This window comes from Symphalangus syndactylus, chromosome 4 (assembly GCF_028878055.3).
Source record: "Symphalangus syndactylus isolate Jambi chromosome 4, NHGRI_mSymSyn1-v2.1_pri, whole genome shotgun sequence".
Classification (NCBI taxonomy): Eukaryota; Metazoa; Chordata; class Mammalia; order Primates; family Hylobatidae; genus Symphalangus; species Symphalangus syndactylus.
In genome coordinates, this window is record NC_072426.2 from 61,625,076 (window position 1) to 61,892,302 (window position 267,227).

Sequence of the window (267,227 nt, forward strand, 5' to 3'; positions counted from 1 at the left end):
GAGCCACGTAGCTGGGTAGAGTTCATATCTCTTCTGCAGGGGCAACTGAAAATTTTCTCTGTGCCTGTACCACTGATGACCTCCTGCATGCCTATTCATCTCTAGATTTTCTCATGAGCCTCTAGTGGAGGGCAGTGAAAATGAGCTAGTAAATTAGGGCAAAATCCTCTTGTGTCTTGGACTGTCAGTTATTTCAAGCTGATACTTTAGTCCACAATTGGCTTTTAAGAATCTACTAAACTTTCAGCTGATTTCTTCTAACTGGCTTACATGGTGGTCATCTCTTTTTTCTATACTCTGCCAGTGGCAAAAGAGTTTGCATGTCCTCTCTCTCGTTGAAGGGGCTTGTAATTCTTTGGAATTTAATTTATTTGGTTGCCCCATAACCTTACCTCTTCCGTGGGCTCATGAAAAGTTTGTGGATTTTCTGTCTTTTTCCAATTGCTAGGGTGACAGCCATTTCTCTTATGATGTTTTACATCCTAAATGAAAGCAGAACTCTAGAAATTTAAACTTGAAATATAGAAAGAATACAATCAAGGAGACTGCATAAATTTTGTTAATGGCAAATCACTAAAGCAAGGATTCACTAGCTCCTCCTGTGAGTTTCCATATTTGTTTCTGGTCTTGGATTTTCATGTGAGGCCACTTCTTTTTTTTTCCCTAGGCTCAAAGCTGAGTACACTCCTGTCATTTTAATAATATTTTAGGCAAGTCCTATGACAATGATACCAACAAGTTTCTTCAACCCCGCCACCACCCCTACCATGTCTATACTTTGCTTGTCCATACTCCCTTCACCCTTTCCTCTGCTATTACCACTGGCATTTCTGCTTGTGGTTGTGTAAAAAGCATCTCCAGATTACAGCAAGTTCAGTGGCCCTGCTCCACAGCCTGGCCTCTGCTGAAGGGAGAAAAGGGGGAAACATGAACGGCCATCATGGGTTGTGATCAGGCACTACCAGAAGCCCGGCTTGTGTTTCAAAAACAGGCTCTTGGACATGTTCCCAGCAGATAACTCTTCACTGGCTTGGAGAACAGGAAGGACAATATCACAAACACCACTGTGTTTGAATTTCTAGAGGCTACCCAGGCCAAGAATACATCCTTGTGGTGCTTCACCACACACTCATTGCTGCAGCATTCACTGTCCCAGTCCTTACTCACAATGGGAGGATTCTCACAACCAGACATCACACATCGAGGCTGGGGTGAGAGTGCCACAGGAGACCCACTCACCAATTCAACATCCATCTCAGAAGGAGACTCAACCTCATGAACTACATCTGTGATCATCTCACAGATAGTCTCAGGAGAAGTTGCTTCCACTGTATGGGCCTCAGGGCTATTGTTCATAGGCCGCTCAGGACTACTTTCCACAGTTGGTAGGACTAAGGTAGTCTGCATTTTCAAAGTGAGTGGAGGCACACTCTTGATCTGTTGTAAATTGATTCGAACTTTCTGAGGTGGAGGCTGTTGCATGGCCTGGAGTGGAGGAGGCTGCTGCAGAATGGTAACTTGCTGCTGAGTCGGGGGCTGTGGCATCTGTTGTAGTGGAGGGGGCTGTAGTCAGGGTGGAGGCAGTTGCATAGAAGCAACAGCAGCAGCTGCTGCTGCTGCGTGCAGCACTGACTGAGTGACAATCTGGGCTTGTTGGCTGGGCTGGATAGTAGCTGTACTGGTTTGGCCTAGTTGGAGCCCCCAGGAGGTGACCACTGTGGCTGGGATAGCAGTAACCATCCCTCCTTGAGATATAGTAATGGAAGAGGGCAACGTTTGTTTGGTAATAATCAACTTGGTGATACTGGGCTGACCCCCAGCTCCTGAAGATGCCTGGTTTGCCACATAGGATGAAAGGGTGGAGTTAACAACAATGGATGGGGACAGGGCAGGGGCTTTGTTGAAGCTGGTGCTGGAGATGCTGGGTCAACAGTAGCCATAGGAGGTGGGAAGGAGTTTGTGATGGTGGTGCTGGATCCAATTCCGCTGTTTCCACAGTGGCCTGACTCTCCTGGTTGTCTTTGTAAGCAGCCAGTGCCTTCAGATACTCTTTCTTGGAAGCCTCAGTTTTCCTCTTATATATCTGTTTTTGCTCCTCTCCAAGACTATCCCACATGGAGGCCACAATTTTTGAAACCTCACCAAAAGTGGCATTAGGATTCTGTCCCTTGATGGCAGCCCGTGTATCACAAAATAATAAAGCATATGCTGAAACTGTTTCTGAGGTTCATTAGGATCTTTCTTTTTTCTCTTCTTTGGGACCTTCTGCTTTTTCCCTGCTTCCACCACCACTGTCTTCTGGCTGGAAATTTGCCTCCGGAAATCCTCAACACCTTCCTCGTGAAGTGAACTAGTGAGGGCATTGTTGAAAGACGATCTTCAGGTGACTGGACAGGTGGCAGGATGGTGCCACCCCCTAAGCTCAAACCCAGTTGGAAACTCAGTTCTGACTGATCAATGGTGGTCAACTGGTGATGCCCCATCAAGCCAGATGTCATGTCTATCATTAGTACTTCAATTGTAACAGGTGGGTTGGCACTATACTGAGTTCCTATAGAGTGGTTCCAGTCCATGATCAAGCCTCCACCGAGGAGCCCCCGCCTTGCTCCATCAAGCCATGGGTCATGCCCACAGAGCATGTCCAATGTCTGGACCCCATACTGGGCTGAAGAACTGCCGTCCTGTGAAGAGGAAGGGTCTGCCAGGTCATCAAAGTGGTCAGCCACATCTGAGACTGCCAATGAGGGATCAGAATCCAAGGAGATGGGTAGGATTTCAAATTCCTCATCACCCAACCTTGATATATGGAATGTCTTGGCCCCTGACAGGAAGGAGTGTGAAGGCCCTGTGATTGTCAGGTAATTGTCATTTCCTCTGGGAAACTCCATCTTCACACAACTGCTCCTACCATCTCAGACTGTCATCGCTCCCACTGCCCCCACTGGACTTGGAACTGTGAGACCACTTCTTGTATCATGTGTATCCTATTTAACTTTCCTTAAACAAGCCTGTGTTCCTTGCATCTAAAAACCTTAAAATGTGTGTGAATCCCAGCATCTCAGAACCAGGAGCACACTGAACTCACATTATGTGGTAGGCAACACTCTAAAGATGCCCTCCCTCAAGATTCTTACCTGTTGGTTGTTCAAACAGTAATACAGGCACTGTTGTAAAGTCCCAAGTCAGTTAACTTAATTAATTAATAAATTAGTAGGTATTAATTAATTAATTAAGACAGTCTGTCTTTGTTGCCCAGGCTGGAGTGCAGTAGTGCGATCCCAGCCCACTGCAACCTCTGCCTCCTGGGTTCAAGTGATTCTCATGCCTCAGCCTCTTGAGTAGCTGGGATTACAGGCGAGAGCCACCACTCCTGGGTAATTTTTGTATTTCTAGTAGAGACGAGGTTTCACCATGTTGCCAAGGCTGGGCTTGAACTCCTGACCTCAAGTGATCTGCCCGTCTCAGCCTCCCACAGTGCTAGGATTACATGTGTGAGCCACCATGCCTGGTCGAAAGTCAGTTAACTTTAAAATATGGGGATTATCCAGGTGGGCCTGACTCAATTAGTTGATCTCTTTTAAAGTAGAAAGTTTTCTATGACTGGAAGCAGGAGAAGTCAGAGAAATTTGAAGCATGAGAAGGATTTAGTGTGCTGTTGTTGGCCTTGATGCTGGAGGGGTTCCGTACAAGGACCACAGAGTGGCTACAAGTAGCTGAGCGCAAACCCAGCTAACAGCCAACAAGGAAACAGCCACCTCAGTTCTACAACCACAAGGAACTGAATTTTACCAACATCAGGAATGAGATTGGAAGATGATCCCAAGCTCCAGAAGAGAACACAGCCAGCTGACAGATTGCTTTTAGCCCTGTGATACCCTGAGCTGAGGTCCCAGTCATACCATCCAGGATTTCTGACCTACAACTGTGAGATAATGAACAGGTATTGTTTTAAGCTGCTAAATTTGTGATAATTTATTAGGCAGCAATAGATGACTAATGCATGTTGATTTCAAGTGAATGGGACTCTCTGGAGCTGTGTGAGGCTGCAACTCTTAATGTAAATAATTTTGTGACCATGCGTTATCAGAATCAAATACTTTTGGAAAACCACATTTTCATAATCAGGATGAAAGGTTAATGATGTTGAGTGGACTTATAGCAGAGACCGGTCACAGAAAGCACGGAGGCAACACTATGAAACAAAACTTGAATATTCAAGTGTGGAGGTTAATGATACAGAAAGCAGATTCTATCAGTAAGTGAGAATTAAAGCAACTGGCATTCATCTAGGAACTAACCTTAGCTCAAGCGGAAAACACAACTAATATTGCTAACTCTAACTCTGCTTTGGTTTAAAGGATGAAAATATGGTGAATAAATAATGATAAAAAACAATAGCAACAACAACCATTGATGAAACAGTTACTCTGTGCCAGGCACCATCCTAGCAACGTTACGTGTGCTCTAATTCTCACAAAACTTTTGAAGTTGATACTATTAATCGTCTTTTAACCTTTGGGTAGTAGTAATGAAGAATGATCCTGAGATTAATCAGGAAAGAAACGGGAAACAAAGGCAGCATTTTGGCACAGGAAGTTTAAATACCTGTTTTAGTTCCATGATGTGCCTTTAATCTTGGAGTCTCAATAATCCTTAGCTGCTCTGGATAAAGGAGGAACCACACTCTGTAATTCATGAAACTCAATGCACTTAAAACACCTGGTTTCTGAGCCAGAACCAGTAAATTAGGCTCTCTTCGTCACTTGTTTTAAAAGTAATTCATGCTTTATCTGAAGCATATCATGTAATAATACATATAATATAGGTTAAAAACATTTACTGATCTTAAAAAATTGGATTACCAGTACATTTGGGTCACATAGTAGTAGAGTACTCCCAGAGATAATGATGCCCTACTCCTAGAGTTTAAGAACAGATGGCAATCAATTTCTCCAGCATTATCTGGTTTACAGATATATAACAGTGATAAAAATCAACAATAATAAAATACTGGTAACCATTATTTTTCACCAATTTTATTCGTGTACCACAAAAATGGTTTAATTTTCTTAATTAAATAAGCACTAAAAATCATGGAAAAGAAGATGGGCTGAATCTCCCTAAGTGATGGAGCACTCAAGCATTTTTACTTTTTCACTGAGACAAAAACCAAAAGCAAATAACAAACAAACAACAACAAAAAAAACCCCTGTCCACCCAGGAGCTAATCCATTTTCCACACTCATTATCATTCAGATGAGTCTTTTGTAAGACAAAGATGTCAGCATAGCTTCTTTCAGTGTCTGAGAACGCCTTTCTTATTTGGATTGTACAAATAAAGAGGACCCTCTGGATCTAATTAAGAGATTTTTCACCTGCCGTCCTTCATTCATTCAGTTCACAAACATTTATGGAACACGTGCTATATTCAAGGCACAATGTTAAATACTGTATTACACTAAGAGTTATGCCACAATGGGTCAATCATAAAACCACACTCTTAATTAATCTTGCGATTTTTAATGATTTAATTCTTTCATTCAGCAAGGCCTTATTAACAACCAAGTGCCAGGCTAGGCACTGGGGCTGCCAAAATGAACTAACAATCTCTGCTTTCACGTGCTCATAATCTAATGGGGGGAGGCAGAGACATAAACAAGTGATTACTGTGCAATTGAGGTCCTACCGTAAAGGTCTGTGATGGTGTAATGGAGCCTGTATGTGTGTGTGTGTGTGTGTGTGAGTTAGTGTTACTAGAGGGGAGTAGTAGAAGAGTCAGAGAAGGTCTTCCTGGGGAGATGACACTTGAAGGACAAGTAATAGTTTCCTAGGGGAGGGATGATAGAATTTTCCGGGGAATGTAGGAGTGAATATACCAGGTACAGGGACAGGCTTTGGAAGACATCTGTGGGAAGTCACATCATATCTGGGGAATTGCAGTCACATATGGCTGGGAGGATATGGGACTACCTGGAGATGAGTTGTTTGGAGAGATACAGAATGAGAGAATTATGCTTGAGTACTATTTAGGTCAAGCCAGATGAATTTACCAATATTAGAGTATTTAGACTTATAAAAACAGCAATTTAAAGAATATTTCAGGGTGATATAATAATGATGTATAAGCACCAGTAAATAACCACGCAAACATAATCTATTATAATTGTTATTGTTGCTGTTATTATTTGCACTTCCCACTCCCAACCCTGATCAGAAATGGCTTCTCCCTAGGTCCAAGTTGCTCCTTCTGTCTGGGGGAGATTCTGGGTTCACATGCAGTTAACTAATCTTGGCCGCCACAGTTGGTGAGAGTGGGACTGAATAAATGAATTCATCAGGACTACACCGGAAAAACAGCTGGGGTAATAATGACAGTAAAACCCTATCTTTGTTTTGTTTTGTTTGAGATGGAGTCTCGTTCTGTTGTCCAGGCTGGAGTGCAGTGGTGTGTGATCTTGGCTCACTGCAACCTCTGTCTCCCGGGTTCAAGTGATTCTCCTGCCTCAGCCCCCGAAGTAGCTGGGGTTACAGGCATGTGCCACAACACCCGGCTGATTTTTGTATTTTTAGTAGAGGCAAAAACCCTATCTTTGAACACCAAAGAGTGCCAGCCACTATGCTTCATAGGCATTACCTCTAATCCTCACAGCAAAACCTAGGTAGGGATTTTTAGACTCGTTTTACATGTGGGCACTCCAAGGCTCTAAAGAGGCCAGGCAACTTGCTCAGTGCCACGCTGCTAGTGAGCAGCAGAGCTGGGACCATTCCTGTCTGATTTCACCAGACACTCCCCTTCAAGGAGGCTTAGTGAGAGTCACTGCGGTGGAACTAGAGAGGGCCTAATCACCAGCTGAGTTTAAAAACTATTGCCCTGAAAAGGAAAGACCTGAAAGTGAGTGAAGCCCCGTGAATTACTTCAGAGTGTCAGAATTCTTTGTTTCTAAATTTCAATTTTTTCTTCTTAGAAAGCGAGAAAGAGGAGAGTGTAGAAGATGGGGATGGGGCATAAAAGAGGCATTTGGGTAATATGGGGAGAAAAGTGAGCACCCACTCTTTCCTCCACATCCCTGCTGGCAGGGAATCAGCTGGGTCTAGAATTTAACTCTTTCTTTGCTGTGGCAAGAACAAAGCTCATTCTGCTTACCGAAGTCCTTCTCACCAACAGCTACATAACAGGGAGGAATATTGTGTGGCCATCATAGGACAAAAATATTTCACTTGATTTATTCCCCTAAAAGATTGCATGGGAAAGAAGTGTGATCAAGAAAATACAACGTTAAAACTGGAAACATGTTACTAAGGAAATATTCTTAAACTTTGAAGTTAGACAACATTTTCATCACTTTGGGATGGCGGTCTGGTTGAGACCCTGAAGTTCCCGTAGTTTTGTCATCACGAAGCCACCCAGCATACCATAATACACAGTGGGAACAAAGCCTCTGGAGGCCCATGTGATCCACGAGCACAGTGTCTCATCTATTATCCAAGTGGCCTGTTCTAGAAACCATCTTTTGGGTGTGTCTTTTCATTTGTTTCTTCTGTCTCCCATGCTGAGAGTGATGACAAGGGTCATTTCTCGTTAATGTTGTGGACACTGCACTCAGAGTGACCTTTCTCACTGAGAAGCAGCCTTTCACAGTCTGGATTTTTAAACAGTGTTCTAAAAAAAAAAGGGGAGTGTATTTCTTTAAAGATCACACTTTGAGTTTAGAGTTAGATGCCTGTAGCTCTCTCAGTCTTTTTGTAAGAAATATAATTTTGTTAGGGTCTGAAAGAGAAAGTAACTCTAGGATTATTTTGCAGGAGCAAAAGAGAAGTAATTTTCAGCAAAGTGGAATATATCATTAATCTTTCCAATGGAAAACATTATAGTAAATCAATAAATCACTTAGAAAGGTTTCTACTCCCTCCTGGCCATTCCATGGGTCAGTTGTGCCAACTTATAAAATGCTTCCTGAAAACAATATTTTCTTGATAACTGGAATGATTGTTACAATTTATAAAACGTTAACTTTCTTAAAGTATATTTTTTAGTCATCTTTTTAGCATTTGAGCTACACTGTGGTTGGTGGATGTTCTGAGCATGGCATTTTTAGCACAAGGAGGTAAAGCAGTTGACAAATGCCAAAGGACCAAAGCGCTTAATGCATCTGGAGCTGTATCTCAATCTAATTTTTAAGTTATTGATGACAAAGTCTGGCCTTCTTTTGGCATCTGGAACAATTTGGAGCTGTCTGTTTCCCAATCATCAACTACGTAGCCACTAACTAGCAACAAAAATTTGTTACTGGCCTAAATAGGATGCATCTTAAACAATAGTCTTATTTGGGATTCTTTGCATTTCCCCCCTCCCCTCTCATAACCAAGAGTTGAGTGTAATAAAAGTTGATACTTGGCAATGCAGAGTTTTACAGATGCCAAGTTTAATTCACTTTTATAGGTTGTCTAAAGATGCTTAGGGATAGTTTTTGTTGAGTGGGTGTTCCAGATCAGCTTAGTGCAGACTGTGCCACAGGGATGCAGGGAGGAAACAAGGCAGGAGGGGATGAAGTCAGGTTCATTCTGTGGCAGGTTATCAAGATCATGCTGAATAGTGGAGCTCTCTCTAATATCCAGCTCCATCTCAGATCATCTTCCTTAATACTTGCTCAACATCCTAGGACTTTGACATTTTCAGATGCCTTTGGCAGAACAATTTATAGTTTTGAGTCTTGGCACATGGCATATTTCAAAGACTTCCAGGGTTCATTGCTCTTAGTCTTTATCTATACCCATGGAAGGATCCTGCTAACTTGTCTATAGTGGGGCAAAGGGGCCAGCCACTCAGATGCTTGTGTGCTGGCCTGGCCTGGCCTGGCTCCTCTGCACGAGCATGCCCCAGAGGCTGGGGGATACGGCTAGCCAGAGGATCCTGTCCCTCATCTCCCATCCTCTGATGCAGGTGGCTCAGTGACTGCTGTCCTGCCCAAGGGAACACTGCCCATGATCCAGGTGCTCAGTCCAGAGAGAATGTTCCCTATTGAAATCATGTTGGGAACATAGCCCTTCAAAGCCAAGTCGCTGTGGGTCCTTCTGTTATTGGCAGAGACCATGTCAAATGTCTAACAAAAGTGTTCCAGCAGTCTCTCTCCTTTTTGTGATTTGTGTAGAAAAAGAAGGTTAAATCTGGTGTCTGTCCTTAGCAGAGAAAACAGATATTCCAGTGCTGTCTCTTATTTTTACAGCATACTTGGAGAACGTACAGCTGATTAAGATATGTAATGTTTGAAAATTTGGTTAAAAGTGAAGAAATAGGGCATTCTTTGATTTGCAATCCTTTTGGCTAGAAAAATGGTTTTTACTTTAAGAAAGAACTTGGTGTGGCAAAGTATGAGCAAAAAATAAATAGTGAAGAATTTTCTAACAGCAGTGTTGCCTGAAATGCGTGGGAACCTAAAAAACAAACAAACAAACAACAACAAAAAAACCAACTCAAAAACAATTCTTTCTTTTTAACCTGTGTCATTTCCAGTGTAAGGTCTGAATGGCAAAACTTTATGCATTTATTTAATCTAAAATTAAATACTATGATATTTATATTTATCTTTTTCTTTTTGAACATTACTTTTGAAAATGAGTATAACACAGTTACAGATTCAATTATATAAAAATATTTTCTGTAACATGATAAATATTTGCCTCAGCTTCATAAATTAACGTATCCTAGCCTTTCATTGTGAGCTCATTTCTATATGAGATTCATTTAAAATTTTATTACTATGTAGATCACACAACGGAATAACAGTGTTAATAACTTGATACTGTAGCTGCAGGCTTTGTAACCTACTCTTATGAAGCTAACAGCCCTAGGGCCAACGGCGGCTCATTTATTTCACCATATTTAAATCAATTGTAGGGGCAGTCAGACAATAAATTGTGTGTCCATCTCTAGTAATAAAATTGGTATCTCAAACAGCAGAGACTTGTACAAAGATTTCACAGCTCCCCTTTGGGGATAGATTCTTCTTTGTACTATCTCCTGCAGGGAATAAAAAATGTGCTTAGATGTAAAATAACATTTTTTTTTTCTGTTGTCTTGTTAAATTCTCTGTCTTACCACTGTATAGTTGAGACCAACGATTTTAGCTTCTGTAAAGCTCCCACTTACTGCTTGAGGGGAATTCTTTTGTCTGGGCAATGGAACAAGATAACCGACTTAATCCTCCTAGTAACACGTGAGTCGCCATGTATCATTTTAATCTGCAAAACACTAGGGCTGAGTAGTGTCACATGCTGATTTTACTTTTCTATGAGAAAGTGACTCCCTGGCTCAATGATGGATTGCTTGTTCTCTTTAAACAACAGTCAAGATGGTGAATGCCCTGGGGTGATAGACAGAGTGTGCAATGGGAATGGGGGCAAATCTGATGGCCCGGTTCAAGTTCACCTGACAAAGCTGGAGCAGTCTGCAAGCAGCATTCGAGAAAGGATTATTCACACTTGCATTATATTTTTGAATGCATTTTTCTCCTTGTGCAGCTGCAAAGCTCCCTCACACTGAAGGTTTATGCACCATAATAAAGAGATTTTTTTTTTTCCTCTTACCCTCTCTTGCTTGCTTCTTGTACTTTTCACCTAGTTTCTACTGAATTGTTCTGGCAGAGGATATCTGTATATTCAAACCACACAGAACAAATATTATCTTCAAAATAATAGCACTGCTAAAAGACAGTAACAAAAGCCTGATATTTCTGAAATCTGAAGAAACAAAGATCGCCTCCTTATATTGAACTCAACTCCTCAAACTTTGCTTTTTAAATATTGTTATTTCAAAACTCAACTCACTCCACAAGCAAAAGATTAAAAGTCAATTTCTTAGTTCAACTTAGAAAAATATTGAAGTTTTCCTAAGAATTACTTGAAAAATTTTCAATATCCAGTTTGCTATGAGATAAATATTAAAGAATGGAGGGAGAAAAATCAGAAAAGTTTAAACACAAGGAAGCAAAATAAGTTTCTTGATAAATTAGAGGAACGACTGAGAAAATGCTATTTTTTTTTCTTTCCAATTTTTAATTCTCCCATCCATCCACTTATCTGCCCACACCCTTCCTTGTTGCAGAATGGTTTTCTGAAGCCAGGAGGGCTCAGACATTCTTTTCTTATTGCCTCTCATCTTATGTAGCAAGAGTTAGTAAGCTAATCAGCCCTTATTGATCACCTAAGATGCAAATAATTCTTATTGGTATTTCATATTATTATGCAAAACTATAATAAGCCAGAGCTAGGGAGTACCAAGAGGCACAAGGCCCAGTTCAGTCAGGCTGGTGAGATAGACAGAGCCACCTCCAAGGTGCTCTCGGTGATCCCCACCTGCTGGTATTCATGCCCTTTTGGGCATGAATCTCCAAGGTGCCCTCCCACATTGTACAAGGGTTGGTCTGTGTGACCAGTGACCAAAAGAGTACAAATGTGATGATATGTTACTTCAGAGGCAAGATTAGGTTATAAAAGACATTGTGGCTTCCACCTCTCTCTCCTTTCGATTTTTCCCACTGCCATGTTGTTCTATGGACAGGCCCACATGGTAAGGAACAGAAGCCCCTGACCCACAGCCAACAAGGAAGAGGTCTCCTTGCCAACAGCTATATGAAAGAGCCTGGGAGCAGATTCCCCAGTCCTGGGAAAGCCTTCAGAGGACTGGAGCTGCAGCTGACATCCTGACTGTCAGCTTAAGAGAGACTCAGTCAGAACTATCTAGTTACGCCACCCCCCCCACCGTTTTCTGATCTATAGAAACTATAAGGATTAATACATTTTGTTTTAATCCTCTATGTTTTGGGGTTAATTTGTCATGCAGCAATAGATAAATAATACACAAGATAATTATAATTTAACTACAGTAGGTAATGTGATACAATTGTATATTAGCTTCTATAATAAATGTGAAATGACAGTTGCAGTTATTTTAAGACATCAAAGGAGGGGTAGCTTACCTGGGTTGTGGTGGTGAGGGAAAGGGAATAAAAGATGTCAGGGAAGATTTCTTGAAGGAGGTGTTGGATGAGGTGAGTCTTCAAGGATGAGAAGACATGGGATGTGATTGTTCTGGTAGGTATAAAAACAGCATGAAAACAGTTACTAAGTGACAAAGCATCGTATTGTGGTGTGGGAGGTGGCAGGATGAACTATAAACTGAAACCATAAGTAGTTTAGTGTTTCTAGAGCGTAAATTGCAAGACTAGGAGTATTGATGGGCTAAGGAAGAAAGCTGTACATGCCGATCTAATAATGTGGACTTTTATTGGAAAAGAGAATCGTTTGCATTTCTTATTAAATATTATTTTTTGAGATAAGAAATGCAAGCTTATTGCAGAAAATTTGGGAAACAAACGATAAAGGAGAAAATGAAATCCACTGTAATAAATTTACTAGGGAAAAACACTATCAGTATTTCAATATAATATATATATATTTCTATTTAGATGAACTCTCCAACAAACTGGTGAACTTGAAAGTTTAGTCTTCTCTTGTCAAGCCTCCAGATGAGAACACAGTTTAACCAACACCTTAATTGCAGGCTGTGAGCCTCTGAGCTGAGGACCAGCTAAGCTGTGCCCAGACTCATGATACAAAGAAGCAGTGAGATAATAAAACGTATGTAGGTTGAAGCTGCTAAGTTTGAGATATGCAGCAATAGAAAACGAATAATCCTTTCTGTTCAGGCTTTCAGCTGCAGCACTCAACTATATCTGCAAATATTAAGGTCACCAGTGAACTCCACATTGCTAAATTCAACAATTTAGTTCACAGTTTTCATCTGACTTATCTGTCAGCAGCATCTGACATAGTTGATCATTCCCTCCTTGATTCGTATTCTTTGCTTGACTCAGAGAATTCCCTCTTCTTTATACTCTTTTTCTCCCTCTGAAACCCCCACTAGACGATGTTGGACCTTCTTTTCTCCTAATCTCTTAATCACTCATTTGTATTTTCTGTCCTTTTATCTTTCTGCTGCATTTTAGCTAATTCCTTCATCTGTCCTTCCATTTTAATAATTCTTTCTTGAACTATGTCTAATCTGCTGTTTAACCTTTCTAGTAAGTTATATAGTCAATTACTGTATTTTTCATTTTCTAGAAAATTAATTTGGCTTTTTAAAAACTAATCTGGCCTTTAAAAATGTTTATACAAAGCTTTGAGCATTTTAAAAGAATACTGGATATTTATTGTTACTTTTATGCAATATATAAATGTATAACAACATTAAATAAAAGTTAATGTGCAACAATAGTAAGAATGATAATCAGCAATTTCTGGACAGTGATTTTCTCTTGGATAGAGGAGGAAGTAGAGATCAGGGATGGAGTCTTCAAAAACAGTATTACAGTTAATTTCTTCAACCAGGTGTTGGGTATTATGGGTGATGACATAAATAAAAATTTAAAGATATTTTAAAAATGCAATTTCCTGCAAATTCCTCTCAATAGTACTATTTCTGCTTTTTATAACTCAGAGATATGCATTGTTAGAACATCTTTATTTCTCTAAAATTCCTAGTTGTGCCAATGTCATCTCACTTAGCAGATATCCTAGCTTTTTGACTTAACAAAGAAAAGTGGGCTCTGATGTGCTTTCCATCAATTTACTTCTTTATCACCTCCAATTTCCAGTTTCTTCACCCATTGTTGCTCCTCTTTTTCTTCTGTGTTGGTAGAGATAACCATATTTCTTTCTAAATGTAAATATCCTGAACTTTATTCCCGATTCATCTTCTACAAACAGGGATTGGCAAACTTTTTTCTGTAAAGGTCCATATAGTAAATATTTTTAACTTTGCAAAATCCAGTCTATGTCACAATGTTACTCAGTTCTGCTATTGTAACACAAAAGCAGCTGTAGAGAGTACATAATTGAATAAGTGACTATGTTCCAATAAAATTTTATTTACAAAAACAGATGACAGCAGCTTTGACCTCATGGATCATAGTTTGTTGACCCCCTTCTACAACATCTCAAAGGTCACTCTCAATTAACAGCCTCTTTTTGCTGTCAGCAATCTTTATTCATTGTTCTCAGTCTTTCACCTCCAAAATTGTTTTTTTTCTGATTTTTTTCTGCTGCATTTCACACTGCTGAATGCTCCTCCTTATATTCTTTCCTGATTAGTTTGTTTGATACCAACCTTGGTTTTCATCTTCTTTATCTATTGATTCTTTAAACTTTTCTTGTTATTTCTTCCTTTCTATGACCTTACATTTAAGAATTTTTTTGAGATTTAAAAATATATAGAAAAGTAGGAAGACTGGTACAATCAATTGCTATGTAATCATCTCCCTTCAACATTAAGCCCAAAGAGTCAAGCTGCTTTCACATCTTTTTCCAAATTTTTCTTTTGGTTGAGCATTTTTAAGATATCACTTCATCATTTTATCTAACACTCAGTCCATATTCAAAATCCCCAATTGTCTCAAAAATGTCATTTTATCACTGATTTGTTATCCCACTTTTAGTGATCAGATTGACTGAAGTGTGAGTAGCATCAGCCTGATTCTTCTATTATAAAGTTTCCCATCTAATTTTCCCCTAATAGTTTTAGCAGCCATCAATGCTTTCTGCCCAGATCCATTATTTTATTAATGGATGCAAAATCATGATTTTCTAGTTTTATTCTTTCTATGTTTATTAGTTGGACTTCTTCTATGATGTTGAATAGAATTGGGATAGTAGGCAAATTTGTCCTGTTCCTTTTCTCAACTTGCTTCACTATTAATTATGGTATTGCTTCACTATTAATTATGGTATTGCTGTTTTAAGTTTAAAAGAAAAAACCTTTGCCAGATTTAGAAACCTTTTCTTTATTTTAGTTTTCGGAGAGCTTGTTTTTTTCTTTTACTATGAGTTGATTTTGAATTTTATGAAATAATTTTCTGCATCTTGTGAAATTGCATGATTTTCTCCCTTTATTTTGTTAAAAGGATAGATTACATTTTTTTTTCATTTCCTTAATAAGCGTGTGTTAGCTTTGGTTTTCCAAGAAGCAGATACCAGGAAAGGATTAGACATGAAAGACCTCTATTGGGAGAAATGATTGTAAAGGATCAGTTGGAGGGAACAAGAGTAGGCAGGGGACCATGCTGCGGGCCTGATGCCTATAAAAGGAGAGAGCAAAGAAAAGACATTTTTGTTTGTTTTTGTTTTTTGAGATGGAGTCTTGCTCTGTCACCCAGGCTGGAGTGTAGTGGTGCCATCTCAGCTCACTGCAACCTCTGCCTCCTGGAAAATTAGCCATGACCAGCTTTTTTTTTTTTCTTTTGTATTTTTAGTAGAGATGGGGTTTCTCCAAGCTGGTCTTGAACTCTTGGCCTCAGGTGATCTATCTGCCTCGGCCTCCCAAAGTGCTGGGATTACAGGCCTGAGCCACCACGCCCGGCCTTAAGAAAGTTTTGGTTAGGCCAGTGGCAAGACTTTGTTCCACAGTCACAGTCAGCGGTTAGAAATATTCTGAGACTAGTGTCCTTGTCATGCTTAGTCACTGGCTGACAGCACATTGAGGGCAACATGGCTTCAGCAGAAACACAGTGATGGATTCAGGGGAGTGGAAGCTGGGAGGGTCAATCAACTGTGATCCCCACAGCAGGAGATTGGAATGGGTCTTCTTTGCCTCAATTGCAACTGTGAAGAGACATGGGCAGCAACCTCAAATTGAGAAGAGTATAAACTATCGAGTGTTCAGACTTGATACATGAAGATCATGTATGTAAGTTTGAGTATCACCAACCAGGTAAGCCACCCAGACTTTTTGAGCTAATAGTTAAGGCTGAGGGAAACTTAGAATGAACAGTGGAGGATGGGGAGAGTGAGCACCAGTTGCAGCCCCCAAGAGTAACTGCAGAAAATAATTGGTTTATCTCACTAGTCGCCCTTTTGTTTCTTTCAGTAAGATCATGGACTCCGTCTTAAAAAAAAAAAAAAAAAAAAAAAGATCATGGAGGAGCTGTTTCCTAAACCTGTGTGAAGAAGTGGATCTGTGTAGGGTAAGGGATGGACTGTAGTAGCCAGGAAAATGTATCGTTCTTTTTTTTTTTTCAAGACTATTCTTTTTTTTTAAAAAAAGCTTTATTGAGATATAACTTACCTACCATAAAATTCACTCTTTGAGTGTCTAGTCCAATGGTTTTGGTATATTTATAAAGTTCATAATATTCAATGATTTTTTTTTCACTTTTAAGTTCAGGGGTACATGTGCAGGTTTGTGTCATGGGGGTTTGTTGTGTGAATTACTTCATCACCCAGGTATTCAGCCTAGTACCCATTAGTTATTTTTCCTGATCCTCTCCCTCCTCCCACCCTCCACCCTCTGATAAGCCCTGGTGTGTGTTGTTCCCTCTATGTGTCCACCTGCTCTCATCACTTAGCTCCCACCTGTAAGTGAGAACAAGTTTTTTAGTTTTCTGTTCTTGCATTAGTTTGCTAAAAATAATGGCTCCAGCTCTATCCATGTCCCTGCAAAGGACATGATCTCATTCTTTTTTATGGTTACATGGTGATATGGTTTGGCTTTGTGTCCCCACCCAAATCTCATCTTGAATTGTAATCCCATAATTCCCATGTGTCATGGGAGGGACCTGGTGGGAGGTAATTGAGGCAGTTTTTCCCATGCTGTTCTCGTGATAGTGAGTGAATTCTCACAAGATCTGATGGTTTTATAAGCATCTGGCATTTCCCCTGCTGGCACTCATTCTCTCTCCTGTTACCCTATGAAGAGGTGTCTTCTGCCATGATTGTAAGTTTCCTGAGGTCTCCCCAGACATACGGAACTGTGAGTTAATTAAACCTCTTTTCTTTCTAAATTACCCAGTCTCAGGTATTTCTTCATAGCAGTGTGAGAGTGGACTAATACACAGTGTTCCATGGTGTATATGTACCACATTTTCTTTGTCTAGTCTACTTAAATGCCCATCAAGGACAGACTGGACAAAGAAAATTGTACCACTCTTCCATCTTACTTTTTACAGATTTCATTATACTAGAAGGAAATACGGGAGAATTAAAAAGAAAAGAACTCAGAGTATAAGGAAGATCTAAGTATTATACATAACAAAAAAGCCATATAAAATAAAAGATTGATGAATTCAACTACATATAAAATTATGCACAGATAAACTTTTATGCAAAGTCAAATGTCAAAAGACAGAAAAACAAATTGAATTCGTATCACAAAGGCTCACATTTTTTTAATATGTAAAGAACTCCCAAATCAACAGGAAAAGCTCCAATAGTATCAGTCTTGACAGTGACAAAGAGCTCTAAAATCTCAATGGCTTAAACAACACACGCATTTCTCAGCAGTGCTTTGCATCCCTCATGGGTGAGTTGGGGCTGTTTTCCATGTTGCTTTCCTTGCACGACTTATGCCCAGAAGCAGTGGTCTCCTGACACATTCTTGGTAACTGTGGCAGAGGGAAAGAGGCTCTGCAGGATCTGGTGCTGCCAATTAAATGCAGGACTTAAAGTGATGCTGATCAATTCCTCTCACAAACCATTGGCCAGAACCTGTGCCACGGCCCTGCCCAAGCCCCAAAGGACCAGACTGTGCCATATTCTATGTGCTTGGAAGGAGAGAACCAGATGTTTGAGAGCATCACTAAGGTCTGTCACATTACCAATCCATACAGCCTATGACTTATATGGTTTCTCCATTGAAGGTCTAGTCAAAGAAAGACGATGGCAGATTTCATTACATTCCACATGCTGGTTATTAAAGAAGTAAAAAATTCCTCTCTTTCCAAAATTGGTAGTGACATCTTTCTGATCAACAGAGTGAATCTGGGGATCTGTGAGGTAGATGAGTCCTTTTCCATTACCGGTTACCCAACCTAAAAGAGAAATGAACACACCTGAGTATTAAATCCCCTGTAAATGTCCATCAAGTGTTTACAAAAATACACACACACACACACACACTTAAAGAGATACTTCAAAAACTTGGCCATCCTGTGGTTTATAGTTAGTAAATTCCTGGTAAGGAATTTGGATTGCATATTCCAGTTATTAGCTTAAGAATAATTAAATATCGGGCAATTATATTTGTCAAATATGACATCCCCAGATCATCAATTTTCAAGATATTAGAAAGCAATAAAATACACTTAGAATAATTATCAATATCATAATATGGAATATTTCTTTCATGATTCAGAGATTTCTTTAGTGACTTATTCATTAATTCATATACTCATCTGTTCATTCAACAAATACTTATTGAGTGCAGACACTCTACAAAACACTATTTTAGGCACTGGTGGTACCGACTGAACAAGCTAGTCAAAAATCTTTGTACTCATTGAGCTAACATTCTTGTGAAGGGGAACAGATCAAAAGTAAAATATATAACAGAGTGATAAATGCTCTGAGAGTGGAATAGGGAAGGTCTTGGGATGGCCATGGAACCATTACTATAAATAATTATAATAAATCTTACTTACAATTTACATGAAGTATAGGGTATTTTCTAACAAAAATTCTGATGAATAAAATACCAGACAAACTAAAACAAAATTAAAATATTAAGGTAGAATTGAAAAGTAGTCGTATTTAAGTACATAGCTTAAGGATACAGATTTCTGTTCTATAATGACCCCCATTATGAAACCTAACATCACACTTTTAATAAGGATAAGGGGCTGGAGAAAAGGAAAAGTGGAAAGAAGATTTTGACATGTGAAAAAAATGCAATGAAATATACATCACTCAAATCTACTTGAGTGAAATAAAAAAAGCTGTTACAGATATGCTCTGGAACAAATCCCAACAGAACATAAGCCAGACCCTCTCACTGATTATGTGATACTGTAGACATTTGTGGAAGTTTTGGGCATATTTTTCTTTCAGGAATTATTTGCTATATATAGTAAGATCAATTAAGTTAACTCCAAATAGTAGCCTATACATGGAACAATCTATTAAATAAAGATTAGGGAAGCTAGTTACAAAACTTCACATTTACATATAATATTAAAAATAAAAATAATTCCCAGTTTCACATACCTTGTAAATCGACCACAACATCTCTATGATTAGAAAACTCATAAGAAAAATGGCCATAGGCCAAGCCATATTCTGTGGCTTTGTATTCTGTTTTCACCACTTTCGTGTTATTTGACAATTTTACAAATTCTCCCAGTATGTAAGGCTCCACACTGATACATCCCTTTATTGTCTTGTCCTCTAAAATCTGAAAAATACCAACGAGAAACATTACAGCATAATGGTAAAGGCCATTGTCTTTGGACTTGGGTAAATTTTGGTTTGAACCTAGGCTCTGCCACTTTGCTTCTCTGAGCTTCAATTTCATCATGGGTAAAGTGGGTATAATTATAACTACCTTTTAGGCTTGTTTAAAGGGATTATGCAAGGAAATGCATGTAAAATGCTTAACACGGCATGTGGCATGCCATAGAATTTAAGTTTATTATTATTCACATATTAAACTGCTCACTTAAGATTTAGGCCATGACATGACCTGTCCTGGAGGCTAGGTTACCAGGACATGAAGTTAGATCATGCTCTGGGACTCTAGGTTGAAATATCAGCTTAGGTGTTTCTATGCTACTTTGTGGAGTTGTTTCAAAGGTTAGAGTTAAGGTTTGCAAACTGCCTGGCACAGTGAGTGACATAAAGAAGGTATGAAATGGATGATAATTATTATTACGATTAGGAAAAGATGGGTCTAAAAATGTCTCTGGCCAATGAAAAAATTACTGCAAGTATGAATGCACTAAGGATCTAATATATTCAGGGTAGCAAGGCATGCTTGATTCAAAGAAGAGAAAACTCAATGGGAATATTTGCCTTTATCTATTGAAATGGGTATGTTAGTGAAGAGAGACTGGTCTTCATGGTCCCAGGAGGGAGAGCTGTAATCCATGGATAGAAGTTAGAGAAAGATAGATTTGGGCTAAGTCTAAGAACTTTCTAACAATTAGGATTACTTGAAGGTGAAAGGAGAACAATTATTTTTTCTTGCTGAAGGTGTGTAAGCTTTGACTTAGTAATCACTTGGTTGCAAGGGGTGAGGCCAACAGATGTAAAACAGGATTTATGCATCATGTTGAGGGGATAGTTTGCACCAGATACAATCTTTAGGGTTCTTTCTCTCTTCGAAAGTACAGGGACAATGCACAAGGATAGTTTGCTAAACATGCTAGCCTGAATATGTGGAACCAGATACTCAGATTAATTGATATTCAAGTGTGATTTGGAAGATCCAAATGATGTGTTCAGGATAATCTTACCAGTAATATTGTGGATGGGATGTAGAATATCTGGGTGGGAATGTTTTGTTCATAGAGTCTCTTGTTAAATTCTGTCACATAGTGCTGTGCGGTCATCTGCCGCTCCACATCAGTAAAGTGGTGCCAGAGCCCCTTCTGCTCCTTATAGTCTTTCCCAACATACCTATGAACAAAGAAAATCCACACAACAAAATGCGAAAGTGGTCTTACTATGGAGTAAGAGAGAGGAGATCAAAAGACATATGCAGAAATGCTTGAAAGATCTTTCTCTGCCTTAGACAGTGAATATTAGTTATTCTGACTTATCTCAAGATTCAAATAATTTTGTAAGAGCTACTTGAACAATGGAACACACTCATTCTAGCTGACCTCGAATGATACTGATTATGAAGGGAAAGTGTTGCTTAATGTAGAAATTCTCCAGACCTCTGGTAAGACAAGGGGGTCAGCAAAGTATACTGGAATGTGCATGGATTCTGGAGTCAATATCTTCCACTCCTTGCAGTGTGGCCTTATATAGTCAGTTCATCAATCTGAAGCCTTCCTCTATCCCTTCCTTTTATGATTACTTCATTCTTATAAATACTTATTATCCATCAACACCTATTATGTGTATAACACTGTGCTAGTCTTGAGTGACTCAAAGAAAGTGTGAGACATGATTTGTATATTTCAAGAGCTAATAGCACAGTTGGTGTGGGAAGACACAAGGCAGTAAATGATTACATGCGGAAAGAAGCAAAACAGTGCTGCACTTTACTGTAGTTTATACTTGCTGTAAACTGGTGTGAATTTGTGAGTAATTTCACATGTGCCTAGAGTGACCACCAAAAATCAAGGGGAATTGTTTGAGTCATAGACTTCAACCAGAGTAAACTCTCTCCAGGAATTTCTGAATCCCACATAATAATGGAACTTAAGGAGGCTGTGGTTTTGGCCATTCAGACTCCTGAGGACCAGAAAGGAAATCTGATAGTGGAGGCTGCAGTATGGCCTCAGAAGGCAGCCTGCAGAGGAGCAGTTGTAATAGGGATGCTATACCAGTGCTTTAGGCAGTCCTTCTATGGAGAGACCCCAAGACCTACAGAGGGTTTGAACTAATTCAGAATTTTGTTGACTGATGGCAGAGGTGTGCACAAGAGAGTGAACCCTGTGAGTACTGGCTACTGGAGCATTTCCTGAACATTCTGCCAGAAGACCTCCAGTCCTAGGCAGGGGATCATCAATCTGAGAACAGAGGCCCATATCTTCTCTCATCTTGTACCATTTTTTTTCTGGGATCATTTTTCTTTAGTAAGGATTTGTTCATGGTAAACTGCCATGGTCATTTTTCCTTTTAAGCTGCAAATGTCTTTATTTCGCCTTCCTCCATAAAAGAGAGTTGCACTAAGTATATGACTTCCATTGCCTCTGACTTCCATTGTTGCTACGAAGAAACCAGCTGTAGGTCAAATTGACATTTCTGTGTAGGTAATCTGTCTTTTTTCTTTGACTGCTTTTAAAATGGTTTCTTTGTCCTTAGTGTTTGGAGTTCGACTACTGTGTACCTAGTCAAACTAGGTACACAGGATGTCTGACTGCCCACCTTCTTCCCTTCCTGCTTCCTTCTAGCTTCTTTTCTCCTTTCCCTTCTGTCCTTAGGATTCATTGTGATTTCTGTATTTGAAGGTTAGTGTATTTTGGCAATTCTGAAAAATTACCAGAAAATATCTATTCAAATATTGCTTTTGCTCTCTTGCTGTTATTTTCTTCTGATCAGAAATATATTGAACTCTGTCACTCCATTCTCTACGCCTCTTATTCTCAATTTATTCTCATCTCAGGTCCTCCTACGGTGTACTCTGGTGTATCAGGGCTGCTGTCACAATGTGCCACAAACTGGGTGGTGTAAATAACAGAAATTGATTTTCTCACAGTTCTGAAGCCTACAGTAGTCTAAGATCAAAGTTCCAGTGGGGCCATCATCCTGCTGAAGGCTCTAAGGAAGAATCTGTTTCAGGCTCTCTCCCAGCTTCTGGCAGTTCTTTGCTATGAGGCAACATAACTACAATCTTCACATGGCATTCTCTCTGTGTCTGTGTCTATCTCCAAATTTCCTCTTTTTATAAGGATATCAGTCATATTGGATCAGGGGCCCACCCTACTCAGTATGACTTCATCTTAACTTCACCAATTACATCTGCAATCCCTCTATTTCCAAATAAGATCATGGTCTGAAGTACTGAGAACTTCAATATATGAGTTTTGGGAGATACAATTTAAGCATCAGCACATGCCCCTACTGCTTAGACATGTGATTCTGGGCAATTCCTTAACATCTCTGTGACTCAGTTCCCTCATCTGTAAAGTGAGAATAATAATAGCATCTAACCTCAGAGGGTTTTGTGAAGATTAATTGAATTAGCATATAAATCACTTAAAACAGGGCCTGCCTCGCATATGTTTACCATAATAATAATAATAATAATCAATAATCTTTTCAAGAAATGTATTTCCACTGCTTACAGAGTCACTTGATTTCTCTATTTCTATTTATTTCTTACACTATTTGGATTTGAGCAAATAACAAGGCCAACTTTAAATGAAGAGTTATGGCTTATAGGTCTTTTAAAATATACAAATGATATAAAATTATGTCTTAAATCCAATGAAGACCACCTGTGGTTACTAATTTTTCAGGTGAGATTTTGTTTAAAATTTTTATTAAGAACTAAGGCCAAATCAAAAACTTTCCAGGCATTTACTTCACTGGGGTGTGGTTTTTAAAGATACTCTTTATCCTGGGGATGTAGCCATTCCTGAGTCCCTGCTTGTATGAGTGGTATCTGAACTCATTCCCTTCTGGGTGTAGCTTTTGTCGCTGGCTGCACCCTCACTCCACCCCTGCCTCAAACTCCTATGCGGGATCCCTAAAGGGTTCAGCAATCACTTATATCCCTGAACAGGCTTCATCCCTGGACTCAGGATTTTCCTGCCTTTTATCAGGCTCACCTATTTACTTAAAAGTGTGCTTTTCATAATTTACCTTTTTTGCCAGCATTTTTAGTGAATATTGAAGGCTCTCTGGCCTGTCATGTGGCCAGGAACTTTATTTTTCTTATCAGTACAGTATGGCCAATAATGTTTACCTGATGGTTTTGAGGTCCTGTAGATAAAACATCCAGCAAAACAGCTGATATAATGTGGGTCCTCAGTATATAGTAACTGTTGTTAATCAATTAATAATGAAAAGAAAGAGGAGTAGAAATCTGGAAATACATTTTGGCCAAGTTTTTCAGCCCCTACAAAGTCTCATGAATGATTACTTAACAGAAGGGCAAGGTTAGCTCATCTTACATTAGTTATACAAATGTTTTTAAGTAATACCTCCCCAGAATTTCTTCTTGATGAAGATGATGAACCCAAAAAGCATTTCTTTGTCTGCCTTTTTTCTTCACAGTCAAGTAGTCCCCCAAATAGACAGCAGTTTCCTGGGCTGTCCACAGTTCAGATTTTTTTGAATATTTTAACAAAAGAGCAGCTGGAAAAAAAAGATGAAAATGAATCTTATTTTCAAAAGGACAATTCATGAATAAAGCTGATGTGACACAGGTCCTACACCAGCTCACCTGAAATCTTCACTTTTTTATACATTTTTCTCTAATTTTCATCTCTTCTATGACAACTACAGTATTAAAAAGTTAGTGAGAAATAATAAAAAGGTAACACTTTATAAATTACAATGAGGAATAGCCTTTGGGTCACAAAATCCCTTATTTGTGATGAAAAAGGATTAAGATAAGCATGAAGATTCTATATGAAAGTAGTGGAAAATAAAGGAATTTTAAATCAGAAAACCCCACAGACCATTTTGGGACAAGTGACACATGCTTGCAACTTACTATCATTACCTGGGGATCCCAAATAATAGAAGCTACTACTGATGGCAGCTCTGGGAATCCTAGCATTATATATTCAAGTGCACCCTAATTTTCTCTTCCTTAAGTTGAGAAAGTTTGGAAATCATTTGAGAAAATGTAGCTACTGTAAAAACATGCGAACTCAACTGAAAAAAGGAAAAGATAAGAGGAAAAAGTAGGGGCAGTCTCCACCTTATAGAAAGGAAGAACAGTGCTAAGGAAGAAAGCATCTCTTTGAGGAGAAAGACCCACATGAATCCTAAGGAAGGAGTGCAACACTTTGGTTGAAATTAAAATGAAGTGAACAAAGACTTTTGTCTAGATTGTGAAAATAGATAAATGAATGGGACACATGGGAGAGAAAATACTTAAAGCAAGATAAACTGATAGTTCTGGGAAGGGGATGCCTATGGGCTGGGCGAGATGGTGACCAGGGTTGGGTGACTCAGAGAAGCCAGATGGAAATGGAAGGTGAGTTGTCTGTCCACATGCAGGACAGGTGATAAATTGAGAGAAGAAAAGAGGAAGGGAATCATTGTTCTGTTTCTGCCATTTTGGGCCTTGCTTCCTCTAATGTATTTCATCCATAAATTAGCAAACAATAACAAATAACAAGAAAGCAGTTACCTCATTGTAATAAATGTGATTCCAAAATTGCAGAATCTCACAGTTAGTAAGAAAACCCTATTGCTGGAAATTTTTGCTTTTTTTTGGTGACAACGTGATTCGTATTTTAGTCCGACTTCAAGGTGGCAGGCAAAACATTGGAATACTCTGAAGCAGAAGCTCTTAACAGTGGCTTTAAGCAGAATCACCAGAGAGCTCATAACAAATAATGATCCCTGAGACCGCACTCCAGACCCATTAGATGGAAATCTCTGGGGTGAGGCACTGGAAGTTTTTAAAAGCTCCCCAGAAGGTTCTCATGTGGCACCAGGGTTGAGAACTGCTATTTAGTAGCCAGTGCTTAGCAATCCATGTAGTTTGTTTCTTCTGGGATGTGCTTCACAATCTTTTTTTTTTTTAATCAGTCAAATCATTTTTCTGTATAGTAGGAGGGCATTTTGAGGTGATTCCTGGGCTAAGAGAAGAATCTCCTTCTGTCTTCCTCTCAGCTTCTCTACCACTTTTAAGCTGTGTTAGACATTGACTACTAGGTGGCTCCAGCCCAGGCTTCCTGCTTTGGGCAGTGACATTGGGCTGTTCCTTAGGCAAGAAGTAGCTGCTGATTGCAACAGTAGGGGTACTGTAGTCTGGAAGTTTTTATCCCCCCTAAATTCACATGTCGAAGTTCTAACCCACAAGGTGATGGTGTTGGGAGCTGGAGACTTTGGGAGGCGATTAGGTCCTGAGGGGTAGATTCCTCATAGATGGGATGAGTGCCCTGATAAAAGAGACCCCAGAGAAACCCTTCCCCCTTCCACTATGTGAGGACACAGAGAAAAGGCGCTGTCAATGAACCAGAAAGCAGTACCTTCATCCTGGACTTCCAGGCTCCAGAATTATGAAGAATAAATTTCTGTTGTTCATATGCTACCCAGTTGATGGCATCTTGTTATAGCATCATGAATGCAAGATGAGGACGCACTTGACCAACCAACTGGCTGGCAAGAAACCACTTAGGTAGACAGGTGTAAAAAGGCTCTGCCCAATAGAAAGATGATATTTAACTAGGTCAAACCGTGTCCCCATAGAATTCTAATGGGGAAAGATAGAGAAAAATCAGTTGGTTGGTAAAAAGACTCGAAGGAGAAGATAGATGCTGAGCAGATAATATGGTATCCAGCCTGTTAAAACCACCTGATTGGTAATGAGAATCAATGAAGAAGATAGATGCTGAGTGGATGAGACAGCCTCCAGAGCTGTTTTCAACCCTTAGTGATAGCTGTGCCAGAGTCCTCTAAGTTTCCTGTCTCCCTCACTACCTTGTGTGTCCTTAGAGCAAACCTCAAGCATGCAAGGTAGTCTGAGCAAGCCTCTTTACTTTACAACCATTAAGGTCCATCACACGGAGTGAGGGAGACCCCTGAAGTATACATTTCTCTGTGAACTCACAAAGCACACCAGGAGTCTATACCTTTCATGAGCTTTAAGTGATCTACATACCAAGCTCTTCAGAGTGCCCCAACATAGCTGCTTCCTGAGGGGGGAACTACTGAAAAGGTTTTACTTACTATGTGCTCGGTGGAGTTGACTGGGCTTAAAAACCCCCGTATTCTCTAGTCTCTGAAACAGCCAATCATGCCTCACTCCTGCCAAGAGCTTTTCAAAGTCATCAGGTTGCAAGGTGCGAGCCTCAAGGATCTCTTGCCTCGTCTTTCCCGGCAATGAAACCCAAGAACTCCCACTGGAATTCAGATAGGACCAAGGGCTGTCCCCCTCAGAAGAATTGCTGGAAAATGCAGGTGATTTCAGCCACCACGCCGAGGATGAGCTGGAGTTCTGGCTGCAGTTTAGCACGTTTCCAGGCTGATTTCCTTCCTCTGTGGTAGTGCAGTCCTCGCTGAGGACAGGGAAGAGGATGTTACCGCTTACAGAGGAATTGGGGATCTCCGCCCTCTGACCAGGCGGCTGTCTCAGAGTGCACAGTCTATGAGAGCCGTGACCATTTGTACAGGGAACATCCGTGCTGTTCAGCAGTTGCCCCTCCTCATCCACTGTGGAGGCATCAGGGTCGATGCCCTGCTCTGTGACTGGGCCACCACTTTTTCTGGAGTCAGGATTTTGAACAGGCCAATTAGGGGTGAAGGAGCTATATGGCAGCATGGAAATGTTTCCCAGAGAATTGTGCAGGACCCTGTGAAAATCTAAGGGTGCATCTTCGGTGCTTTCTGCTGTTTCTCCTTCTGGGTCAACCCAGAAGGGACTAGCTTTAAATGTAGGGTCTGAGCCTCTTTCACTAATTTCTTCTCCCTGCTCTTCCCCCTGCCTGTCTTTGGCATCACAGTTGGTTTCTGGAAACTCATCAATTATTTCAAAGGCTTCTTCTTTTTGGACTGAAGGATGTGTGCCCATATTCTTGGGGCTATCAGAATCAGAAGACCAAGAAGCAGAACCATATGAGGGTCTGGAGTGAGCAGAAGTATTTCTGGGTCCCATATTTCTGACTTCCTGGATACCTTCTGGAGCTCCTTCTAGAAGCCCTGCACCAGAGGCCAAGAAAGTGCCTGGGGTATTATGAGGTGAGAAGGGTGTCAAGGGCATCTGTTTGTGCAGCTGATTTTGAGAAGGCTCCAAATTGTCATTGTTGGGTTCCTGAAGAGAGAGATCATGAAGCTGTGAAAACAACGAATGCACAGCTCTGCCTTCCCTGTCATTCTCTGGCTCCTCAGACAAGGCAGTGGAACACTGAGTGTCCACCAGATGTTCTTTGCCAGGCTCTTTTCTGGCTGACCTGTCATCAATGTGATAATTCACTTCCTCCCAGCTTGCAGAGGAACTAAACCCTGATAAGTTGCTCCAAGCACTGGAACTCTGGCTGCCACTCAGAGACTTATTGAAAATAGCTCCTTCACCATTGCTGTAGTCTGATGGCTCAGTCTCAGTCTCCACATATTGATCCAGGGAGACTTGAAATGCATCAGAATGGGTCCAGTTTCTCCTTCCTCCCCTTCTGAGTTCTCTCTGAACATTCTTACCCATTAGGGAGGAAGATATTCCTGTGGCTCTTTGACAATGTGGCTTTTCTTGAGTAGTACTCACAGTATCTATGTTTTTTGTTTCTGTTTTTAGAGCCGTGATACAGACTCCTGTTTTTGCATCTTTCTGTTCATTTTTGTTGTTTCCACAATCACTTTCAAATACTTCACACACCGAAGTATGGTGCTGTGAATAGGTGTCAAGGATTTTTTGGAAATCCCCTTGCCCACGTAAGATAAGTTTATCTAACCTGCACTTGAAACTCTCTGGAACATAAGATCTGTCATCTACATTTGAGAAGCTTTGAACTTGTAAATGTTCCTTCACCTGGGCAATCACAGACACAATTTCTTGAGACAGAGCTTCTCTGTCCTGACTTCTGGAGGAAGTGCTGAAATTGTACAGCTTCCCCATTGCTTCCTTACAGAGCTGACTTGCTGCATGGACCGTCCCTGTCTCCCCATGGAGCCTTCTGTGCACTGTGGTGAGACCGAAAGCAGCTTTGACAAAGCTGTGAAGCTCCTGTTTCCCAGTAACAGGCTCATCATCTCTCTTGGTGAGGAGGCCAATCTCAAAGGCCTCTTTGGCTTCACACAGATAAAAGTTTTTCATTTCTGGAGGACAGTCATTTGAACTACTATATGACAATAAACACGTGCCACGGATATTCTGGGAAAAATACCAAATACCAAATTAGATATTGAATTGAAAACTGGAAGTGAATCAGGACAAACTTTTCATTTCTGGAGGACAGTCATTTGAAATATTATAGAAAAATGAACATATGCCACATACATTCTAAGGAAAAAGTACAGGCAAACATTGAGTTAAGGACCCGAGGCCTTTTTGGTGAATCAGAAGCAGGGATGGGGATATAAGCGACTGGCTGGCATGAAGGGGTAAGAAATTAGCTTCAATTACCATCCTATTGTATCTTTGATACTTTTTTTTTTTTTTTTTTTTTTTTTTTTTTTTTTTTTTGAGACGGAGTCTCGCTCTGTCGCCCAGGCTGGAGTGCAGTGGCGCAATCTCGGCTCACTGCAAGCTCTGCCTCCCGGGTTCACGCCATTCTCCTGCCTCAGCCTCTCCGAGTAGCTGGGACTACAGGCGCCCGCCACCACGCCCGGCTAATTTTTTGTATTTTTAGTAGAGACGGGGTTTCACCGTGGTCTCGATCTCCTGACCTCGTGATCCGCCCGCCTCGGCCTCCCAAAGTGCTGGGATTACAAGCGTGAGCCACCGCGCCCGGCCGATACATTTTGATTAAAGATGATAGGCTTGTATTTGTTGCTGTTGTTAGTTTTAACAGAGTCTATCCATGGAAATGGATATAAGTTTCTCTATGCAAATAAGGATGCTATATATGAATACATCATTCATTTAATAGTCGAAACAACAGGGCATTGGTTTCCAAATGTATCTGTTCATTTGAATCACCTGGACAATATTCCAAAATTAAAGATTTTTGGATACCAACCCCAGAGATTTGCATTTAGTGGATCTAGGGTGGAGCTCAGAAATGTGTAGTATTTTTTTCTTTTCTTTTTCTTTTTTCTTTTTCGAGATAGGGTCTTGTTCTGTTACCCAGGGTGGAGTGCAGTGGTGCAATCTCAGCTCACTGCAAACTCAACCTTCCAGGCTCAGGTGATCCTCCCATCTCAGCCTCCCCAGTACCTGGGACTATAGGCGCATACCACCACACCTGGCCAATTTTTATTTTTTAATTTTTTGTAGAGACAAAGTCTCACCATGTTGCTCAGGCTAGTCTTGAAATGTTGGGCTCAGGCCATCCTCCTACCTTGGCCTCCCAAAGTGTTGGGATTACAGGCATAAGCCACCATGCCTGGCAGGAATACGTATTTTGAGAAGGTTCCTTGGGTGATTTTGATGTGCACTCAGGCTTGGGAACCATTGCTTCACAACAGACAACATTCTATCCTTGGGCTGAATTAATTTAGCTCCTAGTAGGCTGTCAAAACTCTGACCAATAAAATTTTTCCATATGTGGTGTGGAGTCTTATCACAATTGCCACTGATGAGACACAAAGCCTATTTGAAGGTTAAACCTTTCCCTTCTCACTGGTTACATCAGAAAGCACCCTGGGAGAGGTCCTGTGGGGGTTTGAGGAGTGGCTGCATTCTGTTTACCACAGCTGTGAGCACGAAGAGCGGTGTGTAGGCACTGAAGGCAGCTGCCAGCTTGCAGGCTTCTGCAGCGGACAGCAAATGGTGGTCAAACTCCTTCAGCAGGCTCTGTGAGAAAACAGGAGGGTAAGTGGAATGGAGATAATTAATTATCGATGAGCAAAAAACAGGCTATGAAATGGTTTTGCTTTTCTTTCATGATTTCAAGGGACTCCTCACTGCAACCCGTTCAGAACAGTGTCAAGAAAGAGTAAGCGGGTCTAAAGACCAAAAGGTGTTGACTTTCCTTTTTCCCAGCAGACACACACCTGCACAAAATAATTTGGGTGAGCTTCTTTGGAGGATGGTGGCAGTTCTTCGTTCAAAGGAACTGAACATTTTGCAGCCATATTAATTGATTTCTGTACTGCTCTTGGCAAAGAGCCCTTTAATTGATGATTTCACAGAAATTAGAATTCATTTATTAATTCTATAAATATGTAAGGAGTACCTCCACATTCCAGGGCCTGTTCTAGACACAGGGGAGATAGCAGACAGTGAGCCCTCATGGAGCTTACTTTCTGTTGTGGGGGTGGGATCAGTCAATATACAAAACAAGTAAAGTGCATAGTATTTGAGATTATGATAAGTGTTCTGGAGAGAAAATAAATGGAGAAGGGGTTAGGGAGGTCCAGGATGGGAAGGAAGTTTGCAATTTTAAATGGTCATCAGGGATAACTTCAGTGAACAAGGAACATGATCCTCCTGTTTTGGTCAAACAGAAAAAGCAACATCGTAGATTCAGATTACCATCAGCAAGCTGTATGTGTTCTTTTGCTACACTAATTAGTATTGAGCATGATTACCATTGTGATTTAATGGTATCTTTAATAATGGGTCTTGAATAAAAATGGCAATATAGACAATGATAAAAACTCCATTTAAGCACAATGTGAAGAACAGCAGAACATCCTTGTCACTTCTCTGGGCTGGTCAGAGATTTGGGCTCAGCTCCCAGTTCTCTCTCTTACTGGTTGTGTAAACTGCAGAGATTAGTTAGTTTCTCTGCACTGCATTTTATTTTTCTCTAAAATGGAATGATACACTTTGCTCTACCCTCCTCATAGGGTTTTATGTGGATATACATATACTTTCTTGAGTCGTAAAGTGATATATAAAAATTAGCAGTCATTATTATCAAGGACGAAAGCCTGGAACAAGGGACTGATGCTCTGATTTGAACAGATGGTGATTACAAAGTTTTAAAATTATTACCCCTTTATCATCAAGATGGCCCAAGTTTGGAAACTGAATTTTGTGATACTTTGAAAGGAAAGAAGTGAGGCTCAAAATCATTTTGTTGATATTCATTCATTCATTCATTCATTCACCAGTAACTTTCTGAGCACTCTCTGAGTGTCTAGGCGCTCTCCCAGTGCTAGGCGCTGGGATAATAAAGCCAAATAGGACCCCACAAGACTCCTCCCCAGGATTCCCCCCATTTGTCTAGGAGGGGCAGCACTGAGCTCCCTGCCTCCCAATCTCCCGAGAAAGACACCCACTAACCAACCACCAAGGACACCATTGACAGTTTTACAGGTGATGCCACTCAGTGTTATGATAATTACCAAATTAATTTGTGGATTGTTTTTAAACTTTTCATAATCGTTCTTGCTCATGGAAACAAAGATGTCTGCCAGTATACCTAGCGACGTGGAGAGGCCCTGTAAGAAAAACACAGACAAGTCACAGATTGGGAATTCACAGTGGATTACTGCTCTCATCCATGGCCTAAAGGCTATGATTATCCCTCCATATGAACTGTTTGCCTATTAATATTTTATTACTATGACATTGGAGATACTATTTTTAAAAATCAACATATAATAATTATACATGTTTATGGGATACAATGTGACATTTTGACATATATATACATTGTGTAATAATTAATGCCCTGACTTGGAGATACTTTTAAATTGGCTGCCACAGAGCTTGAAAGATCAACACATCCTAGGGCACATGGGCCTAAAGTAAACACAGCTACTTCTCAGTTGGGTTTCACTGGATGATCAATACTAACTTGTCCCTACTGCTAGGCCTGAATAACTGGCCCAAGGAAGAGTTCATATCACAGCCTGTATTGTAAAAGAATCGTAGACAGCAATTGCTTACACAGCTCAGGGAAATGTAATAACCAGATGTTTCAGATAATGAGACTATTCCCACAGAATTCCAGAAAATGAAAATGTCAAGTAGGAAGGCAGGTGACCTTTCTCAATTTCTTGAATAAAGGTGCTATATAAACAATTGAAGTCTTCACCCACTCAACTCAAGAAAACTGATTTTACATATGAGCAACTTGGTCATCTCAACTTTGCTATGCAATCAAGTAAAGACGAAATATATAACAAAACAGATAAATGAATGGACCAGTAGAGATAAATATATAAATGGACAGTTACAAATGATTATAAAAACACCATCTATGCGCCAAGAGTCTAGCTGTGAGTGAGGATGAAGCAAGACCCAGAAGTACTAACTGTACCTGGCCCTATGCTTGTGAAAAATAAATAAAAATAGGACAGATGAAATCGATATATGAGAAATGGAATTGTGTCATAAAGAGATAATCATCCAAAGACAAATACAGGAAAGGAGAAAAAGAAGCACTAGACAAACCACCTTTTTATCCGGCTGAGGAAGTGCCAAATATCCTACAATGGAGGCCCATATTAACTCTGCTGCTTCGTACCACATCCCTGAAAAAAAAAGAGGGGCAGGAAGAGGGACAGGGGGGGAACAGCTAGTATCTGTGCTCTTGTATGAGAGAAAATCTTTGAAAACGAATACAGAAACAAGGCTCATTAGATTCTGTTAGGAAAACTCAGGCTTAGATTAGACTGACACAGCAATGTTTTTCCAGTTGTAATATAGACAATTTTTCCATTTCAGTGGGAAACAGAATTATTATATATTCGTATTTATAACATGTGTAATATATGTAGTTATCTCAGTTTTTTACAAAAATAATAATTGCCACCTCCTGTTAAAATTTCTCAAACCCTTATTTTGCATTCTAAAGTATATTAGCATTCTATAAACTTGAAAAATTCATGAATACCTTAAGGAATGAGCAAAAACAGTGTCACAGTGGGTATAGTATAAGGTGTCACCATATCACATGGAGACCTGCTGAACTGAGTCAGGTGCTAGAAATAACACTGGGAACCCTACAGTTAACATTACAATATACAACCATGAACCTATCTAACTCACTAGAAAAAAAAAAACATTTTATTAATATTTGTGACACTCCTAGGATCTTAAATGCCATTCTCTTTTCGATGAGGAAACTAAGGCAAGTGGAAATTAACAATTTTAGCCAGATAAAAGAAGAAAATTCCGCAGTGAAACCATGCAGCCAGGCTTTGTAAATGAGCCTTGAGAAATGCAAGTTTTAGATGATGGTACCTAGCTTTTGCAGAATCTGCCCTCTGATCTGTATACAGACTGACTGCACCAGGACCTTGTCACTTTCATTTCTGTACAGCCAGGTACCTAAAAGAAAAGAGGAAAAATTCTCTTGAATTATCAGAGATATAGCCTTGCAAATTAAAATTATTTTCACAGAAGTCTTCATGAGCACATGTGACATCATTTTGAGAGACAATCTCGTCTCTACATTTAGAATCAGTTCCAAACTTCTTGCTGTAGCCTAAGGCTCTGCAGGAACTGACTCCTGTCTGGTCTCCAGTTCCCCCACTTACTCTCTGTCCACTCTATTTTGCCTCCTTGTTATAGGGCTGGCCTGTTGCTTCATGGCAGCTGCACTTACCACTAGCCCTGCTTGGGATTCTCTTTCCTCTGGCTTCTTAAGAGGCCAGATCCTTCTCCTTCGGTCTCAGCCTCAATGCTTTTCCTCAAAGGCCTCCACAGATTAATATTTCTACACTGTTACCCCCACTGTCTTATGGTTGCTTTGCAGAGGGTGGGGTGGATCCCATCTGAGAAAAATTTGTTTGGATGTCAAAACTGATGACTCCACACATGTACCAAGAGGTATGAGAAGATTTATTCCTCACATAATGAGACCTTCTAGGGTAAGTCAGGCTGGCACCCAAGCTGCTCCTTTGACTCAGGCAGGGAGTGGTGAGTGGCTTTGCTTTTCACTGTGATTGGGGTGTGGGGCTGGGTAAAGGTTCCTGTAAGCTGGGTTTGGGTGTGTGGATGAAAGGGCTTTTTGTTGTTTGTTTGTTTGTTTTAATCGGCCTGTCCAGTGTGAGGCAAAAGTAAAAAAGGCTGTGGCCTGAAAACTGTCAGTGGTCAAACATCAAAAATAGAGGCAGACTCTTTACTACCCCCTCACTATTCTCTGTCACATCGGATAATATTTATTTTCTTCCTAGCTTTGAATCCTTGTGTGTGTGTGTGTGTGTGTGTGTGCGTGCACGCGTGCGCACACGCGCACATGATGGCAAGAGTGTATATTGTAGTTTAGTGATGGTGGCCACAAGTGAGCGGTGTGTGGTTAATATTTGGATTCCAAACTGTCTCCCCACTAGAAATGTCCACAAGTTTCAGGGAGTTTGAGACCTCACATCTAAGCATGCTGTTTAAAAGTCCAGTGGAAACTGTGCTCAACTGATTGGTAAACTTGCTAACTTAAATGCCCAGAAATTCAGACAAGATATCTGAAGGCTTAAGTTATTTGTTACCTAACTATTAGGACTTGCTTCCTTTCATGGATAATTAAATATTGAAAGAAAATCCATTTTGAAACAAGTTTTTATTAAAGTTCTTATGTACCAAAAATCAAATCTATTTTCTGAACCATTTAAATCAATAAAGCCGAAGCAGACTCTTCTGAACTTAGAGGCTTTTATTTCCAATCACAATTTTGTTTAAAAGCGCCGTTGAACCTTTCTAACGCCCACTGACTTATCTGCCTTGACAGTGACTGTCCATTAGATAACACACTCTGTACGGAAGCAGGCCAATAGTAGGTTCCCTGTCTCGGTTTTTTTTTTTTTTTTTTTTTAACTTAGAGAAAACAGAGACACAGAGACGTAAGCTGCTTGATCAAAGCTTCTTCATTCATCAGTGGCAAAGCCAGCTCCAGATAGCTCTGGAAACATCTAATGTATAGTAACTATTAAGTCACTAAGTTGTTATTAAATGAGTGTTCTGTTCGGGGCTGAGGTAAAGGTCATTGTGAAGATATGAAAGTACTCACCTGTTGCTCCATTGTTGCTTATTAGACTGCTCAGAATATACTCTGCTTTTAAAAGTTTTCCTGAAAAGCAGCAACCAAATGCCACACAATTAGCTTTGAACATGCACTTAATTACAAGTCGTTCATGTTCTAAGATTGATATATTGCAGCAGGAACTGTAACCTCCTTTGGAAGCATTCCATTTTATAATTTAAAATCAATAATGACATCATCTATAAAACTGAGAAAGATGAAGTTTTCCTAAGTTGGTAAGGTGGGAAGTTGGACAGTATCTGAAATGGCAATTAGATTCATATGTATGTGATAATTCATTCACATAGAGCAGGGCTTGAGGAGTAGAGGCAAACTTTTGTAACAGGCTGTGTCACCTCCCTGTGAAAGCTATACTTCAGGAAGTGGAATAGAGTTGCCCATGGACAGGAACGAGTTATGGAATTATCAGGAAGGAATTTGGGGGTGGGGAGTGAGGAGATTCTTCTCAAATTTTTACTTATTTTTGTTACTACCACATAGGAAGGGCCTATTCTATGGACACCTGTTGGAAACACAATTGTTTATCCTTTTAATCAAACATGCCTTTTTCTAGGTGCCTCTAAGGCCTACATGATCTGGCTTCCATGACTTCTTTGACCTCACCTCTAACTACTTATTCCTTCCTTCTCGGCCCTCTACTTCAGTCACAGTGGCCTCCTTATCATCCCTTGAGTAGACCAGGCTCATTCCCACATCAGAATTTTTGTATTTACAATTATTTCAGTGTGTAATGCTTTCATCCTAAATATCTGCAAGGCTTCCTCTCTTCTTCTTCAGGTCTTTGCTCAAATGTCACTGTCTCTGAAGGCCTCCCCTGACCATCTGACTTTAAATTACATACATAGACATACACTCTGGCTGTGGTAGGTTGTATTTCCAAAAACGGCCACACCAATATATTCCATTCTTCACATTCGTTTGCAATGATGACCTGGTCATTTTTCCATCAAAAAGTGGAATCTAGAGTTTATTTCCCTTCACCTTGAACACAACTGGCCCTGTGACCTGTTTTGACCAATGGAATGTGGCAGAAATCTGGGCGTTAAGGGATCTATAAATTCTGCCTTCCCTTCTTGGAACTTAGCCCAATGCTCTAAGGAAGCTGAGGCCGCCACATGGAGAGACCCACGCAGAGGACAGCTGAGGCCCTCTCCTGAGGCCTCCGCTGGGCTCTTAGCTGGCAGCCAGTACCAAATGCCTACTGTGTGGATGAGACCGTTCCAGACCTTCTAGCTATCCCAGCTTCCAGCTGACAGTACTTATAATAATCACCCAAACTACAAATTATGAGACTGAATAAATTATTACTGTTTTAAGCCACTAAGTCATGGAGTGGCTTGTAACATAGCAATGGAAAAATCATGCACTTAAAAGTGGAGTACTACTATAACAAAAACTTTGGAGACTTGAAGGGTGTTGCAGAGACAAAAGGCAGTGAAGAAATTGTTCCTGGAAGTTTGAGAAAGGGAACAGACATTATACGGTGTTGTAAAGTTTGGCAACATGGTCTCCAGGAGTAATGTGGAATGTAGCAAAATGTAACCAGTGGACTTGGTGTCTAGCTAAGGAGATACCCAGGAAGGATATTGAAAGTGCCAAAGTGTATATCTTTTAGTTATCCAAGATAAAATACAGGAAGAAAGCGATAATCTAAAGAAGAAACTACAGTAGTCCCCTCTGTCCCCAGTTTCCCTTTCTGCAGTTTCAGTTACCAGCAGTCAACTGCAGTCCAAAAATATTAAACGGAAAATTCCAGGAATAAACAATTCATAAGTTTTAAATTGTGTGCCGTTCTGAGTAGCATGATGAAATCTCATCCTGCCTGGGACATGAACCATCCCTTTGTCCAGAGGATCCATGCTATCTACGATGACCACCCATTAGTCACTTAGCAGCCCTCTCCATTATCAGATCAACTGTCTGTCAGGTAAAGCAGTGCTTGTGTTCAAGTCACCCATATTTTACTTAACAATGGCCGCAAACAACAGGAGTAGTGATGCTGGCAATTTGCATATGCCAAAGAGAAGCTGTAAAGTGCTTCTGTTAAGTGAGAAGGTGAAAATTCTCAACTTAATAAGGAAGGAAAAAATTCATATGCCAAGGTTGCTAAGGTCTATGGTAAGGATGCATCCTCTATCCAAAAATGGTGAAGAAGGAAAAAGAGATTTATGCTAGTTTTGCTGTCACATCTCAAACTGTGAAAGTATGGCTACAGTGCGTGATAGGTGCTTAGTTAAGATGGAAAAGGCATTAAATCGGTGGGTAGAAGACATAAACAGAAATGTGTCTTGATTAATGGCAATTGGGTTTGGGCATCTACTGGGGTCTTGGAACGTATCCCCCATGAATAAGGGGGGACTACGGTATTCCATTTTTAAGAAGATTTAGGGAAAATAGAGATGGCCCAGAATAGTCTTTCCAGACAGCAAGACATTCTGAAGATAAATTTAAAATATTAAAACCTGGGGCAAAGGTCAAATTCAGGGCACTGGCAGTAAAATGTGACCTTAGGGTCAAGATCAAACCAACGGCGTGGCTGTAAAACACTTTGTTAAGACCTCAGACCCTCTGACCAAGCAAAAGAGCTTCTAAGAATCTTAAGGGTGCTGTCCTGTATCCCTTTGGTTTGTTGCCCAAAGTAGCATTCAAAGATAAATGTAGGCATTTTTTTTCTAATTTAATATGTTAAAAAGCTAGAAAGTATTTAAAGGAATTATATCAGCTTGACTTAAGAAGGGCAGAGACAGTTCAAAATGAAAAGAGACATCTGGGAGTCAAACTTTCTATAGGCATGGAGCAGGCTGAGATGTTTTCATAAAAAATATTTTGTGGGCCGCGGGCACGGTGGCTCATGCCTGTAATCCCAGCACTTTGGGAGATGAGGCGGGTCGATCACCTGAGGTCAGGAGTTCGAAACCAGCCTGACCAATATGGCGAAACCCCATCTGTACTAAAAAAATACAAAAAGTAGCCAGGAATGTTGGCATGCACCTGTAGTCTCAGCTACTCGGGAGGCTGAGACAGGAGAATTGCTTGAACCCAGGAGTTGTAGGTTGCAGTGAGCTGAGATCGCACCATTGCACTCCAGCCCGTGTGATAGAGTCTCTCTATGTATGTATGTGTATATATATGTATTTTATAGACAAGGAAGGATGATTCAGAGGACAAATCTAAAAGCTGAGGCGAACCATTCTCAAAGAGAAAAAGTGAGCCCTAATCAAGAAATAACTCTTGTCCTCACATCAGGAAGACTTGGGATATATGCCTGGCTAGATTTTAGATTAATATGAACCGTGACTGCTGCATGACTCTCATTTCCCCACTTTTGCACAGAAGCGCCTATTGAAATTATCTTTTCCTGTATCCCCATTGCATGTCAGTTGTGTTGGAAGGTAGATAACTTGTCTTTTAGTTCACAAGTCTCTGTGTCCCCAGAAGAAGTACCTGAGAAGACTTGTTTGTCCCTAAACCTACTTCAGAGGATAAGATCTTAAGCTTTGAACCTGAACCCTTAATGGCACGAGGCTCTGAGGGAGGAGTGAGTGTATTTTGCACGTGAGAGGGATGTGTATTATTGTAGCCAGAACATGAGCTGTGATTAAATTATTTTAGGCCACTAACTTTGGGGAGTGGCTTGTTGCAAAGCAAATGATCACCAAAACACTGCCACCGTTTCTCACCTCTGCTTTATTTTTCTTTGTCATTTATTGCCTTAAGACACATTGTATATGTTAATTATTTCCTCATTGCCTGGGTCTCCCCAGCAGAGTGTGAACTCTAAGACAGTAGGAGGTTTTGTCTGTTTTGTTCACTGCCCTGTCCCATGTACCTCTAACAATGCTTGCAACAGGGCAAATACTCAATAGATATTTGTCATTCATCCAAATACATGTTTGAATTGTGCCAGGGACTGTGCTAAGACGTGGAGATGGAATGATGAACAAGACAGAGCCCCTGTCTTCAAGGTAATAATAGTAATAATAATAACAATAAGAGCTACCGTTTATTACGTGTTTACTATGTGACGGACATTGTTCTAAATTATATCTAAGCACTGTATTGTTTTCATTTCACAAATAAAGAAATGGGCCTTGCAGAGGATAAGTATCATTACCAAAAGATATGAACCAAGGCAGCCTGCCATGAAAGTCCAAACTCACCAGTGCTAAACTGCTTCCCAGAGATACCACTATTTCAGATTAGTTGTCCAACATGATATTTTTGTAGGGGACAATTTTTAGCCATGCAGGATATAATTTTCTTTCCTCACATTCTCTTTCTGTCATTAGAGGAGGGAACATATAGCATGAAATAATATCTGCAGTTTTTAGAGTTTCTCATCTTGTCTCCTTCCCTTACCAATTTTTAAAGTTACTGTCCTCCCTCCCTTTCTCTCTACCTCTTTCCTTTCATCCTTCCTTTCTTCTTTCTTTCCCTTCTGTCATTCTTCCTCTTTTCTTCCCTCCCTCCCTTTCTAATTTCCTCTCTGTTTTAAAACCTCATTGTTTTGCTATTTTTAATTTTTTTATAGTTCTATCTTCTCCCCCAACTTGAACCACTTGAAGATAATGAACCATATCTTGATCATCTTTATAACTATCCTAAAGGCCTAATGCAATTGTTGGCACATAGCAGGCTTTCCACATATATTTGTCCAAAAAAAGAAAGAGAAAGAGAGCATAAAAGAAAATTAGTATCTGAAATCATGGCTTACAGTCTAATTAAATTTATTCATACCAGTATATTTAAAAAGAGAGATATCAAATGAAATACCTACACGAATAAATTTATCAATGCAATCTATATTTTTAAAAGATATATTTCTAATTAGGTTTTGTTGCTAAGAATGGGCATTTAAAAATATTGACTTTGTATTCATGAACCTTGCTGAGTTTCTTAATTCTAACACTGTGGATTTCTTGGAGTATTCTATGTGTGCAGCCATATTGTCTACAAATCATACTGTTTTTGTTTATTCATTTCTAGCCTTTATACCTTTTATTTCCTTTCATTTTCTTATTGCCTTGAGAGGACTTCTGGGAAAGTATCAAATAGAAGCAGTAATGAGGTACTTTTTTTTCTTGACCTGACTTAAAAAGGAATTCTTATAATTTTTCATCACTGGTTTTGCTGGAGGCTTTCAGTTACTTCCTTTTATCAGTTTAAGAAAGTTCCCTCCTATGCAGGGAGGAACTTATCATTTTTCAGCTCCAACTTATCTTTCAGTTCCAATCCACCCTTCAATACCTGCTTTGTGATCATGGGGATGGATCTGGTATACATTTCCCCTTTGTCAGCTGGCAAGATGGTAAGCCTTGTCATCGTGGGGTGTGGAAGGACGCTGCATGTGAAGGGTGCTTCTCATCCTGACTTCGTGTGCTCCTCTGGCCAGGCCACTGCAGGTACCATTTCCTAAATGCCTGACTCCTACAGCACAGGCTTTCATAGCTTTCCCTGTGCCTGACTCCTGCAACATAGGTGACTTCTGTAGCATCTGTCTCCTCAGTGTGCAGAGGTCAGCCGAACCCGGCAGTCAGTCCTCTCAGCTGACTTTACAGTGGAGTGCTGTCAGTTAGGCTCCTCTGGTGACCAGTTTCCCCTGGCACTCTGTAAAGGCAGCTTTGTGGTGAGTTCTAAGGCACAGCGCCTCCCCGTGGACGGCTTCCCCCAACATTCAGAAGGTGGGTTTCCAGCGAGTTCTGCCAGCATGGAACCTTGGTGACTTCTCTGCCATGCTGCGAGCCATGTCTGTGCCTTCTCCAAAAAAGTCTTGATCTCAGCCATGGTGTGCGTAGGTGTGAGGACCAGGAGCTCTTTTTTAGGTGTTCTATCTGAGTCCAGGGAATAGTGGCTATAGCTTAAAATTGCTATCCTGCACTCTTTAGAGTTCTTCTTTAGAGTTCTCTTTACTTTTCACTAGCCAAGCCCTCATTACTCTAATCCCCTGAAATAGTAATTCTTTGTATTGAACTTTCCTTGTTCAAATTACTGTGTGGTTTCTGTCACTTGATTACATTTCTATCCCTAGTTTGCATTTTTAACCTAAGTCGGTTGAAAATTTTATTAACTTTAAAAAATCTATTTAGGTGAACGCATACTTTTTCTTCTTTATTCTGTGTATGTGGTGCACTAAATGAATAGATTTAAAAATATTTAACTATCAGCCAGGCACAGTGGCTCATGCCTATAATCCCAGGACTTTGGGAAGCTGAGGCAGGAGGATTGCTTGAGGCCAGGAATTCAAGACCAGCCTGGGCAACATAGAGAGACCTCGACTCTACAGAAAATAAAAAAGTTAGCTGGGCATGGTGGCACATGCCTGTAGTCCCAGCTACTTGGAAGGCTAAAGTGGGAGGATTGCTTGGGCCTGGAAGGTTGAGGCTGCAGTGACCCACGATTGGACCACTGTACTCTAGCCTGGGTAACAGAGTGAGATCGTGTCCCAAAAAAATAAAAATAAAAATAAAACCCACTATCCTTATACATCGGGAATAAACCTTCCTTGATTGTAATGCATTATTAATTTAATACAATGTTGGTCAATTTGGTAATATTTTAAGATTTTTTGCACCTTATTAATTAGATAAGTGATATTGCTATATAATTTCTTTTTATTTTAATCTTATACGGCTAATGTATTTACCACATTCTTTAGTCATCATCTTTTTTTACTCTCCAATTCTTCATTCTAAGTTCAATTTTCTCCTTAGAAAAATGCATACTTTAGTGTGTATGTGAGTGTGTGTGTGAATGATAGAGAGCTGTCTTGAGAATAATTCATTTTTAGTCAATCAGGTCTGAATATGTCTATTTTATCTTCACTTTTCAATGACAATTTTGCTAGGTATAAAATCCTAGGTCGAAACCTATGTCCTCTCAATTTTTTGAAGATTCTCTTGCTTTCTGGACTCTTAATATTGATAAGATACCTTTTGTTAGTCTAAATATACTTCTTATATTAATCTGTCTTTTCTGTCTGTTTAAGATTTTCTTATTGTTTGATTTTCTATAGTTTACCACATTAGGTATGGTCTAGATGTGAATTTATTAAAAAAATATATATATATATTTTTGAGACAGGGTCTTGCTCTGTCACTCAGGCTGGAGTGCAGTGGTATAATCATGGCTCACTGCAGCCTCAACCTCCTGGGCTCAAGAGACCCTCCCACCATAGCCTCTGGAGTAGCTGAGACTACAGCTACATGTCACCACACCTGGTTGATTTTGTTTATTTTTTTGTAGAGATGAGATCACCCTGTGTTGCCCAGGCTGGTCTTGAACTCCTGGACTCATGCGATCCCTCCCTCCTTGTCCTCCTAAAGTCCTGGGATTACAGGTGTGAGTCACCATGCCCGGCCTAAAACTTTTTTGCCCAAGGCTAGATATACTTCTTCAGTGTAAAGACATAATTTTCTCCAATTCTGAGTCTAGTTAGTCCTGCTAGAAGTCTTCCTACGCTTCTGTGTTTTTTTCAATCTCTTTGAGTTTTTTAAACTTCTCTATTTTCATCTGCTTAGCTCTCTGTGCTTCATTTTCAACATTTTCTTTAAATACAGTTTCCAGTTTCATAATTTTCTCCCCCACTGTTAATGGTATTGCAGGAATACATTTCTGGTAGGTCAGTTATGGGGTTGGAACATCTGAGAAACTGGCTGTAGAAAATGTACCTTGATTTTAAGGTTGTTAGTGGTCATTTGTCCCAGGTGGGCAGCCAGGCACATGTTTAGAATCTTTAGATGATCCCTTGCTAGTCAAGCAAGTTTCACAGAACAGCAGCATCTCAGGCCGTACCAGAGATCTACTGAATCGGAATCTGCATTTTAATAAGATCTTCAGGGGATTCAGAGCACACCGAAGTTTGGGGAGCACTACTCTGGAGCACTACTGTTTGTGTCTTTTTGTTGCTGGCCTGAATCGAAGAGATTAAGTGAAACACTGAGAGTGAGCATTTAGAAATTTTTATTATGATTTGCCAAAATAATTGTATAACTCTTGAAGCTGATGATAATAAATACATTAAGCTTGCATTTTTGTATCTTTGTTTTTTACTTCATTTTTCTAAGGATTTATTTTATCTCATTCACCCCATTGAAGCAGTCTGGTTGCCAGGTGGGCACCCTTATTAGCAGGTGAAATGCCTAAACTTATCTCACCAGCCGGCAGGGTGTTCTGTGCTCTTCAGCCATGGTTTTGTAGTTGAATTCTTGTATCCTGTCTATATAAAAACAAACTTGTATGTGCTGCCTGTTCTGTGGGGAATTCCCCATCAATTACTATTACTTTCTCTTTTTTTCTTTTTTGTTTTCTTTCTTTCTTTTTTTTTTTTTTTTTGAGACAGAGTCTCACTCTGTCACCCAGGCTGAAGTGCAATGGCATGATCTCGGCTCACTGCAACCTCTGCCTTCTGGGTTCAAGCAGTTCTCCTGCCTCAGCCTCCCAAGTAGCTGGGATTTCATGTGCCTGCCACCACACCAGGCTAATTTTTTGTATTTTTAATAGAGATGGGGTTTCGCCATGTTAGCCAGGCTGGTCTCAAACTCCTGACTTCAGGTAATCCACCCGCCTTGGCCTCCCAAAATGCTGGGATTACAGGCGTGAGCCACTGCCCAGCCTGTTGCTTATGAATTTTAATGTAAGGTCATCTTTAGCCAAGAATATTTTCCTGTGAGATTCCCATGGCCCTGGGGTGTGGATACTTCTCTAGAGTATAGTTTTGCATTTGATCTTCTGCGGCCCAGAAATTTCAGTCTTGAACAATTTTTTTTATTAATTATTTGATGGCAGGTTTCCTGCTTTGTGGGCAGAGTAAATTCAGACTCCACACTCAAATTCGGCACAGAGTTGAGACTTTTATTTTAGATGGGAGTTTTTTTTCCCCTCCATCCCAGAGCTTGGGCAGAGAGCAAGCGTCCTTGTAACTTCTCTAGGCAGGCTGGTGGGATTGTTCAGTCTCCTTTTACAGCCTGTGTAAACCTTTAAGAATTCCAGCTTGATGCAAATATTTTACTTCTCACATGGGCACAAGGCAACTGTCTCTCATCTCTGCCCAGGGATTAAAATGACAGCCCCTTCCCTTGAGGACTTTGCTCAAGTGTAAGTTCCTCTGGCTACGTGTCGTAAGCAGTAGTCTACTGCTGTGATTTTAAATACCTTTTATGTTTCAGGTACCTACAAATCTTTAATTCACCATATTTACATATTTGTAATGGGAGAAGATTCTGCACTTGCTCAGTCCTCCATGTTGATGGAATTGGCAATCTGAGCCTTTATCTGTAACTGTGGTTTGAAAGAGTTTGTCTCCTAATTTCAGGCAAGAGTGAGATGAGCAGGCCTTGTGAGTCTTCTTTTTTTTTTTTTTTTTTTTTTTGAGGCGAAGTCTTGATCCTGTGCTCCAGGCTGGAGTACAATGGTGTGATCTCACCTCACTGCAACTTCCACCTCCAGAGTTCAAGTGATTCTCCTGCCTCGGCCTCCTAAGTAGCTGGGATTACAGGCGCCTGCCACCACACCTGGCTAATTTTTGTAGTTTTTAGTAGAGACGGGGTTTCATCATGTTGGCCAGGCTGGTCTTGAACCCCTGACCTCAGGTGATCCGCCTGCTTTGGCCTCCCGAAGTGCTGGGATTACAGGCATGAGCCGTAGTGCCTGGCCTTGTGGGTCTTCTCTTGCTTCTGACATCCCGCTACATTGAGTGTTTGGCTGGATGGAATCCTGTGGTGGATACCAGGAAGCGCTGGATCAGAAGGATAATAGCAAGACTGCTGTCCTCTCATATTACCTTTGTTTTTCTTCCTTACCTCTTACAATATTATATAATCTCTTTCACTTCTCCACCCCACAATTCCTAAGTGCTGGGCCTGAGAGCCTCCTTTCAGCAAATCTTCTTCTGTTACCCCTAAGCCATCCCTGCTCTCAGTCCCAGTCCTTCTCTCTCTCTGAGACACCCAGTGTAGGTGGAGGCTCCAGATGTTTTGGAGTAGACGTTTACACAAGAAGACTTAACTCTGAGGCTATATTTGTCTCTCTGTGGCACTTCTAATAGTGTCTCTGAGGAAAAGACAATCCCAGCCATTGGGGAAAAAGATCCAGGACCTTTATGTTAGACACAGGATAATGCGAGCAGAGGAGCATCCTATTCATCATGATCATCCCAAAGCTTTCTCGTTATCAGGAGAAAACTGCTATACCACCTGGTTAGAATCTTGAGAGAAATAATTTTAAAAAGCCTCCCACAACCAATTTAAACAAAGGAAACCGGGTCAGGCATGGCAGCTTACCCCTGTAATCCCAGCATTTTGGGAGGCCGAGGTGGGTGGATCACCTGAGGTCAGGAGTTTGACAGAAGCCTGGGCAACATGGCAAAACTCAGTCTTTACAAAAAATACAAAAAATAGCTGGGTGTGGTGGCGCATGCCTACAGTCTCAGCTACTTAGGAGGCTGAGTGGGGAACACTACCTGAGCCCCGGAAGTCGAGGCTGCAGTGGGTTGTGATCAGGCCACTGCACTCCAGTTTGGGCAACAGAGCGAGACTGTCTCAAAAACAAAACAAAAACAAAAATGGAAACCTGAAAGACCAGTTTGGACATGTAAAAGCAAAGCTATCAACGTCCCTGTTTACCATTTGACCTCAATTTCCATGTCACACTATAGCAATGCTGTATGGCACAAAATATGCTACATTAACTCTGTTCCAAGCTCTTCTTGATGAGAACCAATATTAGAACCCTGTCTGTACCCTCCAGTCTTCACCAGTCTGTTCCCTTCAGAGAATGCCCTGCTCATATGTCATTGCCATCTGACACCATCGGAAGGAACAACAGTTGTTAAGTTTCTTTCATATCCCACACATTATAAATTACATCAGGAACATTTGAAAGAAGAAATTTTTCCTAAGTTCAGCTCTGTCCCTGAGTTACTTGAGATAAGTAAACAACAAGACATGCACAATTTATGCACAGTTGCAAGAACTTGAGCGTAAATGAACTTGGGCTTTTGAAAAGGTAACCTCCACCAGCCCATTTCTCCCATGTCCTTTTGTCTCTGTCCCTCTCTGCATTCAGCAATTGTCCTATTTAGCATAGTTAGTACAGTTCCTTTTCAAAGGAAATGAAGTAAAGAGATTTTAACCTCTTAAAGACCAGAGTTATTAAAATAATAGCAATAGCTATAACCAGTCAGAAAATGAAACAGTCCCATTTCTGGGAGGGGTAACTTGCCTTCTCTTTTCATCCTTTACTGTTTCAGTCTTGGAAACAGGAATAACAGGCTACACTTTTCTAAATCTAATGGCTATCAGCAATTTAAATAATTCAAGAATTCTATGGAAGTGGACTTTGCAGTAATGCATAGCAGGCCCCCCTCCCCTCCAGCCCTCTTCCACACCACATCTTAAGTTAGAATGTCAGCCTCTTTTTTCATTTCATTCAAAGTGACAGGAAAAAAAAAAAGATACTTTAAGACCTAATCAGGTACTGTACCGGTGTTCTGAATGATGAAAAAAAACCCTCAAATTACTTCAGTGGGTTTGTCAGCTCTATTGTCAGCTTAGTCAAGTGGCCCTACAGAAAGGAGACAGGAGAGCGAAGAGAAAGTAGTAGAATTCTAATCTGCTTTTTAAAGACTCTTGGTCAGAAGTATAGCAATTCAGATACCCCTGTTTGAAAGCAGCAGGACAGATTTGTTAGAAGACAAAAGCTCCAATTAGTATTTTCCACACCCTTTCACAATTTTCTCTACTGCTTTTGGCTCTGAAACCTTTTATGCCAGGGCCTTTGTGCTGGCAAAGAGGCGGGTGGAAGGGCACAGGGGCGGGGGAGGGGAGCCCCGGGCTCCGAAAGATGGCACGCAGGGCCCGGGTGCTCCGGGTGTCCCACAGAGGTCAAGTAGCTCGGGAGGGAAGGGGAGATGCAGACCAGAAGACACTGAGAACGCGGGGGCGGCCGGCAGGAGGGAGCATACCTGAGTTCACGGAGATTCGGGCTTGGCGAATAACCACCTGCGGGGCAATTGGCGTGGCTGGCTGCAACTTGTGGAGACCTTTGGCGACCTGCAGAAGTTTTCCAGAGACGTCGAGCCCATACAGGAACCGGTCCACCAAGAACACAATAGCTGCCGCAGCCGCACAGTCCCGAGCGAGGATGGAGGCCCTCAGGCACGCCTGGAGGAACAGCGTGGAACATCGTGAGCCAGGCGGAAACGCTGGCAGGCTGAGGGCCAGGCTTAGCGTGGGAGGCATTTTCATTAATACAACAAAACCCACAGCTAGGAAGAGAAAATTACTTTGTTAGGCAGCTGAACCAAAATAAAGAAAATAGAAAAGTCCAGTTCTATTGTGCAATAAAATAGTATTTCCTTCATTCAATTTCCCCCATTACATTTATAAAATTATGGAAGCGATAAATGCATACTTCCTGTTGTTAAAAACTCAAACAATACTAAAGTGCATAGGGTAAAAAGTAGGGCCGGGCTTGGTGGCTCACGCCTCTAATCTCAGCACTTTGGGAGGCCGAGGCGGGTGGATCTCTTAAGGCCTGGATTTCGAGACCAGCCTGGCCAAGATGGCGAAACCCCGTCTCTACTAAAAATACAAAAATTAGCTGGGTGTAGTGGCATGCGCCTGTAGTCCCAGCTACTCGGGAGGCTGAGGCGGGAGAATCACTTGAACCCAGGGGGCGGAGGTTGCAGTGAGCCGAGATCCAGCCACTGTACTCTAGCCTGGGCGACAGAGCGAGACTCCGTCTCAACAACAACAACAACAACGACAAAACTATATAGGGTAAAAAGTAAAAGCACCCCGTAGTTTCCCCACCCCTTATCTTATTTCTTCTCCTCCTGCTCCAATTCTCCTTGACAATGGTCTGGGAGAGACGTTCCTTCCAGAACGTCTATCCTTTTATTTATATTTAGACATTAATTGATCGTTGTCTCGCTTTGCCTTCTCCTACCCTTCCTATCTCTTTCTCTCTCTCTCATACATAAATGACGTCACACTAAACATATTGTTCTGCTGTTTTCTTCTTTCAATCATCATCATCTGGGAGAACTTCCACATTAGTTCATGGCACTGTGCTTCATTTATTGCCTACATTTTAATTAGGAAGAAATACGGAATTGTAGATAACAGTCAATATTTGACTTATATCATCATGTTTAGTTAATGAATAAAATAAGAAAAAGAAGAAAACCGGCATGAAATGAAAGTGTAACATAAAGAGCAAGAAGTAGAAATAAATAATCAAGTTTTTATGAAAAAACATCATCATCTTTTGCTCTGCTACGGTGTTGTACTAAAGACCTTTGATTTAGTGGTTACGTAGCTAGTAGCATAAATGAGTTTATCACCCAAATACTATTATCTTCATATGCTAGACTAAATCACGCTGAGTGCTTTCTGGGCATGCTTATTCACGCATGAAGCCTAGAAAGCATTGTAAGCATTGCCCATTTTCCTACCACAATGTTGCTACACAAAGTACTGCTTTCATCACCACATAATGCTAAGTACTAACACTTACTGGGCAAAACCAGGTGCCAGGCACAGTGCTAGGTGATTTATATGCACTAATTCAATAAATCCTCCTAGCAATCCTAAGAGGCAGGTTCTATTATTATTCTTATCTGTAAGATGGGAAACCTGAGATGCAAAGAGGTGAAGTGATATGCCAAGGTCACATGACCTGTGACTAAGAGCTGGGGTTTGAACACAGGAGGTCCAAATCCAGATCCTACAGGCGCCCTTGTTGTCCTGACTCTATGTGTCCTTAGCACAGGAAGGACCCTTGCTGAGATACTGGCCTTATTAGACACAGCTGGATGGAGCTGCTGGGAGTCTGGAGAGGCCCGGGTAGGGAGTTAACGGGGCAGAGTACCAGAAGAAGAGAGTTGCACAAAGCAAGTTCAGAGATCTGCAGAGGGTCCCCTTTGAGTCAATTATCTGATATTTACTATTATGTTAATAAATACCATATGCATAATTGGTTACAGAATATTTGTATTTACAGGCTTTCATCAATCAGGTAATGCCTGCCAAATACCAGCACAATAATCTTTCTTTTTTAAAACTGATGCTTACTTAACATGTTAAGATTTTTAAACTACCAGTGTGTTTATTAAGTATAAAATTTTTTACTCTGTTTATCTTTTTGGTCTGAGTCGATCATTGCTCTCATTGTGATAGAGTTGCCAACTGTTGGGGAGAATATCTCTTCTTTCCTCTCGATGTTTCCTTCCATGTGATGGAAGCTCAATGACCATAGCATCCTCGGCCTCTTTCTATCACTTTCCCCACCCTGCTTCATGAGGGGTGGAGTGACTAATCTGACTGGTAAATTTTAGAAGAATAAAGTGGGCATGTATGACTTCTCTCTCCCTTTTTTCTCTTGGGAACAAGCTGTCTAAAGGAAACAGCAATTTGTCGTTACTTTTCTATATCATAAGTCTTGTCTAGCAAGCCGCCCTACATGGAGTATTCTGCTTGACCCTGTAATTCCTGTGACTAAATGGGGAAGTCTATATAATTTTGGGGTTCCACTAGCAGATTCCCTGTGTCTAATACAAAGCTCTATCTTCTAACTTACTCTTTATTAGAATTAAGGGGAATATTTCATCTCTTGTTTGCCTCTTTTGTTTTACTCCTCCATTTGCTCAGAATCCAGGAGAGGAAGAGAGGTACTATTGATCGGATCCTCCCAAAGACCCTGACATGAATAACTGCCTTTCTAAGGCACACCATAACCCTTTCTAGGGAAACTGCTGTGCCCACAGCCCCTGTCTTTGAGGTAGCCGTGTATTTTGCTACTTGGCCTTGACACCCTTTTTTCTCCACCCCACCACCAGATCAAGGCCACCTGATTGAGAGTAGCTACCTGATAACCTGACCCCTCATGATTCTGTGGCCAGGCTTTAAAAAACCAGCATATCAATCTGAACTAAAAAATATAGAAAGAATTTGCCTGTTGTTGAAGGATAGAAAGAAAGTAGAGTATAGCCAAGCCATGTTTACGGGCAACACAAGGGAAGATCCAAGAATGGCTCTGAAGGCAAGTCCGTGTTCTCATGAGTGCCATTCTAGGAATGACATGTCTTATTTAGTATGCCACATGTATTTTCAAAATAATGCACACCCCTTTTTATGTGTTTACTTGATTGAGCTTCTGTTCCTTTCAACCAGAAAAAGCCTAACTAAAATTGCCATGCTCAAAACTTTGACTGAGTTTGTCAAATAAACCATCAATCTGAAAAATACAAGTTTCAAAATGAGAAAAAGTCTGTTGGCTGGGCGCAGTGGCTGAAGCCTGTAATCCCAGCACTTTGGGAGGCTGAGGTGGGTGGATCACTTGAGGTCAGAAGTTCAAGACCAGCCTGGCCAACATGGTGAAACCCCATCTCTACTAAAAATACCAAAATTAGCCAGGTGTGGTGGCGCATGCCTGTAGTTCCAGCTACTCGGGAGGCTGAGGCAGGAGAATCACTTAAACCCAGGAGGAGGCAGAGATTGTAGCGAGCCAAGATTGTGCCACTGCACTCTAGCCTGGGCAACAGAGCAAGACTCGGTATCAAAAAAAAAAAAAAAAAAGTCAGTCATTGGCATTCATAAAATGTAAATCAAAGATGGAAAAGCAAACTGATGGTTTTATATGTGGCCAGCTGTGTCTAATAAGGCCAGTGTCTCAGCAAGGGTCCTTCCTGTGCTAAGGACACATAGATATAGTCCTTCGTTTTGTATCTTCAACTACTATCTTCAGTACTTGAAGTTTCTGCCACTGACAGCCTTCCTTCTACTTTTGCTTAGAAAGAACAACACTATTCCTGCCACCCTGCTCATGGCTATGGACCTTGGGGGGTACTCAGATAGCCCGTGAATGCCCTCTTTTTGATGTTACACTTCAGTGCGTGCTTGATTTCTAGTTCTGCTCTCCATTTTTTTTTTTTTTCTGAGATGAAGCCTTGCTCTGTCACCCAAGCTGGAGTGCAGTGGTGCGATCACTGCTAACTGCAACCTCTGCCTCTCGGATTCAAGCAATTCTCCTGCCTCAGCCTCCTGAGTAGCAGGGACTACAGGTGCATGCCACCACGCCCGGCTAATTTTTGTATTTTTTAGTAGAGACAGGGTTTCACTATGTTGGCCAGGCTAGTCTCAAACTCCTGACCTTGTAATCTGCCCACCTGAGCCTCCAAAGTGCTGGGATTACAGGCGTGAGCCACCGTGCCCAGCACTGCTCTCCATTCTTATTGGTGTCTCACTTTAGTTTTAGGGAAGCTGCAGTAACTACTCGGGTGGCAATGTTCAGAGGCAGGCTATTCTCCAGAGATGATTCCCCACTCTTTCCTCATGGAGAATAATGGTTTCCACTTGTATAGGACCATCTAGTCTATGAAAAATGTTCACACACACTATGCCATTTAAATTTTATAGTAACTCTAAAATCTAAACAAGAAAAGGAAGCTGAAGCTGTGAGATTAAGTGACTTTCCAAAGTTACAAAATCAAAAGAGTCAGAGCTAGGCAAAAATTCAAGTCTCTCTTTTATTTTTATTTACTTATTTTTAATTAATTTTTAGAGACAGGGTCTCAGTCTGTCACCCAGGCTGGAGTGCAGTGGCTGATCATATAGCTCACTGCAGCCTCAACCTCCTGGGCCCAAGTGATCCTCCCACCTCAGTTTCTGAGTAGCTGGCATTACAGGCATGAGTCACTGTTCCTGGTTTCTCTCTTTCATAGTGGTAAAAAATGCATAACATAAAATTTGCCATCTTGACCTTTTTAAGTATACATTTTGGCAGTGTTAAGTATGTTCATGTTGTTGCAAAACAGATCTTCAGACCTTTTTCACTTTGCAAACCCAAAACATTATACCCATTAAAAAACAGCTCCCCTTTTTCTACTCTCCCCAGTTCCTGGCAACCACCATTCTACTGTAGGGGTGAAGAGGTGTGACACCTTTCCTCTTCCATCATAAGGGTCACAGCTGACACTCCTATAACACAAGACAGGTTAGCAAGAGAAAAACATAACAAATTTATTTAATCAAAGTTTGACGTTACATGGGAGCCTTTAGAAATGAAGACCCAAAGACCCAGAAAAACTTCCCATTTTTAAGGCTTAAATTTGACAAAGAATAGACAGCCATGTAGAAATGTGATTGGACAGAAGGAGTATGACTAATGATAATAGACTAGGTGTGATGGGACTCAGCAAGACCTATCTGGTGAGATTTTTCTCAGCCTGTCTGTGTAGTATCCTTCCTTCCAGGTACAGGTCTTATAATCTATCAGACAAGATAGGACAGAGAATTTTTTTATGGCCAGCCTTTACACAGAAAGGCAGGGAAAGGTTAGAGTAATATTTCTAGGTTTTATGGCTTGCTTTGGTGGAGAGGGGTTCTAACTGCTATGACTTGCCTTGAGGAAGAGGAATTCTGTGGTTTCTCTGACTTGGTTTAGTGGTGAAAGAGGGGTGAGAGACAGGAAAGCAGGAGAAGGTCAGAGAGAACTTGCTTCTGAGGCTGCTTCTGGGGTCTTCCAATCTCCTTTACTTCAAAGTACTTAGCATGCCAAAATGCCTTACTTTGGGGTATCCTTTTCTGAGCTCCAACATTACTTTCTGCTTCTATGAAGCTGACCACTTTAGATACCTCTTATTAGTGGAATCATACAGCATTAGTCTTTTTACTTCATTTAGCATGATATATTCAAGGTGCATCCATATTGTGGCATGTGGGAGGATTTCCTTCCCTTTTAAGGTTGAATAATATTCCATTGTATATATATATATATATATATATATATATATATATATATATATACCACATTTTGTTTATTCATTCATCCGTCCATCAATGAACATCTGGGTAGCTTCACCTCTTTTTATTGTGAATAGTGCTGCCATGGACATAGGTGTGCAAATATCTCTTCAACACTCTGCTTTACTTCTTTGGGATATATACCTAGAAATGGGATTGTTTGATCACATGAGAGTTTTATGTTTAATTTTTTGAGGAACATCCATACTGTTTTCCACAGAGTTCACACCATTTTACGAGCCCACCAAAAGTGCACAGGTTCCATTTTCTCCACATCTTTGCCAATACTTAGGAACACAAGTCTCTTGAGCATCAGTTCATCTTCTGCTTTTCCCATGTGGCCTCAGCAAGGTTCTGTGGAGCAGTGCCTAATCTAGGAATAAGAAATTGGGTCTCGGCAGAGTGTTGTGGCTCATGCCTGTAATCCCAGCAAATTAGGAGGCCGAGGCGGGTGGATCATGAGGCCAGGAGTTTAAGGCCAGCCTGGCCAACATAGTGAAACCCTGTCTCTACTAAAAATACAAAAAATTAGCCAGGTGTGGTGGGGCGTGCCTGTAATCTCAGCTACTTGGGAGGCTGAGGCAGGAGAATCGCTTGAATCTGGGAGGCGGGGGTTGCAGTGAGCCGAGATTGCACTATTGCACTCCAGCCTGGGTGACAGAGCAAGACTCCACCTCAAAAAACAAACAAAAAAAAAGTTGGGTGTTTAAAGCTGGGGCTGAACTCACTGTGGAGTCCAAACAGTGGTTTTAGGGGCCCGGCTTCCTTCATTATAATGAGAAAATTCTATGAAAAGGAAAACAAGGACAAATAAAAACAAATTCCAAATAAAAAAAGTAATCTTGTTATATATTTAAAAATGAGAGAAAGGAAAGAAGACTTCCTGGGAGGTGGCTTTTAATTTTCGTGCTTTGATATTCTCTAGCAAAAGTTGGTATTATGAGAGCAAATGACGATTTTGTGATAGCTGGGGATCACTACAGTTGGGCACTCCTCACAGTGAGCTACAAGGACACTTTGTAAGTCCAGTGGCATCCTTTATGAAATGGTCTCCCTGAGTTATGAGACAGAGCTTCTTGGAGTCTGGAGAGGCCCAGGTAGTGAGTTCACAGGGCAGAGTACCAGAAGAAAATAGCTGCACAAAGCAAGTTCAGAGATCTGCAGAGGGTTCCCTTTGAGTCTTCAGCAGAATACTGATCAGCTTCTGCACAGAAAGAAGCCACCCAAAGCTGGGGAAAAAGCCACCTGAAATGAACATAGGAAGCAATTCTTAGGCCTCAAGCAGCTTGTGTTTCTGTCACCCGGTATAGAAGAGTCTTGTCATTTACAGGGCATGGGGTAGAGTATTCAGAAAGGTACTGCTTCGGTAGGGAGACTAAATTAGCCTTTGACTATGACTGTTCTTGGCCAACTCTGATAGCTTAGAAGCAAGCTTCAAAAGTATCAAATTATTTCCTAACTTGACTGAGTCTGAGAACAAGGCTCAAGAATATTTATAGGCACACAAAAATGTTCACAATCCAAGAAGGTAAAGTTTACAATCTGGCATTCAGTCAAAAATTGCCAGGTATGAAAGGAGCCCAGATTGCACAGAAAAACAAATCAATAGAAAGTGACCCCCAGATTACAGTTCAAGAAGGTAGAGTAAAAATTAGGTATATGCAGTAGAGACATGGAAGATATAAAAATTGATCCAAGTCAAATGTTTACAGATTAAAGCGATATAATGTCTGAGATGAAACCATGGGTATCTCAGTTTGTTTCCTAGCTCTAGCACTTATTTGCCATGGCAAGTTACTTAACTGCTCTATTCTCAATGACCTCATCTGTGAAATGTGGATAATATTCATTTGTGGTGCTGTTTCAGGATTAGAGGAAGTATGGGTCAAATGCTCAGCACAGAGCTTGGTAGATTGTGGGTGCTTAATAAATGACATGGAACACTGTGAAAAAAATGGAAAGAAGTCAGCCACTCATTTCCACTCACTTGTATGACGAGGTATAAACAGGCACAGACAGACTCCCAAAGTGAGTTTCAGTGGAAGTTTCAATAGAGCAAAACAGAAATAATGGGTCATGCATGTAACACCTACAAGGTTTATCTCAGAGAATGGCTAAACCTCTAATTTTTTTCAATCTCTTTTTTCTCTTCACCAACTCTAAGGATTGATGTTACTGGAAACTGAGAAAGGAAAAGGAAAATGAGCGGGCTCTGTGGCACTTGGTGAGGGAAAGCTGGGTCTTGAAAGGGGGCCTTCTCAGCACACACGTGCGAATTGCTTTTGGCTGTCGCCAATGGAGGAATCCCTCCCCAAGCACCTGTAAACTGATGCTGCAAACACCCCATTCTGCATCCCTCAAGAACACGCCATATATTTGAGCAGAGAACATTGCCTAATCTATTTTTCCCCCTTCTACTCTTAATAGATTGGAGCACAAAAGCCTGAGAGAGGGTGACCTGCCAGACAAAAGGGCCTTTGAGTTCCTTGGAAAAGTAGACTTGGAGGAGGATGGAAGGAATCCAAGTGGCCCTATTATTTCCACTTGCACTAATTAGACATTTTTCTGTCAGCTATTGAGCACTGCTGAGAGGCCAAACTCACTGAATTCATTTCTAAAGTGTTTACAGAAGTTTGCATCTGTTTGTGTCTCTTCAGGAGGAAAATAAGCACTTCAATAGCATTGTGGAAAATCTAAACGAAGCATCCTATTCTGGAGGACCTGGCATCCCCGCAGCTGCATAATTTAACTCCGTTCAGGGCCCAAACCTCTCGCATCTCTCTCCAAGACCTAACGATGCAAAATGCAGAGAAGTCAACTCAGGAGAATCTTTTCTTTCTTTTCATTTTCTTTTCTCTTTCCCTTTTGAAACGGCAGCATGCTGTGAACTACATACAGATTTAGGTGGGTATCATTCTTGCAGCCCCTCTGTCGTGTTTCTACCAGCACTCTGAGAAATTAATACCCACTTTCATTTGCTGCCAAGTAAGGGGATAGTAAATTCCTCAGCAGCAAAGCAGAATACATCATCATCCTGGGAATCTTCCCAAAATGTATGCCGGGGAGGGGGCGGGGGGCACTCTGACATCAGAAGGAGAAAAATGAAAGAGGGCCAAAGTGTGTGGTAGGGAAGGGACGCTAAAGAGTTTCCCTACATGGTAAAATGTGCCTGGGTTATGCACAATTAGATTAACATGAAAGAGAGCCCCTCTCCCTCCCCCACCCCCTAAAAAAGAAAGAAAAAGAAAACAACACAAAAACCCTAACCCACTGACTACATGGGCAATGCCTTTGAAATGCATATTGGTCTACATGGAATTGGATTCAGGATTCTTTTTGTTTGGGTTTTTAGGCCCACGACTGACCTGCCATCACAGAGGACTCAAAAATATGATCTTTTTAGGTAGTGTCACAGTAACAGAGTTTTAGTGTTGGGATGAACATAGTATAGCTCAAGATCAAAAATGTACTGGGATTCTAATCCTTTATTTTTCCTCGGAGGCTGACTCAGGGGAAGATTGTCCAAATAGCAACCAAATTGTATTTTTCCTGTTATGTGATCATGTTTACATAAAAATATGTGGATGTGGATGAGAGAATGTGCTGGATTTCTGAAGAGAGAGGCTCACAAACGCATGTACACAGACACACGCATAGACACACACACACAGTTGTTTTTTCATATCTGTTTTCAGGATGGGAAATAACGGGGTTCTAATTGTGTTTAAGGCACAAAGGGAACTTCATGGCTAGGAAGCTGAGTCAGGTGGTAAAGGAATTAAACTCCACAATGAGATTTCGATACAAAGATGATTGAAAAAATGCTAAAGAGCCTTTTCTAAGGGCTCTTGCTAAACAGCAGCAAGGAAAACTGTGTGCTGTTTTCATGGTTCCTTGCGTTAGCGCCAGCCCCTCCAGATGCTGAGCATCAAGTTTAGGTCCCAGCTATGGGTTCAAAGCTGTGATGCGTTCATAGCAATGACAATGGCAGCTGTTCTCAAGGGGGGGGGCTGGGTGAGGGGGCTCAGAACTGAAGCCATCTGGCACTGCAATTGGCAGGAGCAGTGTAAAGGGAAATTATTGCTGCATAACAAATTGGGAGATTGGTAAAAGGAAGGGAAATATGGAAGGGAGGTGGGGAAGTCCTGAGATGAGGAATTAGCAGAATAAACACATGAAAAGTGACTGATGCCTGCATAGTTATCCATCAATAGTAAAAGCAGAGTGAAAGTGGTACAGATCAAACTGGTGGACTCAAGTCAATGGAAGACCAAACATAGCATGCTCCATATTTGTCCACCCACTAAATGTGACAAGGAGGTGAGAAGAAAAAGCTGACCTTTCTTAAAGTTTATGCCCAGGGCCTGTAAACATTTCATTGGCCTTTCTTTCATTTTTACCAATAGAAAATGCAGATTCAAACCCTTCTGAAAAATAGTTGTAAGCTTTTTCTCTATCTTAATATCTAAAGATAATATTTTGGATCATCTCGCCCTTTCTCAGTTCTACTGTATATGGAGTTGGCCATCTGTTAAAGGGAAAAGAAAGCAGTATTAAAATAGGCAACCATTTCACCAGGATCCCTGTGAATCTCATGGCCCTGGGAGCTAGGGACCTGCACACCTTACCTCTCTTCTGGCGCCCCAGTTGCTATGGCTAGCGTGAGTCCAGTCATCATTCTTTGTGATTTCAGCATCAACACTGATGATTCCTCCAGCACACTGGTGTCTCTTGCCCATGACCTTCTTCTCTCCAACTATCTTCTTCTATACCCCAACTTAGTCACCTACTCTTATGGTTGGTCATACCTTAGAATGTACCATTTTGGTAGCATTTAAGAATCTCAATTTAAGCATTGCATTCTCTGGTCTTTATCTCTTGTTCTTTCAGCTTCCTTCTATAGCACAAATCCAACAATTCTGCAACCTTTCTGGGACACCCATACAATTCACTGACCCTACTGTTTTGTACTATCCCATCAGTCATCTCATGTCCTCACTTGCGTCTTTAAATTCCATAGTGCATAAATGTAATAACTTTTAAAAAGCATTCTTGTCTCCTCTCCCTTTTTCTGCCTCTGTTACATTTTTCTGGAAAATGCCAACCATGCTTACTGTTAGAGAAAAACCTTGGCCTCACATTAGAGTCACCTGGTAGGACTTTCAAAAGTCCGGATGCCCAGATGGCAGCCCAGACCAGTTAAATCAGAATCTCTGGAGTACACCCGGGCATCGGTTTCTTTTAACAATCCCAGGTGATTCCAATGAGCAGCCAGAGTGCTCAACTCTGGCTGAGCGAGGATGATCTTCCAGGCTGTTTCCCCAACCCTCACTCTCACCTCCCTTCTGTGGATGAAACACATTATCTGATGCGGGTGACATATCTGGCTTAGACCTTCCTCTCTCTTCTCTTCACATCTTCCTGCCAGGGGAGAGGGTACATTCTGGCCTGTTCTGCCTGAAGGAAGGGTCCTGCCAGCAACAGGATGAGTCTGGAGTGAAGAATTTTCCAACCCACATCTGAATATTGAAAACCACATTCTCCTATCTGTTTTATAGTCATAAAAGTTACTCTTTTGTATCTATCTTTCAATTGGTTCTGAATGCAGGAGGGTAAGATCAATGTTATTTATAGGCATCCCAAATTCCAAAATTATAGAATTGCCTGCCTAACCTGAGCTTCTACGGAAGCAAGTGAAAATGGCTGGAAAAAAACACAACCATGATACTTTAAATTTATGATTGTAACCTGAAGATGGCCCCCATTACTGCCCGGCAATTGGGACTACATTTCTACCTCCTTCTCTCTTCCCAACCAAAATTCCTCTAAGTCTCCTGAGTCTCAGCTGTTAACCTTCATTGTTATTTCACTGAGAAAAGACAGTCAATGAGAAGAGATGGTCCTTATTATTTTACCTAAATTTGCCAGCCCTCTTGAGTTGGAACCTATGTGTTTCATCTACCCTCCTCTGCTAAGTGTGATACCAATACCCTACTTATAGATTCAATTCTCATCCTTCTTCACATTATATCTCCCTTATCTTCTGCATCCTTAATTTCCTCCCGGATAATTCTCATCTGCGTCCAAACATGTTGTAATAGCATCCACCTTAAGAACAATCATCCAGAACCAGAAATATCATTTGACCCAGCAATCCCATTACTGGGTATATACCCAAAGGATTATAAATCATTCTACTATAAAGACACATGCACATGTGTGTTTACTGCAGCACTATTTACAATAGCAAAGACTTGGAACCAACCCAAATACCCATCAGTGACAGACTGGATAAAGAAAATGTGGTACATATACACCACGGAATACTATGCAACCATAAAAAAGAATGAGTCTATGTCCTTTGCAGGGACGTGGATGAAGCTAGAAGCCATAATTCTCAGCAAACTAACACAGAAACAGAAAACCAAGCACTGCACATTCTCACTCCTAAGTGGGAGTTGAACAATGAGAACACATAGACGCAGGGAGGGGAACATCACACACCGGGGCCTGTAGGGGGGTGGAGGACAAAAGGAGGGAGAGCAATAGGACAAATATCTGATGCATGTAGGGCTTAAAACCTAAATGACGGGTTGATAGGTGCAGCAAACCACCAAGGCACATGTATACCTATGTAACAAAACTGCACGTTCTGTACATGTATCCCAGAACTTAAAGTAAAATTAAAAAAAGAGAGAGAAACAATCCTTTCTTGGTCACACATCTGTCTCCAGCTCCCATCCCATTTCTCTGCTGCCCTTTCTAGCCAATCCCAAAAGAGTTGTCTAAATGCACTGTCCTCACGTCTTTACCTGCCACTCTTTTGTATATCTCTAATTTTCATCCCCAACACTTCACTGTACCTATTCTTTTCAAGGTTGCTAACAAATCCCGTGACCATTTATTTATTCTCATATTATTCAAACTCCTAGAAGATTTAGCTGAGCAAATCAATCCATCCTTAAAAAAGAAAAAAAATTTCAAGTGGCTTCTGTCATTGCACATTCTCCTGGTTCCCTTCCTTGCTCTGATTTGCTGGATCATGCTTCTTTCCCAGCTTCTGAACAAGGAAGACCCTAGCGATCAGTTCTGAGACTGCTTCTCTCCTCCAGTGACACTCAGCCTGTTCCATGGTCTCAAATATCAACTCTGATGATGAATCCCACGTTTAAATACTGTCCTGTTTCTCTTTCCTTGAATGCAGACTTGTATATGGAATTGCCCGCCATAGACCAAGTTGGATGTTAGGATCTCAAACTCATCATGTTTAAAGCAGAACTCTTATTTTTCCTCCATTCTTGCTTCTTCCTCAGTGTTCTCTGTCTCTGTGGTGATGCCTCATTCACTCATTTGCTTAGGACAAAACCTTGGAGTTTCGACTCCACGTTTGTGACTCTTTTTTTTCTCTTGTCCTCTACACCCAATCCATCAGCAAATCATGTTGGCTCCACCTCTAAAATACGTGTAAGATCTGACCATTTTTCATCTCCTCCAGGGCACCCACTTTAGTCCATGCCACGGTTACAGTCTTGCTTGGATAGGGTCCCTGCTCTTGTCTCTGGTGTTCCTCTCCCTTACACAGCAAACAGAGTGATCCCTCTAAAATGTAAGCCTAATCATGTCAGTTCCCTGCTCTTGACTTTAACACGGCTTCCCATCACATTTAAAATAAAATTTAGGCCAGCCATAAATATAGGCTCAGGCCTATAATTCCAGCACTTTGGGAAGCCGAGGCAGGAGGATTAATTGAGCCCAGGAGCTTGAAAGCAGCCTGGGCAACATAGGGAGACCCTGTCTTTACAAAAATATATATTTTTAAAATTAGCCAGGCATGGTGGTGCTTGCCTGTAGTCCCAGCTATTCTGGAGGTTGAGGTGGGAGGATCGCTTGAACACAGGAATTTGAGGTTACAGTGAGCTATGATCACACCATCACATGTGCTCCAACCTGGGCAACAGTGCAAGACGCTGTCTCTTAAAAAAAATTTAAAAAATTTAAGTCTGTTGTCATGGCCAATAAAATCCTATATGATATTGCCCCTTCATACTTCATTGACCTATTTACTCTTATTTTCATCACTTCTCACCATTCTCCAGCCTCTTTGCTCATCCTCCAACAAGTCTTTGTATTTGTTGCTCCTTCCATCTGCAATGCTCTGCCCTCAGATATCTGCATGGCTCCCTCATTCAGATCTGGGCTCCAGTCACCTATTCAAAAAATCCTCCCCTAACCATTCCTCTACAATCATATTAGAGTATCTATAGTCACTCACTATCTCTTGACTCTGCTTTGTCATCATAGCCTTTATTACTCTCCAATATTAAGCTATATATACACCATCTGACTGTGCCCAATCTCATCAACAGTAATGTTTTATCAATACAGATTCGTGGATCTAAATAAAGATCCACTAAATCAGAATCTCAAGGTAGTCAGACCTAAGAATATATATATTTTAAGAAGCTGCTCCCCACCCCACCCCAGCTAATGCATACATGTTCCATGTAATTCTAATTCATTCACCCTGTTGACCAGTATTTGGAATCTCTAGCATAAGTCATTTAAGTCATAAACAGATATAAGTTATGTGCATTTTAAGCATATTAGGCAAAGGTATGGCCTTAGACAAAGAGTGAAGGGAAGCTGTCATAGTTCTGTGATCAAAGCAATATAATAGGAGAGCTACTGAGACAGGTTAGGGGTCTGGCCCCTAAGCTCTTTTAAAGTTGTACTTGACAGTGACTCCAGAAGACACAGAGGTCTCGATTTCACATACAGTGCCCATGGAAATATTGATTGGTGCAAAAGTAACTGCAGTTTTTGCCATTTAAAAGCAATAGCAAAAACCACTATTACCTTTGCACCAGCCTAATAATTCATGCCTAGTGTGATAGGACGTTTTCAACAGCCATGAAAGAAATATATTTTGCCTGTTGTCTTCACATAGAGAACACATAAAAAGCTCCAGAATTGAGCTGATAATATTTTCAAAATGTGACAGATTACACACATATGTGGAAAAGAAACCAATATTGGGACTACTTTTATGAAGAAGCTAGTGAAATCCGTTACTAGAGGGAGACGCTGTGGGAAAAGGCAAAGAAAAGGGGTTTCAGCTGCGCTGAGGCACTATGTGATTTTGCATGCTACTTAACCTTTAGACTTCAACATTTTCATCTATAAAGTAAAGATAACAATGCCACAGGGCCAGGCACTGTGGCTCACGTCTATAATCCTAGCACTTTGAGAAGCCAAGAAAGGAGGATTGTCTGAGCTCAGGAGTTCGAGACCAGCCTGGGCAACATGGTGATGACCTACCTCTGTTAAAATACAAAAAAAATCAGGGTGTGGTGACACATGCATGTGGTTCCAGCTACTTGGGAGGCTGAGGTACAAGAACTGCTTGAACCCAGGAGATGGAGGTTGCAGTGATCCGAGATCATGCCACTGCACTCCAGCCTGGGTGGCAGAGTAAGACTCTGCTTCCTACAAAATAAAAAAAGAAAAAATAACAGCTCTACATAGATTACTGAAAAGATTACAGAGGAGTACATGTAAGGTGCCTAGCATTTAGTAGATGCTCAATAAATAATAACATATTATTTTGACAGTGGATTGAGGGTGAGATTGTGAAATCAGTTTCTGAGATCTCAAAATATAAAGAAAATTCTAAAAGTTTCCATTTAAATTTATCAATGAGAAAGAAACTAAGCTTCACTAACATTTTAAAAAGTGAATTGACATAAGCGCCTTACTCTGTTATGTTGGATGGTTACTCAGCACAGATGGCACATAATCGTGCTTCATCCTGGAGGAGCTGATGACCGGAACTCTCTTTTTGGAGTGTTTTCACTGTACAGACTGTATTGCGGTTTATATAGTTGGTAAGTAGGTTTACAGTTTCTAGTATCACAAATCATAGATACTTTGGAATAATTCCTAATGAGAGGGGGAAAGACTATGAAAACCTCCAGGCAAAGTTCCTTAGAGAATGGCCAAATTTGGAGCTTAGACATTTTTCTTTTATGAAAGGCTTTTGTGTCAGCCTGTTCTGTGATGACAAGTGGCTGACAACAGTATGCTATGCAACAGGTATTCTGAAAAATATCTTTCAAATAATGAGGGCTGGAAGTATTTTCTTCATTGTGGTTTAGGTACTAAAAATATCACATATTTTAAAACACACAAATGGGAATTTTTTTTTCTTTCTTTCTTTCCTAAAGAAACATGACAACTAAGAAAATTTTAACCCGTTTAAAAAAATGTTCCAAATGAAGAGTTTGAATGGATTTTTGACATCCTTTGTTAAAAAAAATCCTCTGATTAACTTGCAGAAACATGAAATTGACATTAGGGAAGGCAGAAATTTGCTAGCTGCATTTCAACAAATGACACCTCATAATTGGTAGATGGATTGAAATGTGAGTGATGTGAATTTGTAATTATAGCTGACCATTTCTATTTGGATCTACACATCTTTGACACATAATTTTTCAACTGCGACAGTCATTAAAATCAAGTATTAAAATAAACTGTAGTAGCTACATCTTCAGAGCAGAGGACTAATTCAAGATTTTTAAACATAGTACGTTACAATTTTAACATGAACAAAAAGGTTCTCATGCCAATATTGCACTTCAAACTTTATTTTAAAGTACTCATTTAATCTTTGTCTCATTCTTCTTAAATTTGTGTTCTACTGAAATCTATATACATAGTAATGCACAGTACATGTATATCATTAAATAAATAAATGTATAATGTGGTGCCTGTGTAAAAGTTTTTACAGATGAGATGAGTAATAAAAATGTTTTAAAGACAATTGATTCAAATGAATAGATTCATGGCATAATAGCAAACTTCTTTTGTGCTGTACAAATATATCCAATAAAAGGAAGTACTGATTCAAAATCTATGAATTTGTTGAGCTTAAAAATGCTTGGCTTTTGCCCTTGTGAGTGAGATAATCTTGTTTTATGAAGCAGGCAGGTGATGACACATGATGAAAGGGTGGGAGAAGGAAATCCAGGGCATATCCCTGCTGAAGTATACTTGGTGACATGGCTTGGAAATGTCTCTCAAGCTCTCTGAGCCAATCATCTCATCTGCAAGATGGGTATAATAAATTTCACTTTGCAGGACTGTCATCAAAATTATATGCTGTGAAGAATATATCACATTGAATCATATGAGATTGCCGGTGTTTGACGTTTGTTGCATACAAAGGTGACACTTTAATATGGTTCAACCTCATATAAACACTGTCAGTTATATGGAGATAATATTATTTCAGCTCCTCATTTACCTAACATATAAGATTTAGGAGATGATGTTTTTCTTATTTGCTGCCAGAAAGAATGAACACATCCCGAGGATTTATTTTCTGAAGGTCATCACTTTCTTTTGTCTGCCCAACACTTGAACCTGTTCATTTTCTGCTAGCACTTTGAGCTAGGTTGCTCAGCCCACTTGTCTTAGTCAAATCAACTCCTCCAGGACTTGGCTCAGTCTTCAGGCCTCATTATGGGGAGACATGAAATTCATGCCATAGATTTAGCCTCATCAAAGGGATAACTTGCATGCCTGATTCTGTGGAAACCAAAGTTTCTTGGTAGAATTTTAAGGACAAGCCACCATTTTAATTTATCTTCCATTGAAACTTGAAAGTACTATATTAAAAGGGCAGTTTTTGGCAGAGTTTTAGAGCAGGGTTTAAATCCTTGGTGATTTTAATCAGCCTCTACCTTAAAGTCTGAAAATACATAGGCCTTGGGGCTAATATTTTCCTCCAAAGCTCCATTCTCTTGGCAACTAATTTTCACTTATTAAATAAAATTTCTTTTTGAAGCATCTAAACCTTTTATCTGGCTTCTTTTCAAAACAAGACCTATAATGTTCAGCAAAAGAAATTCAAATTTTAAATGTTGATTATTGAAAATTATACAATTTCTGTTTTAATTAATTCTGCTCCGAATAAAATAGTCAAATCACATTAACAGAAAGAAGCAGAGGGGCAGGTTACGGGGCAGCAGAGAGAAAAGGAGTGCAACAAGGGCAAGGCTGCCCCAGCCCTACAACAGCCTGCCTAGCCAGGCAGTCATGTAGATTCAGAGAGAAAACATCACATTTAGGAGGAGGAAACCCAGCTGTGGTGGTCCCGTCATTTCCACGAACTGGCGGTGTGACTTGGTGAGCCTCTTCTCATTCTCTCTAGATTTCAGTTTCCCCACCTACCCAACAATGGGCTTGAAATAGAAGACCTCCGAATTTCTCTCCAGCTTTGATGTTCTATCATTTGATGGAGAAATAACTTGTACTCAATACCAATTATATATACAGTATATATATATTTCACACATGTATGTGTGTATGCACACCAGGCTAAAATGATCTAAAAAATATAACAGAAGAATAATGATACTCAGGTTATATAGCAGGTCACCAAATGGAAAGAGAAAATGTTTGGAAAGAATAACATTGCATTTTAAATTCTTGCTTTACTTGGTGAAAAGATGCAGTACTCGAGTCAATTAATGACTTCGGCCTCTCCATTGTTAAGAGGTGTGCACTTCAGTATTTGTACTTGCTCTTAGAAAAGTGGTGAGAAGTTTATGTTTTTGAACATTTGACCTTGTCTAGATTTAAGGACAACTGTTTAACAATCCCTCTTCTTTCTCTCTCTCTCTTCCCTTCCTTTATTATAATGGTAAGCAATGTTTATTGTAAAGAATCAAAGAAGTACAAAGAACAAAAGTAACTAGTATTCTCACCACCTTGATGAAAATGTTCACCCAAATTTATTTAGAAGATTTTGTTGTTGAGGATTAGTATTAGGTACTTCTGTAAGATCTACATAGTTGTCTTGTTTTTGTTTTGTTATTTTCTTTTAATTAGTTGAGATTTTTTCCAACTCCCCCCCACTCCTGCCCCAAATTTAAGTATGAAGGAATGCCAGCCTGCTCTTTTGGAAAGATGCTTCAGTTGCATTGTGGAGAGAAGCTAGCAGGCCATGGCAGCCTATCTGCCAATATATTTCTGGGTCTTGTCATTCTGGGCACACGGTGGGATTGTATTTCTCTGGCTTCTTGAAAAAAAATGTGACCACATGGCTTCTCTTGACCAATGGCCACATCTGTTGGATTAATTGCATTTAAAACCCAGTGTGCAATTCCTTATTTCTGCTTCCCCCTGCAGCGGCAACCAGCCATATTCTACATATTAGGTGTTTCATCAATCTGGGCTCCTGAGGAGACTGACATAAAGCAGAGCCTCCCACTGACCTCAGATGGACATGTAGCAAGAGGACAGAATAAACCTTCTTTGCTTTCAGCCCCTGAGTGTTTGTTTGTTTGTTCGTTTTTAAATCTGTCTGCAGCATGACCTTCCTGCTCTTTCAGATACAAGGAATGTGACTAGAGTTAGGGAGAGGAGTTGGATATAATTTAGGAAAGAGGCCCAGGTGCAGTGGTTCACGCCCGCAATCCCAGCACTTTGGGAGGCCTAGGCAGGTGGATCACTTGAGCTCAGGAGTTTGAGACCAGCTTGGGAAACATGGCTCTGGGAAACCCATCTCTACAAAAAAATAAAAAATTAGCCAGGCATGGTGACATGCACCTGTAGTCCCAGCTACTTGGGAGGCTGAAGTGGGAGGTTGGGTTGAGCCTGGGAAGCAGAGGTTACAGTCAGCCAAAATTGTACCACTGTACTGCACTGCAGCCTGAGCAACAGAGACATACATTGTCTCAGATAAATGAAATTACTTTTAATTGCAAAAACCACAATTACATTTTCACTAACCTAATAATAATAATATTCTAAGAATGAGATGATATGCTCAGAACCAGAATAGTTACAGTAGGATTAGGGAAAGGAAGATGTGTTTGAGAGACATCTAAGAGGAAAATTATTAGGATTTGGTAACAAATGAGATATGAGGGTTGGGGGGAAGATAAAGCCAAGGTCTTGATTTGGGGAACTGGGTGGTTTGTAGTGCCATTTACCGATATGGTGATCACTGGGGGTGGATAAAGTTTGGTTGGTGGAGGGAGAAGAAGTTGAGAGATTATGAGTTCAGTTTTGGACCTATTGAACTTGAGACATCTGGGACATCCAAATGGAAATATTTAGTGGGCTCTTGACTGTACTATGTACCACAAACTAATGACGTGGGAAGAGTGATATGTTTTTCCCAATCTATTTTCTCTAGTTACGTTTAAGAATGAAATAACTTAGTAAATACTATAGCCTATTATTCTTTTCCTTTTAGAAGCATTTTTGTTGAAATATTCCATTGAACAAATTCTGTTTTTTCCTGTGGACTGGGGTTTATTTTGCCTTCTGTTCTATAGAGGCACAGGCTTACATATTAAGAATCTAGAAGTCATTTGAGAGCTTTCTTGCTTCATTGTCTTACACATATGCACTTGGTATGTTAGTTTCCTGAGGAGGCCATAAACTGGGTGATTTAAAACCATATAGATGTATCATTCCTCACTTCTGGAGGCTGGAAGCCTGAAATCAAGATGTCAGTGGGGCCATGCTCTTTCTAACAGAAGCATCTGTTCCCTGCCTTTCTTTTAGCTTCTGATGTTGCCAGCAACCCTTGTGCTTATTGGTCTGCAGCTGTATGGTTCCAATCTCTGCCTCTATCATCACATGGCATTTGCCCTACGTCTCTAGGTATTCTCACAAGGTCATTAGTCACATTGGCTTAAGGGCTCACCCTACTCCAGCATGACCTCATTTTAACTTAATTAATTCTATCTACAATGACCCTATTTTCAAATAAAGTCCTCTGAGGTACCGAGGGATAAGACTTTAATGCATCATTTGGGGGGTCAATTCAACCTATGATACATGGTAAGACTGTGATAATGCTAAAATTTAATTGCCTTTAATGACAAAATTGTTTTGGCAGTTGTTGTCAATATTTTTTATGGCCTGCAGTTTGGCTGTAACACTGACACTCTCTTCAACGTTTGTTGCCCTTCTCAGGTTGAGGGAGTAGCCCCTTCCTTGTTTACAAGGCAAAGGAAAACACCCAATTGCTGAACAACACAACGGCTCATAAATCTTCTGCTTGGGACTGGCATATGTCACTTCCAGCCACATTTCATAGACTAAGACAGGTTGTGAGGGCCAAGCCTAATATCTCCATGGGAAGGTATATTCCTTTCAGAGGAAGGCATGCAAGTCACATGGCAACAGTGAATATGTGGGAACAATAATATAATCTACCTCAGTCTAGCTCATTCCATGAATCATGACATACCTTAGGTTGTTTTTCGTAATGTCTCTTGGATATGCTTCCTCTTTCCACTTCTCTCAAGCCTAACGTTTATGCAGGACCTCACATAATCATTCTTTCTTTGGCAGTTCAGTGTGCTCCCCAAACTCAGGATCTCCCCACTCCAATTTATAATATGCACAACAAATAGCATTATCTTCTTCAGGTGATTACTTCATTTCTTTATCAGGAAACATTTAAGGCATTTACTTAAATGCCTTCCATCCCTGAGAGATACATGGGCATTATCCTCCTGATCAGTACCTAGACAATTGTCTGACTGTGGGCCACACATGGGGCAGCCTCATATATATGCCACCACACATGCACATCAAATACCATGTTTTTCAAATAACATTAATACTGTTTCATTCATCCATCCCTCCACCCATCCATCCATCATCCATCCATCCAAGGGTGTTCACTGAAGGTATGCATTTTAAGTGTCAGGGATATAATGATGAACACAGATAAGGCCCTGTCCTCATGGAGCTTGTAGCTAGCAGAAGAGAGAGACAGAAACCCCACAAACAAATGTAAACAAATGTAAAAGAAACCCCACAAACAAATGTAAACTGCAACTTTGAAAAGGTGATACCTTATAGCCAAGCCTGTATTGGGGAATTTTGATTTAGTCCCAGAGATCAGGGCAGGCTTCCCTGAAGAACTGAGATGTGAGCTGAGAAGGGAAAGAGACACAGAAATTAATCAGGCAAAGGAGGGAGGGAAGAATGTCTCGGGAATGGAGAGCAGCTATGTGCATGGAAGAATCCTGGTAAGAGTGTGGACTGAAAGGAGGACATGAGATGGAGATGATGCAGCAGGGGCAGCTGAGGGAAGGACTATGCCTGGCAGGGCCCGTGGGCCTCATTTCAGAGTTTTGCATTCCTAGGCATACTAGGGTGACAGACTAGAGTTGTAGTTTGCACAAACACCTCTGTGCATGGAGAAGAGATGTGGAGGAGTGAAGCGGGGTAGATGTGCGAGGCTATTCAGGAAGCAATGGCAGGAGCCCAGGTGAGATATAGCTGCAGCTGGAACAGGAGTACTGATGGGGTGGAGGAGAATTGAGAAGAGATTTAGAAAATAAGACCTACTAAGCTTGGTGATGGAGTGGATATGTCAGGCAAGGGAGAGGAAGGTGACAAGAATGATCTTGAAGTTCCCAGCTTATGCTACTGGACCCTGAAAGGGGACCTTATTTGAGAGCAGGGAAGAGAAGGACCATGAGTTTCAGATGTCTGTAAGACATCCAAGAAGCACACGCCAGCTTCCCCTCCTGTGCTCTCTCAGGTAAAGGCATCACTGCCCTGCACATCGCGAGACTGAAATCTTATACTTAGTGCCCACCCCGTCTGTCCAACCGGTCACCACATGTTCTTCTGCCTTTGACAAGTAGCTCAGCTCCCTTCCTTATACTCCATTCTCCTGATCTGCTATCTTATCTAGGAGACCTAAAGAAAATACAATTGTTGCAGCCTCAGAGACACCAGATATTTGGCTGGAGCAAGGTTCTTTCTGAGACAAACTTTCATTTTCAGATCATGGCAAGATCCAGAGGTTCCTGAATTAGTCAGGGCAAGCGTAGGAGCAATCAGACCCCTGGCCATGGCTGTGACCAACCACTGGTATCTCAACATCTTAAAAGCCAGCACAGGCCAGGCGCAGTGGCTCACACCTGTAATCTCGGCACTTTGGTAGGCTGAGGCGGGTGGATCACGAGGTCAGGAGATTGAGATCATCCTGGCCAACATGGTGAAACCCTGTCTCTACTAAAAATACAAAAATTGGCCGGGAGTGGTGGTGCATGCCTGTAGTCCTAGCTACTCAGGAGGCTGAGGCAGGAGAATTGCTTGAATCCGGGAGGTGGAGGCTGCAGTGAGCCGAGATCACGCCATTGCACTCCAGCCTGGGCAACAGAGCGAGAAGCTATCTAAAAAAAAAAAAAAAAAAAAAGCCACCATGGCCCTCCTTGTGTGCCCCTGAATGGAAAGAACAGCGCTGTCCATAGAGAGATGGAGAGTTCAAATTGTGACTTTGAAAAGTTACTTCTCTGAGCATTACTTTTCTTAACTGTGAAAAGGGAATTATAACACTTCTCTTTAAGGGTTGTTGTCATAGCTGAAAGAACATAGATTGAGCAACTGCCACATATTAGGAGGTCAATACGTGGGAAGAACCATTCCAATAAGCTGGACTTTGACAAAGGTTGCCCTCTCTCTTCATTTTTGTAGTTTTCCAGGACATGGACTGGGTCTTCTCTTTCTTCTGCACTTTTTTCAGTGTTCTATCAAGCATCTGGCACATGCTGACACCCAGTAAAGTTTGTTGAATGAATGAATGAATTCAGAGTTTATCTTCACTTTGTGTTTTTTTTTTTTGCAACCTGATGAAAAAGATTTCTGCTATAAAAGCCCCAAAGCACATAAGATGAAAAATGATGAAAGAATCATAATCTAAATAGCACCTGTTACTGCTTTTGAATTCTCTATTACTAATAAAAAAATCGGCACCTGGAATAAATGTTTTAAAATTAGTTTTAAGGATATCTTTTAATCAAGAGCTTATTCGTGGAGGGAATTTTATTGTTTCCATAACTTTCTTTAACTTGATATTTCATTTCCTAATAAATTCATACTTTGGTTCCTTTTGCTAAAGTCTCTCCTCCATCCCCTGAGCTCACAAGTTAGTCACACTAGGCATTTTTAAAGCATTTTCTACAATCTTGCAATGATCAACTCTTATATTTATTCATGTTTATTCATGTTTTAAATCTCACCCCTCTAACATCTTAAGTAGTATAAAAATAAAAATATCAACAAGTCAAAGGCACCAAGATAATACAAAGAGACATATTAGAAAAAATATTCTGACTATGCAGCCATAAAAAAGAATGAGAGCATGTCTTTTGCAGGAACACAGATGGAGCTGGAGACCATTATCCCTAGCAAAGTAACACAGGAACAGAAAACCAAATATCGCATGTTCTCACTCTAAGTGGGAGCTAAATGATGAGAACTCATGGACACTTAGAAGGGAAAAACACACTGGGGCCTATTGGAAGGTGGATGGTGGGAGGAGAGAGAGTATCAGGAAAAATAACTAATGGGTATTAGGCTTAGTACATAGGTGACAAAATACTCTGTACAACAAACCCCTGTGATACAAGTTTACCTACATAACAAACCTGCACGTGTAGCCCTGAACTTAAAATAAAAGTTAAAAAAATTCTTGGGACTAAATTGATCGAACTTTATTCATCCACAGAGGTTTTCCACAAAATAGCATAAGGAAACAGTTCAACATTTATTATTATTATTATTATGGTGTCTCTTCTAATCACTCCAAGGCACCACAGATACTTTCCAGAAATATTTACAACATCAGGGCTATCAGATTACCCATTTTTCATGGTTGTAGAGTTGAAAAGGACATGGGAAAAAGAATATCCTCCTTCTGAGCCTGCTTCATGTCCTCAGACTGTGCTTTTAGTGCCAACCTACAAAAATGATCTTGTATCTCTGTGAGTGGGCACCACAGTAAATCCAGGGCTGACTGACAGCAGGCCCCTCCCTCCACAGAAATAGGCCAGTCTCCCTCCAGCATTAGGACCCCCAAACCTGTGCAGGGAATGTCCAAACTCAGGGCTATCACACAGCTCTTGGCCTTGCAGCCCAATCTGCTCCCACTTGCAAATCCAAACACACCCTTTACTTTACCTTTTGAAAGCTTTACTTTCATATTTTCTTTTAATTCACTAGACATTTTTTGTTGTTGTTTAGAAGAGAGAAAACTACAGAAAGAAAAATTCCCAAGGTGGCATCCATGTTGAGTCCTTCCCCGGCACCTCAGCAGCAAGTTAGCATTCTATGGGTTTTCCTAGCTAGCACTCCACCGCCATGGCCCAAAGCTGAGCTAAACAGAAGCTAACGCTAAATGCCTTCAATACTTTTTGAAAAATCCATCAAAGGTTTTGCTGAATGATATTTATAAGGGCCTTACTGTTCTCTTTCACAGACTGAAATGCCCTTCTCCGACACTTGAAAAAAGTTGCTCATGCTTTTCATCTCTCCCTCTCAGAGTGTAAACATTGTTTTGAGTGAAAAGAGCTGAAGGAGCGCTTACTTTCCCTTGAAATTTTATTTTTAAATAAGAGAGGGAGAAAATCCTTTTTCTGACTAATACTAATAATACAGGTCAAAGTGTCAGGCGATATACAATTAAATGGAAAACAAAAAAGGTTCCCCCTCTTTTTCCCACAGTACAATGGCACTGGAATATAAATTACCGATGAAGATGAAATAATACTTCAAAGCCTATAGGGCAGGGCAGCTCGGTGTTTACAAAGTATTTTCTATGGCACGATGAGACATTAAAGATGATGGTAACCCATGGACTTGAGGGTGTTGCTGAATAGACTGAAACTAGCATGAGGTAGGATTTTAGGTCCCCATAGCCTGTGACCCCGTGATATGCTTTGTTTTACAAGGGCAGCTGCAGTTATCAACAGATGTTTCAGCAATAAATAATTGGTATCATCTCGGAAAAGACCCATCTACCTAGGGAGAGGGCATAATACCAAAAACACTGCCCAGCTATTACAGCCACATTAATCTCCCATCTCTTCAGGTTTCTTGGGGAGCGTACTGCAGGTGTTTTTTCTGGGAGAGCGCAGACAAACCCTCTCAAGTCAGCAAGCTTTGTGTGGAGTGTAAAGGAGGTTGGCCTCTGCCATAAATTTCTGTCTGTGGCCACACACCAAAGGAAAAGGGATTGGAGAGTCAGGGAGGAGGGGAGGAGAGCAGTGGGGAGGGAGGAAATGGGAACACAGTGGAGACCAGAAAGCAAAACACAAAACATGTATCATTTTTCTTGGTTAAGTTCAGCCCAAGAGAATAACATTATAAATGACTCTTAATTTTACCAACTCATAAACTGTGGAAAACAGTTGTTTGTGACTTGCCTTTTTCTTAAGCATTCTGTTCTCAACTTCGATCTGTTATTTGTGGAATTAAAGACACCGTGTTTATGCTCTGAGTACAATGCTAATTTGAAAAACAGAGGGGAAACATTTTATGGGAAGGATTCATTTCAAGGTAAAAAATCACAGAAAGTTTATATTTATGAATAAACTGTAAAAAGAGAGAAAACATGAAAAGACAAACTCAGTAATCTTTAACTATTTTTTACATGAGAATGGAATTTCACAATTAATCAGTTATTAAAATATGACCATCCAGCTCTGACAAACTCTAATATTGAAATCGACCAGATTGGGATACAATGGAACAAAAACAAATCATCGAATTTATTCAAACTATTTTTAATAATCTAAGATATTAAAAATAGATCTTAGGAGTGCCTGACTCACAGGGTACTATGGTTCTCCATATTTACAAAACAGAGTGGTTTAGCAATTGTGCACTTGGGGTCTGGCACAATAGGAGAACATCCTAAAAGTCATTAGGAGGTGCGGTTGCTTAATTTATAGCTTGCTGGGCAAGCTAAAGAAAATGATGCTCAGAGTTCAAAAAGCTGCCAGATTAAATACATTAGAGACTAAAGAAGACCTAACAGACAGCGCCCCTTAGAGCTGCTACTGAGTGACCTTGTGAGCTGGGCTCAAACCTCTTAAATTCTCTATGCTTCTATTTCTCCAATTGTGAAATTTGTGTAGTATAGAGAGGCATAGTGGGAGATATCATAAGTGGGCTCTTAAAATAGTCTACCAACTATGAGCAGCTTCTCTCCTAACTCACATTAAACCCCCAATGCAGCAGGACTGATGTCTTTAATGATGTTTAAAACATCATTTTCAGTTTTTAAGCTAACGTCACTACCAACTTTGAATGCAGGGCTCGGGGATCTGGTGATTGCAGGATGGAACAAGGGGAGTAAACCCCAGTTATAGTGATGTGCCACATCACTCAGCCTATGTTCAAAAGTCAGAGAAACCTGCTAAGCCCAAAGGTCAAATCCGAGTCACTCCCTCTTTCGAGGCCGTTTTGCTCTCGCCTTCCTTGGGAGGTTTGTAAAGTTCTTTTATGCCACTAGGCTAATTCCACAAGGGATCTCTAAGCAAGTAAAGTGACCATCAGCTTTTGCAGAAGGGCTCCAGTCTAAGCAACAGTTCCCAGAATTGATGGAAAAGAGATTTTTTTACTGGATTGGTCTCCTACAGCCTTCTCACTGGATTCTCCTTACTCCTTACCTTGACCCTCTCCACTGTATCCCCATTCAGGCTCTCTGCCTTTCCCCCTTGCTTGCCACTCTACTCTTCCCTGTGAACAGTGACTCTCAAACTTTAGCATCAGAATCATCTGGAGGGCTTGTCTAATGTTGATTGCTGGACTCCCACCCCCAGGGTGTTTGATTCAGTATGGGTTTTTGATTTGCACCCAAGAATTTAAATTTCTGACCAGATTTCAGGTGATGCTAATCTGTTGTTGGGAGGTCTCACATTTATAGCCACTGCTTTAGAGCTGCACTGTCCAATAAAATGGCAGCCCTGGCCACATGTGACTATTTACATAGAAATGAATAAAAAATAGCTAAAATAAAAATTCAGTTCTTCGGTCCCATTCACCACATTTCAAGTGCTTGAGAGCCATCTGTGGCCAGTGGCTACCATATTGAACAGCACAGCTATAGAACATTTCCATCATCAATACAAAAAGTGTTACTGGACGGCCTACAGCTTACTTTGGATACAATAAGTAAACCTCATGGCTTCTACCTGTTTTTTCAAGCTCTTCACTTGGTGCTTCCTGATGGAGAATTGGAGTTGGATGAAGAAGGCTGTAAGTCACAATTTCACCACTTACTGGTCTGTTCCCCTGGGCAAATTAATCTCTCTGCACCTTAATTTCCTTGTTCGTAAAAGAGGGATGATAATGGTAATACAGGAGACCCCCAACTTACAATGGTTCAACTTACGATTTTTTTACTTTACGATGGTGTGAAAGCAATATACATTTAGTAGAATACAACCATTCTGTTTTTCACCTGCAGCACAGTATTCACTAAATTACACAAAATATTCAATACCTTAATACAAAATAGGCTTTATATTAGATGATGTTGCCCAACTGTACACTAATGTAAGGGTTCTGAGCTTGCTTAAGGTAGGCTAAGCTAAGCTATGATGTTTAGTAGGTTAGGTGTAGAAAATGCATTTTTAATGTATAATATTTTTGACTAATTATATTTCCAACTTATGATGGATTTACTGGGGGCAACTCCTTCGCAAGTCAAAGAGCATCTGAATCACCCTCAGGCTGTAGAGAATTAAATGAGATGATGCATATGCAAGCACTTTGTAAACTCTATAGTGATAGTTAAGTTATAGTTATTATTTTATTCTACTTTTCCACTAATACTGACCACATTTATTTAAAACCCTGGCTCACCATTGTGTTCTCCTTAAGTATTCACTTTCCTTTGCTTGCAATCCCCGGTCTGCTTAACCTGTTCTGTTTGTTTTTTAGGAGGATGAGTGAGGTGGGGTTTTATTGTTTCTATTAAGTCTCTAAAGATGCTACTGTGTTTCTATAGATCAGAGGGTCTTTCTTAGATTTTTGCTTGAATGGGCAAAGACAATGTCTATATATTTATTTTGGGATGACTCAAAAATACAATCTTATGTAAGCCAATAAAGTAAAAATGTTAGGATATCGTCATGCTTTAATGTATGACAAATATATCTTTTATCTGAGAAAAGATATATATGTATAAACTAGCAAGCTTTCTTCCTTGACAATCAGCTGAGAGAATGTGGGTAAAAAGCAATGCTATCAAAAAGAAAATGGTTCTCCCTATGTCATCCCCAGAACCACAGCTTGAATCCTGATCTGCAATTTGAGTTCCTGTGCTACTCCTCAGGCTCTCTTCTATCTGGCATAGAGGTACCAGTTCAATTAATTTCCAATAAATGAGTTGAGAAATAAGCATGTCAATGACTTTGACTTGATGCTTCCTGAACAGCCTTAATCTTGAGGATATAAGAAAGTCAACAGGACCCTGGGTGGGGCTCAGGGAAGGAATATGCCAGACTTCAATAGCTTAGACAGCAAGTCACACTAATGAAATAAGGGTGCATTTTTTTTTTAAGCTTAACTTTTAGAAAGTAGCATTTCAAAATTAAAATGCTGCGAGGAATGGTGAAATCAAATCTGCTTCTTCGGCCCACCAAGGATATGTAAATATTTCAAGATGACAGGGTTCATGTTAGACCCACTGACCACTCTTCACTTTTACTGGATTTGGCTTTACAACACAAGATCTTATGGGCAAGCAATGCTTTTCAAACAGCTATTTCCCCCACATTAGTCAATCTGGCAGAGCTGACCATAAGGGTAGGGGGCTGTCTTGTGCTTCAAAGAAATTTAATCTATTAGACCACTTAGAGTCTAAATGCCTCACTTGGGAATATCAGAGGAACAGGTGGTGTGGCTCTTCCTACCAGTAACTGCTGCAACCCGGCGCCAATCACATCCTTCAGGTTTGTTTTGTCCTCTGGGCCCACGGCTTGTTTGTACTGCCACTTTTCAGGCACGAAGGGCCACTTCATTTCCTTTGCCTCCTGGATCAGGGTCCTTAACTCGCCGGGGAGTGAAGCTGAAAAGGTCAGAGTTCAGGTAAGGAAATTGCAGTCAAAGAAAAGGCTGTTGAGCTACCAATGTTATGATGAAGCACCTCAGTGGCAAAAAAAAAAAAAAAAAAAAAAAAAGAGAGAAAAACCTTTTCCCTGCCTCTTGCTGGCTGGTCTAAGCTGTTGGTTCTGACTCAAAAGAATAACAGTGAGGAGCTATCTGTCAGGGGTGGCCCTGGCCGACTTTGCCCTCCAGGTAAATTGGGGTAGTCAGGCATTAAGAAAGGTTTTTAGCAGGAAGTAAAGCACTTTAGTGACTATCTCTGCATGAAGAATCAGAGAAAGGAATGAAGGAAATATTATTTTCCCTGTAAAATGAGAAAGGGCCTGAAATGGAATGGCATTTTGGGCTTGTGGCAGGTGGGTGATGCAGTGTTAATTTGTATAACCTCTTTTTGCTTCTCTAAGACTTCACTTTCTCATCCCTTCTATATGGACTACATTTGAATACAGACAATAACTATGAAAAACACAAATCAGATTTGAAATGGTGTAAATTAACTGTGAAATAGCCCTGTTTCACATTAGTAGATATATTAAATCTCTTAATGGGCACCAAATCTACTTATAGTGGTCCATAATCTCCTATAGAAACTTTGGAAACCCAAGCAGCTTTAGCAATTGGAAATTTTTCTTACGTTTGGCACCTGAAACAGACTTGAATTGACTAGAGGCTATTTACAGTCCTGGTTAAGGACTCAGTGAGATTGCTCAAAAGTTTTGCTGCAAAAGTTTTTGTGTTTGACTGCACTCCACCTGCTACTGAAGTATGAATGTAATATACAGGTGTAAATTAATTGTGAAATGGCCTTGTTTCACATTAGTAGATATATTAAATCTCTTAATGGGCACCAAATCTACTCTTAATGGGCACCAGAAGACCCTCCTAACACCAGAAAAATTCTGAATTCTGAAGTACACATGTGATGCCAAGGTTCTGAATAAAGGATTATGTATATATGGACCTGTATATATGACTGCCATATAAATAAAGGACCTGTATATATGACTGCCAGCTGTAAATCTCTAGGTACTTGTCTTGCAAGCCTCTCATGCTCAACATCCAAAACTGAACTCATCACCTTTTTCTAAATCTGTTTTCCCTTATAAATCTGTGTTTTAATGACTGGTACCACCATTTACTAAGTTCCCCAAATCTGAAACCCAGGAGTCAATCTAGACTTTGTGTTCTCTTCTCTTCCCCAAACCTAATTGGTTGTCAAATCCTGTGGCTCCTAAAATCCATTTCCTCCTCTTCCTTGGCAGTAATTCTTGCCTGAATTTTTGTCTGAATTTTGCTCCATCCAGTCCCTCTTGCACATTGTCAAGCTTCATTTTTCTAAAAACAAGATGGACCAGTCCATTGCCCTGAATAAAAATCTTCAATGGTTTGGCAAATCCAGTTCTGGCTGTTTGGATTGCCTTCCCCCAGAGCCTTGTGACCAAATTCAGGCCCACTGGCTTCAGCACTCAATGCAAACATTGCCACTTCTCCTCAATCCACCATGACTTCACAGTGGAATTGAGCACCTGCTCTGAGCACTTCCAAACCCAAGGGAGCAGGCTCTTTTCAGCCATCATCCCACTGGTCTGTAACTATTTCTGTCTCTCACTGGACTGCTATCTCCCTGAAGACAAGCATCATGTCTCATCATTTTCATAAGTCAAACCATGATAGGTGAAAGACCAGTATGATTAAAAGACAAGGTTCATCTTCTAGCTGGCCCTTTGAAAATATTTTTGTATCATCTATGAAAAAGACATGGTTCATCTAGTATCTATGTGAAACATATTAAATACAGCAAAAGAGATATGATAGAAAGAACAAAACAAAAAAGGAGAGAGAAAATCTAACTTGGTCTGTGATCCCTTTTTATGAACCATTTAGAACCATTTATGAACTGGGCAAATGCAAGGAAGTTTTCTGGTGGGGAAGGACTGTTTGGCATTGAGGGGATATCACATGGGCTATGCCAATGAATGATTCACACTGATTACCAAGGATGGCTTACAGGTATCACACTGAAATTATCACCCCCTATCTCCATTGAGCAGTCCAGGACTACTGAGCATCTACTGTGTGACTGATGGCGCTCCCCCTTGAAAGCAGACCCACAGGATTAGGGACTTACGTGGCCACATTCTGCTGGAAAACCTGACCCTCTTACAGCCACTGACATAATTTCAACTTCTGAAACTGCTTTCAATATAGTTGTAGACAACATTTCTTTAAGAGCATTTCTAAACAGTCACAGACAGGATGACCCCTTAGTCCTGTTTGCTTAGGACTGTCCTGTGTGGTCCTAGGGTCCTTATTAACAGTGCTCCTTTTCACTCTCAGAAGTCTCCCAGTTTAGCTAATAAATTATTTAAATTATTTGAACACTGAGTCAATATGAGCAGTCACATGACAAAGGAAATGTGATTTCTGGGTTCATAGAATTTTATCACACTTTGGACTGAATAGTGTTCATATTTTCAAATTTCTCCATGGTAATGGAAAAGTCTGTTCTTTATAATTAATTTTTCCTCCTCCACATCACCCTTTCCCCACACCTCACGTCAGAATGTCCTGTGGGGCACCCTGAAATAAAATATGCCTCTAAACTATGTTTTTAAAATGTATCTCTGGATTTCAGTTCCTTTTCCATCTCTGGAGAAGTTGTTGGGGTAGTCACCCATGCTGACAAGGACAGTTTCTGAGGGAAAATCATGGCGTCGAGAGGAGGAGGGAGAAGAAGAAAAACCTCAGTGTTCGTGTTGCAGGGTCTGCTGGCTCGCCCCGCTGCCATAAGTGACCCTGTACTAATGCCTTTCTCTGGGAGCACATGCGGTGACGACATCGGTGGCGGCACGACCCGCCTGCTCGTGCCGCTCCGCAGCCACCTGCCGAGGGAAGGAATCCGGTGCAGGCTGCACTTCATCCGCACGGTGGGCTCGAGTGGGACGCGCAGCGCCGCCCTTGGGCTGAGGCTGATGCTACGGCTGCCAATGGCTCTGCTTAGGAGGCGTCCTTCCCCGTCGGTTTATTGGATTCAGCCAACGCCGGGCAGTCAGCCCCAGATCCAGCAGTAACCTCCTCTGCCTCTCTGATCACTTACTTCCCCAAGCAGCTTACCTGAAGGGCCATGTCTAATTTAGTGATTTTACAGCCGTGATTTGCCTTATCTGGAACTAAACTGATTACTTCTTCTATTCTGTGGCACTCGGGAAGAAAAAGAAAAGAAAATGCTACTCAATTGGGAGCTCAGAGTCTTCACCAGGGAGAACACAAAGCTTAAAGGAATTTGGCTGAGGAGACAAAGGGTGTGGTGTAGTAAAAGGGAGAGAAAAACTTCAGTGGAAACAACAGAACACAACACACCGCCCCTGGGGAGAACTAGGGCCAGCCATAGAGCATATTCTATAGGTGCCAAGTACCTGCCATTCCCTGACAAAGGCTGACATCTGCGAGAGTGATCTCAGGCTGACAGGCACATGGAGCCAGGAAGCAAAGTCACACATTGGTATATCACAGAAACTGAGGCTGTGAAATGACTGGACATAGGGGATTTTTATCTTGAAAGGAGGACAAATGACAGGTTACAAATAATTAAGACTTCCAATAGTGCCCTTGTAAAAATGTATGTCCCTATGTACAAGAACTCAGGAGAAAAGACTCTCCCAGAACCTTTTCCCATTACATAATGAACAACAGTAAAAAATGAGGAGTGTGCATTTTATTTGGGAATCTTGTTTCTGTGAGGAATAGCAAAGTGCTAAAAATACTGAGAAAAATATTAAAGGCATGTAAAAAGGACAGTACTTATGGAAGTGGAGGAAAATTTATTCAAATGCTAAAAAGAAATCTAAAAAAAAAAACCAGAAGGTTGCCTCTCAAAAATTGCTTAAAGAAGAAATAAGAATTGCTTTAACTTTCTAGACTTTGTGATGGAAACTTCCCAATGACTTATCTGATACTCTGAATGGCACAAAGAATAAAATGAGCAAAAAGCCAAATTCTTAAACCCTGATAATGATGCAATCAGTATTTATCGAGATGAGAGAATTTATTTTACAAATGGTGTGAGAATATAGCATGAATGTATTGGTGATCAAAAAAGTGAGATTGGACTGGTGAGATGACGTATTTATGGAAACCATAGAAGTCTATGGAAACTGATGAGGCAAAAAATCATAGTTTGAAAAAAAGTATGTGCCACCATTCAGAAATTGCTTCAATTTTTTAATAATTGAAATTTACGTGAACCAGCCAACTTGGATCCTTTGTTCTTCTTGAACTAAACTGTTTCTTGTAGCCTCATGTTTACTGAAGCCTAAAATTAGAACTGACAGCAATTCAGTGCAACAAAGTGGGCTTCCTCCCCTGCCCGTCCACCCGCAGCCCATGTCCCATTCATGCCCTAGAAATCCACTCATCTCTCGGTGGTCATCTGCCAAAAGAAGAAAAATAGGGCAGAGATGAGAATGTGTCGTTCAGGCAGGGGACAGGAGAGTGAACCTGCTGGCTCACCCCTGGTGCCTCCCATCAGAACCTCACCTCTGCAGTGCTGGTCCTCGCTCTTGTCCTCTTCCGACACATCTGGCGCTTCCAACAAGAGCTGGTCCAGCACTTGCTTGCACTCTTGCAGTAGCACAGCTACCACTTTTTGATTATTCATGATGATTGCGATGAATTGGGTGTCCCTGGGTCTAGGGTGATCAATTACCTAGGAGAAGACATTGATTCTCAATAAAGGAGCCCCTTGAAGGCCGAAGTACCTGGTGAACAAAAGAGAGGGAAAAATGATTAACTGAAGCATCATCAATTATCTGTGAGACTCAAGCAGGGAGGGATAATAGGACAAACCGAGGAAAATACATGACAGCCCCCAAGGACTTTATTAGAGGAGTGTGTGAAATTACTGCAGGGCCTGGCTAGATGGGCAGCACCTCCGAAGGCCTCAGAGTGCAGAAGCAAGAGAGGCCTGGTACAGACCCCAGTTATCTATCCACAGTGACGTCAGTGGAATCACATGGGCCAAATGAAATGAATATACTGCATGATTTATTTATCTTCTGCATACTTCACATCAGTGCCTCTGGAGCTCAGTGGCACCACACTTTCTGCTCTCTAGAAGTCCACAGGAAGCATCTGGCTAACAGTTCTAATATCAGACACTAGTACACGGTAATAACCCACTGCTGATTTCCCCTGTGCAGTATTCTTCATAATATTTAGCATGACATAATTTGGGCCAAGATAGGCAATGACAAATGTTAAGTTTAAAGCTCTTCACTGCCAGGAACATTACCAAGTAAAATAGAGAACTGATATCCTAGAAAACCCAATTTCCCAGATCCATCAAATGGATGGATCTGTCATATGGATCTACTTATATTGTCATTTAACATATATACGATTGAGAGATTTCTTATGCAAATATTAGTGTGATTAATGAGCTACTGCCATCAAGGTAATTTCAAGAATGAAATAACTTACTAACAGCACACAAAAAAAATGCCTGACAAATACATAGAAAAGCATTATTCAATTAACAAATCTTTTTGTCTATCCTTCTTTTGTTAAAGTATTATACTGTAAATGAAAGACAGGAAGTTATTCCCTCTTAGACATTGCCAGAATAGATAGTGGAGCTGCTGTCAGGTTTAGACACTCCTGGAGGGCATGTAGAATTTTATTACCAAAAGCAAGAGAGTCTGAAAGGGAAGAAAGTAACAGATATATGGATGGCTCTAGTTATTCTGTCTCTGAGCTTATGCATGCAATGAAGTAACCATTGAAAATATTAAAGCAGTGAATTATTGTGTTGGTGTTGGGATTAAATGTGCTCTACTAGCCAATGGTTTCTTAACTAACTTTAAGAAGTTGGTTTTGAATTTGAAATAGCAAGAAAGCCTTTTTCTCTCTCTCATTTTCTATTCTGTAACTTAACAGGAGCAGAAAATGAAAGCTGAGCTATGTAATCTAAATTTTGTGTTTTTCATTCTAACTTGGCATGTATACTTCGTATCTCCATACACTTTGTGTTTAAACACACACACACACATTACACACATATATTACAGAGCTAGAACTGCCAAAGCAAAGCTTGAGGTTATTACAGGCTTGTTTCATTTAAAATACTAATGTATTTGTTGATGAACACAAGCAGAGTGCTCAAATACAAAATTTGTGTTACTTGAAAGAGCATTCACTTAAGTGAGATACTGAGGAATTAGTCACTAAGAGCAAGTCTAACTATCGGTGTCTCTGTGCCACCTTTTGGTAATTCTTGGAATGTTTCAAACTTTTTCATTATTATTATATCTGTTATGGTGATCTGAGATCAGTGATCTTTGATGTTATTATTGTAATTATTTTGGGGCACCACAAACTGTCTGGGAGCCAGCAAAGTTAATCCATAAATATTGTGTGTCTTCTGACTGCTCCACTGACCACTCATTTCTCCATATCTTTTCCTCTCCTCAGGCCTCCCTATTCCCTGAGACACAAAAATATTAAAATTAGGTCACTTAATAACCCTACAGCAGCCTCTATGTGTTCAAGTGAAAGGAAGAGTCACACATCTCACACTTTAAATCAAAAGCTAGTAATGTTAAGCTGAGAGAGAAAGGTATGTTGAAAGTCAAGATAGGCCAAAAGATAGGCCTCTTGTGACAAACACCCAAGTCGTGAATGCAAAAAAAAAAAAAAATTTCCTGAAGAAAAGGAAAAGTGCTACTCCATAGAACACACAAGTGGTAAGAAAGTGAAACAGTCTTATTGCTGATATGGAGAAAATTTTAATGGATAGAGAACTAAACCAGCCACAACACTCCCTTAAGCCAAACCGTCATCTAGAATAATGCCCCAACTGCCTTCAATTCTATGAAGACTGAGAGAGGTGAGGAAGCTGCAGAAGAAAAGTTGGAAGCTAGAAGAGGTTAGTTCAAGAGTTTTAAGGAAAGAAGCCATCTGCATAACATAAAAATGCAAGATGAAGCAGCAAGTGCTGATGTAGAAGCTGCAGCAAATTATATAGAAAAGCTAGTTAAGATAATTGATGCCCAGCCTGGGCAACAGAGGGAGACCCCGTCTCTACAAAAAATAAAAAAATTAGCTGGGTGTGGTGGTGCACACCTGTGGGCCTAGTTACTCAGGAGGCTGAGGTAGGAGGATTGCTTGAGCCCAGGAGATAGAGGCTGGAGTGAGCTGTGACTGCACCACCACACTCCAGCTGGGTGACACAGCAAGGCTGTCTCAAAAAAAAAAAAAGAAAAAGATCACTGACGAAGGTGGCTACACTAAACAACAGATTTTCAGTGGTGACAAAACAGCTTTGTGGAAGAAGATACCATCTAGGACTTTCATATCTAGAGGGGAGGAGTCAATGCCTGGCTTCAAAGCTCCAAAGGACAGGGTGACTCTCTTGTTGGAGGTTAATGCAGCTGGTGGCTTTACGTTGAAGCCAGTATTCATTTACTGTTCTGAAAACCCTAAGACCCTTAAGAATTATACTAAATCTACTCTGCCTGTGCTCTATAAGTGGAACAACTAAGCCTGATAACAGGATATCTGTTCACAACGTGGTTTACTGAATATTTTAAGTTCCCTGTTGAGACCTACCTCCCAGAAAAAAAGATTTCCTTCAAAATATTACTGCTCACTGACAGTGTACCTGGTCACTCAAGAGCTCTGATTGAGATGTACAAGATTAATGTTGTTCTTATGCCTGCTGATATAACATTCATTCTACAGCCCATGGGTCAAGAAGTAATTTCAACTTTTAAGTCTTAGAAGAAATTCGTTTCATAAGGCTATAGCTTATAGTGATTATAGCTTATATCTTTTATAGTAATTTCTCTGATGGATCTGGGCAAAGCAAATTCTTCTAATGGACCTTCTGAAAAGGATTCACCATTCTAGATACCATTAAGAACATTCGTGATTCATGGGAGAGGGGCAAAATATCCACATTAACAGGAACTCAGGAGAAACCTAGTCCAACCCTCATAGATAACTTTGGGGTGTTCAAGACTTCAGTGGTGGAAGTAGCTGCAGATGTGGTGGAAATAGCAAGAGAACTAGAATTAGAAAAGCCTAAGATATGACTGAATTGCTGCAACCTCATGATAAAACTTGAATGAATGGGACGTTGCTCCTTATAGATGGGCAAAGAAGGTGGTTTCTTGAGATGAAATCTACTCCTGGTAAAGATGCTGTGAACATTGTTGAAATGGCAACAAACCATGTAGAATATTATGTAAACTTAGTTGGTAAAGCAGCAGAAGGATTTAAGAGGACCGACTGCAATTTTGAAAGAAGGTCTACCATGGGTGAATGCTATCAGACAGCATCATATGCTACAGAAAAATCTTTAGGAAAAGGATGACTCAATCCATGTAGCAAACTTCATTGTTGTCTTAATTTAAGAAATTGCCACAGCCACTCCAGCCTTCAGCAATGATCACTCTGATCAGTCAGCAGCCATCAACATTGAGGTAAGACCCTCTAAAAGCAGAAAGATTAGGACTTGCTGAAGGCTCAGACAATCATTAGCATTTTTTAGTAATAAAGTATTTCTTAATTAAGGTGAGTACTTTTTTAGACATAATATGATTGTACACTTACTATAGTATAGTGTAAACATAACTTTCATTAATATTATGCACTGGGAAACAAAAACATTCATGTAACTCATCTTTTTTTTAATTTTAATTTTTTTTAAGAGATGGGTCTCACTATGTTGTCCAAACCAGACTCAAACTCCTAGGCTCAAGTGACACTCCCACCTCAGCCTCCCAAGTAGGATTACAGGTACACACCACTGCACCTGGCTTTGTGTGACTCACTTTATTGTGATACTTGCTTCTGTGCAGAGGGTTGGAACTGAATCTACAATATCTCTGAAGTACACTTGTACAAATTTAATCTCTTTTCTGTTTGGGATACTTCAAAAAAGTATTTCTGCATGGATTGGGTGTTGAACTAAAAGGTTTCCAATGTCCCTTTTAACTCAAATGTCTATAAGTCACAATGTTTTATGCCACAAGCTGGCTATTAGCCTGCCTACCTAGGAAAAGAACTAAGTGGTAAAGACTGCTCAGAATTTTATCCTCATACTGCTATTGCAAAGAGTACAGGAGCATATGTTCATTCCTTCTGAGTGCCACAGTGAGCTGATAAAAGAGCTAATTAGTGGGCTACAGTGAACAAGAGGCCCTGAAGCAATGAAGCAATGATATCTCATTCCCATCATTCCTTGAGAGAGGGAGATATTGGCTAAAATGGGAGGTTAGGGTTGAGATTAAAATATACATTTGGTGGTTTAGAAGGTTAAGAACAAACTTTGCTTGGCGTGAGCTGCAGGTAAGTTGGAGACTCATTTTTCTTCAAGTCCAAAATTAAAGCAAGAAAGGGGTTCTCTTTCCTAGCATTCTTTTGTAGAACTTCATCTAGAAAGAGAGGTATAATAAAGAAATAGGAAGAGCTCATGCACAAAGAAATAAAACTGCATTATAATATAATTTTAGTAGCACATCATCCTTTTGTCTAAAGGCTTATGTTTTCTTAGTGCTGTATCATTCCCTTAAGGTAGAAAGTAGTCTTTTGTTGAACTCATAGAAGCAGAGAGTAGGGTGGTGGTTACCAAAGAATGCAGGATGGGAGAATTAGGGAGATGTTGGTCAAAGGATACAAAATTTCAGTTAGACAGGAGGAAAAAGTTCAAGAGATCTATGGGATGTCATGGTGATGATAGTTAAAAACAATATATTATATACCCACAAATTGCTAAAAGAGTAAATTTTAAGTGTTCTCACCACAAATAATGGTATGTGAGATAATGTTAATTAGTTTGATTTAACCATTCTATATTGTATGGCCATAAATATATATAATTTAATCTGTCAATTAAAATAAAATTAAAAAAGAAAGTAGGCCAGGCATGGTGGCTCACACCTGTAATCCCAGCACTTTGGGAGGCCAACATGGGTGGATCACAAAGTCAGGAGATTGAGACCATCCTGGCTATGGAGAAACCCGGTCTTTACTAAAAATACAAAAAATTAGCCAGGTGTGGTGGCTGGCGCCTGTAGTCACAGCTACTTGGGAGGCTGAGGCAGGGGAATGGCATGAACCTGGGAGGTGGAGCTTGCAGTGAGCCGAGATCGCACCACTGCACTCCAGCCTGGGTGACAGAGCAAGACTCCGTCTCAAAAGAAAAAAAAAAAAAGGAAGAAAGTAGTTTTCTTTATATTGACAAATTGAAGTAAATTTTAATTACTCTGTTTCTGTAAATGACTTAAGTACAGACAGCATATAGTAATGAAAAGAGGACCTAGAAATAGGAAACTAATGCACACAAGAGTGTTCAACAGATATTTGTTGATTAATTCCGCTTTATACTCTATCATTAACTATTTGTAAGACTTCTGAGATTCACTTTTGAGATTGACTTTTCTCATCTGTATTTTTGAAGGAGTTGGTTGGAATAATTGTTAAGATGCTTGTAGCTCTTAAATTACATATTCAGCAGCAGTCTAAATAGACCATGTTGTTTGTTGCCAAATAATATTTGATATTTGTTTATTAAGAAATTCCCTAGCTCTTTTGAGAACCCTTACATATTGTTTTTATGTATGTATATTTTTGTTTGGTTAGAAATATTGGCTTGAATTTTAGAAGTCGATTACTAAATATACTTATTTGCTTTGGTTTCCTCACTTGCAACACCAATTCCTGATGCCCAAGATCATAAATCTCTTCCTTTTGTCTAAGTGATGTGAAAGAGAGATAGGGCATGCAGTTGTATGAAGGCAAACAACAGGACTTGACCTAATCACTTGAGTAAAGCTAGGGCAGATCAAGGGAGGCTTCTTTGAGAATGTGATGCCTGAATTAAGCTTTGAAAGAGTGATAGGGCTTAATGAAGTTAAAATGGTGGGGAATGGCTCTTATGTAGAAGGAACTAGAGAGGGAATGAAAGATGGAGAGGTTGGCTGAACTAGCGATAAAAGGAGAAAGTTGATATGAGGTGGGACTGGAGAGGTAAATATGGGCCGTGCAGGCCTATGTGTGCCTGGTAAAAAATTGTATCTTCACTCTAAGAGTGCTAGGAAACTACTGGTAGCAGGAGGACCAGGGCCAGATGTGCGTTTGGAAAAAATCACTCTGTTTTAGCTGTAGTGCATACGTTAGGGTGGGGGTTTGCCGGGAGGTAACTGCAGGAAGACCAGTTAGGTATTATTGCAAAAATTCACTTGAAAAGTATCAGGACTTTCGACCAGAGCGATAGTATTAGAGATGTAGAAAACTGGACAGAATTGAGAGCTGTCTGGGGAATAAATGCAATATTGGCATTGGATGGATATGAATGTTATTAAGAATGAGTGTCAGTTTCTCCTTCACCATAGCTCAAAACTGAATGGACAATGTTACCATATTTTGAGACAAGAAGCGTAGAAGAGATCTTCTAGGAAAAGACATAAATGCATCTATTCTGTATTTCTACATATAAAAGTAAGTTAGATAAATCATATCATCCACAATAAGAAATCATATTTTAGCCAAGACAACATTTCTAAAAAGATTTCCAAGGTAATTCATGTTTAGTACTTGCAATTCCCCAGAAATGTACAGAAGACATTCTTCATACTTTTTGAAAGTCACAGCATTTTCCCTTTTCTCTGTAGAATTCAGAGGAGACAATAGGAAGAAAATACTGTAACATGAGAAACGCTTTGGAATCCAACCATCTGTGCAGACTTGTATGGTTCATTGTTAGGCATAACAGAGGCTGGAGCCCAGGAACTTTCCTTCAGGCAACAGTCCTGCTGGAAATTTTGGTCAACTTCATTTATAAAGGAATCATTTTCAATCTCAACACATATCAGTTTTTCCTCCCCTGAACTGTGGCATTCTGTGAGCTGTCTATTGTTTTTACATTTAAATAATGGGAGTTCCCCAGTATGTTTGGTAATCAATGAATTACTTTTTCTCTTTTAACATCCCTCCCCTATATTTTTTTTCTTAAAAATCAAATAGAAAGGGTCTAGGAAAAGCAATCAGACCATACAAGCAGATAATTCTGGAATAAATACCCAAAAAAGTTAGAGTGATACACTTTAAGGCACATGTGCACACTCACAGCTAAGTGGTCATGTGTTTATACATTCTGTATGTCATTTTGATATATAAATTCTTCAGTTCTATTGGTAACTTAGAATTTAGTTGAGTGGCTTAGTTATGGGATAATTGACAAATCAGCTATTATAAAAAGTAAACAAACAAGTGGATTATTCAAAGCTCCATTTCTTTTAGCATCTGTGTTTGAGTCTTTTTCACTGGACAATTAGTATCCCTATTAGGAAATATGTCAAGGAAAATAAAATGACTCCAAAGATATTCCATTGTCTACTGGTTGCCACTGCTATTATAACCCACTAGCCAACTAGTCAGAATCCCCAAGCTAGAAGATGTGGAGAAGGGTAAAGAAATACGAGCGATGACCTTTACTGTCAAGGAATTTACAATATAATTAGAAGGATAAGATGCAAATATACTAAAAGGTAAACTAGATAAATATACAGGGCATATAACACACAATTGTACTCTGCAAGCTCAATTTAAATTATCTATGTTGGAATTCAGTTAATCCTTGGTTAGATTCTTAAGCAAGCCCACAGAGCCTATTTAATTCATATGTACATGAATAATTATTCTAAAACAAATTTTCTTTTCTTTTTCTTTTTGAGATCGAGTCTTACTCTGTCACCCAGGCTGGTGTGGAGTGGTGCGATCTCAGCTCACTGCAACCCTCTGCCTCCCAGGTTCAAGCGATTCTTGTGCCTCAGCCTCTGAGTAGCTGGGATTACAGGCATGCACCACCACACCCAGCTAATCTAAAACGTCTTTTTAACCTACACTCATTTCTCATATTGTTTCTATGAGAAAAGGTATTCTGGTCTCTAATGTACAACAAGAATACATTTCTCTAATCAGGCACCAAGCAATGACAATCCAGCTGTTCCCACCATTTCACTCTTTTCTGAGCACCCATAGACATAAACTGTCACCATATTGCCTCTTGCACTGATTGGCAGTAGAAGTGGGGAAACAAATGGAGAAAGAGGCAGCTGACTGGAGAATAAGGCAAGTGTGGGCTCAGAAAGATATTATTGGGTAACAGGCATTTGTCAGCATTTTAAAACTGCATTAAAAGGGAGAAGAAGGCAACTTCTAAGTCACCAAAAACGTAAAAAAGTAGACTTCTATTTCTAGCATTGAGGAAGTCTATCTAACACTCCCACTGAAAACAATAAAAAATGCTGCAAAAACATTTTAAATCTCTAAAATATGTCAATAAAATGGCAAGAGAGGAAGCAGTACTCAGAAAACAAAAAGCAAGTAAAAGCTGGAACCTAAAAAGTTGATGCAATATAGAAGCTAGCCGTTGCCTTGATTGTATTTGCCAAACTGTGAACTTAAAACTGGTTTCACTGTCTTGTAAGGTGAGAGGGGAGAAAACGAAACCAAAGGCCTTAACTGAGGTAGGAATTTAAGTGGAGACTGCACACCCCATGCATAAAACTGAGATCCTAAAAGGTCACACCTTCAGTGTAAGAGTGAGCTAAAAAATAAATCCTCATCCTCTCCCCTCACCTCCCAGGAAAATTGTCTGTGGCAAAACATGCTGCTTGATGGAGGGGAACAAAAATTTTTCCCTTGAGAGTTTGAAGCCACAAAGTCCATAAAACCTCTAGCTAATGGTTAATTTAAAATAAATTATTCAAAATGATTAGGTTAGTAGTGTTCCCAGTTAGCTGGTGTGACTAAATATAATCCTTTCTTAAAAAAATTAACCTCAATCCAAGCTTCAAAGAATTCTCACCCATAAAATACTAAGACGAATGAGCTCCTGATCAAATCTCACAAAATACATAAGGCAAAAAGAAATCATGAATGAAAGCAGAAACAACAGATACTAAAATCAGACCCACAAAGACTTTAGATAATGGAGTTAACAGATATAGACTATAAAATATATGTTTAATATGTTTAAGGAACTGAATTAATGTGTTGAAAATATTAATAAACAGCACAAGCTATAGAGAAGGCATAAGCAGATTGACTAAGAATAAGAATTTCTAGAAATAAAAATATAAAAATTAAAAATTCAATGAATGCACAGATTCGATAAAAATATTCGCTCTAGGTGGGGATCAGTGGCTCATGCCTGTAATCCCAGTACTTTGGGAGGCGGAGGTGGGTGGATCACTTGAGGTCAGGAGTTTGAGAGCAGCCTGGCCAACATGGCAAGACCCTGTCTCTACTAAAAATACAAAAATTAGCCAGGCATCGTGGTGCAATGAATTATAGATGGCCAGCTACTCAGGAGGCTGAGGCAGGAGAATCACTTAAACCTGGGAGCCAGAGGTTGGAGTGAGCCAACATCATGCCACTGCACTCCAGCCTGGGCAACAGAGCGAGACTCTGTCTCCAAAAGAAAAAAAAATAATTAGCTCTAGCTGAAGATAGAATTTTTGAACTGGATAATAAATCAGAATATATCACTTAGAATTCAACAGAAAAAAGGCAGAGAAATAGAATATACGAAGACAGGCCAAAAAACAGGAAATAATTTGTAGAAAAGGTCTAACATATGTCTAATCAGAGTCTTAGATGGGAAGAAGAGGGAGCAGCAGTAGAATCATTTGGAGAGATAATTGTGATTGCAAATTTTTCGGACAGGAGACAGAAATATAGTCATCTTTCTGTATCCATGGGAGAATAGTTCTGGGACCCTCCTCAGATACCACTTTCAAAGAATGTTCAAGTCTCTTATATAAAATGGTGTAGTAGTTACACATTTGCCCCTATATTTTAAATCATCTCTAGATTACTTATAATAATGAATGTAAGTAGTTCTTATGCTGTATTTTTAATTTGTATTATTTTTGATATTTTTTGTATTTTCATTTTTTACACTAAAAAACCTTTTATCATAATTAAGCATAAGACAGAAACTAGTAAAAAAATACAGATAAAAAGGAAAACTGAAATTCTCCTTGATCCCAACACTAGAAATAACCAGTTAATATTCTGATGTATAGTCTACTGTTCTTTTTTATAGGCATACACATGTTTTTCAAATTACAGTTTGGATCAAAAGTGTATACACTGTTTCATAATCTACTTTTTATTTACTTATTTATTTTATTTCAATAGCATTTTGGGGGACAGGTGGTGTTTGGCTACATGAATAAGTTCTTTAGTGGTGATTTCTGAGATTTAGGTGAACCCCATCACCCAAGCACTGTACACTGTACCCAATGTGTAGTCTTTTATTCCTCACTCACCTTCCACCCTTTCCCCTGAGTCCTCAAAGTCCACCGTATCATTCTTATGCCTTTGTGTGTTCATAGCTTAGCATCCACTTATGAGTGAGAACAAACGATGTTTGGTTTTCCATTCCTGAGTTAATTCTCTTAGAATAATGGTCTTTAATTCCATCCAGGTTGCTGCAAGTGCCATTATTTCATTTCTTTTTATGGCTGAGTAGTAGTCCATGGTGTATATATACCACAATTTCTTTATCCACTCATTGATTGATGGGCATTTGGACTGTTTCCATATTTTTGCATTTGTGAATTGTGCTGCTATAAACATGCATGTGCAAGGATCTTTTTCATATAATGACTTGTTTTCCTCTGGGTAGATACCCAGGAGTGGGATTGCTGGATCAAATGGTAGTTCTACTTTTAGTTCTTTAAGGGATCTACACACAATTCTCCATAGTAGTTGTACTAGTTTACATTCCCACCAGCAGTGTAAAAGTATTCCCTTTTCACTACATCCATGCCAACATCTATTATTTTTTGATTTTTTGATTATGTCCATTCTTGCAGGAGTAAGGTGGTATCACATAATGGCTAAGATTTGCATTTTCCTGATCATTAATGATGTTAAGCATTTTTTTCATATGTTTGTTGGCCATTTGTATATCTTTTTTTGAAAACTGTCTATTCATGTCCTTAGCCCACTTTTTGATGGAATTGTTTGTTTTATTTTTCTTGCTGATTTGTTTATTTGTTGGATGTACAGATTGAGAAGATTTTCAGGGTTGTCTGTTTACTCTGCTGATTGTTACTTTTGCTGTGCAGAAGCTTTTTAGTTTAATTAATCTCATTTACTTATCTTTGTTTTTGTTGCATTTGATTTTCTTGGGTTCTTGGTCAAGAAGTCTTTGCCTGAGCCAATGTCTAGTAAGATTTTTCCAATGTTATCTTCTATAATTTTTATTGTTTCAGGTCTTAGATTTAAGTCTTAATCCATCTTGAGTTGATTTTTGTATATATAGAGAGATGAAGATCCAGTTTTATTCTCCTGCATGTGGCTTGCCAATTATCCCAGCACCATTTGTTGAATAGGGTGTCCTTTCCCCACATATGTTTTTGTTTACTTTGTCAAAGATCAGTTAACTGTAAGTATTTGGCTTTATTTCTGGGTTCTCTATTCTATTCCATTGGTCTATGTGCCTATTTTTATACCAGTACCATGCTGTTTTGGTGACTACGGCCTTATAGTATAGTTTGAAATCAGGTAATGTGATGCCTCCAGATTTGTTCTTTTTGCTTAGCCTTGCTTTGACTATGTGGGCTCTTTTTTGGTTCCATATGAATTTTAGGATTGTTTTTTCTAGTTCTGTGAAGAATTATGGCAGTATTTTGATGGGTATTGCATTGAATTTATAGACTGCTTTTGGCAGTATGGTCATTTTCACAATACTGATTCTACCAGTCCATGAGCACAGGATGTTTCCGTTTGTTTGTGTTGTCTGTGATTTCTTTCAGCAGTGTTTTGTAGTTTTCTTTGCAGAAGTCTTTCACCTCCTTGGTTAGGTATATTCCTAAGTATTGTATTTCTTTTGCATCTACTGTAAAAGGGGTTGAGTTCTCGATTTGAATGTCAGCTTGGTCACTATTGATATATAGTAAGGCTACTGATTTGTGTACATTAATTTTGTACCCTGAAACTGCTGAATTTATTTACCAGTTCTAGAAGCTTTTTGGATGAGTCTTTAGGGTTTTCTATAATAGATATACAATCATGTCATCAACAAACAGTGACAGTTTGACTTCCTCATTACCAACTTGGATGCCCTTTATTTCTTTCTCTTGGCCGACTGCTCTGGCTAGGACTTGCAGCGCTATGTTGAATAGAATTGTGAAAGTGGGCATCCTTTTCTTGTTCCAGCTCTCAGGGGGAATGCTTTCAACTTTTCCACATTCAGTATAATGTTGACTGTCAGTTTGTCATAGACGGCTTTTATTACCTTAAGGTACGACCTTTCTATACTGATTTTGCTGAGGGTTTCAATCATAAAGTAATACTGGATTTTGTTAAATGCTTTTACTGCATCTATTGAGATGATCATGTGATTTTTGTTTTTAGTTCTGTTTATGTGGTGTATCACATTTATTGACTTGTGTATGTTAAACCATCCCTGCATCCCTGGTATGAAACCCACCTGATCATGGTGGATAATCTTTTTGGTATGCTGTTGGGTTCTGTTAGCTAGTATTTTGTTGAGGATTTTTGCATCTATGTTCATCAGGGAAATTGGTCTGTAGTTTTCTTTTTTTGTGATATCTTTTCCTGGTTTCGGTATTAGGGCAATAGTGGCTTCATAGCATGATTTAGGGAAGATTCCCTCTTTCTCTTTCTTTTGGAATAGTGTTAATAGGACTGGTACCAATTCTTCTTTGCATGTCTATATAATTCAGCTGTGAACCCATCTGGTCTTGGACTTTTATTTTTTGGGGTAATTACCATTTCAATCTCACTGCTTGTTATTGGTCTGTTCAGAGTTTCTATTTCTTCCTGGTTTAATCTAGGAGGGTTGTATATTTCTAGGAAATTATACATCTCCTCTGGGTTTTCTAGTTTATGCATGTAAAGGTATTCATAGTAGTCTTGAATGATCTTTTGTATTTCTGTGGTATCAGTTGTAGTATCTTCCATTTCTTTTCTAATTGAGCTTATTTGGATCTTCTCTCTTCTTTTATTGCTTAATCTCACTAATGGTCTAACAGTTTTATTTATTTTTTCAAAGAACCAGCTTTTTGTTTTATTTATTTTTTGTATATAAATATATATATTTTAATTCAGTTCTGCTCTGATCTTTGTGATTTCTTTTCTAATGCTGGGTTTGTATTTGCTTTGTTCTAGTTTCTCTAGTTCCTTGAGGTGTGACCTTAGATTGCCTATTTGTGCTCTTTCAGGCTTTTTAGTGTAGACATTTAATGCAATGAACTTTCCTCTTAGCACCGCCTTTTCTGTATCCCAGAGGTTTCGATAGGTTGTGTCACTAGTATCATTCAGTTCAAAGACTTTTTAAATTTCTATCTTGATTTTACTGTTGACCCAACAATCATTCAGGAGCAGGTTATTTCATTTCCATGTATTTGCATGGTCTTGATGGTTCCTCTTGGAGTTGATTTCCAATTTTATTCCACTGCAGCCTTAGAAAGTACTGGATATAATTTTGATTTTCTTAAATTTGTTGAGACTTGTTTTGTGGCCTATCATATGGCCTATCTTGGAGAAAGTTCCATGCACTGATGAATAGAATGTATATTCTGTGGTTGTTCAGTAGAACAATAACAATGTTCTGTAAATATCTGTGAAGTCCATTTGTTGTATAGTTTAAATCCATTGTTGCCTTGTTGACATTCTCTCCTGAGGACCTGTCTAGTGCTGTTGGTGGAGTACTGAAATCCCCCACTATTATTGTGTTGCTGTCTATCTCATTTCTTAGGTCTAGTAGTAGTTGTTTGATAAATTTGGGAGCTCCAGTGTTAGAGGCATATTTATTTAGGATTGTGATATTTTCCTGTTGTATAGTGTATAATGATTATATTATGCACTATTCCTCTTTTTCTTTTTTAACTGCTGTTGCTTTAAAGTTTGTTTGATCTAATATAAGAATAGCTATTCCTGCTCACTTTTGGTGTCCATTTGCTTGCAATATCTTTTCCACCACTTTACCTTAAGTTTATGTGAGTCCTTATGTGGTTGGTTAGCTATTATCCATTCTGCTATTCTGTATCTTTTAAGTGGAGCAATTAGACAATTTACATTCAACATTAGTATTGAGATGTGAGGTACTATTCTATTCATCATGCTATTTGTTACCTGAATATCTTAGTGTTTTTCCATTATATTATGGTTTTATAGGTCCTGTGAGATTTATTCTTTAAGAAGATCCTATTTTGGTGTATTTCAATGATTTGTTTCAAGATTTAGAGCTCCTTTTAGTAGTTCTTGCAGTGCTGGCTTGGTAGTGGCAAATTCTCTTAGCAGTTGTTTGTCTGAAAAAGACTGTATCTTTCCTTCATTTATGAAGCCTAATTTTGCTGGATACAAAATTTTTGGCTGACAACTGTTTTGTTTAAGGAGGTTAAAGATAGGACTCCAATCCCTTCTAGCTTGTAGGGTTTCTGCTGAGAAATCTGCTGTTAATCTGATAAGTTTTCCTTAATAGATTACAGATTACCTGATGCTTTTGCCTCACAGCTCTTAAGATTCTTTCCTTCATCTTGGCTTTAGATAACCTGATGACTATGTGCCTAGGTGATGATCTTTTTGCAATAAATTTCCCAGGTGTTCTTTGAGCTTCTTGTATTTGAATATCTAGATCTCTAGCAAGAACAGGGAACTTTTCCTTGATTATTTTCTTAAATGTGTTTTCTAAACTTTTAGATTTCTCTTCTTCCTTGGGAACACCAATTATTTGTAGGTTTAGTCCTTTAACATGATCTCAGACTTCTTGGAGGCTCTGTTCATTTTTTTTTTAAATTCTTTTTTCTTTGTCTGTCAGATTGGTTTAATTTGAAAGCCTTGTGTTTGAGCTCTGAAGTTGTTTCTTCAACTAGTTCGATTCTGTTGCTGAGACTTTCCAGTGCATTTTACATTTCTCTAAGTGTGTCCTTGATTTCCAGAAGTTGTGGTTGTTTTTTATTTATGCTATTTCACTGGAGATTTTTCTATTAATATCTTGTATCTTTTTTTTTTATTTCCTTAAGCTGGACTTCACCTTTCTCTGGTACCTCGTTGATTGGCTTAATAATTGACTTTCTGAATTCTTTTTCTGGCAATTCAGAGATTTTGTCTTGGTTTGGATCCATTGCTGGTGAGCTACTGTGATCTTTTAGGGGTGATAAAAAACCTTGTTTTGTCATATTACCAGAATTGTTTGTCTGGTTCCTTCTTATTTGGTTAGACTATGTCAGAGGGAGATCTAGGACTCAGATCTGCTGTTCAGGTTCTTTTGTCCCATAGGTGCTCCCTTGATGTGAGGCTCTCCCTCTTCCCCTAGGAATGGGGCTTCCTGAGAGCCAGACTGCAGTGATTGTTATTGCTCTTCTTGATTTAGCCACCCAGCAGAGCTACTGGGCTCCAGGTTGGTACTGGGGAGTGTCTGCAAGGAGTCCTGTGATGTGATCCATCTTCAGGCTTCTCAGCCATGGATACCAGCACCTACTCCAGTGGAGGTAGCAGGGGAATGAAGTGGACTCAGTGAGGGTACTTGCTTGTGTTTTTGTTTAGTGCACTGGTTTTGTGTTCGTTGGCCTCCAGCCAGGAGGTGGCACTTTCAAGAGTGCATCAACTGGTTGTATAGGGAGGATACAAGCTTGCCCTAGAGTCAGGCAGTGGATGGAGCCATAGAGCTCCCAAGAGAGTATGCCCTTTGTCCTCCCTACCAGGAAGGTAGTAAAAGGCCATCAGATGGGGGCAGGGTTAGGTGTGTCTGAGCTCAGACTCTCCTTGGCCCCGGCTTGCTGCAGCTGCTGGGGGATGGGGGTCTTGTTCCCAGGCCAATGGAGTTATGCTCCCAGGGGGATTAAGTCTGTCTCTGCTGCATTACACACACAGGTTGCCAGAAAAGTGGGGGAATGCCAGCAGCCACAGGCCTCACCTGGCTTCCAGGCAGCCTACAGCCTTAAAGGCCAGTCTTACTTCCACTGTGCCCCACCCCCAATAGAACCAGGTTTCTTTCCAGGCAGCCAGTGAGCAGGGCTGAGAACTTGTCACAGGTTACAAGCCTCCCAACTGAGAAAGCAAGCTGACTCACAGTTCCTCGGCTGTCCCACAGAGCCTGCAGCAGCAATCCACTTCCTTCAAAGGGTCTGTGGATTGTCTCGGCTTTCCTGGTATGTTCTGTGGTGGTTCTTGGAGTAAAAGTTCACAAATGTGGGTCTCTGCATGCTGTTCTGTCCATCTGAGTGGGAGCTGCAAGTTAGTCCTGCCTCCTATCCACCATTTTCTGCTTATCTCTTTTTTCAAATATTTTCAATCCATGGTTGGTTGAGTCTGTGGATGTGCAATTTGAGAACAGGAAGGGCCAACGGTAACCAAAATATTCAGGATCCCTAAGCAGGATAAATAACAAGTAAACATCCATATATAAAAATACCATAATGAAGCCATGGAACACCAAAGACATAGAAGATCTTTAAAGCAGCTAGAGAGAAAAGACAAATTACCTTCAAAGAAACAACAATGGACTTACATACAGTTGGTTACCTAAAAGCAAAAATGTAAACAAGAAGACAGCAAAAGGGTATCTTTCATATGCTGGGGGAGAAAACCTGCAAAATTAAAGTATTTTAAAAGAAACATCAATAGATCCTCACTAAACAAATTTCTAAAGAATGTACTTTAGAGAGAAGAAAGATCAGTGATCAAGGCCTTGAGCATCAAGCAGAACTAATCAGCAAAAAACTTGTAGATTATTGGCAAAATCTAAGCAAGCATTGATTGTATTTAATATAAAGCTACAACAATAACAATGTATTGAAGAGATTTCTGCACTCCCATATTCATTGCAGCATTATTCACAATAGCCAAGATATGGAACCAACCTAAATTTCCATACAAAAAAAAATTGTACTTAATATAAAGCTACAGCAATAACAATGTATTGAAGAGATTTCTGCACTCCCATATTCATGGCAGCATTATTCACAATAGCCAAGATATGGAACCAGCCTAAATTTCCATCAAGGATAAATTGATAAAGAAAATGTCATATATATACACAATGGAATATTATTCAGCCTTAAAATAGAATGAAATCCTGTCATCTGCAACAACATGGATGATCCTGGAGGGTGTTATGTTAAATGAAATAAGACAGATACAGAAAGACAAATAACATATGCTCCCACATATTTGTGAAATATAAAAATGTTGAATTCATAGAAACATAGAGCAGCATGGGAGTTAGTAGAAGATGCAGGGATGGGGTCAGGGCCTGGGGAGAAGCTGGTCAAAGGATACAAAATTTCAGTTAGAGAGGAGAAATGAACTCAAGAGGTCTGTTGTATCTGGTGACTATAGTTAATAACTATAGTTATTGAAAATAATTATATTGTATGCTTGCAAATTGCTAAGAGTAGATTTTAAGTGTTCTCTGGCCTATTCTGTTGGGTGAGTTCTTGGCCCACCAGAGCTGGACAGGCAGGTGATCAAGACACGTTGGGCATGCTGAGGGCCTCCATGGGCACTCACTGGGGCTCTGGCCAGAAGACCTGTGTGATGCTCTGCTTCCTGGAGGCGTGCAGGCTGGGCACATCTTAGAGGCCCCACTCAGATACTGCACGCCTGTGGGAAGGTCCAGGGGACTGGCTTCACCCTGCAGCCACACCATCCTCCCCCAAGGCCCCTGCTGGCCTCTGTCTAAGGAATGATGAGATCTTGCTCTGGGTCTTCCCAGGCTTCTTGCACCATGACCAGTCTGGTTGGGAAGCCCCATGGGTGAGCACAGGAGGCGTGGCAAGGCTCTCCTCTTGGGGTCCTGGGGGCTCCATGCCTGGGTTGGGCTGGCCGGCCAGGTCTGTGCCTGTCTGCAAGAAGTGCTGCTTGTGGTATGGATGCACAAACATGCTGAACCTCTGCATCAGGGGGAAGTTCTCAGGCTTCGCAGTGGTCAGGGCAGCCAGTACGGCCAGCACCTTGTCCAGGTCGTCATTCTGCTTGTAGGCTGTCAGCACTGCCAAGAGCTGGCTACAGCCTGTAGACTCCAGGGCCCTGCAGGCATCTCCCAGGTAGGCGCTCACGGCATGCTGGCCCTGCTTCCCTGCTCTGGGCGCTCTGGACCCCCACTATGGGTGACTGCCAGGGTCTCCTGTGGGGGGTGGCCTGGGGAACAGGTGGCGCCTGCCCTGGTTGAGGTGCTCTCTGGGGTCCAGCTGCTGGGCCACAGCCTTGGACAGGGTCAGCTTGGGATCCGGAGCTGTCCTTCCAGTGGGGTCCAGGGCTGGCTGTGCCCACTGCCTTCAGGGAATGCTGTGCTTGGGCCGATAGCTGCAGCCTTGTCCTGTTAGCTGTATACAGACCTCCTCAAACTGCTGCTTGTGGTGGGGCTGCACAAACTGGTAGAAGCCCTGGAGCTGGCTGTGCTTCTTGGGGTTGTCAGCGAAGAGGAGGCCGAGACAGGTCGCCAGGGCAGCGAAGTCATCGGAACCCTTGTAGTCCTGCAGGTCCTGGGTGAAGGTGGCAAAGTTGGCTTGGCTCAGCTCCTAATTCACGGCCACCATGAAGAGCTTGGCCCTGCTCACCTGTGCACCAGCCACGGGCTCCTCCGAGTGGCTGACCAGCTGGATCTTCTTCCTCCTTCTTCGTGGCTCCTCTGCCAGCCTCTTAGATGGGAGAGATAGGGTGGAGCACCTGTGGGCCTGCTCCTCGCTGGGGCCCCCCAGCCCACTGTTCGCTGTGCTCCAGCACGGCCAGCAGCCCCCAGGGCCTCTGCCGGGCAGGGTCTGACTCCTGCTCATACTCCATGTACAGGCTGCCCTCGGGGTCCCCAGCAGCTGGTGACCTTGAGGGCCTCTGCTTCAGGCTAAGGACGTGCAGGTCGAGACTCTTAGCTTTCCTGGTGGAGAGGAGGGGGCTAGGTGACTTAGTCACCTAGACAGCATCTTCTGCCTCACGCAAACCGGGTGCTGCAGCCCGCGGGGCCGGTGCTGGCATAGTTCACTCAGCAACCCAGAAGAACTGGGCTACGTCTTGGAGGACATGGCCGAAGTTGTACACCCTGACGTGGGGACGCACCCAGGAGGGCAGCTGGGCTCTGGCATCTGCAAAGGCGACCCTGTGGTCACAGAGGAAGACAGCCCCGTAGTCCAGGCAGTGCCGGATCACTTGCCCGATGGCCTGGTTCACAGCCCTGGACGCCTGTCCAGAGAGGAACTGGCCCCCAGCCCCAACCTGGCCTTTCATCTCGTCCACGAACTGCATCTTGAGGATAACCAGGGGGTCCATGCGTGGGGGCTACGGAGGCCCGTGATGATCAGACTACAGCCATTAGTGTCTGAGAAGTCCAGCCCCTCGCTGGTCTTTCCCCGGCATACCGCCAGGAAGGTGGAGCCTGTAGACCCGGGGGAGGCAATCCTCGCTTAGTGAGCACCGATGGTCCCAGAAAAGTTGCCTTTGCTCCTGGGCTCCACAAACAGCGACCTCAGCGCCTCCATCTTCCTAGCCAAGTAGCGGGCCTGCCAGAACTCCAGGCTCTTTTCCATGATGGGATATGAAGGGAAGAAGATCAGGAACCCATAGGGCACCATGTGGGCGATGTTGCCCAGAGCCTTCCCTAAGGAGGACGAGCACTCCTTGGAAAACCGTCTGTCAAACGCAGAGCTCAACTGGGCTCCGTCGGGGCCTCTGGGGATGATCCCCATCCAGATCTGGTGCTTGTCGATGATGTGTGGGTTCTCCAGGCAGACTGGGAAAGGGATCTGCATCTCCAGGGCAAAGGAGGACCCCGGGGCCAGTGTGCTGCAGGTGAGGATGATAAAGCAGGTGCCCTGACAGACCAGCTCGCCCATGCTGTGGCCAGGACTGAAGCACCAGTAGCTCAGCACCTTCCCTCGCTTTCTGCTGCAGTGGTGCTCCAGGCATCAGATGGCTGAGCCACCCTCCGGTGACTGGCATCAGGATGGATGTACACTTTATAGGCCCCCAGCCCTGCCAGGAAACCAGGGCCACCCTCGGAGGGGTCTACACTGAACACAATCTGGATGATATCTGCCAGCTTCTGCAGTCCGGCCGTGTTGGCAAACATTCCAGCACGTCCTGCCAGGTGCTGGATGATCTGGTCCAGTGAGTCCAAGATGCAGCCCTTGGTCTGAAATGTGATCTGGGCTTCAGCAAACAGCTCAAAGATGTAGCTCCCTGGCTTGGTGACACCGCTGTCATCTCCAGGCAACTCAACAGCATCGATGGCCCCTTCCAGGCAGAGCAGGATCATCTTCAGCTTTACAATGTCTTCCAGCTCCATGTTCAGCCCTGAGCTGGTGGGGTCTGCGCTGAACTCCGGGTGGGGCTCGCCCTGCTGTGCCACCTTGATCTGCTCCTCCAGCACCTGGTCTACGACGTCCAGTCCTGAACTTGGGTCATGAGGGATCAGGTCAAAGGATGCCAATCCTTCACACATTTTCTCCACCTTGTGAGTTTCATCAAAGATCACGACCGTCCCCTTCAGGTCAATGTTATGTGCTCTGCAGCTCTTGGCATCCAACAGGTAACTGTATGGGATGTCAGCTTGCTGCTTCAGATACCGGGACAGGTAATAAGGGCATACCCCGTGCTTGCTTCCCCTCTTGACCAAGTCCTCGATGTCCAGGATAGGGCTGGCCAGCTCCTGCTCCAGGCTTTTCTCTTCTACATTGTTGTAGAAATGACAGAGCGACTTGCTACCTTCTTGCGGCACAAGTGGATCTTCATGTGGTTACTCTCCTGCTTCTTCACCTCAGGGTGGATGCACAGCTGCTCCCGGGAGCCCAGCACACACACCTGAGGCTGGTAGGACGTGTTCCGAAGTTCGTTGATGACCTGTGTGCGTTGCGAGTGGGTCCTAAAGGCGTAAATGATCTTTGGGATGTTCGTGTAGCAAGCTACGGGGTCTCCATCAGCAGCAGCAGCATTGCCCCAGGATGACAAAGACCTGATCTGAGAGAAGCTCCCCTTGCACCCTATCGGCAAAATTGCAGGCAAAGATGGTGTCTTGGAGGTGTTCTTGCCAGGCCAGGGTGGTGCACAGGAGGCACAGCGTCTTCCCTGTGCCCGTGGGCTCTCCAGGATGCCATTCACCTTCTTCTGCAGACATTCCAGGACCTTGGTCATGTACTCCTGTTGGCATTTGTAGGGCCGGAAAGGGAAGTCTACGGTTCTCAGGAGGGCACAGAGGGTGGCTGAGGGGCAGGCTATTCGGGTCTGTGAGAAAAAACCACTCCAAACATCTCAGGCTCTCAGCCGCTCTTGGTAAGTGATGCGAGCATGCACACTGGGACACAATGCTGTTCTCTTCTAGAATCCCTACGGCACAGGCTCCTCTCTTGTCTCCGCAGGGAGCCTTCCAGAACCGGGGGACCTCAGGACCTCAACCGACTCCAGTTGAGCGCTGCCACCGCATCCCCTTTGTCAGGAAGTTCAGACTTTGCGTACTGAGGCGCGCAGTTGCCGATGAGTGCGGTGCACTTCCGCCCCCACTTCCAGTCCGCTGCTTTGTGCTCCCGGCGGAAACTGTTACCCCACGGAGGGGGTCCGCGTGCTCTTTGGCCCCTAGAGGTCTAGGCAGCCCTTTGCCCGTCTGTGTCCAGCCTCCCTGCCCAGTGAACCTCACTTCCATTGCCCACAGGCAGAAATCTGGGGTCCCGCCCGTATCCTCCCTTGATGTCATCCCCCACCAGGGTCTCCGTTCCACTGCCACCTCCCTAGGCCCAGCCACCACCATTTCCTGGATAGCTGCACGGGCCTCCTCCCTAGAGGCATCTTTTTACTGCCCTAGTGTGAGCCGACCGCTTTCCTGAAAATTTGAGAACGGCTGCCACTTGCCCAGAACCTGGCTCCTGAGAGCCCTGACCTCCTCCTCTCCTTCCTCTCTGCTCGGTCCAGCTTCTGCTAGGGTCGGTGTCTCCCCCACTGGTCCGGGTGGGCTTCCCTGAGTCCAGCACTGGTTGACAGCAAGGCAGACTTGAAACTATAATTTTACTAACAAAATTTTACAAATCGTTCAACAACCCAATAAATCTAACCTTAGGCAAAATATCTTAAATTTGCAACAAATGCTTAGAAAATGAAATTTAATGGCCGGGCGTGGTGGCTCACGCCTGTAATCCCAGCACTTTGGGAGGCTGAGGCGGGCGGATCACGAGGTCAGGAGATCGAGACCATCCTGGCTAACACGGTGAAACCCCCGCCTCTATTAAAAATACAAAAAATTAGCCGGGCGAGGTGGCGAGCGCCTGTAGTCCCAGCTACGCGGTAGGCTGAGGCAGGAGAATGGCGTGAACCCCGGGGGGCAGAGCCTGCAGTGTGCCGAGATAGCGCCACTGCACTCCAGCCTGGGTGACAGAGCAAGACTCCTTCTCAAAAAAAAAAAAAAAAAAAAAAAAAAAAAAGAAAATGAAATTTAATAAAAATACACCATTTACAATTGTACAAAACATGTAAGGTATAAAAATAATATACATGAAGTACCTGTGAATAATTCTAATATGTGCACAAGACTTTCAGTGAAAAAATTATAATATTTACCTCATGGGAAGACATGAAGAGATATTCTATGTGGTCTGGGAAACTCAACATTCAAATTAGTCTGTAACTTTAATGCAGCTCCAGTCAAAATCTCAACAGTTCTGTTTGTGTCTGCGTGTCTTTGTGTGTAACCTAAAAAGGTGATTTTAAAATTTGTAGGGAAAAACAGTTCAAGAATAATAAAGACATTCCTGATGAAAAATAATGAGGAGAGCACAGTGTTATACCAAATGTCAATAATTAATAAATTAGTATATTATTAAATGATGCAAAAATTATTGGCACTTAGAAAAATTGACCTTACAGTCCAGGCATGGTGGCTCATGCATGTAATCCCAGCACTTTGGGAGGCGGAGGTGGGTGGATCACTTGAGGCCGGGAGTTTGAGACCAGCCTGGACAACATGGTGAAACCCCATCTCTACTAAAAACACAAAAATTAGGTGGGTGTGGTGGCTTATGCTTGTAATCCTAGCTACTTGGGAGGCTGAGGCTCGAGACTCACTTGAACCTGGGAGGTGGAGGCTGCAGTGAGCCAAGATTATGCCATTACACTCCAGCCCCTGGCTGATAGAGTAAGACTCTGTCTGAAAACAAAAAACAAAAACAAAACAAAAAACGGTAAAAGAAAAATTGACCTTACATATATATGGGAACTTGATTTATTACAGAGCTCAATATATGGCATTGAGCTAACAGATTATTTATTTATTTTAAATCAATGTTAGTTAAAAACTTAAATGTGAAAGACAAAACTATCCAATGTGTAAAAGAGAATATCTAATAGAGAATACCTTTCATTAGGAAAAAATTTTTTTAATTGTTTGCAAAAAAACAAGCAAATCATAAGGGAAAATATTGTAATTAAAGATAAACTTCTGATTAGTAAAATGACACCATAAAAAAAGTGGAAAGAAAAATCACAAACTGGGAGACAGTATTTGTAGCTTTGGTAGCTGACAAAAGATTTCTACCCTGAATATATAAAGAATTTCTGTAAATCAATGAGAAAAAGACCAACCATATAGTAGGAAAAGAATAGACAAAAGACTTGAACAGACACTTCACAGGAGAAGAAATGTGAATGGCTAATAAACATATGAAAAGTGTCTGACCTCATTAGTAATCAGGAAATACAAGTTCAAACCACAATGGGAAAACCCTGCACAACTTATTTATTTATTTATTTATTTATTTTGAGACAGAGTCTCACTCTGTAGCTCAGGTTGGAGTGCAGTGGTGCAATCTTGGCTCACTGAAACCTTCGCCTCCCAAGTTCGAGCAATTCTCCTGCTTCAGCTTCCCAAGTAGCTGGGATTACAGGCCCATGCCGCCACGCCTGGCGAAGTTTTTGTGTTTTTAGTAGAGACAGGGTTTTGCCATGTTGGCCAGGCTGGTCTTGAACTCCTGACCTTAGGTGATCCACCTGCCTCGGCCTCCCAAAGTGCTGAGATTACAGGTGTAAGCTACCACGCCTGACCCCTTCGCAACTTCCTGATTGAAAAAAAAGTAACTGGATAATAACAATCGTCAAGAACAGTCAGTGTTAGTTACTCCAAGTCACCATTATTGGAACCTACAGTTTGGTATTATCCAGTAAAATCAAAGATGCACACTCACTGACCCAGTGTCCACTCTTAAGTATATACTCTAATTTAGAGAAATTCTTGTATCTGTGTCTGGGGCTATGTATAAGAATCTTTATAGTGACACAGTTTGTAATAGCAAACAAGCAAAAGGAAACAAACCATATGTTCTTCATGGGAAGAGTGGATTAGAAAAGTGAAGTACGGCCAGGTTCGGTGATCACACCTGTAATCCCAGCACTTTGGGAGGCTGAGGCAGGCGGATCGCTTGAGCCCAGGAGTTCAAGACCAGCCTGAATAACACGGAAAAATTCCATATTTACAAAAAATACAAAAATTAACCAGGTGTGATTGCACGCACCTGTGGTCCCCGCTACTCAGGAGGCTGAGGTAGGAGGATATCTTGAACCTGGGAGGCAGAGGTTGCAATGAGCTGAGATTGCACCACTGCAGTCCAGTTCAGCCTGGGTGACAGAGTGAGACCCTATCTCAAAAAAAAAAAAAAAAAAAAAAGGAAAGGAAAGGAAGAAGAAAAAGAGAGAAGAGAGAAAGAGAGAGAGAGAGAAAGAAAGAAAGGAAGGAAGGAAATTGAAGTACATTCATACATTGGGAAAAATAAACAAATGAATAACTTATGGTTACATATAACAACATGGGTAAATCTTAGAAATATAAAACGCAGTCACAGAGGAATGCATGGGTAAAATTTACAAACATTATAACCAAACAATATATTGTTACAGGATACAAATATACAGTTGGCCTTTTGTATCTGTGGGTTTCACATTTGTGAATTCAACCAACTGTGGATCAAAATATTTAGAAAAACACATAAAAATAATACAAATAAAAAACGAATACAACAACTATTTACATAGCATTTACATTGTATTAGGTATTACAAGTAACCTAGAGATTATTTAAAGTATATGGGTAAGAATATGTGTAGGTTATATACAAATATTATGCCATTTTCTACAGTATCAGAGACTTGAGCAGCCAAGAATTTTGGTATCCAGGAGATCCTGGAACCAATCTCCCATGGATACCAAAGGATGACTGTACATAGTAAAATTACAAAGAAAAGTAATGATTAACTAAAACTCAGAATTGTGGATTTTTTGAGGGGAGCAGGAAGAAGATGTAAAGGAAGCACATGGAGGAGACGTCAAAGCAAGTGGTATGTTTTTCTATTTAAATCGATGGCTTGGTCTATGGGTATTCATCATGTTCCATGTATATCACATCTATTTTATAAATTCTTGATAGCTGTTCTGCATTTGATGAAAATATTAAAAAGAATAAAATGAAAACCCAAGCCTGGAAGTATTGGATAGGTAATGAATATCATTTACCGCTTTTAGGGTTGGAACCGGGGGCTCCATTGACAGGTGGTAAAAGATATATCCTTTCAGAGCAGGGAGCGACACTTGCACAGGAAATTCTAGAGGGAATAGGATTTCGAGTTGCTGGATGGAGAAGTGACTAAAAGAATTTTAGTTGGAGAATGACATGAACAAAGACTGTGAGGAGGAGATCCTCATCTTATGTTGGGTATCCATGGCAAGCATAGTCTATTGAGATAATTGATTATATATAAGCAGTTTGAACTATTAGTTTGAGAAACACTAGATTGCCAGGAAATTCAACCTATCTTTTCATTCTATTTACATAGAAAATGAAATAAAAGACTGGGCACAGCGGCTCACATCTGTAATCCCAACAGTTTGGGAGGTTGAGGCAGGCAGATCACTTGAGGTCAGAAGTTCGAGACCAGCCTGGCCAACATGGCAAATCCCCATCTCTACTAAAAATACAAAAATTAGCCGGGCATGGTGGCATGTGCTTGTAATCTCAGTTACTTGGGAGGCTGAAGCATTAGAATTGCTTGAACCCGGGAGGCAGAGGCTGCAATGAGCCGAGATCGTGCCACTGCACTCCAGCCTGGGTGACAGAGCAAGACTCTAAAAAAACAAATGAAAAAAAGAAGTGTCTGATTTTTTTTTTTTTTTAAAGCAAAGTAAGTTTTAGGAAATTCTGTAAGTGAAAATGAAGGTCTTTGCTATGTCACTTTCATATCAACACTTACAGTCTGAGGACAACACCTTATTAAAATGGGAAATTGGATGCAAAAGCTGTCCCTTCCTTCTGTCTCTCTTGCCTTTGTGTCCCACCCTCCTCTGTCTAGTTCACTGCAGCTGAACGTGTTTACCAAACTTGACTTCTCAAGGAAGTGCAATGAGAGTGTTCCGGGTCATGAATGGGTTACCTCCCGGCCTGAAGAAGAAAAAATAAGAAAAAGAAAAGGCCATCACTGTAGAGGCTGCCGCTCATACTCTTCGGCTACAGTTACCCACTCCATCAGCCATGGTGACATCTGGCGAACTATTAGCCTGGCCCACATAGCTGGAAGAGCGACATCTCAGGTCAAGGTGAGTCAAGCCTGCCATCTGGTCCTGGCTTCAGGCTCCTGCACTGATGACTTCAAAATGGTACTTCCAGGAAAGTTTTCTTGGCATTTCTGCACCCCGAATGTGAGAACGCTCACATAGACTCACCCCATATGTCCCCAAATCCAGAACTATCATGATACTAGGAGGCAGTCATAAAGTAGGAAAAAATATTTCATAAACTTTAAAGAGCCTTCAACTTGAGATGTATTCTCTGAGAGGCAGATAGTGTCCACCTATATTCTAGGTAAAGAATTTGAGTCATGGAGGTGAAGAGGCAGGAGTAAGCTGAATGACTTTGAAAAGCTATGACAGAGAAGATCAGGATAAGGGCGTAGAGTCCTGACTTGTCCTGAAAACGCATGATCACTTTGCTTTCCACTAAATGGTACCAGAGGTCTGGAGAAAAACTCAGCAAGAATAATTTTGGTGGAAGAGAAATACTTTATCTTCAGAAGAGGAAATGGAGTAGCCTTGACCATTTAGTCTGTGCTACAGTGGGTGAGGCAACAGAAATGCGCTGTTTATACCAACAGAGTCAGAATGTCAAAACTGCTGCATCTCTCCAGGGATGGAGTAGGAGGAGGGAGGGTCCCAATGTTGGTGTGATACATACATGAAAACAGCATGAAGCATATTGTAATATAAAATTGTCAGGGCTGTGAAGCATTGCATTATTTTGATGAGGTCAGGAAATGTGCGGATTAAGGATCATTTTGCAACAGAGTATTTTAAAATCTGTATTGATAATTTTCACAGCCAGGAAAGTTAATTTATTTTGCACAGAACTATGTAGCTTTGAAGTTAGAGATAGCCCACAAAGGAGCAATCTGTCTTGGAGAAATGGGATGCGGGGTCTCTGAAATAACAGGAGCAGAAAAATGAAGATGTTGAAATGAAGAATTGTGGTTTCACTGTCTTGATTATCAATAAACAGCCAAGTTAAGCACATGCACTTTGCAGTGAGGCTTCCTAGATTTAAATTTCTGCTACTTACTAGCTGAGTAGCTTTAGGCAAATCATGTCTCAGTTTTCTCATATGTCTGGGCTGCTAGGACACTGTAATAGTGAATTTCTTCTGGAGCCTAAAATATCATACTTAGATACTTGAGAATTTCTGCTCACAAAAAAGCTTAAGAGTTTTTTAAAAAAATTAAAATGTAGGCCGGGTGTGGTGGCTCATGCCTGTAATCCCAGCACTTTGGGAGGCGAGGCAGGTGGATCACGAGGTCAGGAAATCAAGACCATCCAGGCTAACACGGTGAAACCTGTCTCTACTAAAAATACAAACTATTAGCCAGGCATGGTGGTACACGCCTGTAGTCCCAGCTACTCGGGAGGCTGAGGCAGGAGAATCGCTTCATGGAAGTTGCAGTGAGCTGAGATTGCACCACTGCACTCTAGCCTGGGTGACAGAACAAAACTCTGTCTCAAAAAAAAAGGTGGGGGGTGGTGGTAATAATAGGATCAATCTCACAGTTTTATAAGCATCAACTGAATTAACATATGTAAAACACAAAAAAAATTGCCTAGCACATAGTAAGTGCTTCATAGGTATCAGTTATTGCTATCAATAAAGTTTTCAAGAAATAAAATTTTATTTTTTAAGAGGTCATCCAATTTCTCCTAGTTTACTCTGGATTTGGTTTCCTTGTTGGCTTCATTACCATTTAGGTTTTTGAGAAATAAAATTGCTTGACTATGCAAAGTCTTCAGGTTCCTGATATTTTTCCAGTATAAAGCCACGTAATATTAGGCTGATGCAAAAGTAATTGCAGTTTTTGCCACTGGGATTATCTCCTAGATAATTATCTGGATCCATATTCAATTAATGAATAGAAATTCTGTTCAATAATTGAAATGTTATGACCACTTATTAGACTTTTTCAGGGAAAAAGATGTGAGTTTCATTTGCTTAAAACAAGACAAAAAACAAAACAAAAACCACATCCAGCCAACTTGGTTTAATCAGCTGTTTGCCTCCAGGCACTCAGCCTGCCTCTGTCTGAGGTGACAGAGAAGTGCGCCCTGAAGTGGCTGAGAGGAAAGAAGAGCCTCCATCGGATTACAGATCAGACAGAAACACCCACAGCCCCTCATCTTCTCCTTCGCTCCGAGACACACACAAAGCTCTTTATTTATTTTATACTTAAAATGTCAAAGGCGCCTGGGGGTGGGCCTCTGGCCTGGGGATTGGCAGACCACGCTCCTGGGCTGACATAATGAAAGTCCACCATGTGGCTGTGTGATTCACACAGCGTGTGCATGTCACCAGCAGCCGATGGGTCTTGGCAGGGAGCCTCCTACTGGCTTGGGAACAAATAGGACTTGCATGTCCTCAAGTAGCAGGGAGACGGTAACGGAGAACCGCCTGGATGTCTGCACACTTTGCAGGCGCAAAGGCAGCAAACACCCACACGCCAAGCTATTCACAGAGTGACAACTAAGTACAGGCCAGCAGCAAGGGACTCTGTAAGACAAGCAGTCGACAGCAGGATTCTACTAGTCCTGCCTGATCTTAAGGAGAACAAACCCAAAATGTGTCTGCAAAGAAAAGATAGCACATTTCATTTTTTGTTGACTTACCTCTTGACATGGCGCTTAAGCACCTCATGGCGTGTGCAAAGCACAGAGGCCTTGGCGTAGCTAGCCTTCAGAGACCAACAGACTTGATTAGAAAACCAGGCCTTCTTCTATTCACTCTATAACTTGCAGTTTTAAGGCCCTTAAACTTAAAACTGAAATTCTGAATTTGAGAATCAAGAACTAGATTTCACCAGGCTGATTTGGAAAATGAGCATAGTTTTAGACTTTCAGGATTCTATACTTTCTGTAAGAGTTATGTGACTGAGTGAAATGCGGCTCAGTTGCAGAGCAAATGTGCTCAGAATGCCAATCACCTGGCTTAGGGGATGATTATTGTTTTTGAACCACTCTACTTAGTTTCTTTGGTAGCTCTTCAAGCGGAAGAACTCTCATTTTCTCCTTTCTCTAATAAGGAGGATGGCGATCTGAGACTTAATGTTAATTCTATTCTTTGCTTTTAGCTAATGAAGGAATATTTGCCAGTATAGAGCTAACAGTGTGATACAGGAAATTTTTAAAAAATGAGTAAATCGAAATAGGCAAGTGAAACATACTAGCTTTTACACAGTCTATTACTGGCAAAAAATAATTGCTTGCTTCCTGCTCTTTCCTTAAAGCTTGGCTTTCATAGCTAACTTAGAAGTTTAATGCATCAAATAAGATGCACTGTATCTGTAAACTTCTCAATGGTATTTAAGCATTTACTGAATATCCGTTGTATACATATTTGGTATTTGGAAGGTTACCAGAGAAGCAGAAGAGATATTTTCAACCCACAGAAACAACTTCATTCGAGAAGTAAACATAATTATATAATTCAACTTGTAAAAAATTTCAAAGCAACATTCTGACCCACAGGATGAGTTTACTTAAATTTAGGAAAGTTGGAGAATTCATTCTATCCTTCCTACTATTATACTACTTAGAAGAAAAGGTATTTATTATTAGATCTTGACAAAGAAAATGGAACCAGGTTGATGATATGACTTTTATAAGATTACAGTGAGGAAGGTAGCAAGGAATATGGTTCCCATTTGAAGATTAAGTCAAAAGTTCAGTGATTTGTCAAAGTTCAAATAGCAACTCATTAAGATTACGTGCCAGAAGTTAGACATAAGCTTTTAAGGCCACTGTGGTTTTACGTGAGACCACTCTGTGTCCTGCTTTTTGTGGGGAAGAAACTGATCATCATACTGACAAGCAGAAATCATTATTTTAACAGAATGTTGATTCTATGACAGAAATGTATATGTAGTTTATTTAAAGACATGACTCTTAGGCTTGATTCTCAAATTTTAAAACACTGGAACAGCCACTGCTGTATTTTTCCTGGGGAAAAGGTATCCTAATTTGACGTTATTCGAGCTACAATATAAATCCAGAGGGACCAGTGAAGGAGAAGAAAAGAACTTACGAGGTCTAAGTGGTGATTGCATTTATAGATTAATCCTGACAGGAAGCAAATACATCTCCTCCCAGGAGGCCCCAGTGTAGTCAACTGAGAAGTGGGGTCGTTGTTTATGAGCACAGTGGACTTTTCCCATTTTAATTACTTTAAGTGAAAGATTATTTTTGCTGGTAGGAAGCTTAAAAAGTAAATACTGTACTGTTGTTTGTTTTTCGATGTTGGCTATGTGTGCAATCTTCTATTCTTCACACTGTTTCACAAAGCAATTTGTCTTACCCTGAAATCATAATGGGAAAATAATATATACTTAAGAAAGCATTTCACATACCAAAACCTGCAATGCCCCACGTGGGGAAAGAGTAGGCCAAATGACTGGTTGGCAGCATGGCCCCAGAGCAATTTCATTTCCATCTGTTTTATATGATGGCCATCCACATAAAATTTCATTGACACCAATAAGTTTGGAAAACACTTATCCAAATGAATCGATGAAGATGGAGTAGGAACATAATGATGGTGTGATTTTTATTTTTCAACAAGTTGACACATTCTCATTCTAAAAGTTACCACCACATATCACAAAACGTGTCAACCGTATAAATCCACGATGAAAGTCGTTAAGAGTCCTCATGAAACTGTTGTGTTATGGAAGCAAAACAACTAATTTGTAACATGATACTCAAATAATCAATTTCCTTTTTTAAAAATCAAAGTCCCATGATTTCTGACTGATAATATATGATATAATAAATGATATTAAGGAATTAGTGTTAATTTTTAAGGTGGGATAAAAGTAGTGTGGTCATATTTAAAAAGAGTTCATATCAGCTGGGCGCGGTGGCTCACACCTGTAATCCCAGCACTTTGGGAAGCCCAGGCGGGCAGATCACCTGAGTTCAGGAGTTTGAGACCAGCCTGATCAACATGGAGAAACCCCATCTCTACTAAAAATACAAAATTAGCCTGGCGTGGCAGCGCATGCCTGTAATCCCAGGTACTCAGGAGGCTGAGACAGGAGAATTGCTTGAACCTGGGAGACAAAGGTTGCAGTGAGCCGAGATTGCACCATTGCACTCCAGCCTGGGCAACAAGAGTGAAACTCCAAGAGTTCATATCGTTTAGGGATACATTCTGAAATACTTAGAAATGAAATTATATGAAGTCTGAGATTTGTTTCAAAAGAACTTGAGGCATGGAGGTGGGGAGAAATTAAAGATGTAAATTAGTCAAGATTGGCTATGGACTGTTAAATGTTGAAGCTACATAAGAGTACGTGAAGTTTTTACATTGCTCCCTCTACTTTTGTAACAACATATTTGAAATTTTTAATAATAAAAAATTTAAAAAATTCTGTTTTGAGGACCCCAACAAAAAGGAATGGTCTTGATGAATTTTGAGAGGCAGCAAGAGACCGTTCTGAAATTATTTGAAATCTCCTCTTCCCTGGTTTAGATAACCAACAAAATTGGGCTTTAGCCTCCCTAATATGACAACTACTCTGCAAAATGAAGCTACTGCTTTATCCAATTCTGTAATTAAGTCCAGATTATGCATATTTGGAGTATCTGCTTAATGTGTTGCCAACAACACATTGTATTTTTAATCAGGGCCCCATTCCACCCACATCCACATCATGTAATGCTTCTAGGTTACCGTGCCTCATTGTCCTGTTAGCATGTACTTAGAAATCACAGCTGAACTTTAATATTATCTTAAGCAAAATACAAACAAAAAATTAAATGTGGTGCAAAAATAATCATACCATATACTTCAAAGCCATTAGTATGGGTAAATGAGCACTGTCTATAAAAACACGAGAAGCACGCCCCCTATTAACACTGTCTTGGGAAATCAGAGGCTACAACTCTGAATGAGCATGGCAGCCATGCCTACTTTTACCAAAACCAACACACTTCTATTATTCTACTTTCTACAGAATTAAAAAATTAAACAACTGACAACAAAAATTCCAAACAGTGGGAAAGAAAATCTCCAACTTCATTGATCATTAAACATTTTTTAAATATGAAAAAGTAGTCTGGTGGGTTGAATGCTTAGAGATTTTGAACTAAATTAACTAACATTTTAAATCTGTAATTTGCTGTCACAGGTACCACCGAAAGACAAGGTGGAGAGGGAAAATTGCTATTGGTTAAATATTTTCTGTACTTTAGGTGCTATGCTGTGCACCTCAGACACAAAACTTTATGATATTGGCTTTATGATCCCCACTTTAGAGATGAGAAAGTTGAGGGTCATGGAGGTTAAGTAACTTTCCCAAGGTCACATACTAAACAAGGTGTGTATTCAGAATTTTCAGAAGACTTTGACCCCATGAGTGCTTTTAAAACCATTTGCCTTCTAGCCTACTGACACAGTCCTGAATATTTCAAAATGTATCAATACATTGAAAGATGTAACCTAAGTCCTTTTTAATGCTCTTAGACTTCCAATAAGATAATTCTATGAATTATTTTCTATGTATATATCACGTCTTCTTCCAATTTACTGATGAATCAATTTCTACCTAGCCTGATCCAAATTATCAAACTTCATACTTTTCTCTAACTATACTAAAAGAGACAGACAAAAAGTCAGAAGCCTAATTCAACTGTTCAGTCCCACTATTTTCACATTGGAAAGATAATTGCTTAAAACTGAGCTCTCCCTAGACTTCCACTCGCTGCAGTTCAGGCTGGAACGTGCTCTCCTGTCACGCTCTGTCTTCTCCAAGTGCGAGGGAGTTTTGTCTAGTAAGAGATAATTAAAGACATGGCAGTGCCACTTGCTAGGATTTCACTCTTTCTCTTTTACTTCTTATAAAAGAAGAAACTTCAGTTTAAAGATTAGGTTTTTTCCCCCCTTTTCTAAAGCTGGGTATACCAACTGGCATCGGCTGTATTAAAATCAGGAGAAACCTCAATCAAAAAGCCCCTCTCGGAAGGCAGGCTTTCTTGTTAATATGCACCAACATGAAAGGCTTTCTTTTCATCCTATACAACTACAGTGTGTGTAAATTGCAGGGGGCTCATTGGCATAAATCTCGCCTGCGACCTCTGAGGTAAACTGGATTTACATTACTTTCTGACAAGAATTAAATGAAGGCCTTGTGGATATATGAACAGCCTTCTAGGCTGCAACAGATGGGCATGAATGTGCTCCCTAGGAAAACTATCAGTGACATCTGTGTCCTCCAAATTCTGGTGGTCTCAGCCAATTAACGGGGGTGGGGGGGAGAAGGGGGGGAAAGGGTGGGGGTTGGGAGGCAACAGCACAACCCCCAGCCAAAACCCAGGCAGAAGTGTTTGTGTTTGGAGATGGGATCAGGCTGGCCTGCAGCAGCGAGGTTAGCACTTTATTGTTATCATTCAAATGGAGAATGTGGCTTACAAGCTATTTGTATACCACAGCGAGGATAATATGATTTTTCTCATTTGACCGGAGGAGATGGCCCTCTCTTGCAGCTGATATCATATTTCAGTGCATTCTCTTTGAGACGGGTATTTACTTTTGTCTCTTCCGAGGCAGGCTGAGGGTGTTGCTGTCTGCCAGTTTCTGTAGTGCATTCACGAGTCACAAAGCAGGTGAACTCTAAGACGACACAGAGATCTTTCCCCAAAACATTCTCCTTCATAGTCTACTTCTTTCTTTCTTCAAAATGGCATTTACTGATTTCACCAAAAATGAAAAAGTAATCAAAATCAAGGTTTTCTAGTTAAAACAAAGTCAAGAGAAATGACATCAGATATCTTGAATGAAGTGGTGGAGGAGTCCTTCAAAGGATACGATGAACCGTGAACCCCACTGTCTGAATTTACCAGGTCTCAGCACGTCAGTCCCTGTGTGTTTAATGTGCAGGCAGGAGGACAACTGGAGAAACCAGGACAGAAGATAAGATTCCTCTCTGGCCCCTCTCCTTTGCTGCAATCTCTTGGCCCACTTGCTTGGACTGTGTAGGGCAGGAGAACAGGACTGGGTAGATGAAGGGATGGAAGGGGAAAGGAGAACTAACATTTACTTATTCTGTACCAGGAGGAATCAGGAGAGGCGTATGTAGGTATTCCAGGTCTCATGCATTCTGGGCCCCAGCAATAAGAGCAGAGGCTTTGGATCTAAAGTACCCAAGTCTGAATTCCAGCTCTAACATTTACTGGAATATGAGAGAATGGGCAAGTTACTTAATGTCTTTGTGTCTCACTTTCTCATCTGTAAAATTGAGCTAACAATTGTATCTACCTCTTAGTAAGGATAAAAGTACATGACATATAGAAAATGCTGGCTGTTTTTATCCAGAGTTTACTGTGGATTGAAGGCCCATGGAGAGAGTCCTAGACCTCTAAACTAGTTAGGCAAAATGAAAGGCATTGTGTTATACTAGCTTTTGAAAATTCAGAAAAGTGATTTTTCAAAAGAAGCAATTGTCATTGCTTTTAGGAGCCTGAGGTCGTGCTTTAAAATTACATATTTTCTTTAATATATAAGACTTTGAAATTCTTTGCGAAAATAGTAAATATCGAAAGCATCTAGATCATTCTAAATTATAAAGTAGATTATCAAGAGGCAAGTAACGTAACATTTAGACCAAAAAAATGAAATTAAGGTGTTTATTTTCACCTCCTTTTCCTAATTGCAGGAGTGGAAATGAGTAGCTTGTTCTGTACTAAATTGGTTATTACATGTGAAGTTTTAGGAGACAATGGTTAATCATGATAGTTTGGATGTAAACTGTACACCCCTTTGTCCTAGGTGTTGTTTAAAACATAGTAATTCCACACAACCATTGTGTACAATAGCAGCAACAACAAAAGTAGGACAAGTGGACCTTCTAAACAAGTGGCCTACTGTCTAAGCCATAAATGCTTATAGTGCTATTTTTAAAGTACATTTTCATAGGAATTCTCATTCTCTTCTTCTCTGTATGATTTTTTAAATGATTCAATTCTAAGAACTTTGGCAAGCTGAGTTTCAGCACAATGTAAGCTTGCTTCTAAAGGGAGTCAAATTCTTGGTCAACAAAGAAGTCTCTTGCTCTTTCTCCACAGAACTCCCATGCTGGCTGGAGAAACCTGTGGCCTCAAAGGTGAGGGTGAAAGCAACTGTAGGCACAATTTTTGTACAAGCTATGACTTTATTATGCTGTAATACCAAACGTAATTTTGTCTTTTGGCACTGATATCATTATGTTGAGCAATAAATAGAAGAGAAGCCTTTGTCCACACAGGGATTCAGAAAAGAATCAACACTAAACAAAAGCACCTGTTGTTTCGTTCTTGTAATGACCTCAGAAGTGACCAGTTGGCTGCATTCACCCCACACTCCTCCTTAGGCTTTGCCCAACACTACCATCTCACACATCATTATTGGATGTAAAAGGAGAATAATTGAGGAGAAGATCAATAAATTTAAAAGCTCTTTAAAAAAAGACATAATGAATTTGGTACAGCACATATTTTTAGATCAAAGATGCCTTTGAAGTGACAAAACCCTAATCTATATACTACTGAAGGACTTCCTTTCTCTCCCAAACTGCTTGTTGTCAAATAAAATGGAAGTTAAGGAAATTATCTTTATCTGAAAATGGCCAAAAGAAGCCATCACCTAATGACAGCCTTGTCACAAGCGACAATTGGGGAAATTGTCAGGAAGGCAAGGCCTAACAAGCAGCAGAGTGGGCTTGCTGTTTGCACTAATCTGGCCATGCAGCCCCCACACACAATCCCAGTCAGCTTGCTGTGTGAAACAGCTAAGGCTTTGTCAGAGTTAACAGGGACTGGAAAGAACACGCTTTCATGAATATGTATTACCATCCCTCTATGTCTAGAGAGACAAACCCTTCAAAACTGAGATATAAAACACACACGCACACAGACACACACACCACTGACCAACAAAAACCAAGAGAACCTAAGCTACTTGGTTGAGTGTAGTGAAATGCTAGTAACTAAGCACCCAGTTCCATGTGTTTGCTGGGATCTTTATTTCCCAGCAATTGAGATAAAATCTTTAGGGGGCTTTCAATCTTTGGGAACCATGTGTGTGAATTCAAAGATGTTACACATCGTTACATGGATTGCAAATCACACATCTTATAGCGAATTCACTTTCCTAATACCAAATGTGTTCTGAAATTCTAATACTAAAATGAAAATAACTTTGATATCTTAACTAAGTGCATGTGCAGTTTTTAAAAACTGATCAAATCTCATACTGACTTCCTATGAAGTAGTAAAAGCACTATGTGGAAAATTATGAGGATGTAGCATTTCCCAACATTGAGTAGAAGGACATTGCTCAGGCACAAAGTGGAAATCCCAAAAAGAAATTTTAAGGTGAAAAGGGTTGAGGGGGGAATCTACTCTGTAAGCCCTTTGTAATCTTAATAATAGTGTTTAAGAAAATCCATACTATATGTATTTTTTTCTTCAAAGATAAATGATTTTACATCCACCCAAGGGCATAGATCTAGTAAGATATTTTTGAATGACTGAAATTAGTTTTTCTACTAACATTGAAATTTAATTTAAGTATAAATATGTATGTGTGTGCATTTAACTTCACTTTTTTTTAGAAACAGATACATAGGACAGAAAAGTATAAGGTTATTTCTTTTTTACTTTTTTCTGATGTAATAAAGTTTGGTTTCCCACCGTGCAAGAGACAAAGCTCAGTTTTGAAGGTTTTCTATATTACGCAATGTTTGCCGTAGACATTTACATTTCATTAGCATATTCTGCTCTACATGAAATCCAGTGTTGAATGCTCCCAGCGCGCTAAAGCTAATCCTCTTTAAAGAGCTACAGGCTATATTACATGTGGCCACAGCAGCAGTCTTGCCATCGCTGCATCACTTTGAAGACGATGAACAGAGTTCTCTTGTGTGTCTGTCCATACCCAGACTCATAAACCACTGCTTTCTGTGCTGTGAAATCCTTCTATTTTCATCAAGGAGAATTACAAGAAGGCCGAAATCCAAGTTACCGTTCTGAAAGCTGGACTGCACTTGAAGAGACGATATTATGCTGATTTCACTTTTTCCTGAGTGTCTATCCACAATCTTTTCAACTAAGATTAAAATGAACTATATCCAAGTATTTTTGGTCCTTTGATAAGGATCAAGTGCTAACCACACCTTCTGTCTAGGGAATCTGATCCTGGATAATCAAGAGAAAGAGACTCAGTGATGTCACAGTTTTGCAGGGCAGCATTAAACATTTAGATGCAGTAATTTCTAGGTAGCTCACTTTTCCATAGACAAAGACGACTCAGCTGACTATATCCAACTGAGCCGCCAATAGATGATGTGGTGATTCAATTTCAACAAAGTATGGCAAACTAAAAATTATACAACATTGCAGAAAATGTATTTTTTTAGTTAAAACAAAGGAAAATTAGTGAAGTCCATATTCTACTGACGACATTCCCTTAATAATGCTTAAATTAGTTTTTAAAAGAAAAGTGCTATATTATAAAGAAGACTTATTTTGTTTTTCTTATCTTGTAGTTAACTAATTTATAAACAAATAATTGGTTTATAAAGTTTTTGTAATTTTGAAAAGAATTATTGTGTAAAAATTGCTATTGAAAATGTCTGTTATACTCTCTAATGTTATTTTACTCAAAGCCCCACATAGTAAATTGTCCTATGATATCAAAGCAAGAGACACTTTGATTTTCATGCCAAAGAAATACATTTCTTCTTATTTGATTATGGACACCTGAACCTCATCATATTATCCCTTTTTGCTTTTACTCCCAGGAAACTCAGAGCCAGGATTTGTGCTCAGATCCAGGGTTGTCCCTCATTTGGATAACCTTGTACAAACTATCTAATCCACACCTTTCATTATTTGGTCCATCTTCTTTACCCTTGACTTAAGAGTTCTGGACACACCTGTGTCTCTCATTGTGGGTAATTTCAAATATTTTTGAAGATGCATGCAGAGTAAAGAACATTTCTCAGTAGTGCTTCTTATTTAAAGTAGCCATTTTCTTCACAAGCATATGCTAGAGAGGCTTTACAGCACGGTGGAAGGAACTCTGAGTTTGGGGTTAAATAGGTTTGCCCAGTACGTAGCAGGTAGTTTTTGCCTGCTCTCCTGAGGTGACCATGAGGTAGGTGACCAGTTATAATTGTATCTCTGTTCCTGTGAACCACTTTGGCACTTTCAGAAATTAAATGAAAACTTTGCTATGAGTTGTCATGCCATCTTCCTTTAATGCTGGCAATATCTATATTCAGGCTGAAATTTACTTATAGTTAATGTAATTCTCTGCTTGTTCTTACATTCCACTCACTTCCAAGGTAAAACACACTCTGAAAGACCTTATGATTTTATTTGCAGCCTTCCAGACACTAGCAAATACCTTTCCCAAGTGGTATGCATTTTTCTATGCCTGCACCACTTTGAAACTTATTAAGCATCTTTTCTGTAGGCTTTTCCTCTTATCCGTTATATATATTTTTTCTGATTGTTTAGTATCACTTTCTAATTTAAACAAGGTAGAAAAAAAGTATAGGCTTTTCCTCTTACCCCTTATATATATTTTTTCTGATTGTCTGTTTAGTATCACTTTTTAATTTAAACAAGGTAGAAAAAAAGTATAGAAAAATATACTTTTTGGGTAGATTTACAATTATTCAAGATATTTTACTCAAAAACAGTTTTCCTAGGGGAAAAAACATTGAGTATGAATACACTCAAAAATTGAAATGACGGCTGGGTGCAGTGGCTCGCGCCTGAATCCTAGCACTTGGGGAGGCCAAAGTGGGTGGATCACCTGAAGTCAGGAGTTCGAGACTGGCCTGGCCAACATGGCGAAACCCCGTCTTTACTAAAAATACAAAAATTAGCTGGGCATGGCGGCGTGCGTCTGTAATCCCAGCTACTCAGGAAGCTGAGGCAGGAGAACGGCTTGAACGTGGGAGGCAGAGGTTTTAGTGGGCCGAGATCATGCCATTGCACTCCAGCCTGGGCAACAGAGTGAGACTCCCTCACAAAAGAAAAATGACATAAAATAGTTTATTAATCAAAATTATTTAAAAAGTTATTAGCAAACCATTCAGTTTTTATCCAAAATAAACATATATTTAAACTTATTACTGAACATCTCTGAAAATTCACAGTATAGTAGGCTTAAGAGATACTTCACAAATCCTCAAAAGGAAAAAATTATTTGACCACAACTCATAAAAGCTCTAAATTATTAATTTAAAATTAAATTTTTTTATTGAGCCACTTAGAATTTCTGCCTTGCCTTGCCTTGCCCTGCCTTGCCCTGCCTTGCCCTGCCTTGCCTTGCCTTTTCTTTCTAAAAACACAGTCTTACTCTGTTGCCTAGGCTGGAATGGAGTGGCATGATTGTAGCTCACTGTGGCCTCTAACTCCTGGCTCAAATGATCCTCCCACTTCAGCCTCCCAAGTAGCAAGGACTACAGGCATGTGCCACCATGCCTGGCTCATTTTTATTTTTTAAAATTTTTTTGTAGCGATGGAGTCTCACTACTGTTGCCCAGGCTGTCTCAAAGTCCTGACCTCAAGCAATTCTCTTGCCTCAGCCTCCCAAAGTGCTGGGCTCACTGCACCCAGCCCAACACTTGGAAGTTTCAATAGCACTCAGAAACCATCTTATTGTCATTTTCCAGTACATTTCCAGACTTAATGCCACCAAAACTATGTTTAGATGAAAATTTATAGCTTTATAATCTTTAATAATAAAAGTGAAGAAGTATAAAATGTGCTTTTATTTCAAAGAAGTAAAAAGAGAGACAAACTAAAACTTGAGAAGTTGGGGGAATGCATAAACATATATATTTTTTAAATAATGATTTACAAAAAGTAGATAAATTTAAAAATCTAGTTGTCTAAAAAGTCAGTAAAGTGGCTTTCAGGAAAACCTAATTAAAAAAAGGACCCTTTTCAGAATGGGAAAAGGAATAAAAACAGTATTATGATTAAGACTTTAGAAGTATAATAAACTATGATGTACAAATCAGATTTTAAAACATGAAAACTTATATGAACTACATTTTCTAGAATAATTTTTAATAGATGATTAAAACTGGTCGAAGAAATAAACAATTTCTAGTTAAGAATAAGTGGAAAAATTTGTCTATTATTTCCAAGAATGGTACCAGATTCAGATGGATTGTAGTCTATTTCCGCCAAATTCCTTGGAAATATGTAATTTCTAGGATATTTAGATTATATAGCTAATAGAAAAATATAAAAGACATTCCTAGTTCATTTTATAAGGCCAGCATAACACTATTATTAATACTTGACCAAGACCATGAACAAAAAAGATAACTATAGAAGACGCTGTTGTTGCCCATCCATAGCTCCAAAATATTAACTGCCAAGTACATACTTAATAAGAAATGGATTCAAGCTATTTAAGATGGAAGAAAACTTTAATTATACACTTAAGATGGTTAAATTTTATGATATTTGAATCATACTTCCATAAAGATGTTAAAAATTATATTCAGCTAAATTTCATTCATTAATTTTTGGTCATTTCTGTTTACAAAAGAGGCAAATGACCCAAAGAGATTGAGTAACTTGCTTACAGTTAAAGCTTTTTTTTAACAGGAAAATTAATATTTCCAAATGTAGTTTCTGTAGGTCTGTCTTCCCTGGATTCAACACTAAGTGACATCTGTCTGAATCTCATTTTACCGACTCTTTTAATGAAGCTACTTTCCATTGCCCCGGGTACTTCCTCATCTATCTCCACTGTGTGTGGCTGCTCATTTGATTACTTTTCTGCTGGTATCACTAGGTCTAAAAAGAGCAAGTGAAAACCTACACTTTGATTCATTCCACTGTTCACTCATTCATTCAGATAGTCAACAAATATTTATTGGGTACCTACTATGTGCCAGACACTATTCTAGGCACTAGGGATATAGCAGTAAACAAAAGTAGATTTAATCGTTTTGAGAGGTAGACTCCAGCCAAGGGCATGAATTGGTTGGTTGGTTGGTTGGTTTTACGTTCATTTATTTTTTCAGAATGCAAAGCCCCATGAAAGATTCATGACAGAGGACTTACATGCTATAAAAAATAAGCACTTCCCATATCCATTCAGATTGGATAAGGATCCCAAGAACGCAAGGGATGAATCAGAGCTGTTGAACTGTGATCGCTCTGTGAAAGCCCTGCACCTGTCCTCCTCAGGAGAAGTCCAAGAAAGCCAAGAATTAATGAGGAAGACCCTTTATTACTGGAATCTGCTTAGATTTAACTAGGTCAAGCTTTCCCTTATTCAGATGAAATGGCATTTTGAGATAGAGATTATACTGTCATTGAAAAATATAAAGAGTTACATTTTTGCCTCCAGATTTTGTGGCTTGAATATATTATATCCATTATGCACGTTTCTCAAAGCTGGTACTCAGAAACTCACCTCACACAGATATTAGTCCCTGTCCTGCCACATTCCCTCAAACAGGATTCCAGTGAGCTTGTTTATTTCTATCCCAAGATGGCTCCACCTTCTACTTCCTGCTAAGAACATCCAATACTACAAGAGCACAGGAATCCAACCACCCTCCCGCAAAGGCGTTCATATCTACCTTTTGCAAAATGAAAAGAACCTTGATCACCTGGCTTATCTTGTTCTTTAGAAAAGACTACAGCTCAATGATTAGAATCACAATAAGCACCCAAAAGCAAATGATTGCATTTCCCTGACTCCAAAAGGATCTTTTTTTTTTTTTAGACAGATTTTCACTCTTGTTGCCCAGGCTGGAGGCTGGAGTGCAATGGCGCGATCTCGACTCACCGCAACCCCCGCCTCCCGGATTCAAGCAATTCTCCTGCCTCAGCCTCCCAAGTGCCTGGGATTACAGGCATGTGCCACCACGCCTGGCCAGTTTTGTGTTTTTAGTAGAGATGGGGTTTCTCCATGTTGGTTAGGCTGGTCTCGAACTCCTGACCTCAGGTGATCTGCCCACCTCGGCCTCCCAAAGTGCTGGGATTACAGGCATGAGCCACCGTGCCCTGTCTAAAAAAGGATCTTAACATAGGTACTGTGAATGCCTGGAATGTGGTAGGTTGGCAAAAGCTAATCCAAGACCCTTGTTACCCAATCTTCCTTTCTGGCTCTAGCAGTAACTGTATATGAGCAACAATGATCATACAAAACAAAGTAGCCCAGGATTTTTTTCTCATACAGCTTCCAGCAGAATAATTAGATCCAAAAGAATCCTATAGCACAAGGATTTGGGTCCAACATTAGAAGAGCCTCTGAGTTACCTAGTTCAAAATAATAGGTAAAATTCCTCCTTATCGTGACTTTCCCATATATCCCCTGGGATATATATGTCCTACTAATTTGCCAAGATTCCTATATAAGAACTAAGCTTTAAAATTGCCTTAAAACTTTAAAACCACCTTAAAATTTGATATCCCTATAGTATATACTATCCTAAACAATATTATTTAGATTCTTGCCATATTAACATGGCCCTGAACAAAGCTTCATTTATTAGACAGGGAAAACCGCTTTTCTTTTCTTTTTTCTTTTTTTTTTTTTTTTTTTGAGACACAGTCTTGCTCTGTCACCCAGGCTGGAGTGCAGTGGTGAAATCTTGGCTCACTGCAATCTCCACCTCCCAGGTTCAAGCGATTCTTATGGCTCAGCCTCCCAAGTAGCTAGGACTACAGGCGCGTGCCATCAAACCTGGCTAATTTTTGTATTTTTAGTAGAAATGGGGTTTCACCATGTTGTCCAGGTTGGTCTCGAACTCTTGACCTCAAGTGATCCACCCGCCTTGGCTTCCCAAAGTGCTGGGATTACAGGCATCAGCCACTGAGCCTGGCCTGGAAAACTGTTTTTCTTCAGGAAATTTGTGATACGCATCTAAAGCAGTGCTTAGAGGGAAATTTGTTCTGTATCTTGATGACGGTGTTTGTTACACAGTACTATATATTTGTTAAAATTATAAAATAAAGAACAAACAATATATCAATGTTGCTCTATGTTAAGTTAAAAAATAAAATAAATAAAAATAAAGCCTATTTATGCTGTTTACCAAAAAAAAAAAAAAAAACCAAAACCAAAACCGAAACCAAACAAACAAAAAACAAAAGGAAAAGAAAAAGTATTACGAAGCTTCATGCTTCTCTTAGAGAGGCTGTGGGGCAGAAGTGTCTAAATATCACAAGGAGAGTCTGACCAAGTTATACCTACATGAGAATGGGCTTACACACCAATAGAATTGTAGAATTTTTTTCTAATTTATGTCAACAGAAACTAGTGGAATATGTGTGAAAATGGATTCTTAAGTGCTAAATGAAAGAAGAAGAAAAGAATATAGTTCCTTTGGGTCAAATATTAATGTGGGTTCATCTACCAGAGACTCTGGTAAATGCACTAGTTCTGGTAGGTGGGAGTGGTTATGACCATTTGTTCAGTTGGTTGGCTGGTACCTGGACTCAGTGGTGGCCTACACTAAAGGAAGTCAAGCTGTTAGAAATTAGTATAATGTGGATGAAGATACACAGATACTTAGAGATAGAAATATTAGAATGGATTTGTGAGGGTGATCTGCTCACTCGACCCTGTAGCATATCACTCCTAATTATGTTCCAGGGATATCCTAGTAACAAGGCATTACAAAACATATTAGTAAGAAAGCACACATCACTAAAAAGCAAGATGGCAACTATACTTTGTAATCTGGGAATGAAAGTAGAAATGTGCTCCATGATATACTCTCTTTAGAATTGAGAGGATATTGGAGAGGCATAAACCAAGAGGCAAGGTGGGCATAATTATGCAGGGCCAGATCAGTAATAAGAATGGTTTGACCTGCAAGGACCTTTAGCTTCAGCTTTAATACATGGGCAGTACACTAAGGTTTTACTTCATCCGTGTATTATAATTGAAAATCCTAAGCCTAGCAAATAGAAGTGTGGCTTGAGGGACCACAGTCTCATAGTCTCTTACTTCCCAGAACTGAGTTGGTTCATAGACCCAAAGCCCCTTGCATGAAATGGAGACTAGGGACCCTTGAAGCCAAGTTCTTTGAAAGTGCATCAAAAGGATTCCTTTTAGCATTCCCCAAAGTGATCTGCAGTAATTCACTAGGGTAAATGTACAATGGAGAAACTAAAATAGTTAGAAGTTTTAGGGATTATTGGAATTGTCTCTGAGCTACAGTTAACTCCAGGGACATATAACACCACTACAATCTAACAATTAGAAGAAAAGCTTAAGAGGGTTGGGTGATATATGGAATATTGGACAAAATCTATCTCAGTGTGTTCATTCTGGGTCCAAGCATTCATCCTGTATTTATTTTCCAAGTTCCTGTATGTAGAATTAGTGGCAAGAATTCAGCAAGTGGCAGAATTCCTACATTGGCTCCCTGACTGTACTGTGTCATAACCTAGTATTCAGGGACCTCGATCATTTCACCATTTCACAGGACATCGACCATGGCCATGTAATTGATGGCAACCAGTCAATGAATCTGCTGAGCATAAATTAGCAAATACACAAGATGCCTTGGTAAGACATATACGTGACTAAGGATAAGAGAAAAATTCCATAAAAGTTCAGAGCTCTACTAACTCATTGATGTTTCTGGGGGTCTAGAGATCTGGAGTATATTGAGATATCCCCTTCAAATTGTGAAAGTCAATTTGCTGTACCTTCTTGCCTCCAGTTCTAGGAAGAAAGAGGCACAAATATTTGGTGGACTTTCAGTGTTACACAGGCAAATTAACTGATATTCTTCCTCCTTATTGACAAACCATAGGCTTTATATTTAAGGAAGGTCCCAAAGAAAATAATATTCTTTTGCCAGTTCAGTTTAAAGAATAAACCTCTCCTTTGGGTATATATCCAGTAATGGGATGGCTGGGTCAAATGGTATTTCTAGTTCTAGATCCCTGAGGAATCGCCACACTGACTTCCACAATGGTTGAACTAGTTTACAGCCCCACCAACAGTGTAAAAGTGTTCCTATTTCTCTACATCCTCTCCAGCACCTGTTGTTTCCTGACTTTTTAATGATGGCCATTCTAACTGGTGTGAGATGGTATCTCACTGTGGTTTTGATTTGCATTTCTCTGATGGCCAGTGATGATGAGCATTTTTTCATGTGTTTTTTGGCTGCATAAATGTCTTCTTTTGAGAAGTGTCTGTTCATGTCCTTTGCCCACTTTTTGATGGGGTCGTTTGTTTTTTTCTTGTAAATTTGTTTGCGTTCATTGTAGATTCTGGATATTAGCCCTTTGTCAGATGAGTAGGTTGCAAAAATTTTTCTCCCATTCTGTAGGTTGCCTGTTCATCTGACGGTAGTTTCTTTTGCTGTGCAGAAGCTCTTTAGTTTAATTAGATCCCATTTGTCAATTTTGGCTTTTGTTGCCATTGCTTTTGGTGTTTTAGACATGAAGTCCTTGCCCACGCCTATGTCCTGGATGGTATTGCCTAGGTTTTCTTGTAGGATTTTAATGCTGCTATAAAGACACATGCACAGGTATGTTTATTGCGGCACTATTCACAATAGCAAAGAGTTGGAATCAACCCAAATGTCCAACAACGATAGACTGGATTAAGAAAATGTGGCACATATACACCATGGAATACTATGCAGCCATAAAAAATGATGAGTTCATGTCCTTTGTAGGGACATGGATGAAACTGGAAAAGATCATTCTCAGTAAACTATCGCAAGGACAAAAAACCAAACACCGCATGTTCTCACTCATAGGTGGGAATTGAACAATGAGAACTCATGGACACAGGAAGGGGAACATCACACTCCGGGGACTGTTGTGGGGTGGGGGGAGGGGGGAGGGACAGCAATAGGAGATATACCTAATGCTAAATGACGAGTTAATGGGTGCAGCACACCAACATGGCACATGGATACATATGTAACAAACCTGCACATTGTGCACATGTACCCTAAAACCTAAAGTATAATAATAAAAAAAATATAAAAATAAATAAATAAAAGCTGTTTTTTAAAAATTTAAAAAAAAAGAAAGTTCTAATCACCACTTGGTTGTGTATGAAGTTGCTATAATTTTAAACATTTGTTTTCAACATGCCACCCAGAACATATTACTGAAGACATCAATCTAATCATCAGACATCTAATTATACAATCAATAATAAAAGTCCTCCAGAATGTTCTCATCAATCTCCAGTGATGGACTCATGCCAAGGACATGAGCAACTGTGCCCCAAAGGGATTACTTCAGAATGGAATGGTATTCATTTTGTAATAATAACAACTTTCAAAATGCAGCACCTAATAGAGGTTTACCTTTGGCGTTTCAAATACTTGTTCCAGATGTATGATGTGTTTATGTTTTACACTTTTCAGAATGTTCACCTCTCGTTCAAGTAACTTCACAGCAGAGCTTCCAGCCTTACTTAATCAATGAAGAAACACAGATTTCACATAATGAAAATCACTCCTACATTCCTCGATAGAAAAGTTATTTTATGTTTTCCTACTTTTTTTCCTGTAACTTCATATTTGAAGTGAATTCATACATTTTTTGAGATGTTTCTTTTTCAAATGATATCATGCCATTTATTCCCGTGATCAGATTAAATTATGCCCCTTCTTTCCTTTGTCCAATTTTAAGTTACATATAATTTGGCCTCAAGCCACATCTGTTTCTTGAATTGTTTCTATAACTTAGCTACAACATGTTATCTGTCCCCTCACAAAACTACTAAAATTACTCCAACTTTTAATATGCTTTTTGATATTTCCTTTAAAAATACGTTGATCCCCTGATGTTAGCATAATAAAAACAAAATCTACTTCCAAGGACATAAATTGGGGAAGAAAAAAACAAAACAAAACAAAACAAAACAAAAAAGAATAAACCTCTCTTGCCACTTAGCCCTTGGACTGTAGAGTGAGTGACTGTGGCAAATCAGGATACCATATTGATCCTATGGAACTCCTGAAAAAGATAATCATAGTACAGACCCCAGACTTGAGGGTAAAGTCATACCTCTTCGGCAAATATCTATTTTCCTTGAGAAACCTCACCTAGTGGTTGTTATTTGGTACTGGTAGAGACTGAGTGTCTAGACATAGGAAATCAACTGATTATGTATGAGACCTGAGCTGCCCATCTGAATCAGATGCATCTTGATTGACCTATTTGAAAATGTGGATGTGCACAGCAGCTCTCCATAATCAAGTTGAAGACGCATATACAAGATCGGACTTCACAACTGCTAAAGGCATAAGAAAGTTTCATGAGCAAGTGGCTCAAACTCTCCTACTAGTCTTGCTGTGATGCCACGTCTCCTTAGACTCACATATACAGTGTAATGGGAATTTCTCTATGGACAGGACAGAAAATGTCCAAGGCTGATTTACTGATGTTTACGCATAATACATTGTCATACGTAAACTGATATAGCACTGGAGCTCTCCTCGCTGTCATCCATGAGAAACAAGTGAGAAGATAAATCCTCCCAATAAACAGACTTTGAGTGGTACCTCAAATTGTATACTTTGCCTGCAAGGAAAGATAATCACAGTGCAATTCAAAGACAGAGCTGAAAGGTTGGGTTAGATTATGAGAAAATTGAAAGGAACAAGATCGAAGGATGATGACAAGGAGGTTTAGGGTAGAGATACACGTATGGATATGGATGGACCTCTCAGAATTGGTTAATGATATCAGGATACTTGTGCCCCATGTAAATGTCCACCAAAGCGCTCCCACTGCAGAAGACATCCTCTCAATAATCAGCTGGCAAAAGACCAGTACTGTATATGTCCGTTTTCCTGTCTCCCTACTCTCACTATTGTTCCTCAATGAGTTCAAGAACAAAGTGGCCACGGCGACAAAGATGAAGGTTATGCATGGACTCAGCCACATGAAGTTCCCCTTACCACAGCAAATCTGGCTACCACCACTATTGAATGCTTGAAATGCCAGCATAGTGAGCCCTCCATTCAGCTCTAAACCTGAGGGATGAGGATGGAATAGCTAACCTCCTGTTGGCTGATCATAGTGAACCTCTTTCATCATGGACTTGTAGCAATTTTTCTCCCTGGAATGGACATGTGTTCTGGATGTAGGTTTGGCTCCCGTGCTATGCTTCTCTTAGCAATACCGTCTGTGGACTTGCTGAAAGCTTAATTCACCCACATTAGTCCATACAACACTGTCTCTGGCCAAGGATGCTATAGGGCAGGGCATTTCCCACAGGATTCAATGGTCATACCATAACCTTGGAGCAGCTGGCCTTATAGAGCAAAGCAATAATCTATTACACATTCTGTTTTACAGCCAGCTGGAAGACACGAGGCATGGGTACTGGTATAGAGAAAATGGTATATGCTCTGAATCAATAACCAATATATGGTCTTGTTTCACCCAAGGACGGGTCACATGGGTCCAGGAACCAAAGGGAAGAAGTAGGAGTGGAACCTCTCACATCACTGGGAGTACTAGATTTAGTAGATTATAACTCCAGCCTTTTAAGCAGTTGCAAAAACAAGGACCATTGCCAATATTCGTATTTCTCTGTTTGTGTGGTAATGCGTATGTTCATACCTTAACCCATTTCCTTTTTCCTCTCTCCCTGTTGTCTATTAATTTATACAGGCTACACTGGTGGTGATTACCTTTATAGCTTAGTCTGTAAGTGACATGTAGGTACTTTTATAAAACTGTTGCCAAATGTCTCCTTTCTCTTATTTAAGTGTCCATGCAATAAATTCTTCCCGGAATTAAGTTCCAAAAGTAAGTCTGCATTTACAGATGTACTTATATACACCCCTTTACTAACTGATGAAAGCTGTACAAATCCAGCTTGTTCCTCTTTTGACTTGGCTGTCTGGAAGCTCAGAACTTTCTGTAAGCCCTAGTGTATGATTCATTCAACACAGGTTTCCAGGACCCAAGTTGCTTTCTTCGTTTATTCTAAATGGTTTCTGATCAAATTTTTCAATTTAACTTTTCCTTACATTGGATTTTTGTACATTTTAGTAGTGCATGTCACTTCAATTCCTTTTCATATGTATTTAAGTAAATACGTAAGTAAATAAATAAACTGCGCCTTTAGTGAAGTAGTTTGTGGCTTCCCCTTAGCAGCTCAGTCACACAGTAGCCTGTTCATTCAACCAGTATTTATTGAGTACTTACCATGTACAGACATGACAGGCCTATACCCCCATCCTTGTGCATGTCTTCACGTCCTTGAACATTGCTGTGATTTAATGTCAGATGCCCCATTGTCAACCTCATGAGCAATGCCATGGGGTAATGTATTGCTGCTCTTATTTGGACTGTCTTCCAGAGCCTATTTCTGATTGTTCTTCACTTCCATCCCCTAAAGTCTGCCTTCTACTAATGGGTGCCTTTAAATCTAAATCCACCCTTAGATAACGTCTTATAATTTCTGAATTCTCTGATAACTTTTATACTTTCATATTTTAGGTTAACTGCAACCTCATGGCTTTTAGAAGCTACCCCAAAACCAAAATGGCCTCATCCTGAGAGCCAAGGGCTTTCTTTGTTTTGAAATAAAGTGACATACGTGGGTCTGGGCAGGGGTAACGTTCTCAGTGAACAAAAACATTGTAGTTTCTGGAAAGACGTGTTCTTCATGGGCAACAGTGAACTAGCATTTTAGTTATAAGTCAGTCTATTCAGAGGTTGATTGGTAAAAATAAATGGATTGGACTGGACACAACCTACTCAGCTTTTTTCTTTTTCTATTGTTTAGGAATAATGTTTGTCTAATATGGGTACAATTCTCCATAAGTGCCTGGATTATTTTCCTCTTTTTCTCTCCTAAACTTATTTTTCCTCCTTCCTGCCTTCTTGTTCTTCCCAAGCATGTATATTTATTCTTTCATTCATTCAACATTTTCGTAAGTACCTACTATATGCCAGTGCTTCACAATGTGAAGGGTAAAGGGATGAAAACGGCACAGTTTCTGGACTCTAGAAGCACACATTTGTGGGGAGGCCAATGTGTAGAAAATGATTACAACCTTGTGATAAATGACAGAGCAGAGGCACTGTGGAAGCCTAGCGATGTCCCTTCACCTGACCCACAAGCTGTGAGGCTCTCTGGGGATAATGACCCTGCTTTATAATGCAGCACAAGGTCATCAATCTATCATGTTGGGTGAGATGCTGGGCTCTTTCACAGCTGAAAGAATCAACAAAACATCCTAGGCCACGGCATGAGCAGGCACAGTTTTGGAAGTCACACTAATTTTCCCACAAATCCACATATATGCAATTGTGACCCGGGATAGTAAAACTAGTACTCCAAAGTAGAATTTTAAGGAAAAAAGATTCATATTTCTCATGTAAGGCACAGAGATTACACAAAAGTATTAAAGAGCTTTCTTAGGAGTCCTGAATGCCCAGTGTGGCACTCCAGAAGTCTCTGTCAGCCAGTGAAATGATGTCAATAAAGGATGGTAATTGGTCCCTAAAGGATTGCCTTGGGCAGTGTGAAGAACAAATACTCAACAATGGCAACAAGCAGCAAGGGAGGGTATAATTATTTATCCAGATCAAAAGATGTGGATACTTTGGACATGTAGGATGTAGTCAGATAATTAAGTAGTGTTACGTTTGCATTTCTGTACCCCCCCAAGAGACTTCCAGGAAAGCTATTTACCTTCCCCATTTGATACTTCTTGCTCTTGTATCAGTCACTAGCAGCCAGTGTGAACAGAGCCAAAACGTTCCTACCAGCAGCTAATGCAGTCTAGTCCCACAACAGTGGGCATGACTGCGAGTGGGCTCTTGCCCACAGACAGAAGGAACCTGGTGTGTCAGCAAAGAGAACTTATTAATGTATCGACTTTACTTAGTCCTCTCATCAATAAAACAAAAACCACTGCCTTCTTTTTTAGTCATTGCTTAATATTCCCCCTATCCAAGTTCGCCATCTACAGGTCATATCATTTACAAATTGCTTTTAAGGTCTTCAGAAGATTGTATATGAGAATTCACGTGTGCCTCCTATTCAGGGAGTTGATACTACTAATTCTTGATTGATGCCACAACTGATGACTATTACTGTGTAACTACCGTCTTGTTAGATATTGACTGCACTCTTCTTTTACATTACCACTCAGGGATTTAGGGTTAAAAGGTAATAGTGAAAAAGAGCTATTAAGTATATGTTTTAGTGCCATATTTCTTAACTTGTTAGAAAAATTCACTCTTTTTTGTTAATATAAAAGTATCACACTTTTGGCCGGGCCTGGTGGCTCACAGCTGTAATCCCAGTGCTTTGGGAGGCCAAGGCAGGATGATCACCTGATGCCAGGAATTCGAGACCAGCCTAGGCAACATTGTTTGTAGAGACCCCATCTCTACAAAAAAAAATGTTAAAAAATTATCAGGGCTCGGTTGTGCACAGCTGTAGTCCTGGCTAGTCCAGAGGCTGAGGTCGGGGGGATCCCTTAAGCCTAGGAGTTCAAGGTTATAGTGAGCTATGATAACACTGCCACACTCTAGCCTGGGTGACAGAGTGAATGAAACCCTGTCTCTTCACAAATCAGAACAAAAAACACTTTTCACTAATGTTTTTATTACAAAAGCACTAACAATCCTAACAATACCCACCATTTACTGAGCACTTAGCTTGCTATCAACTTAGATATGTTTATTACTTATGCCAAATTTATGAAGTCTTGTTATTCTCATTTTGTGGATGAGAAATCTGAGGTGACAAGAGGTGATGCAGTTTATTAAAGATCACAGAGCATGTCAGTAAGTTGCAGAGTTGGTGTTGGAATGCAGATCTGTCTCCCTTCAAACCTGCACTGTGAACAAATTCACCACACTGTCTCTGAATATTTCATTTTTCTGTATTTCAAACCTAGAATGACTGCCTATGGCTTTTCAACTACCCTCTCCCCCTCACTTTGAAATATACTCTCCTGGGCAGGGGGCGTCTCCCTACTGCTTTAGTGAGCAGGAAAGAATGACCCTTCTTGATCTACTGCACAGTGACTGAGGGTACAGGCAGAAATGCAGAGAAGCCTCCTGCACCACCACATTAGTCCAGCAGCGTTCCAGAAGTCCAAGGTGAAGCTGTAACCCACTCCTCCTCTTCCTGGAGCTTAACTTGGCAAGTGCCTCCTGATCAGACCTCTATTCATTTGGAGTCCTCCCTATGGGCTCTAAATGAATCCCTGTTCAATCAACAATGCCTAGGTTTATGTACACAGAGGGGCTAAGGCCTGCTCTGCAAAAGCATCCTCAAGTTGGAGTTTCTGTCACATTTTTCTTCGGAGGTTGCCTTTTAAGAAGACCATTAAGAAATTAAAGACACCCAAACTAGTTTTGGCATAAAGGGGAATGTATTGATGGACATGAGGATGGGAAATGCAGACAGTCCTCATGTGGGATTAGAACAAGGAAATGGAAAGCTGTTAGTGGAAGCCTGCCTCTCTTTCTTTCTCTCTCTCCACAGTCCGATTTATTCATTCCATTAAGACTTGAATGCCTACTATGTGTCAGGCACCATGCTAGGTAGGTGTGGCGAGAGTACCCACAGATGTAAATGAAACAGACAAGGTCTGCTTCATTTCTCTCTGTAGACCATCTTTATCTGATCTATTTACAATGGCTTTGCATGACCTCTCGACTCAAGCATTTAACAGAAACTAACTCAGTTGCAGCGTCCTTAGTTTAAAGATAAAATCTTAGCACAACGCATGGCTTGTTCCTTCCAGCATTTAATCAGGTGTACAACAAAGGGGCTTGAAGCAGGGAGGTTTGCATGGACAATCTCAAGTCAAGGAAAAATAAATTATGTAAAAATGGGATGTTGGGAAGGAAAAACTGACTGGTGAAAGAGATGATGATCATCTCTACTGCAAAGACTTTCAAAGATAAAGGGATGATGAAGGTTTCCATAAGCTTGAGGAAAGAAGGGGAAAGAGCCCTAGGAAGGCCAGGCACTCATGCTGAGGTAGGAAAGGCTTTGATGGCTCAGCCAGAGACACCAGTTTGAGTGTGAGGGGAGGCTTTGAGTAAGGCACTGCTCGCTCACACAGCCTCTCACCCGGGGCCTTAGGGAAGCCTGGGTGAAACACCTTGGGAGGGTAGAAGGGACAGAAGAAAAGAGGGGAATTATAAATCTTAAAACAAGGCCTTCCCTGGAGTGCCTGAAAAACTCATAGTTGCTTAAAAACTCAAATCATTTAAGGTTGCCTGAAACATTTGTGAACCCTGGAGGCAATCAATCTCCAATTATGAGAGCAGCAGATGGAGGGCAGAGATACTACAGCAGTGGCTCACGAAGACTGGAAGGCATCCAGGAAAAAGGGGGGCAGGGAGGCTAAAAGTTGAGATGTGTGATAACAAAACTCTGTATGATTGCCCCTTAAGTTTTATAGACACGAGGGCTACTGTGGTCAGGATAAGGAGTATTTACAATTACCAATGTAAATGTGAACTCTACTCACCAGTCTGGACTTTGAATTTGAATGTCCTAAATATGCCTTAAGTCCCTCACTTCTAATACCATCACAAAATATTTCAGCTTAATTCCTGCCCTTCAAGGGAATCTTGAGAGGATACGATATTTCATTTGCTTAACTATACATTTCTAAGGAATTGTTTAAGTCTGACCAAATTTATTCATATGATCTACTTTGATTTGTAGTTCAATTTACAATTTTGGGGAAAAAAATCATGGCTGGTAAATGGGAATAGTGTCTAACGTTTTCAAAGAAATTTGGTACGTGCCAAAAGGCTGCATATATAAAGAGCTGTGATTACATAATGCTGATTTAGGGAGATAGGTGCATTACCTTAGATTATTTGAACTTCATCAGTGATTACTTTGTATAATGAGTCCTAGATTAATTTTCCATGAAGTAATGTGCTTAGATATTTTATTATAAAGCCAAGTAGCCTACAGTGTCTTAGCTTTTGTTATTCTTCTGATTTTTCCTCCTTATCAGGTCTGAAATTTGAAACTATTCCCTCAAGGGATTCACTCTATTTGCCCCCCCACTTTTTTTTTTGGTTCCTCAGTGACTCTCCTTCTTCTCATTAATTAATTAATTTGCTTCAACAAATATTTATTGAACCCCTCTGATGTTCCAGGGTAACTACAATTCTTACTTTCACAGAATATTTTTGGGACAGACAATCTACCACAAGCTCTGGGCATCTCTGCAAGTTCTTGCAGTGTGTGTCAAGAATGAGAGATCAGGCCGGGCACAGTGGCTCACGCTTGTAATCCCAGCACTTTGGGAGGCTGAGGTGGGCAGATCACGAGGTCAGGAGATCGAGACCACGGTGAAACCCCGTCTCTACTAAAAATACAAAAAATTAGCCGGGCGTGGTGGCGGGCGCCTGTAGTCCCAGCTACTCGGAGAGGCTGAGGCAGGAGAATGGCGTGAACCTGGGAGGCGGAGCTTGCAGTGAGCCGAGATTGCGCCACTGCACTCCAGCCTGGGTGACAGAGCGAGACTCCGTCTCAAAAAAAGAAAAAAAAAAGAATGAGAGATCAGGCCTGGTGCAGTAGCTAACACCTGTAATTCCAACATTTTTGGGAGGCTGAGGCAGGATGATCATTTGAAGCCACGAGTTTGAAACCAGCCTGGGCACATAGCGAGAACCTTATATAAAATAAAAATAAAAATAAAAATAAAAATAAAAATATTAGCCTGTAGTGGTGGCACACACCTGTAGTATTAGCAACTCAGGATGCTGAGAGGGAGGATTTTTTGTGTCCAAGAGTTTGAAGTCGCAGTGAATTACGATTGTGCCACTGCACTCCATCCAGGGCAATACAGTTAGACCCTGTCTGAAAAAACAAAAACAAAACAAAACAAAACAAAAAAACAAACAAAAAACGCCAGGCCAACCTCTCCTTACCTGGGAATTTATTAGAATTTGCAGCATTTTTGAGGAATGAGGTCATGTCTCTCACTGGGACAAAGAGCAGGCTTTTTTTTTTTTTTTTTTTTTTCTGAGATGGAGTCTCGCTCTTTCACCCAGGCTGGAGAGCAGTAGCATGATCTCGGCTCACTGCAAGCTCCGCCCCCCAGGTTCACACCATTCTCCTGCCTCAGCCTCCCGAGTAGCTGGGACTACAGGCGCCCGCCACCACGCCCGGCTAATTTTTTGTATTTTTAGTAGAGATGGGGTTTCACCGTGTTAGCCAGGATGGTCTCGATCTCCTGACCTCGTGATCCGCCCGCCTTGGCCTCCCAAAGTGCTGGGATTACAGGCCTGAGCAACCATGCCTGGCCAAGAGCAGACTTTTTATAAAAGCAGTGGGCTCCCTAAGCCCAGTGTTCCTTGGCTGCAATACAGACAAACCCACTGACTGCATACACAGCATCTACTGGCCCACTCACTACTACTCCAGTGGGACTTGGAGGACATGAGGAGCAGATGTCAGCATGATGTTCATGCTGCTTGATGTACTATGGGTACTAAAACCTTTTGTCTCTGACTCAGGAGTTTCATGTCTTCTGCCAAAATCCATGAAATAACAGGCTAGCTCATTAGCTTATAAGGAGAGTAGAAGCAAATTACAGACCCTGACAAACTTAATATTTTCCAAGAATTGCATCACTCCTAGATGAGCCTCTCACAGAGTAAAATTGTATGTAATTTCCTAAATATTCATCTTAACTGAAATAGGATAAAGGCAGAAATGGCAACTTTATTTGACGTACATTTATTTTTTGTGTGTTCTATGTTGTCCAAAATGTATAGCCTGCATATTACCAATTCCATGCTCTTCAAAAAAATCAAATTCTTAAAGATTAAGATTTGTGGCAATTTTCTTCCAATAATGCAAATTAACCAAAATTTTCTGGATACCTGCTATGTGCCAGGATCTGTAAGGCAATATAAGGATGAATTAGACACAGTTCTAGAATTTTAGGGCTTAGGGTTTACTAGAGATGACAGGCAAATACGTCTGAATAAAAGACTGAATCTGCTCAGATATAGTTAAATTCCAAGCAAAGAATGGGCAAAGAATGATTGTGATTTGTAGTTTAATTTACCATTTTTAGGAAAAAAATAATGATTTTTTATTCAGGGAAAGGAGGTTTAGTTAAGTTACGCTTTGTTTAGGAGACCGACTAGGACATTGAAAGATGGGTAGGACTCCAGCCAGTGGAAGTGAAAGGGGTAGGGTCTGAGGAGGAGGCGTGGATGGCGGTGTGAAGAGATGCACATCAGACAGATGTGGTGAGATGTGGGGCACAGCAAGAGCGAAGACACAGAGGGACCTTGTAGAAAGTGACTGGGGTCAGCAGGAAGTCCAAGTTCTCAGGGGTGGCTGTGGCTGGGCTGATGACTGAGACAGACTTTAATCAAGTTTAGGTGCTCAGGGAGGCATGGGGCATTTTAACACTTTACGTTGGCAAAGTATTTTATTGCTGTATAGCAATTACTCAAATACTCCTTAGTAATGTTATTTCCATGAATCTGTTAATTTTACCTTATCTATTTTATTTATTTTTAAAGGAAATAAATGACATAAATGGGTATTAAGAACTTAAGTTGTTCTTGAGTCCTATTTCAATTTCACTCAATTTCCCCTTTTTGATTTGAGGCCAAACTCATTGATCTGGGGCCCTGTGGTAGATTGTTTCCTATTTTTTGTTTTTCTCCATTGTAACTAATGAATTAATTATGCAGCTTTGTTTAATATCTGTCTTCCTCACTATAATTTAAACTCCAACAAGGCAGGAAATGAGTTTGTTTTGTTCCCTTCTATAACCTCAGTACCTTGAATAACTCCTAGCACATAGTAGGTGCTCAAAAAATATTTGTTGTTGTTAAATGTTTATAAAAGCTAAATCCGGGTAACCTATCTTGTTGACTAATCCTATGCATTGCTTACTGTTGATACGTTGGGAATATTTCTTTTTATTTCAGGGATATCTGTAGTGTTCAAAGAAGGTAAGATGCCTTTTGTCATCTCTAAACTATTAAATTCTCTGCCTACATTCTTGAAGTGACAAGAACAACATGCTTAATTTTAATTCATACTATTGTCTCTTTGAAATAATGTAAAATTTTTAGAATATCTCTTAATGTTGATTCTCATCAGTCTTACCAGAAATTTCCACAAAATTTGCTTTATAAGTACATTATCAAATTATCTGAAAATTCTGTGACAATGTTTACGTCAAAGCTTCTGGCCCATAAAATAAGCCAATCTGGGTGTTAATGAGGATGCCAACACCAACAAATGTTTGCCGTCATTCACATCAACCCTCATCTTGACGGTTTTCTGCAATTTCTGACAGTAAGTTGGTTCTTCTTTCTAGTGCCTCACTGCCGCCCTCTACTGGTGGCACTTATCAGCACAGGTATAAGCAATTTCACTTTTAACTATGTTTATACTTATTAATGAAAACAAATGTGACACTCTACAGAACAGGTCTAAATAAATTATAAGACTTAGTAATGGCCTGTAAAAATGGAAAATTTTGTGGAACATTAAAATAGCAGTGCATATTATGCAACTGACAAATACTCATATTTGAATTTCATTTCAGTAAAGATCCATTAATATTTTTGAATTTTGTCTTAGTAAAAAACTCACTAATCCACTGTCCCAAAATCTATGATGATTCAATATAGCAATGATTAAAATTATAGTTGTACGCAAATACATGGAAATTAAATAACCTGCTCCTGAATGATTGTTGGGTCAACAATAAAATCAAGGTGGAAATTTAAAAATTCTTTGAACAGAATGATAACAGTGACACAACCTCCAAAACCTTTGGGATACAGCAAAGGTAGTGCTAAGAGGAAAGTTCATAACATTAAATACCTACATGAAAACGTCTGAAAGAACACAAATAGACAATCTAAGATCATACTTCAAGGAGCTAGAGAAACAAGAACAAACCAAACCCAAACTCAGCAGAAGAAAAGAAATAACAAAGATCAGAGCAGAACTAAATGAAATTGAAACAAAAAATACAAAAGATAAATGAAATGAAAAGCTGGTTCTTCGAAAAGTTAAATAAAATTGAGAGACCATTAGTGAGATTAACCAAGAAAAGAAAAGAGAAGATTCAAGTAAGCTCAATTAGAAAAGAAACAGGTGATATTGGCTGGGCGCGGTGGCTCACGCCTGTAATCCTAGCACTTTGGGAGGCCTAGGCGGGAGGATCATGAGGTCAGGAGGTCGAGACCATCCTGGCTAACACAGTGAAACCCCGTCTCTACTGAAAATACAAAAAAATTAGCTGGACGTGGTGACAGGCGCCTGTAGTCCCAGCTACTGGGGAGGCTGAGGCAGAAGAATGGCGTGAACCTGGGAGGTGGAGCTTGCAGTTAGCCGAGATCACGCCACTGCACTCCAGCCTGGGTGACAGAGCCAGCCTCTGTATCAGAAAAAAAAAAAAAAAAAAGAAACGGGTGATATTACAACCAATATCACAGAAATACAAAGGATCATTCAAGGCTACTGAAAACCTTTACACACATGAACTAGAAGACCTAGAGGAGATTAATACATTTCTGGAAATATACAACCCTCCTAGATTAAACCAGGAAGAAATAGAAACTCTGAACAGACCAATAACAAGGAGTGAGATTGAAATGGTAACTAAAAACCTACCAATAAAAAAAGTTCAGGACCAGATGAATTCACAGTTGAATTATATCAGACATTTAAAGAAGAATGGTACCAATCCTATTGAAACTATTCCAAAAGATAAAGAGAGAATCCTCCCTAAATCATTCTATAAAGTCAATATCATCCTAACATCAAAACCGGGAAAGGACATAACAAAAAAAGAAAACTACAGGCCAACACTCCTGATGAACATAGATGCAAAAATCCTGAACAAAATACTAGCTAACAGAATCCAACAGCATATAAAAAAGATAATCGACCATGATAAAGTGGGTTTCATACCAGGGATGCAGGGATAGTTTAACATCTGCAAGGCAATAAATGTGATACACCACATAAACAGAATTAAAAATAAAAATCACATGATCATATCAATAGATGCAGAAAAAGCATTTGACAAAATCCAGAATCTCTTTATAATTAAAACCCTCAACAAAATTGGCATAGAAGGGGCATACCATAAGGTAATAAAAGCCATTTGTGACAAACCTATAGTCAACGTCATACTGAATGGGGAAAAGTTGAAAGCATTCTCCCTGAGAACTGGAACAAGACAAGGATGCCCACTTTCACAACTTCTATTCAACATAGCATTGGAAGTCCTAGCCAGAGCAATTAGATAAGAAAAAGAAATAAAGAGCATCCAAATTGGTAATGAGGAAGTCAAACTGTGACTGTTTGCTGATGACATGATCGTATACCTAGAAAACTCTAAGGATTCATCCAAAAAGCTCCTAGAACTGGTAAATGAATTAAGTAAAGTTTCAGGATACAAAATTAATGTACACAAATCAGTAGCTCTGCTATACATCAACAGTGACCAAGCTCAGATTCAAATCAAGAACTCAACCCCTTTTAAAATAGCTGCAAAAAAACCAAAATACTTAGGAATATACTTAACCGAGGAGGTGAAAAACCTCTACAAGGAAGACTACAAAATACTGCTGAAAGAAATGATAGATGACACAAACAAATGGAAACACATCCCATGCTCATGGATGGATAGAATCAATATTGTGAAAATAACCACACTGCCAAAAGCAATCTACAAATTCAATGCAATTCCCATCAAAGTACCACCATCATTTTTCACAGAATTAGAAAAAATAATTCTAAAATTCATATGGAACCAGAAAAGAGCCAGCATAGCCAAAGCAAGACTAAGCAAAAAGAACAAATCTATAGGCATCACACTTCCTGACTATAAGGCCATAGTCACCAAAGCAGAATGGTATTGGTATAAAAATAGACATGTAGTCATTTTAGAATGACTAAATATATAAGAGAAATACTGTTCATGCAAAAGAGCCTTATCTATTAAATGGCCCATGGGTCCATAACTTGCAAACAATGATGGTCCTGAACATGTACATGACCCCAAAGTCTTTGGTCATGTTCTCTTGTCTTCTTCCTTACTCTCAGCACACACCCTATAGGCAACAAAGCTGCCAACCTCACCTCATAAATATGGTCTTTGCTTCTCAGTCTCTCTTCTTGCTGCCTGTTTCAGGCTTTCTCCCTGTTTAGTTTGGACCACTAGCCTCCAGGCTGGTCTTCCTGCCACTTGTCTCTTTCCCAGTTCCCATTCTTTATGCTTCATGTGCTGCCCGGATAGGTTCTTAGAAAGCAGAACTGACTGTGTTACTTTCCTAGTTAGAAACTCCTGGCTCATTGTTGCCTATAGGATGAAACCCAAACTCCTGAACTTGGCGTGGAGGGTTCAAGTTGCCATGCTCAGCACTACCTGCCATCAGTGTAGCTTCTGCCACTGTGAACTTGCCCTTAGTACTCTGGAATGGTGTCCCTAGGACTCTGTTTTCAACTGTATGGCAGAGTCTAACATCATGCTCTGTCATAATTCAGTTACTTAACTGTCTTCCAGTTGACTGTGACTTCTGTGGGTGACCACAGTGTCTCACTCATTTTTTTCATCTCAACGTCTCATGCTGTGACTAGCACACTGTAGAAGCTGTGTGAATGGACACATGAATGAATGAATGTTCCTCTCCCCATTTTTATCTAATAAACTCATCAGTTTTCAAGTCTTAGGTTATAAAGGTGCTTCTCTAAAGACTTTCTTGACTCTAATATGGCAGAATTAATTGCTGTCATGGTAGTTAAGCAACCTGGAGGAGTGAAAAGGATATGAGCTTCGGAGGCAAATGACCCTGGGCTAATCACTTAGCCTTGACACTCACTATCTGTGTCACCTTCAATAAGTAGCTCAGCTTTTCTGAAATGAACATTAGTTTCCTCATCTTTAAATGGAGTTAACACCACTTCCTCATAGGACTGATGCAAAGATTAAATACGCAAGTAAAAGTTCATGACACATGAAAATTTCATTAAATTTCAGCATTTATTTCCTTTCCCGGAGGGTGAAGACCCTATTTAATTCATACCTAGGTTCCCAGAACTTCAGAAACTGTAGAGATTCAGTAAATGTTTGTTGAGTAAATAAATGATTCCCAGAGTTGTAATTAGTCAAAAGTAGTGTAAGTATATACTTTAAAAAGGTCGTTTAAACTAATACAATTGTTTACTAATTCCTTTCTACTCACTTAGTATAAATATCACATCCTAATACTCTGACATATCTTGAATCAAATTCTTCTCATTTTTATGATTATAGTATCTAAAGCATACACACGTCTTGTGGTTTGAGGCATATTTTCAGACCTTTCAATTACACTTCCCTCTGTACATTTCCTTTATGTAGTCACTGTAAAGTATGTTTGTGCAGTGTTTGGACAATAAGTAACATTTATTTTGTAATGGTATATATATGTAACAATTTTAAGTAAGATGAAGCAAAATATAAAATTTTTCATACAGTGTAATAGCAACTCTGTAAAAAATCATCAAAAACCACTGACATTTTCTTCCAGAAGTAGAAAAATCTATCCTAAAATTTATATAGAATCTCAAGGGACTTTGAATAGCTAAAACAATTTTGAAAAAAAGGAAAATTGGAGGACTTACACTTCCTGATTTCAAAACTTACAATGAAGCTATAGTAATCCAAACAGTAGTATAGATCATCGATGTATAAGAAGCCCAGAAATAAACCATCATATATAGGGTCACATGATTTCCAACAAGAGTGCCAAGACCATCCAATGAGGAAAGAACAGTTTTTTCCAACAAACGGTATCACGAAAACTGTATATCCACATACAGAAGAATGAAGTGGGACCCTTACTTTACAACACCACATACAAAAATTAACTCATAATGGATCAAAGACACAAATGTAAGAGTTAGAATTGGAAGAACACATAGGAGGAAGGCTTCATGAAATAGGGTTTGGTAATTTTTTTATATGAAATGGAAAGCACAAGCAACAAAATAAATAATAGATAAATTAGACTATATGAAAATTGAAAACTTTGGACATCAAAGGGCACAATCAGCAGAGTGAAAAGGAAACCTATGAAATGAGAAAAAATATTTGCAAATCATGGAGCTGACAATGAGTTAATATCCAGAGTATATAAAGAACAACTGTAACTCAACAACAAAAAAATCAAACATGGGCAAAGCATTAGCATTTGAAACTATAATTTTGGAAACTAAAAGTTAAGTTAATTTGGATCTGTTATTTGATTCATCCACTAAAGTTTATTGTTGTTGTTTAAAGTGCTTATCAGCATAATGATAAATGTCATGCACATTTGTGAAGAAACATCCTTTTTGGTCCCTTTTGGAAATGGGAGGCATTCCTTGATCTTTATGAATGACAGGTTACTGTTTTGCCTTACTTAATGTAGTGGAATAAAGCAGACAAAGCTTGAAAAAAAATGGGCAAAGTTTGAATAGACATTTCTCCAAAGAAGATATACAAATGGCCAATAAGTACAGAAAAAGTCCCCAATATCACTAATCATTACAGAAATGCAGATCAAAAGCACAATGAGATACTACCTCACACCCATTAAGATGGCTACCATGAAAAAATCAGAAAATAACATGTTGGAAAGGATGTGGAGAAATCAGAACTCTTATGCAGTATTGTCACTGTACGGCAGTTCCTCAGAAAGTTAAAAATAGAATGACCATATGATCTAGTAATTGTACTTCTATATACACCCAAAAGAATTGAAAGCAGGAACTCAAGGAGATATTTGTATACCCATGTCCATTACATGATTAGTAATAGCCAAAATATGGAAGCAGTCCACGGAATGGATGAATGGAGAAACAAAGTTGGTATGTACATGCAATAAAATATTATTCCACCTTAAAAAGGAGGGCAATTCTGACATATGGATGAACCTTGAGGACATTATGTTGAGTGAAGGAAGCCGGTCACAAAAGGACAAATACAGCATGATATCACTTATATGAAGTGCCTAGAGTAGTCACATTGATAGACACAGAAAGGAGAATGGTGTTTGCCAGGGGCTGGGGAAGAGAGAAATGGGAGTTACTGTTTACTGGATGCAGAGTTTCAAATTTGTGAGATAAAAAAGAGTTCTGTGGATGGATGGTAGTTACTGCAGTGCAACAATGAGAGTGTACTTAATGCCACTGAAATGTGCACTTAAAATCGTTCAGATGGTACATTTTGTATTATGTGTATTTTACCACAATTTTAAAAAATTATTGAAGAATGATCAGAAGGAAATACAATAAAATGTGGAATGTTTGCCTCTAAAGTGGTACTTTTCTATTATTTTCCTCTTTTTTTCCTTTTTTCTACAATGACTACATATTGCTATGTAGTTAGGAAAAAATAACTTAATTCAAAAGTTTCATATGAAAACTTACCCAAAGTTTCAGTTCATTAGATTTCAATCCATTCCTGATTTAGAAGAACTTCCTAGTTAAGAAAAAGACATAAAAACAGAGGACTTTGTTATAAGAAGAAGGAATAATCTCTACTCTATTTCTTGCATTATGTCACAAGCATTGTTGCATGCTTGCTATTTGAAACATCGGATAAGGGAACAGGAAGGTCAAGTTCCTGAGTTGCAAATGAGTGCAGAGAAGTTACAATTGTATCATCACTGTTCATCACTTTAGATATAAAAGGAAGAGGAATGTCACATCAAGGGAGACCAGATCCTGTCCAGAGTGCTTGACTGGGGACAAATCTCTTTTGGTTTCCTCCCTCCCTTAAATAGGGGAAAGGGCTTCAAATTTCTCCTTAAACTTCAACCATAAAGGAGAGAAAACTCACCATCAGAGGATCAAACTGTCAGTGGTGGTCATATCTGATAATTTTATTATGCATGAAATAAAAGGACTTTGCTGAAAAACCTCTGGGGTTGATATCTTATCTCCTGGAGTTCTGAAACTTTCATCCACTGACTTTAAAAAAGTCTATTTACTACTTTTGGGGCCTGCCAGAAAAATGGGAATCCCCCAGTTATTTATACAAAAATGTTGCTAAAGAAGTTTGCAATAATAATTACTACTTTATTGTATATTAAAATGACAATGTGGCCGGGCACAGTGTCTTGCACCTGTAATCCCAGCACTGGGAGGCTGAGGCAGGCGGATCACGTGAGGTCAAGAGTTCAAGACCAGTCTGGCCAAAACATGGCGAAACCTTGTCTCTACTAAAAATACAAAATTAGCCAGGTGTGGTGGCACATGCCTGTAATCCCAGCTACTCAGGAGGCTGAGGCAGGAGAATCGTTTGAATCCAGGAAGCGGAAGTTGCAGTGAGCCGAGATCAGGCCACTGCACTCCAGCCTGAGCAACAGAGCGAGACTGTCTCAAAAAAAAAAAAAAAAAAAGGCAATGGATTACTCTTCCCAGTAATTTACATTTTTCAACTCTCCTATAACCCTCTCAAACACCAGCTTATTCTCCTACAGCCCCTAAACCACCATCCTAGGTAAAGGTCTCCTGTTCTTAACTGCCACTTATGAACCTTGCTTTCACACACTCCTATCCCCTGCTTTGGAATTCATGTCACCAGATTCTATTATCCCACTGCCCTTCATTGTTGCTATCAGCTGCCAGTTCTCAGGGCATTTTGGCTCCTGGATCACTTGGTCTCTTCAAACCACTCTTATTCTTGGATATTTCAATAATCATGTGATGATCCAGGACTCTCCATTCCTTGAAATCCTTTCTTCCAAAGATGTTGTCCTTGACACAACCTCAGTCATTCACTTCCATGGTCATACAGCCTAAATTTTGTTATCATCGATCACAGCAACTCTTCCAGATTTTCAAATTCATGAATCTCTCTCGCTATTCACTACTACCCATCTTGTCCCCTTTTAGTCTCCAAAATCCAACAATCCTAAAATCCCACTGGGACCTCTACGGATCCTACTCCTGAACCCTTACTGTACTTTTATGATCCGTTTACCTTCTGCTCACTTAGGTGACTATTTCACGCTGTCTCTTCTTCCTCCACCCTCATCCTCATCAGATGAGGACTTCCACAGGCTCCCACTCCCTTCTATGAATCTAATGGCAGCTGCATCCCATACTCTGTCTTCCCTTCTTCTATCAGAGAGGGACCACCCATGCTCTTATCTAAAACCAAGCACTCCATTTGGGCACTAAGTCCACCTGTGTTTCTATTCAAGGGCAGCAGCATTTCTCTCCTCTTCCTCTCTCAATCTTTTACATCATCAAGCTTTTGCTCTCCTTTGGCTCATTCCTATCTGTTTACAAATAGGCCATTATTTCTTGCATTTTAGAAGACAAATCTCTTCATCTCACTTTCATCAGTAGTTATTGTCTTTTTTAGCAAAATTCCTTGAAAGAATTGTCTCTACTTGAGCTTCCAACCTCTCTCTTCCCATTCTCTTTTAAATGCATCCTAATTAGACTTTTGTCCCATTATGCCACTGAAACTAATTTTGCCAAAGTCACTGATCAACTCCATGTTGCTAAATCTAGCTGTCAATTCTTCTTATGATTACTTTTTTTGAGATGGAAGTCTCCCTCTGTCACCCAGGCTGGAGTGCAATGAGGCAATCTTGACTCACTGCAACCTCCAACTCCCAGGTTCAAGCGATTCTTGTGCCTCAGCCTCTCAAGTAGCTGGTATTACAGGCATTTGCCACCACATCCAACTAATTTTTGTATTTTTAGTAGAGATGGGTTTTCATCATGTTGGCCAGTCTGGTCTCGAACTCCTGACCTCAAGTGATTCACCTGCCCCGGCCTCCCAAACTGTTGAGATTACAGGCGTGAGCCACCATGCCCGGCCTCCAGCAGTCCATTCTTACTCCTTATCTTAGTTGACCTGCCAAAAACATGTGACATAGAGCCTCCCTCCTCTGCTGTGTTCCAGGAAACCATACTCTCTTGGTTTTCCTCCTGTATTACGGATCACTTCTTAGTCTTTTTGGCTGGTTCCTCCTCTTCTTCTAGATCTCTTGATGTTGGAGTATGCAAACGCTCAGTCTCAAACTATCTTCCTTTCTCCATCTAAACCTATTCCTCGGTGATTTCATTCAGTTCATGGTTGTAAATACCACATATTTATTGGTAATCATCAAATTCCTATCTCCAGCCCAAACTTCACCTTAAACTTCAGATGCATATTTTCAACTGTAACTTGATATCTGCACTTGAGTTCACATTGAACCCCTGGTTGGCCTTTGTTAATGACTGAACCTTGTCAGCAGAGTGAAATGAAGGCCAACTCTTGATGAGCTGGGCATTCAAAAGAGGCTGAATAGGAGCAGTTGGGGTTACCGGAAGGGCCATGCCTTGTGGAAGGAACTTGGCTGGAAGGAAATCCTTGGTTTCCTCTTGTTCACTTTCAATTTGTGCATGGGCAGCTGTAGTCTTAACAAGGTTTTCTTCTGACAACTATGACTTGGGGGGATAACTGTGTTGAGACACTGTGGGACTTCTGAAACCTGTCTGTTGCATAATAACTAAGGCTTTTCTGTTCTTTCACTGTGACTTCTTTTTTCACACACAATAACTACTGGCTTGCAAACGAAAGGTATTATCAGCCTATTCAATGTTTCCAGATTTCTGACAAGGGCTAGATAAAGAAGTATTTAAATCATTAAAATCTTAAAGAGTCTCTGTGCTGTATTTGTCTTTAATATATTTTTAAGAATCTAGGCCAGGAGCGGTGGCTCACGCCTGTAATCCCAGCACTTTGGGAGGCCGAAGTGGGCAGATCAAGAGGTTAGGAGATCGAGACCATCCTGGCTAACATGGTGAAACCCCGTCTCTACCAAAAATACAAAAAATTAGCTGGGTGTGGTGGCGGGCACCTGTAGTCCCAGCTACTCGCGAGGCTGAGGAGGAGAATGGCATGAACCCGGGAGTCGGAGCTTGCAGTGAGCCGAGATCGCGCCACTGCACTCCAGCCTGGGCGACAGAGCAAGACTCCATCTCAAAAAAAAAAAAAGAATCTAGATTTTTAAAACATTGTATCATTAGAAAGCAAAACAGTGTTATTGTAAAAAAAATTTGGAGAAAAATAATATATAAAAGAACATAAGAATTATCTATGATCTCACTAAGAAATAAGCACTATGAATATTTTATTATTTTTTCTTTGTATAGCTATAGTATTTATAATGAAGTTTTAAAAAGTATAAGTTTTCAAAATTTGACTAAGTATTCTTTGTCTGACTACGATTGACCAGTCTTTGTGCCTCTAGATTGAGATGCCCAGGTGTACTCAGAAATGATTTGGAAAAACACTGTGACCCCCTGTGTGTATTTTGGTGTGTGTGCTTCCTCTCACTCATGTTACAGTTAACTTGGTAATGTTTCTACATGTGCTATCTTCTGTTTTTCTTTCAGCCTTGCTTTAAAGCTGGACATCCTCACCACTCTGCCTGCCCCAACCTACTTAACACAAATGACTAACCCCGATAGCCAAGCATCATCAGTGAGTGCTAACCTTTATCAAAACCCTTTCCTAGAAAAAATCTCTGATATCTTGGTATTGGGCAGTCATGGTGCAGTTGACAGCCAGAAGGAGGGAGTGGGGTAAGGCTAGAGCCTCCCCTGGAGCTGGCTGTGAAAGTCAGGAAGGCATCTTGAAGGACACACAGAGCTTCAGGTCCTTGGGAGAGTTTGCTCTGGCAAGTGTGTCATCTTAGGCAAAGTAGATCTAAACAGACAATTGGCAGTTCTGGTAACCAGCAGGGTTAGAATGGATTAAGTGCGCAACCTGAGGTAGAGAGATGGAGTCATGCTAACAGCCTAGCATAGCAAGGAAGTAGAAATAGTAATCATTACCATTTATTGAGTAAATATTGCTATCAATAATAGTCAACTCATAAAACTGTAGTGAGTATTAAGATAATGTATATAAGCATTGTAACAGAAAGGCTGACACACAGAACATGCTTAACAAATACTTATTGAAGAATAATGCATGCCACTTATTGTTATTAACTATCATTATTCAGCACTGGTGAACAGATGAGAGTGTCATTTAGGGTGGGGGAAGGGTGCTGCTTCCTTACATCTTTAAACACTGCCTGCTCATAAATATCCTCCACCCTATGATCTATTCACTTCTTGGTGGATCCCAACCACACAGTAAGTCTCCTGCTTCCAAGTGAGTGCTTTTTTGTATTCATTGCACACTAGGTAACCTGGGTTCTAATCCTGACTCCATCACAAACCAGCTACGTGTGAACTTGTGCAAGTCACCTTTCCCTGCTAGACCTCAGTTTCCTCCTTTCTAAAGTTGGGGATTTTTGTTAAAGTCTTTAAAGTCCCTTTCAATTCTATGATTCTGTAGTGCTACTTCTGCCCTCCCGAAGTTCAGCAGCAAGTGACCAAGGATCAGTGCCAGCCTGGTCTGCTACAGTAGGATATACATAGCACTTAATAATGGCTACTGTTTGTTTTTATCAAGCATTGCTATAAGGGTCTTAATATATTAACTCATTTAATTATCCAAAAAAACTTAAGGAAAATGGACATTGTTATCCTCATGTTATGGATGAGAAAATTAAGGCCCTTAGTGATTAACTTGGTCATGGCCAAAAAGCAAGGAAGAGACAAAGCTGATACTAACACAAGCAGTCAATGTATCATATTAAAAGCATCCTGTACTACAGGTTCCCATTTACACGTGGTAAAGGTAACCTAGATCAGGTGTCATTTTGAATAGATAGTAAAGTCTTGTTTTTAAATAACCTGATAGAACAAGAGCAAAAACTTGGCCATGCTGTGGACAACTTGCTTTAAAACACACACCTGCTGATACAGAATCTATGGTATTCATTTTGGGACTCTTTAAATATATTTAAATGGAGCAAATATTCAGGGTGTGTTGTTTTGTTATGTAACACCAAATCAAAGGAGGCATCTGGAAGGATCTGGAGCCTCTCAAATGTTACAACCTTCTACCATCTCTAGTTGAGTAGGTGTTATTATATACTTATGAGAAAATAGATGCAGTTCTCCAAGTGTTATGTTGATGAATTTATGAATTAATTTTTCAATTTAACCCTTGGGGAAAATTTCCTTTGTGAGCTAGAGAGTTTTAACAGTGGTCTCATTCAAAGAAAAAAAATTGAGCAGGACAGTAGAGATCCATGAAATTTTATTTATTTAGCAAATCTGTATTGTCCACCTACAATGTGTCATGCATTGGGCTAGGTACTGGGAATTCAGAGATAAAAAGATATAGTCTTTATTTTCAAAAAGAGCTAGTTGTGTACAGAGATGAAGAAGAAATCATCACAATTTATTTCAATAAGTTATTGAGTAGAGAAAATCTCTGGGTCCTAAGAAATGGCTAACCTAACAGGACAAAGTGGCCACTGACTTTAGTAGAAAGCAGTCATGTAAGTCAAGTCTTCCCAGGGTTAGTGATGCTTGAGCTGGGTCTTAGAAATAAAATAGGCCACAAAGGAAGGAAATGGTCTTGCAAGGAGGAAAAGTAATAGTGGTGACAAGAGTATGGCATGGTTGGGAAAGAACAAGTAGCTTGACACTACTGAAGTTTAGCTTCATCTGGGGTATTGGAGAGGAATAAAAGATGTGGCTGGAAGGTGGCCGAATAGGAACAGCTCCAGTCTACAGCTCCCAGTGTGTGCGATACAGAAGATGGGTGATTTCTGCATTTCCAACTGAGCAAACAGCACACCAGGAGATTATATCCCGTGCCTGGCTCGGAGGGTCCCACACCCATGGAGCCTCACTCATTGATAGCACAGCAGTCTGAGACCAAACTGCAGGGTGGCAGCGAGGCTGGGGGAGGGGCACCCACCATTGCTGAGGCTTGAGTAGGTAAACAAAGCAGCCTGGACGCTCAAACTGGGTGGAGCCCACCGCAGCTCAAGAAGGCCTGCCTGCCTCTGTAGACTCTACCTCTGGAGGCAGGGCATAGCCAAACAAAAGGCAGCAGAAACCTCTGCAGACTTAAATGTCCCTGTCTGACAGCTTTAAAGAGAGTAGTGGTTGTCCCAGCATGGAGTTTGAGATCTGAGAACGGACAGACTACCTGCTCAAGTGGGTCCCTGACCCCTGAGTAGCCTAACTGGGAGGCACCCTACAGTAGCGGCAGACTGACACCTCACATGGCCGGGTACCCCTCTGAGACGAAGCTTCCAGAGGAATGATCAGGTAGTAATATCTGCTGTTCAGCAATATTTGCTGTTCTGCAGCCTCGGCTGCTGTTACCCAGGCAAACAGCGTCTGGAGTGGTCCTCCAGCAAACTCCAACAGATCTGCAGCCGAGGGTCCTGATTGTTAGAAGGAAAACTAACAAACAGAAAGGACATCCACACCAAAAACCCATCTGTACATCACCATCATCAAAGACCAAAGGTAGACAAAACCACAAAGATGGGGAAAAAACGGAGCAAAAAGCTGAAAATTCTAAAAATCAGAGTGCCTCTCCACCTCCAAAACAACGCAGCTCCTCACCAGCAACGGAATAAAGCTGGACAGAGAATGACTTTGACGAGTCCAGAGGAGAAGCCTTCAGATGATCAAACTTCTCTGAGCTAAAGGAGGAAGTTCGAACCCATTGCAAAGAAGCTAAAAACCTTGAAAAAAGATTAGACGAATGGCTAACTAGAATAACCAGTGTAGAGAAGTTCTTAAATGACCTGATGGAGCTGAAAACCATGGCACGAGAACTACGTGACGAATGCACAAGCTTCAGTAGCTGATTTGATCAACTGGAAGAAAGGGTATCAGTGATTGAAGATCAAATGAATGACATGAAGTGAGAAGAGAAGTTTAGAGAAAAAAGAATAAAAAGAAACGAACAAAATGTCCAAGAAATATGGGACTATGTGAAAAGACCAAATCTACGTCTGATTGGTGTACCTGAGAGTGATGGGGAGAATGGAACCAAGTTGGAAAACACTCTGCAGGATATTACCCAGGACAACTTCCCCAACCTAGCAAGGCAGGCCAACATTCAAATTCAGGAAATACAGAGAAAGCCACAAAGATACTCTTTGAGGAGAGCAACTCCAAGACACATAATTGTCAGATTCACCAAAGTTGAAATGAAGGAAAAAATTTTAAGGGCAGCCAGAGAGAAAGGTCGGCTGACCCACAAAGGGAAGCCCATCAGACTAACAGTGGATCTCTCGGCAGAAACTCTACAAGCCAGAGGAGAGTGGGGCCAATATTCAACATTCTTAAAGAAAAGAATTTTCAACCCAGAATTTCATATCCAGCCAAACTAAGCTTCATAAGGGAAGGAGAAATAAAATGCTTTACAGACAAGCAAATGCTGAGAGATTTTGTCACCACCAGGCCTGCCCTAAAAGAGCTCCTGAAGGAAGCACTAAACATGGAAAGGAAAAACCAGTACCAGCCACTGCAAAAACATGCCAAATTGTAAAGACTATCAATGCTAGGAAGAAACTGCATCAACTAATGAGCAAAATAACTGGCTAACATTATAATGACAGGATCAAATTCACACATAACAATATTAACCTTAAATGTAAATGGGCTAAATGCTCCAATTAAAAGACACAGACTTGCAAATTGGATAAAGAGTCAAGACCCATCAGTGTACTGTATTCAGGAAACCTATCTCACGTGCAGAGACACACACAGGCTCAAAATAAAGGGATGGAGGAAGATCTACCAAGAAAATGGAATACAGAAAAAGGCAGGGGTTGCAATCCTAGTCTCTGATAAAACAGACTTTAAACCAACAAAGATCAAAAGAGACAAAGAAGGCCATTACATAATGGTAAAGGGATCAATTCAACAAGAAGAGCTAACTATCCTAAATATATATGCACCTAATACAGGAGCACCCAGATTGACAAAGCAAGTCCTTAGAGACCTAGAAAGAGACTTAGACTCCCACACAATAATAATGGGAGACTTTAACACCCCACTGTCAACATTAGACAGATCAATGAGACAGAAAGTTAACAAGGATATCCAGGAATTGATCTCAGCTTTGCACCAAGCAGACCTAATAGACATCTACAGAACTCTCCACCCCAAATCAACAGAATATACATTCTTCTCAGCACCACATCACACTTATTCCAAAATTGACCACATAGTTTGAAGTAAAGCACTCCTCAGCAAATGTAAAAGAACACAAATTATAACAAACTGTCTCTCAGACCACAGTGCAATCAAACTAGAACTCAGGATTAAGAAACTCACTCAAAACCACTCAACTACATGGAAACTGAACAACCTGCTCCTGAATGACTACTGGGTACATAATGAAATGAAGGCAGATATAAAGATGTTCTTTGAAACAAATGAGAACAAAGACACAACATATACCAGAATCTCTGGGGCACATTTAAAGCACTGTGTAGAGGGAAATTTATAGCATTAAATGCCCACAAGAGAAAGCAGTAAAGATCTTAAATTGACACCCTAACATCACAATTAAAAGAAATAGAGAAGCAAGGGAAAACATATTCAAAAGCTAGCAGAAGGCAAGAAATAACTAAGACCAGAGCAGAACTAAAGGAGATAGAGACACAAAAAACCCTTCAAAAAATCAATGAATCCAGGAGCTGGTTTTTGGAAAAGATCAACAAAATTGATAGACCACTAGCAAGAATAATAAAGAAGAAAAGAGAGAAGAATCAAATAGATGCAAAAAAAAATGATAAAGGGGATATCACCACCAATCTCACAGAAATACAAACTACCATCAGAGAATACTATAAACATCTCTATGCAAATAAACTAGAAAATCTAGAAGAAATGGATAAATTCCTTGACACATACACCCTCCCAAGACTAAACCAGGAAGAAGTTGAATCTCTGAATAGACCAATAACAGGCCCTGAAATTGAGGCAATAATTAATAGCCTACCAACCAAAAAAAGTCCAGGACCAGACAGATTCACAGCCAAATTCTGCCAGAGGTACAAAGAGGAGATGGTACCATTCCTCCTGAAACTATTCCAATCAATAGAAAAAGAGGGAATCCTCCCTAACTCATTTTATGAGGCCAGCATCATCCTGATACCAAAGCCTGGCAGAGACACAACCAAAAAAGAGAATTTTAGACCAATATCCCTGATAAACATCGATGCAGAAATCCTCAATAAAATACTGGCAAACTGAATCCAGCAGCACATCAAAAAGCTTATCCACCATGATCAAGCGGGCTTCATCCCTGGGATGCAAGGCTGGTTCAACATATGCAAATTGATAAACGTAATCCATCACATAAACAGAACAAATGACAAAAACCACATGATTATCTCAATAGATGCAGAAAAGGCCTTTGACAAAATTCAACAGTCCTTCATGCTAAAAACTCAATAAATTAGGTATTGATGGGATGTATCACAAAATAATAACAGCTATCTATGACAAACCCACAGCCAATATCATACTGAATGGGCAAAAACTGGAAGCATTCCCTTTGAAAACTGGCACAAGACAGGGATGCCCTCTCTCACCACTCCTATTCAACATAGTGCTGGAAGTTCTGGCCAGGGCAATCAGGCAGGAGAAAGAAATAAAGGGTATTCAATTAGGAAAAGAGGAAGTCAAACTGTCCCTGTTTGCAGATGACATGATTGTATATCGAGAAAACCCCTGATATACAGCTGATAGGCAACTTCTGCAAAGTCTCAGGATACAAAATAAATGTGCAAAAATCACAAGCATTCCTCCACACCAATAAAAGACAAACAGAGAGCCAAATCATGAGTGAACTCCCATTCACAATTGCTTCAAAGAGAATTAAATACCTAGGAATCCAACTTACAAGGGATGTGAAGGACCTCTTCAAGGAGAACTACAAACCACTGCTCAATGAAATAGAAGGGGACACAAACAAATGGAAGAACATTCCATGCTCATGGATAGGAAGAATCAATATCGTGAAAATGGCCATACTGCCCAAGGTAATTTATAGATTCAATGCCATCCCCATCAAGCTACCAATGACTTTCTTCACAGAATTGGAAAAAACTACTTTAAAGTTCATATGGAACCAAAAAAGGGCCCGCATTGCCAAGACAATCCTAAGCCAAAAGAACAAAGCTGGAGGCATCACGCTACCTGACTTCAAACTATACTACAAGGCTACAGTAACCAAAACAGCATGGTACTGGTACCAAAACAGAGATATAGACCAATGGAACAGAACAGAGCCCTCAGAAATAATACCACACATCTACAACTATCTGATCTTTGACAAACCTGATAAAAACCAATACCATTCAGGACACAGGCATGGCCAAGGACTTCATGTCTAAAACACCAAAAGCAATGGAACAAAAGCCAAAATTGACAAATGGGATCTAATTAAACTAAAGAGCTTCTGCACAGCAAAAGAAACTACCATCAGAGTGAACAGGCAACCTACAGAATGGGAGAAAATTTTTGTAATCTACTTATCTGACAAAGGGCTAATATCCAGAATCTACAAAGAACTCAGACAAACTTACAAGAAAAAAACAAACAACCCCATCAAAAAGTGGGTGAAGGATATGAACAGACACTTCTCAAAAGAAGACATTTATGCAGCCAACAGACACATGAAAAAATGCTCATCATCACTGGCCATCAGAGAAATGCAAATCAAAACCACAATGAGATACCATCTCACACCAGTTAGAATGGCGATCATTAAAAAGTCAGGAAATAACAGATGCTGGAGAGGATGTAGAGAAATAGGAACACTTTTACACTGTTGGTGGGACTGTAAACTATTTCAACCATTGTGGAAGATAGTGTGGCGATTTCTCAAGGATCTAAAACTAGAAATGCCAATTGACCCAGCCATCCCATTACTGGGTATATACCCAAAGGATTATAAATCATGCTGCTATAAAGACACATACATGCGTATGTTTATTGTGGCACTATTCACAATAGCAAAGATTTGGAACCAACCCAAGTGTCCATCAATGATAGACTGGCTTAAGAAAATGTGGCACATGTACACCATGGAATACTATGCAGCCATAAAAAAGGATGAGTTCATGTCCTTTGTAGGGACATGGATGAAGCTGGAAACCAACATTCTCAGCAAACTATTGCAAGGACAAAGAACCAAACACTGCATGTTCTCACTCATAGGTGGGAATTGAACAATGAGAACACTTGGACACAGGAAGGGGAACATCACACACTGGGGCCTGTACTGGGGTGAGGGGACAGGGGAGGGATAGCATTAGGAGATATACCTAATGTAAATGACGAGTTAATGGATGCAGCACACCAACATGGCACATGTATACATATGTAACAAACCTGCATGTTGTGCACATGTACCCTGGAACTTGAAGTATGATTAAAAAAAAAAAAAGATGTGGCTGGAGAAGCACGTAGCTGGGAGATCAAGAAGGCTATAAAGATATGTGCTCAGAAAAGGAAGCCTCTGAACAGCATGATGTGATACAAATTGTTCAAAAACAGCCCTGCACCCAGACTAGAGATGGAGGAGATCACGGTATGGTGCAGGATGCTGATGGCCTGAACCAAGTGAGAATGGATCGATATGGTAGATTCAAAAGATATTTAGAGAATGGAATCAGTGTGACTTCAAAATTGATTAGCTATTGTTGATTAAATAAAAAAGACATCTAGGGTGACTTCAAAGTTTTTGGCTTGGCTGAATTTGGGGTGAATTTTAGTGCCATATAGCAATATAAAAAGTACTGGGAGGCAGTAAATGATGAGTCCAATTTTGAAAATTTTAGATGTGAGATGCCTGTGGAATGCAGAATAGAAATGGTAAGTAGGCATTTGGATAGGAGTCTAGACTCAGGGAGAGGAACAGCAGGGCCTTTAATATATTACTGTTAAGTACATCCAAGGTGAACATACAGTAAGAGAGAAAGAGGGTAGAGAACAGAATCTAACATGTATAATGGGGCAGAGAAAGAGAATAGAGAAGTAAGAGCAGCCAGAGATGTGGGAGGAAGACCAGAAGATCAGATGTGGCAGGAAGATCACTCAAGGTGATTTGGAAACCAAAGGAGGGAATTTAGAGAAAAAGTGTTAGTATCATAATAGTGTCATAATTTTAGAGAGAGAGAGAGAGAGAAAAAATAAAGTCTAAAAAGCAGCCTTTGGGTTTGTCTCCTGGGAAGCATCTGATACATGAATGTAAGTTCAGGGCAAATGCCAGATTGCAGGGAGGTAGAAGTGAAAGGTGAAGAAATGGAGCCGAGGAGTAGAGGCTTGTCTATGGAGGAGTGTGGCTGAGAGGCACAGGAGAGAAAGGGAAGTAGCCCAAGAGGGATGCAGCCGCGAAAAGGGGTTTGTTTGTTTGTTTGTTTGTTTGCTTTTTTCAGGATACTCACACTTAAGCATGCTTACTAACGCAGCAGAGGGCTGAGAAGGCAGCATCCTCCTGAAAGAGGAAAAAGGAAGGGAACAGACTCCAGTTGTAAGGATTGGTTTGCCTTGTCTTGGGGAAGCAGGACACCCTTTTTACTGAAACAGAGAGGAAAGAGGCAGAGGTGCTCTGGTTGTGTGAGGTTTTTAAGTAGAGGGCAGGGGAAGGGGAGGAAGGAAGTTGATGGAGTTACCTGCTTTTGGGCTGAGAGTAAGAAGTGAGGTGGCAGAACTGGGGCTTGAGGAGAATGAAAAACCTTCAGAAGAGTCCCTGAGAGGAGTGGCCCAGGAAGCTGCCCATCAACAAGTAGAGGGATCTCCAGGTAGCACCAAGGGCCCAGCTGAGAGTGTGACCAAGAATTTTAGTGGCATTCATTGTGTGGAGTTTTCTCCAGAAGGCTTTAGGTTTTATCCTTTATTAAGCACTTGCAATTGTGCTTAGTAATTATGCTTAAGGACTGAGGGGCCTGTGGGAACAGGTAAGTGATGGCTCAGAGGAATGGTGACTGGGAGAAATGAGGGCAGGGACCAGCACCTACAGGTCTTGACAGATGGGCTAACGAAAGCAGAGATGAAGAACGAGGGCTGTTTTTTAGGGAGTTGGATACTGAAGTATAAAATTTGAGAGCTAGATCCTGTCTCAGGGACTGTAATCTCTCGGATGTGAATCTGAGAGTCAGTGGTGAGGGAGGAGAAGCGTTTTGGAGAGAGAGGTCATCGAGTGAAGGTTCAGTTGTCCACAAAGACACTGGAATTGGATGATGGGAGGATATGGGGTGAAAATGCATCTGATAGTCGATAGCTCACTCAGGCTCTAAAATGTGAGCCTAGCCCAGGACGTAGAACTTGCAATGAGCGTGATCACAATCACATCATGGCACTCCAGACTGGGCAGCAGAGTGAGACCCTGTCTAATAAATAAATAAATAAATAAATAAATAAATAAATAAATAAATAAAATGTGAGACTGCTGATACAGAATATACGGTATCTTCTGTATCCCACGTATCAAATGCCCCAGAGGATTTCTCTTCCTACAAGTCTCTATCACAAGAGCTTGATGAACATTCTGGTGAGAACATGTGCTTGGGAATAAGGTGATCAGAGTTCACTTTACTGAGTGAAAATATATTCAAGGGATGTGCCCCAAGAAGGCCCCACAGAGAGCTTGAAAGAGTCGAAAGCTAGAAGGAGAGCCTAACCTTATCTACATAATGGTGCGGGAGTCTGTATAGCACAGAATTAACACAGTAAGGGCGCTTCTAACAGCTGCTGAGCTGCCCTGGCAAGCTGTGCCTTCAGAAGCCTAAACCAACTTTCTCATGTCCCAAGGAAGAGGGTAGGTTTAGAGTAACAGAAAATCTGGGCTCAAAGGTCTTCAAATGTTGCTTATTGAGTAACCTGCAATCTTCAGAAGTGTATGTCAAACCTAATATATTAATATATCAAAAGAGATGTTACCACTTACAGTTTATTATCTTTTACAATAATTATTTGGGGCATGACCTCAGGGAAGAAAATTTCTCGGTAATGATATAGTTATCTCGGAAAATAATGACGGGCTGACCAGCAGTGTCCAAACTTTAATTAGAGCTGAAGTTATTGTGAAGAAATGCCAACTAAAAGGACATATCATGAGGTTCTAATTTTTTTTTGTAGGAAAAAAGGTAATTATGAATGGACAAGGCTTTTGCTGGCAATTCTGCAGATATTTTGGGTGCATATTATGCACTGAGGAGAATGAACCACAGTAACCAGATGTGCTGGGCTTAAGGTCAAAGCAGTGCTGGGTGAGCCAATGACACAATGCACTTTGAGGTGCAGTGGGAATATATACAAAGACATGACAAAATCGAATATAAGTACAATATGTGCAGATATAAATTACGAAATCCAAAACATGGAAATCCATAAGAACAAGAAATGAGTTAAGAGGTTATTTGCACACAGGTCAGGCCAAGTTTCCATTCTCCCTTCCCTGCCTTTTTTTTTTTTATCTTTAAGCCAAAAGAATTATCAGACTGAAGTAAAAGCTACAGTTGACAGAGAAGCAATCAACACAAGAAAAATGAACCAATAGTAAGTGTTTCAATTGGTATTTCCTTCTCTGTTCACTGACTCTGCTGCACCTGTTTGTTCCTAGCACTGAGACTCCATCCTCTCTTCTTTCACATAGCTGGTTATTTGTATGCCAATAAAAAGAAGGAAAAACTTTTATCTTCCAAAGCTGCATAGTTTTATTTACTATATATTAATAGAAATATAGTTCTATTTAATAAACTATATTTGCTTTCTCAAAAAATGATGAGTATATTATATAATAATTTAAAAATTTTTTGTAAGAATATCATGTTATGTAGAAAGAAATAGAGAGAAGGGTGGGAAAGAAACAATCTATCACTGTAAGACAACAATCACTTTTAGAATATTTCTGAATTTATATCTATACCATTTTATGTAAATAGTTGTATGCATACAAGTTATTCAATCCTGAGTCTGTTTTTCACTTAGTATTTTCTGTGCTGGTACTATTTTTTATCCTATCATGTTTTATGGGTACAGCATTGTTTGCTTAACCTCCCCCTTTCATGAGAATGCTTGCAATTATTTGTTATTATGACTTTATGATGAACATGTTTGCGAATTTTTCCCTTATCTAGAATTATTTCCCCCTTAGGATGGATTCCCAGAAATGGAATTATCGCATATAGCCATTGGCACATACTATGATCCATTAATAGCCCTTGATCTAGATAATGTTTAAAGTCCCCCCCCCGCCCCTGAGTTCAGAAGTTCAGTGAAACAAGCAGAATGAACCTGTAGTATTCACGCTGAGACATTTCACCCTTTCTATCACTCTTATTTGAAAAAATATTGGCTATCTTCTGCATCCCTTCAATTATATGATAATTCACGAGGAAATATAATAGTTTATTAGACTACAGGTGTGATAAAAGTTTGATAAAATATTTCTCTGTCAAATACTTTGTATATCTATACTTAGGAAATTGAACAGATTGCATTATCAACTGAGCACTGTAACCAAGGCCCAGTAAAGTTCAAAGATACTGCACTGGCTAAGAAAATATCCACTTCTCAAATGCATTAGTGTAGCATGTCTGAAACTTTAGCCATTTGCATGCCATCATCAAAATTTTTGCCAAATCTGCAGATTACCTGTAATATTATTTATTTAATCATTTCCTTAAAATCAATAGTAAATTAGCTCAACTTCTTACTTAACACTTTCCTAAACAATAGTATTCATGAAATTCTAGGTTTTATAAGCAAATTATGTTAATTTATATTAAGCTAGCAAATAACTCAAAATTTTAAAGTTTAGACATGTACTGCCTAAAATCAGTAGTATGTATACCATACTTAGGAAAAGTTGTATTTATATGTATCTGATATTTAAGTTATAATCATCTCTTCTTTTCTTCAGACATAGAAGAATGATAGCACCAGATAATATTCTTTCTTTTAAGTTTGTCTACCCCACAGTTCTCTATAAATAAAGCATATTACAACATTCTGCAAAAATAGTTGTCACCATCAATAACAAGAAATAAAGACTCCCCCATATAGAGAGGCAACAAATACAATACAAAATACAAAAAACAAAAATATGGAATGTATTTTCACCAAAAGTTTAAATGCTGATTCCTTTAAGAGTTCTTCAATCCATAGATATTCAAAATTTCAAGAAAGAAAATAATTTACAATGAACAGCTTATGCCAAAAAGCCATCATTCTCTGCAATAGATTAGAGAACAATAAAAGCAATTCATGCCTTGTGTTCATGGGAAAGGGATCAGTAAAATTGTTTGGAATAGGAGGACCAATGGAATTTCAGAAATATCTTGAAATGCACAAACTTATTCTTAAGGAAAACTTCAGGCTCTAAATCCAAACCTAGATCACATGGCATTTGCTGGGAGGTATTGTTACAGCTTAACACATCAGCCAAGCTCATCACCGTATTATTTTATATGATAATGCTAATATCCATCATAATTTACACATGCCTTTTCTTTACAGCTTAAAATAGATTTTGAAAAGTTTAAAGTAATTATTGGCTTCCTACTCATGCAGATAGAGATGCTATACAATTTTGGTGTCTTCTTGGGGGAAGAATTTGAGAGATTTATCTCAGATTTAAAAGATCTTTGATATGGGGAATGAGTTATTTCTAAAATAATTTTAAGTATTTTGTTTCTCTTGAGGCTTGAGGTTGATGGGGTGGGAAGGAGGTGGGAAGAGAGAAGTAAATTATTTCGGTCAGCAGACAAGGACTGGACTTGACATTGGTTCTAGAGTCTAGAGTGTATCCCAAGTGCAAAAATTATACCCCAAATTAAATGGATATTGTTTCTTATAAGAGAATTAGTGGCACAAAGTAAAAAGAAAGTAAAAGGGAGAGAGAGAGAGAGACAGAGAGAGAGAGAGAGAGAGAGAAGTATATATTGCAAACAGAGATGCCATTATATTGTGGCATAAAGTCCTCTCCTTCCTGATCCTGCCTCTGTTTGTACCCTCACACATCCTCAAATCCCAAACCATCTTAAAGGTTTTAATTTGTGGCTTTCCAAAGTACTCTAAAGTACTAATTTCAAACACTAGAATTTCTTAATGAAAGGACTCTTTTAAATAGACATGCAAAGGAATTTAATTTTTCTAGATGCTTTGTCTCTAAACAATGCTTCCACGCACTCAGAATTCCCGTCAATTCTTCCCATATGAGATGAGTAAGTCTCCTGCCTTATCTACCTGTTTCCTAGCAAAATTACAGATGCTGTCATAAAAGTGGTAGTTTCTATTATTACCTATGTATTCCAGGCAAAAGTCAGAGTTTTTTTTTTTCAAATAAATAATCCTAACAATCCTTTAATTAAACATCTCAATTAAGTGACAAGTAAGACCAGAAGCTCAGTGACTTAAGAACCTTGTTATTAAAATCTTATGAAAAAGTGGTTTGCTTTCTCCCCTTCATAATGACTACAGTTTACTATTGTAGGTAACTCTTCCCTTCTCTCCCTCCCCTTCCCCACTCCACCCCCTTCACCCCACCAACTCACCCTTCCCTTTCTGGAAAGTTTCTATTATAGAAGTGCAAAGGTTCTTAGAGCTCCGAAGTTATTTAAATATAGAGAAGATCACCAGATGGAAACTGAGTCAACACTTAAGAAAAATACTTCCTCATATATTATGCCATCTACTGCGTTTTGTCATTTAAAGGATGATACTCACTTTTATCATGAAGAGGAAAAGTACTTTAAGACCAGCAAATCTAACTCTGAGCAGAGTTAATTCTGGTACAGCCTCTCTGAAATACACTGTTTCTCATAAACGGCTTCAGTTTCAGGAAGTAGGAATTAAAAAAAAAAAAACCAATCCTGTGACTGTCTCAGAATATGGTTGTGTAATTCAATTCCGGGACTTTCAGCAATCTTGCACCATAAGACACACCCCTTTAGGAATTGCTTCGGTGAAAGGTATTCTGGGAGCTGTATTGCTACAGAAAAGTTCCTTCTCCTGATGAAAGTATAAGAAAAACTTATTATTTAGACTAAGAATGGAGAGTCCTCTTAGAGCCAAGAAGAGAGAATGTCAGTAAGAAACAATGAATGTGACATTGTTGAAATCTGTTAGCAAAAGACAGATGCACATTAAGGCTTCATTCTGTGCTCTGTCTTAGAAGTGAGCTTGTTATCACAGAGACACATATATTGCTAGGTTTATTTGAATTGGAAAATAAAGTTAGGACTTTTTGGATAGAATATCTGATTAGGCTGACTAGTTTGACAGTGAAAAGTGTCTTATTGAGTTACACAGTGGACATTGTCCTTCAATGGAAAAACTGAAAACTGCAACTCAAAATTTTGACAAAAAAAAAAGTACATAAGATTTCTAAATGTCAAAATATATTTTACTGGAAAAGTTATTGACATGAACAATATTTTAATTTTCTCAATCCTTTTTGAGCTGCTGGGTTAAAGAAGTTTCCTCTAGAGTGAAGGAATAATAGGTTTTATTAATAGTAATTTGATAAATTTTGGTAAAGCCTTTGGTATACTTCCTAGAAACTGAGAGAGAGAAGGACTCCAAAAGCTGGGTCATAAATGCTTTGGCAAGTCAATTGTTTACAACAAGATAGGAGGAAATAATTGAATAGTCAGTTGCTAGATCACTTAAAACACATTTTTTTTTTTTTCTGGGATAGATCGCTATGTAATGTTTAATATATGACCTTAGAAGTTTAAATAACCAAATGGCATTGCTATAACAAAATTCTATCTCTATTTATTTATGTAAACACAGTTCCTCTCCTCTTCTATGTGTATATTTTTGTGGAATGTTGTTTTATTCCAACTATAAGTGACATTCATCTGTGAATTAATTTTTTAAAACTCCAGAAATCTTATTGAGAAGTGACTTTTGAATAAATTTTATCACTTAATATTCATCAAAACATATCATTTTTGTCTTTTTCATCAATTATGAATCAATACTTGTAAAATTCAATCTTTAAGAAAGTTTAATACTTAGAGTCTATGCTCACAAAAAATAGAAATGTTTAATTTCTTTTTTCTTTTCTTTTTTTTTTTTTTTGAGACGGAGTTCGCTCTTGTTGCCCAGGCTGGAGTGCAGTGGCACAATCTCGGCTCACTGCAGCCTCTGCCTCCTGGGTTCAAACGATTCTCCTGCCTCAGCCTTCCGAGTAGCTGGGATTACAGGTGCCTGCCAGCACGCCCAGCTAATTTTTTGTATTTTTAGTAGAGGTGGGGCTTCACCATGTTGGCCAGGCTGGTCTCGAACTCCTGACCTCAGCTGATCTGTCTACCTCGGCCTCCCAAAGTGCTGGGATTACAGGCGTGAGCCACCACACCTGGCCAGAAAGGTTTAATTTAAACATATAGTTTTTTTGAGAGACATGATGCCCAGGCTGGAGTGCAGTGGTGTGATCTCCGTTCACTGCAACCTCCGCCTCCTGGGTTCAAGCGATTCTCCTGCCTCAGCTTCCCAAGTAACTGGGACTACAGGCACCCGCCACCACACCCAGCTAATTTTTGTATTTTAGTAGAGACAGGGTTTCACCATATTGGCCAGGCTGCTCTCGAACTCCTGACCTCTGGTGATCTGCCTGCCTTCGCTTCCCAAAGTGCTGGGATTAGAGGCTTGAGCCACTGCACCTGGCCTACATATTTTTACTGTAAAGAAATATGACAAAAACTTTCAAGTATAGAAACTATTTTATACTAGGATAAACTTCTATGGATGAAGTGAAATGAAATAGAAGCTTAAGGAAATACAGGAATGATATAAAATTTCTAATTGTTAAAAAAGATATTGTACATGTGTCTTTATTTTTAAATTTTTTTAATTTTAAACTTTTTTGAGATAGGGCTGTCACTCGGGCTAGAATGCAGTGGCACAATCACAGCTCACTGCAGCCTTGACCTCCTGGTCTCAAGTGATCCTCCTGCTTCAGCCTCCCAAGTAGCTGGGACCACAGGTGTACACCATCACACCTGGCTAATTTTTGTTTTTGTTTTTTGTTTGTTTTTTGTAAAGACAGTGTTTATCCGTGTTGCCCAGACTGGTCTCGAACTCCTGGGCTCAAGTGATCTACCCATCTCAGCCTCCCAAAGTGTTGGGACTATGGGAGTGAGCCACTGCACCCAGCCTGTTCATGCGTTTTTAAATGGATGATGGGGAACATCAAATCACTAGGATATAAAATTTGTGTTGGATACATTTAAAAGAGTAATGTATGAGTTATGTTTATTCAATATCAGATTTAGACCCTTTGTATCTAAAGTTATAATGAAAGATGAATATTGACTTTATGTGAAGGAATTATTGTCTTTGCAAAATTCTATTTGGGGGTAGGCGACTAAAAATGTTGGAAATACAGTGTTTAGGATGAAGGGCTGTACATTTCAGAGCCTAAAAAAGGGCACTGTACACTTGAGTATGGAGAGAGAGGCAATGGCACTGATAGAAGAGGAGGGATCTCATACGAGATATTATCTTCCTTACAGTTTGGACAACAGTCAAGATTGTCTTCAACAGGGATTCCTGGTAAGATCCTTAGAGTCATGTAAAACACAAAGACAAAATGTCTCATTTATAATCCACTGGTGAGTTTTAGTAAGATTTCAAAGATGGAAGTTTCATTACACAAATTTCAACTATTTTAAGTGATTGAGATGTACACCTATATAAGGAATACATTACGACACACAGGAAAACTGGCTGCAGCATCATATTCATTTTGATTTTCTAGGTTTTATCGTCTTGAATATAGAATATAAAATGCTGATACAAGCTGATATCATTTGTTCATCTCAATAACATGTTTAGAGAATCTTTTGTGTCAAGTGCTACATTGGTGCTACAGATTCAGACTGTGCACACAAGCAATGCACTTAAGGCAATCACAGTGATTGATGGATTAGTAGTGATGTGGCCAGAAATTAGTTGGAAAAAATTGGCAAGAGTTGGCTCATAATAGGAGGTCTTTGTGTTTCATTTTAAGGAGTTTGGATATTTATATTGAAAACATAGAAAATTTGGGCCAGGCGCGGTGGCTCACGCCTGTAATCCCAGCACTCTGAAAGGCCGAGGCGGGCGGATCACGAGGTCAGGAGTTCAAGACCAGCCTGGCCAAGATGGTGAAACCCTGTCTCTACTAAAAATACAAAAATTAGCTGGGCTTGGTGGCAGATGCCTTAGTCACAGCTACTCGGGAGGCTGAGGCAGAGAATTTCCTGAACCCGGGAGGTAGAGGTTGCAGTGAGGCAAGATTGAGCCACTGCACTCCAGCCTGGGCAACAGAGCAAGACTCCATCTCAAGAAAAAAAAAAAAACAGAAAACAGAAAATTTCAAAGAATGTAAAATCATAAAACTGTTTTAGAAAGAATACTTACTGTTGTGGGAAGGTTAGAGTATGGAGCAAGATTTATGCAAGGGAGGGATCCCGGTGGTGGGTGGATTAGGAGGCAAGACTGGAATTAGGAAAATGAGTTAGAAGAGTACTGCAGTATTCTAGAGAGAAGTGATGACTGGGCTTAATTAATGACAGTAACAATGGAATAAAAAGGAAGGGAAAGAAATACTTAGGAAATAGAATCACAGGCCTAGCTGAGAGACACAGAAATATGGATAAATGACTTAGAGGCAGTCAAAACACTATAATTGTAGTTAGATATTACCAAAGGGGAATGTACAGGATAGAAAGAAGGCCACAGAGATGAAAGTTGGTAATACTGGCATTCATGCAGAAAAAGAGAGATCCATAGAGGAGATGGGTAAAGAACACCTAGAAGAGTAGTAGAAAAACCAAAACAAAGTATATCCTAAAAACAGGACTGGCAAGAGAATCTGCAGGGCCTCTTATTCAAAAATATTAAGCATTTCAGGTTGGTGATAGCCGATACAAGCATGGGACTCTGAGTGCAGGGCCCTATGGATTGCACAGGTCACACACTCAGGAAAGCCTGCTTAAAAGCCAAGTAGATGGAAGTGACAGTGTCAATGAAGTGAAATTGGTCAACAAGAATAAATGATGTAGAGAAGTGAAGTAGGATGAGGACAGAAAAGTGTCCTTTGGCTTGGCAAGTAGGTCAAGGATAGATATAACAAGAACAAATCAGTAAAGCAGTGGCAGAAAGCAGATGATGGAATATTTTAAAAATCCTAGGCCGGGCGCGGTGACTCATGCCTGTAATCCTAGCACTTTGGGAGGCTGAGGCGGGTGGATCACTTGAGGTCAGGAGTTCGAGAACAGCCTGACCAACATGGTGAAACCCTGTCTCTACTAAAAATACAAAATTAGCCAGGGGTGGTGGTGGGTACCTGTAGTCCCAGCTACTCAGGAGGCTGAGGCAGGAGAATCACTTGAACCCAGGAGATGGAGATTGCAGTGAGCCGAGATCACACCACTGCACTCCAGCCTGGGCAACAAGAGTGAAACTCCATCTCAAAAACAAACAACAAACAAACAAACCTAGTAAGATGAATAAGTAGAGTCAGATGAGAATCTTCCAGTTGAAGCCTAGATTAAGTAAAATATACAGGTGGTATATACTTTGAGAAGGGGCTAATCCTTCCGAGGGTGCTTCAGCATTGTAGGGAGATGAATTCAAGGTCACCTTAACCATTTTAATATGTAATAAACTTGAAGGCCCCAGATATCAGAGAATAGTGACATTCTATGGGGATAGGAACTAGAGTGCCATTCTGGAACTTTCTTTTCAGATTTACATACCTAGTTGACAGCACAATGAGGATAAACACAAAGAGAGAATCAGAGAGATGGATGAGAAAAGAACTTAGTCCAGATATGGCACTTGTCTGAGCCAAATTTTGCTATTTTACTTTATGAGGAAATAAAATCATTGTGTTAAAAATGTATACCTTATGATCCCTCATTAGTGGTTTAAAATGTTGTTCCTTGTTGGGAAGCTAGTAATTCATAGCATGGTGGTTCACACCTGCAATCCTAGCACTTTGGGAGGCCGAGGCTGGTGGATCCCTTGAGTCCAGGAGTTTGAGAACAGCCTGGGCAACGTGGCAAAACCCCATCTCTACAAAAAATACAAAAATTAGCCAGGCAGGTGTAGTCTCAGCTACTTAGGAGGCTGAGGTGGGAGGAGCCGAGGTGGCTGAGGCTGCGGTGAGCCATGATTGTGCCACTGCACTCCAGCCTGAGCAACAGAGACTCTGTTTCAAAAAATGAAATAAAAGTTAAGGGAAAAGTACTAACACTTGAAGTATAAAAATATAAATACTTAAATGTAACATTAAAGAAGGGGAGAGGTTTTTTTGTTTGTTGATTTTTACTAAAAATTACACTGACGAGTACTATTTGAGAAAGTTTAGATTCAACAAGGAAAAAATCAAGTTACTCGATTTGAGGGGAGTATACGACAGGTAGGAATAATGTACTCCCCCATATCAGTTCCTCCCATGCTTGCCTACATGGCCTCAAGCCCTCATAATGAGTGACTGGGGGCTTTACGCCAGAATAAGTTGAGGACTCTCATAATTGACTGGGACCCTCTAACAAAAGCAACTGTGTTAGCTTTTTAAATTGCTGCATAACAGGTTGCTACAAAGTTAGCAGCTTAAAGCAGCACTTATTAAACTATCTGTAAAATATATATAAATGAAGATGCATTTTACAGATCTATAAATGGTGTCATAACTACAGCATGGATGTTATGTAAGTTTTTTAATAACTTAGAGGAAAAATAAAGGTTCTATGATATACAAAAAACCAAACAGCACTCATTTATTATTTCAAGGTTTCTGTCAGTCAGAAGTCTGGGCACACTTAGAGCTGAGAGCACTGCACTTCTTATCTGAGGCTTGGGGTCCTTCGAGGTTTATTCAGGTTTTTGGCAGAATTGCAGTTGCAGCACTGAGGCCCCCATTTTCTTGCTAGCTATTGACTGGGCCACTCTCAGCTCCTAGATGCCACTGGAATTTCCTTGCCATGTGGCCTTCATAGGCAGCTCCTGCATGGATATTTGCTCCTTCCAGGCCAGCAGGAGCATGTGTCTTTGACTTCATGAAGGGTGAAGTCCTTTTACCTTTAATAACTCACCTGATTAGGCCAGGTGCGGTGGCTCATGCCTGTAATCCCAGTACTTTGGGACACCAAGGCAGGAGGCTCCCCTGAGATCAGGAGTTCAAGACCAGCCTGGCCAACATGGTGAAACCCCATCTTTACCAAAAAATAAATTAGCCGGGCATGGTAGTATGCTCCTGTAGTTTCAGCTGAGGTGGGAGAATCGCTTGAACCCAGGAGGTGGCGGTTGCAGTGAACAGAGATCGCACCACTGCACTCCAGCCTGGACGACAGAATGAGACCCTGTCTCAAAAAAAGAAAACAAAAACAAAAACAAAAACTCACATGATTAGGCCCAGCCCAGCTGGATCATCTCCTATTTTGTTAACTCAAAGAAAGATAACTGATTATAAACCTAATCACGATAGTGATATTACAACATATTTATAGGTTCTGCCCCTTTTCAAGAGGAGATTATACAGACTGTGCATACTAGGGGGTGAAGACCTAGTGAGCCATTTTAGAATTCTGCCTCCCACAGCACCTTTCCCACAACTGCCTCCAGGGTGGCACAGAAATGACGGCCCAAACAGGCTGACTCATTCCTCTCCCTGCACCCTTGAGGGGCCATGTCTTTAGGGGATCCACTTTTCTCCTCACCATCTGACTGTTTTCTTGAGAGCCTGAATTTTGTTGTAAACCTCCATCATATGAAAAATATTGAGGCTTTAAAGCATTGAGACCTGTCTCTTGGATTTCTCTTACTTGACTCTTCTTTAAAAAGCTGTATGTGTGTGTAACTGTAACACATGAAGATAATTACAAAAAGCCAAACTATTGGAAAAAGGACACAATGAGAACTCTCTGCCTGACTCCAGCCTTGTGTTCTCTGTCAGCCATGTTCTCCTCAGAATTAACCAACATTATCCACTGTATCTCCTTGGATAGTTCACATATTTATGTTTTTCCACAAATACTAGCATTTTTGTTCTGCACTCTGTGTTTTCTTTAGTAGTGCATCCTTCACACATAGATTTAAATTGCTCATTTTATTTATTCTATTTTTGTTTTTTTTTTTTGAGATAGAGTCTTGTTCTGTTGCCCAGGCTGGAGTGCAGTGGCATGATCTCTGCTCACTGCAACCTCCACCTCCCATGTTCAAGCGATTCTCATGTCTCAGCTTTCTGAGTAGCTGGGATTACAGGTGCATGCCACCACTTATGGCTAATTTTTGCATTTTTAGTAGAGACAGAGTTTCACCAGTTTGGCCAGGCTGGTCTCAAACTCCTGGCCTCAAGTGATCTGCCTGCCTTGGCCTCCCAAAATGCTGGGATTACAGGCGTGAGCCACCGGGCTCGGCTTTAAGTTGTTAATTTTAATTGGGGTCACTTGACTTCAAGAACAGGGAAGAGGAAGAGATTTGGGCTGCCGCCTGTCCCTCATTTAGGAACTAGTGGAAAACGATTTAGGTCAGCTATCTCAGGTGATTCTAAATGTTTTCACATGTTAGCAGAGAGCATCCACCATGAGGCGGTGAGACACACTTGAGCTGAACTGCACGTAATTTAAACATCAGGGCTGGACAGGGGAGAGTTAGACAAGTGTGGGTCTCAGGTGCTTAGAATGCCTTGGACAGAAAGTAAGGTCATATAATTCATTTATCAGCAAGTAATACAAACATGCACTTTTTTTTTTACATGGTGTGATTGTATTACCACAAATTAGCTGCTTTTATTTTTTATGTTAAATAACATACAGTAGGCATTTATGTACATCATCTTAATTATGGGCTAGCAAAAATATCTAAAACTCCTAAGATTCTTGCCACGGAAAAACTTTGTATTTCCAAACAACCAAGTAACTTAATTAGAAATTATGTTGACCCATGTCATGGGGATGGGGGATGATGATAAGAGGAAGTGATGGCATGCCATCAATTGAATAGGAGAGCCAAGATAAATTTTTACTTTTTGTAAACATTAATATAATTTAGAAATTTCAAATTGTTCAAAGCTGGATAGAAATATAACGGATTATGGGCATTTTATGTTATTTTCAAATTAAATGATGAGTCATTGGTAATTAAAACAGTAAATCCCTCCTTTCTGTATCAATAACACATGCCTACTGTTTTCGTCTACTTTGAATACAATCCTAGCCCAACTTTTAGGATAGTCATTTCCCTGAAGGGTTTCTTGTAATTTTTTCCTGAAAGCATTTATGTTACTTCCTATAACCCTAACACCACTCAGGGCACTTGGTTGTAGCAAGTGAGGTTAACCAAGTTTAAAATCCTGTTGAATTCACAGGAGAGTTTAACTGCATCTGTCTAATTTAAAAGATGTTGGCAGCCCATGAGCAGTTCTATGTGCAAGAGAAAGTTTCACACTTTAAGGCTATGTCAGGATCAGACAATGAATTTATCAAAATGACACATCACATTGAAACAAAAATATTTTTGTTTTTTGGTTTTTCTTTTCAAAAAGAAAAACCGCAATAAGAGGGCCTCAAAGGTGATTTCCAGCTGCTGTGTTCTCATTAGCATATTTGTAACAGTGGCACACACTGGAAGGCACACACTTACATTTCCTCAGTCTGATGTAACTTTGGACGAAGTACTTTCAGACTTTAGTAATTTGCTTGTTTTAAGAGAAACAATAGCCTGAGATGTGGATATTTGTATAAACCCCTTCCTGAAACGTCTAGTACCTTTCATTGCCTAATTAAAATTCCTACTGTGTTTCTTTAACAGTAAATACATTTTCATTATCAAAGAATGATGTTCATGTTTTTCTGGAAAAGCTATCATTATTTGTTTAAACTTCGATCTTGAATAAAAATAAAACAAGTAAAATCTGTAGTAAAACTGTAAAATAATCTCTTCATTAAAAATAATCATTTTTAATGGTTTTATGCAAACAGAAACAATAATAAAGCCCACATTACAAATTACTTTGCCTAATTTAGATATGAGTGACTTAAAATTGCTTCTTTTGCAAATGTCCCCTGGTGATTTTCAGAAAACTTAATAAATTGAAAGTACAGAAATAGTCACTTTTTTTTGGGGCTCTGGCCTTATTCAAGCTTTTAGAAATTTTCTGGGCCTTTTGTCAGTTTTCAAATTAGGGATTGGAAACTCCAATTCTGATAATACTGTTCTATAGTATGAGTTCACTGACATAATCAGATAGCATGTCTTATCTTCCAACTCCTGTCATGTTCATCAGCTGAGAGAAGGTACCCTGACTGTCACTTCTAGAGAAGAAATAATAAATGTTGATGATTAACAAAATTGCAGCCCTTACGGGAATCTGCCTCACATGTAAATGTACCCTTCTTTCCCCACAGTCATTGTACTTCATTATACCTAGCTCTGACACAGTTCAAAACTTAACCGCACCCATAGAACCTCTTTATCAGGTGGACATCAATGTCATTTTATTGCCAGTGAAACTGATCCACAAACAAGCAACTCTCCTGAACTCAAGGAAGAACACAGACAAGGGGCTTCCACTCATTTCCATCATCAGAATTTGGTTTCCCATGCGAAGAAGTAGGCCACTATGATCTCAGCCAAGCCAACTCTTGTCCTCCTTCCTCTATCTATCCTCAGTCTTCTTTCTACTTCTATGGCAAGCGTCCCCAACCTCTGGGCCATGGACTGGCAGTGGTCCATGGACTGTTAGGAACCCAGCGGCAAAGCAGGAGGTGAGCTCAGGGCCAGCAAGCGAAGCTTCATCTGTATTTACAGCTGCTAACCATCACCTGTGTTACTGCCTGAGCTCTGTTTCCTGTCAGATCACTGGGGCATTAGATTCTTATAGGAGCAGGAACCCTGCTCATGGGAGGGATCTAGGCTGCTGGCTTCTTATGAGAATCTAATGCCTGATGATCTGTCACTGTCTCCCATCACCCCCAAATGTGTCCATCTAGTTGCATGAAAACAAGCTCAGGACTTCCACTGATTCGACATTATGGTGAGTTGTATAACTATCTCATTATATATTACAATGCAATAATAATAGAAATAAAGTGCACAATAAATAAAATTGGCTTGAATCATCCTGAAACGATCTCCCATGGCCCCCACCCCAGTCTGTGGAAAAAGTCTTCCGTGACACCAGTTCCCAACAGGGATCGCTGGTCTCTACAGTGTCTATCCTCTCTCTCTCTCTCTCTTTTTTTTTTTTAAACAGAGTCTCACTCTGTTGCCCAGACTGGAGTGCAATGGCGCCATCCTGGGCTCACTGCAACCTCCGCCTCCCTGATTCAAGTGATTCTCCTGCCTCAGCCTCCCGAGTAGTTGGGATTACAGGCACCCACCACCAAGCCCGGCTAATTTTTGCATTTTTAGTAGAGATAGAGTTTCGTCATGTTGGCCAGGCTGGTCTCGAACTCCTGACCTCGTGATCCGCCCACCTCGGGTTCTCAAAGTGCTGGGATTACAGGTGTGAGCCACAGTGCCCAGGTCTATCCTCTCTTGACACCTACTCTTCTTAGGTTCCTCACACTTAGGTCATTCCAAACCTTTTCACTGAGACAGAAAAGTAGCATTACCTTATTCTAAGCTATAAAGGACTCCTGAGAGGTGTTTCCCATTTCGTCATGTACCAGCTTTTACTTGTGGACTCTGGATGTCCATTCCGATGGAAGCGGCAGGAGAGAAAGCGACTGGACTGCTCTGCTGGGTGTAAGGTGAGGGCAACCTGGAGCAAGTTCAAATCCCGCCTCTGCGGGAGGCAGAGGTTGCAGTGAGCCGAGATCGCACCACTGCACTCCAGCATGGGCGACACGGTGAGAATCGTCTCAAAAAAAAAAAGAAAAAAAGAAAAAAAAATTCCACTTCTGCTCGCCACACTCCACCATTCTCTGAGCCTCAGTTTACTCATGTGTAAGGGGGACTGCGATGATTAGAAGGAGCTGGTGCATGCCACGCACTGGCTTGCTTGTATCCTTGGAGTCACCGAAAGATTAGTTCAACTCCCCGCCTTGCCTTGGGGCAACACTCATTTTGGGGAAAAGTCCCCCTTAATGCTGAAGTGATCCAGTTCCCTTCTTTTCTCTAGCCCGCCAATCGTGCTCTCCGGAGAGGCCACTCGTTTGGGAAGGCGCGGTCCGGGTCGGTGAACCGCGCACCAAACCCTGCCAGAGAACTGAGAGAGGCGGCGACGGGGCTGGGTGCCTCGTGAGAAAGGCGCCAGCTGTCGGGTCACCTCGTGAGGAAGGAAGGGGCGGGAGCGCGAGTGGGGCGGGCGGGGCCTGAAAACCTCCGCGCCTCAGCTGCGCGCTTTACAAAGTCCCCGGGCGCGAGAGGAAGTGCTCTGCCAGCCAGTGGGAAGTGAGGCCGCGCGCGCGGGAGCGCGGGAGGATCGGCGGCTCGCGGTCCCTGGTCCCTGGCTCGGTTCCCCGGTCCCTGGCTCGGTTCCCCGCACCCCGGGGCTCACACCTGCCCGCGCGGAGGAGCAGCGGCCGGGCGCCCACCGCCAGCCTGTGCCCAGTCTCCTCGATTCCCCTCGCTCTGAGCCGGGAGAGCCGAACAGCTCAGGAGAGTTCACGGACTCCCCAGCCCCAGGTACTTGCGGGGCGGCGGGCTGGGGGTGAGGTGGGGACTGGCCCTTTTCTGTTTATCCTGCAAACACAGAAGCTTTGTCCAGGAGATTTTGGGGGTGTCGGATCGGAAGTCATCCCCCGCCGCTCCTGCTCACCTGGCACACGCTCACCATATGCTAAGGAAAGCCTGCAAAAATTATAGACAGCACCTCCCTGTTTTATAAAATATGAGAATATTTACATAAACAGGAAACATTGGAGATAGGGGTGTGTTTTCTCTGTACTTTGGTATTCTTTGCAACGTTTTTCTAATAAGAAAACAAAAACGAATGCCATTTATGCACTGTGGCTCCAGAGCAGTTGTGCGTGACCCCACCCTTGCCAACTGCCACGGCCCCACGCTCTCGGTGGCAAAGCTTGACCTTTCTGAGGGGCCCTGGGCTCCCTGGAGTGCCGAGGTCCTTGGTCCTAGACCTGACTCCTTGCTTCAGTCTGGTTCGTGAGAGAAATATAGTAATCCGTTGTTTTCTGGGACTTTCCCCAGATTTCAGATTGAAAGGTGGAATTTCCCAAATCCTCTGAAGCCAAAATCCACACTAAGCCTCACTGCGGATGTCCGCAGCCACCGGGAAGTGGGACTGTATCCCGGGTCAGGCCAGTCAAGTAGAGTGGGAGAACGAAAATCTCATGTCTGAAAGACACCGAGCTTTCCTAAGGGTTTCCTCCTGCTGTTTGGTTTTCACTTTTTTTTTTTTTTTTGATTCTTTGTTTTTGCAAGACCTGTGGCTTTAGTGTTAATTCTGCCAAACAGCTGTGCCAGAGTTCACAAAAGAGCCACACTTCAGGGTGATCCTGTTGAGCAGGGTTAGGCAGGAGGATAACTTGGTCCTTTGCTCTGCTTCCAAGTTTCTGTTCCCCTCCTGTGTGCTCAGTGTTCGGTATTCGTTAGGGAGAAAAGCCTTGAAACTTCCTACTTGCAACCACCCAAAGACATGCTCTTTCTTGAGAATATATTCAGGGGGAACTGGGGAGGTGAGGGGGTTGGGGGGAAATGAAAGTAAACATTTTCACTATCCAGAGCAGACCCCATTAGTATAGTCAATCCTGTTTTAAAAAATAGACTTCTGAAAGCATGAGAAATCTTGTTGGCATGCATGACCACCCAGGGGTGCCAAGCTTTCTGTTAAACTGCTTAGACACCTGGGTCCTTTTAGCGAAAATATTTCTGTATATCTTTTTGTTTATGACATTTTAAGGCCGAACACCCTTTGGCAAGGAGAGGTAGTACTTCTCTTCACGGGCTTTGCAGGACCTTAGTGAGTGTGTGTGTATGTGTGTGTGTGTGTGTGTTGTGTTGCAGGGACGGTAGCAGAGGTGGAGGTGCTGTTTTTGCACATAACACCTCTACACGTATCCATTCTTCTTTCCCCAGAGAGGAGTCAGAAGCCTTGCCCTGGATCTAACTCTTCTCTTCCCAACTCTAAGCCTCCCAGGTAAGTGTATACATCCTGATGTCCAGCACAGAAGAGCTGGACACTCAAGAATGCAGCATCTATGCCTTCTGTATTCAGCTTTCAGAGACAGAGTTCCCAACTGCAGTGCTTATTTTTATTTCTATATTTATCGTATTTCCTTTGTTAACACAGATATTACTGTTTGTCAGATATTAATCAGTGTTTTACAACTTTTCCATGTCAGATATCATGGTTTACCCCTTTAATAATACTTTGCTAATCTCCAACCACTGTCAATTCCATAAAAATCAGAGGGTTGGTGATTTTGTAAAGAAAATATTTGTTAAGTGTTTGAATAGATATTGAAGTGCACGTGGTATAAAATTCCAAAGGTATAGAGTGTGTGTGCAGTGGAGAGCAAATCTCCTTCCTATCCCGGGCCCCCAGTTTCTGTCTCCAGAGGTAACCATTGTTATCACTATATAAAATCACTGTTGCCCTGTTTCTTTGATAACATGGCTAACAGATTTCAAAATGCTGTTTTGAGCAAATGTGCACCAGTGATTTTTTAAAATCTAACAATTTTAAGTATATTATTTTAATTGTCAGCTTCTGTCTTTCCTGTTTCTCTGCTGACCACTCTGAAATGTTACAGTGTTCAGGCCACTTTGTAGAGGGACCTTGTGGCTTTGAGGATAAACAAATGGATTCATTTCTAAGTTCCTTGAGGTCAGAGATCAACATGGTCTCCAAACAACCTGCCACAATTACCGATGACTACTAGGTCCATGCTAACATTTATATACCCAGGCTTATGGATAACTGATATTCACAGTAACCTGGTGCCTCAGAGCCTGTTCCTCCTATGAGGTAGCACTAATGGCATATTTCCTTCCCCAGTATTAGATTCTTATTTGGTGCCTTGCTGGTTGTAGCCCACACACCTTTATGTCCCCCTTCTCTGCAGGTTAACTGCTAAAGTTTGTGAAGTAACTGGTAACCAGGGAGGCAGTGTTTGTAACGGTTAAGAGAGGATGCATTAGAGTTTGAGTCCTGTCTTTGACATTGGATTTATGATCTGGGCTGGTTTTTAAACCCTCTGAGATTTAGCTCCCTCATCAGTGAAGCAGTGATTCACAGGGTTATTTTGAAAATTAGATGACCTGTTGTCACCAAAAAGCATGTTAGTTGCCAGCTGCATGCAGAGTCCAATTAACAAGAGTGAGGTCTGGTACAAAAAAAAAGTGAATTCCTAAGCTAGCTTGGAGAAAGGGGCACAAAACGTCCTGCCTTTATCCACACCCAGAATGTGCTGCTTCACTTTTGGAGCAGAAAGTGGGCCTCTTTTATAAAGTAGAGTGGAAAGTGAGCCAGAGCAGGGGGTCCCCCGGTTCCCTGGTGCTTCATCTACCAGACAGTTGAGTTGGCACCTTCCTTGGCAGAAATATAAGTTATATAAGTGGCCAAGTGGGCATACTCTCACCATGCCCTCGTAGTAGGTGTGAGTTCAGAGGCCACACCCTGGAGGTGAGAGTTCTGTGGGGACATGCTTTGGTCTGCAAATCGACTGTCAACTCTCCAAGGGAGATCAAAGTTAAGGTTGTCTTGGAGCACATAGTTAGATATACTTGCCCTGTAGGGAATTTCTGGTCAGGAGAGGTGAAAGGTTACATTTGCATTTCTGAAGATCTAAGTAGGAAGCGGGGCATAGGGGGAAGGGGAAAAGAGAAAATAAAAAATTAAACTATGACTTAGAAAAATGGAGGTACTTGGTTACAGTGTGTCAGGGATTTAGCAGTCTGCGTGGCACATGAAAGGCATGAAATAAGTAATAACCCTTATTCCTGTCTGTATTAGTTTGTTCTCACACTGCTAATAAAGACATACCTGAGACTGGGTAATTTATACAGGAAAGAGATTTAATGGACTCACAGTTCCACATGGCTGGGGAAGCCTCACAATCATGGCAGAAGGCAAGGAGGAGCAAGTCACATCTTACATGGATGGCAGCAGGCAAAGAGAGAGCTTGTGCATGGAAACTCCCCCTTATAAAACCATCAGATCTCGTGAGACTTATTCACTATCACAAGAATAGCATGGGAAAGACCCATCCCCATGATTCAGTTACCTCCCATCATGTCCCTTCCACATGTGGGAATTGTGGGAGCTATAATTCAAGATGAGACTGGGGTGGGGACACAGCCAAACCATATCACTGTCAGAGTTTGCTGTGGCTTTATACCTTCATAAGATAGGTGAATGCATCCATCAGCTGAGGCTCTGATACAGTGCAGTAACAAATGACCTCAAAAATCGTAGTGGCTTATTGGAAGAAGGGTTGATTTTTTTGCTAATATTACCTGTCCTTTATGTATCTGTCTTCGGCTCTTCCCTCTGGGACCCAGACTGAGCTGCTCCTTGTGGGAACTGCTGATGTTTTGACAAAAGAAAGAGGGAAGGTGGAACTACACAGCAGCTTTTAAGTTTCTGCTTGGAAGTAAGTTTCTGCATCACTGCCATTCATGTTTCATTGATGTGGTTGTTAATGAAGTGGATCATCATTTTAAAGGGGCAGAACTGGTAGGGACAGGCCTGCAAGGATGGGGTAGCAAATATTTGACACTAATGCAGTCTACCTCAGTGTTTGTTGGATGGAGTTCACAATTGTGAACCCAGAGATTCATCAAACCCAGATAATTGATCTACACCAAGACTCTCATAGCCACTGAGGTATAAACCAGAATGCCATTTTTTCTCTCTAACAGTGGATAATATATCTGTCCTAGGGACTGAGTATAAGAACCTATATGGGGTAAGCTTTTCTTGTGGCTGATTTGCTCAGAAGACTGAATTATAAAGTAATAGCTTATATAAAGCATACAAAAACAAAATTTGGATGTTACCAAAAGACTATTTATATCCAAAATACACCATGGTTTTTAATCCAGTTCTCCTTTTGGAATTCTTATCGCCTGAAGTCCAAGAATGAACTAGATTGATGGCAGCATATCGTAAATAAAGCTGGAGATCACTTACAGATTTCTGATGCTTCTTTTCAGGCTCTTGTTAATAGCAAATGCTTTTCTTGTTGACTGCTAATGCATCATCCCATGACTTATAATTATTCTTTTATGCTGTCTGCTTCCTGAATAATGAGACTTTATTATCACAATTACAGTGTCTTCAAATCACAGTGTAAGATGGATTAACCAGTTCTACCCATTGTGTGTTAATTCTTGCTGACTTTGGTTTCATAGTAAGTTTTACCACCCCTGGCACAGGATTTTGAGGATTTTTCTCAATTTTTCTGCTTATAGCTGGGCATCTGTGGCCTGCTTGGGTAGAGCAATATGATGCAATAATGTTCAAAAATATATTATGAAAATAAAATTGAAGATGCGTTTTCAAATCAATAGAAAAGAAATATTGCTTAGCTATGTCATTTGTTGGATAATTGGATAAATTGAGAGTTTGATTCCCAGCAGCAAAACTTTGTAAAACAGAAGGAAAGATTATATTTTAAAAGTAAATAGCAGGTCTGGGAACAGTGGCTCATGCCTGTAATCCTAGCACTTTGAGAGACCGAGGTGGGTGGATTGCCTAAGTTCAGGAGTTCGAGAGCAGCCTGGGCATCATGGTGAAACCCCATCTCTACTAAAATATGAAAAATTAGCTGGGAGTGGTGGCGCACACTTGTAATCCCACCTACTCGGGAGGCCGAGGCAGGAGAATTGCTTGAACCTGGGAGGCAGAAGTTGCAGTGAGCCAAGATCACACCACTGCACACTGCACTCCAGTGACAGCAAGATGCTGTCTCCAAAAAAAAAAAAAAAAGGAAATGCCAGCAAGATAGAAAGGGAAGGAAAATATTCTGGTTTTTGTTTTTTATATTTCAAACCAGCATAATTTTGATGCCAACATCTAATATAAATGGCAAACAAAAAACAATAAAACTACAAATCAATCTCACTTAAGACTGATTATCTCCAAACCCCAAGTCAGTATAAGCAGACAGTGTCCGGTAGCCGCAGCAAGGGAGAGTCATCTAAGGAATGCAGGTGGCACTCAGCATCTCTCTGGGTACTGGTGTAACTTCTCGCCGTGCTACAGTTACAGAACTCTGTGCAGCTGTTAAAGAATGAGGTATATTTGTAAGTGTAGATATGGGAAAATTATCACCCATATGTATTATTAATTGAAAAATTGGTCAGGCATAGTGGCTCACGCCTGTAATCTCAGCATTTTTGGGAGGGCGAGGCAGGTGGATCACCTGAGCTCAGGAGTTTTGAGAGCAGCTTGGCTAACATGGCGAAACTCTGTCTCTACTAAAAACACAAAAATTAGCCGCGTGTGGTGGTGCGTTTCTGTAATCCCGGCTACTCAGGGAGGTTGAGGCAGGAGAACTGCTTGAACCTGGGAGGTGGAGTTTGCAGTGAGCTGAGATTGCGCCATTGCACTCCAGCCTAGGCGACAGAGACCTGTCTCAAAAAAAAAAAAAAAAAAAAAGAAGATGGACAAAGAAAGGTTCAGAACTAAGTATAGCATGTTTCTATTTGTGTAGGAAATTTTTTTTCTCTGTGGAGAAATGTGCTTGTATGTGTGTTTCTGTGTGTGAGAGTGCACACACATAGTTATGCTGGTTATGTAAAGAAAACTTCTGTAAGGATAAAAGTAGCTTTTACAGTGGTTGTACTCTAGGAGAGAAAGACAAAGAGTTCAGGTGGGGGAGAAATACTTGTTTTTTAAATCCGTTGTTAGTGTTTGAATTTTAAAATCATGTACGTGCACTTTTAAAAAATTAAATTAGTTTTAAAATGGCAATTCTCTGTTGAAGTAACTTCACAAAAATTTTAGTAGCTATTTCTCCTGTCCTGTTATACTGCTTTTAAGTACTGTACTAATTACCAAAGATATATGAAGTGAAGTGTAGGTGGAGGGCACCTCAGGCCACTGGCTCTCAAGGGATGTGGTTAACAACAGTTAGACTGTGCTATTTGTAGTTAATGACAGTTTGTCCATCCAGTCATTGGGTACCACTGACAAAAATAAACAATTCTGATACCAGTGCAGGCTGTGATAATTAGAACCAACTCATGGAGAGTTATATTCTTAAAAGTAATGTCTAAAATTTGAAATTATGGAATAAAATAACCATTTAAAGCATTTACTATTTTAAATCATTTACCTGTTAGAAGTCAAAGTGTGGATATAAAGGATAAATGTTGCAATTGTTTGTTTGTAACTATTAAATTTCTTTCTTTAACCAGGTTTCACAATTCATAATATAATTATAATCCAGTTAATAAACTGTATGTTTTCTTTATGTATATATCCTCTGAAGGTGTTCAAACCAAAGAGATTTTTTATTTCCTAATTTTGTTTTTAAAGTACACCTGTCATATTTTCTCTGGACTCGAGTCACTCTATTTAGGTGAAAGAGGAACTGAGGTTTCTTTATGCTTCCCTCAAATCATTTTATTATCAAAAATCATTCTTTGTTATTGTCTGCATTTTATGTATGGTGTTATAGTCAAACGAGAAATGAAAAAGATAGGAGAAGCTAGTGTAGCAATTTTATAGGGCTTGGTATAAGATTTCACATATCTACTAGTTCACTGAAAGTATTATCTATGTATTGTTTTCTTAAAGTCCAAATAAATTGCCTATCAGGTGATGTTCCTCAAAACGTTAGAATCAAAGTTCTCAATGCCTCAAGCATAAGCAGAAACTAACATGGTAATTTAATTATTGCAGGTGGGCCCTGTGCACATCATGAGCAGTTTTGAAGATGCTGACACAGAAGAGACAGTAACTTGTCTCCAGATGACGGTTTACCACCCTGGCCAGTTGCAGTGTGGAATATTTCAGTCAATAAGGTTTTTTAACAGAGAGAAACTCCCTTCCAGTGAAGTGGTGAAATTTGGTAGAAATTCCAGCATCTGTCATTATACTTTTCAGGACAAACAGGTTTCCCGAGTTCAGTTTTCTCTGCAGTTGTTTAAAAAATTCAACAGCTCAGTTCTCTCCTTTGAAATAAAAAATATGAGTAAAAAGACCAATCTGATCGTGGACAGCAGAGAGCTGGGCTACCTAAATAAAATGGACCTGCCATACAGGTGCATGGTCAGATTCGGAGAGTATCAGTTTCTGATGGAGAAGGAAGATGGCGAGTCATTGGAATTTTTTGAGACTCAATTTATTTTATCTCCAAGATCACTCTTGCAAGAAAACGACTGGCCACCACACAGGCCCATACCTGAGTATGGCACTTATTCGCTCTGCTCCTCCCAAAGCAGTTCTCCGACAGAAATGGATGAAAATGAGTCATGAACACAGAAAGTCTAAGAAGAGAAATATGAAGAATGAAGAGCTCTGTAGATGCTGTATAGACACTAAATAAGAGTTGATTGGGGTAGTATATTATAGTCATCTGTTATGCTGTGAAATTTGGAATTCAGTATTATCATTTTCAAGTCTGTAAATTGTGTTAGTCGTTAACTTAGTCACCTGTTGTATTCCTGGATCTACACAAAATTATTTTAAGTGCTCATCTGTGAGGATTAATATGCAAAAAGTATCCTTTGAGATGAAGTCGTGTTCTCAAAATAAGGTTATATTATTTTCTTTTTCTGCTTGATTTTCATCTTGCGTTTTGCTTTGTTTTTGTAAGGAACCATTTCTTGGTTTGGTCATGTCATTTCACAACAGCCATTTGTTTTCAAGGTCAAGGCTCCAGGCAGTTTGTTACTGGTGTTTGCAGCCTGTCAGTACTTGCAGCACTGGAATAGGTTCTAGGCTAGTGTCTGTGCATCACTGTGGTTTTAGTTTGGGAGCACTTATTTGAGAAATACTATCTTACTTTTCTATGATTTCTTTTTACAGAATTATAGTATGTTTAATCCTAAGATGACAGTTCTCTTTGTCTATATTCAGCATCTAAGACAAATATTTAAACATTTTAAAGAACCACTGTGTTAAGTTTAGGTTTATTTACTTACCAAATTAGAAGTTTGACTTTTATGTGTTATACACAATTTTAAAATTTCACGAATTCACCTTTTTAATAGTATCCATGTACATAATAAAATCAAAGTTTAATTAGCCATTTTCTTTGAATTTTTTTCTAAATAAGGGAAAGAACTGTTCTTGGGCCACTTTACATAGATAAATGTATGTGAATATTTATAATAAATGCTTAAATATTTCTAAAATGTTAACTTCAAAAAAGTCTTTTTCAGTTCTTAAATAAAATTTTTTTTATTTAAGATACTTATTCAACTTAACTAAGGTAGCTAGTGATGTTAAGTAGATGAAGTAACCATTCAGTTAAGTTAAATTGTAGCATTGCCAGGTAGTGAGGCTTGCTGTACAGTTTTCCAGGTAAATGAAATTTCCTGTAGTAAGAGGTCCATATTTTTGTAACAGCCCTTTAAAAATGCTTTTGTGAACCCTCCAGCCTCTTACCAAAAGAGGCTTTAAATCTCATCTTGATTCATACCATCAGTCTATTCCCGGGCAGTAGTATGTGATGTCCAGCACCCTAATCCCAACTCCCCAGCCCTGGGACTATTCCAGTAGAGTGAAATATTTGTCCCTGTACAAAGTGGCCTGAATGACTGTTTGAGTTCCTGTGTCTGGTTTTCCTGTTTATTCCCTGTGATGCTCAGAGTAATGGCCCATCCAAAGATGTCCAGATGTCCATATGCTAGTCTCCAGAACTTGTAACTGTGTTGTTACGTGGCAAAGGGGAATGAAGGCTGCAGATGGAAGTAAAATAGATTATGCTGGATTATCTGGGTGTGCCCAGTTGATCACTGGATCCTTAAAAGTGGAAGAGAGGCAGATCAGGATGTCAGCGTGATGAGGTGTGAGACAGACTTGACTTGCTGTTGCTGTGAGGAAGGAGGTCATGAGCCAAGGAATGTGGACAGTCTCTTGAAGCTGGAAAGTGTGCATTGGACATCTGGAAGCCAGAAAAGACAAAGAAATATCCAGAAAGGAACAAAGTCTTGTGGACACCTTGATTTTGGTCTAGTGAGAATATGTTTGACTTGTTAACTTACAAAACTTTATGATGATAAATTTGTGTTGGTCGTAAGCCACTAAATCGCAGTAATTTGTTATAGCAGCAGATAGAAAACTAATATACCCCCTTTAATATAAGGTTATTTACTATTGATTCTTTCTAGGATTTTAGCTTCTGGTCTGATGTGGATTTACAGCCAGATCACCCAGCTTGAATTGCTTACAGTGTGTCGTCTCATGGTAAAGGCGTTCTATGAGTGAAGTGTATATACTTTAATGTGTGTATACTGTCACATTTTGACTATTTTGGAAGACTTTCACCTCTGTTTCTTGTCTTTGAGGCTGATGAATGTGTTTCTAAGTTATAAATTTAATATTAAGGGATTCGTGTATTATTGTTATTGAATCCAAACAATGTGTTAAGTAATATTTAGGGCCAGAAAAATCTCATACAGAATAATGATTTCTCCTAATGTAAATCTTGGAAAGGGTTTTGTTCAACTTGAGAAATATTAAATTTTTTTTTCTATTTTTTTTTCTTAAAAGATTGGCGAAGGAGAGAGTGGGTTGCTAAAAGTTTATATTGTTCTCCAAAGAATAGAAACACTTTCCATAGCCCAACTCCAGTAGTAAATAATAATGAACGCTTTAATAATGAAAGAGCAATTGGTTAGTATTAAGAATTGTTTTGATTACAAAGTTAGCATCTCTGCCTGAGCTACCCAACCCCAAAGTGGGGTAGTTAGAGGAAAGCTGCCATATTTCATAGAACTGAGGAAGGAATGCAGCAGACCTCAGGTGGCATTCGAACGCTCTGGCTCTGACCGTCAATGCATATTGGCTCAATGGCCACCTGTAGCTCTCACGTTTTACACGTTATTGATCCCCCAAAGAGACCTGATCTCTTGATTTCAGTTCCAGGGACGGGTCAGCTTGGGTCAGGTGCCCACCCCTTCACCAATCAACTTGTCTCAGGTAATGCAGTCACATTATATAATGGCTACTCTGGTCAGTGATCATGTAGATACAGCATTTTCTCAAAAAATGGTCACAGGTGGGTAGGGGTGGGGCAAAAATATTGGTGTTTGATACAAGGTACTGAAGCTAAGATGTGAAACCTTCCATATACACTTTAAGGACTTCTTTGTCCCTGGAAAGTGATTTTTCTGGGGCTCTTTAGGTAGAGAGGTGTATTAATGGTGCCAGTGTTGGAATCCTTGGCAGTCTCTTCTTGAACCTGCAACTCCAATGGTTAAATCTCATATGCCATATGGTTGTATAACCATTTTCTAGAGAATTCTGTTCCTACTATCTAATGCAGTAACTGACTGAAAAGTACGTATTACTGTTAGACTCTAACATAAGTGGTGGTATTTGTTTTAATGGAGGTGGGATCAGGTATGTGTTCACTTAAGCTTTACATTAAAAAAATTTATATGTGTAAATAAATATATATGCCTTGTAGAAAAATTAGCCATAATCTTACTACCAGAAGAGAACTACTGTTAACTTTGTGTGTGTGTGTATGTGGTGGATGGTTTTATGTTACCTCCTGGCTCTTTTGATGTTTCCAATTCTCTAACACTTGTTTAATTAATTCCTTATATTATTATGTTAAGATAACAGGTATTGTTATTATTTTACTAAGTGGACCATGACTGAAACTATCAGAGTCTCCATTGCGGTTGGTGACCAAGATGAGCCCTACGAAAAGTGGGTGGAATTTAATAGGTTTCTAGTTGGTATGAGTTGTCCTCAGATCCAACCTATTCAACCTACATGAAAATACTTATTTGTCCTTTACCTCTTAAGCAATGAACTTAGGGCTGGGAGCACTGGTGAAGAAACTGGGATGGCATTAGTTTCAGCTCTATTGCTGGTTTCATAATTTTGTTGCTGATGGAAGGCTACCAAGGGACTAGAGATGAACCAGTTTGGCCCTGCTTAGTGGCATCAGTAAAATAACTGCTTGAAGGCCCAAATCAAGACAGTGACTTTTTTTTTTTTTTTTAAGACTACTCAAGTGCAGTAGTCAGAAGCGGGGAAGAGAGTAGAACAAGAAGTTTAGTCTGTGACTATGAACAATCAACTGAGCTAACTCAACAGTGACATTTTAAAACAGAAAACTTCTGAGATTAGACAGTCACAATAAGGTGTGACAATGAAATTTCCCCTTAGTTCACAGTGCCTTTTTATAATAATATCACTTTCTGCGTCTTTAAAGTTTTTTAATCCTCCAAAGTTAGGTTAGACACTTATTTTTTTTTTTTTTTTTGAGTCAGAGCTTCGCTCTTGTTGCCCAGGCTAGAGTGCAATGGCGTGATCTCGGCTCACTGCAACCTCCGCCTCCCGGGTTCAAGCAATTCTCCTGCCTCAGCCTCCTGAGTAGCTGGGATTACAGGCATGCTCCACCACGCCTGGCTAATTTTGTATTTTTAGTAGAGATGGGATTTCTCCGTGTTGGTCAGGCTGGTCTTGAACTCCTGACCTCAGGTGATCCGCCTGTCTTGGCCTCCCAAAGTGCTGGGATTACAGGCATGAGCCACTGCGCCCGCCCAGGTTAGACACACTCTTTTTAATAGCTAAGCAAAAAAATCCCCTGAAGCCCCCAAAACTCTCAAAACAATACTGACCTAATTTCTACTGGAAATAATTGTACAGTGTTGAGTGTGGGCTCTGAGTCATACTGCTTGGGTTTATCTACCATTCCTGTAATTTGACATAACTCAGATTCCTTTTTTGAAAAACAAGGATTAAATAGTGCCTCCTTCATAGGGTCTCTGTGAATATCAACTGAGATAAAGTATGTAGTCTCCTTACCACAGCGTTTATACACAGTACATGTTCCTGTGAGTAGCATGGGGCAGAGTTAGGTCCTCATTTTTAATGGTCTCATATAAGATTTCTGAACTACAGAGGACATTACTATATCTGGGTAGGAGGAAATAAATCTTTAAATTTGCAATAATAATACTCATACAATTTTTAATATCATTTTCCAAATTTAATTTCATTTTCACCTTTAATATTTCCTCAGGATTCATGAATCAGATGCAGGGATTCTGTTTCTCTCCATTTTTATTGTTGTTGTTGTTGTTTTTCATTTAGGATTTCAATGTGGAATCTCAGATTTCTTTTGTGAACTCCCTTACTGTCAGATAATTAACCAGAAATACCAAATAAATGAAGATAGGAAAACACTACATATTTAACATAAAATCTTTTTTAGATGTCTGTATTCTCAAGAAATTATGATTAGGACATGTTTACCTAGTTAAACGAAACCTCTGGCCTCTGCTAGAAAAATATATTTATCTATTGAAAAAAAAGCAGGCATAATTCCAAAATACATCATTTCAAAAGTTCTAGTGTTACCAGTGGTGAGTATGGGCAGGCTCCATGGTCCTTGATCTTTGTCTTCTTGTGAGAAAGAATTCAGCCAAGAGACAGAAGTATATTTAAGGCAGAAACAAGAGTTTATTGAAGCAAAAAAAAGTACACTTGGATGGAACCAAGGGGGACATCAAAAGATTGAGTACCCAGCCTGACCTTTGTCTTAGAGCTCTTAGAGATTTATTATTTCCTATTTTTTTCCCCGTCTCTTCCCCTCCCTGTATGTGCAGTGGTTTGCCAGTATCTGGGAGGGCCTTTTGGTGGTTGAAGTTATGCACATGCTCTCTTAGGGCAATTTTCCCTTACTGGGCTAGCGCTCCCCACCAAGCCCCATGGGAAGGTCATATATTCGTCAAACTCTGTCATTTTGCCCCTTACTGTGCATGCCTGGACATGTCCCCAGAGGAAGGCCAAACTCTGCCATCTTAAATTCTTATTGGGAAGTTGTTGCCTATGAGCTCAAGATGTCTCCTGTTAGATTTTTCCATCACCAGCCCTGACATTCTTTGTGGCCCTGTCCTGCCCTGTTCATATCTGCCTATCTATCTACTCTAAAACTAGTATCTTAAATAAAAACCCTTCTCTGCTCTCTTTTCAAAGTGTCTGCATTAGCTGTTCTTTATTCTTCATCCCCAACTCCCCAGTTTCCATCCCTTCATTTGTATAACTTGTCTCCAAATGCAACTAAAGCAGCGGACCTCTTTTCAAAGCATTTGCTATTGTTGAGCCCTCTTATTTCCTGGCTCCTGTGACACTATTCTCTGGTTCCTGCATTCCTCCTGTATCTGTTTCTTTTGACTGTTTCACTACCCCCAACTTCTAAATGTCAACACTTAGTTGGGCATCTCTATGTGCTCCCCAGGGGCGAACTCAGCTGGTTTAACGACTTAAAATACCATTTTCCTACTAATGACTCCCAAACTGGAACCTAGACCTCTTTCTTGGGCTGCAGACATATATCCCATCACCTACTTGACATCTTCATCCAAATATCTTATAAACACCTCAAAGTTAACTTTTCAAATAGAACTCTTTCATTTTCCCCACTTTCCCAAACCTGTTCCTCCCATTACATTGAAGTCAAATCAGAACCAAGAAGTTATAGTTAAGGGCACTTGCAGCTGCTAGGCTGGCTGTCAGACATCTATAGATTTGGCCAGGAGGGAGACAATGAGTCCAAATAGATTGAGACAGTTTATTATTTACACAGACAGCAAAAGCAGTATCAGGATGGAGTCAGCTCCCTGTATCCTTGGTCCTTAGGGATGTCCCTGGATGACAATGAACCAAGGGGACAAGATGACAGATGACAAGTAGAAATAGCTCTGTTGAGGAGCCAACTCTAAACTATAGCTAAACATTTTTATAGTCGGTATCTGTACCTGAATGAGAGTGAGGTCACTGGAAACCAGTTGGATGAGAAATTGCCGCATGGCAGCCTTTTGCAAGACAGGGAGGTATTTTGCAAGATAAATGGCCCTCTGACAGCTCCTTTATGATGGCCTATCTTGCCATGGAGGATCCAGGGAGGATCACGATGTTTTCTACCAAGACCTGTGTCAGACTGTGGTTGTTTTCCCTACGTGGACTACGTGGAGTGAGCGAGGTAGCCATGGCACCGTGCCAGATGTGTTACCCCTACAGTAGTATCTGATTCTACCCCTTCCTTTAGTGTTATATCCAACCTATCAGAAAATCCTGATGATTCTACCTCTAAAATAAATCTGCTCTGCCTTTTCACAGCCATTGTAAACCCAAGGCACACTATATTCCATTGGGAGTGCTATATATCCACTCTTGCCTTCTTACAATCCATTCTCTAGACAGCAACTAAAGCAATCTTTTGAAAATGTGTATATGATGACTGTACATCCTTGCTTACAAAAAATGTCAGTGGCTTTCTATTACACATCAAATAAAACTCATTCTTGGCCTACAAGGTCTTGCATCATCTGGCCCTTAACTACCACTCCAGTATCATCTCATACCACTCTTACCCCTCACTCATGATGCTTCATTCCCAGTGGTCTTTTTATTCACAGAACATAACAAACTCTTTCCCACCTCTGGTACTTTGTACTTGCTATTCCCTTTGCTTATAAAATGCTTCACACCAGGCTTTTTTACTTGACTGTTTCCTGCTTAACAATTAGGTTTTAGCCAAGTTAACAATTAAAACTTAAAACAATTAAGTTTTAGCCAAGCTATCTCCTCAGAGAGGATTCTCCTGACCTATGAGAAGTAGTCAATTGGCCCCCAGTTACTCTCTGTCCTATAATCTTATATATTTTCTAACTGTGACCTGTGGTTTTCTTACATATTATTGTCTATCTCTCTCACCAGAATGGTAAGCAAAGAGCAGAGACCTTATATGTCTTTGTACTTCTATGTCCCTAACACCCACCAGACACAGTTCCAATAATATTAAATACTATTCCAATATTTGCTGAATAAGTTATTTCTAGTACTTTTTATAAACACAAAACAAAACATTAACTTTTTTTTAACAGTTAAAAACACATTTTCTAGTTCCATCTTGCTTTCTTAATTTACTTTTGTCTTCACATCAGATTTAATAAAATAATTACAAGTCAGGAATCAGAATACCTGCATGTTTATGGAGTAAAACCAATAATAGTCAAATAACTTATTACCTTTAAGTGTAAAAATGTGTTTATTCACAACCATTTGTAAATTACCATTTGTTACCATTCCTTCAAAAAATTCTTTATGAACAAAAAGCCAAGAAAAATTACAATAGTAGCTTATGCCAAACCAAAAATATACATCTGATGTATACAAACTTTAAAAAGCATTAACACAAGCAATGTGAATATAGATTACCTTAAAAATATTTCCAAGACACAGATACAACTTAAATTATGTTAAGACAGATATAAATAATAGCATTACCTAATGTATTATATTTACATATTTAAAGTATCATATTAATTTCTATGACATAAAAAAGGAGATAAAACTACAGATGTCATTGCTTAGCAGTTCAAATATTGAAAGGGCCACATGATTTTTTTTTTTTAAGCACAGCAAGAACTTTAGGTTACTATTTATATCTGGACCTTCCTATATTTATAAGAACATGCACTGTCATTGCTGCAAGAGAAAAAAAATTTAAAAACATTAAGGAAAAACCAGAAAAGAGTTTGCTTACTAAAATCATACCAAATCCTCAGCAAAATCAAGGAAAGCAATTATGGAGTGTTTTCTATCCCTGGTCTTTTAAATTGACATATACATTTTAGAGAAAGGAACAGTTAATTGTCTATCACAAAATGCAGTTATAGATATTGATATGCTTAGTTCTATCCCATTAAAGCACCTTGTACTACAAGGTAAAGGAAAGCTTAATAAAATCAATGGAGCCTTTCATACCAGAAAGGATTTTATTTGAAATACCCGTATTACCTTTTTAGATTTCCTTGTCTTAAATCATGCAGAGAATATGTTCTGTGTAAAATCTAACATCGTTCATTGGAAATATAGAATTTTTTAAAAATAATGGCACCTAAAAACTTAATACTGTATATCAACTAAAGTCAATATAGTGGCATGTAAAATGAAGTGGAAAAAACTAAATATATATATATATATATATCTTCTTAAATATTATTTTTTATTATTATCAACTTGAAACGTCCAAACTCTGAAGGGTTATTTTTATATTATCTTTTGTTCAGATTGAATCAACATTATCATACTAGGACATGTAAATAAACACATGTAATGCCGATACTTCAGCATTTCTTAGAGTCATCTACTCAAATCAACTGTACTTACTATTAGATAATAAAATCCAAAGAAGTCATAGAAATAAATAATGCTGGAAAAGGGAACACTATTCTAAATCTGAATCTGACGATCCCTCCTCATGCTTCCTTCACATCTGCTGAGAATTAACAAAACAGTCTTAACATTTTTCATAGTTAGACAATGAAATAGGCTTCATAAATCATTCAAAGTAAAATTAATTTAAAAAATTGAAAGTGGAAATCTACCATAGTAAACAGAAATGGTATAAAGAAAAGACTTAAAGTAAATTTAATTGGTAACATGACAGGACCATTAAATTGGTCTTGAAAAGCAGAAGGCAGATGATGAAATTGCACTTAATTCTGTATCAATTCAGATCCTATCATCCCTACTCCTTTCTAATAAAATAAGCATTTACAACACGGTTTCTTACACGTCTCCCTTACAAAAAGGCTAAGCACAATCACTTATACATTCTAGTTGGTTTTTAACATTTGGTCATAACTGATAAACAAGGTCACATAATTTTACCCTATCGAGTCTGTTGATCTGTGTCAGAATGCCTTATGCCAGAATCAGACAGTTCTAATACAGGATTTACAAATCCAGAATACTCGGAATTTCCATTATCATCCATTTCGGCACTAACAAAATCATTTTCCCACTCCAGCCCATTGGAATCATCAGAGGCTGATGTAGGATTACTTCCAGTCTTCTTGTTGCTATACTTAAGTGCTGCCCGTAGAATGTCTTCCTCTGTTTTGGAACGTTCTCTCATTGGAAGCATTCTATTCATTCCTATGATTTGAACAGAGTTTTTAGAAATCTCAGAACAGATAATAAAGCTATATTTAAAAACTCCCAAGTTTAGCAATATAGTTTTTATTTAACTATCAGACTTGATGTGTGAATTAACTTAAAGACCCAGTCCCATGGAGGCCTTCTTAAGGGAAATTGTTGGGTTCTAACCCTGAAGTATGCCTCAGATAAAAATAAGTATTAACAGTCACCAAAGGGCAGTTTTGATGCATCACTGATTATCTGATAAGATGAAATTCCTGAAGAGTCATAAATAAAACAGAATGGATGGAGGATTTCAACTGCTATTAGTCTTATATGACCAAGTTAGTATGTCTGCCAAAGTCTTTTCCTACCCACATAATTTCATTTCCCAGAGAATGACAATCACTCTAATGATAACATGTACTTTTCCAGCATTTACTAGGTTCCAGTTAATGTGATATATATGTCACAGATATTAACTGATTTAATCCCCAACAACTCTATGGAGTACAGTACTATCATTATTCTCATTCTATAGTTGAGGTAACTGGGACAGAAAGGCTAAGTGATTTGAGTAAGGTCACAGCTAAAAAGTGGTGAAGCAAGAATTTTAATCCATTCAGTCTGGCTCCAAAGTCTGTGGTATTATACTCTTCTGACTCTACCGCAACAGAGTAGAGATATTTCTGTGGGAAATTGTTCTAGATCTAATTCTGAACAAAATGAAATTGGTAAAGTGAAAATGTCAATAATCTTGAAAGGAAAAAATAATGTCATTTTACTGGCAGAAGGAAGGGAGACAGGACAGAAAAGAAATTTGAATCTGTAAGTACAGAATCAACATTGGTAACAGAATTAAAATCTAGGATTCACAAAGAGATTGTAATATTCCTAGACACATTTAATGATTTTGTTTTTTGACCTTAAAGATCAGATCCCATCATAAAAGAACATTTAAATCTGTATCACCGTTGTCTGTCACTCCTGAAAAATCACAAAGACTCAATCCAGTAAAATAAGTTATTTCTATAGATAAGAAAAAAATATGAGCTAGATACTAATATAATTTTGTAGATCTGTATCTGGTGGATTTGTTTCTGTGGATTTATTTCTAAGCGTAGTTATATTTAACTTCTGGCTTTGGACTGTCCACAAGGGGGTAGTAATCCTTCATACTGAGTAATGTCATGGGCTTGGATTACAAAAACCTTAAAGAAATTAACATTTATTTTCTAAATCTAAAGAAACATTAAAAATTAAGCAATTTTCTAAAAATTTTTATCAACAGAGATAATCACCAATACAATAACGGTCTAAAAAGTTTTATATGATTTTTCAAGGCCTTGAATTTATTTCCATTTAAATAAAGACCAAGGTAGATTTACATAAATCAACACAGATTATGTTAAATTTTTCAGGTAAAATTGTGAATTATAAAATACCTTCTTCATCTTCCCACTCTAGATCTAAGGATGTGCTGTCGTCATTTCCACTAGTTGATTTAGTTTTGGTCATTAAATCACAACTGCTTTCTGTATTTGGTGTCAAAACTGTAGCATCTGATGACAGTCCTAGAATATACACGAAATACAACTGAATACTCTCATCTACTCTTTTACGGCAACAGCCATTTTATTTTGTAACAATTATCTCTCTCTAAATATTATTATTATTACTTTTAGCTTCATAAGAAATAATTCTGGAAATCATTTTATTGGTAATTTTCTGTTAGGAACAGTATAAAGAAACTTTTCTCTCTTTTTTTTGCCATCTAAGCATAGCAAACATGCAAATATAAATGATTATAAACTTTTCAAATATGGTTAACTGTAGATAATATTTTTAACAGTCAATTATAAAGCAGCACAAAAAACAATGAACAAGAAAGATAAAACAAAAAGCAACCTATATTTTCAAAAGGAACCACTAACATACTATGCTTCCACTATTGGGAAGCATACGAGTTTTTGCTTTTGAAACCTGAGGAAATATTTTAATCTTATAAGTCAATTTGTAATAAGTAAAAAATAAGTACACTTTTCTATTACTTCCTCCCACCTTTCCTTTCTTTTTTTTGGAAAGGGAAGGGTTAGGATCAGAGTAGAAATGGAAAAAGGAGTGCTTGACTCCCTATATGGATCTATAGAAGTAGTCTGAGATTTTTCTTTGCTCCAACTTCTTTTTAAAAAGAAAAGATGAGGTTGTACAATTAATGACTACCTAGGAAATTGACCTATCTGGGAATTACGAATTTAAGAACAGAAAGTTCTTCTACAGAAACAGAGCCAGAATCTCTACTTATCTGTTTACTGTGGCATAAAAAGTACAGAAAATACTTTAAAAAACTTACTACTACTTCGAAAAACTTCATACTGTGACTTCATATTTCTCAAACAAGATTCGAAGTCATCTTCTGGTCCTGAACTGTAATAAAAGTGAAATAATTTTTTAATATATTCATAGTAGATGCAGTATGACAAATATTTAAGATAATGATGGCATTTTGGCTTGAAGACCTATGTCATACAAATTCATAATTGCTGTACAATTAGAATAACCTAATGAAAATAGTTCTTAATTTTCTTAATACTAACATGAAACTGAAAATAAGATTTTGGTTAATCCTGAAGTCCAATCTCCAAAGCTTAGCCATAAGTCCAACTTTACAATAATGAAGCATGAACAAAATTCTTTGAACGAGTAGTGATACTTGTGGAAATGTGACACTGAAATATCTCTTCCAAAAAATGACCACACATAAACTTTATTATAAGAAAGAGAGGGACTAAAGAAAACACAAACAACTAGGGTATAAACAACTCACCCTAAGGCATTCAGCTATTGTATCACATCTATATGGGAAATGAGACCACTCTTAAAAATGCAATAAAGTCAGTTTAAATGAATAATAATCATGTTTCAACTTAAATGTGCTCAGTATTCTTCCAAGACAATGTCTTTTAGAAGGAATAATTTTTAGGGAACACATAAACATGAATACGTATATACACATCTTGAGGTGAACGATGCTCTACACAGCAATAAAATGTTCTACCACAAAGGGAAGGAGGCATATGTTTCACTATTTACCTTTGATATTCTCCATTGTTGGAAGGATGATATTGCCGCACAATTCTCTGCCTTTCTTGCTTTGGAAACATAATGTAATAAAAAAAACACTCTGTTGTAAAATTATGTATTTTAAAACCACTCAAGCAATACCAAAAAGTACTTTTTTCTAGTTTCTAAAAAAAAAAAAAAGTTATTTTGTTGATATGTTTTTCCTTAAATCCATCATTATTCAATTCTATATCCCCTTATTTATGGGAAGAATTTTTCTGAATTTATCTATGTATAATCCAGAAGTGGCCAGAATATTCATAGTGTTATTAAAAAATAACTTTTTTTTAACAGATATGTATTGATATCCTTAACATTCTTAGTATACCCAAGAACTGGAATAATGAGGAACAGGAAAGGAATAGTTAAAACAATACATGAAGTTCTATTCTGGGTGAGATAAGTAGCAATAAAACAACAGATTTATAAGATCTGGCTGAGCTGACTCAGAAATAATAAAAGCAATTGACTAAGATTTAGAAGAACTGTCGGAGTTGTGGCTCTGATAGCTATTAGCTATATATCCCTGGCATGGCCTTTACCTACTGTTCCTTCATCTATAAATTCAGATAGCTATATTACTGCTCTAGCAAACTCAGGGTTCCCATGAAAATCAAATGACTTGGTGGGTGTCTGTGTATGTCTGTGTGTCAGTATGTGCTGTATAGACTGTAATGTGTTCCTACATCAAATATTTAAACCAGGGTAGGAAAAACTCAGAGAATCCTGGAAATCACCCATATGGATGCTGCATATGGAATGCTTTGTCTTTAAAAGGGAAACAGCAGATAATCTATTACAGTAAAAAGTGTCTATATGATAACCAGAAAAATACTTTTTTTAGTAGAAGGTAAAAGTTAAAAACTTGTTCATTATTTAGAACTGACTTAAAAAGAAAATATATTCCTTCATATAATCTGCTAAAACAGCACAGAGAGAGAGAGGGAAAAAAATGAAGGGCGGTGGGGGGAGAAGGACACAGTTCACATAGAAATCATGTAACAATATGATAGACATGATATTTCAGTTTCTGTAAGTTTTACAATGTGACATGATCTTTATACTACTTCAATTAACACTACAGAGGTGAATCCAAACAGGCAAAATATGGAGGAAGATATTAAGGATACCAGCTAAGCACTGTTGTGCTTGAACTTTGGCTCTGGCCCTTATTAACTGTAGGATCTCAAGCGTTACAAAACATATCCTACTCTCAGTTTTCTCATTTGTAAAACAGGGATTAAAAACACTATCTCATAAGATTTTTATGAGGATTAAATAAGGTAAAACATTGCTACTCCTGACAGTTAGGGTTCCATAAATGTCTGTTACTTACAGCTGGCAGGCATTATGGTAATGCAGCATGGTAAGATATGGTAAATCTGCTGCCTTCTCTGATAATATTCCAAAGATTTCTCAAGACCCAAACTCCCAATCTCCCAAGGACACAAGAATAAAGATGAGAAGCAAATAATAATTTTATGGGGAAAATAGCACAGTTTATCCAGTTCCAGGAAAAAAAGAAATTCTAGCAATTTAAGAAACTGTTAAAAAAAAAAACAACCCTCACAAAACAAAATGCTTTGCCAATTATATTTAAAGGCTAGTTTTGCAATGCTTTCCCTCTAAGAGTACATTTAATTTTTCCAAAAGAATACTGAATTTTATAGCACTAAAATTTATCTTTAGGATAAAGAGGAATCAGCATTTGCTAATCTAAACTAAATAGCATTGAGTATCAAGCATGTAATCTGATGTTATTTCTAGCTGTTAAAGACTGACTAATTTGCCTTGAAAATTCTTAAGAATATATGGGTAAACACATTCGCTGTTAAAAAAGAAGTCCTTGAGAATAGGAAAAAAAGAGTCCCAACTAAGATTTGTCAGAGAAAATAAGGAGAAAAGCAACCCTAATATATGCTGGGGTCTTTTCCCCTCACCTCCAAGAGCTTTCGCTGCTTTGCTGCCCTGGCTGCTTCACGCTGTGCAGCGTATAAAGCTTCTTCTTCTAGTCTTAACTTCTCTTCTTGTAAGGCTAACTGTACATGAACAAAACGATAAGGATTAACAAAAATCAGAACCTGTCTAACTGCTCTAAAAATAAAATGCTTCTATTTATAAAACAAAAAATAAATTATTAAAAAATAATTGATCTCTACAAAGCATAACAGAATTGAAATGTTGCAATTGTTTAAATTTCTTCTTTTACAAAATAACCCAAAGGATATAAAACACGTTACAGAATTCCTTAGAAATTGAGTTATGAAGCAGTAGCATCTACTCTGTATAAATATAGAAGTGTTTCTTTAGAATATGCAGTAATCTTCATTTTAAACAATCATTCCAACACCTATGACCCTCACTAGTTTGCCGGTTTTGGCCCTCATAAATCCAGTATCTTTAAGATCAATTACATCACTGTGACCAAAGTGAACTCAGCTTTCACAAAATTCATGTCTTCCCATCTAACTAATATCAATGCACATGTCTCCTTAATTTTATTACTATCAAACTATTAAAAAACTACTTTCAAATGCAAGTTCTTGCCATTCATAAAAGCACACAAACTGCTTTAGTAATATCTATTGTATGTTAAAGTTAACTTGAAAATCAAATTTCAACACAAATTTTTTTCTTTAGACTAATATTAACAGCTACTGTATAACTTACGTTAATGCTTTTGAAATCACTAATTGGTCCTAAACATACTTTTCTTTTTGAGACAGGTGTTATTCTGTCACTCAGCCTGGAGTACCATGGCACCAACACTGCAGCCTTGACCTCCTGGGCTCAAACCATTCTCCCACCTCAGCCTCCAGAGTAGCTGGGACTACAGGCGTGCGCCACCACCCCGGGTGAATTTTTGTATTTCTTGCAGAGATGAGGTCTTGCCAGGTTGCCCAGGCTGGTTTTTAACTCCTGGACTCAAGCAATCTGCCCATCTTGGCCTCCAAAGTGCTGAGACTATAGGCATGAGCCACCATACCCACATTAAACAGACAAATATATGTATATGTATGTATGTATGTGTGTGTGTGTATTTATTTTTTTTCTGAGACGGTCTTGCTCTGTCACCCAGGCTGGAGTGTAGTGGCTCCCCTTCAACCTCCCGTAGCCTTGAGGATCCTGGGCTCAAGCAATCTTCCCACCTCAGCCTCCTTAGTAGCTGGGACTACAGGTGCGTCCTACCATGCTCGGCTAATTTTTGTATTTTTTTTAGAGATGGGTTTTCACCATGTTGCCCAGGCTGGTCTCAAATTCCTGGGCTTAAGTGATCTGTCCACCTCAGTCTCCCAAAGTGCTGGAACTACAGGTCTCCCAAAGTGCTGGAACTATGACTACCATGCCCGGTCTTAAACAGAAAAATTTTAAATGTGCAGCGGAATATGAATAATTCCATTTAGTTTAGTAGGTGCAAACCATAATTACAGGCCATTTCAATAAACACATTAAATAACTTTAACACTTATGATTATAAGTACTTGGTTCTCTGAGAACAAATACACCAAGACAAAAACTCTTCAAAAAACCACTTATTGTGAAACCGGGTAATTTTTTAAAATTGTTGTTGTTTCCTTTTTGAGACAGGGTCTCACTCTACTGCCCAAGCTAGAGTGCAATGGCATGATCTTGGCTCACTGAAGCCTTGACCTCTCTGGCTCAAGCAATCCTCCCACCTCAGCCTCCCAAGTAGCTGGGACCACAGGCATGCACCACCATACCAAGCTAATTTTGTATTTTTTGTAGAGACGGGGTTTTGCCATGTTGCTGAGGCTGGTCTCAACCTCTTGGGCTCAAGGAATCCGCCTGCCTCGGCCACCCAATGTGCTGGGATTACAAGTGTGAACCTGCTCTAAAAGTTGGTTTTAAATACCAAGGTGCATATTCTTGCCAGAGTTCCTACTTTGTGAATTAAGAAATTATTTTTAAAAGAATGTACTATCTCCATTTTTTGGCAGCATATGATTTCTGATAAATTAAGCCAAACTAAAAGAAATTATAATAGGCTGGAATGATTTAACTTTTAAAACATATTCATCTGTATATATCGAAATATAGGTTCAAAGACTCTACACAATATATTATTTAATGACAACTCTCTCTTTATGATAACATGTACTTAAGCAATATAAAAGACAATTTACCTCTTTTTGAATTTTCTTATCAAGATCTTTTTGTTTTTCAGCAATGGAATCATAATGCCTTTCTCTTAGGTCAACAATTTCTTCCTCAGTAAGAGGCCTAGAGAAAAAAAAGGAGGAGGAGAAAAAGAAAAAACAAAAACTTCTGATGAGTCTAAGTCCAAATAAAACACTCAAAAAGCCAGTGAAATTCTCAAATTTTGCTGTTAAAAATGTTAAAGCAATTTTCTACAACTTCAGTTGTTAAGAGTAAAAAGTATACATTCTAACACTTGCTATTATTCTAGTATATAAACTGGTAAGATGATACAATATCAGGATAGTTTTTAAAGCATTACAGCCACCTTTTAAGAAATGTGGATTTTATTTACCTTCATCTGGCTCTGCTTCAGCCATCTGACCTATGGGTATATACCCCAAACCATATCCTAAAATGCTCATCATAAAATATAAACATCAGTGTACTATTATTACACACTAATCTCAGCCCTCATGCCATTCTGGAACTCTTCTTAATCCTCCTATTTTATCCTGCTTAATCACTCTGACTTCCCCAGGCCCTTCATCCTTCCCTTTTCTCCCAGTCTATCTGTCCCAGTCATCTTCTGGCCTTGCTTCACTTACAACCAATATGGACACCAAGGCAGATCTGAACTACTTTCTTACCAACATACTCACCTTCTTGCACTCCTATCATTATTCCATATTCACTCGGTTTACTCACATTCTGACCGTGGATCATTTCCATGTTCAGCCCTTTCTGTTTCAGGCTGCTAGAGAAAACCTGACATCAATTTGGCACTCGGCCCCCAGCAGTAGTCCTTTTATATATATGTGGCAACTCCTTCACATATCCTACACTACCAAATTAAAAATCTTCACATACTCAAGTTCCTTATTCATACTTTTTTTATCTTAAAAGGCAATTTCACTCCAAGAAATGAGGAGTATCAACCATGAATCGCCCCAACTTTGTGGCAACCACCACTTACTTACATATATCCTTCCTATTCTCCTCACCATCCTCTAAAGAGGAATGTTCTTAACTTGTTCAGAGTCACCTACTACATTTACACTCTTGACTCATTCACCATTGAGCCCATCTCTCCTGCCCCACTCCAGGGAGTTCTCTGGGACCTTGTTCTATCAATTACTACCTCTCTTTTACCTTTAACCTATTCCTTTTGTCTGTTTGCACCTCTCTTCCACGCAAAGGAAGGAAGAAGAAACTAAGAAAAAAACCTCCATTTGACCTGTATCTATCTCAAGCTACTGCTCCCTCTTTTTTTTAGCCAAGTCCTGAAATTAAATGTATAATATCAATAGTCAGCATACCTAGCACTTACTATGTGCCTGGCTCTCTTCTAAACGCTTCACATATATTAGCAAATTGTAATCCTCACAACAACCCTCCAAGGTAGATATAGGGATTATACATATGAGGGAAGTGAAACGAAGACAGATTAAGAGTATGGCTAAGTAAGTCATATAGTACGTGGCAAAGCTAGAATCTTAACCCCAGGTAGTGTAGCTCTTGTTCTTAACTACTGTTCTTCTCTTGTCTTCATGTCCTTACTTCCCATTTACTTGTCAACTCGCTGCAGTCTACCTCTGCTCCCATAACTCCAATAACTCTAGCAAAGGTAATCAATGGCTTCTATGTTGCCAAATACAATAGACAATTTTAAGTCCTTATCTTACTACCTCAGTTTCATGGGACAGTGTTAACCATTCCCATCTGTCTGTCTGTCTCCCCTCCCTTGGCTTCCCAAGCTCTCCTGGTTCTTCTTTTTGCCTACTACTTCTTGGTCATCTTCAGAATCCTCTTCTAGTGTCCGCCTAGTCAATCCTCAGATCCTTGCGCTCTCACCATGCTCCACCTCTCCCCAAACCCCCACCTCAGTTAGGTGATCTTGATAACTATCATGGTTAACTAGCCATTTATAGGTATTATCTCCTACTTCTGTCCCTCCAGCTCTAACTTCTGCTAGCCCTAGTTATATATTAGGGCTTTAAAATTTTTTCTTTGAAGTATAACTTAAATAAAATGAAATATAGATTTTAAGTGTTCAGTTCATAAAGTTGTATTGATAATTGTATACACTCATGTAACTTCCACTGGAAGCAAGATATATAACACTTCCATCACCTCACATACTTTCCTTGTGCCCCTTTACAATGAATTCTCTCACTTTGCTTATGCAATTTCTAATGCCCTCCTGCTCTGCCAGGATAGTTAGCATTAACCAACCTTTCAAAAATCAACACCAGGTGTTATCCCCTTAAAAATGTCTTCTTAGATTTTGTTTTGGGCAAACAGCCTCTTCTCTAGGGTTCCCTAGAGTGTTCTATAATCACTATTTAATTGCTTTCCCTACCTCATATTGATATTAGTCATCTTGAGAATCTATTTCCCAGACCAGGATGTTCTTTCTTCTAATGGAGAGACAATGTCTGATTTTTAAAATCCCAGTGTCTAGCACGGTGCTTGGCACATGATAGTTGCTTAATAAATGTTTGCTAAACTAAAAAAAGTAAGGATTATTTGTTCATAATATAACATTGTATATGAAAAATATTCTCTTGAAATTAAGAATGCTCTTTTGACGTAAAGATACTTCATTAACACATGCAATTTTAATAAAATATTTAAAAGCTGCTTAAATAATTATAGTATAAGGTTTTAGTTACTATTAAAAGATGTGAAAAAATTTAGTAGAACAAGTTTTAGAATGCATAAGGAAAGGGGTAATAAAGTTAAAAAATTTAAAAGAAATGTACTTATCAATATTAAACGGTTTTAAGAAAACTAAAAAACATGTAACAGGTACAACAGGAAAGCATCTAGGCACTTACATTAAATTCTTTAATATTCAAAAGTCTTTTGAGATATATAATATTTGTCTCAATCTTATAGAAAGAAAAATCTAAAAGTTCTGAAATGTAAACTGTTCAATGTCTCAAAGCAAGCAAATGATAAAGCCTGACTTCTTAAGAGAGTTTTCTTCCAGTTCGCATAGAAGTTGTTTTTTTTTTTTTTTAACAAAGCCTTACCTATGACTGCTTCCTGGGCTCTCCCCCTGTACAAAAATTAATTAAACAATTAAAACAAATTCATTAGTTAACTTCTATTTAAAGTAACCAACACAATTTTTATTTAATCAAAATACTTTCAACTTACCCATTTTTTCTCAGAGTAAACACATTTCACTATTAAATATATTTCACTATTAAAAATATTTGAAACAAAAAGCTTTAAAATTTTGCTACTTCTCCAAAGCAAAATTTAGTTTACTATCTAGCTTAATTACATAAAACCATTTGCTGGACATTTCTTAATTTTTTTTAACAAATATCTGTTATATACCAAATGAACTGGAGTCAGGATGGTATTAGACAACATATTCTCTATGTTCTCATTTATATTAAGTTGATCCTCATTTTTTTTGCAGTTTCTGTATTTGCAAATTTGCCTACTTGGAAAATTTACTTGTAACCACAAAATCAATATTTGAGCTTTCTTGGTCATTCAAGGACAGGCATGGAGCAGTAAAAATTTTGAGTTGCTCGGCAATGCACATTCCCAGATGAGGTAGAACAGGGCAACAGACACTCTGCTTTCTTGTTTCAGCTCTCATGCTATAAACAAGTATCCTTTCTACAGTCTATTCAATGCCACATTGTTTGCATTTTTATGCTTTTTTGCTGGTGATTTCTGTTTAAAATGACCTCTAAGTATTCCAGTATTCCTAAAGTCCAAGAAAGCTATGATGTGTGTTATGGGGAAAATATGTGTGTTAGGTAAGCTTCACACAAGCATGAGTTTGTGCTATTGGCTGTGAGTTCAAAGTTAATGAATCAATAATATATGTTTAATACAGTGTCTTACACAGAAATACACATTGAATGAGGCTATATACTGATTGGTTGATGAACATGTTGTGATCAGAGGCTTGCAGGAAACTAACCTTGTATTTCCCCTGCAGTAATGCTTCAGCATTCACTAATTTAGCATTTACAGCAACTTTATCGAACATAATTACAATAATGAGAATCAACTTTTTGTTTTCTTTCACAAGGTTATGAAATTATCTGTAGTTTTTTACTTCAAAGCAAAGCATAACTATTTTCAGGATTTATTCAGGTTTATGCCTATTTCTTATACATTTAAACTATTCATATCTGAAAGTTAAAATATAATAGCAGGAATAAAATTCCAAATGGTCCACATTAGTTTAGAAAGTAGCACTACAAAACAGGATTACATTCAACTAAACCAAACACAAAATAAATGAGAGAGGAGAAGAGGGGTTAGCAAAAACAAAAATAAACAAAAAAATCCTCAGCCAACCAAACAAAAAGCATCTTAGGAAAATCCATGGAATCACAAGTTCTCTTGAAAAGTGTTATGATGCTGGGATGAATTCTACTGGAGGCTGAAAGAATGCTTACTTTTAACACTTGTCAGATGCTTTAAAAATATCATGTCCAGTGTTTGCTTAAACTTTTTAAGAGAAAGACATGAAGACAAAAGTGACCTTTGCGAAGGAAAAGAAATAAGTTCTATGAAATGGAATGATGTTTTACTGGGAGAATAAAGGGCTAAAATAGTTTCCAAAATGTGTCCTATCAGATGAAAAATATGTATTATTATTTTAAAAAAGGATTTTTACCCACATTAATTTACGAAGAGCTGAGTTGAACAAGTTTAAATAATTCAGTTTAACATTCTAGTTTATCTCAGAATCTTTTACATGCTAGTTTACATTCTGAGACTAGTATTCTATACATACTCTGAGAAAGGCTGGACTAAAGAATACATTTTTAAAGGAAAAGATTAATACATTTTCTTCTTTCCCTAGAAAACAAAAATGACAAAGTGTCAACTTTCAGTGTTCTTCTAGTCTAACCAATTTTAAAGATGTAGAAAGTAGGCCCAGGGAGGTTAAGTAATTTGCAGAAACATACACAATTAATTTAGTGAAGTTGCAAATTAGCATACAAACTAAAGTTCTAACTATACCAATGCATAAGAAATGCTTCTTAGCCTTTTGACTAAGATCAAATGTTGAAATATACACCACATTTTGCTGATTCTAAAATGCACTCCCTTCTCATTTTTAACACTTCTGTATTTGAGAAGCATCTTAAAACTTGCTGAGTTTTATGAGATGAAATGTAGAAAATCAACATAAAGAATAACTGATAAAAGAGATGATGGCTAAAGTCAGAAACTGCAGAATAAACATGTAGAAAATCTGACATCAGAATCTATGAAAACCATAAAGAATAGGCCTACTCCAAAGCTGGATGAAGTGGTACACACCGATGGTCCCAGCTACTCAGCTGAGGCAGGAGGACTGCTCGAGCCCAAGAGTTTGAGTCCAGCCTGGGCAACATAGGGAGATCTTGTCTCTTAAAAAGAAAACAACAGCAACAACAACAACAACAAACAATGGGTCTACTCTGGATTGTGAGGTATTTTACCTACCTAATGGCAAGAGGTTAGAAATATTAGAAGTACAACTTTCTGAAGTTCCTCGGGTTTCTGTATAACGCTTTAAATCCTGTGTGTGTGTATAGTGTATCTTAGTAAAAAAAAATTCAGAATTATTTTCTAATATAAATTAGTAAAAGAAGGAAATAATAAAGAACTAAAAAGTAAAAATAAAAACCAGAAAATAAAAATTCTAAAACAAAAATAATAAAAATTGTAAACATAATTGTTAGAACTAATGAGATGATTAATGAGAAAAACAAATACAAGTTTTGTACTATTATGGAAATACTTACTTCATCACTTTCTACTAGATTCTCAAACTGAAAGGATGAAAAAGTAAGTGTTAAGAAGAATATTTGTCTTAGGTATACATCTCACAAGAAATTATGTTACTTTTTTCACTTAAAAATAATATACCTTTATATTTGTAAGCTATTTAATTCAAATGCCTCTTTAATACATCATTTCATTTGATATATTTAAAAGTTCTACAAAATGGCCAAGGCAAGCATATACTATTTTAATTTACGACTTTCTATGAATGAAAATCAAACAGGAGAATTATAGCAATTTTCTACATAAATCAGAACTAAAACTTTGATCTGAACTGAATTACAAGTAATTTAATTCCATGCTACCAGAATATTCCACTTCACTTGACTTCAGAACAAATGTCATAAGAAGGAAAATTATTCAAGGAATGGGGACTAAAAGATACCAAATAAGAATTTCCCTACATGTTTATATTTATTCATCTATTCATTCATACAGTTATTTATTGAAAATCTACTAAATGGCAGTTACTATCCCCAAATACAATGTCTTTCTAGAGACAGGAATGTAAACCGTTTGATCATAATGTTATTAACACTATTATGTCAGTGACCTAATAAAAGTCATTACTATTATATCACTAAAATGTTTGTATTTTAAATATAAATAACTTGATAAGTAACCACCTGAAAGAAAAGGTGTTTTATTGTTAACACTGTTTGGCTTAAAGATTGAGAGGAAACAATGAATTCAAAAGGTTTAGAAAATTAAGGAATCTCTCTAAAAAAAGAATAAAACTGTTAAAGTTATTATCTTTATCTTATTTTTATATTGGTTTGTGATTTTTAAATATCTAATTCCTGCCTTACACATGTTCCTTATTAATATAGAAGGCCATAAAGTACAGTGTTCAAGCTTTGGAGCTAGGCAGTTTGGACTAGAATTTAGGTAATTAGCCCAATTTCTCCACCTGTCTAAGCCTCTGATTTTTCATCCATGAAACAGGGTGACCACCACCTGTCTACAACAGAGTTGTGATGACATTCTTCATTTGTATGGTGGAGTGGCTAGTTTATAGTAGGTAAGGAATAAATGGTAGTTTCTATTATTATATTTTACATTCAAAGAAAAAGTGACTCAGTGATTCTGCTGTGGAGTTGCTTAAACTCAACTTCCTGCTTTGTTTCTGGACTCCTCCCTGCTGGGGCAGGCCAACCACCTCTCATTATACCCAATGCCCTAGTGAGCCACTCTTACTGACAGAAGAGTACCTTCTCCCTGACTTACGTAGGGTGGGGGAAAAAGCTATTAGAAAAACAGAACCATAATCCTCTGCAAACTTCTTCCTACTCATTCCTTCCCTCACTGCTCCAACTCTTTCAGTGTTCACTAACATGAATAATATTGAAATATAAACAGTCCATTCTAAATTTGGGTCCAGATCTTTCCCTCTTTACAACAAAAAGCCCCTTCCGCCTTTCTGAAGGCACTTTTAATCCAATCAAATTAACGAGTACTTACCTCTATTGTTAAGTGCTCACCTCTTGAGCATGTTCTAAAATACTTGGATCTGGGAAGGAAAACAGAATAACTTTAAAAAACACAATTAACTCTAAGTTTGAATTAATATATAGCATAAAAACATTTATTTCCTCAAGAGCAACTTTAAAATCTCTAACATATAGTTATATTTATAAAAAAAGAACAACAAAATTTACCTAAGAATATAAAAAGTCCAGATTTTTAAACTTCATTATGACTTTGTTTAGTCAACCAATATTTCTTTCTATTGGCACTAATATTTACTAAATCTGTAATAATTAATTTACTATATTTACTACATCGAGAATACATTTTAAAATGTATCTCATTATTTTTACTATATCAAGAAAAGTACCTCGTTAAAAATACTGATGTGTTAAATAATATATAAAAAGAATATGTTCTCAATTTTGTTAAAAATACACAAAACATTAAGTATCCAAAAGTATATATGTCAATATGCTATGAGTAGTTATCTTTGGTGGTGGAATCATGTATCTTTATTCGAGACTTTGTTATCTTCCCATGCCCTCACAAATAAAAGAGAAAAACAATGCATATACATGTCAATCAAAAAATCCATTACATTATTTTTTCCAACTAGGGCCAAATATTGACTTTATTTTAATCATTCTTTTCTGCTCCTATTAAACTTACACGTAGTCAAATAGGAATCTTCTTTATTATATCTTCTCCAAAGATATGTCTACATTCTAAGTACTAAAGCATCCAAGCTGGCATCCCAGGACAGGGCCACTCACAGTCCTTTGTAACTGGAAGTGCCAGGAGATTATGAGACTTGGAGTCATAATGTGGCTCCTGTTACAGCTGCCAAAACTGATGGAGAACTCCACTCCCATACAATGGGTATCCAAATTTGTACTAAGTGTTCCTAAAGCATCAGGATTCATGGACAGAAAGCACACTTTTAAGAAACAGGAAGAATCCTGGGGTTAGGACAGGTCAGAATTATTTTGCTTTTCTTTCTTTTTTGGAGACAGGGTCTTACTCTGTCACCCAAGCTGGAGTGCAGTGGCGCAATCCTGACTCATTGCAGCTTTGCACTCCTTGGCTCAAGTGATCCTCCTGCCTTAGCCTCCCCAGTAGCTAGTAATACAGGCATGCACCACCACGCTTGGCTTCATTTATTTTTTGTAGAGACGAGGTCTCAATAGGTTACCCAGCCTGGTCTCAAACTCTTGGGCTCAAGTAATTCTGGGACTCCCAAAGTGCAGAATTCTTTGTATTATGTGTATGTGTGTGGATGAAGGTTTAGTGAGAGAATGCCATATCATGACTGAAGGAAAAAAATAGCAATGAAATTATGGGAACTATTTTTCCTGCTGTAATCTTTACCTGCTGACAGATGCAAATCTGTGTTACTGCCCACTAAGATCATTGGTAAAAAGCAAATAATTTGGTATTACAATTCCACAGATTTCATGGACTATATCCAATATAAATGCAATATCCTTAATCCTCTATCTAGTGCCTCCACTCTTCTCTCTCCTTTATTTCTCAAACAAATACAGAAATGAGTTGAACCTTCAGTAGTAGCACTGGGTTCTGGCATTAGGATTCCTGCTTACAGTGCTATATGCTTCTCTCCCTGCAACCATCACTATCTTCCCTGAATGAAGAATCTGTTTCTGATTAATCTGTTTCCTCCTCCAGGTTTACTGAGTGGTACAGCTGAATAATTAGAAATAAAGCTCAGTAATACTATCAATAGGAGCCATCAGTATGACTTCACTGCTGTGGCAAAGCCCAAAGCTAAGTAGAACACTGTCGAAACCAAAGTAACTGTTATACTACATTTGTATTAGATGGCAGAACACCATGTTCCAGTCTAATTATACAGATAATACAAACTAACTTTAGTAGCAGGCAAAAGCGTTATCTATTGTAAATATCTCCCTTTTCTGTCCCCTCTATTCACAGCCAGCTATAGTGAGGACACTCACGTTCTCACACGACTCTGAATCCCTGAGTATCTGACTAAGCTAGAATCAGTCAATCCTTCACACCTCATTTGACTGGTTCAGGGTTACACAGAAACTGAGCAGGGAGAGACAACATCCTTCTGAGAGTTCTAGAGAGTTGCTGGGGAATATGCTTTGACAATGCGCAATGAGAGGAATGAAGTCAACTGAAAGAGTGCTCTGACGGCATTAAAATCATCCCTAAGAACCAGATGCATCCCACCTTGCTCATGGTTTGGTTATTAGTTGAGAAACCTAACATCCCTATTATAAATTCTACCCTTTGCCTAAGATAGTTTTAACTGGGCTTTTGTCCCCCACAAAGTCCTGATTAATAAACACGAATATAAGTGATATGACAAGGGAGTAAATTAAGAATAGCAATAAATAAAACAAGATAAAGAGAAAAGCAAAATATATTTGGGAAAAAATTCAAGCTTTCCTTTTAAAATGGATTAGATTGAGACTTTGTTCACAAAATGCATATCTTGACTCCTACCACAATAAAAGCTAAGATTATACTGATAAAGTAAATATTCAATTTGGCAAACTCAGGGTCAACATTTTTATCAGGGGAGCTTTATCCTGTGACTTATCTGAAAATACCAAGAAACATAATATGTATATATTTCATGAATTAAGTTACTTATTCAAGTATGCTTGAATTATGTTTACTTGTTCAAACATTATTGATGACTGAATAGGACCCTCAGACACGTGATGTATTAAATTCAGTCACTGACATTTTGCCAACTTCCAGCCATATAAAACCATAACTTTTCACATACTTTTCTATATTCTACGTAATATATATGTTTTAAAAATAATTAAAAAGCCAACTTTCTAATGGTTTGAAAGGACCATTTCAGATTTCAGACAGCTATTAAGAAATGAAAAATGAAAACTCAAATCTTTCCATATTATTGGATGCTTAAAAGCCTAGCAAATTTGGAATATACCTTTTACAATGTTTCCTATAATAAACTATCCTGCATTTCCTGTTCTTTCCTTCAGTTTTGTTCTCGATGAGGCTCTTGGCAATCAATCCTTCGCAATCAATCCTTCACTACTTGCTCCTAGGTAAGGATGAGAATGTAAGTGAAGGGTAAGCGGAACAACTGGGGAAAGGAATGGAAGTACTCAACTATTAAACCTTAAGTCAAGTTTTACACTTTTATTTCATAAATATTTACACTTTTATTTCATAAATATTTATCAAGTACTTCTAAAGTGGCTGGCACTGTTCTAGATGCTGGCAATACAACTGCCACCTTGGAGCTAACAATTTGGGAATGAACGATAATAAACACATAGATAAATGCATCAGATGATAGTAACTGCCATGAAATAAAAGTACCTCATGCTGTTTTCCATAAAGTTTGTACTAATTCACATTCCCATCAACAGTGGCTAAGTGTTCTCTTTTCCCCACATCCTCGCCAACATCTATTGCTTTTTAACTTTTCAGTAATGGCCACTCTGACTGGCACAAGATGGTATCTCACTATGCAATATATACAGGTAAGAAATCTGCAGCTGTACCCCCTAAATCTATAAAAATTATATATATATATTTCTTTTTTGAGACAGAGTCTCACTCCTACCCAGGCTGGAGTGCAGTAGCTGGATCTTGACTCACTGCAACCTCCACCTCCCGGGTTCAAGCGATTCTCCTGCCTCAGCCTCCCAAGTAGCTGGGATTATAGGCACCCACCACCACACCTGGCTAATTTTTGTATTTTTAGTACAGATGGCGTTTCACTTTGGCCAGGCTGGTCTCAAACCCCTGACCTCAGGTGATCCACCCACCTCAGCCTCCCAAAGTGTTGAGATTACAGGCGTGAGCCACTGCACCAAGCCTATACTTTTTTTTTTTTTTTTTTTTTTTAAAGAAAAGTACCTTGGAGTAAGTGAGGATCGTGATTGGAGGAGGGAGGTTATTTTACTTTATTTTTTGAGACGGAGTTTCACTCTTGTTGCCCAGGCTGGAGTGCCATGGCATGATCTTGGCTCACCACAACCTCCACCTGCTGGGTTCAAGCAATTCTCCTGCCTCAGCCTGCCGAGTAGCTGGGATTACAGGCATGCACCACCATGCCCCACTAATTTTTTGTATTTTTAGTAGAGACAGGGTTTCTCTATGTTGGTCAGGCTGGTCTCGAACTTCTGACCTCAGGTGATCTGTCTGCCTCAGCCTCCCAAAGTGCTGGGATTACAGGCGTGAGCCACCATGCCCGGCCAGGAGGTTATTTTATGTAGGGTGGTCAAGGCAGACTTCTTGGTTAAAGCAAAAGCAGAACAAAAGCCCCAAGGAAATGAGGAAGCCAGCTAGACAGATATTGGAGGAAAAGAATTCTAAAGAGAGGAAAAGCAAAAGCAAAAGCTCTGAGGCAAAACTCTACTTGGCACATTCTAAGAAAGCAAGAGGGTCAGAATGGCTGGAATGAAGAAGGAAGGGATATAAGGTCTGAGAGATAGCCAGGGTCAGATCACAGGCCTTTATAGACCATGGGAAGAGTTTTAGGTTTTAATATTAATTAGATAAGAACTCACAGAAGAGATTTTTGTCTTTAGCATTCACTCTGTTTTTTAAAACTTTTATCATGAACCTTTTCAAATATGCACAAAAGCAGAGAGAAGAGATTGATAAGCTCCCCTGTACCCATTACCGCACTTAAAAAGTTACTACTTCCTGACCATGTTTCATTTATACTATACTCCTTTTTGTTTTATTTTTTTGTTGGTATTTTACAGCAAATCTCAGACATGTTATCTTACCCTTACCTCAATTTGCATCTCTAATTAAAGTATTAAGAACTGTTTTTTAAAAAAAGCTAACATACAACAAAATTTAAAATAATTTTTTAATATTATCTAATGTCCAGTCCAGTCTATATTTCTATTTCCCCGATTATCTTTTTATGCATGATTTGTTCAAATCAGAATCAAACAAAAGCCACACAGTATGTTTGCTTGTTAGGCCTCTTGCACCTCTTTTAGTCCATATCAGCCCCCTTCCTAGCCCCCGTGTCTGTTTTCATGCCACTGATTTGTTAGACAAATTGTGTCACTTGTCCTACAAAATTTCTCACTTTCTGGATTTACCTGGTATTTTTCCTCTTGGTGTTATTTAACTTTTTCTTCTATCCCCTGTATTTCCGGCAAATTAGTAATTTGATTTAAAAGCTTGATTATACTGAGTTTAATTTTTTTAGGCAAGAATGCTTCACTAATGGTACTTGCTATTGAATCAAATCATAAGGAACTTTATTTTTGCCTGCCTCACTTTTACTGATGATCTGTAAGTTAGGATATTTATGTCAGCCTAATCCATCCATCATAATGTTTCACATCAAGCTTTTACCAAATGGTTTTTAGCATCCATTGATAATCAGTACTCAGTTCCATTATTTCACTAGAGAGTACAAAAACAATGATTTTTAAATTCTATCATTCCTTAAGAATCTATTAGCTGTAAGAACTTCACTGGAAGATCCTTAAAAGACAAGCTGATGTATGTTTTAAGAGGCCAATTAGAAAGCTATTATAATAGTAGAGCGAAGCAATGATGGTGGCTTGAATCACAGTAACAATAGTGGGAGTAATGAGAAGTAATTCTGAAGACAGGGCTGACAGAATTTGCCAATGTATTAGATATAAGGATGTGTGTAAAAAGGAAAAATCAAGGCTATCTCCTAACTCTGAGGCCTGAACAATTAGGATGGATTTGTTATTTACCAAGATGAGGAAGCCTGGGAAAGAAGCAGGTTTGTGTTTTTAGATGCCTTGAGCTTGACATTCATACAAAGTTAGAGTCTGGGTGAGACTCCTCTATTCAAATTCGAAACCTACAACGTTAACATAAACATCAGTCCAAAAACTCCTTAAAAGTATTCCTATATTTAACCCTGGAGCTACTTCTCAATCTCAGATCAGTAAAAGTACTTTTCTTTTCTTCTTTTCTTCACACCCGGGAAATTTATCTTGCTTGCTTTTGCTGTTCCAATAAGGTTGTCTGTAGACAAAGATGCAATGTCAGCAATTTTTCCCCTCCCATACATACACTTCATGTTACTACCAATACATACATAAGCCTATTGTTTCTAGGGATTTTACTTCTAATATGGAGAAATGGAAGTATAGTCTCTTCCTTGGGGATACAAGAAGAGTGAGTTATCTCCCAGTAAGTTGGAAACAGAAATTAAAGCTATAAACAATACATCATGGATCAGTTACCTTCACATGCTAAGTTAACTTAAGGAAACAGAAAGGCTCCTGTAAGATTTAAAAGAAAGAGAAGGAAGTTAATCATATTTTTAAAAAGATGTGTAAAATGAAGAAACAGAAGAATACAAAATAGAGAAAGAAATGTTGGTAGATTTCAGCCAAACTGTCTGTAGGAAAGTCTCCTGGTTCAAGGAACTGGGCTATCTGGTCCCAGTGGATGGTAGTGTTCCAAGGTGATGGGTTATTTGAATTGTATAATTAACTTTCTTTGTTCTGAATCTACACTCACTAAGCACCTCCCACCCTGTTATTCTATGCTTATAGTAAAATAATGTCTTTACCTAAAGACACAAGTACTATATAGTTCCTTGACAGTTACATTTCTCATTTTAAATTATTAAATTTACCTTGGTTTTCTCACCTGACCCACAAGGTTGAAGGTGAGAGCCTGGGACATGATGAAATCACCAATGTGGTTGTCCAAACAAAATTATTATGTATTTTTTTTTTGTTTGTTTTGAGACAGTCTCACTCTGTCGCCCAGGCTGGAGTGCAGTGGTGTGATCTCAGCTCACTGCAACCTCTGCCTCCTGGGTTCAAGCGATTCTCCTGCCTCAGCCTCCCAAGTAGCTGGGCCTACAGGAGTGCATCACCATGCCCAGCTGATTTTTGTATTTTTAGTAGAGATGGGGTTTTGCCATATTGGCCAGGCTGGTCTCAAACTCCTGGCCTCAAGCAATCTGCCTGCCTCGGTCGTCCAAAGTGTTGGAATTACAGGTCTGAGCCACCACACCCAGCCTAAAATTATATATTAATGGGACAGCAAAAGTAACCACAGGAAAAATCACATAACTCATTTTTTTCAAGTCCCCCAAGTACTGTGCAGTAATATTTCATTATTATATAGGTGCTGGTTGAGAATATTTTCAAGAATGAAGTTTTAGATGCATATAGGGCAGCAACACTAAAAAAATGAGACAAAAGGAAACTGGATCACAGTCTAAAACCAGAAATTTGGTGCCAACTATTAACGTACATTTCTAATAATCTTAGATGAAAATTGAGTCTTAGAAGGAAAGACAGGAAACAAAATGAGCAAAAGCAGCAATATCTATTACAAAAGCTGACTCTCAATTACTGTTAGAGAAATAATAACATTTTATTTTCTTCAATTTGAAAAAAAAGTCAATATTTTATTGACTTGAAGTTTCCAACTACATATGCTACAAAACCCAAAACATAACAAGCTATTAATATAATGGAGAGCAAAGAGAGGCTTGCATTTACTGAGGACCTACAAAGGGTCAGGAACAAAGCTTATTTTTAAAATATGTATTTTATATTCATTTTCTTCCCAGAATCATCCTATGAAGTATTGTTATCCTATTGGATAGATCTGCACTGTCCAGTATGATAACCACTAGCCACAAGGGGGCTATTGAGCAACTGAAATGTGGCTAGTCTGAATTTTAAAGGCTATTATGTGCCAAACATGCACTGGACTTTGAGGACTTAGTACAAAAAATTATGTAAAGTATCTAAACTCCAAAAAGTAAGCTCTTTTCAACATATATCCAAGGTCAAGTGTAGATAACTATCTTTTAGATCTTCCTCAATTCTTCCCCCTCCATGTTCAATCCATCACAGTTCTGTAGCTGAAAACACTGCTGTGCATGTTCTGATAATATGCGTAGCCTGGAATCTAAAAGTGTGCTAATTTTATATGTAACACTGTTCACATTATATGCTTTTAGAGCATTCTTATAAGAAAAAAATAAGTTTAATTGTATTACGCACAAAACATTATTTTATTAATTAACTATTATTCATAAAAAGATTTTCACTAAAAATTAGGAGTATATAAATCTGGTGACATTTCAAGTTAAAAGAAAATCTGATCTAATATTTTCAATTGTCACTGCTTAAGAATCTAAAAATAAAGGAGAATAGCCACCCTACTTTTTTAGACCTATTGTTAGCCTATAAGTAGGTCACGTTGTACAAAGTTTCCCACATTTGCTAAATAAAATTATAGTGTAAACTGGTACAGAACAATCTAAGATTCTATTATGCAAACATAATTGCTTAAAAATAAGGAAGCTAAAAACCAGTATTCTCTGCTTTCATATTTGTAACTTCTGACTAAACCTACTGAATCTCAAATTAATTTCATTTAATAATGACAACAAAACAACTCCGTAAGAAAACTCCAAGTTTATACAGACCAGAGATTTTGGGAGGTGTGAATGTTGGAGGTACCATAAGAAACAACAACAGAAAATGGCAAGAGTAAATCTAAGGAGGCCTCCTTCACCCATCTTTGGGCAAAAATCAATATAACACTGCATTATTACTGACAGGAGACTACTGCACACCTTTGGGAGTTGATGTACAAAAGAAAAAAAAATGGCTATGAGTCCCTGAACCAGGCATTTTACATTTAGAAACCCTCCAATATGGGTATTTAGTCTTGACAACTCTGTTTTAGAAAAGCAGTTATTCTCATCCTGTGGCATAAAACAATTGCCTTTTAAAAATAAACATTACTGAGCTTCACCTTCAAGTTGACTAAGAGAGAGCCTAGGTATTATATTCTAGCCCGTTGACCAATTAGTTTATCCTGTGGCAATACAACAGGGTTTTAATTATTAGAGTCTGTAATCTGATAGGACAAGTTTCCTTCTTCAAAATTTGTGGGCTCTTTTATGACCCTTTGCTCTTCCATAAAAATTGCTGGAATCAGCTTAAGTTCCACAAAATTCCTATCAGGATTTTAACTGCAAATGCACTAAATTTCAAGTAAATAGGCAGGGGACATCTTAAGCACAGTGAGTCTTTTTACCCATGAAAATGGTATTGCCCTGCATTTATTTAGATGGCATCTTTAAAAACGTTGTTCTAGTCTTACACATCTATTATTGATTACTAGTCTCTTATATTTTTTCATTGCTATCTTAAAAGGTAATTTTATAATATGCAGTATTTGTTGCTGGTATATAGGAATATTGTACAATAAAGTTTTGACACAAATATTAGATTGCATTTTACATCAACAGATTGAAAAAATATCTGACAATACCAAGAGTTAGGAAATGGAGCAATGAAAATTCATTATCGTTAAAAGTTTAAAGTAGTATAATTACTTTGAAGAAGTTTTATTTTTCTAGTAAATTTGAAGAGGTACATAAGCTATGACTGAGCAATTCTACTCCCAGGTATATCCACCTAAAGAATCTTCTACACATGTGTACAAAGAGACATTTATCTCCTTGCACAAATTGAGGTAGTTTGTAAAAGAAAAAGAAAAAAAAAAGAAGTTGGAAATGGTCTAAATGCCCATCAACAGAAGGGTGAAGTAATTATGGCCTATTCATATAATACAATACTGCACAGGAATAGAAATGAATGACTTGAACCAGAAGTAAACCTTGGTTCATATAAGAAGCTGCTCCTGCAAGTGCCAAGAATGATACAAGCCCTAAACAGTGAGCGGAGATAAATGTATAGAATGAATGTATGAATAATGTATGCAATCAAATTTGAGGCTAAGCAAGAATAAGTTGGACTAGGGTGGTGTCAGTGAGAGAAGTGGAGGGATTAAAGAAATATTTAGAAGATAAAAATCATCTGGTTTGGGAGATGGACTGGAAAACAAGAGATGATGGGAGAAGTGTCAGAATCCCAATGGGGATGTAATATGAAAGCAGCAGTATCAAGAGTGAAAGTACAAGAGAAAAATAAATGCAGTAAATCCAAGACATAAGACTTAAATGCCAGCAGTGAAACGATAAAGGACAAAGTGATGTGAGAAGCTGGAAGAATTATCTAGCAATACAGCAGTATCATATAAAGCTGAGCTGTGAAGAAAATGATTACGGGCACATAATATGTGCATTTAACGTTCATGAATCCAGTCACATGCCCTGGAGGAAAGAGGAAGGTGATAAGTGACTTGGGCAACAACCCACTATTCTATTCAAGAACATGTATATTCAGGTGTGTTAATTAGGGTGAACGTTGAGGAGCTGAAAGAAAGAGGCTCCAAAAACAATGATTTAAAGAAAATAGAAGTGTACTTTTCCTCTTAACAGTCTAGAGTTCCTCCAAGTCATCCATGGACATTCATTTACATGTAATTCTTATGGTCCTGCGAGCTGTCTCTAAATGAAGTAAAGTAGGCTTCTGCGTATCCACTCTACTACTACTGAAGATGTGAAAGTAGATTGTGTTACAGCTTGGATGTTTGTCCCCTAATAATCTCATGTTGAAATTTGATCTCCATTGTTAGGGGTGGGGCCTAATGGGAAGTGTTTAGGTAACAGTGGTGGATCCCTCATGAATGGCTTGGTGCCAACCTCATCCTCATGGTTATGAGTGAGTTCCCATGAAAGCAGGTTGTTAAAAAGAGCCTGGCACTCCCTCCTTGCTTCCTCTTTTGCTGTGTGATTTCTGCACACACTGGCTTCCCTTCACCTTTTGCCACTAGTGGAAGCAGTCTGCACCTTACCAGATGCAGATGCCCAATCTTTAACTTTTCCAGACATCAAAATTGTGAGCCAAGTAAGCCTTTTTTTTCTTTATTAAATTACCCAGCCTCAGATATTCCTTTATGTCAACACAGCCTAAGACAGATTCAGACACGTAAAGGACACCAGAGGGGTAGAAAAGAAAGGCTATGACTGGTTCCTGGAGCATAATACTCTGAACGATGGAGGCATATACAGAAATTTGGAAGAATTTGAAACTAACGTGGTACAAAAGTGGAGATACTTGCATACATATTCACTTATCGATGTTCTCAAGGTAGATTTCAAGATACTTTTATTAAAGATAAAACCAGTCTTGTCAAGAATAGGCTTAAAATGCAGTATTTTATGATTCTCACTTTATTTTGCATAGCAGGCAAATACTCATATCAAAGTGACTTAAGTAAAAGGTAACTGAAAAATTATCACAAATTCTACATTGATATTGTAACTTTTCTTCATATTCTTCTTTATATCTGTTAGAATAAAATAAGAAAGTCTTTCCCTATATGTTTTGACACTATAAATAAATGATGAAGAATCATGGTAAATTGTTCTAAAGTCTATTAAAAATTAAAAGCTTCCCAAGAATGCTATTTTTTTTTTTTTTTTCAGAAGACTGGAAAGATTATAAATCTAATGCCTGGCAAAAACTATTACAAAGATGATGGAAACAATGTTTTTCAATTTGTATCAAATATTTCAATAGAGATTTAACCACTCAAATCTCAAGGGATAAAATCAACAGATTTTTCCAGGTAGGGATAGCAGTGACGTAAGGTGATGTGACGGTTAATTTTATATGTCAACATGAGTGGGTCACCAGATGCCCAGATATCTGGCTAAGCATTACATCTGGTGCATCTGCAAGGGTGTTAGAGAACAGACTCGCATTTGAATTGGTGGACTGGGTAAAGCAAATTGCCCTTTCCAAGGTGGGTGGGCTGCCATCATTCAATCCATTCAGGGCCTGACCAGAACAAAAAAGCTGAAGCAAGGTTGAATTGAATTCTCTCTACCTGACTGCTTGAGCTGAGACACTGGTCTTCCGCCCAGGAACTGAGACTTACACGACCAGCTTTCCTGGGTCTCCAGCTTGCAAACAACAGATTGTGGGACTTAACCTCCATAATCATATGAGGCAATTCCTTATGACAGTTCTCATTTTATATCCATTTATATATATATATATATATATATATATCTACATGTAAACATAGAAATACAGGTATCTCCTACTGGTTCCATTTCTCTGGAGAACACTGACTAATACAGGTAAGTAATAATAATCATATTTACTGTTTAATAAGCTCCTTTCTAACAAAGACATGTTTAGGAAGAATATGTTCAAAAACTTAATTTTATGCCTTGGCAGAGAGGAGACAAATTCTTCCCTCCAAACATGTCAAAGACATAATGCAAGGGTTTAAAAAGCAGTCATTGCCTTTTAAGAGCCTGATTTAAAGAAAACTAAGAATGAGAAGAGACCTTAGAGGTCTTTTAGTTCTTTGCTATTTGTCCTCTGCAATTTGTGTGCAGCATCTGAAATCACTGACAACCCTCTTCTTTTGGAAGCTGCTGCCACTTATGTATCTATACCACTGAATCTTCCAATTTTTTATTTCTGTAAGTTACTGAGTGACAGGCATAGCTATGTAATACAGTAACATGCATAGCTATACATTTGAAATATTTTAAACCTATGTATCCAAAAGGCTTATAATCTAACAGGGTAGACACACAGGTAAATTAACAACAACTATGCTGTGAGAGGGGATATGTTCAGATGAGGTGTCATCAAAAATCAGCCTGAGGCAGACGAATAAGCCAGGCCTCCAAGCAGAAAAAAGAGATGTTTCAGGGAGCAGCAGGTACCAAAGGCAAGGGGGAGTGAAAAGAACCTGACATATTCAAGATACTGTATTCATTAATTCTGCCAACAAGTATTTACTGAACATGTAATATGTACTAGGTACTTAACTGAGAGCTGGGTATTCATTCATTCAATGGTATGGAAAAACAGGCATAAACTCCTTCCTTTTTATGGAGAGCAGCAGACAGACACTAACCAAATAATCATACTATTTCAGTATAACTATAAACTAAGAACATGCACAGAAGAAAAGCAGATGGTTCCATGATGATGTGCAGACTTACCCTCTGGAGGGTAGGAGATGGTTTTGGAAGACTTCTGTAGGAAAGAATTCTTAAGCTGGCATCTATAAGATGAGTGAATAGGAGTTATCTAAGTAAAAAGGAAAGAAATAGATTCAAGGAGAAGTGTGACACACATGAAGCAAAAATAAAAAAATAAAAGGAGAAAGAAGAGGTAGGCAAGGAAAAGATTAACACAGAGCCTTGAAAGCTCCACTAAGATTTCAGTCTTTATCCTACAAGTTTGGTAAGCCACTTTAGAATTTATGTTTTATTTGTGTCACAGATTTGCATTTAAAAGGCAAAAGATCTACTGACTCTGAAGAGAAACTAGAGTATCAGATGTGTATTTAAGATCACTTTGATTCCAGGGTGCAGGATAAATTGGAAAAGGTCAGGAATATATGTGGGTAAACCTACTTGATAGTCTATTAAGTCGACAAATATTTATTGAGCACCTACTATGTGGCAAGCACCACTGGTACACTGGAGATACAGGAACAAACAAAGTCTGACCACATGAAATTTATACTCTATTAAGGGAGAACAGTCAACAGACAAACAAATGCTCGGAGTCTACAAAGTCATGGAGTGGTAAGCGCCATGAAGGTAAACAAAGTAGTGTCAGAGAATGGCGAACGAGGAATACACACAGAATTATTGGAAATCTAGGCAACAAATGACGACAGCCTGGATTAATGTGGCAGCAGCGAGAGAAGTGGGTGGACTGAAAAGTTATTTAAGAGATAAAAAAATATCTCATGGTCTTGAAGATGGACTGGAAATGTGGGATGATGGGGAACAGCGTCAAAGACAACTCCTAGGTTAGCAGCTATATGCGTGTCACTCTTTAAGGAGAGTATAGTGTGAGAAGAGTCTAACAGAAGTTTTGAAGGACTCCAAAATGTCATGACTGAGAAGAAAATGAATATGCAGAGGGGAGCAGCAGCAGGGAAGGTGAACATTAGGTTACTTTGCAGACTGAGTGAGAAGTGAGGAAACACTTCTCAAGAAGACATCAAGACTAGGCAAGACCAGACAATTCCTAAGAAAAATATTTAAGGGAAAAGATACGAGATAGGGTTAATAGCTGGAGGGAGACATGGTAGTCAGGGTAACAGCTAGAGGGAGATGTTGGAGTCTACATAAGGTTTCATGTTGCTTTCCTTTTGGTTTTCAGATTAGGGAGACACAAGTTCAAAAGGGCATATCAGGAGGGTAGAACTACAAATATAGAGGACAGAAGGGTCTGTTTTAAGGCAGAGAGGATATAGATGTTAGAAAGATCTAACATGTAGGGGCCATTCAGAAGGTAGGGACTTGATAACCTGGGTTTGAAGGGTGAGTAACAGGAAAGAACTTGATACGGTTCTTAGTTTCATGGCTTAGGTGACTACAGATACCACTCACAAGGTAGGGAACAAAGTAGTAGAAAAGGCTGGGGCTTAAAGAGGAAAAAGGAGGAAAGGGCTATGAGAAGGAAACAAAGATGAATTCAACTTTACAAAATGAATTTACCGTTATGTTTGATAGACAAGTGGAACTACACAGTAGCAATTAGGTATTTCAGCGCTCAGACTGAGATGACTGAACTTATTATCATATAAGTAGTAGGTGAAGTACCATCACCCAGGAAAAGTACATTAAAGACTAAAAATGTATTGGGAAAAATAGAATGAGATTCAGAACAGAGCCTTAGGGAGTCTTTAAGGTTTAACAAAGAACGTTTAAAATCCATATCCATTTAAATGCACTACTATTTTCTTTCCTATCTTCTGAAATTCCAAGAGAAACATCTTACACTTTTATATTTTTTTCAAAACTGAAAAACATGCAGAACCAAAATAAATCTTCTAATGCTGACATTATTGATTTCTATATCTTAGCAATATATATTATAATAAATATTTTTAAAATTCTCAAAGGTACTCAATGTGATCTCTTTAAAAAAAAATAATGAGTCAATATAAAACTGTTAGGATATGTTTAAGTATCTATCTGGGTATGTGGTGTTTTTGCCAAAGTTAGGGAATTATCTTTAGGCCTTAAAAAAAGTGAAGGATAGGAGAAATTACAGTTTTGTAGATCCTACAAGTTCAAATAACTCTTCTGGCTGTTCATTCAACAAATGTAAGATACTGAGAATGGAGAGAGTGATAAAACACAGTCCTTGACCTCCTTGAGGAGCTCTCAGCCTACATCATGGTACATATGGTACCAGGAGTTGGCAACTATGGCCCACTGGCCAAATCTGGCCCTCTGCCTATTTTTGTAAATAAAGTTGCATTGAAATATAGCCACACTCATTTGTTGAAACACTGTCTATGGCTGCTCTTGCACTAAAACAGGCAAGTTTAGTAGTTGTGACAGACCACACCACCTGCCAACCCTAAAATACGTATTATCTGGCCCATTACAGAAAAAGTTTGCCAACCCTTGATATAGAGCAAAAATAAGCCTGTAGAAAATATTATTTCCTCAGGGAGATAATATGGTTTCAGGGGCTTGGAGCGGGTTTCATAGGGAAGGTAAGTAAGGTAAGGTAAAGGTAAGTGAAAGCTCACAAAAAAACTAAAAAAAAAGAAGAAATATCACACAGGCCAGGTGCAGTGGCTCACGACTGTAATTCCAACACTTTGGGAGGCTGAGGTATGCAGATCACTTGAGTTCAGGAGTTCGAGACCAACATGGGCAACATGGTGAAACCCTGTGTGTTTCTACAAAAAATACAAAAATTAGCCAAGCATGGTGGCCTGCACCTGTAGTCCCAGCTACTTGGGAGGCTGAGGTAGAATTGCTGGAACCCGGGAGGTGGAGGTTTTAATAAGCCTAGATCACACCTCTGCACTCCAGCCTGGGTGACAGAGTGAGACCTCGTCTCAAATAAAATAAAAATAAAAAAGAAAATACATATCACCCACAAAGGCACAGGGTTAGAAAACACTGTATTTGGCCAGGCGCAGTGGCTCATGCCTGTAATCCCAGCACTTTAGGAGGCTGAGGCAGGGGGATCACGAGGTCAGGAGTTTGAGACCAGCCTGGCCAACATGGTGAAACCCCGTCTCTACTAAAAAATACAAAATTAGCCAGGTGTGGTGGCACGCACCTGTAATCCCAGCTACTTGGGAGGCTGAGGCAGGAGAATTGCTTGAACCTGGGAGGCGGAGGTTGCAGTGAGCAAGATCACACCACTGCACTCCAGCTTGGGCGACAGGGCAAGACTCCGTCTTGGGGAAAAAAAAAAAAGAAAACACTGTATTTTAGGAAAACAAGAACAAGCACAGTCCATCTAGTACATAGGATATTAAAAGTGGTAAGTGAGAGGATGGGAGAGAATAACACTGGTAAAAACAGGTTAAGGTTACATTGCTTTGTTAGAAGTTTAAACTAGTAGCTGGGAGGATAGTAATTTATCAAAAAAGTTAAAATGCTAAGATTTATGAATGACGAGTTTTTTTGAAATTAGAATAGCTTTAATGTTATTCTTTTAATGTTTTTCTCACTGATTTGTATCCTGACATTTTTTGACAAAGAGATTATAGAAACCCAAATATAGAACTAAATATTATCCTGAGTATACAAAGGGACATGATGCCATACATTTGAATGCCATGTAATTCATCATGCTGTCATAGAAGGAAAAAAGACTTAGAAATTTAGGGCTGGGCGCGGTGGCTCATGCCTGTAATTCTAGCACTTTCGGAAGCCGAGGTGGGCAGATCGCTTCAGGTCAGGAGTTCGAGACTAGCCAGGCCAACATGGTGAAATCCTGTCTCTATTAAAAATACAAAAATTGGCCAGGCATGGTGGCGGGTGCCTGTAATCCCAGCTACTTGCGGAGCTGAGGCAAGACAATCACTTGAACTCAGGAGGTGGAGGTTGTAGTGAGCCAGGATCATGCCAGTGCATTTCAGCCTGGGCAAGAGAGCGAGACTCCTTCTTGGGAAAAAAAAAAAAAAAGACTTAGAAATTTAGCTATGGGAATCAGGGAGCAGATGGAAGTTGCTGAGCAAAGGAAAGAAACAATCCAATGTGGATTTTAGAAAGCATAACTCATGATAGGAAGGGAGGGTGGGCTGAAGTATGAGAGCTACAATAGAGAGAGTAGTCTGGAAGCTGCTGACTAAGCAGTTTGAAAGGCAATGTTTATGGCAGAAGACAGGAGGAAAACAGGTTCAGTATGTTTAAGGAGAGACTCAAAATAATATATAGAGATTTAATTGAATACATCCAAGAGTGGCTCTTAGGTAGACAACCGAAAAGATCTACAAGCAGATGAGATTTGGAAGTAGTGGTGGCTGAAATCATAGGAATGGGTAAAATTTCTTCAGGGGCAGGTAATACACATATGAAGGAAATTAAAAAAGAGAAGACAGGAAAATCTCCACATTTAATAGACAGAGTAAGAATAGCTAGGAGAGAAACAGGAAAATAAGATAAAGGTGATGTTGCAGAAGTCAAGTGCATAGTTTCAAGAAAAAGACAGCTTAGCACATAGAATAAAGAGTCAAGTTGTTCAGGTATATTCATAAGTTCTTCTGGTGACAAAGTTCAAGATACTGCAATGAGAGAGATAGCAACCAAATGTTTACCTATAGAATAAAGTGCCATGAACTATTTGTGGTGGTTAAGGATAAGAACTCTGAATTCAGAGGGACCTGGGTTGCAATCCCAGCTCTGCTATCTTGGGAAAGTTCAACTTTCTAAGTTTCAGTTTTCAACCTATAATATATATAATATGTATATACTTACTTGCCTCACAGGATTGCGGAGAAGAATAAGTGAGATAATATAAAGTACTTAGAACAGTGCCTGGCACATAGGAAGTAACGGAATGTTGGCAGTTATTATTAAAATCATTTTTACTAGGAATGGAAAAGCAAATCACTGTAAACTATTGCCTGAAAGCAACTTTGCTGCCAGAGCCAAAAAGGCCAACAAATGTTACATATTGATAAGGATACAAAATATGGTTTACCTTTCTATAAAAACTATAGTTTATCTTAAGTGGAATCACTATGTGGAATTATACAGTAATATAGAAATAGGAATTAAATACAACACAACAAAACTTAATTGGGTCTTCCATCTGAGAAAGAAAAAACTACAAGTCTATACAAAGGCCTGCTCAGAGAAACAGGAGAACTGACCAGCAGATGGAGCCCTGTAGAAAGTGTTGGCAGGCAAAACTCCAGTGAAGTAGGACTCATTAGGATGCCTGTTTTATTCCTTAAAGATATTTAATTCTCTCTGCTTTAATCACCAAATAACTTTATTAGTAGGGTTTCCAACATACCTCAACACTGATACTGATATTTTGACTGGTGAAACAGATATCCTAGAATATACAATACTAGAATTCCCTAGTATTTTATAAACTGGAAAAAGTGGTAATTCTGGTTTTGAGACTAAATAGTAAAAAATGAGTGATCTGATTTTGAGATTTCTCAGGGGTATGTCAATCTGCAAGACTCAGAAACCAGGCCTTAGATCATAAGGCTTCCCTGTGAAATCTAGCTTAAATCAAGCTAAAAAAGTTGAGGACACCCTCTCCTTTTGTGGTCATTACAATGACATATAGGATCAAATCAAGTTTTTGTGACCACTCCTCAACTTTTTCACCTTTAGAAGAACTACTATCCAGACCTATACTTGAAAGAAAATCAAAACAGTTGATTAAAAAAAAAATTAAAATAACAGTTTAACCTTACTGCACAAGTAACTATATCCATCTGTCTCCACATGCTTACTTGAAGCTGCTAAAACTGTATTAAAATTGATGTTAAACAATAAGTTAACCAGAAAATTCAAGTAAGGGAACCGTCAAATCCTATGCTCATAGACTTAAAGTAATAGGATCAATATCACCATTATATAATTTTAGATGACAGTGTCCACAACCTATAAACTCTCACTGCCTCCATAGGACTTGTTCAAAGAGTTTTGCCCACAAACAGTAAAAATCCAACCACAAGTTGAGTATACCTAACCCCAAAACCCAAAATCTGAAATGTTCCAAAATCTTAAACTTTTTGAGTGCCAACATATTACTCAAAGGAAATGCTCAAAGGAAATCTGGATTTCAGATTTTCAGATACTACGCCAGTATATAATGCATATCTTCCAAAATCTGAATAAAAATCTGAACTCCAAAGCAAGTATTTCAGATAAGAAATACTCAACCTGCTGGCTGGGAGCAGTGGCTCATGCCTGTAATCCCAGCACTTTGGGAGGTCGAGGCTGGTGGATCATGAGGTCAGGAGATCAAGACCATTCTGGCTAACACGGTGAAACCTGGTCTCTACTAAAAATACAAAAAAATTAGCCGGGCGTGGTGGCGGGCGCCTGTAGTCCCAGCTACTCAGGAGGCTGAGGCAGGAGAATGGGGTGAACCTGGGAGGCGAAGGTTGCAGTAAGCCGAGATCCCGCGCCACTGCACTCCAGCCTGGGCGACAGAGCGAGACTCCGTCTCAAAAAAAAAAAAAAAAAAAAAGAAATACTCAACCTGCTTATGTTTTTATGGCATATCTACAGACAATTAACACTCACGCTGATTCATGGATTTCCTCCTGCCACCTCCCTATGCTGCCAAGCTCACGAGCTGAGGAAGTAGAACCTACAATTTTAATGCTGTACTCTACAGAGACCACATGAAAAAAACTAAAGTCCACAGACACATCATATAGTCCAAAGTCAAATATAAAGTTTTTTGCTTATCCATTTAGAATGTAAGTACTGCTCCCCCACCAACCAACTTTCTTAGAGCTAGAATTTAACGCCCTGTAACACAACTACAAATAATAGTAAAAGCCAAAGATTGTGTGGTATCTAGTTCTTGGGCAAGCCTACTTAAGCAGCTTGACCTTGTAAGTTGCATTCACACACAAAAATTATAAATACTTAAATCAGATGATCCTGGATGACAAGATAAAACCGCTGTCACGTCCCACTCAACAGTAAGAACTCATAAATTAGGGAAATCGAAATATTAAACTAGGCACAAACTGCAAATCCTTGCTCTTCCATTCTAGGGATACTTAGTGTAAACCCTTAGCTACTTTGTTTCAGAGAGGTGACACAATGCCTAATGAATGAATGAGAATCCTATTATATTTTACAAGATCTCCATTACCAAAGATTCAAATTACCATCATTTAGTTCAATTTATTTATGTTGAACATCTTATTACCCAATAATGTTAGTTATATTAGCAATCTGTTTCAGAAAGTGCAAAATAGTCTTAGTCCTTACACAAACTGGCTTGGTTCAGATTTTCAATTCTAGGTTTGAATTCCTGAGGGATAGTTAAAAACCACAAAGCCAACCCCAAAGGAATCTGCTCTAATTTTTTCAGTATCTATGAAATAAAAAACACAAAAATGGAATTATGAAATTACTACTCTGCGGATGGTGCATATACAAAACCTAAGCATATCCCAGGTTTACTCAAGAGAAGTGAAGTTCAGAATGACTGCATTTACCTAATGTTATAGGACGTTTGAGTAGCAACCAGGGCAAGGAATTCCTCTCGAAATTTCAAAAACTTAATATGAAAAAATTACACATTGCCCCTGTAGTTATCAGCACCAAGAATCTGAATGCCCATTGGGAACTCTGCAATTCAGTAAGTAAGTGTAGCTATCAAAGAGTTCATCAGTATCTGGAACCTTATTTTACTCCAGCATCCAAACGACTTCTACTTAAAATCAATCTGAGGCATTAACTCCGCAGCCAGATCCCACCTGCTCTGCCAGGGCTAAAGAGAGGGTCAGATACAGGGATACTAGCTTTGGCATTAAACCCAAGCTCAGCGCAGGGTGTGTCCAGGTTGTCGTGAAACCGGTCCTACAGCCCATTAGCGCGAGGCTACCCCTTGTTTCCTGGAGATTATGTCTCCCGTGACTCTTTCCCCGCGTGACAGGGTGCCCTGGCAGGAGCGACACCCCGCCCCCTCTTCTACCTCTTTCCGAGGAGGCCCCGAGACCGGACCCCAGACTGGGCCTCCAAGACGACCACCCGTCTGACGTCTGCTAAGCAGCGAGTGTAGCAGGGCTCTCGACCGCCACCTCCAGCCGCTGGGGGACGGTGAAAGGGATTCCCCGCCGGGGGCCGAATAGGAGGAGCCACGGGGGCCGGGCCCCTCCCCCAGCGGGCTTACCCTCCGCCGCCGCCTACTCGTTGCAGCCGCCCCGCTTCCTTGCGGAGCAGTCCGAAACACTGCGTCCAGCAGCAGTTCCCCATTGCATGCCGCCCAGGCGCCGCCGCTCCTCCTCCTCCTCCCGCTCAATGCCCAAACCCAGGCCCGGCAACCGCATCCGCGCGGCACGAGCCGAAATGGGGTTCAGGGACCGAGGGCGGGCCGGCCGGAGCCCGGCGGCTTGAGGGGACGGGGCGACGAAAGAGACGAGGCGCTAGGGAACAAAGGCAGTGTTTACTCCAGCGGCAGCAGAGCCACCGCTGCGCGAGGGAGGAGCACCGGGCTCAAGCCTCTGGACTCCCTCGCCGTCCGCATGGCCCTTCTCGCCTCAGCCCCTAGCCCAGCGCGAGTGACCGCCTCCAGCTGCCGAAGGAGGCCAGTCTCCGCGAGCCGAGCACCCTGGCCCCGCCCCCAGCGCGCCCAGGCCCCCGCTCGCCGCCGACGCTGCCACACCCCCGGCCTCTCCCGCGCCCCAATTGGGCGCGCTACCTCGGGGCCCCGCCTTCCCCGGCGACTGGCCTTTGCGTCACTTCCGCTCGCTCCTGGTTCAGCCGCTTCTGCCTGCGAGAAGGTTTAATTCCTGTGTGCAGACGTTTGTTTTGTTGGACCTTGACCTGAGTAGGAAATTTCCCTCTCTCATTGCAGTTTCGGGCATCCTCGTCCGGAGCACGCTGGGCGTGGCATGGTTAAGGCTCAGCCTTCGAACTTTGTATCAAAGGCGTGTGAGGAGCCAGAGTCCCAGGCCAGAAGTCATAAGTGCGAAGGGGCGTTTCTCTGCACGCTGTGCTTAGTTTTTGTTAATATTGCACCATAAGTGGAAAATAGAGTCGGGAACTGATTGAGGTTACTTTGAACGCACCAAGATTTTTTTCCGGTCTCTGGTTTGTGTCTTAATCTCCATACTGTTAATGTTTTAGGGAAACTTAATAATGGTGCATTATTGGCCTTGTTTTGTTTAAAAATCAGATCTTCAAATAATTTTGGGTTGGGTAGTTGGGGTTCAGAGGAAATTGGCAAGAGGGCTGGGGTTTTTCGGGGAAGCCAGCGTTGCCATTCCAAGCGTGCTACCCAGAACTGCTGTAGATGGGAAGAGAAAGCTGCTCTAATGTGTCCGCAGTCCTCTCAAGTGCTACCATATAACTCGCGTCTTGTTTGGCCTCAAGACAGTTGGCCTCACAATAGATATAAGATGTGGCTTAGTAGACACCTAGTCCAGTGGATAGGAGGATGCTCTCATGGACCGGACACATCAAGTTTTTGGCCTGTTTAATTAATCCTAGAAAAATTGTTACATTTTAGAAAGTTTTTATTGATGATAAAATGTTCTCTGAACTCATTTTCTTTCTTCTTTAAATACCTATCTGGATTCAATCTTAGCACTGCTACTTAACTAATTTTTATTTTATTTGGGTTTTAGTTATTTTTGTCATCAGAAGCATAGGATAACATTTGTCCCAATGGTCTGCTTTCAATGAATGTTGGAATGACCAAATGACTTACTAAATAGTGAATGCATTTTCTTTTCTCCTTCCAACCCCTGAAATTAGACAAATGTATTAATGAAATAGTCATTAACATTCAACTATAAATGTTTACAGAAACTGGTACATCTATCCTATGGAATATTTAGTTCCACTATTGATGAACACACCTTGAAATCAATCTGTAGGAAATTATGGTTAAAGAAAAAGCCAATCTCAAATGCTTATATACTGTGTAATTCCATTATGTAACATTTCAGAATTGATAAATTTATATAAGTGGACAACAGAATAATTGATTGCCATGGGCCAGGGAATGGAAATCCTGCATCTTGTCTATATTAATGTCAGTATCCTGGTTGTGATATTGCAGTAGTTTTGTAACATGTCATCACTGGGGGAAGCCAGATTAAAGATATACACGGTCATCTGTATATTATTTCTTAAAACTGCATGTGACACCACAATTGTCTCAATGTAAAAAGTTTGATTTAAAAAATACAGCTATAGACCTGACAGAGCACTTCCTATAGGCATTCTAGAAACCTTTATTAAAACTAAATCTCACTTAAAAATAATTTTTTTATAGTAAATCTGATCTCTCAGTTAAGGATATGAATGATCCTCAGAAGAAATACAAATGAATAAGACATTTAAAAACTTCACTAAGCAAAATAATGCAAATTAAAATGCATATTTTAGTCATTTGTATTGATTCACTTGTCAGGTTAACAAAGATTTACAGTTAGAAATATTCAGTATTTGCAAGGATACAATGAAATGGTACTATTCTAAACTGCTGCAGATAATGAAACTCATTCTGAGAAATTATTCGGAAATACCAAGAGCCAGAAACAAACTAAATGCTCAAAAATTGAAGGATGATTAAATTTGCTGGTGTATTCTTGTTATATACACATAAGAAATACATTTTTTAAAACAATAATATGGAAAAATGCTTGCTGAATAATGTGTGAAAAATCAGGATAGAAAATTATATGTATGTTCCAAATGATGTTTAAAACAAAATATATACATTCTTACATTCTTTCTTACACGTGTTTCTTGAAAATAAAGGCTGGATGGTAAGTACCAAAATGCTAACAGTAATTATTTCAAGACTGTGAATGTTGGGAGCTTTATTTCTCTTCTCTATTTTCTCAATTTTGACAATTATTATTTAATACTTCTGTAATCAGAAAAAAAGTTTAAATCTGACCCTTCAGTAGAAAAGATTGATAACCAGTTCAATTAAAGATTGATAACAAATGCAAACATTTAGAAATGCAGAATTTTGCCCCGCAGTTCAGCTAAAACCGGTTCTTGTCACATGACAAGGAAAAGTTAGACACGAGGACACATTGAAGGGTGAGTGGAGCAGGATTTTATTGGGCAAAGGAAAAAAAGAAAAAACTCACCAAAGCGAGATGGAGTCCTGTTATCAGGCCCCCACCTCATAGACTGAATCCCAGGCTACTACACAGGGACTGAAAAGGCACCTCACAGATTGAATCCCAAGCCACCACATAGGAACTGAAGAGGCCAATCTCCTTCCCCTGCCCTGGTTCCACCCCATTCCCGCAGTGTGCATACGGACATGCTAACACAAGGCCCTGGGCAGGTTCCCTCATCTGCACAAAAGCATCTGATGTAAACACCTGTGGGGCAGGTGGGAGATTTTTCTGGGGACCCCTTTTTGTCTGCCTAGGCATTTGGCTGTCTCTAAAAGTAATGATAACTTGAATATGGGTAGATTATAATAAATTGAGGGGAGCTACTTAATTTTTTTTCTACAAAAGTATTAAATAAATTACCAAGCTAATCTTAGAGGTTATTGAAATTTATCATTGTGCAATTTTTCACCAAATTTGACATCAAGAATCTTCATGGTAAGCTTTAAGACTTTTTAAACATTCAGTTAAGTGATGATCTGCTTTTAGTTAAACAGAATTAGCAGGGAAAAAATCCCATAACTGGAATGGATGTTTGAGAGGCAGTTAAACTTTGTTTTATGGTTGAGAAAGAGTAGTCATTGAGGAATTAAATGATTTGCTCAAGGTCATACAATGAATTAAAAGTATACTATGAAGAAAACTCAGGCCTCCTGACAGGCTTGTGCCTTCCGCCGTGCTTCAGTACTGCTTCCTCAACTCTTACACTTGGACATGGGTATAAAATCAGTAACGACCATAGTCACATGTATTCTGATAAGATTTATACGTTTAATTCATCATTCCTAGAGAGTTCATTTAGAGCTGGGTGTGGTGGCACGTAACTGTAGTCCCAGCTACCCAGAAGGTGGAGGTAGGAGGATGGTTTGAGCCCAGGAGTTTGTGTTCAGCCTGGGGAACATAGCAAGACCCCATCATTTCAAAAAGTTCATTTATATGACAGTTGGCTATGCAGAATATTTAACTTATCAGTAAGATACACAAACACTTAGATTATCTACAGTGGGACCAGGCACAGTGGCTTATGCCTGTAATCCCAGAATTTTCGGAGGTTGAGGTGGACAGATAGCTTGAGTCCAGGAGTTCGAGACCAGCCTTGGCAACATGGCAAGAGCCTGTCTACAAAAAATAGGCGTGGTGGCATGTGCCTGTATTCTCAGCTACTCAGGAGGCTGAGGTGGGAGAATTGCTTGAGCTCAGAAAGTCAAGGCTGCAATAAGCTGAGATCTAACTACTGCCCTCCAGCCTGGGTGACAAGGCAGACCTTGTCTCAAAAAAGAAAGACTATCTACAGTGATTACTGTCAACTTGCTAGAGACATCCCACCTGCCTACAGGTAGCAGAACTTCTCACCTTCTTCCCCATCCCTTTCAAAATTCTCTTCCCTTGGGTACTAGGTTTAATACCCCAGTGATGAAATAATCTACACAACAAATCCCTGTGACATGAGTTTATCTATATAATGAACCTGCACATGTATCCCTGAACCTAAAATACAAGTTAAAAAAAACCCACAACATTTTCTTCTCTCAAGTATTTTATTCTGAAGTTGAAGGGAAAGATCGTTTCTTGTAGGTGCTCCGGAGTCCGTCAGGATGCAACGTGTACCCCCAATTGTCTTCTGGATTATGTGGTTCCAAATCTGAATCTCTTCTCTGCTCAGAACTTCCTCTCTATTGACTGTTAATCACTTTTTGTCATTTTGAGATCATTTGCTACTATTATGTTTGGGGTGGATGTTATGTGGTCCCTGCAAAGGGAAGAATTCTGTGTTCTCCATTACCACATTGTTCCAAATATGGACACAAAGTCGTACTTTTAACTCACTGAGCATCGTTTCAATTACCAAAATTTATACAGGGTACTAGATATGACTACTATAAAATGGAGATAATGAGATAAATTTTGCCTTCGTTGTTAGGATAAATGATTAAGCACTAAACAAAATTTGCCTTTGTTGTTAGGATAAATTATTAAGCACTATGAAGTACTTAGTATAATATAGTTACAATTTCTATAATGTACTAAATAGACTATACTATAATTATCTAAAATACCATAAATATAAATATTAGGTGTTATTATCCACAGACCGAAAGAAATTTTCATCAATATTATACTTCCTTTGTAGCTACATTCCTGTCATCCAATACAAAATGCTAGTCTTTTAAAATTTCTGTCTCTTAAACAGTCCTCAGGCACACTCCACACCACTATTTGAAATCAGGCTCCAAGAAAATGTGGCATAGGTAGAGGAAAACTTCCCCACTCTCAGGCCTTGTCTGTCCCGTGATCTGCCTCTTTCCCAGATGATTATAAGTGAGAATATCTTCTGACTTAAAGGGAGACCTCACTCCCTACCAATTAGGAGTGTATTGTCCTGGGAACCCAAATGGAATAATTTCTTCTTAATACGACAAGCTAGTATCATTATTGTTCCTAAAGTCTTATTTATTCAGTCTTAAATAATACCATATGAAAGACCAATAAGCCAGTTCACGTTTAAATTGAACCAGCCTCGGCACTACCTAATTCATTTGTACATATTTCCTTCCATTATGAGTGAGAATTTAGGGGCACTAAGTTTAGTTTCAGCTCCCACACACTCAACAATGGCTTGAACAAGAGACATTTCCATAAGAATAAATAACATTTCGCAGACACATCACAGCTTAAATTCAAAGTTAATGAACAAACATTTGTTCAAAAAAAAAGTCCAAGAGAACTAACACTTTATATAATGCAAACAACTTTTTACACTATCACGCAAAGTATTTTGGCTCTTTAAAATCACTTCTCTCAAATTTATTTCTCATGATGATCTTTTACTTTATATTTGCATAACTAGTTAAGTAGATCATTTGAATAATTTTCCAAGAAAAAAGGCACAAAAAGATGTGCTTAAAGATAAAAGGGAAAGTTATTTAACTATTGGCTCAGTCACCAGCAACTCATTTTTTCTGGCCTTTGGATGTATGTGAGATGAGCTTCATTAGTTAGTAACACTGAGTACAATGCACACTAAGTAATTTGCTTCCTTCTTTGATCACCCAACATACACATTTCACAAAGAGAGGGATGAGGGATAAATAGGAACAGTTACACGATTAATATGGAGTTCTTCCTCTAGGCAGAGTTTGTTCCAGATCTCTCTTGCCTAGTTGGAAACCACACTAGTAATTCGAACAAGGGAAATTTAACATGGGAATCAGTAAGTAGGTCAGTGGTGGTTAATGCTAGAAGGAAAATCTAAGTCAAACCGATGTAGCTCCTGCAGGGAGCAGCAACCATCACTGGAACTGAAGAAAAGTGAACAAGGAAAGAATTTAGGAAGTTGGAGGAAGGCCCTACAAGGTAGATATTCAAGTTTCTGATAAGAGGTATGGATGCCACAGAAACATGCTGCTGCCACTATGGTAAGGGAGAGCATAATAGAAGTTACCTACCCATGAACCCCCTGTGTAGGCTAGGAAACACTAGCCACGGAAGCAGGAGGGCTACGGCCACTGTGATAAACACTGCCAGGATTCCTTCCTGCTGATCCACTTGCCACTATATAAACAGAACAGAGGAAAAAGAATACCACTTCTTCCACCCTTGCAATGTCCCTGCAGCACCCTGTATTGGGAGATCCTAACATAGAATCAGCCAATGAACGAGAAAGGGTGTCTGCAGAGTCCAGTTCTAGAATAAAAAATCAGAGCAAAGAGGATAGATCATAACTGGCACATGTTTTAACCATCCACCCTGGGACAAGAGACAAAGCCTTGGACCCACATAAGGGGAGGAGCCTGAGAAGTACACATAAAGCCAGAACCCTTAGAAGATCTCACTTGGGATAAAAGACACCTAGTCCACTGGGAGATGAAAACAGAAATTTGTTACTACTTAATTTTTTTTTTCAATAGCTTTTGGGGGGAAGTTTATTACTACGGGTGTGATCTGAGTTGGAAAAAAAGGCCTGTCTTCTTTCTAGCTAAAGAGTTGGAATTTACATTAACCTTAGGGTCTTGGAACCCCAGGCCAGAAATTAACATAAAAAGTCGTTTGGAGCCAGGCACGGTGACTCACACCTGTAATCCCATCACTTTGGGAGGCCAAAGCGGGTAGATCACTTGAAGTCAGGAGTTCAAGACCAGCCTGGCCAACATGATGAAACCCCATTTCTACTAAAAATACAAAAACTAGCTGAGTGTTGTGGTGGGCGCCTATAATTCCAGCTACTCGGGAGGCAGAGGCAGAGGCAGGAGAATGACTTGAACTCGGGAGGCAGAGCTGAGATCATGCCATTGCACTCCAGCCTGGTGACAGAGTGAGACTCTGTCTCAAAAAAAAGAAAGAAAGAAAAAAAGAAAAGAAAAAGAAAAAAGAAAAAAAAGTGGTTTGGGGCAGTAATGTCCTTGACATTTCTTGGAACGCAAAACAAAGTTACTCTGGGTAGACATACATTTTATCTAGGTGTACAGGATTCCCGTAGACATAAAGCCACACTGAAAATGAGCCTGCAATCACAAAAATGCCATGACTGAGTACTGGCAGACATTAAGGAATAGCAGAAAAAAAAAAAACCCATTCAATTTATAAAATAAATGCAGCAAAGAAATCAGATGGACACTATAAAATAAGCATGTTTACAATGATGCCAGAAAAAGCAAGGAAATACTAAAGAGCTATTAAAATGAAACAGAACTGGCCGGGTGTGGTGGCTCACACCTGTAATCTCAGCACTTTGGCAGGCTGAGGCGGGAGGATCACGAGATCAGGAGATCGAGACCATTCTGGCTAACACGGTGAAACCCTGTCTCTATTAAATATACAAAAAATTAGCCGGGCGTGGTGGCGGGTGTCTGTAGTCCAACTATTCAGGACACTGAGGCAGGATAATGGTATGAACCCGGGAGGTGGCGCTTGCAGTGAGCCAAGATCGCGCCACTGCACTGCAGCCTGGGCGACAGGGCAAGACTCTGTGCCCACCCCCACACCGCCCCCGCCAAAAAAAAAAAAAAAAAAACAGAATAACAATGAAAAATACAGAGACACTGAAATTAAATAATTAATGGAGAGATTTCTTCTAATTTCTAATATGTAGAAGGGTGTGAAAGACACATGGTTAACAACAAGAAAAAAACCCAAAAAACTAAAATAATATCTTTCTATTATATCAGTCAGGAAGTATGCCCAGAATTGGTGGGTCCTTGGTCTCACAGACTTCAAAAATAAAGCCGCGGACCCTCGCGAAGAGTGTTACAGTTATTAAAGATGGTGTGTCCAGAGTTTGTTCCTTCTGATGTTCAGACGTGTTTGGAGTTTTTTTCCTTCTGGTGGGTTCGTGGTCTCGCTGGCTTTAGGAGTGAACCTGCAGACCTTCACGGTGAGTGTTACAGCTTTAAAGTGGCGCGTCTGGAGTTGTTTGTTCCTCCAGTCCAAAATTGTTCATTCCTCCTGATAGGTTCGCAGTCTTGCTGGCCTCAGGAGTGAAGCTGCAGACCTTTGCAGTGAGTGTTACAGCTCACAAAGGCAGTGCAGATCCAAAGAGTGAGCAGCAGCAAGATTCATTGCAAAAAACAAAAGAACAAAGCTTCCAACGTCTGGAAGAGGACCCCAGCAGATTACTGCTGCTAGTTCAGGCATCCTGCTTTTATTCCCTTATCTGGCCCCACCCACATCCTGCTGATTGGTCCATTTTACACAGAGCTGATTGGTCCGTTTTGACAGGGTGCTGATTGGTGTGTTTATAATCCCTGAGCTAGACACAGAGTGCTGATTGGTGCATTAACAATCCTTCCTCTAGCTAGACAGAAAAGTTCTCCAAGTCCCCACTAGATTAAACACAGAGCACTGGTTGGTACATTTACAAACCTTGAGCCACAGGGTGCTGATTGGTGCATATACAATCCTTTAGCTAGACACAAAAGTTCTCCAAGTCCCCACTAGATTAGCTAGACACAGAGCACTGATTGGTGCATTTACAAACCTTTAGCTAGACACAGAGTGCTGATTGGTGCATTTACAATCTTCTAGCTAGACAAAAAAGTTCTCCAAGTCCCCACCCGACTCAGGAGCCCAGCTGGCTTCCCCTAGTGGATCCCGCACCAGGGCCTCGGGCAGAGCTGCCTGACAGTCCCGTGCCAGGCGCCCGCACTCCTCAGCCCTTTGGTGGTGGATGGGACCGGGCAGCACGGAGCAGGGGGCAGCACCCGTCGGGGAGGCTCCGGCGGCGCGGGAGCCCACGGCGCAGGGGAGGCTTGGGCATGCCAGGCTGCAGGTCCCAAGCCCTGCCCCGCGGGGAGGCAGCTGAGTCCCGGCGAGAATTCCAGCACGGTGCGGGCGGGCCAGCAGTGCTGGGGGACCCGGCGCACCCTCCGTAGCTGCTGGCCCTGGTGCTAAGCCCCTCACTGCCTGGGGCCGGCGGCCCGGGCCGGCCGCTCTCAGTGCGAGGCCGCTGAGCCCGCCCCACCCGGAACTCGCGCTGGCCTGCAGCGCCGCGCTCAGCCCCGGTTCCCGCTGGCGCCTCTCCCTCCAGACCTCCCGGCAAGCCGAGGGAGCCGGCTCCTGCCTCAACCAACCCAGAGAGAGGGGTTCCCACAGTGCAGCGGCGGTGTGAAGGGCTCCTCAAGCGTGGCCAGAGCGACAGGGAGGCCGAGGAGGCGCTGAGAGCGAGTGAGGGCTGCTAGCATGTTGTCACCTCTCAGAAGGAGCAATAAACAAAGGAAAGTCCTGATGAAAAGCAAATTACAAGGTGGTCAACTTAAACCAACCATATAAATAATTACCTTAAATGTAAATGGACTAAGCACACTAGTTAAAAGGTAAGATTTTTTTTTTCGGACAGGATAAAAAAAGACCAACTATATGTTGTTCACAAGAGATTCACTCTTAATACAAAGACACAGATATGTTAAAAGTAAGGAAGGAAAAATATATAACCATATAAACACTAATCATGAGCTGATATAATTTATTAATATCATACAAATTAAATATTAGTATAAGCAGCATTACCAGTGATAAAGAGGGATGTTGTATTATGATAAGAAGCTGCACTAGTCAAGAAGACATAACAATTCTAAATGTTTGTGTAAGTAATATTCGACTGAGAATCTAGTTGCCATGCTGGAGAGACTCCGTGGAGGAGAATGAAGTGGGTTAGCCAACAGCTCCAGCTGAGCTCCCAGCTGGCAGCCAGGACAAACTACAGGAGGTCATTTAAGCCTTCTAGTGTCCAAATTTTAGCTGGTACCATACGAACCAGAAGAATCACCTTGTCACTCAACAGGATTGTGAGAAATAATAAAATTGTTGTTTTAAGCCACTTTTTGGGGTGGTTTGTTATGCAGCAATAGATAATGGAAATAAAACTTAAATCTGAATTAGCAATAAAAGTATGTTATTTAATGATACAAAAGTAATAGCAAAAGGGGTCGTAAAAAAAATTATATTGGGGCCAGGCGTAGTGGTTCACATCTGTAATCCCAGCACTTTGGGAGGCCGAGGCAGGTAGATCATGAGGTCAAGAGATCGAGACCATCTGGCCAACGTGGTGAAACCCTGTCTCTACTAAAAATACAAAAGTTAGCTGGGCATGGTGGTGCACGCCTGTAGTGCCAGCTACTCGGGAGCCTGAGGCAGAAGAATTACTTGAACCCCAGAGATGGATGTTGCAGTGAGCCAACACCGTGCCACTGCACTCCAGGCTGATGACAGAGCGAGACTCCATCTCAAAAAAAAAAAAAATTAAATCGGTTGATTGGTTGCCTCTTTGATACATTAAACTATTTGCTTGTATTACCTTAATACAAATAAAAAATTTTTAAGACAAAAAAGAGAACTTATGTGCTAATAAAAAAGCCTGAAAAAGTTACCCAGAATTTAGTATATGAAGATGAAAATAGCAAAGAGAGGAATTCCAGAAGAAGGAGCAATAAAGAATGGGGTATGGAAATATTCAAAGATATAATATTTCAAGTATCATTAACACTTGAGAAGAGATATGAAACCTAAGATTATGAAATAGAATTCCTGAGGAAAATAAATAAAAAGAAATCTATATCTATATACATCATATGAAAACTAAAAAGCATGCAAGTCAGAAGATCTCAAAAAGAAACAGAGAAGAGATATTATATTTGTAGGATGATGAACCCGCAACAGACTTCAACAGCAACAATAAAAATCAGGACACCATGAAGTAATATATTCAAAGAGCTGAAAGAAAATAATACTTACCAGCCTGGGCAACATGGTGAAAACCCGTCTTTACAAAAAATACAAAAATTAGCTGGGCCTGGTGGTGCATCCCTGTAGTCCCAGCTACTAGGGAGGCTGAGGTGGGAAGATCGCTTGAGCCCGGGAGATGGAGGCTGCAGTGAACTGTGATAGTGCCACTACACTCCAGCTCTGGTGACACAGCAAGACCCTGTCTCAAAAAAAAAAAAAAAAAAAAGAAGAAGAAGAGAAAATAATACCTAACTATTGTTCAACAGTGACAGCAAAATAGAAAAATAGATATCTGCTAATTACGGAATCACACAGCTATGGCATTTACTATGGTTAAGGCATTGAAATCCTTTCCCACCGGTTGGTAGATAGCTGCTGCTCCAAGCCTTCTGGAGTATGCTTTTCTCATAATGTCAGCCACTAGCCTTTCCCATAGGACCCACCTTCCCAGCTCTCAAAAATCCAACAGCCAAAAGGTTGATGCTTGGCACATAAAGAGGCTTCCAGGACTTTGCGCCAGCCCTGTGGTTGGTGTCTCCTTTGATTGGCTAGGCCCTGCCCATCTGTCAAATCCGGCCTCCTAGCGAGCCCACAAAGGACTGTCTATTTCTTCTCTGAGTCTATCACCTGGCCCTGGGGGAAATGGGTGCTCTGGGCACCACTTGGAGTTTGTGCAGGTTCCTGCCAGCCTACAGGCCTGCAAGCCAAGTTGCTGCCTATCCGATGTGCTAGCTCTCATCAGACAATGTTCTTCTGGCCAAAATGGGCATCTATCTTACTGATAGCAGCACTTGTACCCTGTAGGCAAATGCCCAATACCAGGCTGGCTGCCTATCCAATGCTGTGGCCAACTGCTGCAGATTACACTCCTTGGATTAATCTTTTAGTGGCCACCATGGGAATTGTAATCTTCTTAGGACTTTGAGAAAGCCATGCAGAAACAGTTATCAGCCAGTAATGGAAAACCATTCAGGTAAACCTAATATCGAAACTAATATGGATAGCTACAATCAGTTTCTGTTGCTTGTAACCAAATACACTGATACACCACATGCCTGTTGCTCTTCCAGTGTCTCATTTCCCAGGGAATGCTACCACTACTTACTGGCTATGTGACCTCAGGCAAACTACTTAACTATTAGTACTTTAATTTCCTCATCTGTGAAATGGGGATAATAAAAGAATCAACATGAAGCAATGTTGTGAGGATTAAATGGGTTACTATGTGTGAAACATGTAAAACAGTACCTGGCAGGTAGCATTACTATGTAAGTGTTGACTTTTAATATTATTAGTCAATTGTCAGTTTTAGGATCAGGCATCACTTTTTCAGAGAAGGCTCCTCTAACTTCCTGAAGTCAAAAACCTTTATTCTAGGCTCTTTCCCACCTTTTCTCATAGCACCAGTCACAGTCATAATTTTACATTGATTTATGTAATTGCTTTCCTTAACCTAGATATTGACTACACAGATGTTCATTGTATTCTTTTACTTTAAGCTGTACATATATATTTTTAAATTTTTGTCAGATTTTTACACATTTTACTAGGGAATAATTGACATATAATAAGCTGCTCATATTTAAAGTGGACACTTTTATAAGCTTTCAAATATATATGAAACCAAACCAATAGTCCCATAGACTGTTCTTTTGGATAAACATAGAAATTGACAGTTTTGTTCTTAAAACTTGAAACTTATATTTGTTTTATCTGAGTTCCTTCCTCAGAAAAAACAACATTCAGACCTCTCAAAAATGCATCAAAGAACTGAAACTCGCCAGATCACGGCAGCAGATACAGGACCCCCTCACTATGATTGCCCATTCCTAATTGTTGTTTTCTTACATATTGTTACATTTCTTCCCTGCTAATATAAACCCCTGGTTTTAGTCAGACAGGGAGATGGATTTGAGACTGAGCCCCCATCTCCTCAGGTGCAACACCCAATTAAAGCCTTCTTCCTTGGCAACACTTGTCTCAGTGATGGGCTTTTTGTGCAGTGAGCAGCAAGACTTAGACCAAACCCCTGGTGTTTCAGTAATATGTATACATTTGTGAAAATATCACCACAATAAAGCCTATCAAAGTTTTATTTCCTGTAGAGCTCAAAGCCTTTGGAAATATTTTTCTTGTTGGAGCACTTTTTCCAAATATAGTTTCAGACAAGATCTTTGTGTGATGATTGTTCTGACGCCTTGTGTGACTGAGAGTTTCTAGTTCAGCCACACACCGAGATAATGGTTTAGTTTTATGTAAAATTCTAGATTTAAAATTCTTTCAATTCTTTGAAAAGATTATTCCATGTTATTCTTGCATGCCAGTTTTATTATTGTATCCTTTATGTGATTATTTGACTCATGCCTTTATCCACAACTAGACTATAAACTTCACGAAGGCAAAAGTCATGTTGTTTTTGCTCAATCTTGTACCAGAGTATCCAGCATAGTGCCTAATAGGTGCTATTCACATTTGTTGAGGGCCAGGCATAGTGACTTATGCCTTTAATCCCGTGCTTTGGGAGACCAAAGCAGGGGAATCACTTGAGACCAGGAGTTCGGGGCTATGGTGAGCTATGATCATGCCATTGCACTCCAGCCTGGGCAACTGAGCAGAGCCTGTCTCTAAACAAACAAAACACATCACTGAATGAGTTAGTGGGAAGCAAGACTAGAAAGATATTTGGGATAACGTTTTGGATGGCCTTGACTGCCAGCTGGAAGAGCTTATATTACATTTTGTAAGCAATAGATTTAGAGAAAGTTGTAAAATAGTGTAGTGGCATAATTAGAGCAGCACTTTAGGAGGCTTTTCTGACAGCAGTATGTTGGATATACTGGAGTAGGGGAAACCAATTACAGTGCCATAGCAACAATGTAGAAGAGAAAAATGAAGGCATGAATTCAGATGCTGGGTATGGGAATTTGAAAGCGAAGACATATTTGAAACAGGACAGAACTTCACAAGGGTGCTGAACCTGTCTACGATGATTTCTAAATTTCCAGTTATGGATCAACAGAAATAGGTAATTTCAGGTAAGTTCTGAGTTAGGTTTTAAACGTCTTTTGTTTAACATGCTGTTGGAATATTTTATCACGATAAACAGGAAAAAGCTGAAAATTTGTCTATAGAGCTCAGGACATAGGTCAAAACTAGAGAAATGGTCTATTTTTAAATAGTGCTGGTCAACTCTGTGTTCATGAGTATCAAGCCTACTGTCCACATTTGGATGGCACACAAGCTAAGACTGGTTTTTACACTTTTAAATGCTGGAGAAAAAAAGAAAAAACTAAAGAAAAATAATGTTTCGTGCTGCCTGAAAATTATATGAAATTAAAATTTTATCATTCCCAAATAATTATATTGGACAAAAGCAACAGTTATTCATTTTCTTATTGTCTATGTCTGTTTCTATGCTACAAGAGCAGAGTTGAGAAGTTGCTTTAGAAACTGTATGACTTGCAAAGCCCAAAATATTTACAATCTGCCCTTTTACAGAAAAAGTTTACCACTGTGTACATACATTGCTGAGTTGTCAACTGTTTTCATTCTTTTATATGGCAATTTGGCCAGAAAGGAGAACAAAAAATAATAATAGCTGTATTAAAGTAACAAAATGATGGATTTTTCCCTTCCCAAATTCTTTCAAGTATTTTGATAAGACATGGATAGTTTTTTTAAAAAAATCTATTCAAGTATTTTAGGCTAAAGCAAATGAATTCACTGTTTGACGAGTGAAATTCCAGGCCTATAATAAAAATTGGAAACTTTGTTAGGTCATACCAAGCAAAAGCTTATACAAGTAAAGCTGACTATAAAGTGTGGTGGGGAGCGAGAAACTAGATTCCACTTGTTCAGCCATAGGGGGGAGCTGTGTCACAGATAGATCAGTCACTTCTGGTTAAAGGTTCAGGTGTGTGTGAGATTCAGAGGCACAGGAATTCAATTTATCAGTTACCCAGGAGTTGACTTTTGAGCACAATTTCTCCCAATAAGAAAGACCTCTTGGTATACCAAAGAGTTGTGTGGTAGGTATGAAGAGCAAATGGGCTGAGTGAGGCTGTGAACAGTTGTCATTAAACTAGGATAGCTTCTTAATATAGGGACATAATTAGTCTGACCAGAGAGCCTGAATTGGTTAATCACAATACCTTCTGCTATAGATAAAGTCGATAAATATTGACAAATCATTGCTCTTTGGTTCTCACATTTTACACCCCATATTTATCATTATTCTTCAGTTATTGTAGAATGGCACCGTTGTAGACAATAATAAACTATTCCTAAAGTTATCATTATATTTACTCTCTTTGATAAAATTAAGGAGCAGCACGGTCTTTTTGATGGAATTTGGAGAACACCCTAATATTACCAGTACCATTTGAAAAGTTAGAAAGTGACTTTTATTAATCTCTTTCTCTCCAAATTCTGAGGAGTTCATTATTTTTAGGAATTATATGTTCAACTTATTGTGGGTACTTATTATATTTTGTGATGATTCTTTAGCTGCTTTGTCAAAAGGTGACAGCTTTTTTCTTTCCCTTTAGCATGGTCAAATGACAGAGGTAAGGAATGTCACATCATAAAACATGCAACTTTATAGGGTTTGAGGTATATGGATTTTTTCAGTGTATAGAATGACTTGAAATATACTACAATATTTTCTGTGGTAATTTTGTAGCACATATTTTCTGATAGAATATACGATGGAAGCTGGAATGGCACAATAGTATGCTTTCCATTTCAGACATATCAAGTCTGAGGGGTCAATGAGAAACAATACCACAGAGTCCAGAAATCTACTGGAAATGTGGAACTACACTGTGGATAAAGGTGAGGCCTACAGACACTAGAGTTGGAAGTCAGGGCAGAGCAGCAGATGAGGCCAATAAGAGAATTTGTGGAAACGGAAGAGAGGCCATGTGGTGTGAAGGGAAGATACATAAAGTATCTGCCATAGTGCTTGACATGTGCTATGCAACTTATACATGGTAGATGCTAACAGTGGATCTGCAGCTGAGGAACACTGGGGTTACAAAAAGGAAAAGAAGCCAGTGAGAGTGAATGTAGCAACATTTTAGAATATAAGGTAAATAAACAAAAATCAATTATATTTCTCTATGTACTAACAATAAGCAGTTTAAAATGGAAAATTTAAAAATACTATTTACAAAAGAAACGAAAACCATGAAATACTTGGGATAACTCTAAATCAGAGAGAGAGGAATCAGTCTCCATTCATCTTCTCCTTTCATCTTCTATTTCTAATCCCATTCCCTCTCCTCCAGACACTAGAATTTTTCTCCTTTCATCTTCTATTTCTAATCCCATTCCCTCTCCTCCAGACACTAGAATTAATGCACGTAATATATGCCTTTATAATATGCTCCCTTAATACTTATTTGGACATATATGTATCCTTGAAAAAATACACAGTGGTCTTCCTGTGTATTTAATTTTTTTTTATATAATCAGTGTTATTCTGGCCTTTTGTAATTTGGCCAATGTGTTCAGACAATTAAAAACTTACAAAACAAAGAAAGTAAAACAAGACACAACCCCAAGAAGTTCAGGAAGTAACTGACAATTACTATATATTGGAAGAAATAGACATATACTTGTTATTTTGTTTCTATTATACTCCCTGGAGGCATCTGTTTTACATTTTTGGGGGAGAATTAAAGTTATTTAAAGAATTTTCTTTTTTAGTACTATACTGAGAAGTAATGGCAATATAGTTTTTGTCTTTTGGTTTTTTGGTGGTTTTGTTTGTTTTTGTGTTTGTTTTGAGAGCTGGGATTCAGTTCTGAGGATTGCCTACAGGAAGACAGTGCAGAAATACTCATGGACATTTCCATGACATATTTAGGAAAAGCTGCCACCTGCAGGTAAAAAAATGAAATAAATGCACTGGGCCTTTTTTCTTTTTGAATGAATGGAATTCATTATCACTACTTATTTTTCTTTATTTAAAATAATCTTGCTCCCTCTTTCTCCTGCGAATTTATGAATCTTTCCTGCCTTTCCTTTTCTTAATTCCCAATTCTTTCACTTTTTCTTTGGAAGAACATCATTCTCCTCACCTCCTTCATTCAATCTACCTTCTACTCCACCAAAGACACGTATGACAAGATGTCTAAAATACAGTGATTAGATTTAGGGATTTAGTTTTAGTTTCAGTTTTCACATTTAGTATGTTAATAGCCCTAGGCTTTGTCACACATAAAACATTATCTTAGATTTTAGCCTCCAAACACTAGGAATATGCTTATTTGATTCTTTTTTTCTTGCTTTCATAATTTTTTTTAAGTCTTACATTCAGCTTTCAGAAGTATCACTTTAGAATGGCTTCACTATAAGGTCATAAATTTATTTTATCATTTCTCTTAATCTCTGGGTTTTTCTGAAAGTAAACCTCTATCAATTCTTTCTTAAAGTTTTTTTTGTACTCAAGGCTACTTTTCTTTTGGTCTACAGTTAGATAACAGCTACCTGCATGAGGCTCCACTGACTGGATTTAAATATTCTAGTATTAGTTTCTATTACTTATTTTTGAGTGGAAATAGCTTAATTTCCAATTAAAAATTTGTTCAAGACCTAAGAGAACTGTACTTTTACATGTGTATTGCTACATTTAAAATGAAGCAATATGTATTAGTCACCCCTCGGTATGGTATGCTGACTAAAAAGTTAATTTCCACATTTTAGTGGCTTAAAATAATAAACATTTACTTTTCATTCACAACACAATCCACTGTTAGGACACCCTCTTTCTTCTTGTAGCTGCACCAGCTAGAACATGTGTTGTTCAAGGTTGCCATTGCAAGGAAAAAGAGGGATAGAAAAAGGCAACTTAGTTCGTAACTGTATTATCATTTATGTGACACTCATTACTACCACTTACATTTTATTGGCCAAAAATTGTCATAAGTCCCCAAAGGAAGGCTGTGAAATATACACAAGCACATGGGAATGTGAAGAGAATTAATAGTCTTTATCACAGTACTTTTCTTGTTAGTCTTTGACTTTTTCTCACAGAGAGTAATAATATATGAAATGGAGAAAAAATTTTGAAACAAAAGAATTAGAACCCGATCACATAACTTTGAAAATTAGTAAAGTAAGATTCAGAGGCAAATTAATACATATATGAGGCTTATTTTTAAAGTGTAAAGTATACTCATACTAATCAACTTATTTTAAAGGGATTTGTAGAGATTTTAAAATACATCCACAAATTCTTTGCCATTCCTCCCTTCTAAAGGTGGAAACTGATTCCTCTCTCTCTGAGTATGGGCTGCACTTAGGGACTCACTTCTAATGAATTGAGTATGGTGGAAGTGATGATGTGCAGCTTCCAAGATGAGATCATAGAATGCTTTGTGGCCTGCTCCTTGCTCTCTCTTTCAGATCACTGGCCTGGGGGTGGGGCAGGAGCCAGGTGACAAGTTGGGAGGATACATCAAACAGCTCTATGTGCAATGAGGAACTGAGGCCTACTGCCAACAGCCATGCACGTGAGCCTTTGTAGAAACGGATCCTCCAGTTTCAATCAAGGCTCTGAATGCCTTCAGCTCTAACAACCTCATGAGAGCTCCTGAGCCAGAGCCACCCAGCTAAGTGGCTCTTAAATTCCAGATTCACAGAAACTGAGATAATAAACATTTTTATTTTTAGTCACTATGATTTGGGGTAATTTGCTATGCAGCAGCAGATAACTAATTCAAGGTTATAAGAAAAGTCTATTTTATTGGCATAAACATTTTGAAACTGACCCAGTAGTCCCATAGACCAGGTGTCCCCAGCCCCCGTCCATGGCCTGTTGGGAACCAGGCTGCAAAGCAGGAGGTGAGCTATGAGTGAGCATTACCACCTGAGCTCCATCCGCTATCAGATCAGTAGCAGCATTAGATCCTCTTAGGAGTGTGAACCCTATTGTGAACTGCGGATGCCAGGGATCTAGGTTGTATGCTCCTTATGAGAATCTAATGCCTGATGATCTGAGGTGGAACAGTTTCATCCCACAACCATGGCCCCGACTGTCTGTGGAAAAATTGTCTTCCATGAAACCAGTCCCTGGTGCTAAAAAGGTTGGAGACTGCTGCCATAGACTGTTTTTTTCATAAACATAGAAATTAACTTTTCTGGTCTTAAAGCTTGAAACTTACATTTATTTTGTCTGGGCTTCTTCCTCCAGAAGTCCTCTTAAAAAATGTGTCAAAGAACTAAAACTCACAAGATCACTGCATCCAGACAATGAGATGGCAGTCCTTTCATTCATTATGATCACTTCCTTACCCCTCCCTAGTTGCTGTTTTCTTATACATTGTTACATTTCTTTCCTGCTATATAAACCCTTACTTTTAGTTAGTCAGAGATGGATTTGAGACTGATCTCCCATCTCCTCAGCTGTAGCACCTGGTTAAAGCCTTCTTCCTTGGCAATAATTGTTGTCTCAGTGATTGGCTTTATAAGCTGTGAGCAGCAGGACCTAGACAGAATACCTGGTGTTTCAGCAACAATTTCCTATTGAATGCTAAGCAAAAATATTTTAATAATTTTTTTCTTTGTTTTGATACAGGGTCTTGCTCTGTTATCCATGCTGGAGTGCAGTGGTACAATCATGGCTCACTGCAGCCTCAACCTCCCAGGCTCAAGTGATCCTCCCACTTCAGCCTCCCAAGTAGCCGGGACCACAGACTTGTGCCACTATGCCTGGATAATTTACATTTTTTATTTTTTGTAGGGATCTCACTATTTTGCCCAGGCTGATCTTGAGCTCCTGCACTCAAGCGATCCTCCTGCCTCAACCTCCCAAAATGCTGGGATTATAAGCGTGAGCCACCATGCTAGCCTTAATTGACACTTTAAAATAAAATTACATGAATATGCCATGTGTGTAGGGGAGGAAAAGAGAAATGAGGGGTTCAGCACCATTCAGTGATTTTATTGTCCTCTTATTATACTATATTAACAACCAAATAATTACAGAGAAAACTCCAGAGAATTTAGATATTTTCATTGAAATCTACAAATAAAACATAGAAATTTAATAACTACTGTATATGCCCAACATTAAAAAAGGATTCCCATTTTTAAATTAGTCATAATAAGGTATAATTTATAGTAATTAAAATACAGATTTCTTGGTCAGTGTGTAAAGGAAGGAAATGTGTTCATGGCTGTGAGAAATCAGATTTTGATCATACATAAGCTGCTAGTTACTTGCTGTAATGAGTCTAATTTGATATTTAGGGTCATATTATTGTCAGTTTTTACTGTGTGGTAGTTCAGGCTTGGTGGTAAGATGTCTAAAAATGACCAGAACCACTGTCCTATTATAATGAAAATCTGTAAAATAATCAAATTTGCTTTTATTTATGTGTCATATTACCTTTCTTTTTGATAGATTTCAAAGTAAAACTTAAGAATTAGTATATCATGAAGATATTTTAAATATGGTCTGCGTTGATTAGTTTTAGTATGCTATCAAGTAAGTAATATTAATAGTAACATCATGAGCTCCCAAAGAATCAGCTCACAGGATGCTTGTACCCATGAGTCAATAAACTTGATCATATTGATACCCTGACCTTAGGCATGCAGCTCCTAATGAAATGAAAAGATTATTGATATATAATTTACATACCCATATAATTCACCCCTTTAAAGTGTACAATTCAGTAGCTTTTAGTATATTCACAAGATTGCACAACCATCACCACAATCTAATTCCAGAACATTATCATCATCCCCCAAAGAAATCTGGTACCCTAGAAGTTAGTCCTCATTCTTCCCTCCCCTCAGTCCCTGGCTACCCATAATCTATTTTCTGTCTCTGGACAGTTTGTATAAATGAAATATGTGACCTTGTGTATCTGGACTCTTTCACTTAGCATAATGTTTGCAAGGTTCATCCACATTGTAGCATGTATCAGTACTTCATTCCTTTTTTTTTTTTTTCTGGACACAGAGTCTTGCTCTGTTGTCCAGGCTGGAGTGCAGTAGGGCGATCTCAGCTCACTGCAAGCTCCGCCTCTTGGGCTCATGCCATTCTCCTGCCTCAGCCTCCCATGTAGCTGGGACTACAAGTGCCTGCCACTACGCCTGGCTAATTTTTTGTATTTTTAGTAGAGACAGGGTTTCACTGTGTTAGCCAGGATGGTCTCGATCTTCTGACCTCATGATCCTGTTTCCAGAAATGGTTCCTTCTGGTGGGTTCTTGGTCTCACTGACTTCAAGAATGAAGCCGCGGACCCTCGTGGTGAGTGTTACAGTTCTTAAAGATGGTGTGTCTGGAGTTTGTTCCTTCAGATGTTCAGATGTGTCTGAAGTTTCTTCCTTCCAGTGGGTTCATGGTCTCGCTGACTTCAGGAGTGAAGCTGCAGACTTTCGCAGTGAATGTTACAGCTCTTAAAGGTAGCGCATCTGGAGTTGTTCCTCCTAGTGGGTTCGTGGTCTCACTGACTTCAGGAGTGAAGCTGCAGACCTTTGCAGTGAGTGTTACAGCTCTTAAAGGTAGTGCGGACTCAAAGAGTGAGCAGCAGCAAGATTTATTGGATGAGCGAAAGAACAAACCTCCCACAGTGTGGAAGGGGACCTGAGCAGGTTTTTTTATAGGGAGCTGATTGGTCCAATTTACAGAGAGCTGATTGGTCCATTTTACAGGGAGCTGATTGGTCCATTTTACAGAGTGCTGATTGGTGCGTTTTTACAGAGTACTGACTGGTGCGTTTACAAACCTTTAGGTAGACACAGAGTGCTGATTGGTGCACTTACAATCCTTTAGCTAGACAGAAAAGTTCTCCAAGTCGCCACTCGACCCAGGGAGTCCAGCTGGCTTCACCTCTCAATGCTCCCTCTAAACAGGCCACCCTAACTGCTGTTGGGAATTGGGAGATGACCGCTCTAGCTACTTCCTGCTGGATAGAGGGGAAGAAGGGGCCCTGCAGTTGTAGTGTCCTCCAGAGGGGAACTCTTTAGGCCACTTAAAGGGCCAGTGGGTCGGTCCAGGGGTCCTCGGTAGAAGTTGTTAGTTGAGCTCATTTGGGGTTCCATTTGTAAGACCATCTGTAGACTGATGGCCTCAATCCTAGAGGAAACAAATTTGACAAGGAGGTTAAAAATACAGGGCCCGAAGGCGAGTAACAGCAAGATGGCTGCCATGGGACCTAGAAAGGGGAGACGCCTTTTCGCCCAATTCCAGAGGTTGGTATAAGAGTTTGAAAGGCGTTGTCTGATTTCAGAAGCCTTTTCCTGTAAATGCCAGGCAGCATCTCGTACTATCCCTAACTGGTTAGTGTAAAAACAACACTCTTCCTGTAAGAAGGTGCAAAGTCTTCCTTCCTCAGCAGTGAGGAGGTCTAGGCCTTGGCGGTTTTGGAGAGTCACTGCTGCCAAAGAGTCTATTTGGGATTGTAGAGTAAGGATAGTTTTCGTCATTTCTTGTAAACTGTCTGATAAATCCTTTGAGAGTGTGTGGTGGTAGGATAATACATGTTATACTGTTAACTTTTAGCAAATTTTACTTTTGTTGAAAACCTTGTAAGTTTAGGATTTCAATTATTCTTTGCTATCAATAAGACTTTGTTCAGTCCATATTAACTTAGAATTGGTATAGATGGCTCCTCCTTGATACGGTAAGTGCTTTAAGGTTTGGCTGATTGCAAACAACTCGCAGACCAATTATTAGACAACTTTCCTCACTCTGCTTCTATGAGAGTTTCCTTATCACTTACTGAATACCCATTGTGTCTTTTTCCCTTAATCTCCAGGAGGAACCATCTATAGTCCTCTCCTGAAGGGAGTTCCTCCTAGATCTGGTCGGACCTTTGTATGGTAATTAAGATTTAGATCACCTGTTAGGAAACCTGCTGGGTTAAGGATTTTTGATAGGAAGGCTACAGGTTGTCAGTGGTCTCAGTGCGTTTGGGCTACGCCCTTGTTTACACTGACAACAAGGTGGTATTGGAGTATTATAGGGTTACAGAGAAGACATTCAATTATCAATTATAGGTTTTAAATTTACCCTGGCTTTTAAAGGAATGGGGTACACGGTTTTTTTCTTTACTACTTCCATCTCTCTCTCTTTGACTTCTTCTTTGTCTCTCTTTTTCTCTCTTTCCTTCTCTCTTTGACTCTTACTCTCTTTCCTTCTTTGACTTTCTCTCTCTCTGTCTCTTCCTCTGTCTCTCTCTTTGACTCCTTCTTTGTCTGTCTCTTCCTCTCTGTCTCCTTCTCTTTGTCTCTCTGTTTCTTCCTCTCTCTCTCATTCTCTGATTTTCTGTCTCTTACACTCTTTCCTTTCTGCTGCCTCTGCCAGCTGCTTATGCTGCTATTCTCCCCTCTCCGCCCCCTTTCGATGGCTTCAGCAGTGTAAGACTGCCACCTCCTTGGGTTTTTGCACTGCGCGCAATAACTCCATGGTTTCCTTGTGATATTTCTTGGGGGTTCCCCCAGAGGTTAGGAACTCTCTTTCTTTCCATATTGCAGCATGGGCATATAGGATTAGATAAGCATACTTGCTATCTGTATACACATTTATTCTTCTTCCCTTTCCCAGTTCTAAGGCTCGGGTAAGTGTCACTAGTTCTGCTAACTGGGTGCTGGTCCCTGAGGAAAGAAGCTTGCTTTCAAGTACTATTACATCACTAACTGTGGCATAACCTGCCGTTTTTATTCCATTCTCCACAAATGAACTTTCATTGGTATATAAGTTAAGGTCAGGATTAGCTAAGTGTACTTCTTTTTTTTTGAGACGGAGTCTCTTTCACCCAGGCTGGAGTGCAGTGGCATGATCTCGGCTCACTGCAGGCTCCGCCCCCTGGGGTTCACGCCGTTCTCCTGCCTCAGCCTCCCGCGTAGCTGGGACTACAGGCGCCCGCCACCTCGCCTGGCTAATTTTTTGTATTTTTAGTAGAGACGGGATTTCATTAGAGATCCTATCAGGCGGCATAAGTCTGGACTATAATTTGTTGGCAGTCAAGCTTGATTGGTTCCCCATCCTCTGGGAGAAAAGTGGCAGGGTTGAGGGCCACACACGTGCATATTGGAAGCACCAGTCCCTCAAGGAGTAGCGCCTTGTATCTAAGTAGGCAGTTGTCTGACAGCCATAAACTTCCTTTGGCACCTAGTATGCCATTTACATCATGAGTAGTCCAGAGAGTGAGATCCTTTCATTGTATTATTTTGATAGCCTCTGACTCTAAGATGGCCACTGCTGCAACTACCTGTAAACAGTGAGGCCAGCCTTTTGCTACTATATCAATTTCCTTACTTAGGTATGCCACTGGTCGTGGGGTTGTCCCATGAGTCTGAGTAAGGACTTCAAGAGCTATTCCTACTCTCTCTGTGATGTATAAAGAGAAGTCTTGTCCCATGGGAAGGCTTAAGGCTGGAGCTTGAGTTTGTTCCTCCCAATGCCCGGACTTCAGGGCTGATTCCCTCCTCAAGCAGGGCACAACAAATGGGTAACTTGTTCCCCATATTCATGTAGATAATAGCTCCAGCTTTGAGTAATATGTCCCTCCCTAATAAGGGCATGGGACTTTCAGGCATAATAAGAAAGGCATGTGAAAAGAGCAAAGTCTCCCAATTACAACTGAGGAGGTGGGAGAAATACCTGATTAAAGGCCATCCCAGGATTCCTCGGATGGTAATGGACCTTGAGGACAGCCATTCGGGACAGGAGATTAACACTAAGAAAGCCGCACCAGTGTCCAGGAGGAAGTCAATTTCCTGGCCCTCAATGGTTAAACATACCTGGGGCTCAGTGAGGGTGATGACATGAATTGGTGCTTATCCCAGGCTCTCTCAGTCCTGTTGTTGGATCATCTTGTTGGGGGCTTCTGGCCCAGAGAACCTTTGTCCTCTGGGGCAGTGCACCTTCCAGTGATTGCCTCAGCATAGTGGACATGGGCGAAGGGGTGGCTTGTTTCTCATTGGACAATCTTTTTTTAAAGTGTCCTTGTAAACCACACTGATAACAAGCCCTACCAGGTGATTGGCCTGCTCCATTTTCTGTCCTCTCTGAACCACCAAGGTTTGTTTGTCTGAGGGCCATGACTAAGGCTGCAGCCTTTCTCTGATCTTGCTGTTTCTTTTCAGCCTGTTCCTCTTGGTCCCTATTATAGAACACTGAGGTTGCCAGGTTTAGTAATGCCTCCAGATTTTGTTCAGGGCCCAGGGCTTGCTTTTGGAGCTTTCTCCTGATATCTGTGGCTGATTGGGTAATAACCTTATCTTTTAGGATCAATTGACCCTCTAGTGAGTCAAGTGGTAGGGGAGTATATTTTCTTAAGGCCTCCCATAGCCACTCAAGGAAGGCAGAAGGATTTTCTTCATTTCCCTGAGTTACGGTGGACATCATTGAATAATTCATGGGCTTTTTCCTAATTCTCCTTAGTCCATCTAGAACACATGTCAACAGATGTTTATGACTCCAGTCCCATGATCTGAGTCTAGATCCCAGTGGGGATCCATACTGGGGACTGCTTGCTGATCGGTAGGGAATTTGTCCCTTTCTTTGGCTGTCATTCTGTCATTTACTTGACTAAGATACCAGGTATCTCCAAAGTCTCGGGCTGCAGCTAAAGCTGCATTCTTTTCATTAAAGGCCAGAGTTTGATCTAACAGTAGCATGACATCGCTCCAAGCGAGGCCGAAGGTTTGCCTAGACCCTGTAGGACATCTAGGTACCTATCAGGATAATCTGAAAACTTCTCCAGGTCTGCCTTGATCTGCTTTAATTCAGAGAGGGAGAAGGGGACATGTACCCGGGTTGGGCCAAATTCTCCTCCCCCTACAGCTTGAAGGGGAGATAATTGATAGCCCAGGGGTTTTTGTGGTCCTTTAGAGATTTCTTTGCTTGTTTCCTTCTGGATGGGGGAGATTAGAGGAGGCTTATCATTAATAGGAAGGGGAGCTATAGGGAGGCTAGGATATGGGGGTAAACTGAGAGGTCCTCTTGTGGGATATAAATTGCAAGCTTTGCATAGTTGTGGATTCACCTTCAATGAAAAGAAAGCTTGGACATAAGGTACTTCACTCCATCTGCCTTCCCTCTTACAGAAAAGGTCAAGCTGCAGGATGGTATTGTAATTTATACTTCCCTCAGGTGGCCATTTTTCCCCATCAGAGAGAGAATATTGGGGCCAGGCCATAGTGCAGAAAAACAATGAGCCATCTCTTTTTCAGGGTTTGCAGGTCAAATTGGTCCCAGTGGCTTAGGATGCACTTCAAGGGTGAGCCTGTTGATGCCTGAGTGTTTTTCATCTGAAAGACAAAATCGCTGTGGTTTTGGTTTGTTTCTCCCCCTGCCCAAGAACCTGCAATGGTCCCTGGACCCTGCTGAATGGAATAGTTGCGCTCACTGACGCAGCAGCAGAAACACCTCTTGCCTCCTAAAGTGCTGGGATTACAGGCGTGAGCCACCGTGCCCGGCCTTCATTCCTTGTTATGATGGAATAATAATCCATTATAAAGATATACCACACTTTGCTTAGCCTTTCATCAGCTGATGGACATTTGAGTTCTTTCCATATTTTGGCTATTAAGAATAATACTGCTATGAGCATTTATGCACAAGTCTTTGTGTGGATGTTTTAGTTTCTATTCAGTATATATGTAGATATGGAACTGCTAGGGCATATAGAAATTCGATGTTTTAACTTTTTGAGGAACTACCAAACTGTTTTCCAGAGCAGCTGCATGATTTTTACATTCCCATCAACAATGTATTAAGGATTCCTATTTTGCCACACAACTCCTATTATCTGTTACTGATTATAGCCAGCCTAGTTTTTGTGAACTAGTATCTCGTGATTTTCATTTTCATTTCTTAATGACTAATGATGATGAGTATTGTTACAGGTACTTATTGGCTATTTGCGTATTTTCTCTGGAGAAATAATAAAACCATTTTAAAACACTCTCCTGTCACTTATTAATCCAAACATTAGTAGGGATAGGTATAAAAGTTTTAAAGACATTTTGTGTATGTAATTATAGTTTATTATTCTCATGTTAACAGCATCTGCTTCTCTATGGCCAGTCTTGAGTAGTTAATGTATAGAAATTACTTATGCTAACCACGTTAGGAGTGCTGCTTGTCCAGTTTTGCACTTCCTGGACACCCAAAGATCCAAGGGTTGAGACTGCTTAGTTCAAATATTGGTAACAATTCCTACATGGGCTTCCTAAGAAGTGAGATTATTAGGAAAAAAAAGAATATTAGGTGAAAATAAACACTATATTTAATTTTCTATATTGTTGAGAAGTAAAATTACATGTAACAACTAATACCATACAGTGAGAATATTGATATTACTAATTTTAGTTATTTTTTGTTCATGCACTCACTGTTTTTTCATGTTACTGGAGGAATTTTAAAATTTGAAGTTTTGTAATTATAAAATTAATACAAATTTATTATAGAAAATTTGAAAACTATAAAAACATTAAAGAGAAAAGAAAAACAAATAGTCTGTTATTTTTCAGAGATAACTACTATTAATATATTGGTATGAGTCCTCTTAGTTGTTACATACATGCATTTTAAAATTATTTATTTTTTAAGCTAGTTTATACATACACATAAAACAAAATTAAAAGGTTCAAAAGGGCATACAGTGAAACGTAAGTCTCTTTTTACATCGTGTCCCAGTTTTCCTACCCAAAGCAACCTCTATTACCAGTATCTTGTATAATCTTTGAGATATAGGCACATATACACACATGTGCATTTTAAATTCCTCTTTTTTAAGGCATTGATGAGAATTATAAATTGTGGATGGTTAAAGACAAAGGTCCCTCTTCTGGTCCAATATGGTTTCCTTGTCTTTTTGTGTTGTTCCCCTTTTATTGAGCCTAGTCCGCCTAATGTTTTGCAGATTTTTCAGTCCCTTTATATGTTTCCCAAATTCTCTGTAAGTATTGAATTTTTTACAAATGGTATTCCTAAGAAAGTTTACTTCTACAATATGTTCTATAACATTTCTAGTAGTTATACAAAAAAAAGTTCATGGTTCCCTTAAACTCGCTCAGAGTACTCTAATTTTGTACCTCCATATGGAAAAGAGAGGTATTTTAAATTCTGTTTCTTTTGGCAGAAAGAATAATTTTTTGATTGAGCTTTAGCTAATAATGGATTTTCATGTTTATTTCTGATTTCAGCTAAATTATAAACTCTGTAATAGTAATGACCAGGCCTTATACCTTGTATTTCTTATAGCACACAATGCCAGCACTGCTCTGAAGATAGTAGATATTTAACTGTCAAACTTCCTGACAGTTTGAAGAAAGCAAAAAATGAAGCAAAAACAAAACAAAGTTTTGATTCAAAACACAGTTTGAAAGTTTGAAGAAAGCAAAAAATGAAGCAAAAACAAAACAAAAATTTCTGTACAGAAAACAAATACCATGCGAAATCACAAACTGTTTGTTCCCTTTGCAAGTGTCTGGATAACAAATAGGTGAGAATTTTTAAAGTTTTATTTTATTTATAATTGACACATAATTGTACATATTTATGGAGTACAGTGTGATGCTTTAATACATATATATATCGTACCATGATTAAATCAGGGTAATTAGCACATCCATCACTTTAAACATTCATCATTTCTTTGTGGTAATAACATTCAAAATTCTTTCTAGCAATCTTGAAATATACAATGCACCATTATTAGCTATAGTCACACTACTGTGTGATAGAACACCAGAACTTATTCTTCCTGTCTACCTGCAACTTTGTACCTGTCGGTGAACATCTCTCCATTCTCCTCTCCCTCAAGAAAATTTTTACTTGGAGAAATTATTGAAAAAAGCAATACAAACTTAAAAAAATCCATATTCTTTTTTTTTTTTTTAAATTGTAGTGTTTAAAAAAATTCTACGCAAGTTTACGTGAGAGGAAATGAAGAAAGCAGCGATGGGGCTTGGCAAATACACAATTGCCCTTAGACTTAAGCAAATAACTTGGGATCTGTGCCAAATTATTTAGTTTCAGCTACTATATCCAACTCCCAGGCTGTCCAGAATGTGGCAAAGCCCAGTTGAGAAGGACTGCAAAGCACTTTGGGTTATCACAGAGGGAAGAATTAAGATTTAAGAAATGGGACATTTGGCCAGGCGCGGTGACTCACGCCTGTAATCCCAGCACTTTGGGAGGCGGAAGCGGGTGGATCACGAGTCAGGAGATGGAGACCATCCTGGCTAACACGGTGAAACCCCGTCTGTACTAAAAATACAAAAAATTAGCCGGGCGTGGTGGCGGGCACCTGTAGTCCCAGCTACTCGGGAGGCAGAGGCAGGAAAATGGAGTGAACCCGGGAGGCAGAGCTTGCAGTGAGCTGAGATCGCGCCACTGCACTCCAGCCTGGGTAACAGAGCGAGACTCCATCTCAAAAAAAAAAAAAAAAAAAAAAAAGAAAGAAATGGGACATTTGGCCCTGCTGTTTATTTGGTTGGTTAGATTAAAATAGGCGTTATTGCCACCTTGAAGGAAAAAAAACAATAACAAAAAACAAAAAAAACAGTATTGCTCCAGCAGATGCCCTAAGAGGTCTTCAGAAGAACTTGTCTTGGCCTTGGTTTGGAATTGCTCCCCTCCTACCCAGCTTTCTGTTATGTGGGTAGTGAAAGAGTGGCAAGGGTAGGGAACTCTCTGAAAACTATTTCCAGATATTTCAAAATTTAAACTTTTAAACTAATCCTTGGTATGCAAACAGTTGAACAAATAACAGTATACAATTAGGTTCAAAGTTATGTAGGTAGTGATAAGAAGCTCTTATTTCAAATAGTTTTCAACCTTTGACTGACCTTTCCGTGATATTAAGCTCATTTTCCTAACAACAAATTATGACAGAGCATTTGGAGTACTTCAGGCCCCCATAAACCAGGTGCAATCTAAACAAAACAGCTCAATATCTGGGCCTTATTACCTTTTCCGTCATCCAGGCATCACCAGATTTCCCCATCTGTGATCAAGTTTGATCACTCATGCAGTTTTTGTGGTAGCAAATGAAAATAGTTTGGAAATTTCCATCTTGAAGGCCAATACTTCATGGAAAACCTTAAGAAGCATCTTATTCATTACTAGAAACTTAGTTTATTAACATTCTTAGTATGTATTTTTGCCGTTCTTTTATATTTCATTAAATAGATTATCTTTTAAAAAACATTTTTTTGCTAGGAAGGGAACAGGTAAAAGGGAGAGAAATTTAATGCACTGAATGTATAAAATAGCATGGGTCAAAAACTATAATCTTTCATTATTACCTTGTACATGGACTACATTCTAAAAGATAAATTAAGCAAAAATGATGAAATGCCTACCAGAGATCACCACTGTCAACACCTTACTATGTCTCCTAGAAAATATATGTAAACATTAAAAATATATAAACATAAGAGTGCATAATAAATATAAATACATATATATATTTAACAAAAGTCAAGATTTTTTTAAACCCTATCCAATAACGTTTTAACTCTTTGAGAGTTAGACTAAATTAGCATTTACAAATAGAGAAACCAAGGCATGATGCAATTTCTAGAGGACAGGAGTCAAGTATAGACTACAAGTGACACACTTTTTTTCTTGGTTATGTCACCTGTTCAGTGTACAGATCTTCTGCATAATCACTATTGGATGGCTAGAGTTGCTGACCTTCAAAAAATGATAGAGAATATATGGGACATATTCAGGCAGAAATGTTTTCAAATTCGCATAAGACGGAAGAACTCTTAGTGAGAGGGCAAACAAGTGTTGCTGTCAGAAGAAGTTATCAAGCCCTATAAAGCCTTACACTCCAGAGAATACCCAGCACCTGTTATTTTCCCCTGAGGAGGACCTCTGGTGATATGCAGATATATTAAAGATGCTCCGTGGTTGGGCATGAATGCAAACGGAGGTTGCCAGGCTGCAGGACTCATCTCTACATGCTTCCTTTCCAGGGTCCTCTAAAGGCCACAGAGCCATATTAATATCAACCTGAGATGTCTTTCTGGAAAGACTTTCTAAGGTATTTCCAGCCTAAGAACTCTCTTATGGATTGACTGGCTCTGAGACCAAGCATGTTTTGGGGTTGGTGGGAAAATGAGGCACTGTTTCAGGCTGGTCTGTCCTGAGCAGATCAGAAGACTCACTGGTGGTAAGGCTCTTCAGAGCCAGAGGACTCTATTGCAGTCACAACTGTATGGTGAACACATGTGATAACTGAAGCATACCCTGAGAATGATCGTGTATGGCAGATGCACCTGAATGCATATTCTGAGCTGGGGAATCTGGGTGTGGTCAAAGTGAAGATTTGTTCCTTTCTATGAGGAACATCTGAGCCCCCAGCCCATCTTGTGGAACACAGGCCATATGGGAGTCCAGGTCCCAAGTTTTGGGCTGAATGAAGGTCGTTAGGAAAAGAGTGCTGGAGGTCGTTAGGAAAAGAGTGCTAAGTGAAAATGCTAAACCACATGCCTTTTGCAAGCAGTTGCAGTTCTCCTGCCTAGCCCACCGCTACTAGATTCCTTCCCCTGTATGTAAGCCCCCAATAAAATGCACGCCTTGTTTGCTGGCTCTGGGTCTCTTCTTCAGCCTCTTGAACCTGGTGCCATTCCCAGTGGCATCCACAGGGGTTCAGGCACAACAACAGCTTGTCAACTTCTAGGGTCTTTTGGAAATGTCCTGGGAGTCTTTCTGGGAGTCACAGATGGACCAAGGACCCCACACCCAGGAGGAACTTCTACGAGTATATGTCAAACTCAAAGACTCTTTTGGGTGTGAGCTAATTGGTTTGTATTAGGACATTTAGATTCCTGTCCTTTCTCCCTCACCTAAGAAATTATTAAACATAAATAAAATGCTCACATGAAATTCTCCCTTATTAATTTTCTCATGCAATAATTTATATCAGTATAATCTAGATATTTATTTTAATACCTTTAATATGTCATAGAGCGATAATTTTTCAAAGGAATATTAATGTGAATTTTATACTGCTGCTTTGAAATGTATACAAAGAAGAGGGTGAAAAAGTCATTAGAAACTCATGTTGGCTCATAGCGCAAAGGAATATTTATATAGAAAAGGAGATAATATGTGGTTACTGACATGACTAAGGGTTAAAGTGGAATTTGTTAAAATTATTATTATTTTTTTTGAGGCGGAGTCTTGCTCTGTCACCCAGGCTGGAGTGCAGTGGTGTGATCCCAGCTCACTAAAACCTCTGCTTCCCGGGTTTGAGCAATTCTCCTGCCTTAGCCTCCTGAGTAGCTGATATTACAGGCGTGCGCTGCCATGCCCAGATAATTTTTGCATTTTTTTTTTAGTAGATACGGGTTTTCACCATGTTGGCCAAGCTGGTCTCGAACCCCCTACCTCAAGTGATCCACCTGCCTCGGGCTCCCAAGGTGCTGGGATTACAGGTGTGAGCCACTGTGCCCAGCGTAAAATTATTTTTTAAATAAGTGTTTAGTAATGCAGATAATTAAAGTTTTGCAACAGAAAAGTTGCAAAGATTATAGAAAGTTCCTGTCTACCCAGCATACAGTTTTTCCTGTTGTTAATATCTTATGTCTATGTTCATACTTACAGTACATTTGCTACAACTAAACCAGTATTGATACATTATTATTAATCGAAGTCCATATTTCTTTTAGAATGCGTTACCTTTTGCTAATGTTCTTTTTCTGTTTCAGGATCCTATCTAGGATACCACATTACATTTAATCATAATGTTTCCTTAGTCTTCGCTGGTTTGTGACAGTTTTTCAGACTTGTTTTTGATGACCTTGATGGTTTTGAGGAGTACTGGTCAGATATTTCATAAAATGATCCTCAATTTGGGTTTGTCAGATGTTTTCCTCATGATTAGCCTGGGGTTATGCTTTCTGGAGTGGAAGACCACAGATGTAAAGTGGCATTTCCATAACAACCTATCAAAGGTATGTGCTATCAACATGACTTATCACTGATGATTCCAAGTTTGATGACCTGGCTGAAGTAATATTTGTCAGGCTTCTCCCCTATCAAGCTACTCTCCCTGCTGCCTTCAATTCTGTATTCTTTGGAAAGTAATTCTCATGGATTAGGGAGTTGTGCTCCACCTATCTGAAGGGGCAGTATCTATATAAATTCTTTGGAAATTCTGTGTAAGAGATTTGTCTATTCTCCCTTATTAATTTGTTTATGTAATCATCTATTTCTATCGGGATAAACTTGTGAATATTTATACTTTGGGTTACAATTCAATACTACTTTATATATTTTGTTGCTTAAATTGTTCCAGCTTTGGTCTTTTGGAAACTCTTTCAACTGGTGTGTGCTCTCTCTCTCTCTCTCTCTCTCTCGTGTGTGTGTGTGTGTGAGAGAGAGAGAGAGAGAGAGACAGAGAGACAGAGAGAGAGTGTTTTAACTTTCTTTACTTTCCAGGCTCATCTTTCACGTTCCCTGTCTAGCCCTAGAATCAGCTATTTCTCCAGGGAACCTTGATTACCCTTATTACAGAATGGTATTAGAAACAAAGAGATGGGTGCTGATATGCTAGTGGGGTGCTGGTGTTTCTAGACCCTGTCAACTTGGAAAGATATGAGCAGTATACTAACCCCTTGTATACATACATATCTATAATTATTTCTGTATTTATTCATCTGTATCTATATTAAGTGAAAGATGAATTCATTCTGATGTCCCATGCTCTATATTTAAAGAAAAAAGTTAGCAGCAGATGGTGTGTCATAGAGTTGCATTTCAGTTTGAGAATTCACCAGTGCCACTTTTCCTGGTATGAATATTTCTGAAAGTCATTGATGAAGAGAAATGACTCATCTGGTAAAGAAAATAGTCCCAATAGCAGTTACTTACTTGATTTGGCAGAAATGAAGGAGCACCACCTAGCATCAGTAAACGATGCCAGTAAAGCACCTGTAATTTAAAACAAATTTTATAGCCCAGGTCTTTTTGTTTCTAAGCCTTTCTGCCATTGCAAAAATAATGTCTTCTTTGTTAGCCTAGGGCTTTTGCAATCCAAGTTAGTGGAAGAAAGTCTGTCTCATCGACAGTCAGTGATATGGTAAGGGAAGAAAAAGCACAGTATATTTCCATTACAGAGAGGTGATTGTGAAGATCAGGTATTCAGGAATGGAGTTCTCAGGAAACGTTTCCCACAATTTGAAAAATGGAGAAATGCCTGGAGAGCTGTATGGGCCAACATCAGCTCTATCTGAGCATCTTATAAAAATATCTGAAAGCATAAATTGACAGTTAAGCAAAATGTGGGAGAACCAGTTTTGAAGTGCACTAAGAGATGGCACTAAAGATATGCCATAACTTTTCATAAACATCGGATTTGAGAAACTTCCACTTTTCAGGTAGGGAGAAATACTTGAAAGAAAAGGAAATATGAAAGGGAAGTCCAGGAGGGAACAATCTAACTGAAGTTTTGTTAAAATAGAAAAAGACTAATTAAAATCATAATATGCATTTAGCATGTTTTCAGACTAAAAAGATGACTTTATGAACATATTAATAATACATATTAATCCATATTAATCACCATTCCTGGCTTATATTATCTACTTGTATATAGAATGTATCCATATGTTTTGATGTGGGCTGGATATTTTATGTGAGAGTACTAATATAGTGTATACATTTTGAATACGGGTTATTCTGGGTACAATTATATTTATCTTGGCCGAACATTTTTAAGTGTGTATTGACAATATAGCACAGACAAACAAATTAATTTGAAATTTCATTTTAAAACCAAAGCAAGATACATGTTATTCTATAAACATACCCTAATAGTATGTTTATGAAATGGAGGAAAATTTAGAGCTAAGTATTTTCAGAATTGATATCATTTTGAAAATGTTCAAACCCACAGCAGAATTGTGTGAATTGTTGAATGTGGTTCTGCACCTAAGTTTTCCAAGGCAAAGAGGCAACAGAAAGTGCATGGTATTGTGGCAAATACAGGCTTCAAGAAAACAATGCATCCTGTTAAAGAAGGTATGGTTGCACAAAGCACATTTTATTTCTGTTCATTAACTTGTTGGCTTATTCCTTATTTTTACGATCATTTTAACTCATGAAGCACTCATAGTAGAAATAAAAGATTTCACAAAGATTTCAATCAGGAGTGACTGGGAACAGAAGAGCAGTGCAGTAGAATTCCCTTGTAGTTATCTTTTGTCAACAATAAAATAACTAAACCTTTTGTGGCTCTCACTATATGAGCTTTCCATGGGTAGTGAAGAAGGTCGCCTCACTGATCACGTGTGAATGTTTAATGATAATGACTAGGATTTATTGAAAGCTTGCTATATGCAAGGCACTATGATAAGATACCTAGTAACTTATGCCGTCGTAACAATTACCCCGTTTTACAGATGAGGGACTTGAAGTTTAACAAGATGTATTACTTGTACAAGTTCTACACCGAGTAAACGGCAGAACCAAGTCTTAAATTCAGGTCTGACATAAAGAGGATCTTTTCATCTGGAAGTTTGTTTGGACATTATTCGAAAATTTTCCTATAACCGAAGAGGAAAAGCATGCCTCAACACTACTATAGTTTTTGTGCATAACTGGGTTGGGGTCATTGTCTTCCTTGATCATGCCCACTCCTAAGACTGTATTAGGGAGCCCCCAAAATATTCTGTACTAAGACTGGAGAAAGCTCTTGAGTGCTTACTGATTTACCAAATCTGGCTTATGAGACCCTATGTTCTAAAAATAAATAGAAAAGTCAGGATTAGAGCCAAATCTCCAAGTCATAAATCAGTTCCAACAGTGCGTTGGAGTGGGGGCACAGCATAGGATTTCTTTGAAGTGAGTTCTTCTCTGCCATTGAAAATCTTATTTCGAACATGCTCCAAAAGTTTGGGATTAAAACTGTTTTGGGAACTTGGGGAGGGGACCAGAAAGCACAAATCAGAGTTCTGGAAAGACTTACCTATGTCTGTGCTTGAACCTATCCAGCTCCCATGACATGCCCTAATGATGATTTGTCCTGATATCTTGTGAGGCCCCATCTGGCAGACTTACTAGCTTAAATACTGGTCTATGCAGTTTATATGTACAAAATGTCATTGACTTCCTACTCCTGGCTTTAAGTAATGGGCTTTCTTGTCAACCATTTTTTTTTTTTTTTTTTTATCTATTCCTAATAGAGGCAAGCCATTTTTTGCTTCTGGACATACTGTTAAGTCAACTAAAGCTTTATCATAACTGAAGACTGAATCTTATGGTAGAAGCTAGGCAACACAACAGACTAAAGGTGTACGTATTCCCTCAGTTTTTTTTTTTTTTTTTTTTTCTTTGAGACGGAGTGTTGCTCTGTCGCCCAGGCTGGAGTATAGTGGCACGATCTCGGCTCACTGCAAACTCTGCCTCCCGGGGCCGTTCTCCTGCCTCAGCCTTCCAAGTGGCTGGGACTACAGACGCCCACCACCAGGCCTGGCTAATTTTTTGTATTTTTAGTAGAGACGGGGTTTCACCGTGTTAGCCAGGGTGGTCTCGATTTCCTGACCTCGTGAACCGTCCGCCTCGCCCTCCCAAAGTGCTGGGATTACAGGCGTGAGCCACCGCGCCTGGCCAGTATTCCCCCAATATTTAAGCCATCTTAGTCAATGAGTTTATGATTTAAATCAGTGATTTTCGTACGGTACTCTAAAGACTAAGGTTTTTGGAAGTGACTGAGGTACCATAGAGGACAAGATGAGAAAAGAATGGACTCTATAGTAGATGCTACATTTTGCTGCTCAAATCCTCCCTTCAGAACCGAAGGATTTATTTTGATAGCTGCTGGGAGTGCCGCTTGATAATCCCCAGCTGTCAGCTCTCCCTGGGAATTGCTTTTTACAGAAGAGAGCTGTCTTCTCCCAGCAGGAAACAACTCTAAGGGACCATCCTAGCTTCAGAGCACCCCATAGAGTTGTGGCCCTGTTGTGACCGTATTGCTTAACCCCCTCTGTCCAGTCTTGCATCTTTTACTTCCCTTACAGGTGCCAATCCTAGAGCACTCCCTAGTAGACTTTCTACATGCTAATTTCTTCCAAGTCTGCTTCCCAGGGAACTTTGACCTACAGTAAAATCAATCATAGCAGCTCTTTTATCATATAAATGATATTTAGGTATCCTATATGTGATATTTGTGTAAGATTTTATGTAAATTTAAAAATCTTTAAAAGCCACTGGTCTATTAAACAAATTCTTCACCTCATATGAAAAATCATCATTAGAGTTTTGTGAAAAACGAATTTATTTAGGCTCATCTCACCAAAGTAATACCCAGGGAGGGTGTTTTCATTTTGTACCTGTTTCTTCTTAACCTTTATTTATATGTTCTGTTTACATACATAACTCTTGTGTCCTTTAAGACAGAAAATATATTAAAAAATTATGACTTAAGGTCCTTCAGAAGTAGCCTGCTGTGGCTACCTGGTGCTGTGGCCTCATGGAAAAACTAATCATGACTATTTTTAGAATGTTATACGTAAAAAATGAGGAAAACATTAACAGAAACAATCATGACAGACCACAGAAGGGCATTCAGTAGATGGTACATATTTTCAAATATGGATAATGTCATTACATATCCTGCTACTCCTAGAAAAATCTTTTAAAGTTTTTGTCTTAACTGTGGTATTAATAAGTACATTGTATATAAAATTTTCTTATGTTAAACAACCTCACATTAAACTAGACTATAAACTAGCCTCATAATACTGGGGGAAACCAATAGCAAAAAAGGTCCATGGTTTTATGATACAAGTTACTGTAGTCTGTGGTGTTTTGGAAAACTGGCAAGGAAATTTCCAACTAAGTCAATGAAAGATTAAATGATAAACTTTAATTGCTGAAAAGATAACTCAAATTTAATAAACATAAATATGTTTTGGATCCCTAGCCGGCTTCTGCAGAGTTTATTCAATAATTCTAACTTACACAATAGTCAAGGCAACAGAAA

The 267,227-nt window shown here is 39.6% G+C and overlaps 3 protein-coding genes and 2 pseudogenes across 24 annotated transcripts; 1 reads left to right on the forward strand and 4 right to left on the reverse strand.

The window, feature by feature from the left end:
* Positions 1-924: 924 nt before the first annotated feature.
* On the reverse strand, positions 925-2,942 carry LOC129480239 (TOX high mobility group box family member 4-like; annotated as a pseudogene).
* Positions 2,943-17,125: 14,183 nt separating this feature from the next.
* On the reverse strand, positions 17,126-175,681 carry ALPK1 (alpha kinase 1). 18 transcript variants are annotated; one of them, XM_063637984.1, is made up of 17 exons: positions 164,142-164,259; positions 145,944-145,995; positions 104,528-104,659; positions 98,064-98,302; positions 81,485-81,705; positions 76,756-76,910; positions 47,167-47,365; positions 35,175-35,234; positions 33,413-33,499; positions 32,624-32,700; positions 31,567-31,662; positions 29,963-30,067; positions 26,350-28,483; positions 23,643-23,796; positions 20,277-20,439; positions 19,030-19,216; positions 17,126-17,858 (listed from the first exon to the last, which is right to left on the reverse strand). In XM_063637984.1, the coding sequence occupies exons 5-17, from the start codon at positions 81,603-81,605 to the stop codon at positions 17,659-17,661; spliced, it is 3,738 nt and encodes a 1,245-aa protein (XP_063494054.1). In that variant the 5' UTR covers positions 81,606-81,705; positions 98,064-98,302; positions 104,528-104,659; positions 145,944-145,995; positions 164,142-164,259; the 3' UTR covers positions 17,126-17,658. The 18 variants fall into 18 exon arrangements, with proteins under 18 accessions (XP_063494054.1, XP_063494057.1, XP_063494053.1 ...); XM_063637987.1 differs by having other exon boundaries at positions 81,485-81,653; positions 98,064-98,361; XM_063637983.1 differs by having other exon boundaries at positions 98,064-98,361.
* LOC129480384 (regulator of telomere elongation helicase 1-like) lies at positions 99,253-103,231 on the reverse strand (annotated as a pseudogene).
* A 65-nt stretch (positions 175,682-175,746) lies between the features above and the next one.
* Positions 175,747-184,577, forward strand: TIFA (TRAF interacting protein with forkhead associated domain). 3 transcript variants are annotated; one of them, XM_055274863.2, is made up of 4 exons: positions 175,747-176,042; positions 177,453-177,513; positions 179,880-179,971; positions 183,229-184,577. In XM_055274863.2, exon 4 carries the CDS (start codon positions 183,247-183,249, stop codon positions 183,802-183,804), a length of 558 nt encoding a protein of 185 aa, XP_055130838.1. In that variant the 5' UTR covers positions 175,747-176,042; positions 177,453-177,513; positions 179,880-179,971; positions 183,229-183,246; the 3' UTR covers positions 183,805-184,577. The 3 variants fall into 3 exon arrangements, with proteins under 3 accessions (XP_055130838.1, XP_055130839.1, XP_055130837.1); XM_055274862.2 differs by lacking the exon at positions 179,880-179,971 and having other exon boundaries at positions 175,749-176,042; XM_055274864.2 differs by lacking the exons at positions 177,453-177,513; positions 179,880-179,971.
* Positions 184,578-188,952: 4,375 nt separating this feature from the next.
* AP1AR (adaptor related protein complex 1 associated regulatory protein) lies at positions 188,953-231,682 on the reverse strand. Of its 3 annotated transcripts, XM_055274859.2 has the most exons (11): positions 229,071-231,682; positions 208,003-208,051; positions 206,502-206,528; positions 203,763-203,788; positions 200,712-200,808; positions 198,507-198,605; positions 196,537-196,595; positions 195,797-195,870; positions 194,889-195,017; positions 193,195-193,461; positions 188,953-192,796 (listed from the first exon to the last, which is right to left on the reverse strand). In XM_055274859.2, exons 1-10 carry the CDS (start codon positions 229,151-229,153, stop codon positions 193,196-193,198), a joined length of 909 nt encoding a protein of 302 aa, XP_055130834.1. In that variant the 5' UTR covers positions 229,154-231,682; the 3' UTR covers positions 188,953-192,796; position 193,195. The 3 variants fall into 3 exon arrangements, with proteins under 3 accessions (XP_055130834.1, XP_055130835.1, XP_055130836.1); XM_055274860.2 differs by lacking the exon at positions 198,507-198,605 and having other exon boundaries at positions 188,953-193,461; XM_055274861.2 differs by lacking the exons at positions 203,763-203,788; positions 206,502-206,528; positions 208,003-208,051; positions 229,071-231,682 and adding an exon at positions 203,087-203,233 and having other exon boundaries at positions 188,953-193,461.
* Positions 231,683-267,227: the final 35,545 nt, after the last annotated feature.

Coding starts and splice junctions, on each gene's coding strand:
- TIFA (XM_055274863.2), top strand. CDS start 183,247: ATGAGCAGTTTTGAAGATGCTGACACAGAAGAGACAGTAACTTGTCTC.
- ALPK1 (XM_055274847.2), bottom strand. Junction 31,663..32,623: donor TTCCTCAGCCGGATAAAAAG/GTGGTTTGTCTA, acceptor TTTTTCTTACAG/GGCCTCTCCACGTCGCTAGG. Junction 28,484..29,962: donor TCTTCGTGCTCACAGCTGTG/GTAAACAGAATG, acceptor TATTTTTCCCAG/AATATCCGTGGCACGTGTTT.
- AP1AR (XM_055274859.2), bottom strand. CDS start 229,153: ATGGGGAACTGCTGCTGGACGCAGTGTTTCGGACTGCTCCGCAAGGAA. Junction 200,809..203,762: donor AGCCCAGGAAGCAGTCATAG/GTAAGGCTTTGT, acceptor TTTTTTCTCTAG/GCCTCTTACTGAGGAAGAAA. Junction 196,596..198,506: donor AGCAGCGAAAGCTCTTGGAG/GTGAGGGGAAAA, acceptor ATGTTTCCAAAG/CAAGAAAGGCAGAGAATTGT.